At 47.1% G+C, this 275,989-nt stretch overlaps 5 protein-coding genes and 1 non-coding gene across 17 annotated transcripts; 5 read left to right on the top strand and 1 right to left on the bottom strand.

Annotated features, from left to right (window-relative positions):
- Positions 1-299: 299 nt before the first annotated feature.
- Positions 300-440, top strand: LOC122471105. Its single transcript, XR_006294115.1, has one exon. It is a non-coding gene; the product is annotated as a U4 spliceosomal RNA (small nuclear RNA).
- Positions 441-16,210: 15,770 nt separating this feature from the next.
- On the top strand, positions 16,211-64,218 carry PXN (paxillin). Of its 5 annotated transcripts, none has more exons than XM_043557758.1 (15): positions 16,222-16,385; positions 52,073-52,299; positions 52,590-52,705; positions 53,058-53,194; positions 53,304-53,505; positions 54,363-54,498; positions 56,576-56,869; positions 58,002-58,277; positions 58,566-58,877; positions 59,502-59,600; positions 59,871-60,041; positions 60,160-60,333; positions 60,903-60,984; positions 61,145-61,293; positions 62,057-64,218. In XM_043557758.1, the coding sequence occupies exons 1-15, from the start codon at positions 16,373-16,375 to the stop codon at positions 62,321-62,323; spliced, it is 2,655 nt and encodes an 884-aa protein (XP_043413693.1). In that variant the 5' UTR covers positions 16,222-16,372; the 3' UTR covers positions 62,324-64,218. The 5 variants fall into 5 exon arrangements, with proteins under 5 accessions (XP_043413696.1, XP_043413695.1, XP_043413693.1 ...); XM_043557757.1 differs by having other exon boundaries at positions 55,979-56,869; XM_043557759.1 differs by lacking the exons at positions 56,576-56,869; positions 58,002-58,277.
- A 3,281-nt stretch (positions 64,219-67,499) lies between these two features.
- On the top strand, positions 67,500-71,943 carry RPLP0 (ribosomal protein lateral stalk subunit P0). Of its 2 annotated transcripts, XM_043557754.1 has the most exons (8): positions 67,500-67,603; positions 67,893-67,994; positions 69,209-69,384; positions 69,497-69,584; positions 69,708-69,854; positions 69,956-70,141; positions 70,999-71,139; positions 71,712-71,943. In XM_043557754.1, exons 2-8 carry the CDS (start codon positions 67,941-67,943, stop codon positions 71,871-71,873), a joined length of 954 nt encoding a protein of 317 aa, XP_043413689.1. In that variant the 5' UTR covers positions 67,500-67,603; positions 67,893-67,940; the 3' UTR covers positions 71,874-71,943. The 2 variants fall into 2 exon arrangements, with proteins under 2 accessions (XP_043413689.1, XP_043413691.1); XM_043557756.1 differs by lacking the exon at positions 67,500-67,603 and having other exon boundaries at positions 67,893-68,639; positions 68,879-69,384.
- A 2,423-nt stretch (positions 71,944-74,366) lies between these two features.
- On the top strand, positions 74,367-133,400 carry GCN1 (GCN1 activator of EIF2AK4). Of its 2 annotated transcripts, XM_043557752.1 has the most exons (58): positions 74,367-74,432; positions 79,323-79,425; positions 83,300-83,363; positions 83,875-84,006; positions 84,520-84,628; positions 88,227-88,325; positions 88,412-88,546; positions 89,672-89,740; positions 89,863-89,971; positions 90,443-90,517; positions 91,116-91,244; positions 91,770-91,820; positions 92,106-92,204; positions 92,424-92,597; positions 94,133-94,285; positions 95,419-95,511; positions 96,585-96,660; positions 96,809-96,968; positions 98,007-98,196; positions 98,295-98,419; positions 99,221-99,399; positions 99,698-99,791; positions 100,913-101,026; positions 101,119-101,317; positions 102,177-102,332; positions 102,818-102,999; positions 104,419-104,499; positions 104,864-105,007; positions 106,031-106,158; positions 106,343-106,532; positions 106,742-106,812; positions 107,451-107,616; positions 107,967-108,161; positions 109,382-109,628; positions 110,081-110,202; positions 110,535-110,649; positions 111,724-111,903; positions 114,302-114,522; positions 115,944-116,012; positions 116,216-116,354; positions 116,444-116,640; positions 116,838-116,980; positions 118,977-119,094; positions 119,207-119,422; positions 120,943-121,107; positions 122,270-122,431; positions 122,718-122,810; positions 123,039-123,182; positions 123,278-123,547; positions 123,789-123,902; positions 124,343-124,573; positions 126,303-126,496; positions 126,639-126,753; positions 128,847-128,943; positions 129,286-129,434; positions 129,975-130,082; positions 131,955-132,173; positions 132,693-133,400. In XM_043557752.1, the coding sequence occupies exons 1-58, from the start codon at positions 74,415-74,417 to the stop codon at positions 132,816-132,818; spliced, it is 8,016 nt and encodes a 2,671-aa protein (XP_043413687.1). In that variant the 5' UTR covers positions 74,367-74,414; the 3' UTR covers positions 132,819-133,400. The 2 variants fall into 2 exon arrangements, with proteins under 2 accessions (XP_043413687.1, XP_043413688.1); XM_043557753.1 differs by lacking the exon at positions 102,177-102,332 and having other exon boundaries at positions 74,399-74,432.
- An 8,081-nt stretch (positions 133,401-141,481) lies between these two features.
- Positions 141,482-159,489, top strand: RAB35 (RAB35, member RAS oncogene family). Of its 2 annotated transcripts, XM_043557750.1 has the most exons (6): positions 141,482-143,087; positions 148,483-148,533; positions 151,293-151,416; positions 155,520-155,644; positions 155,728-155,852; positions 157,231-159,489. In XM_043557750.1, exons 1-6 carry the CDS (start codon positions 143,036-143,038, stop codon positions 157,357-157,359), a joined length of 606 nt encoding a protein of 201 aa, XP_043413685.1. In that variant the 5' UTR covers positions 141,482-143,035; the 3' UTR covers positions 157,360-159,489. The 2 variants fall into 2 exon arrangements, with proteins under 2 accessions (XP_043413685.1, XP_043413686.1); XM_043557751.1 differs by lacking the exon at positions 155,728-155,852 and having other exon boundaries at positions 142,870-143,087; positions 157,231-157,337.
- A 622-nt stretch (positions 159,490-160,111) lies between these two features.
- Positions 160,112-265,687, bottom strand: BICDL1 (BICD family like cargo adaptor 1). 5 transcript variants are annotated; one of them, XR_006293886.1, is made up of 12 exons: positions 265,204-265,665; positions 257,204-257,419; positions 186,194-186,310; positions 185,207-185,218; positions 183,165-183,311; positions 177,048-177,227; positions 176,231-176,449; positions 175,035-175,178; positions 169,313-169,443; positions 164,445-164,565; positions 163,579-163,687; positions 161,541-161,645 (listed from the first exon to the last, which is right to left on the bottom strand). XR_006293886.1 is itself a non-coding variant. In XM_043557745.1 (11 exons), exons 1-11 carry the CDS (start codon positions 265,630-265,632, stop codon positions 161,484-161,486), a joined length of 1,878 nt encoding a protein of 625 aa, XP_043413680.1. In that variant the 5' UTR covers positions 265,633-265,664; the 3' UTR covers positions 160,112-161,483. The 5 variants fall into 5 exon arrangements, 4 of the variants coding, with proteins under 4 accessions (XP_043413680.1, XP_043413683.1, XP_043413682.1 ...); XM_043557745.1 differs by lacking the exon at positions 163,579-163,687 and having other exon boundaries at positions 160,112-161,645; positions 265,204-265,664; XM_043557748.1 differs by lacking the exons at positions 163,579-163,687; positions 175,035-175,178 and having other exon boundaries at positions 160,112-161,645; positions 265,204-265,663.
- Positions 265,688-275,989: the final 10,302 nt, after the last annotated feature.

The following is a 275,989-nucleotide window of genomic DNA, read 5'->3' as shown; positions in this document are numbered from 1 at the left end:
CTGATCACTTTTTTCACTGTTTTTAACTCAAAATTCATTTAACCTGGTCATCTCTGTGATGTCATGACGATTTGCATAAGATTACCCAGCATCCCCAGCGAATGCACTCTCACTTACAAAATCTGAATATTCGACACGAGTCGATCCAACAACAAGAAGCCTCAGGTGCAGACCAGTGTTAAATATAACTGCTGGAAGCAGAACGCATCGTATACACGAATTTCCGCCTGGAGTCGCTCACCCTCACTGAAAAGGTGGTTGTCATCTGTGGGGGAACAGGGTGCGTGCTTACGATTTCCAGCTTTGCGCAGTGGCAGTATCGTAGCCAATGAGGTTTATCCGAGGCGCGATTATTGCTAATTGAAAACTTTTCCCAATACCCCGCCATGACGACTTGAAATATAGTCGGCATTGGCAATTTTTGACAGTCTCTACGGAGACTGAATATTTATGTGTCGAAAAGAAGTCTGTAGAACAGCTGGCTGTCTCCTGAGTCGGTTTTTTTTCTATGCTGAATGTTACCGTTTCCAACTAAGCGTGAGCACGTATACAGTACTCGATGAGGTTGTTTCCCCCAAGTCTGAAATGCGTATGAGGGTCTTTTATTATGGTGAAGTAACGTGTTTTATAATTATGTGTCTGACCTCGTTGAGAGGTACGGATTTTCGAGGGTTGGAGGGAATGAATCTTGACCAAGTGCTTCTTAAAAGCCCCGGAGGAAAAAAATGCTCTACTTTTACTTACTCAGGCCCCATTGTGACGTTCCAGGCAGAGCTGTGCTGGAAACCAAGTCACCTTAATTCTAGTGTTGTACTGGGTTCTGCTACACTGGCTACCTCTAGTCTTGTTCTCTCCCTAGGGAAGCCAGAGGTGTCCCAGGACAGACGCCCTCAAGAGGCCCACCCTTACTCCTGGCAGATCCAGGTGGACGTGCGTAGGCCATCTCCCATCAAACACTCCTCCGGTCTGTAAGCAAAAGGATTTGGTTATTAAGGGCTAAGGTGTGGTGGACAGGCATCTATTGCTTCAGGGCAGCCTTGGGGAAAACCGCCCCAGCGGTAAATTAGACCCAATCGCTGCTTCGGGGAGTTCAGTTTTAAGACAGGCCGCAAGTAAACGAACAGATGAGCTAGAAAATTACAGATTATTTCAATGCTATGAAGAAAAGAAGCAGGGAGCTGTGGTGGAGCCATCATTCTTTTCTTTTTTCTTTTCTTTCTTTCTTTTCTTTTTTTTTTTTTTACAAACAGCTCTTTTGAGTTATAATTGACATTCAATAAATCACACATTTTTAAATACACAATGTTATTGTTTTTTTAATGTTTATTTTTGACAGAGGGAGAGAGAGCATGAGCGGGGGAGGGGCAGAGAAAGAGAGGGAGACACAGAATCCGAAGCAGGCTCCAGCCTCTGAACTGTCCGCACAGAGTCGGATGCGGGGCTCGAACTCACAGACCGCGAGATCATGACCTGAGCTGAAGTTGGACACTCAACCGACTGAGCCACCCAGGCGCCCCTAAAGCACACAATTTTATAAGTATTGAGACATGTACACCGAAGACACCATTACAGGGGCGCCTGGGTGGTGCAGTCGGTTAAGCGTCCGACTTCAGCCAGGTCACGATCTCGCGGTCCGTGAGTTCGAGCCCCGCGTCGGGCTCTGGGCTGATGGCTCAGAGCCTGGAGCCTGTTTCCGATTCTGTGTCTCCCTCTCTCTCTGCCCCTCCCCCGTTCATGCTCTGTCTCTCTCTGTCCCAAAAATAAATAAAAAAACATTGAAAAAATAAAAAATAAAACACAAAACGAAGACACCATTACAATCCAGAGAGTGAATACATTCATCACTCCCCTCCCCACCTCCCTGTCTCTTCCCACTCCCTTCTGTTGCTATAGTTGGCAATTTCCAGAGTTGTATATAAATGGAATCGTATGGTATGTGACATTTGGAGACTGACTTTTTAACCAAACATAATGTCCTTGAGGTCCATCCAGGTTGCATGAATTAATAGCTCATTCATTTCTCTTGCTGAGTAGTATTCCGTTTATGGAAGTACGGGATTTATTTCAACCATTCACCCTTTGAAAGACATATGACTTGTTTCCAGTATTTTGCCATCACCAATAAAGCTTGTAAGAACATTCCTGTACAAGTTTTGTGTGAACAAGGGTCCCTGGCTGGCTCAGTCAGTAAAGCACGCGACCTTTGGTCTTGGGGTCATGAGTTCAGGCGCCATGTTGGGCCTAGAGCTTACCGAAAAAGGAAAAAAGGGGGGCTGGGTGGCTCAGTTGGTTAAGTGTCTGACTCTAGATTTTAGCTCAGGTCATGATCTCATGGTTCGTGGGCTCGAGCCCCCTCTTGGGCTCTGTACTGGTAGTGTGGAGCCTGCCAGGGATTTTCTCTCTCTCTCTTTCTGCCTTTCCCTTGCTCAAGTGCCATCTCTCTCTCTCTCTCTCTCTCTCAAAATAAATAAACTTAAAAAAAATTTTTTTAAGGAAAAAACCAAGTTTTGTGTGAGCATAAATTTTTAATTCTTTGGCCATATGGGAAATTACATGTTTAATTTTATAAGAAATTGCCAGATTACTTTCTAGAGTGGCTGTATCACTTTTCTTTCTTTTTTTCTTTAAAGTAGGTTCCATGCCCATCATGGGTCTTGAACGCATGACCCTGAGATCGAGGGTCACATGCTCTCCTGACTGAGCCAACCAGGTGCCCCCACTTTATTTTCCATGTGAAGTCTTTTAAAAATCTAGACAACCCCCCCCCCCCCCCCCCGCCTGTTTTCTTTCCTTCATGACATTGATTTTTTGGAAGAATCCAAGACAGGTATCTTGCAGGAGTCCCACATTCGACTTCATCTGATTGTGTCCCAAGGTGTTGATTAACATATTCCTTTGTCACCCTATATTTCCTGTAACCAAGACTTCCCAGCTTGATTAGATTCAAGAGAACTTCAAAGGTGGCTCTGTGAACTTTGTACTGCACCTTCCATTTTTCAGTGATGCTGAATTTAAGCACCTGGTTAAGGCAGTAACTGCTCTCTCTCTACTGTAAAAGTAATTCGGTGTCTGTGGAATGAACACTTGCCGTAGGAACCATTTGATACTAAAAGCCCTTTGCTTTCCATGACCACTCTTCTCAACTACTTCCTGATCAGCCATCAAATCTGGCTGAGTAAGATAAATTAATGTCACTCCTTCTATAGAACCCAGGATAGGTTTCCTAGGACTGGAGGAGACCCTGCATTTACGACCTATGGTCCTAGGAATTCAAGAAGAGTCCTCAGATAAGCCAGTGTATCAGAACTGAGCAAACCTGATGGAAAGAAGAGGTCAGTGATAATTGCTCAAAGGGGCATCCTGAAGACCCCATGTTAAGAACTTTAAGAGGAACCAGGTGTGCTATCCAGAGGCTGAAATTTCCTTTCTTTTTAAAAACTTTTAATGTTTATTTTTTAAGAGAGAGAGAAAGAATGTGAGCAGGGGAGGAGCAGAGAGGGACGGAGACACAGAATTGGAACCAGGCTCCAGGCTCAGAGCTGTCAGCACAGAGCCCGACACAGGGCTCAAACTCATGGACCACAAGATCATGACCTGAGCCGAAGTTGGACGCTTAACCGACAGAGCCACCCAGGCGCCCCACAATATAAGTATCCTTGATGGGGTGATCTGGAAATGCGCCCCAACCATTTCTTCCCACCTTAGTTGGTTGCCAGGATGGCTAATCAGGGTATCAAACCAGGTCTGAAGGAAATAGACAATGGTGCTCCCTCCCATGGCAAATTTTGTGTTGATGAGAATGTCAGAGGATCTTCTGGCAAACACTGACCCATGTGGTGTGGGGGTGTGGGTGAGAGTGAGTTTTTTAGAATTTATAATAGCAAGTAAGTAAAATAATGACTAATTGGTAAGCAAACACAAGAGAGAAAAAGCATGGAAAAACCACTGGAAAGATGAACAAATAGCCTAAGGAAAACAAAATGATGTTTTTATTTTTTAAAAAAGGTAAATTTTATAAAATATCCATGTGATATTTTGCTCTCAGCTCTATCAGAATCCTCTTTTGGCTGGGTAATTTGAGTTGCAATGACTTTTTTCTTAAATTGAAGTAAAATTCACGTAACATAAAATTAGCTGTTTTAAAGTGAATCCATGTGATTTTAACATATTGTTTTCTATTTTACAACCTAATTTTTTTCTGGTTACAAAATTATTGCATGTTTGTATGTAAAATCCAAGCATCCTATATATATGAAGAGATAGTCAAAGACTCCCCCCCCCCCCATAATCCCACTTCAACCACTAGAAGAGAAAGCCACAGGTAGATGAGACTATTCCTCCAAATTGTTCTATTCCTATATTAACATAATTGTTAACAAACATTGAATTATACTCTACATACAGTTCACCATTTCCTTTTCCTTTAGGAAAATGCCTATGCATGGGCATTTGGGATGTTTCCAGTTTTTCCTGATTATAAGCAATGTTCCAATGAACATCCTTGGATGTACAGCTTTGCCTGCTCATGGGATATTTCTAGGAAAATTCTCTGTAAGTCTGATCGCCTGCACAAAGGCCATGTGTATTTTGCATTTTGCGAAGTGCCCCCAAGTCAGCTTCCCCAAAACTATACCAGTATTTGCCCACAAAGCCACGTAGGGAGAGCATCTGGAGAATGTTTGATGTATATGTTTGGACGTGCTCTGTAGATTTCACAAGGCTTCACCCCATTAGGGAAGGAAAGAGGGAGGGACATGAATTCACATCCAGTTCCAACACTTGTTTATTCCCAGCTCCTTTCCAGACAGAGAGCAAGGAGAAGAGTCTGGGTTGGGTGAGGTAATCCTGACCCCACCCCCCTCTGCCATGTAGGGAAATATCTTTGGAAACATCAGCTCCTGTGGAGCAACACTTACCCCACCCTCCCATCCTGTTGCCCCAGCCATCCTGGACCCCCTGGCTCCAGAGCACAGAAAGCCTGGGCTCCGAGGGCTATCTCAGCAAGAAAAGGACTCACCAGCCCCCAAACAATCTTCTTAGTGTCCAAATCACTGCAGACTGTCTGCAAGAATCTCTGGCTTCTCGAGGTTAAAAATATCCTATGCCGGAGGGGCCATCAGTGTCTGGCTCAGAAGAGAACTGGCTCTCCATTGCTGGGGAAATTAACTAAAACCAATTGACTTTTTTTCTGTGAAGCTTTGAAGCCAGACTTTTAACTGGGTTAAAATCCTTACTCCACTATTTGCTAGCTATGTGACCCTAGGCCACTTCCTTAACTTCTCTGTGCCTCAGTTTCCCTGGCTGTAAAAGGAGTGTCGTGATCTCATTCATCTCAGAGGCCAGCGGGTCTCCATCCTGGCTGTGTACAAGAATTGGCTGGCAAGCTTTTAAAAATCCCGATGTCCAGGCTGTATTCTAAGCCAATTAAATCTGAGTTTCTGAGGGCTAGTGTTCTGGGCAAAGATGTATATATTTTAGAGTTTCCCAGATGTTTCTGATGTGCCATAGAGATTTTGTGAGTATTGCATGATATTGTGAGTATTGAATGAAAACTGTTTCTGCTGGTGCCTGACGCAGAGTTGAATGCTTTGGTAGGGGTTGTGGGACCAATCATCTAAGCCTGGGTGGTGGTCAGGGAAAGCTTCCTGGAGGAGGGGTTAGCTGAGCTGTGAACCAAAGGAGAGGAGTTACCCTGGCCAAAGAGAACAGGATGAATTTTAGCAGGAGTAACAGCACCTGCAGGCATCTGGAGCCTGGGGGATGTGGCCTCCAGAGGAATTGAAAGTCATTCTCTGTGACTGGAGCTGAGAAGGGAGAAAGTAGACATATTGGGTCCCCTGATGAGGTTAGAGGTCAGAGAAAATCACTGTGTTTTATGCTGGTATCCTGAAGGATTGTTTCAGCAGGATGGTAAGATACCCAGACCATGTCTTCCCTCCCAATTCAGAGGCAGCAGGGCCTTCCTAAGGCACTGTGTCCAAGCCAGCTGGGGAGCTCCAACTTGCCAACAATCGGCAACACCCCCCCCACCCCATGCTCCCATTCACGAGCCGGCCCATGGACTCTCAAGTCAGAGAGTCCTGGCTTTGAATCCTGACTTTACCACTTTGTACCTAATGTGGCCTCTGGCAGGTGACTTCACTTACAAGCCTCAATTTCCTGGCCTGTAAAACAGGCATGAAACCCCCATTAGACTTTTGCAAGGATTAAATGAGGTGATGTAAAAGATAGCACGGTGCATCCCACATGTCAAACAGTAAATGTTTCCAATGATTATTCTTTTTAAAGATTATTATTATTCTGTGGCGCCTGGGTAGCTCAGTCGGTTAACTGTCTGACTTTGACTCCGGTCATGATATCCTGGTTCATGAGTTCAAGCCCTGCATAGGGCTCTGTGGCAGTACAGAGCCCGCTTCAGAACCTCTGTCCCCCTCTCTCTCTGTCCCTCCCCTGCTGGTCTTTTCTCTCTCTCAAAATGTATAAACTTAAAAAATAAAAATAGGGGCACCTGAGTGGCTCAGTCAGTTAAGCATCCAACTTCAGCTCAGGTCATGATCTCACAGTTCGTGGGTTTGAGACCCGCGTCAGGCTCTGTGCTGACAGCTCAGATCCTGGAGTTGCTTCAGATTCTGTGTCTCCCTCTCTTTCTCTCTGCCCCTCCTCTGCTCGTTCTCTCTCTCTCTCAAAAAAAAAATTTAATTTAAAAAATAAAAATAATTATTCCAAATAATGATTCTGTAATGACAAGTATTAATATTATTAATAATATTCACAATCTTGATTCTGCAACCCTTTGGTGGCTGGATAGATTCCCAAATCTGTCCTTTTCTCTCCCAGCCCTAAAGTCCCACTTTGGTTCTCCCATGATAATTAGAGCTTTAATTTCTCAGCTCTTTTTCTGCATTTTTCTTGTTGTTCAATCTACATAACAACCTTGGGAGGCATATGTTTTATTATCCAGATTTTACAGTTAAGGCAACAGAGGCTCAGACTGGTTAAGCCACTTGCCCCAAACCACCCAGATACATATTACACCTGCAACCTCATACACATTCACTGATGAGAAAACTGAGGCTCAGAAAGATGAAGTATCATGCCCAAGGTCACACACTTGGCAGGTGGCAAGGCTGGGATTTAAACCCTTGTCTGTCCTATGACTTCTGGACCCTAAGGGTTCCTCCCAGAGGACTGAAGTGCCTGCTAGGATTCACCTTCTAAACCACCTGGAGAGATAAGCAGGGGAGGCTGGAACCTTTCATTCTTGCTGCCCTTACTCTGGGGCTCTTTTGAAGACCAGCCCGTTCTGGAATGCCCTTCCCACCAACTGCCACCTGTTCTTCAAAATCAGGTCAGTGTTCACTCTTTTCCAGGAAATATTTCCAAACCTCAATTGAGTCACTCTTAAGCTATTGGTTCCCCTTCATGCAAACATCTGCAGTGTCATATTTACAATGTTATTTTATTTTATTTTTTTATTTGAGAGAGAAAGAGAGAGAGAGCACAAGGAGGGGAGGGGCAGAGAGAGAGAGAATCCTAAGTAGGCTCCACGCTCAGTGCAGAGCCCGATGTGGGGCTGAAATCAAGAGTTGGATGCTCAATTGACTGAGCCGCCCAGGTGCCCCTGTGTTTTATTTTTATGTTATTTTTTATTTTTATTTTTTTTAAATGTTTATTTTTGAGAGAGAGAGAGAGAGAGAGAGAGAGAGAGAGAGAGAGAGAGAGAACGTGAGCAGGGGAGGGGCAGAGAGAGAGGGAGACACAGAAACTGAAGCAGGCTCCAGGCTCCGAGCTGTCAGCACAGAGCCCGACGTGGGGCTTGAACTCATCAGCCTTGAGATCATGACCTGAGCTGAAGTCGGACACTTAACCAACCAAGCCACCCAGGAGCCCCTATTTTTAAAATATTAATTCATTATGGGAATGGGTAAGATCACATATGTGGTTCAAAGTTCAGAAGATTCAATGGGGTGCCTGGGTGGCTCAGGTGGTTAAGGGTCTGACTCTTGATTTCAGTTCAGGTCATGATGTCACGGTTCATGAGATCAAGCCCCGCATCAGGCTCAGTGCTGACAGTGCAGAGCCTGCTTGGGATTCTGTCTCTCCCTCTCTCTCTGCACCTCCCCTGCTCACTTGCACACACACACACACACACACACTCTCTCTCTCTCTCTCTCTCTCTCTCTCTCTCTCTCAGAAAAAAAAGTTCAAAAGACTCAAAAGGCTATTTAGTGAAATTGCTTCGCACTCCTGACCCCCAACCACTTTGCTCCCACTCCCCCACCCCCTGCCAGTTAACGATAGTGTTTATGTATTCTTCCAGATCTCTCAGCATATAGGAGCATCTCATAAACAAATATATTGTTTCCCACCTTCCCCCACAAATGATACACATGTTACACACACTGTTCAGTTTTATTTTTTAGATCTTGGAGACTGTTTCATATTAGTACATAATGATCTTCCTGGATCTCTTCTGTGGCTACACAGTTTTCCATTGTAGGACTGTATGTAGTTTATTTAACCATTCCCTTGTGGATGGGCGTTTGGGTTGTTTCCCGTCTTCTGCTCTTAAAAACAGCACTGCAGGGGCGCCTGGCTGGCCCGGTAGAATGTGTGATTCTTGAGCTCGAGGTCATGAGTTGGAGCCCCACGTTGAGTATACAGAATACTTAAAAATTATATCTTAAAGGGGCGCCTGGGTGGCTCATTCGGTTAAGCATCCGACTTCAGCTCAGGTCATGATCTCACGGTTCATGGGTTTGAGCCCCACATCGGTCTCTGTGCAGACAGCTTGGAGCCTGGAGCCTGCTTCAGATTCTGGGATTCTGTGTCTCCCTCTCTCTGCCCCTTCCCCCCTCAAATGAATGAACATTAAAAAATATTTTTTTTAAATTAAATCTTAAAAAAACAAACAAAAAAACAGGACTGTGGCTAAGGTCCCAGTACCTGAGACTTTGTTGTCAGTCCTGGGAAACTCTGTGAACGGTCTGTGGTGGAGTGGCTGGGGCTGGGGTCTCATCCTGAGCATGCAACTAAGCCCCCAGCCCAGGCAACACATCTCTTTATGCCTCGGAGTGTCCCCACCCTTTCCTTCTTTCAAATAATATTTACCGAACAGCTGCCATTCTGGACACTGGTGAAGAAGATAAGCCCAGTCCCTCTTCTCATAGTGCTGACATTTTAATGGGGGAGGGAGAGACACATAATCAACAGGTAAACAAATAAATATAGAACATAATGTCAAAAGGTGAAAGTAATTAAAATAAACCAGCATAAAGGGATATAGGGTCTGACGAGGGTGGTGGAGGGATTGTAGATAAAATGTCCAGGACCCACAGAGGTGATTCGTGAAATGAAACCTCAGTGATGAGCAGGAACAGCTGTGCCAAGATCTGGGAAGAACATTCCAGAAGGAGTCTTGCAGCTGTGAAGTCTCCAAAGTCAGAACTAGTTTGCGGTGCTCGAGGGACATAACGGAGCAACATGAATCAGGAGAGACGAAGAAGACAAGATCTGGGGTGCAGCCTTGGAGATCCTGGTGAGGATTTTGGGTTTATTTGCAGTGCAACAGGAAATCACTGAACTGGCGAAGCAAGGGAATAATAATGTGACAATGTACATTTTTTAGACATTACTTTGTGACCCAGCCATTCCACTCCTAGGTGATTATCTAAGAGAAAGGAAAACATATGTCCACACAAAGACTTTGCTAAGAATGTTCATAGCAGCTTTATTCATAGTGGCCAAAACTGGAAAAACAGCCCAAATATCCATCAGTAGGACAGTGGGGAACCAAAGTGTGGCACATCCATACAAAGGAGTACTACTCTGCAAAAAAAGGAGCAAACTCAGGGCGCTTGGGTGGCTCAGTCGGTTGGGCGTCCAACTCCTGATTTTGTCTCATGATTTGTGAGTTCGAGCCCCTCGTCGGGCTCCATGCTGATGGTGTGGAGCCTGCTTGGGGTTCTCTCTCTCTCTCCCCCTCTCTGTGCCCCTCCCCCACACACAGGTGCACTCTCTCTCTCAAAAATAAATAAAGATTTTTTAAGTTTATTTTTGAGAGAGAGCGAAAGCGGAGGAGGAGCAGAGAGAGAGGGGACAGAAGATCTGAAGTGGGCTCTGCACTGACAGCAGAGATCCCAACGTGGGGCTTGAACTCAAAGCTCATGACCTGAGCTGAAGTCGGAAGCTTAACTGACTGAGCCACCCAGGTGCGGAGCAAACTCTTGGTGCATATGACGTGGTTGAATCTGAGGAACATGTTGGGGCAAAGAAGCCAGACCTCCCCACACCATGCAAAAAAGAGAATACATATTGTATGATTCTGTTTCTGTAAATACATTACAAAGAAAATGCAAAGTAATCTCTAGTCACAGAAAGCAAATCAGTGGTTATCTGGGGCCAGCAGTCAGAGGACAGGGGATCAAATGCAAGAGGCAGGAAAGAGCAATGGAATGTTCTGTATCTTGATTGAGGCAGTGGTTACATGGGTGTAAACATCTATCAAAGCCCATTGAACTAGTACACTTGAGACAGGTGCGTTTTATTAGGTATAAATTATACTTCAATAAAGTTGATTTTTAAAAATGCTTATTTATTTATTTTTGAGAGAGAAAGGAGTGGAGGGGCAGAGAGAGAAAGAGAGAATCTCAAGCACATTCTGCACTGTGTCAGTGCGGAGCCCAACGCGGGGCTTGAACTCATGAACCATGAGATCATGACCTGAGCAGAAATCAAGAATCAGTCCCTTAACTGACTGAACCACCCAGGCGCCCTAATAAAGTTGATTTTTTAAAAAGGATAACATTGGCTCATGGGTGGAAAATAGGCTCCAGGAGGCCAGTTTGGAGCGTAGTTGCAGTAATCCCAGGTGGTGGCTTTGTTGCCACTACAGAGATGGCATTGGAGGTGGAAATAGGAGAGGGCTGCGGACTACCCTTGGTAGGTGGTGAGCAGGACTGGCTGTGGGAGGTGAGGACAAGGGGGACTAGTGATGACTTCCAGGTGTGCACCTGTCAACATGTGGGGCCCTTAGCTGACATGGGGACACAGAGGGTGGAGCAGCTTTGGAGCAGAAGCCCAGCCCCCTTCACCCACCGAAAGCCTGGACGGTCTCTTGAGATCCCTTCTGTCCCAGTGATTCTTTGTGTGAAATTCCTCCCTCCCCAGGCAGGTACGGAGTTGTCAGTCACCGAGAAGACGACTCACCGCTGCCACCTTATGGAGGAGACTGGTAACGGGGAAGCTGGGATTTCAGCTGAGGTCTCCCTTTATGTTTCATTGTTCAGTTACCCACCCCCCGCCCCCCCGCAGTGCTTCTCTGTCGCAGCTCAACTCCTTCAACCACGCAGTGCCCTTGAGGAGTGGCTGTGCATCGGGAAGGGTCCCAAGCTCCATCACCAGTTCTGCTGTCACTAAGAACTCACTGCGCTGTAACTTTAAATATTTCTCTGTAAATGACCTACTTTTTCATTTAACTTGGCCTCATCCTAAATTGCAATACTGTATTTATTGAAAAACATCCACGTGTAAGTGGACCTGCACACTTCACAGCTATAGTGGTTTTATGGGCTATTTAGGTAATTTTCTAATACACACGAATACATAACTATTAAAATAAGAATTCTCGGGGCACCTGGGTGGCTCAGTTAGCTCTCTGCCCCTCCCCCACTCATGCTCTGTCTGTCTCTCTCTCTTGAAAATAAACATTAAAAAATGTTTTTAAAAAATGAGAAATCTCTGTGTACCATTTACACATCTCTCATTCCTCTGGTGGTATTTGTACCCCATCTGAGGGGAAGGGGGATTCTTCATGGGGTCACTCTAAGGTACTGTGCGCCAGTCGGTGCTCACGAAATATCGATTATACATTTATCTGGACACAACTGGGACCGACAGCACTTTGTCAACACTCAGCAGAAACACCGACAAACAGACCACTTAATCTCTGATACAGCACTTCCACTCCTAGGAAACAATCTTCAGGAAATAATTAAGGATGCATGCCAAGCTCTTTTTATATTACGGACATTTAATTTTTATCTTTTAGTTGATCTGTTTGTTTTGTTTTGTTTTTTTTCCCTAAATCTCTTCCTACAGTGAACAACTAGTATAAAGAAAACTTCCACATCTATATTGTAAGGTCTGGAATTTACTTTTCTAAATCTTTTTTTAAAATTTATTTATTATTTTTATTTATTTATTTTGAGAGAGAGAGAGCTGGGAAGAGGCAGAGAGAAAGGGAAAGAGAAATCCCAAGCAGGCTCCATGCTGGCAGCACAGAGCCCAATGCGGGGCTTGAACTAACGAACAACGAGATCATGAGCTGAGCCAAAACCAAAAGGTAGATGTTTAACCAACTGAGCCACCCAAGTAACTCACCTTTCCAAATCTTTTTTTTCCCCCCCTTGAATCCCTTCTTTCTTCTGCGTGTCAATCAGTGCACTATTAAGACATGGTCTCTGCCTTCCTGGCGTCTAGAGTCTAGTACGTACGAGATGGGAAAATGCAAACGACCAGTACACAGGAACTGTTTAATTATAATTGTCAAGAGTTCTTCCAGGGCCCTAAAAAAAGATCTTAATAACAGGGGCCCTGCAGGTCAGGGAGTGATTTTCTAAGGAAATGGCTTTTAGATTGATATCCCCCCAAATAATGATGCCAGCTCACATTTAAAGCTGCACTGTCCCACGGGGTCCCCACTGGCCATATGTGGCTACTGAGCACTTGAACTGAAATGTGGCTGTTCGAACTGAGATGTGCTCTAAATGCACAATACATACTGGATTTCGAAGACTTCACATGAAAAATAAAAAGTGAGAAATCTCTGATGTTGTTTATACTGATTAAAAGTTGAAATGAGAATATTAGGATATATTGGATTACATCAAATACGTTAATATCCATTTTACCTGTTGCTTTTACCTTTTTAATACTAGAAAGTTTTAAATTACATATGTGGCTTGCATTTTGTTTCTAGTGGGTAGAGTGGAGCCAGAGAGTGCTTACTGATAACAAGGACCTTTCTAAGTCCTAAAGGTGTAGTATTTCATTTAGTCCTACGATGATTCTGGGAGGTGGCTTTTTCTTTTTTAAATTTTAAAAGTTTCCTTATTTTGAGAGAGAGAGAGAGAGAGAGAGAGAGAGAGAGAGAGAGAGCACGTAGGGGAGGGGAGAGAGAGAGAGAGAGATGGAGAAAGAGAGAATCCTAAACAGGCTTTGCACCATGTGGAGTCCAATGCGGGGCTCAAACTTTGGTGAAGTCAGATGCTTAACCAACTGAGCCACCCAGGTGCCCAGGGAGGTGGCTATTATTCGTCTAACTGCAGAGGAGGAAAACTGAGGCGCAGAGAGCAAATGGCCAGAGATTTTCACCACCAGCAAGTGGCATAGCTGAGGTTTGAACCTAGGTGGAGTCCCTCTGCCTGACCAGTACGCACTTAACCTTTACCCCATGCTACTGAATACAAGCACCACTGTGCTGGGACATCCATAGCCATCAGGGCAGAAGGAGCAGCACAGAGATAATCCACAGACTAGATGGGCCTCTGCTCCTTTGGCGATGGAATGACCCTGGAGGATCTGCTTTCTCCGGGGCTGTTTCCTCACCCTGGGGACCCTGAATTCAGCACTGTCTGTCAGTGAATGTTAATCTTTAGGAAGCATACTTATAATGGCCCCCTAAGCATTCTCTCAGACATATCCAGTGGAAACAAAATGCAAACCATATATGTAATTTACAGTTTTCTAGTAGCCCTATTAAAAAAGATAAAAAGAAACAAGTAAATTAATGTTTTATTTAATCCACTATATCCTAAATGTAACTGTATCAACCTGTAAGCAACATAAAAAAATATGTCCCTGGTGACCCGTCTATCTCCCCATTATCACTCCCTGCCTCATATTTCATGCTGCGAATTCCTTCTAGTTCAATGCACCTTGGCCACTGTCTTGCCCACAGACATTTGCATATGCTGTTCTAGGCAGTGGGGAATGATGTGAGACTAGCCATCCTTCATACAGGCCTGTTTGCTTTTCTGCCTGCCCTTTTGGACTGTAAACCTGAAGAAGGCAGGCACCATATCAGATTTATTCATCGCTGTATCCCCACCCTGAGCACAGCTCCTGGTACAGTGCAGGCACCGTTAAATGTCTCACCTTTGAGTGGTTAATGAATGACCTCACTACTTATTTTCTGTTTCTTCAGTTAAACTGTGAACTTTCTGAGGAAAGGGACTATGTGGTTTGCTTTGTTCCAAGTGTCAGGTATAGTGCCCACTAGTCGTTCAGAAAATATATATTGAGCAGCACCTCCTATAAGCCATGCACATACTAAAGGCTATGTGGTGAGCTGAAATGGACATGGTTCCTGTCCTCACGTGCGAGACATTGATCCAAGAATCCCACCACTAAATGTAAACTGCAGTAGTGAGTAGTGCTTACAAAACAGGTACATTACAGGTGTTGGAAGGGCAGCCTTGGCTCTTGAATTTTAACATAGGAGGACCTGGTAGCCATAAGTGAGCTGCTTGGTTCTGCCTTTAAGAAAGAACTTGTCACTCAGATCGAGAAGAGGCTACACTCTTCCAGGGCATCCCCAGCCAATGGCTAAACATGCTGGGGGTCCTGGGGCTTGGATACTTCTGCTCAATGGAGATCCTCTAATGAGTTTTTGTTCTGGTGCTCCCTGATAGGTTGTCTATCTTTGTCAGATGAGCCCTTGTCCAATTCTGCTTCTTCCTCTTTCTCCTTCATGGTTGTTGCCGTCGAACCCTCCCCCCCCCGCCCCCCCCGCCGGCCACCAACTCTATTTCAACATCTGCTTCCTGGAGGATCTGACTTGACCCAGAGGGGCTTGGGGGCTGGATTCTTGTGGGCAGGGGAACTTGAAGTGTTGCTTTCAGGGTATTTTTATATAGAATCAACAAACTACCATTGCCCTTTGCAAAGAAAGAGGAAGGGCTGATAGTAATAACTGCCTCTATGAGAATTAACTTAGATAATAGCTGTATGGTATCTGGCACTCCATGAACCACAGCTGTTATTATTACCTGATCTCTGAGTGAGTGGGTGTTTCAGGAAACTGTGCCTGGCACTGGGTATAATCTCCTTGAAGTCTTCCCCTTAATATCTAAGGTGGGGTCCCCTCTGCTCCTTGCAGAGTTTTGGAAAGGTCTCCCTCTAGGGAGGGTAGACATGTGGAAGATTAAAGGATATAGGGGCGCCTGGGTGGCGCAGTCGGTTGAGCGTCCGACTTCAGCCAGGTCACGATCTCACGGTTCGTGAGTTCGAGCCCCGCGTCAGGCTCTGGGCTGATGGCTCAGAGCCTGGAGCCTGCTTCCGATTCTGTGTCTCCCTCTCTCTCTGCCCCTCCCCCGTTCATGCTCTGTCTCTCTCTGTCCCAAAAGTAAATAAAACGTTAAAAATAATAATAAAAAAAAGGATATATAACTTTGAAAGTATTGAATCCAGGGGCTCCTGGGTGGCTCAGTCGGTTAGGCAACCAACTTTGGCTCAGGTCATGATCTCAGGTTTGTGAGTTTGGGCCCCACGTGGGGCTCTGGGCTCTGTGCTGATAGCTCAGAACCTGGAGACTGCTTTGGATTCTGTGTCTCATTCTCTTTCTGCCCCTCCCCCACTTGTTCTCTGTCTCTCAAAAATAAATAAATGTAAAAAAAAAAAGAAGAAAGTATTGGATCTGGCCCCAAAGGCTGGATTGCAAGCTGCACTGCCATCGGTCCAGAGGGCAACCCCAAGAAAGGTCCTCCAAAGGTTCCTTGCTTTACCTGGTACTGATTTATGGTCCTCCTGGGAGATGACCTACTGGTAGACAGGTAGACAGACAGGTGGACAAATCCGACTCTCCAGTGGATTGATATGTGGTGATTGAGTGACCGATGGATGGACAGACACAGATCAGACTGAGATGTCAAGACAGGAGATGGATCTGTCAGCCAGACGGTCAGGCTTGTGACTTTGAGACGGACAGAAAGGCTGACAGCAGGGCCGGAAGGCCTGGGCGGGGTGAGGGGGGTGGGGGCCGCCACCCGCCAGCTGGGCCGCAAGGGGGCGCCGCCTCCCCGCCCGGCGTGGCCCGCCGCCGGCTGGGCGCGCGCTCGCGGGCCTGCGGCGGGGCGGGGCTAGCGTGCGCACGGGGCGGGGCCAACTTGCTCGCGGGGGCGACCGCGGGTGGGGGGCGGGGCGCGCGTGCTCGCGGGGGCGGGGCACGCGGCGGGCGCGGGGGCGCGCGGCGGCGGCTCGTTCCGTTCCGGGCCGAGGCTCGCGGCGGAAAAGTTGCGGGGCGGAGAGGAGCGGCCCCGGGACGGGCAGCGAGCGCGACGCCGAGCCGGCTCCCGGCGCCCGCGGTCCCGCCATGGACGACCTCGGTGAGTGAGCGGGAGGTCGAGGAAGGAGGGTGCGAGGGGCGCGCGGCCTCGGGCCGGGCGGGAGCGAGCTGGCGGCGGGGGCTGCGGGATCCCTCCTCCGGCGGCCCGGGTCCTGGCTCTGCTCGCTGCCTGATGGAGCTCCGCTGGGCCGGGATCCCGGGCCCGGCCTGAGTCCTTTGCCAGGCCGGCCCCGCCGCGGTCCTCACAGCCGCCACCCCCCGCCTCGGGGACGGCTCCACCTCCGGACTCGGGACCTCGGGGACCCACCCCCATCTCCCAGACCAGCCTCAGGGGCCAGCTTGCGCCTCGGGGACCCGCCCCGTCCGCCCCAGGGACGGACCCCCGCTGCCGGCACAGCACCACCTCCCCCCGCGCTGTGGGACCCTCCCTTCACAGACCGTTCCCTCACCCCCCACCTCACTGATCGGCCGCCCAACTCGGGGAACAGCTGCCTGAACTCCTGGTTGGTCCCTCATTTCCAGGACCTGCTCTCACCCCTTTGAGGACCCCCACTTCACAGACTGGCACCCCCACTTCAGGGATAGCCCCTCCAAGCCCACCCTTTTCATTTCACAAGTTAGAGATGAGCCTCCGATGACCACACCCCCACAAAGACAAGTTTCTCATCTGTCCCCACTAACCACCCCCCCACCCCAGGTCTGGGCCCCCTGTTTCATGGGCTGCCCACTCCATTTCGCTGACTGTCCTGTCCACTCTGTGGGCCAGCCCCTCCCCTTTCCTATCACAGATCAGCCTAATCCTAGAAGAGTAAGCTGGGGAGACATGATTCTTCCCCCACTCCCAGATTCTGGTGCAGTGCCAGGGGAATGCGGTGGGAAGTGGGCCCCGAGGTATGGCCATCTCTGGACTTGTCCGGGGCTGGCAGAGTTCCCCCCACCCCCCTAGCATCAAACCTTGCTGGAGGCCACGCAGGTAAAGAGGACAGGATGCCCAGAACAGAGTTTTACTGTTTTCTTGTTATCGGAGCTCCAAAACTACCCTTTTCAGTGCTGTGTAGACCTGGTGTTAGGGCAGGGGAAAGTATCTCCTGAAACCAGACACGAAACCCGACGGGGTTGAGGCCAGGGTTCTAGGAATGCCTTGAGTGGCCTGAACCCTATGGTGAGAGGATTCACTTCACTGTCTGTCCCTCCCCTTCATGCCTGTAGCTGGAGGGCCTCCGAGCTGGGGAGGTGAGGGGGGGGGGGAGTTTCTTCTCTGTAGGAGCCTTGTCTTCCCTCTCTGGACTGTGGGTGGCTTGTGTGACCATTGATGCTTTCTCTGTCCCAGGCTCTGAGGAGCAGATTCATCAGACAGCACTGACGGGCCTCCCCCAAGCGCACAGGGCACTAAGTTAAGACTGGCTATTTGTAGGTACTGGACTTCCAAGCGGACAGGGAGGAGGACCGCCAGCTTCCTTTTGAAAAAGATCAGGGCGCTGCTGAGAGATCCCGGCGCTGGGGATGGTGTCCAGTCCTGCCTGTTTTGTGGAGTGCGATGGCTGCCAAGCATAGTTCTCTGCCTTCGGGTCAGGCTTGGCACCCATTTTTCCAACACCAGGTTGGCATGCCTTGCAGGCAGGTTTCCCCCCCCCCCCCCCCCCCCCACATAAAAGATAAGCTGAAAGGAGGCTGGGGGGATAGGTTTTGAATCAGGATCTGAAAGTCTCGATGCTTTCCCAGAAGGAACTGGGGAGCAGAGTTACAGTTTCTAAGATGCTGATGTGGTGCTGTTGCTTCTGTGCAGTCCCTTCCACACAGTGCTGTTTGAAGGTCCGAGAAGGTTTTGTAGAGTTTGCTGTTGGAGTCCAGAATTCCTGTCCCCTGATGCTCTTCCATTTAGGGCCAGGAGACTGAGCTAGTCTCAGGGAAAGAGAGGAGAGTGGTATAGGGGGTGACAGGAATTGAAATTTGCAGTTTATGGAGGGCTTCCCCGTACCTCAGCATGTCCCGCTCTCACAGCAGCCCTTCATAAGAGCCCCTTAGGGCCACTGCTGTCACCACTGCCTATCTTTTATGAATGGGAAAAACTGAGAGTCAGAGAGGGTGATTCACTTGCCCAAGGCTGCACAGCCACAGAATGACAAAACCATGACTAGAGAGAAGCCCGGTCCCGCAGCTCTCATGGACCAAGAGGCCTTTCTTCCTGAGGAGGGGGGTAGGCAGCATGTGAAGGAGGAGTCTCAGGGGGTGACGGCTGCCACCTGTAACTTCTGCCGCCTTCCAGCACAGACTCTGCAGTTGTTTCCGGGCTGCCGGACTTCCTGGGCCTCAGCTCCCAGGAGGCCAGCCACGCCTGGCTGCCCTGGAGTCCCAGAGCCCCAGGGTGGGAGCAATGGGGCGAGCAGGAAGGGGAGAGGAATTTGCCTCTGTGCTCAGGCCCCATCAGCTGTCTGGATGGCTGCTCAACACACTGCCTGTCAGCTGTTTTCCTTAGTTTGGGTGGACACAAAGGCCAGGCTGCTTATTTTGATTTTTCTCCTGAGAGTGCTCTCACAGCTGAAGAGCTGTGAGTCCCTGAAGAGTCCCTGAAATGGGAGTTTATGGTCTGTCCTGTGGCAAGGCTAGAGGGGGCAGAGACTCTGCTGTGACTTTGTTTTTTTTGGGTCTCAAAACAAAAATTGGGGAACTCTTCCCTCCCCTTAGCTGCTGGTGACAGACTCACCACGTGCTGTTTAATAAGTTACGAATTTATAGCTCTTTGGGCAGAAAAACATCAACACTGCCCTTGCCTGTGTGTTCTCTCTGCTTTGTGCTGCGGGGTGGCTGCTGGTGGCTTTTCCCATTACTGTTTAGACGCTGGTTTGGCCCGGAGTTCGCCCTGTTGAGTTCTGGCTGGAGTTTCCTGGACAGAGCTCCCACAACACTGAGTGAGATGCACTCTGATTACCGTTTCTGACCCAACTCCTCACTCTCCCTCGTTCATGTTCCTTAGTGCACTTGGGGGGCTGTGACCACAGCTGCGGTCCAGTAATAGTCACGTGTGCTTGATGGGAGACAGGCATCAGACTCAGCACTTTATGGGTATGATCACCGCCATTCCGAGAGAGAGAGAGACAGAGAGATGTTTTATCTCCACTGTACAGATGTGGAAACCTGAGCTCTGGGAGGTTCACTGGGGGGAGCTGGGATTGGAACCCAGACTGATCCAATTCCAGATCTGGTCATCAAAATCATAATAAGGTTAAATGCTCAGTGAGGTGACTAACTGGAGGATGAGCCTTGAGCCTGCTGAGTAATTGCTAGTTACCTTTGAAATTTGTGTGCTGGGGGCCATCCCGAGGAAATGGCCTCTGTGGCAAAGGGTGGGTCCAATTCAGACCTTGATAGCTTTGCCTTCCCATCTCTTCTAGGGGGGACAGCCAGCTGTTGGCAATGCCCAGTTGCTTCTAGAATCTGGACATGTCTTCCTTCAGCTTCTCAGCAGTCTGGACCCTCTGAAAAACAGTGCCTCATTGTCCTTAGGGGGAGTGTTAGGGGGGCAGGGGAGTTGCTTGGGGCATTCCGGACTACGGAGCCTCCCTGTTTCCATGGAAAGTCTGGACTTCGGGCTTGTCTGTCTGTGGTGTCTCTGTGTGTTAGGCCAGGGTCAGGGCATCCAGCTGCTGGGCCTGTGGCAGGGGCAGCTGTGGAGTGATGTTGTGTTCTTCGTCAACACCAGATCTTCTGGGCAATGCACCAGTGAGGTGCAGAGCTGGGCTCCAGACCCTGGTGTGTTTGAGTCCTAAGCAGGTGCTCTTTCTGTTGTGCTTAGCTGTCTGCTGTCTGGACAGCCTCAGCCCAGTGTGGAGAGGTTTGGGCTGCTCTGCCATTGTGGGTTGGAGGTCTTCCAAGAGAACATCGAAGCACTGCCTCCAGCTTCCCCAGTGATGGCCCTGCATTGGGAGGCTGGGGGGGCCCTTGGCAGGAGAGGCCTACGAAAAGCCAGAATTACCGCTGAGGCACTCACGCAGCGCCTCTCCGCCATGTTCACGTTTTGCATGGAGTGTGCTGACCCGGCAAGGGCCTGTTACCTTGCTCCAAGGCCAGAGAGTTGAAAGACTTCCTCCTACCTTCACACTCGTTCCAGCTCTTCCCTGTGTTGTCCTGGTCTCAGCGCCTTCACTAATAATAACAAACATCCGTAGAACTCTTTCTCATAATGTTTAAATGTTTAATGAGCACTTACTATGTGCAGGCACTGTGCTGGGCACTTTACACACATTGTTTCATTGACTCATGTTGGCCACAGGAGGCACAGGTTCTGTTCTTAGTATTACTACTACTGCCCATTTTACAGATGGGGAAACTGAGGCACAGAGAGGGTTAGCCCCCTTGCCCAAGTTCTGTTAACTAGAGAATAGCAGGGCTGGGGTTTAAATGCAGAGTCGGGCTTGTAACCATTTTTACACCTCTGCTCGTGATACTGGATCGGATCTTGGTTGCCTGTTGGTTTGATTGTGTTACATTTCTAGATGCTAAACATCTTTCCTGGCTCCTCCCCACACGCCTCATCCTCTGTTCGGTGTCCCACATCCGTCTTCTTCCTTCCTGTTCCCTGTGGCTTCTCTGGTTGGAATCAAGCTCTCTGTGCCCCTGCTCCATACAGATTTGCTCCTGTCTTCATTCAGGTGTTTGTCCTTTGCTGCACCAACCCTTTTCCAGAGCAGAAAGTTGTTGAAAACTTTTAAGGAGGAGAATTGAAGACGTACTCTGGAAGGGAGAGACAGAGAGAAAGAATTAGGGGGCTGAGTTTTCCCAGAAACCTTGACAAAGCACCTGATGAAAAGGGGTATCTCCTCACTCAGGATAGGCCCAGAACCTCCTCAGCCCTGACGTCCACTTTTCCTCTTCAGTTGGGGCCTTGTTGGGAGTCTCACATCTGGCCTGAAATGTGCATTCACGTCCTGATGAGTCTTCCAACTAACAAACTGATTGCCTAACCAGTGGGGCTGAGGGATGGCCTCTCCAGGGAGGCCGTGGATGCTGGGCCCACTGGCCCAGGCTGAATGTGTGGTTGGCCAGGCCCCGCAGAGCCCCCGGTGGCCAAGTTTTCCCTTAAAGACAGCCTTTTAATGCTTATTTCTTGTGTGATTGTGGTATTGTGGTTTTATGGGAGAATATTGTCATTGTTAGGTGCATGTTAAAAGTATTTGGGAGTAAAATGCCATGATGTCTGCAACTCCGTTTTAAGTGGTGGAATAAAGAAAGTGGAGGTATAGGGGCGCCTGGGTGGCGCAGTCGGTTAAGCGTCCGACTTCAGCCAGGTCACGATCTCGCGGTCCGGGAGTTCGAGCCCCGCGTCGGGCTCTGGGCTGATGGCTCAGAGCCTGGAGCCTGTTTCCGATTCTGTGTCTCCCTCTCTCTCTGCCCCTCCCCCATTCATGCTTTGTCTCTCTCTGTCCCCAAAAAAATAAATAAACGTTGAAAAAAAAATTTTTTTTAAATAATAAAAAATAAAAAAAAAAAAAGAAAGTGGAGGTATACATATGTATATACAGAGAGAGCTCCTAAGCACATGTATGTGTGTTTATATAAAATGGCAAAATTTTTTTTAAAATTTTTTAATGCTTTTATTTATTTTGAGAGAGAGAGAGAGAGAGGGAGAGAGGGAGGGAGACAACGAGCAGGAGAGGGGCAGAGAGAGCAGGAGAGAATCCCAAGCAGGCTCCTCACTGTCAGTGCAGAGCCTAACGTGAGGCTCCATCTCACAAACCTCGAGATCGTGGACTGAGCCGAGATCGAGAGTTGGGCACTTAACTGAGCCGCCCAGGCGCCCCCAGAATGGCAAAACATTAATGACTGAATCTAGGTAGAGGGCCTATGGGTGCTCATTGTATTGGTCTTTCAACTTCTCTGTATGTTTAGACACTTTCGTGAAAAAAAGTTGGAAAAAGTAAGAAGACACTGCTTTTTTCCTTAGTGGGCTCAGGGTTACTCAGCCAGGGGTGTTCATAAATGTCTACCTGTAACTCTTGGCCTCCCGTGACTCTGTGCAGGCGGTGACTGCGTGGGTAGACAGGAGCCAAGGGGGCCTGGGATGAGAATGACTGGTAACTAACCCTCAGCTCGGGTGGGGGCACGTAGCCTTGGCGACCTGTGCAGAAAAAAGGACAGGGCCAGCCAGAGGCAGACAGCTTCCACAGTGTGGAGGCAGCCTCCGGGGTTATTTTGGGTGTGGTGACATCAATGAGACCAGGGTCAGGGCGAGGGGGATGCTGGGCTCTGCTTTGGAGTTTGGAGAGGGTTGCCTGGGTGGGATGCAGAGCAAGGCCTTTACAGAAGAAGAGCCTCTGGGCAGCTGGAGCCTGGGGGAGGGGGCGAAATGCCATTTGCTTCACATCATGAACCTCTTATCTGTGGCCAAAAGGACACCACTAGCCTGTGGGCAGCATGGGCCAGAGTGGCCCCGGGCTCTTGCTTGCAGCCCAGATCTAGCCGTCCAGTTCTCCAGACTTCAGGTTCCCACTCCTGGAATCCCCACTCCCAGGTCCCTCTTGTTCTGTGCTGACTCAAGGCTGGGCCACTTGGGCCTCCCATCTGTTTGGGAGAAAAAGCTGGATTCCGGTGCCAGCAGCCCCCTTGGCTTCGAGGCCCTGGTGCCCACTAGAAACATTTTGGGCAGACTCTTGTAAGGGGAGCACTTCACTCTAGGGTCTTCTTTGAGACTCGTGTCCGTCTGCCGGCATGCAAGGATGCAGAGGCTGGCCACTTGGTAGGGATCGAGGGATCTTCCTAGTGAGGTCTCAGAGTGGTGCGTCATGGCCTTTCTCTGCCTGTTTGAAACGCAGCACGATGTGTGTTTTATGGGGGGGGAGGGGTGGTGCTGTGAGGAAGCTGTATGTAATTCTTGGCTGGGACTCAGGTAATTGTTTTAATGAAATGGAATGCAGCTTATTCAGAACTCACTTGGCAGAGACAGCCATGTTCTGTTTTCTTCTTGGGGAGAGGGGGGCGCACATTTCCAGCTGTTTTGAATAGTGGAACCCTGGGTGAGTTCGGAGGTGGGTGGAAGCCTCTGGGGGGCTCTTTTCGGTTTAGCTCACGGATCCTCAGACTGCCGAGACTCCTCTGGACGGCAGTCTGTGTATCCTTTCGAATGAGCTATGGAGACCTGGGTCTCCCGACAACAGAAAAGTCCTGTTGGAAGGTGGCTGCCTCCTGCCTCCTGAGTCCGCGGGAGACGAGGGATGCGGGAGTGTGTGGCACACAGCAGGGACACCCTCCCTGGCTGTCTGTTCATTCGCCCCACACATCTCTTTCCACCCCAACACCTGTTAAGACCTCCGGTGCCTCTCTCCCCCCATACACCCCTTCAGGGTAGACCCCATGTAGCCATCTGTGGGTCCCTTTTTCTTCTGGTTCCCTCTCTTTACCTGCCTGCTCTTTCCAACTTCCTCATCCCTTCTTTGCTCCTTTTCTGTTTTTAACACAGCTTGAACCATTCTTTCATGTTTTCTCTTTTGCTAAGAATGCATCCCATTTGTTTGTTTTTTTTTTTTTTTTTTTTGAGAGAGAGAGAGAGAGAGAGAAAGAGAAAACAAGTTGGGGAAGGGCAGAGAGAAAAGGGGACAGAGGATCTGAAGCGGGCTCTTTGTGGACAGCAGAGAGCCCGATGTGGGGCTCGAACTCACAAACCATGAGATCAGGACCTGAGCCGAAGGCAAATGCTTAACTGACTGAGCCACCCAGGCGCCCCTACATCCTATCCTTTAGTGGCCATATTTCCCCCTCCCTCCCTTGAGATCCACTTCTCTACAGACCCCTCCACCCCCCAGATTCCTTCTCTGATCCCTGTGGGGGTGATCTCTGTGTTATTCCAGAGGCTTCTGCTGGCTCCCTGTTTTTCTCCTAGGTACCTAGGTCAGTTTATCTGCTTGCATGACCTCTTTTTTCACTTGTGTGTTGGCGACTCCTAAATTCATATTTCCACCCCTGACGTGGATTCTATTGTGCAGATTCTTCCGGCCTGCACGCCAGCAAATACCCAGCTCATTTCCTTCTCACTCTCTCTTCTTGGCCTCATCCATCGTCTACTTTCTCTGTTACTGCCCCCTCTCTTCTCTGGGCCTGTGTGAAATCATGGGCCTTTGTGCAACACTTTGAGATTTAGGCAACATTTTCACGTGCTTCCTCATTTTTGATACGATTCTGACAAAAACCCTTTGGGGTGAGAGATAGTTTTCCCTGTTACAGAGGAGGAAGCTGTAACTGCCGCTCAAGGGACTCCGAGGAAGCAGACACACCCAGTATGACCACAAATCCTGATGCAAGAGCTTGACCTTAGAGCCTGACCTTAGATATTCTGGCACCGAACCCATTCTCGTTTTGGTTCTTCATACTGGAATCACAGGTTGGATTTTGGCCTGCTTGGCCTTGGTAGTATTTAAAAATGTCCTAGGGGCTCCTGGGTGGCTCAGTCAGTTAAGCGTAGGACTCTTGGTTTTGGCTCAGGTCACGATCTTATGGTTTCCTGAGTTGGAGCCCCTCGTGGGGCTTTGCCCTGGCAGCGAGGAGCCTGCTTGGGATTCTCTCTCTCCCTCTCTCTCTCTGCCCCTCCCCCCACTCACACTGTCTCTGTCTCTTTCAAAATAAATAAATAAACTTTATTTTTTATTTATTTTTTATTTTTTTTAACGTTTATTTATTTTGAGACACAGAGAGACAGAGCATGAACGGGGGAGGGTCAGAGAGAGGGAGGCACAGAATCTGAAACAGGCTCCAGGCTCTGAGCGGTCAGCAGAGAGCCTGACGCGGGGCTCGAACTCACAGACCACGAGATCATGACCTGAGCCGAAGTCGGACGCTTAACCGACTGAGCCACCCAGGCACCCCATAAAATAAATAAATAAACTTTTAAAAAAAATCTTAAAAAATTATTCCAAATTATAGTTGTCCCTTAAACAACACAGGTTTGAATGTGTGGGTCAACTTATACATGGCTTTTTTAATTTTTTTTTTTAATATATAAATACAGTACAGGAGCGTGTGGATAGCTCAGTTGCTTAAGTAGCTGACTTTGGCTCAGGTCATGACCTCATGGTTCGTGAGTTCAGGCCCCACATTGGGCCCCCTGCTCTCAGCATGCAGCCTGCTTCGGATCCTCTGTCCCCCTCTCTCTGCACCTCACCCCCCAAATAAATAAACATTAAAAAAAACCCAAACAATTCTGTCTTTCTGCCCTGGGTTTATAGCAAACATGGGGTTGCTAAGTCTCAGTGGTTTCCTTTTTTAACTTTTTTGAGATTTTATTTATTTATTTATTTATTTATTTATTTATTTATTTAAAAGTCATCTCTACCCCCTTGTGAGGCTCGAACTCGCAACCTTGAGGCTAAGAGTCCCGTGCTCCACCGCCTGAGCCCGCCAGGCGCCCCATCTAGAGGCTTTCTCAAACTGCATTCTTGAGTTAGATGTGACTTCTGACCACTTCCAAGCACTTAGCTCCACACAGAGTCTGGATCTTTGTCCAAGTTGCAGAAAATTGCCTCCTCACCTGTCTGTCTCCCCTCCTCCTCACCAATCTCCCCTCTTCCTCCTCCTGGAAGGTCTCTGCAGCTGCCACCTTGAGACGGCTTTGTTCTGGTTCAGACCAGCCAACCTCTTGACTCACCCATGGCAGTGTAACAAATCTATGTAAACGGGGCTTCTTTGGTCTCCCCTCTGCTTGGTAGGCCCCTTCAAGAGAGGGATCTTGTGTGCTAAGTGCCAAGGACAGCTACGCTGTCTGCAGTTGCTTAATATTTGATGGTGGTTGATGATTAAATGGGTATGAACTGCAGACACCCACTGTGATGCCAGACCGCCAGCACGCCTCTTCTGCTGGAGAATCTGAGCCAGAGACCCTCTGGGTTCTGGGTTGGTGGGGAGGCAGTCTAGTGCCATGGGCAGAAGGCAGGCTCTGACATCAGCCACTCCAGGGTCTGAATCATTACTGCCACTTGCTAACTGTGTGACTGTGGCCCGTCACCTTACACCCATAGCCTCGGTGAAACAGGCACATTTCTTGAGATGCCTTAAAGCACTTAATAAATAGTAACGATTGTTATTATGATTCCTCCTTGGATAAATCTAGATATCGCTTTGGGGCCTTGGCTTTCTCTGTCACGCCTCCACTTCACCAGTCTGCTGCCTGTGCTTGCTGTGGCCTTGGTGGTGAACATTTAGTGCACATGAGCCGGGTTGACCATTCAGCTTGGTCTGAGGGAGGAATCTCACATGGGTTATCTCCTGGGAGGTTGTGATTTGGGACTCTTCCTGGCCCCGTGGGGTAGAAACCCGGGAGCGCAGCTCTGCAGACGGAATGGCTGTTCCCTAGTGCTGGGGGTGTCAAGTTGGGTTTTGGTTAAATGACATTTCATTTCCCCAGAGCCTCTTTGGTGGCTTTGGGGCGGAAGTGGCTGGGGAAGGAGGTCATTCCGTGGCTTGGTTTATACTAATTGCTTATCTAACACTAATGTTTGAGAGGTGTCACAGAGAGCCAGTGAAAGATGCTCTGTGACACCTACAAAGCCTCGAAGGATGGGTCTAGGCCACTGAGACTCCTATGAGCAGTAGAGAAAGGGAGAGTTTGGTTTTTTTGGACCATGAACTGAGGTTTTTGTCAGTTGAGTGAGCCCAGCTAATAGCAAGAAGCTGGCTCACTGGTTGGGCTGCCCTGCCTGCCTCTGTGCCTTTCTAGGGGCAGTTGATCTGTTAGGTCAGCCCTGGGCCCCATTAGGAGGTAGAAATGGCTCAGAGAGTCCCGGCCAGGCTTTTCCTTGCTCTCTGTTTCCAGGAACATTCCTCTTGCTTAGGTGGAAATGGGAGTGTCCCACGGCCTGCTCTTGGTTTCCTCTGGATTTACCATCCCCCACCCCTGAACTCCTGGCCTGGCTGACCCACTGGGGTGGGTTCTCATCACTGCTAAGCTCCAGGACAGCCAAGTCAGGCTGGCCCCTCTGGGGTGGGCTTGAAGGAGAGGCCATGGCTTCTGGAAAACTACACTCTCGCCTCACAGACTTGACGTGGCTACCTTCCTGGGCTTGCTTGGTCACATGCTACCCTTCTTGGAAAGTTCTTGCTTGGTCACAGGCTGCCTGTCTTGGCCCCATGAGTGGATGTGTGGTTTCCTTACCATTTCTTAGTAGTGTCAGCCTAGCTGCACCCGTGGGGTGAGCTGCAGGGATAGTGGGGTGGCCTCATTTCCTCTCTGCCTCACCACCTCAGATGGCCTCCTCCCCTCTATCCTGAACTTTCCAAGGATTCCTGCCCCTTCTCGCTCTTGGGAAGTCGGCACTTGAAGTCTTTTTCCTGCCTGAGGCAGTCACGCGGGAAACAAGCTGGGGAAAGAAGAGAAGTGTCACCTGGAGGTGGTTGTCACAGCTTCCTGTGGTTACTTGTGGTCATCTGCTTCCAAACATCCTGTTTGTGCCCCAAGAGCAGCAGGAACACTGACCTGGAGACAGCTGTTCTCTGACTGGCTTAGTGCACAGGCTTGGGGGCCGGGGGTGTCCTAGTCCATCTGTCCCCAGGGACCCTTGGTTTGCTGGTTTGTTGGCTGGTAGCAGTGCCTTTTGGCGTCTCTAGCTTAGACGTCACCTCTGCCCTGCCCTTCCTCCTCTCCCTGCTCCTTCTGCCTGTGAGATTTGTCCTCTGAGTGTTCTGTTGGGTGTGATCGGTCAGTGCTCGCCTTTCTGTGGCTCTGGACTGATCCCGTCTTCCATAGACCCTTCCCGACGCTTCTGGAACTGGAAAGAGTCTTAGGGTATCCCCTCTGGGTGTGTGTGGGCATCTTCAGCCCATCAACTTCCTCAGTGAGAGTGACTCACTTTTTATCAGTTTATATAGTGGACTTTTTTCAAAGACTGCAATTGCACAAGGAGTTTTGTGGCTTAAAAAAGAAAAGGTTATTTATTTATTTTTGAGAGAGAGAGAGAGAGGGAGGGGTAGAGAGGGAGACAGAGAATCCCAAGCAGGCTTCACACTGTCCGTGCAGAGCCCAATTTGGGGCTCAAACTCATGAACCGTGGGATGGTGACCTGAACTGAAACCAAGAGTCAGATGCTGAACTTACTAAGCCACCCAGGCACCCCAGCTTTTTAAAAAATTGAAAATAACAGTGTAAAAACATTGGAAAATCGTTTATAAGGTTCAATCCATGTGTTTTATAGGTGGACAAACTTAGGTCCTCTGAGGAGAAAGCATTTGTCCAGGACACTTACAGGCAGAGCAGACCCGTGCTTTTTCCTCTTTCGTGCCCTTTTTGGGGAATATGTGGGGTCCTAGTTTTCCTCATTTCTAGAACTACACACCTTGCCACAGTGTAGCCCTAAGCTTTCTTTTCTCTAGGGACTCTTCTCAAGCCATTTTGTATCTGATACTGTTATTTCCTTTTGTAAGAGTTTTTATGTTGAAAAGATACATGCTTATTATATATACATATATAAAAAAAAAAAGATACAGAAGTGAAAGTCCTTTGTCCTTTTCCCACCAGGGGTAACTAGTAACTATTGTTAATAGTTTGGTGTGTATCTTTCCCAGCCATTTTCTGTACATTTATAAATATGTAAGCATACATATGATTCACATACCCTTCACTGTGTTGTGTTTTTTTTTAATTAAGATGAAATTCACATAACATACAACTAATCATTTTAAAGTGTACAATTCAGGGGCGCCTGGGTGGCTCAGTTGGTTAAGCATCTGACTTCAGCTCGGGTCATGATCTCAGGGTCCGTGAGTTTGAGCCTCACCTGGGGCTGTCTGCTGTCAGCTCAGAGCCTGGAGCCTGCTTCGGATTCTGTGTCTCCCTCTCTCTCTGCCCCTCTCCTGCTTGGAGTCTGTCTCTCTGTCAAAAAATAAATAAACATTAAAAAAATAAAGTGTACAATTCTGTGGCATTTAGTACATCCACAGTCTGTGCAGTCATCCCCTCTGTCTAGCCCAGCACATTTTCATCACCCCCAAAGGAGTCCCTGTAACCATTCAGCAGTCTTTCCCCCCTTCCCCCCTCCCCCAGCTCCTGGCAAACACTAATCTGCTTTCTGTCTCTATGGATTTGCCTGTTCTGGATGTTTCATATAAGTGGAATCTTACAAAATGTGGCCTTTTGTGATTGGCTTCTTTCATTCAGTGTAATGGTTTTGAGGTTCATGCATGTTGGTAGCATGAATCAATATTTCATTCCTTTTTATGGCTGAATAATATTACGTTCTATGGATATATACTGCATTTTGTTTGTTCATTCATCAGTTGATGGACATTTGGGTAGTTTCCACCTTTTTGCTATTGTGCTTGTGTGAACCTTTGTGTTCAAGTTTTTATTTGCATACCTGTTTTCAGTTCTTTTTAGTTTATGTCTCTTCATTGCTTTAAAACAATTTTTTTTTAATTAAGTTTATTTATTTATTTTGAGAGAGAGAGAGAGAGCACAAGCAGGGGAGGGTCAGAGAAAGGGAGAAACAGAATCCCAAGCAGGCTCTGCACCATCAGCGCAGAGCCTGATGTAGGGCTTGAACTCACGAACTGTGAGATCATGACCTGGGCCGAGATCAAGAGTCTGACGCTTAACTGAGTATGCCACCCAGGCGCCCTCTTCATTGCTTTTTTTTTTTTTTTAAGTGTTTATTTATTTTTGAGAGAGAGGGAGAGACAGAGTGTGAGCCAAGAAGGGGCAGAGAGAGAGGGAGAGAGAGGGAGACACAGAATCTGAAGCAGGCTCCAGGCTCTGAGCTGTCAACACAGAGCCTGACACGGGACTTGAACCCACAAACTGTGAGGTCATGACCTGAGCCGAAGTCTGGCGCTTAACTGACTGAGCCACCCAGGCACCCCTTCATTGCTTTTAAAGTTTATTTTTCTAGGGGTGCCTGGGTGGCTGAGTTGGTTAAATGTCCAACTCTTGATTTCAGCTCGGATCATGATCTCATGGTTCTTGGGATTGAGCCGCATGTCGAGTTCTGTGCTGACAGTGCAGAGCCTGCTTGGGATTCTCTCTCTCTCTCTTTCTGCCCTTCCCTTACTTGCACACATTCTCTCTCTCTCTCTCAAAAATAAATAAATATGCGTTAAAAAAAAAAAAATCCCCAGAAAACCACTGGGGATTGTGGTGTGAGCTGAAGTGCCTTCCTCCCTCCAGGGGAGGTTGGTGGGCCCAGCAAAAGGAAGGGAGCCTTTCCTGCTTTGTGGCCACCCCTCAGCCCCTCTGCTTTGGTGAACAAGTCTGGGGTCCCTTGTGTTCCTCAGACCAGCAAGCAGTCTGTCGGCCCAGTGTCTTGTTGCTTTCCAGTTCTTGGGTTCTTTCTTTCTTTTTTTATTTAAAAAAATTTTTAAAAAATGTTTATTTTTGAGAGAGAGAGAGAGAGAGAGAGCGCACCAGTGGGAGTGGGGCAGAAAGAGAGAGACACAGAATCTGAAGCAGGCTCCAGGCTCTGAGCTGTCAGCATCTAGAGCCTGATGTGGGGCTCAATTCCAAGAACCATGCTCTCAGCGCAAAGCCAGACACGGGTCTCAAACCCATGAACTGGCATATAACGAGCTGAACCGAAATCAAGAGTCAGATGCTTAACTGACTAAGCCACCCAGGCGCCCCAGTTATTGATCTTAATTAGAGAGTTGAAATCTCTGTGTCCGGTTTTGGATTTGTCCCTTTTTCCTTTCAATTCTCTCCATTTTTCCTTCATCTAGTTTGAAGCTCTGTTACCAGATATATATGCATTTAGGACTATTACATATTCATGATGAATTAACCTTTTTATCGTTATGAAATGTCCTTCCTTGTCTCTGGTAATATTCTTGCTTGGGAGCCTACCACATCTGTTAGTAACAGAACCAATCCAGCCTTCTTGTTGGTGTGATATGTTTTTTTTTTTTTTTTAATTTTTTTTTTCAACGTTTATTTATTTTTTGGGGACAGAGAGAGACAGAGCATGAACGGGGGAGGGGCAGAGAGAGAGGGAGACACAGAATCGGAAACAGGCTCCAGGCTCTGAGCCATCAGCCCAGAGCCTGACGCGGGGCTCGAACTCACGGACCGTGAGATCGTGACCTGGCTGAAGTCGGACGCTTAACCGACTGCGCCACCCAGGCGCCCCTCTCCATTGTTTTATGCATATCAAACTGGTAAGAATTGCTTATCTGTATCTTTGTAATTAAAATGTTTCATATAGATAGCACATACAGAATCTTGCATTTTTATCCAGTCTTACAATCTCTGCCTTTTTTTTTTTTTTTGTTAAGTTCATTTATTTTGAGTGAGAGAGATTGGGCACATGTGTACGCAGGGGAGGGGTAGAGAGAGAGGGAGAGAGAATACCAAGCAGGCTCCGTGCTGTCAGTGCAGAGCCAGATGTGGGGCTCAATACCATGAACTGTGAGATCGTGACTCAGCCAAAATCAAGAGCCAGATGCTTAACCAACTCAGCCACCCAGGTGCCCCTATTCCTTTTTTTTTTTTTTTTTTTTTTTTTTTTTTTTTTTTAAGTAAGCTGTATGCCCAGTGTGGGGCTTGAACTCATGACCCTGAGATCAAGAGTCAGATGTTCGACCAATTGAGCCAGCCAGGCACCCCTATACCCTCTGTTCTTTATTTTTTCTTCTTTTCCTGCTTTCTTTTATATTAGGATTCCATCTAATCTCCACTATTGGCTTATTTAGCCATACTTCATTGGTTTACCTTTTTAGTGATTGCTGTGTGGTATACAGGTGTAACTCATACACAGTGTACCTTCGAGTCATATCCCCTTCTTGTCCTTTGTGTTACTGTTGTCCTAAATTTTACTTTGGTGTATAGTATATCATAAACCTGACACTATGTAGTTAGGCATATTTACTGTTTCTGGTACTCTCTGTTCCTTTGTAAAAAAAAAAAAGGCCTTTTATAATCTAAAGAAATTAACAAAACTGGGGGTACTCAGGTGGCTCAGTCAGTTGAGTGACTGACTTCGGCTCAGTTCCTGATCTTGCAATTTGTGAGTTCAAGCCCCGTGTCGGGCTCTGTGCTGACAGCTCAGAGCCTGGAGCCTGCTTCGGATTCTGTGTCTTCCTCTCTTCTTCATGCTCTGTCTCTCTCTCTCTCTCAAAAATAAATAAACGTTAAAAAAATTTCTTTTAAAGATATCAAGGGGCGCCTGGGTGGCTCAGTCGGTTGGGCGGCCGACTTCGGCTCAGGTCATGATCTCGCGGTCCGTGAGTTCAAGCCCCGCGTCGGGCTCTGTGCTGACAGCTCAGAGCCTGGAGCCTGTTTCAGATTCTGTGTCTCCCTCTCTCTGACCCTCCCCCGTTCATGCTTTGTCTCTCTCTGTCTCAAAAATAAATAAACGTTAAAAAAAAAAAAGATATCAAGAAAACTGTTTGCAAAACCTTTTCTCCCCCCTTTCCTCTCCCTTTTCAAAAAAACTTGTTTTTTTCTGGCTGCTTTTCCCTGCCCATAGAGCTTCCCCCAGCATTGCTGTCTTCTGTGTGTTCTTTGTGGTTCGGCTCATCTGTGGCTCTGTCATGATAATCAATGATGTTATCAGCCACTCCAGGCTGCAGAGCCCATGACTGGTGTCGCTAACACATTCCAGTGGCACACGTTTCAGAAAATCTTCACATCCCAGCATATGTCTCCTGCCCCCACTGCCCCATGGGGAGAGGCGTGACACCACAAGATCTGCTGGGAGATCTGCTGGGCCTAAGGGCTGCCATTCTCCCTGTTCTTTCTTGCCCTGTCGCTTGCTGATGCCCCTCCTCTCTTCCTCCAGCACCAAGTGAAGGTGCCACCTTGTCCCAGGTCCTGACTCCGCCTGGGTTGCCCAGTTGCCTCCCTCCTGGGAGCCAGCCCACCTCACCAACTCCTCCTCCCCCACCCACAGAGGAAGCTAGACAAGCCATACAGTGAGTTTAAACCTTAAGTACCCACAAGGGGCTGCTGTGTTCTGGCCACAAAGTCTTGTGGAGTGTTCCCCCCCCTTTTTTTTTAGTTTATTTATTTATTTGACTATTTATTTATTTTGAGAGAGAGACAGCGTTAACAGAGGAAGGACAGAGAGAGAGACACACAGAATCTGAAGGAGGCTCCAGGCTCTGAGATGTTAGCACAGAGCCCGACTCGGGGCTCGAACCCATGAACTGTGAACTCATGACCTGAGCCAAAGTCGGACGCTTAACCGACTGAGCCACCCAGGTGCCCCTAAGTTTATTTATTTATTTAGAGAGAGAGGGAGAGAAAGAGAATCCCCAGCAGGCTCCACACTGTCAGCATGGAGTCCGATGTGGGGCTTGAACTGAGCTGCCCAGGCTCCCTGTGCTTTTGTTTTTTAAAGTTGAGAATGGTGCCGGTTGGGGAGGGGTGGGGGTAACTAGATCACTGGAGAGGGAGATTTCCGGGGTTAGATGAATAGAGAGGTTTGGGTCCTGTATGCATGCACTGCTCACCCTCACTGTGCTTTGCATGTAGTGAGTGCTCATGAAGGGCCTGGAAGAGGCACAGACTGAAGTGGTGAAGCAGATGTCTGCAGCACATGGGCTTGGCAGGGTCATTCATTTGTTTACTACTTGTCCATGGAGCTCCTGTTATGTTCTGGGCTCTGTTCAATGTGAGGAGGTGAAGACAGATAAAGACACACTTCCTGCCTTCCCTGAGCTCTCATAGGCTGGTGGGACATAGACACTTAGGCAGACAGTTCTTACCAGTTGGATACATGCTTTACATGCTCTCAGAGGGGAGGTGCATGGTGCTTTGGGAACCCAGAGGAGAGGGGCCTTGAACCCTGTGCAAAGAATGTGGTCATGGAGGGCTTCCTGAAGGAAATGGTATCCTAAGCTGACTCTTTGTTGTGTTTATTTTAATTGGAATGTTGACATTTATAAAAGCCACAAACCTTCATCCTTTAAATAGATAGCCATTCCATAATAAGATTTGGGAATCTCTTATAGAAAACCACACATTCCTTTTTTTTTTTTTTTAAGGTAGGCAAAGCAGATCCTTTTTTTTTTTTCTAAGTTTATTTTTTATTTTGAGAGAGAGAGAGAGAGAGAGTGCACAAGTGGGGAAGGGGCAGAGAAAGGAGAGAGAGAATCTCAAGCAGGCTCAGCACCATCAGCGCAGAGCCCAATGCAGGGCTCAAACTCACAAACTGTGAGATCACGACCTGAGCCAAAACCAACAGTCAGATGCTTAACCCACTGAGCCACCCAGGTGTCTCAAAGGAGATCCTTTTTATCCTCATGTTGCAGAAGAGGAAACTGAACTGTGATGAATCTCCAGGGATAAGAAAGGATTTAGCCTGGAAAAGAAGACAAGAGGGTGGTCTAGGCACAGGGAACAACACGTGCAAAGGACTGGGAGGGAGGAGGCTTTTGTGCATGTGTGCTAAGTTTATTGGCTGTGATTTGGCACCCTGTGGTCTCCCAACTGATCTTACAAACTAATCGAACAGACTGAGCTGGAAGGCCAAGGACAGTCACCAGCCTTTGCTTCCTCAGTGGCACGATCTTTTGAGGTGGCCTTGGTATGACAGCTGAGATGGGGCCAGCCTCTGGGGGCTCCTTTCATCCTCAGGTCAGATGCTGAGCTCTGTCTATGCAAACTGCCTGGGCTTAGCTGGGGCCCTGGACCAGTCCAGAAAGGCATTTCCCTGAGAGTTTGGGGCCTGAGATTTTGTCCTGGGCCCGCTGGCCCCAGCGGTGAGCCTGTGTGCTCATGTGGCAGGAAGGCCTGGTTCCTGTGATAAGAGGCTTGGCCTAGCCCCTCTTCCGGAGGGGGCACTGTTGGGGGATGGAACTACCTCTGTATTTGGATTTCAGGACAGACTTCACCAAAAGTGGGCCAAGGGAGGGGACCCATGGTATTAACTGGTCACTCTGAGGACCCCCAAAGCAGACTGCCTGCGGTTTACGGCTCCTGCAGGGGGCCAGGCTGGGCAAACCACTGTTTTTTCAATGGAAGAACAAACTGGAGTAGCAGTACTGTATCATTTCCCAACCAGGTACCTTCTGGGCCCCTAAGAGATTCATAGGTGACATGGCCAAGGGAAAAGAAAGGCCCTGGGGCCTGGCTCAGTGGCCCTGTGTCCTGCCTGTCTTCGGTTGCTGACCCTTCCATGCTCCTCCTTTGCCTCATCCTGCTCCTCCTCCTGTCTTGCAGTCTCATCTGGTGGACACTCCGTCCTCCCACAGGAAACAAACGTGGGAGGCATCTGTTCCTCCCTCTTTCTCCCAAGCTGCTCAATTACCAGGTCCCATTGATTTTACCTAGTCTTATCTAGAGCGTTCCTCCAACTAAGCCCCCCTCCTTCCCCTCTCTCCTGTATACACTGCCTGAGTGATCCAGAATGCAAGCCTGGTCCTGCCTTCCCTGTTCCCTGCCGACAGCCTTGCATGGCTTGCCCTTCTAAGTCCAGACTCCACAACGGGCCTTGGGTCCTTGGTCCTCTTCCACCAAGTTGGGGCTTGTACCCTGGGCTCCAGCCCCCTCTGTCTGCCAGGCTGTTTCTCAAGTCTGCCTGTGCTCCTTCCTGGGCCTGGAAAGCCCCTCCTTCCTTCTCCCTCTGCCCAGATTATGATGGTCTTCGACTGGTTAGCGCTCCCTGGGGACAGACACTGTGTCTTTGTTCCCCCAGTGCTCAGCATGGCATCTGTGCATCGTACTTGCTGATGGACATTATTGGGACACCACTGGTAAAGACGAGATGGCACCCAGGGAGAGGGCTGGAGGGGCCGGGGGAGGCAGGTGGGACAGGTATGTGGAAATCACCCATTTTCAAGGTTAGCCTTGGATACCCAGATGGGGCCGTCCCTTCCCATTTTGTGCTTTCTGAATGGTGGTGCCTTTGCTGGAGAGGAGTGTATGTGCACTTCCTGGGTCAGTGCCCAGCAAGGCTCATTCCAGAAATTCCAGTCACCTGGGACTGAGGCAGAGATGAGGCTGCTTCAGCTCCAGGCAGTTGGACTTGTCTTCAAAGGACCTGCCAGTGAGTTGAAGGTACAGAGTGGCCACTGTTGGCCCTTGTTTTCCACAATCGTTTCACCTCTGCGGATCCCCAACCCCTTTGGACCATGAATATTATGAACTGTCTCCCGAGAGTAATGCTGTGGGGATGCGCACAAGACGTTCTGTGTATAATTTCAGGGGGTCTGCACATCCCCTAGAGGGTCATCTGTGAGTCCTCTGGTGCCCGGTGAAGCTCCCTTGCTGTGGGGCTCCCTGCCTCTCTTGCCCTGGAAGGGGGAATGAAGGCTCCCTTTGCCCCACAGGTGGGGAGCTGAGCTGAGTCAGCAAGAGGAGGGGGATGGCGGGGCGAGGTGCAGGCCAACCTGAGCAGGCAAGGGCATTTCCTGCCTGACACTCAGGGGCCTGGGAGGAAGTCCGGGACAGGCTTGTGTCAGTGCTGCTCCAAAGGCCGAGCTGTCTGGCCCAGTTAGAAGTTAGAGTCCTTAGACGGGCATGTGTGGCAGGGACTGCCCTGGCCCATCCCTAGCCTCCTTCCGTGGAACTTGGATTGTTGGGAGCAGATGGTAGTGGGGCTGGGAGGATGGACTTGGGCCGGACCCCTGGGAGGACCAGTGGTGAGTACCCTTCCTCCTGTGGGCTTTGTGCGCTGAACTCCCCGTGCCCTGAGCACAGGGCACTCTGGACGTTCCTACTTGGCAAGTCTTTGAACTCAGGGATGGCTTTGAAGCCAGGGAGAGAGATCACAGTTTTCATTGGGTCCTGCACCAGGGTGTTAGCTTCTTAGCCAAAGTCTGTTGGCACAGACCAGCGGTCGGCCTTTGTGTATTCACAGCTACATCTGGGGGGCCATGTGGTGGCATTGGGCGGCCCGCCTGACATCTTTCAGAGTGCCTTCTCTGCAGTTGCTCATGGATTGTAGTGCGGGGTGCTCTCCCACACCTGCTCAGGCGGGGCAGTCAGGGATGTCAGCTTTGTGGGTGGGACAGCCACTCAGCCCCTGTCTGTCACCTGCTGTCACCTGGTGAGGGAGGTAGGCATGATGTGTATGGACTGTGTGCCTGTGATATGCCAGATATGCTTTCTTTTTTGTGTTTCTTATACCTATCTATCTATATTTTTTTCCTGAAATAGAGATAGAGTGCGAGTGGGGGAGGGGCAGAGAGAGAGGGAGACACAGAATCCGAAGCAGGCTCCAGGCTCTGAGCTGTTAGCACAGAGCCTGACACAGGGCTCGAACTCATGAACTCACAGAGGTGCGGTGCTAGCAAGGGGCAGAGCCAAGGTTGTTCAACTTCAAAACCCACACTACGTTGTATTGCAAACTCACATACCTGCTGAGGTCAGGCACGTGTTGTGTGTGCACAGATGAAGTAGGCCAAAGGGGAAAGCTAGATCTTATTGTGTCAGCCAGTAGTTGCCCGGCAGGAAAGTAGACCAGTATTGCTAGCCCTTCTGACTGCTCCCAGAAAGCCAGAAATCTTGGCCTTCTAGTGAAATCCCTTGATTTCTTTGATAAAAATATTTTTTTTAATGTTTATCTTATTTTTGAGACAAAGACAGAGCATGAGCAGGGGAGGGGCAGAGAGAGAGGGAGACCCAGAATCCGAAGCAGGCTCCAGGCTCTGGGCTGTCAGCACAGAGCGCGATGCAGGACTCGAACTCATCAACCTTGAGATCATGACCTGAGCCAAAGTCGGACGCTCAACTGACTGAGCCACCCAGGCACCCCTGAAATCCCTTGATTTCTTAAGACAACCTCAGGGGCGCCTGGGTGGTGCAGTCGGTTAAGCGTCCGACTTCAGCCAGGTCACGATCTCGCGGTCTGTGAGTTCGAGCCCCGTGAGTTCGTGCCCCGCGTCAGGCTCTGGGCTGATGGCTCAGAGCCTGGAGCCTGTTTCTGATTCTGTGTCTCCCTCTCTCTCTGCCCCTCCCCCGTTCATGCTCTGTCTCTCTCTGTCCCAAAAATAAATAAACGTTGAAAAAAAAATTAAAAAAAAAAAAAAGACAACCTCAGATTTCTGAAAAAGCACAACCACATTCATGTGGGGAATGGGGTGCAGCCTGCAGGCCCTGGGCTGGTGACCTTTGCTGTATTCTCTGTTGCCTCCCTTCACCCTCCCTTCCCTCTCATCCTGGAAGGAGAAGAATTAGAGTTCATTGCTGAAAGAGATCTTGAAAGATTATTTGGGCCAATCCTTAGCCATTTATGATGCCTATTTCACCAAAAAGATAGGGAGGTGTGGAAGGGTGAGGAACTGTGAAGTATGCACTCAAGAGTCCAGGCTCCTGGGCCAGAGCAGTCTGGGCTCGGCCCTGCCACTCCTGGGTGCCTGTTCCCCAGCTCTAGAGGCCACTGGCGCTTCTTGTCTGCCACTCTACGCTGAGCTGCCCGTGGCTTTAAGGGTGTCATGGCCTCTGAGCTCTTCCCTCAGAAGACCTGGGCACCAGGGGGGGTAGTGCTATGGCTACCCTTTGTGCCTGGGTTTTAAAATTTGTCCCTGTCATATAGAAACTAGAGTCATTGTTCATAGTCAGTGAGATTTGACCCCTACCATCTCTCTTCCTACTTCAGCTAGCTGTGGGGGAAGAACATGGAATGGGGTCAGGCAACCCCCACCCCAACCAAGGGACAGTGCCCATGGAGGAAGACGCCGCAGTTTGGGGCACAACAGGGTGGGGTGGGTGGGAACTAAGACTTCCACTGTTGGAAAGGAAAAACAGTGGTGTGACAGAGGGCAGTAGCGGATGGTGTTGAATCGGCTCGCCGACTTGCTTGGTGACCACTTCCTTTCTGGACATAGAGGCAGACTGGAGGATAGGCAGAAGCCCTCACTGGCAGGCTTGTTCAGATCAGAGGTTGTCAAGTTAACCACAAGGCTCCCTCGTTTTCCAGACAGTTCTTTGGGTGCAGGAGCACAGGATTTCCTGCCTGGTCCATCCGTGAAAAGTTTAGACCAGGAGCATCCAGGGTACACACACCGCCAGGCACAGAGCAGGCCCTGTGAGAGAGGAATAATGGGGTTCAATGCTCCTGACTCATGCTGACCTGCTCCCTGCCCCAGGTGGGCCTTCCCCTTGGCCCCTCAGAGTCAGAAAGCATTCCCTGCTGACCCTGCAGACCCTAGCATCCAGTGGAGTGATATAAACGGTCTACCAGAACAGAACCCAGGTCTTCCCCTCAGAGCGTTGTTTCTATTAGAAGACGTTGCCCTGGTTCAAATCCAGCTTCCAAGCAAACCTTTGGAATATTCTCTACGTGTACATTGGAGGTTTCCTGTGTGATGTTTCTGGGCATTATGGCTGGGCACTGCTGTTGCCATCTGGTCGGTTGGATTCCCGGAGCCTCAGAGTGTCTCCTGCAATAAAATCCAAATCAGCACTGAGGTGGACACTTCCCCCTCCTCCCCATCAATCTCCTGGTGTAACCAGCTGGGCCTGGTGGAGGGAGGCCAGCCTTGCCAAGTCAAGCTGGAGCCCTGGGACCCTCTCTCCTGCATGAGCCCCGGGGCACAGAGGCTTGGGGTCTGCTTTGTTGCTGCCTCAGCTCTGGGGTTGGTGGACTTCTTGCAGGCAGACTACGGGGTCTTATTGTGGTTCTGTTCCCACCCTGTCCTCTTCCTCTGCACCTTCATGGCCTTACATGTGGGCCTTGCTGGCAAGGCCCACAGCCCAGAAGTCTCCCTGGACATTTTTTGTTTCTGGGAAGTCTGTCTTTTCCTCCTTCTTTTCTATTGTGGTTTCCCAGTGTGACTCTGGTTAGCCAAAGCTGTGAGGACTGCGGCCTCCATCTGCTCCCTCCCTGTCCAGGACGAGGCTGATTTCCTAATGTGGAGAGTTGGCAGGGATCTAGGCTTTCAGAGAAGTTCGTCTGGCCCTCCTCAAGACAATGGCCAGAGGTATCCCTCTTCGTAGATTAGTGACACCACCCCCAAAGGCCTGCCACCTGCAAGTGTGGGGAGCTCTGGGGAGACTAAGATGAGACTTGGGGGCTTCTGTGGGTGTGACGGGCCCTCCCTAGACCATCCACCCCCTTACTTAGGACGTGCTGACCGTCACTTGTAACACCAGCTGCCAGATGGCCTCTGGAGAACTTTGTCTTGTCCAGAATGAAGCAGATGGCTTCCAAAATTTGAGAGACTGAGAAGACCAGGGCTGGATGGTGTGATGCCTCTAGGGAAGTGAAAGTGTCCTTGGAGGTCAGCTGAGGGTTGCAGGGGCAGCTGGCTCCATGTCTCTCTGTCTGTCTGTCTCTCTCTCCCCCTCTCCTATCTGCCTCCTCTTCTCAGAGCTCTTGAGTATCTCAGAGAATGGTTCCAATTTTTGTTTGCCAGGACATACCCCACAGGTGACACTTCTGGCAGATAAGGATCACATGCTGCCCATCTTCCTTCCCAAAGGTGTGCCTGGGCTCTGTATACTTCCAGCTCTTTCTCTCAAGAAAGCAGATGGGAACACACGTGGAGGGGAAGGACAGTCATAGAGTAACTTTTTTTTTTTTTAATGTTTATTCATTTTTGAGAGAGAGAGAAAAAATGAGCCAGGGAGATGCAGAGAGAGAGAGGGAGAGAGAGAATCCCAAGCAGGCTCTGCACTGTCAGCATAAAGCCCAATTTGGGGCTCAATTCCACAAACTGTGAGATTGTGATCTGAGCCGAAGTTGGGCAGTCAGCTGACTGAGCCACCCAGGAGCCCCTGTCATGGAGTAATCTTGAACCCACTTCAGTTTATTTTCTTAATATTTCAGATTTAAATTTTTAAAAAAATGTTTAATATTTATTATTTTGAGAGACAGACAGAGTGTGAGCGGGGGAGGGGCAGAGAGAGAAGGAGACACAGAATCCAAAGCAGGCTCCAGGCTCTGAGCTGTCAGCACAGAGTCTGACGCGGGGCTCGAACTCATGAACTGCACAATCATGACCTGAGCCGAAGTTGGGTGTTTAACCGACTGAGCCACCGAGGCGCTCCTCAGTTTATTTTCTAAAATCAAGAGCAAATCAGTTGCAAATGTCAATAGTTTATGAGTGTTAGCCTGGGACGGTGGTGGCACCCCTTGCAGCTGAGAACCAGTGTGAGAACCAGTGTGAGGCTGGCTTGTGTTTCCCTGCACCTCTTCCCTCCAGTGTGGGGTAGGTGGGCACAGCATTTACAGAGGAAGGAGGCCGGAGGCTGCCACTTTTTGCTTGGAGGAGTGAGATGTGTGGCTATCTATTGAAGGAAGATCTAGGTTGACTCTGGGTTGCAGAGTCTAGGCCAGCTGTCTGTCCGTCCCTCAGTTGGCTGTTTAGTGACTTCAGTGGAGCCCAGAGCAGCTCTCCGTCTCCTGATGGTTCTCATGCTGCCTTTGCCCATTTCTGGTGGGGACTGAGTAGCCACTGATCTGTCTGTGCCCTCCAAACAAATGACCCAGGCCCCTCCCTCTCATCCAGAGAAGGCTGCCTGGTGGTAAGGTCAGAGGTCAGTGCTCAGGGCAGCCCCATCTTGCATCATGCCACTCAGATCTGGTAGCTGCCGGTGTGGCACGGAAGGGAAACACTCAGGCCAGTCAGCCCAGGAGCGCATTAGCCTAGACCACAGCACTCCAGCCTTTGAGTTTTGAGCTCTGAATGCTACCACCAGGGGCTCAGCAGCGGCCCAGGGCACTGCTGGAGACTGAGGAGGGGGGAAGGAGTGGGGAGTGGGGGGCAGAGAACGGGGGAGACCCAGGGCAAGAGGCCTGGAGGAAGCAGTGGTGGGGCAGCACCCCCGTGGCCAGCTTTTTTGGGTTACTCCAGGGGCTCCAGAGACTGTGCTATAGACATGGGAGAGCGGTGACAGGCAGAACAAGGGATGGCTACAGGAAGCCATCACTCCTCTCTGTTGGAATGTCATGGAAAGAACATGGATGAGCAATGAGGTCAGGCAGAGCCGCCCTCGCTGGGGACTCCACTTGCTCGTAGAAGCACCCACTGGACATCTCTGAGCCTCTTTGTCCTAATTTGTAAGGTGGGGTTGTGAGGCCAGGTGCCTGATAGATGCTCAGTAAGGACCACTCCTCCCCCTCTCCCCCTGCCTGAGCTTCGTCCCGGCCCTGTGGCTTTGGGTTCCTGTGTGGCACTCCTGGGGTTGGAGCCTCAGTGGCAGGAGCAGGGGCTGCTCCGTCCTGGGGTTACTCCTCTGGGAGTTGGGAGGCTGAGCTTCCCTGGAGCTGGGGCAGCTCCTGTTGTCCCAATTCTAGGTTCAAAGCCACAGGGCTCTCTGATGGCTGTGACTTCCCCGAAGGTGTGGGGGTGGTGGGTGCAGGAACCCTGCAGCTTCTCTCTTGCCTCTGGCTTGCTAGGGAGGCTTCTGGGCTCAGCCAAGGAGGACTTGGAATGAGCCTGAGGCACGAGGCACGGAGGGGTGAGGTCAGTGGTTTGATCAGCAAGGAGGCCTGAGTTAGGGATGGACCTGTCATAGCTCCCAACACTCCTGGCCGCTATCCCTGGCTCCACTTCCCCCTACCCCCTTCCTTAAGGGAGATGTGTCCCTCTGTGTCACAGTGGGAGGGCAGAGGAACTTCTCCCCACCCCTTAGGTGGCTTTTGCATGTTTTGTCATTGATTACGTACCACATGTTCTAGGAGTTTTCTGAGTAACTAAAGCCCAGAATGATCTAGTAAACTGCCACCCCGGCTGGTGAATGGTGGACTCTAACCCTTCCGCCTCACTGCTTGGAGGGCCTGTGGCTTCGGATGCCAGAGGGTGTACAAAGAGCTATGTGACTGTCCCCATTCCCGGTGCCACCAGAGCAGCCAAATTTGTGGTATGGATAGTGGTGGCTTTGTGGTCCTGCTTAAAACTCCTTCACCAAAGTCCCTGAGTGCATATGCAAAGAGACTCTTTGAAGCCTCACTTCTTATCTTACAATTAATTTGCATTTTGCATTTGGTTCCTTAAGGTAGCCTTGCTCTTTAAGGGCAGTGGTTTAAATTTCTCCTGAGTAAATTTGATCCTCAGAAGGTTGTTTATCCAGAGGTGGTTCCTGTGCCCCCTGGCTCCGTGTGTCCTCTGGGGGTATGGATATCCCAGTAGAAGATGGTGTGGGCGGGGCATGTTGTGAATAAAGGCACACAGCTGGGGAAAGGGAAGAGGGGGCCCAGTTTGTCTGCAGAGGCAGGTTGCAGTGAGTGCTCCAGGAGGAGGTAAAGGCTAGGTTGAGGCCATATTCTGAGAAGCTCAAGAATGCCAACCCCAGGGCTTCCGATCTTCTCCTGCAGGCAGAGAGGGCCACCGGCGGCTGAGCTTTGTGACTCCTTGCTTGGCACCCAGGCACTCACTGTAGGAAAGGCTTCTGGGGGGGTATTCATGTTGTGGATCTGGCGAGGAGGAAGGGAGTTCCTAGAAACATAGGGTGTGTGGTCTGGTGGGCAAGGTGACACACAGAAGTTCCAAAAGTTCACACTGCTGGTGTTTGCTGGAAGAGTCAGAGCACGGGGGGTGGGAGAGGGGGGGACCTGGGCAGGGGGATGCAGGCAAAGCTTCGAAGGGACTGAGCGTGGATTTGGATGCTGGTCTAAGCTGTTGAAAAGAAAGGAAGCCAGTGAAGGGAGAAGCACCCGCCGTGGCTCTTAGGGTTTCTGTCAGAGAACCCGAAAGGTGCGAGAGAGCTGAACTAGGGAAATGGTTGCCTGAGATCAGGAAGCACTGGCCTGTTCTGTGGCTACCTTGGGCTGTGTGTGTGTGTGTGTGTGTGTGTGTGTGTGTGTGTGTGTGTTTAATTGTCATTTATTTATTTATTTTGAGAGAGAGCCAAACAATGAATTCCAAGCAGTCTCTGTACTGTCAGCGCAGGGCCCGACGTGGTGCTCAATCTCCTGAACTGTGAGATCCTGACCTGATTTGAAATCGGGAGACACTTAACTGACGGATCCACCCAGGCACCCCTGGGCTGTATTTATTGATCAGAACTTGGCTGGCAAAGAAATGACTGCTATGAAATCCACAAACATTGGGAAGACTACAGCGCATCCTCGGAACAGGCAAACTTTTGAACTTTCTGTTCGGGTCTCTGTAGGGCAGATGACTCACTTCTGAGCCCCTCCTAACCTCTGTTGGTGATTAGCGGGGCTGAGAGGCCCATGGAGCAGCCCCGCCCTGCAACAGTCCTGCAACAGCCCTGCAACAGAAACAGACCGAAACAGACCGACTTCCCTGGAAGAGCCTGATTGCAGGAGTGGATTGGAGTGGGTGTGGAATAGCTGAGAAAATTTCCAGCACCTGAGCCTCCCGGGTTTGAGCCTCTTTTTGTATGTAAATCCGTGTTGAAGGAACTGTGGGATGGGCCTGGAGTTGGGCCGTAGCTTGACCTTAAAAAGTGCAGTCTCAGGATGACCCAAAGAGGTGCAGGAAATCTGGCCAATGAAACGCATCCACGGTGGTTCTGGGACCTCTGGAGGAGGGCGGGGCCTACTGATCCTGGACAGAGGGATGAGTTACTTACAATAGAAAAGAGACTGCGGGTCTGGCCAGCCTGGACCTGCCCCTGTGCCCACAGGGAGGTGTGCAGGGTAAATCTGGGCGCCTCCTCCCATTTGCTACTGCGTGGGGAAGCCTCAGTAGCAGCCAGGGTCCTGACCAGGGGGGCCCTGTGTGGGTGCCTGGTGCAGATGGGGCCGTTGGGCTTTTGCTTGGAGCTCAGGGTGACCTCTGGAATTGCCTTTCTGCCTTTATTCTCTTGAGTCTCGGATTACTCTGTGTTCTGTGACCTTGGGCGCAAGCCAGGCACCCAGTAAAGGTGACCCAGCCAGCAAGGCACACTCACGTTGTCTCAGCCTCTTCAAGGAAGGGCTCCTCAGCAGACAGGAAACCACCCTCCTCTGGCATGTGGGAAGCCCAGGGAAGAAATTCCTTCTGCAGAGGGCCACCTCCCAACTTTCCCCGCAGCAGATTGGAGGACTTCGGCCTTCTCCCCTGGTTTCCTGTGTGTCACCCCCAGCCCACACTTCCGTTAGGGCTGGGAGAGTAAAATGGCAGTTCCTGTTGAGTGAGGCATGAGTCAGCTAAGGAGAATGGTGGCTAAGTCTTCATAACCTCCAGGCACGGCTATTAAATATTTAAATATCACTACAGTATTGATTGTTTCTCATCCATCTCCTTAGGGAGAGCAGTTCCTGTCTGGGATTCAGATAATAGCAATACCTTGGATTCAGACAAACTCCAAAGAGCTCAAAGGTGCTATATAAGTCTTACCTGAAGCTATATCATCTCCTCCCTAGAGCTTGTTCCCAGGAATGGGGACAGATTGGGTTCTGCCCATTTTATAGACAGAGAAGATGACCCATGTGGGTGGTCTGACCTGCTGACTGGCACCCTGGGCCTGGAATCCTTGTGTCCTGGCTCCTACTCACTGGTCATTTTCTCTGCTCCCCATTTTCCTTCTCCTCATAGGCTCTCTCATTCTGCCTGCTGGGGATAGGCATCAAACAAGATAGCCCAGGCCCCTGCTTCCAGAGCTTAATTCTTGGAGAGGAGACAGTGGACAAGAACCCAAATTGGCAGGGAAGGCCTCTCCAGGAGAATTGACCTCCTAGTCAGTGTCCAGGTCCTGGGTCCTGGGCCCAGTGGGAGCAGAGCAGATCTAGCCTAATTGTGGATCGGCCCTTACTGGTCACAGATCTGTCTTTCCTCGGAGGACAGTTATCAGGATAAATATACCCAGCTCCCCATTCCTGGGGAGTTACTCACCATGTAAAAGTACCCCGCTGTGGATTAGATTACCTCTGCTCTAACTGCTCATGTGCTCAGGGCTGGGGGAAGGGGGACCCGCCTTCTTGTCCTACTCTCCTTCCTAATCTGGAAGAGTCTCAGCAAAGGGGCTGAGATGAGACCATCCCTGAGGAGCTGTTCCTGCTGTTTACATAGCAACTTCTTTAGGAAGGGCCGAGCCTGCTCACTGCTTGGATCTCTGAGCTTGGGCGTCCTTCGGAAGGCTGGGCAGCTTCTCCTCCGACACTTGAGGCCAGCCGCCCCAAGCAGGTGGTCAGCAGGGGGGCTGCAACCTTCCTGGCCCAGAGTTCTGAACCCAGCAGGATAGACGGTGGGAAAAGAGCTTGCTGAGCCAGCCTCATCTCCTGTTAAATGGCAGGGATGCACAGCTGGCCCTGGGCTGTCGGGAAGGCCCTTGTGCCATGGCAGCCTCTTGCTGCCTGTGCCGGAGCTCTCAGGGTGGTGCCTGCTGCTCCTTCTTTCTGCTTGTCAGCTCGTAAGGAAACTGTGCCAGCCGTCGCCCAGGGTGACGAAAGCTGAGTTAAGGCCTGCAGAAAGAAGGTGGGTGAGCAGTCTTGAAAAGATTGAATTCTTACTGGGGGCTCTCCTAGGCCAGGCCTCAAGAATACACGGCATTTTGAGGTGGCCAGGGGACCCCCACCTCCTCTAGTTCAGCCTAGCTCTGCCGATAGAGGAGTGGCGAGGGGCCCAGCATTGGGGCCAGTCTGGCAGGGGGAGCCTGTGAGCTCTGGGAAGGGATGATGCCCCCACATATACCTGCCCCATCTGTGGGGATGAGGTGGGGAGGCTTCTGCAGGCTGACTTTGTTTTCCACAGAGTGGTGCCCCTAACCCTCACCCAGGATGGCAGCATCCTTTGCCTCAGGCACGGGATAAGAAGGAGAGGTGCTTTCTCTTGCCCCGTCAGGGCTAACCATCTCTCTGGGAGCCGGCTCCCCTAAGTTTAGCAATGTACTGTATGTGCTACTCCAGGGACAGTGCTAAGCAAGCACTGTGTATCCATTTTCTCATGTTATCCTTGCTCCTGTGAGTAAAATGGTAGAATTCCCATCAGACAGACAAGGAAACTGAGGCACAAGAACCTTTAAGCAGCCCAGCTGAGCAGCTCGGCCATTGAGCAGAGTGTGTGACTCAGAGTACCCCTGTGCAAGATCTAACATCAGTGTCTTTGGAGCCCGGGAGGAGAGACTAGAACAGTTGTGGGTCCTCCCTGACCCACACCGCCTACCCCCCACCCCCACACTGAGGGATTCTGGTGGATAGACCTTTATCTCTTGGCATCTGTCCAGCTGTAGCTCTGCTCTTGACAGTCTTTATCACACACTCAGAGGTGGCCAGGGCTTGGGTAGGAGGAAACCAGGCTTGTGAAGGAGTCTCACTTGTTTTTATACTTCATTGGGGGTGGGGGTTGAAGAGGGGTTCATTGATTCTCTTTAACTCATTATACGGTGTCGTGTGTCAGTGGGTCAGCCAGGGTCCCCAGAGCTGCAGTCCGGGGAGCATGAGGAGGGCCGGGGCTGCCCCTGGCCTGCGTCCCCGGGCTGGTTTGGGAATGTGAGGGGCGCAGCTGCAGCTTGCATCTTGGAATGCGGGCAGACCGGCCCCTCTATCCTCCTCTCCCTCCCTGGGCAGCCAGCCGGTACGCCTGCGTCTTAACCCCCTCGGGGCTGCAGACCCCGAGGCTTCCCCCCCCACCCCCCTCCCCACTCGACCCGCCTGCCGCCTGCCGGGAAGGGCCTCTTCGCTTCTGCCCGGCCCGGTGCTGCGAGCCACCCAGGCCGCCTGTCCCCAAGCAGCCTCCGAGCGGCCTCTGGACCCGAAGGCGCTTCTAATCTGAGCGGCTGCTTGGGCCCAGGCGCGGCCGCGGGGTGGGGACGGGGCGCCCGCTGGCGCTGCGTCTGCAGAGGGGCGTGCGTCCCTGGGGGTCTCCGGGGCCCTCGCGGGGCTGCGTCACTCTTGGGTCGCGCCTTCAAATGGTGTGCCCCAGGCACGGGTGAGAGGTTTGGCACCCAGGCCTCCTCGTGCTCCTCCCGTAGCTGCTCCTTCCTTCCAGCTCAGCCGAGCTTTCTCGAGATTGAAGCTTCCCCAGGGAACCCCTGACCGGGGGCTCCCGGGTCTTCCCCGGCTCGAAAATTTGGTGGTTGCTGCCTGCGGCAGGAAGCTGACGGGCCAGTAGCGCCCTCTGGCGGGAAGCAGCGGACGGACCGCACCCTTTCCTCGCCAGGGCATAGCTGGGTGTCCTTTGCCCCCGGTGGGTTGGAAGTCTTTGCACCGAGCCAGCCATCCCTTCCCTCACCTACCTAGAGAGGACAACCCTCCTCCGACACACACGTTGGATGGAAATGCAGGACATGCATCAGCTGGCCCAGAGAGGCAAAAAGCCTGCAGAATGTAGGGCAGTTTCTTCCAGAAAAGGAACGGGAAGCCCCAGGGAGAGCCTCCTTCCGCAGAGTGGCTTGGGTGCTCCTAGTGGCTCTGACTTGTTCTGGAGGTCTCAGGCTTGGAGCCAGAAAGTTAGTGGAGAAATTCTGAGGAAGTTTGAAGGTTTCCTTAGCCTGGATGAGGGAGCCGCCATTGCTTCAGATCCTGCTTCTGTGTATCTGGAACGTATTCTACAAACACTGGGAGGGGGGAAAGTGTTCTAATGGGCACCATTTTCTCTGACCCCTTTTTGGGGATCTGAGTAGGACACTGAGCCTGGCCCCCGGGTGTTTAGAGCTAAGTACCAGGCACTAGCTGTAGCTGAAAACTGGGAGACTCACCCATGTGGTGCTGCTTGCAAGTGGACTCCCTTGATCAGTCCTCTTCCTGCTGCCTCTGTTTACTCAGCAGGGGAGGAGTTTGCCGAGCTTTTGCAAGGAGACTTTGGCCTGTAACCATTTTCTAGGCCATGGGGACATAGCAGTCTTCTGCACCCATAGGAATCCAAAGTAGAGGCCAGAGTCCTCCTTGGCTGCCTCCTCTATTCCTGGCTCCCTTTCTTGACGCATTTGGGGGAGCCTGTGGGGGGACAGTGACGCCAAGTCCTGTGCAGTCACTGAGCAAAGACGGTGCAGAGAGAGAAGGAAGCTACACTAGAGGCCCTGTGGCTTGCTGGCTTGCGCGTGTGTTCTCTCTCTCACTCAGATAGACGCAAGTTTGATGTGCTCTCTCCCAGGCATCCACACAGGTTTCACTTGAATGTTACTTCGTCACTTTGTTTTTCTCTTCCAGATTGCCCTTGTCATGTTTTGCCCAGATTCTACCCATAGAACATGTAGGAGAAGTCAGTACTTTGCATCCTACCCTGATCTCCTTGGAGGAAGATGTTTTTCAGAATGTCACAAGACAAATAAGATCTGATGTTTGTAGCTTCCCATGTAGCGTAGCATCTGCTGGCTTATATAAACCTTACACCAGTGCTGTGAGGTAGGAATCACGCTTGCCAAGGCAACTGAGGCTGGCTCAAGGAAGTGAAGGGATTTGCTGTTTGGTCGTGGATAGTAGGTAGAGGAACTGAGACTTGAACTCTTGGAATCTTTTGTTTCTGTCCCCTAGGGCTGCTCCTTTTGACCAATAGATGTATCAGTGTTCAAAAGAGCCAAGTGAGGGGTGCCTGGGTGGTTCAGTGGGTTAAGCGTCCGACTTCGGCCCAGGTCCCGATCTCCTGGTTTGTGAGTTTAAGTGCGCCACGTTGGTCTTGCTGCTGGCAGTACAGGGCCCTCTTCAGATCTTCTCTCCCTCTCTCTCTCTGCCCCTCCCCCACTGGTTTCTCTCTCTCTCTCTCTCTCTCTCTCTCCCCCCACACACACACACCCCGCTTCTCAAAATAAGTAAATAAACTTAAAACACACAAGTGAAATTATAAACCAGACTTAGAGTCAGCTCATGACTAGGCGGGATGGGGTATTCGAGGCAGAGGGCAGTGGAGGCCCTCACTCAGGGGGTCTGATGGAATGGGTTAACCATTTGTCTTCTACTGAGTGTTTGGAGCCTGGGAGAGCCAAGTTCAGATCCTGGCTGTGTCATGGCAGCAAGCTTCAGCAGCACGGGGACGTGACTCTATCTACCTCTCTGAACCTCACTTTTCCCTCCGTGCTAGTTTTTGCTGTGAGGAGGAAGGGAAGGAACACAGGTAAAGCTCCTGGCATGTGGTGGGTGGTCAAGCATGGCAGCTGCTCCTTTTAGTCTCACTGGTATTGCACTTGTTGCCTGCTCTGGGGAGCCCTTTGGGGTTTTCCAGCTGGGGGTTGCCCCTGCTGGTTTGGGCCCAGAAGAAATGGGGATGCTGCGTGAAGCCAGGGCAGCAGGTGCGGCTGTGCAGAGGCCACTGGGATTGGCCCTGGACGCTGGGTCCTTTTCTGTCATTACCTAGGTGCACACTGACTGTCTCTAGTTCTGATTTGGTAGAGACAGGAAGCCAGACATCTCCTAGAGGATCCAGAGTGGGAGGGGCCTGCGGGAACTTCCTTGGAAGTCAGGAGACCCTTGTGCTGTGCTACTGGCCCCAGGGTCCTGGGCCTTGTGACAAGCTCCCCCTTTGACCAGCTGGGTAGGGGCCAGGGGTAGGTGTGGCCAGCCTTGGGGGTGGGAGGACGGGCAGGCACCTGGGGGAAGGTGTGGGCCCCCCTTGCTTCCCTCTGCTGAGCTGGGGTAGGGTTGGGGACAGAGCCATTAGGAAGAATGAGACTGGTAGCTCTCTGATCCTGGGCGCTGACATTCAGGAAATTGTGCCGTTTAAATGTGGCATCATGTCGTGATCCCAGCAGACTCTTGCAGGCCAGATTTTTGGGGTTTGGGGCTTCTGAAGAGCCAGACAGTCCTGTTACTGGCTTTGTTATCTGGGAAAGCCCCATCACCTCTTGAAGCCCCTTTTCCCATCTGCAAAGGGAGGATCAGAATTCCAGGTTTATCCAGGATTAGGATTAACAGACCATGTACACACAGTGCCTAGCACAGTGCCTGTTACTAGTAAATGGCAGTAGGCACAGCCATTGCTTTCTGATATGTAATATCCTAAGGCCCACAGGGACTGAGCGTCATTCCTGACCCTCAGCAGGTCGGCAGGGAAGTGAGAGTGAGCAAGTCCCTGAACATGGTAGGAATGAGGGTGTGGTGTTGGGGCCAGGCTCTCTGGGCTGTGGGGCTGTTGAGGGTCCCAGGAGGGGAGGATTGAAGTTGGGGGGTTTCCCACAGTTCCTACTCCTGCCCCTCCAGCTGTTCCCTCGTCTGGGGACTGGGGAGATCCAGGGCCCCCCTGTTGGCTGCCTGGTGCCAGAGTAATGGAAGCTTGTACTCGATTCGGCTCCCTTGCTGCTGTTAAAAGCAGAGTAGTGGGGCCCTGGAGCCTCTGGGGCCAGGCTGCTTGCCAGGCTTCCGCAGAAACAGCCTACAGAGCAGTCCTGCCCCCTGCTTGGCTGAGGGGGTGGGGAACACTGCACCAGCCTCGACCAGCCCCCACCTCCTCGCGTACCTCACCCCAGTAGCCCAGAGTCTTGCCCAGAAGTCTCAGGAGGAGCTCGGAGCCTGGGGTTTTACTTCTACCTAGCCAGAAAGGCAGGTACCACACCCCCGGGACTGCTCTAGTCGGGGTGGGGTGGGGGGGGCACTGAGAAAGCCTAAGCTCCTGGAATTTAAGTGGGACCTGGCACTGCCTGGGCCCCTCCCCGTGACGTGTGGCCCCTCCCGCCCATTCTCCCCGCCTTGCCCTGTGAAGTCAGAGTGCCAGGCAGGCATTTCTGACTTCCAGCCAGCCAGCTGCACAGCCCTGTCGGCAGGGAACACAGGTGCCTGACTGCCAGAGGTAGGAGAGCCCCAAAGGCAGCCCACGGAGCCTCCATGGCACCTTCAGTCCTGGGCTGGGGAGAAGAGGTCAGTTTTGGAAGCTGGTTCTTAGCCAGACTGGTCTGGGCTGACAGTTTCCTGCCCTGAGGCTGGTTATTTCTCCCAGGGGTGGGGCAGGTGCTCAGAAGTCATTAACTTTTGGGTGTAGCAAGCAGGAAAGGCACTGCCGCTGGACCGTGCGGTCCAGGATCCCTGGTTCCTACCGGCTCTCTGCCTGTTCTCTCCACAGACGCCCTGCTGGCAGACTTGGAGTCCACCACCTCCCACATCTCCAAACGGCCCGTGTTCTTGTCTGAGGAGACCCCCTACTCATACCCAACTGGAAACCACACATACCAGGAGATTGCCGTGCCGCCCCCTGTCCCTCCACCCCCATCCAGTGAGGCCCTCAATGGCACGATCCTTGATCCCTTAGACCAGTGGCAGCCCAGTGCCTCCCGATTCATCCACCAGCAGGTAAGGTGGGGGCAGTGGCTGGGAAGACAGGGAACAGAGGCTTCGGGACTGTAGGCGTTTGGGGAACCGGGGGAGGAATGGGGTCGAGGGAGAGGGAGAGGGGCCAGGAAATATCCTGGTCTCCCAGATGCCACGTGAGGGGGCAAGTGACCAAGTGTTAATCACCTGTCTCCCAGCCAGAGTGGAAATTCCCTGGTGAGACTGTCTGTGAGCAGGAACCTCCTGGGGGTGACTCGGGCTCTTCCTTCTCCTCCCCTTGGGGGAGGCTCTGAGCGTTCTCTTCCCTGCAGCCTCAGTCCCCGTCACCTGTGTACGGCTCCAGTGCCAAAACTTCCAGTGCTTCCGTCCCCCAGGACGGCGGCGGCCCTCCATGTCCCCGCGCCGGTGAGGAAGAGCACGTCTACAGGTACTGCCCCGGTACCTGCCTGCCTGTCTCCTTCCCCTCCTGCTTCCAACAGCCCACAGAAGGCCCTGAGGCTCCTGGCCAGCTCCTAATGCCTCTGGACTGGCCCGGTGGCCTCAGCATTGCCATCTCCACGCAGCAGCAGGGTTGGGTTGTCACAGCACCTTGTGTCTTTGAGGAACTGAGGCAAGACTTTTTCCTCCTCTCTTTTTACCACATCCCTTCCTCCCTCTCTAATCTCTTGCTGGGGGGGAGACTTTGTACGCCTTCTGCCTTATTCTCCTTGAGAATTTGGAGGCCACCAAAACTACGGGGGTGGGACGCCTCTCACTGTGACCTCCCCTTTGCCTCTCAGTTTCCCCAACAAGCAGAAGTCTGCCGAGCCTTCACCCACAGTGATGAGCTCCTCCCTGGGCAGCAACCTTTCTGAACTTGACCGCCTGCTGCTGGAACTGAATGCTGTGCAGCATAACCCCCCAGGCTTCCCTGCAGGTAGGACTGAATCCCTGTACACCCTCCTGCCCCCTCCAGATCCACCTGCTGGCCTCTGGATCCCCAGAGGGATCAGGGCTGACCAGCCTTTCTCTCTCACTCTTCCAAGATGAGGCCAACTCCAGCCCCCCACTGCCTGGGGCTCTGAGCCCCCACTGTGGCATCCCAGAGAATAACAGCCCATTGGGGGGCAAAGCTGGGCCCCTGACCAAAGAGAAGCCCAAGCGGAATGGGGGCCGTGGTCTGGAGGACGTGCGACCCAGTGTGGAGAGTCTCTTGGATGAACTGGAGAGCTCTGTGCCCAGCCCAGTGTGAGTATCACCGGGCTGTCCCAGCAGGGAAGGTCTCACCCAGCCAGTGCCTATGCCCCGGTGTCTGTCCACTTAGCCGAGTTGTCACCCATACCCTCTGCGAGTGCCTCTTTTTTGCCAGGCCCCGTACCTGGCGCTGGGGGGTTAGTGGAGTCCCATGAACACCCTCCCTGCCTCCAGTGAACCACCACCTATCAGAAAAGATGACATTGTGCATGACAAGGACGCCCATAGCTTAGCGGCTGTCTGCACAGGCTTTGGAGCCACACTATAAGGGTTCACATATTGGTTCTGTCCTTACTAAGCATTGTCTCTCAAGCCTTAGTTTTCCTGTCTATAAAATGGGATGAAGGGATATAGGACAATGGTGATAAGATCACCTACCTCAATGGGATGAGAGCCAATAATACGTGTCAAGTGTTTGGAATGGTTTCTGGCTCATAGCACATGATGCACGTGGTAAGGGCTTACTGAATGTTAGCTCTTCTTGCTGTTACTGTGTTGCTGGAACAATCTCACATGTACATCCAGTGTCGTGGGGGATACGCAAGGGATGAACAAGTCCTTTATCCCATTTGGGCTTGTTTAACAGGAAAGCTTGAAGCCGGGTTGGGAGGCCCAGAGGTGTCTTCCTGGGGAAGGTGCCCCCTGAGCTGCCCTCCCTTCTCCCGTGCCGGCCGCTCACCTCCGCTCTGGCCCCCAGGAGAGATCGGGAGCTGGAGGGCTTCTGTGGAGTCAGGGGCGGGAGGACCCCGCCGGGAGAGCAGAGATGTTGGTACCCTGAAGAGGAGAGGGCCACTCTGGGGGCATGTGGAGCTGACCCCGGGGCCCTTGCTGATGCCGTGCCTGCCCTGCAGCCCTGCCATCACTGTGAACCAGGGCGAGGTGAGCAGCCCTCAGAGAGCCACCTCCAGCCAGCAGCAGACACGCATGTCGGCATCCTCTGCCACCAGGGAGCTGGACGAGCTGATGGCCTCGCTGTCGGATTTCAAGGTGCCCCAAGACCCCTCCTCTCCCCCGCCCTGCCCCCTCATTCTTCTCCTCCTGTACCTCAGTGTGAGTAGCCAAAACTCAGTCCCTCAGCGTCCGGGTGCCTTGCCCTGAGCCAGGGACCTGGAAATGCTCTGGCCTTGCCAGGATGTGGGAGAGGGAGGGTCCGGCCAGGCTTCATGGGGACTGGGCTGCCTCACAGCCTGTGAAGGCAGAGAAGTACTTTGCAGGGACATTCCTTCCTCCCGGGTTGCTCCCAGCTCCCAGCCACCCAGGCAAGGGGATCAGGAAGCTGGGACAAAGGGCTCTGTGTTGATGGTTGCTCTTAGTGGGGGAGGGCATTCTCTGATGGGCCATGTGGGACTGGGATCCTGTGCCTGAGAGGTCATTTGCCCTGGAGTCCCGTCTCCCACGCTGGCTAGCTGTCCTCAACACGTCCTTTTTCTTTCTGCCTCTGGCTCCTGAATCCATAGGCCTCCAGCCATCAGCCTCCCTCTATCCTTCTCCCCAACCCTCCACAAGCCTCTGAGTCCCCATAGGTTCTGTCTTAACCTGTCAGGCTACTGGGCTTGTTCTGCACGAGACCTCCCTTCCCCTCCCATCCTGGGCTTCCTGGGCCTGCCAGGCCCAAGATGTTTTATTTAGAAGATGCAGTTCCTCCATGGGGATTGATATTGACTGATCTCCAACAGTTGCTGACTTCATCCTTCCACGTGGGTCTGCCCGAGACCTTTGGGGCATGATACAGGGAATCTGAGAAGGGGAGCAAGCAGTCTGAGTGCTCTTGGCCCTGAGGGTACCTCCAAGAGTCCCTCCAGCTGGGGATTCACAGTGGGGGATGGGAGCTATCTGGGCTTGTGACCTTCACGGTTCTAAGTGGCGAGTAGCCACTGTCAGATTCTTAGGGTGTTGGACTCTGGTGTTGGCCTTGGAGAGCCCTGCCCTCCTTCCCTTTAGGCTCCTTTTGCTTTCTGAGACAGCCAGGGTCGTAGTGTCCTACAAAAAGCCGCACTGGTTCTAGCTGTGCCCTGAGAGCAAGGTCTTGGGGGCCATAGGAAGGGTAGGGTTGTCTGGGAGAGACAGCCACGTTGGGCCAGGTTTGGCAGAGCAGGGCAGCTGCCTGCGGCCGACTCTTTCTCGATTGGTGCTTGGGCTAACCTCCTTGGCCACCTGTCTCCTGGGGTCCACTTCTCCATAGCGTTTTCTCCCTTGTACCTACTCTGACTGGGGTGGTCCCACAGGCATGGCTTTGACGGGAGCCAAGGATGTGGAGCCCAGGAACACCTTTTTGGGGTCTGGGGTCTTTTTCTCAGGCCAGTCCTCATGCTTCACCTTCATAGCCACCTCGGCATAGTCTAGGTCAGTGTTGATGGTTGCTCTCAGAGCCCTCAGCCCAAGCCCATCCCTTGCGGTGAGCGCCTCCCCTCCCCTCTCCCGTCTATCTCTCCTCTCCCTTCTGTCTTTTGTCTTTCTCCTCCTCCAGACCAGCTCCTCTGCTGTGGCCTTGAGCTCCCCAGAGCTGCTGCCCAAACCAGCTCCATCCCCACACCTCATACATTCTCCTCCTCCTCCTCCTCCTCCTGGGCCCTCTGTATTCTTGCCATCCATTACCAAACCCTCCTCTGGAGGCCACAGTCCCAGCCAGGAGGTCCTCTGCTCTGAGGACACTGATAATGGACGGGGCCTTCTACCTCCTGTGGCTCCCAACTGGCTTGATTTGGCTGGCCTCCGGGTGACGCCTGATACTCCCAACTCAGGGTCTCCCTCTGTAGAGGGGTCTCTGGGGCCATTAGGTGCAAAGAGCCAGACTCAGGTTTGGAAAGATCTACCAAATCTTATAAGTGAGCTTTCCGGGGGCCCCCCCTGCCACACGCTACCCGGCCAAGCTGGGTGTATAGGTCCCCAGGAGCCTGGAGCCCCCCACGGGCTGTTGGCCAACCCTTTGTACCCAGAGGAGGCCGTGGCTGCCACTCGGGAGCAGCCATGGGCTTTGGAGGCGCTCAGGCCTGAGACGCCCCACGGAGCCACATGCAGCTTCCAGGAAGTAACTGAGCCAGCTGTCGTGGCCGTGGACCGTCAGGCCATCTTCCCAGATACCTGGAGTCTCACCAAGGAATGTGGACAGCGGAAGCAGAGGGCAAAGCCAGAGCCAGGGGAGCTGGAAAGCAGCAGCCCGGCCCCAGTTGGCAAGGAGCAGTTAGGTGGACAGACACTCATGAAGGGAAGCCTGGTCAGGCCAACCCAGGGACCTGAGACCCCCAGGTGGCCAGAGGGCGTCACTGAAGCTGCTGCCAGGAGGGAACAGTCGGAGCTTCCACCTGCCGTGGTCATGGACACGCCCAGCACCACTGAGAGGATTTCCACCTCGGGCCAGGCAGGCGCAAGCTCGCACGGCTGCTAGGCATGGTCCTCCGCCGGCCCAAGTGTGGGCCCCTCCTGCCTAACCGCATGTAGCCTCCCACTCTGCATGTCTGCTTGGGCAGCAAATCCGAAGATCGCGTGGCCTGTGACCCTGATGACCAGGATTTAGCAGTGGAATTCTCTGGGCCCTGGAATGATCTCTTAGTGACAGTCGCCTCTTGCTCGTTTAAGGCTTTTTCCTTTAGGTGGGCTCCTCCTTTCTGATGTGATGTGTGCAAAATGGTTAAAAGCATGGGCTTTGGAACCAGATAGTACTGAATATAAACTGTGCTTCCAGTACTTGCTACCCTGTGTGACCTTGGGCAACCCCCCACCAGCCTCAGTTTTCTCATCTTTAAAATGGGGGTAATAGTAGGGTACCTGCCTGGCTCATCAGAGCATGCGACCCTTGATCTTGGGGTCGTGGGTTCAGACCCCACGTTGTGTGTGGAGCCTACTTAAAAAAAAGAGAGAGAGAGAAAATGAGGGTATTATAGACCATTTCCCCCCAAGGTTGTCAAGAGGATTAAATGAGATAATGCCTGTGAAGTGCTGAGAATACAGCATGTGGTCCTCAATAAGCCACGGCTAATGTTACTGTTTTTATGTGCTTCTTGCGTGATTAAAATTTTATGTCCTCTCCCAAAACAAAGTAAAGCAAAAACAAAAAAGCCAAAACCACTATAAACGAGCAGGTTATAATATACATAAGGAAAAAATTAAAAGATTTATTGGAAGAAAGATCACGTTTTTCTACTTCAGATCAAAAAAAGAAAGAGCCTTATGCCTTTTCAAGAATGTCCACTTAACATCCTTTCAAATAATGTGATAACCCTGTAAGGCAGCCAAGAAAGTACTCTAACCCCATTTCAAGGATAGAGAAGCTGAGGCCCCTGGAGGTGAAGTGTCTTGTCCAAGGTCATTGCCGACATGGAGGTGAGCGCTGGGTGGAGGGAGTCTGCTCTGCCCCCTGCCTCCACCTCACCCCAGCTTGGCTCTTTTCTGGCAGTTTTGTCCTGCCTCTTCCCTGGGGCACCTGAGTGTGGACTGAGCAGCATCGGCTGAGCCCAGAGTGGGACTGTGACGGCTTCCCCCTCCCCCTTCAGATCCGCTCTGTGATCAGGAGGAGCCGGGAGACGGGCCACGCGCACCCCATGTCCCGGGAGCCCTCCCCTCGCCGCCGGCTGGACCCCGCCACCCTGAGCAGGACCCCATCCCAGGAGCGGCTCATCGCAGAGCTGCAGGGTCGGCTCGGCATCCAGCCGGAGGCAGAGGAGGCAGCGGGGGCAGCGGGGGCCTCTGCTGAGGACTGGCTGACTGAGGGCGTCATCATCACTGTGCAGCCTCGAGGGAGGCGGGCTGGGGGGCAGCTTGTAGAGAAGGTAGTGAGGAGGTGCCCGGGGCTGGGCCAGGGCCAGGGTCAGGGCAGTAGGCATCCCGATTCTTCCCCAGGATGGCTGGAGGGGAGATGTGGGGTGTGCGGGGAGGTGGGGGGAAGGGGGTCCTGCACCCTGTGACCTGGTGAGGCTGGCCTCATGGCCTCATGGCCTCATGGCCTCATGGCCTCATGCTTGGTGCCAGGGTGGGAAAGCCCAGGGGGAGCCTGGGGATGGCGCCGCACCCTGCTCCTCTGCTCTGCTTCATCTCTCTCCCTCCTTTCTTCTTCCCAGGTCGTCTTCCCTCCTGGCTCCCCCGTTCCCCTGAGAAGAACCTTCTCTGTTCTGGCTTCTCCTCCTCCTGTCCCTTTGCTCCAGCAGCGTAAAGACTCCTCAGCCAGCAGCCCTTCTCCCCCACCCAGCCTGCCCGCCCCCTCCTCCCTGGGGCCCTCCGCTCTTGCCCGAGGTTCCCCTGGGGACTTGAGTGCTGTGGCAGGGCTGCAGGAGGAGGGTGTGAAGGGCCCCACCCCTCCCCCTCCTGTACCCCAAACTTGGAGGTCCGTGGGCTGCCAGACCGATGAGGACCCGCTCTTCCCCCCGATGCAGGCAGGCCTCCCTGTCCCCGTCCTGCTGCCTGGGCCTTGTCCCTCCCCTGCACACTTGCAGGCCCCCCCCCCCCCCACATACCCTGTGGCACACTCCCCCATCCCCGCCCCTGTGCACACGTCAGGACAGTACCACAGTCCTTCCGTAGACCTCGCTTTGACCCGGGACCCTCTCTTAATCTGCCGTTCACTCTCCCAGCCCTTTGATGTCATCTGTCCTCTTGCTCCCCGGTGGGGCTTCTCTCTGCCTAGTCCTTCCTGATGTCCCTTGGTCCTGCCCCACCCTCCTCTGAGGAAGCCATTCCCAGAAGGGAAAGCAAGCCTTCTCTCCCTCCAGCCCCTAGACCAGTATCTGGAAGGCCTCTTTGCTCCTGGCCCCAGTCACCTTCCTTTCCTGTGTCTGTGCCTTTAGCTGGCTCACCTTTCTCCCCTTCTTCACGTCTGCCTGGGCCATCCTTCTCTAGACTTTTCCTCCTTTTTTTGGTACTTACATTTGGGGGGTGGGGGCGGGATCTCTTATCTCTCTTAGATTCCCTTTTGTGAAATGGTCCAATTCCAAGATCTCTTTTTCTTTCTTCCTTAATTAAAAACAATTTTCTTGTCCTCGTTTCCTCCCCTACCCAAGATCCAGGGCCTGGAACAGATTGCGGATGGAGAAGCATGGGCGGCCGGCTGGCCTCCGAACGGCAGGCAGAGCAGTCCCGAAGGGCAGGACGAGGGAGGGGTCAGTGCTGAGGCTGGGGGCCTAGGGTCCTGCTTGCCCATTTTCTGGATGTTGGTCAGGCCGGTGGGGTGCCTTGAACCCCTGTGACCACCAGGATCTCTTGTGGATGCCATTCCCACCCTCTGGGCTCTGGAGGCCCTGGAAGAGGTGGCACTGCTTGCTTCTATCAGCCCAAATGTCCAGGAGGGAGAAACTCCCCCAGTGCCGCGGTGCTGCAGACGTCGTCCCCAAGCCTGGAAGTCCTGACCACCTCTCTCCCTGTCTCCACAGTTCATGGCCCAGGGGAAGACAGGGAGCAGCTCTCCCCCTGGGGGGCCTCCAAAACCTGGAAGCCAGCTGGATAGTATGCTGGGGAGCCTGCAGTCTGACCTGAACAAACTGGGGGTCGCCACGGTTGCCAAAGGGGTCTGCGGGGCCTGCAAGAAGCCCATTGCTGGGCAGGTGATGAAGGTCGAGGTGGAGAGGGGAGGGAGCCGCAGGTGGTTGGACCTCTGCCCCTCAGGGGAGGGTGCTCCGCGGCAGGCCAGGGCCCGGAGCCGTGTTCTGCCTCCTTCCTCAGGTTGTGACCGCCATGGGAAAGACGTGGCACCCGGAGCACTTTGTCTGCACCCACTGCCAAGAGGAGATCGGATCCCGGAACTTCTTTGAGCGGGATGGGCAGCCCTACTGTGAAAAGGACTATCACAACCTCTTCTCTCCACGCTGCTACTACTGCAACGGTCCCATCCTGGATGTGAGTCCCTGTGGCGTGGCGGGAGGGCAGCCGTGCTGGCACATTTCTTCTTCGCTATAGTTCGTGCCATCTGATGCTCAGAGAGGTCACTCCTATGCTCAAGCTCACACAGCCAGGAAACGGTGGGGCTGGGATTCAAGCGCAGGCTGGATTCAAGGCCCCTCTGCCTCCCTTCCACCTCCATCCCAGATCCCTCTGGGGAAGCTCCCAGGAGTTTGGAGCTCCACCCTGATAAGTGGAGTGGCATGCTGGTGCCCTCACTCTCCTGCTGTGTGATGTTTAGGGAAACGCTCAACCTCTCTGAGACTGTTTCTTTTCTTATAAGATGGGGGTCACAGTACAACCTGTGACCTTAACCTTACCATGTGAAGATTCAGGAGAGAGAGTGTGTCGGGCATGTCATTTCCTTCAGTGAATTGGAATTCCCGGTAGTAATCCAAGCACAGTGAGGAGAGACTTCATCTCTGGATGGGCTGGGGGGGTGGGAGGGTCTTGCCTGTGAGTTTCCACTGTGGAGTCTGTCCAGTGGGTTGGCACCTGGGCTCTGGGCCCATGCTTTGCTTTCACAGAAAGTGGTGACAGCCCTGGACCGGACGTGGCACCCCGAGCACTTCTTCTGCGCCCAGTGTGGAGCCTTCTTTGGTCCCGAAGGTATGACTGGCAGGCAGGCCACCTTGCTGCCCCTCCTTCTGCCCCCCACCCCCATCCCCAGCACTGGGGAGGCAGGGGCAGGAGACTTTGCTGATGTGAGAGTCAGGGTGGCTCCTCCTTTGGAAGCCCTAACTCTGCCCCCCAAACCCCTGCTCCTCAGGGTTCCATGAGAAAGACGGCAAGGCCTACTGCCGGAAGGATTACTTTGACATGTTCGCGCCCAAGTGTGGTGGCTGTGCCCGGGCCATCCTGGAGAACTACATCTCGGCCCTCAACACTCTCTGGCATCCCGAGTGCTTTGTGTGCCGGGTAGGGAGCCCCCTGGCCTACTTGTCTGGAGGGAGCTGGGAGCGGGCAGTGGGGAGAGAAGGCCACCCCTCCGCCCCCCGTGATGCTCTCTGGATCTAACTTGGGCGTCATTAAAGAGGTAGCAGATAGGGGGTACAGTTCCCAGGTCCAGTGGATCCTGGGCCAGAGCTCATACTGAGGCGGGGAGAAACCAAGAGGAGTAAGGTAGACGTGTCCCCAAGCCTTGTCCTGTGTGGTAGGCGGCCCTGGCATTGGTCATGTTCGGTAGAAGGGCACGTGAGAATTAAATGAGATCAAGCATTTAGCAGCCTCAGTGGAAATATTGGGCCATGGTCTCCAAACTGCATTCTGGAGGTCATGGGAGTCCACAGATGTTAGAGATCCAGCAAGGGCTTTCAGACCAGATAAGTTTGGAAAACACTGCTCACTGCAAGACTTCTCAGTGCCTTTGACACCCAAGTGTGCAGGTAGGTTTCTGGGCACAATGTTATAGCCACTTGCCCAGGAGCCCAGTAAGACCTGTGTTTGAATCCAGGCCCTGCAACTTAGTAGATGTGTGACTGTAGGCAAGTCACTGAACTTCTAGGTCTCAGTTGCCTCCTCTGTTGGGAGAATCCAGTGAGCGTTTGGTGCAGCACGTGGCACATAGGAAACGCTCAGCAAGGGGGAGTCATGACCTTGACGGACTTCTGCCCATGCCAGTGGCAGATGTCCCAGCCTGAGCCCCCTTTCCTGTGCCCCACCCCCCTCTTCTGCCTGGCAGGAGTGCTTCACGCCCTTTGTCAACGGCAGCTTCTTCGAGCACGATGGGCAGCCCTACTGTGAGGTGCACTACCACGAGCGGCGAGGCTCACTGTGCTCTGGCTGCCAGAAGCCCATCACGGGCCGCTGCATCACCGCCATGGCCAAGAAGTTCCATCCGGAGCACTTCGTCTGTGCCTTCTGCCTCAAGCAGCTCAACAAGGGCACCTTCAAGGAGCAGAACGACAAGCCTTACTGTCAGAACTGCTTCCTCAAGCTCTTCTGCTAGGCACCCTTCATGGCCCCCCCTGCCCTGGCCCAGCCACCCCCCCTCCCCCCGCAACTGCTACTGTGACCCAGAGGCCTTGCCCAGGGGTGAAGGGGCAAACCTGATCGAAACTGGAACCCGTGTCCTCGGCTGGTGCAGGATGGCAAGAGGGCCCACTCTTCTTTCCCCTGCCAGAGCCTCTGGGCTTTCCTCCACCTGCAGCCCCCTCCCAGGCTGCCGACTCTTCATCCTCCCTGGACGTGTGTCCCCACCAACCCGCCTGGCCATGCCAGCACCCGACACTGGAGCCATCTCTTACTCATGTTTTGGCAGTGGAGCCAGGGGGAAGGGCAGGCAGGGTCTGATGGGGTCTTTTTTTTATCCTTCTTACCCCGTCCCGACCTGATTATCCTTGTCCTGAGAGTATTGGGGGACACCCAGCTCCCTTCAGACAATGCCAGCATAAATCTATCTACCCAAGGGTGGAAGTGGTCAAGGGGCCACCCAGAAGGTTTCTTGTGCTCCTCCTGTCCTTCCAGTCTCCCCAGGCCTGGGCAACTGCCCCCTGCTCCCCCCATTCCCCCATAACTGCTCTGGTTCTACTGAGAGAGGCCTCTTCAGCAATAATGTTTTATAGTCACTTCCTCCGTCTCTGGGACGGCGCGAGGTGGGGAGTTTTGCCCCGTGCCTGGACACTGTACCGACTTTGATAGATTTCTACACTGAGGTTTGAATTCATATCGTCTTGAGTTGCTTTTACTTCTCTATACAAAATGATTTTGAAGAGATTTTAAAGATGTCCCCTTTTGTACTCTCCTCCTCCATGGCCACTTGTCCTGTTGGTGACAATGGCCGTGGCATGGCATTTGCCTTGTACTGAGGGCTTGGGGTGGGGAAGCAATTTGTATTTTATTTTTTCTTAGCACAAGCAGGTGAATTCGGAGCAGCTCTCTGACTCCCCTTCCTTAACTTCACAGCTCACCAGGACTGTTTTATAAAAACTGCTGTATTTTAAAACCCCTTCCTTACTACCTGGGCCAGCAAGCTCTTAACTGAAACTGGCCTTAGGGTGTCTTGCCCTTTGGGGCCTAGAGTTCTGAACCTCATCTGTCCTGTTCCTGAGGGGGGAGAAGGGGAAAGTACACTTTGGGGGTGCTGCTTCCTGTCTGAGTAAGCCATCAGGAGCATCTGCTCCCCTGTGAACTTTTTGGCAGCAAAGAGAACCTGCCGAACATTCTCGGCCTCCTCACTGCTTCTCTCTGGCTTTTTCTTCTGCCTTCTCAGGAAAGCTGGTATCTGATTTTGACCATTGGTCTTGTTGATTCCACTGGGCCCCGCATTTCCCCAAATTTCCCCTGCCCTCCCTGGAGACTGGAGGTCTGGGGAAAAGGGCCCAAAAATTTTTGCAAGGGGGCCTGATAGGACTCCAGGCAGAGGGGACAGGATCCTGCTAAAGCAGTAGGAAGCCCTCAGAGCTCTGTCCCCCAAGGATGAAACAGCAACAGGCAAGCCTGGCGTTCCAGGTCTGCAGAAGGGGTCCCGGCGGGGGTCTAACGTGAAGATGATCCAGACCACTCCACTAGCTTCATAGCAAAGACTGAGTGTGCCGGGGTCTCAGAAGAGGGTCCCCCTCCTTTGAGACAGGGCTAGGAGCAGCCCCAGTCTGGGAGGTCAGCCAGGCCCCTCCAAAGGTCTGATGTCTCCACTTCCACCCATAGGCCTTATTGCTCTGTTTACAGTGACTGGCCCCAGGCCCCTCCCTTAGGGGTACTGGGGTTTCTGGGGTCTACCTTCTGGGGCAATGGTTATTTGAGGATTTTATTTTATTTTTTTTTCTCTGTAAACTTTTAACCTGGCTTTTCCCCGTTTCAATTTCTGTGACTTATGCCAATAAAGTTTGCCATTATTTTCACCTATGCCTAGTGCCTTTTCTTGGTGAGGAAGATCCTGTCTGAGGTAACAATTTAGTGCCAGAAAAGAGACCAAGCCCTCCGCGGATTCATGGAGACCATAGTATGAGAGTAACTCAGTGATGTTCCCCTACTTGAGGCAAAAAGCCCCCGGAACAGATGGGATCCCTGCGTGAGCTTGGCTCTTTTCTCAGCAGTTGGTGAGGAAAAGCAGGGAGAGCAGTGCTGTTGGGCCCTGCATGGATCAGGCCCTGCCTTAGTTTTGCTGTAGATTCCCTGAAGGGCATCCTCACATGGGGTCTGTGGGTGGCCTCACACTCATTTACAGATAAGGGAAGGGGTTCAGAGAGAACTGACGTGCACAACACAATTCTCTGAGTGAGCCCAGAGGCAGGATGTGAACCCAGGGCTTGCCTCTGCCTTGGTTCCTGCTTTGACCAGATGTAGCCCCCACGGCCGCTGCCGGACTTGCTGGCTGGGGCGGAGTGGGGTGGGAACCTTCCCAGCAGAAGTTGGTAGACTTACAGTTGAGGATGGGTCTCTAGTGCCCTCCGGTGGTCATATCCATACGCATGCTTCCTTCCTGGTCTGAGCCAGAATTCCAGTCCTGGGCCCTAGGAGCTTCCTGGATAGCTTTGTTCCCCTAGCTGCTTCGGAATTTACCTGTTCTCTCCAATGCGTTTCCAAAAAGCAGCATGTTGAATTCTAGTTGGAATCTTGATTGACCATTTCACAGAGAGCTCAAGTGGAAATTACCTTCAACTGTTACCCAAAGGTAATGGTGGTTTATTCCTCCAGACCATGCTGGATTTATTTATAGAAATGTATATGGCTCACTTTACTGTAATTTGCTTTCTCACTGATTTGCTTTTTCACTCAACTGTACTTTGTGAGTATTTTCCCGTGTCAATAAATATAGATCTACATCATTTTTAATGGCTTCATGATATTCCATTATATTGATGTACTACAATTAGAGATGATATTTATATCATCAGAGCCAGGATGTCCTTGGAAAGGTACCATATGAGTATGTATATACACAGAAAAGTATAGGTTAGGGAGAAACAGCCTCAGGGTTTGGAGGGGACTGTATAGCATTATGAGGCCCATGGGCTTTGAACTTGCTCCTAGATTTCAGTTCCAAAGCCATTGGGGTTGTTGGGTTTTTGGGTTTGTTTTGTTTTTTGTTTTTTGTTTTGGTGTTTTTTTTTCTAAATATTTATTTATTTTTGAGAGAGAGGGAGTATGTGCACATGAGGGGGAAGGGGCAGAAAGGGACAGAGGATCTGAAGCAGGCTCCCTGTTGACAGCAGCAAGCCAGATGTGGGGCTCGAACTTGTGAACCTGGAGATCATGACCTGAGACCAAGTTGGATGCTAACCCTACTGAGCCATCCAGGCACCCTGCCCCACACCCCAAGCCATTGTTTACTGGTTGAAGGACTTGGGCAAGTTGTTTAACCTCTGTGAATTTTCTCACCAATAAATGGAATTACTAATACTGTACCTCCTCAGGGAATTGTTGCAAAGATTCACAGCAGTAATGTGCACAAAGTACTTAGCCCAATGCTGAGCATGCAGTAATACATTGTCATTAGAAAGGGAGCTTGGCAGTAATTGACTCCAACAGTCCTCTAAACAGCTGGTTATCAGAGGCACTAGGAAACTTTGAAACAAAAATACAGAAATTTGTAACTTGGCCATGTGAAAAGGGTGAAGATAGAAACGTGCTTCTGCCCTAGGATCTAAGCTCAATCATTACAAAAAACAAAAACAAACAAACAAACAAAAAACCTATGGATATAGCGCAAGTGTTCAAATAAGTGTTGAGGGCATCAGGGTGGCTAAGTCGGCTGAGTGTCCAGCTCCTGATATTGGCTCAGGTCATGATCCCAGGGTCATGGGATGGAGCCCAGCATGGGGCTGTGTGCTGAGGCTGGAGCCTGGTTAAGATTCTCTTTCTCACCCTCTGTCCCTCCCCTGCGTGCGCGCCCTCTCTCTCTTTCTCAAAATAAATAAATAAACATTCAAATAAGTGTTGAATGAATGTATAATAAAATAAACTAGTATTTAGTGACTTCCTCCTACATTCCAGGGATTGTTGTTAAGATATGTGTTACATATCTCATTTAATCCTCATAGCAACTCTTTCTAGAATGTAGATACTTGATTATCCCCATTTTACAGCTAAGGAAAGGGAAACAGGGTCAGTAAGGTGAAATCACTTCCTAAGATGACATAGTTAGCAAGTGGTGAGGGTAAGAAGGGTAAGGGTAAGGGTAAGTGACGAAGGGTATGGGTCCAGGTCTTCTGACTGCAAAATTTGCATTCATTCATTCAACAAATATTTATTATATGCTTGCTATGTGCCAGACATAAGATAAACGTCTCTGCTTTGTGGGGCCTGCATTCTTGTGGGGAGAGACAGACAACTAACAACGTAGTAAGTTACATACTGTGTTATAAAGTCTAAGTGCTAAAAAACAAAACAAAAAGCAAACAAAAGGTGTAAGTGCTACCAAAAAAAAAAAAAAAAAAAATAGACCAGAGTAAGGAAGGAGTGGGGGTGGTGGTAGTGGATTTTGGGGGTAATTTTAAATAGGGTGATCAGCGTAGGCCTCCTTGAGTGCATGATATCTGAGCCAAGACTTGGAGTTGTTACTTCTGTGGATACCAGCAAGGAGCCTTCTAAGAAGAGGGACTAGCTACTACTGCAAGACCATAAAGTGGGAGCATGCTCTGGAAAAACAGGGAAGAGCATTGTCTGGTGGAAGCGAATGAGTCAGTAGGAAAATAAATTATAGGAGGGTAGGTCCAGAGCAGATCATGCAGGACCTTGTAGGGAGTTTTAAGTTTTAGGCTTTTACTCTGAGGGAAATGGGAAGGCTTTGAGGAGTTTTGAGCAGATGAGAAATGATCTAACTTAAGTTTTAAAAGATTCCTCTGTTTTGGTAGGGGGAAGAAAAAACTGTAGACAAGAGACTATGCTGTTTCTAAAGCATATGCAATTATTTCTCAGCTCCACATCTTACTGTTTAGTTTGCGATTTGGCTAGGTGGCAGGAAAAAACTTGAACGCTCAATTTGCAAGCTCTAGTTCCCACACACAAGCAGCTCCAGCCCAGCAGAGGGCAGCCGCTTTGACAGAGCGCCTCCGGACACCCGGCAGTGCCTTTCTTAACCACTTTATTTAAAGAAGGCTTTCCTTTGGCTGGAGTGACAGCAATATCATCCAATGCCGATCTACACTAGTTGTGCGTCACCAGACGGGCGGCGGCACCAGCCAATAGCCGGAGACGTTGTCCGCGTCTTCTGATTGGCCGCTTCATTCACATATAAAAAGTGTGCGCCGGCGCACGCCCCTCCTCTTTCCAGGCGTCCTCGTGAGAGGTTCGTATGGGTTCTGGGGTAGTGTCGGGCACCGGCGGCGGGAAGGAAGGTTAGGGGGTGTTTGTGGGATCCCGGTGGGGGACAGGGTCCGGGCCTGTCTGGGCTGGGGCCTTGGAGGTGGCTTGCGCTCCCCGAGGGGTGGCGACGGTGATGGCGGCGGCAGCCCCAGCTCGGGCTGGCGGGCGCTCACGCGTGGCCTGCCCTTCGTAGGCCTTGTGTTTGGAGTCCGGCAAGGCCATGGGGATGGGTGTCGGGGCGGAGGGTTGCCTGAGCTCCTCTCTTTCCTCAGTGACATCGTCTTTAAACCCTGCGTGGCAATCCCTGACGCACCGCTGTGATGCCCAGGGAAGACAGGGCGACCTGGAAGTCCAACTACTTCCTTAAGATCATCGTAAGTGCGGGGTGGGTCGCGATCGCGCATTATGCTGCTTGGGCCTTGGGCCCTAATAGGGACGATCAGCTGTCATGTGCTGAGCACTTCCTTGGTGCCAGCTACTAAAAGACCATTTTAGGAAAGTCTCATTTAATTTCCACAGTTTGTGGAGATCTACCCGCCCTCCCCAACCCCTACTCCCCCCCCCCCTTTTTTTTTTCAGATAAACGGGTTCAGGCAGGTTAATTGGCTCCTAAGATGACAGCATTCATATTCTGGTCTGTCTGGCTTACAAATAGCACTTATCGTGGTTTTGCGCTTCTGCCTCCATTTTGTAACGAATGAGGCAATGAATAACTCATTACAAAGTGGCAACTTGTTGCATATTTAGGTCTTGTCAGTCAAGACACCAAACATCTTGCAGGTGTATTCTATTGGGTGCTCTTGAGGTGGGTCTTCCAGAAACCCAGACCATGCTGTTGTGCATTAGGCTGCCTTGTGGAGCTTAATCTAGTCTCCCCTGTTAATCTTGGAAGTTTTCAGACATACAGAGAACTTAAAAGAATTGTCTAGGAATCACACATCTACAACCTAGATTATGCAAGTGACGTTTTGTTGTATTTGTTTTGTTTAAAATGCTGCAAGCCTAGTCTTATTTGGAATGTTTTTTTTTTTTTTTTTTAGTTTTTTTTTTTAACCTTTATTTATTTTTGAGACAGAGAGAGACAGACCATGAACGGGGGAGGGTCAGAGAGAGGGAGACACAGAATCTGAAACAGGCTCCAGGCTCTGAGCGGTCAGCACAGAGCCCGACGCGGGGCTCGAACTCACAGACTGAGAGATCATGACCTGAGCCGAAGTCGGACGCCCAACCGACCGAGCCACCCAGGCGCCCCGGGAATGTTTTTTTCTGTTGATGCAGCCATTTAATGGATAGAAACATGCCTCATAACTGGGGAAAAATTAAAAATGAATGCTACAATAAAATTTGGGGATTGAATGTAGAGACCTAATCTTCACTGTACATATTCAGGGTACAGATTGACAAATCTGTCAGTTTTACAACTCAGGTGGCTCCTGGTGGAAGAAATTGTCCCAGTTTCTGAATCGTTTCGAAAGCATAGAAGGAAAGAAGGGAGATGGAAGTCAGTGATTGTGGGATTTGGTTTCTCTTGCTATTTTTCCTCTTTTCCTCCTGCTAAACATCGTTCGTTTCTGGCTTGTTTTTATAGCAACTTTTGGACGATTATCCAAAATGCTTCATTGTGGGAGCAGACAACGTAGGTTCCAAGCAGATGCAGCAGATCCGCATGTCCCTCCGCGGGAAGGCTGTCGTGCTGATGGGCAAGAACACCATGATGCGCAAGGCCATCCGAGGGCATCTGGAGAACAACCCAGCTCTGGAGAAGTCAGTTAATTCATTTGGGCATCTTTGTCTTCCCTTCTCGGTGCCCTTCTCCTTTTCCCTGGAGAAGGATGGTGCTGAAAGGTGACGGTTTTCTGTAAACTTCTCTTTGCAGACTGTTGCCTCATATCCGGGGGAATGTGGGCTTTGTGTTCACCAAGGAGGACCTCACTGAGATCAGGGACATGCTGCTGGCTAATAAGGTAAGGGGAGAATTGGGTTGGCTAAAGAGATCTTGTCGTTAACTTTGGCTCCTTGAAAGCAAAATTGACCGTACTCAACTTGTATTTGTGGAGAGAAGACTTCTCATTACTGTTTTTGTTCAGGTGCCAGCTGCTGCTCGTGCTGGTGCCATAGCCCCATGTGAAGTCACTGTGCCAGCCCAGAACACTGGTCTGGGGCCCGAGAAGACTTCCTTCTTCCAGGCTTTAGGCATCACCACTAAGATCTCCAGGGGCACCATTGAAATCCTGGTGAGTGGGCTTGGCTTACTAGTGCAAGTAAGTGGGGGCTTGGTTGCTGTGGACCTGCTGGTTGTCTAGGTGTTAACTGCTAATCCTACCTTGTTCTTCAGAGTGATGTGCAGCTGATTAAGACTGGAGACAAAGTGGGAGCCAGCGAAGCCACACTGTTGAACATGCTGAACATCTCCCCCTTCTCCTTTGGGCTGATCATCCAGCAGGTGTTTGACAATGGCAGCATCTACAACCCTGAAGTGCTTGACATCACAGAGGAGACCCTGCATTCTCGCTTCCTGGAGGTACATGCTGTCCATGTCAGGCCCTTGGTACATTAATGGTTGAGAGCTTCAGCTGCAGTCTGCAGCTACTTGTCATACTGGCTATGTAGCTGCAACTGGCTGTGTAACCAGAGACAGATACTTTGTTTACTTCAGTTTCCTCGTCTGTAGACCAGCAATAATAATACAAGATTATTGAAGGATTCGGTGAATTAATGAGTATAAAGCCATCTGACAGCACTGGTCGCAGAGTGAGGACCATAATTCTAGGGTCTGCAATAAGTCATGAGATTTTGCATAGAGTCACAAGTCAAAGGAGAAATGAGAAAAGTGAGGACAGTGTAATACACGTGTTGCTAGAATCCTGTTTGGGAAGGACTTGACTTTTTGTGGAAACATCTTTCTTAGTTTTTGCCATTAAAATATTTTTTTAATTGATGAATAAGATGAAAGGAAGATGGAATTCCTCTTTTTTTTTTTTTTTTTTGGACAAATGAAAAATTGGAATTACATATACCATTAGCTGTTTGCTTGGAGATCTCACTAATGGATGAAATTAAGGTGGAATTGGCTCAACATTTTTTTGTAACAGTTGAATGCTTATCTTAACTGTTCAGATTTTCACAAAATGGTGACTTTTTAAGTAAATGCCTTCATTATGGTATAGGAAATACTCATGTTGGGAATAGGGGTAAAAGCATTTGTAAATGACTGGATCTGAATTGCCCTGCCAGAAGCATTTAGTACGAGGTGAAGTGTCTGTGTGAAGCAAAGATGCTGACTTAGCAAGTTTTGTCTGCTGTTGAACTTTGCTTGGACCTCATGGTCTTGTCTACAAGATACCTCCCTTGAAATGTAATTTTTCTCTCCCTCCATAGGGTGTTCGCAATGTTGCCAGTGTATGTCTGCAGATAGGTTACCCGACTGTTGCATCAGTGCCCCATTCTATCATCAATGGATATAAGCGGGTCCTGGCTTTGTCTGTGGAGACTGATTATACCTTCCCACTTGCTGAAAAGGTAAAAACCCACTAGGACCACAGGGGGCCTAATGGAGGATAAATGGACGACAGTCTGCTGAGTTGTGCTTTAATTGTATTTTAGAAAGCAGATACTTTTTTTTTTTTTTTTGAGAGAGAGAGGGCGTACGTGAGCAAAGGGCAGAGAGAGAGGGAGAGAATCTCACGAGGGGCAGAGAGGGAGAAATGGGGCTCACCTGAAGCAGGGCTTGAGTTCACTCAGTGTGGGGCTCGAATTCACAAAACATGACCTAAGCCGAGGTCAGATGCTTAACTGAATGAGCACCCAGGCACCCCCAAAGCAGATACATTTTTTTTAAGAGTATACTTAAGAAGTTGGGGGGCAGCGGAGGTGTATCCTTGACTTTAGAGACCCAAAGAAGGGCTAGTTAGTTGAGGGCTAAGGGCTGGGCCTAAACTCACCTGGCCATAGCCAAGCTGTCTTGCTTGATCACTTCCAGGGAAGGTTTCCATGGCTTAGAAGTTACTGGCCATTTAACTAGAACTGAGGGGTTGTGGGTAGTAGGGATTGTGGATGACCATTTTGATCATGAACTTTTCCCCTTGCTTCAGGTCAAGGCCTTCTTGGCTGATCCATCTGCATTTGTGGCTGCTGCCCCCGTGGCCGCTGCCACCACTGCTGCACCTGCTGCTGCTGCAGCCCCAGCCAAGGTTGAAGCAAAGGAAGAGTCGGAGGAATCAGATGAGGATATGGGATTTGGTCTCTTTGACTAATCACCAAAAGCAACCAATTCAGCCAGCTTTATTTGTGAAACAAGGAAATAAAGGCTTACTTCTCTTAAAATTTGTCTCTGGACTCTTCCATTTTGTGCATTTTGAGGTTCACAGTGCTGTATACTAGAAACTAGAGCTATGGTAAATAGTAGAGCTTTATTTGAGGGTGGTGACATTTTGGTTTTTTAAATTTACATCCAAATTAGTTAGCATATAGTGCAACAATGATTTCAGGAGTAGATTCCTTGATGCCCCTTACCCATTTAGCCCATCCCCCCCCCACACCCCCTCCAGTAACCCTCTGTTTGGTTTCCATATTTATGAGTCTCATATTTTGTCCCCCTCCCTGTTTTTATATTATTTTTGTTTCCCTTATGTTCATCTGTTTTGGCTCTTAAAGTCTTCCTATGAGTGAAGTCATATGATATTTGTCTTTCTCTAATTTCACTTAGCATAATACCATCCAGTTCCATCCATGTAGTTGCAAATGGCAAGATTTCATTCTTTTGATTGCTGAGTAATACTCCACTATATGTATGTGTATATGTGTGTGTGTGTGTGTGTGTGTGTGTGTGTGTGTGTGTGTGTGTGTATATATATATATATATATATATATACACACACACACCACATCTTCTTTATCCATTCATCCATTGATGGACACTTGGGCTCCTTCCATACTTTAGCTATTGTTGATAGTGCTGCTGTAAACGTTGGGGTGCATGTGTCCCTTCAAAACAGCACACCTGTATCCATTGGATAAATACCTAGTAGTGCAATTCCTGGGTCGTAGGGTAGTTCTAGTTTTAGTTTTTTGAGGAACCTCCATACTGTTTTCCAGAGTGGCTGCACCAGCTTGCATTCCCAATTTTATTTTTTAAATAGTTTATTTTGAGAGAGATCATGAACAGAGGGGGCAGAGAATCCCAAGTCCTGACATGGGGCCCAAAGTCCTGAACTGTGAGATCATGGCCTGAGCTGAAGTCAGACACTTAACTAAGTCACCCAAGTGCCCCAAGGTTTTATTTTACTTTTTATTTTTTAAGAATGCTTATTTTTGAGGAAGAGAGCACGAGTGGGGTAAGGGCAGAGAGGGAGACACAATTCAAAGCAAGCTCCAGGCTCAGCTGTCAGCAGAGAGCCCCACGTGGGGCTCGAACTCCTGAACTGAGAGATCATGACCTGAGCTCGAGTCAGACACTCAAGTGACTGAGCCATTCAGGTGCCCCTCCAAGATTTTATTAAGTAATCTTTACACCCAGCTTGGGTCTCAAGAGTCACAACTTGAGATCAGGAGTCTTAAAGCTCCACCAACAGGGCCAGCCAAGCACCCCTAACTGTATTTTTATTATACCAGAATGATTTCCATGCCCATCTGGCCACTAGCCTGGGTGCCTCTAAGATAACTTTTGGTAGGTGTAGTGTCCGTTGAGATACTGGCAGTGTTTTTCTTTCTTTTTTCTTTTTTAAAAAAAAATTTTTTTTAAGGTTTATTTTTGAGACAGAGAGCATGAAGGGGGGAGGGTCAGAGAGAGACAGAGACACAGAATCTGAAACAGGCTCCAGGCTCTGAGCTGTCAGCACAGAGCTGGATGCAGGGCTCGAACTCACAAACCATGAGATCATGACCTGAGCCAAAGTCGGTCGCCCAACTGACTGAGCCACCCAGGTGCCCCACTGGCAGTGTTTTTCAGACTAGGTGGTGATCCAATTCATGATGAGTAGGTAGTGTCTAAAGAGATAAAACATGATTTCTGAAAGGGTAGGTTACAAATCCACCCTACAAATCCTCCTTACAAGTCTGTACTGGATCATGATGTAAACGTATTTTAAAGTTTGAACGCCATTACTGATAATAGGCTAATAGAGGGCCAACAACTAAACTGGGCAGACCCCATTCACTAAACTGTATTAGAGTTGGCCAATCTACACGGAAAATTTAGAAAACGCCCCATGGACCACGAGGCCCTGTTCCTACCTTCAGTATCCCACCCACCCTTTGGCTCCCAGCCTGGAACCAGGTTCACCCTGGGCAGGCGCCTCACATCTCCTGAATACTTCCCTGGCAGTCAGATCTACGTTGTTTACTAACTCCTACATTGTCCGCCACTGGGTTACAAACTCAGGATACTAGTTCGCTGCCTCACTTTTACCTAGTTCAGTTCTGCCATTTAGGAAACTTTCTTCAAAGAGTGTGGTCTTTACTGGATAAAGACCCACGTTGGGGAGTCCAGGCAGGACCTGCCGACTTGGAGGCCTCACCGCCTTACACACCCTCAAAGGCCCTGGTGTCCCACGAGGCCAGGCTGAGAAGGCCCCGGGGCTGAGGAGCAGGCCTTCGGGAAAGAGGCCTCGACCTTCTCGGCACGGGCACCGCTCTGGATCTCGCTCCCCGCTTCTCCTTCAGGGATGCAGCGGCCGCCTTCCCGCCCGGGGGCGCCAGGCCCGGCCCCAACGGGAGCCTGGCCTCGCCCTGCCGCGTGGGCCCGCGCTGTGACCCGGAAGCGCTCCGGAAGCGGTTCCGGAGTCAGCGCCGGCAGGATGGCGGCGGACACGCAGGTGAGGCGGTAGGCTGCGGGGCCAATGCGGCCAGCGGCTCGGTGTGGACGGCGGCCGCCGGGCCGGACCGCCCTTGCCACTAGCCTAGGAGTACCGGGGGGGCGGGAGGGGGGAGCGGTGGCTGCGGAGGGCGCGGCCCCGGGGCAGCCTCCGGCCGGCCGCTCGCGGCTCCTGGTCCGGCCCGGCCCGCGCGGCGCAGACCGACCCCAGGCTGGAGGAGTCCGGGGCTCCGGCCTGGGCTTCGGCAGCGGTTGTCCGGCGGGGCCCTCCCCGAGCCTGGAGTCGCAGAAGTTACCCTTTACTAGTCTTTGCCGCATTTCCCGGAGCGCTCCAACAGTGAGCCCCGGCCAGCGCAGACTCCTTAAACTTTACATTCAGCAGACGTTTCTCGAGCACCAACTTTGTGCAGAGACTTCGAGCATAGCCTTTGGATTTATACAGATCCGAATTTGAGTCCCAGCTCGATTACCACGAGACGCTGGGCAAGTTACTTAACTCCGCCAGGTCTCAGTCTTTTCGTCTGTAAAATGGGACTAAAATCATTCCTATGGTAGAGGCTTGTTGTGAGGATTCAGTGACATAAAGTAGGGCACCTTATACGTTGGTTGTTATTAGGTCCAGGGTCGAAAGTAAGAGAACTGTTACTACCTTGGAAGAGCCTTGTCATCCTTGTGTGTTTTTCACCAGTGAGTACCTTGTAGTTCAGGGAAGGACTGGGGAAAACTTTTTCTTTCCTTTTAGCCTTGTTTGTAGTTATAGAGTGAAAAAGGCAATAATATAGGAAAAACAGATGTCTAAAGGACAGCTTGGCTTATTTGAATCTCTAGGGGAAGGAGACTAACTGATTTTGATATGGAGGCCCTGAGGCCAGAGAGTGAGAGCACTTACCCTGAACACTGGCAAGTTGTGTATTGAGAATCTCCTGTGCAAGGGGCTGGTAATTAGTTTAGAGTTGTGTTACACAGAATCCTGGAAAGAAAAACTTAGTCTCCTGGGTACTTTGGAAGAGGTTAGGGGACACATGCTGAATATTTAGCATTAATGCTCAAGTACAAAAACATCTCTCTAGAGCTGTGTGTTCAGTACGGTAGCCACTAGCCATGCGGATATTTAATGGCTAGTTAGTTAAAAGTAAATGCGATAACAAATTTAGTTCTTCAGTTGCACTAGCCACGTTTCAGTGTGTGGGTAGCCACATGTGGCTGGTGGCCACTGTGTTGGGCAGTGCAGAAGAACCGTTTCCATCATCACAGAAAGTTCTGTATTGGACAATGCCACTCGAGAGAAACCTGTGGACTTTGCAGCTGTTTTCATCTGGTCACACCAACAAAAAACTTCTGTGAAATATCTTGGTGTGCACTTCTTCAGTTTTCTCATGGGGTATCAAGTGGGCAACATTCATTTTCTGATTTAGAGAAAGAAGAGCTTTGAACCTAAAAAGTTCGTTCATATTTGTGAGAGAAACTGTAGCCAAGAATTTAATATTAACCTGGAAAGACAGCTGTGTGGGAATTCTGGGTAGAGAGTGGGTTGTATTTATGCATCTATTTTTGTTGTCCCCTCAACCCTTACTAAAACTGGTAAAAGGTTTTATTTATTTATTTATTAAATGTTTATTTTTGAGAGAGAGAGAGAGAGAGTGTGAACAGGGGTGGGGCCAGGAAAGAGAGAGAGAGAGAGAGAGAGAGAGAGAGAGCGCGCACGTCAGAGAATTCAAAGCGGGCTCTGCACTGATAGCAGTGAGCTGGATGTGGGGTTTGAACTCAACAAACCATGAGATCATGACCTGAGCCGAAGTCAGACGCTCAACCGACTGAGCCATCCAGGCGCCCCTTAAACTATTAAAAGGTTTTGAAAAAGTACTCCCACAAGGATTGGGAGAATGGAGAGCAGACAACAGCAGCAAACTTTTAGAAACTCTAAAGTGCTGAATGGGAAGGATTTAGTAGACCCAGGGAAAATGAATCCCAAACTGACAGTTGGGAAAGTTGAGAAGCAACCTGATTCACATGGCAGAATCTCTGACAGATGGGAGCTGGTGGTATTAACTGACCTCTGGAAGAGAGGGTGAGTGGGAGGGGTGAAATTAGGATTGGTTGAGAGCTTTTCTCAGATGCAGTCAGATCCCCAGCTGTCTTTCTCAACCTTGGCAAAAGTCTGGCCTTTTTTTTTTTTTCCTCTGGAGAGTGTGAAACAGGATCACTGTGAGGACTAGAGTAGGAGGTTCAATATCCAAGGAAATCATCCACAGGGTAATTCAAGAAACTTGCCCTGAACTGGAGGGTGTGTTTCCAGATCAAAAATGCTGAGCACAGTGGATGAAAATAGACTCACAATAAAGAACGTTGGTGTGAAATTTTAGAACCTTAGACACAAAGAGAAGATCCTAGAAATTTGCAGAGGGAAAAGTCAAGTCCCACACAAAGGATCAAAAATCAGAATGGCATTGGACTTTATAGCAGCACTGAAAGCTGGAGCTCAGCGAGAAATGTCTTCAGAATCCTGAGGGAAAATGATTTCAACCTAGTATTCTGTATCCAAATGAACTTAATTCAAGTGTGAAGCTAGAACATTTTCAGATGTGCAAGGACTTCACAAAATGGGGGATGTGCCCCATCTAAACACAAGAAAGTACATTTTCAGGGTGAGACACTATATCCCAAGTATAGAGGACCAACTGCCAAATTGGGGCAGGTCATCAAGTTCTGAGAGATAACTTCTTCAGGAAGACAGACTTGGGTAGAATACCTGATCTGCCCAAAGAGGCAGACAATTTGTCAAGTGAGAAGCAGACAAGTGGCAAAAAATTTGGGGTTGAATTGTCAATTAGGACAGATAAAACAAGGCAGACTGAGGTGAGGTGGGAAAGGGTATTTATTAACTCCAGGGTTAATAAAGCTGTGTAGGATAATAAACATAGTATATTAAATGGAGGTTGAATGTAAACACGGACAACTGAGCTGGCCAATATTATGAAACTGAGGAATTATGTTGGGGAAGTGGGGAGTGTGTGTGGTGAGGTTGGAGAAAGAGCTACTGTAAAAGGCAATAAAACAGAAAAATCCAATAGTAGTAGTACAAGCAAATTATTTAGAGATTATGGAGATAACTGCCAAAATTATGAGCCAGAATTCGTGAAAGAGGGTGCTCTTGGGGAGGGAAGGCAAGGGACTGGGTTTTCTAGCAGACTTCCCAGAATTCTTTGGCTTTGACCTTTTTTTTTTTTTTTTTTTTAGGTATGGTTGACATGACTTTGACTCTTTAATTATCTGTATGTATGACTATAAAAAAAGACAGTATTAAAACAATCACTTGGAACAATCACAAAACCCTGGAAGACAGAGTCTTGGCATGAGTTTACTCATTGCCAGTAGAATTACATCAGGGGTTTAAATATAAGAAAAACTTAACATTGTTTTGTTTCTCTATGTACCCTTTTCTATGTATTTTACTAATAAGGCCTCTATGTATTAAGGTCTCTATGTACCCTTCTCTGTGTATGTCACTTGTAAGACCTGGCCTGTCACTGAAATAACTTTAGAAGGAAAAGATGAGGGCACCATATGTCAGTTACTTGGGTCTTACCATGGCCTTTTCTAGTGCTCATGTATCCATGACTTGTCCATTCTATAGCTTGGAGAATATTGCTCAGGAGCAGATTTTCCGGAATATTTGCAAACTGCCCCCACCCAGTGCGGAGGATGCAGCTGTGCTAACGTGGATGGTGGTTGAAAGCTAAGGACTGGTTAGCAGTGGTTAATGGACCTATCGGTTTCAGGTTTAGTTTCAAGAATGCAGGTGCTGTGGCTCTCAACCTCTGTCTGAGCAATGGCTTCCCCTCTTGGAGTCTGCTCCTTCATCACTTGTAAAGTGGAGATACTGATGCCTGCCTCAAAGGCTTGTTGGCAGTAGTAGCTGACCTTGTGCTGAGAGGAGAGTAAATGCTCTACATAGGCTCCCTCCCTTAGCCTCTAACAAGTCCTACGAGGTAGGTGCTAGAGTTTCCATAGCTGGTAAGAGGCAGAGCTGGGATTCAGCCTCTTTACCTTCTACCCTTCAGCCACTGTGCTTATGTTCTGCTAATGACCTGCCAGGATACTGACATTCCCCTTGTGGGAGGTTAACATGAGCTGATATAAAGGGAAGACACTGATATGTGGTGGGCCCTCACCAGAATTTACATAATTGTGAAAGGGAATTTTCTGTCCTGAAGTTTTGGCCTTTTGCCTTGCCTTTTTTTGTCTAAATTTCTTTCTTTTTATTTATTTATTTTCTTAATGTTTATTTTTGAGAGAGAGAGCGTGCTTGCACATGTGTATGAGTTGGGGAGGGGCATAGAGAGAGGGAGACATAGATATTCAGCAGTCTCCGTGCTCTGAGCTGTCAGCACAGAGCCCGATGTGGAGATAGGGTTCATAAACTGTGAGATCATGACCTGAGCCAAAGTCGGACGCTTAACTGACTGAGCCACCCAGGCGCCCCTGTCTAAATTTAAGTAAGATATCAGTATTGACTAGTTGACTGGGTTAAAACAGTACATGTCAAGTGGGGAATGATTTTGCTCTCGAGGAGACATTCGACAATGTCTGGAGACAATTCGGATTGTCAGCTGAGGCAGGAGGAGTGGAATGCTGTTATTGGCATCTCGGGGGGTAGAGGTCAAGAACACCATTCAGAATCCTACAGCATATGAAGATGGCTCCACAGCAAAGAATTATCCAGCTCTGAATGTCAGCATTGTGGAGGTCGAGAAACCTTGGTTAGAGCTTCACTGAATTCTGCACCTGCTTCCCTAGCACGCATGTGCGCACGTGCGTGCACACACACACACACACACACTCATTGTTTTGTAGTTTGCTGAAATTTTCTCTGTGGGTTTGGTCTTTACAGGTTTCTGAGACACTAAAGCGTTTTGCGGGGAAGGTGACAACAGCCAGTGTGAAGGAACGGAGAGAAATCCTCGGTGAACTGGGGAAATGTGTTGCTGGAAAAGGTATTTATTTTCCATCCATGTGACCGAGAGATGATTCCATTTCAAAGTAAACTGTACTCTCTGTTTAGAACCATGGCTGCCTCTTTCCCTTGCAGCACCTTCTGCCTTCACTTGCCGTATTTGCTTGCCATACTGTGCACTGAAACCTTCACTGAAACATTTGGGTTAGTGGAGAGTTGATCCATTTAGGTACCAGAGATTTGTTACAGTTTTAGCCATTTTGATTGGAAATATTTCTAAAAGATACCAACAATATTAGGCAATTTACTAGGTGCAAAAACATTTTCTTTACGACTTGGGGCACCAGTCTGTGTTCCGTGGAAGTCAGCAAGGTGGTAACAGGTGATTGGTCACGTTTTCCGCTTCCCTCTGGGAGTTTCACAGCATATTCTGGGAAGGGGCTTTAACTTTATGAAGCTTTTGTTAACCCTGTGTTTTCCTTGCACCTCTCTTTTGCCGAAAACCAGTTCAGGGTCTGGGGAACACATTTTGGGAAATATTGAGCACCTGTAGTTATCCTGATTCTGTACCATAACTGAGGGCTTTCCCTGCAACCTACTGGGATGTGTAAGACAAGTTTGCCTTCATATAACACTGTATGTTAACTATACTGACGTTAAAAAAAAAAGTTTGCTTTCATCCAATAAATCTTCATTAGCTTTTAAATTACCTTTTGTTGTGTTTTCACTGTGTAGCATTGGTTCTCCCAAGTGGTCCCTGGACCAGCAGCATCAGCATTATGTCAGAACTTGTTTGAGATACATACAGATTCTCATCTCCGTCGCAGAAACTCAGATTCAGAGACCGGGTGGGGGTGGGGGACGTGGAGCCCAGCATCTGCGTATTAATAAGCCCTTTAGGTGATTCTTAGATTCGCTGAAGTCTGAGAATCATGGCTGTGTCGAGTTGGGTCTCCCTTCCCCTCAGCTTTCACTTCTTGTTAGTGAAGAGCCTGCTTCAGCCATGTGCTCATTTGCTGCTTCTGACCTACGGTCGCCTGGTGACCTACCCAAGCTTGTTAAAGTTGCGTGTAAATTAAGTACATTCCTGTTTGTGAGCTTCTAAGAGATTCTCATCTTAGTTAACACTTTAATGTATGAGTTTTATGGCACCTTCAGAAGTCTTCCTGGAAACTTTTCTCAACAGGATTATGGTTAGAAAAGGCTGCCATGTGACAAGGTACCAGCTGTACATGCCTTCCCAGCCACAGCATCTGAGCCTTCTGCTATGTAATTGCTGAATACTGCCCTTTTCCCATTTGACGGGGTAAAGCGTTGGACATGTTTGGGTGAAGTTCATGAACTACTCAGGGCCTTTGCAGGATGATTTTACTGTTCAGCCACCCTGAAGTTCTTCTGTTCAGGGTGAATGATACTTATAAGAAGTTTAGTCGCTTTTGATGTGCAAGCTGATGGTGGGAAGTTGTCTACTCCTCAAGAAATCATTAGTTCTCAATTTTTTAATTTTCTAAGTCTAAGGAGGAGCTATTGGGTAGTGATAATCATTCTGGCCTCTCCTCTTGTTAGGGTAACAGATAACCAAGTGAGTTAACCAAAGGTGGGGAAAGGTATTTTCTGCCAGGCTGGGAGTTGAGGACTTTCTCAAAGCTGTCTAGTGCTGGTTGCAGATGGTCAACATGGCTCAGCCCGTGGGGCCCTGAGACCTCTCTGAAGCTTTCCTCAATCCTGCCTCTGTGTACTTGCACCCTGAGACTCGCTGATGGAGTATCTACTGTGCCTGCTCGTTCTAGTCACAAACCTCTAGTACAGCCATCTGTGATGAAGGGCTCAGCTCAGGTCAGACGGGCTCTGTGTTCTAGCCATGGCTCTGCCACTTTCAGGCTCTGTGACCTGGTTCAAATTACTTAACTTGTCTGAACCAGTTTCCTTGCTTTGACTATGGAGATGGCAGTATTGCCTCCCTCACAGGGTTAGTGTGAGGAGTAAATGAGAACATGTGTGGACAGTCCTTAACACCATGCCTGGCTCTGGTAAGCACCCAGTGTATGTTAGCTCTCAGCCACAACCTGTTTCTGGCCCTAGTCATTCTTTCCTTTGGTCACTGAAATTGCCCCAAGTCCAGGGGATCAATACAGTGTTTAGGGTCCTGTGGGGACAAGGTCCCTGCCCCTCCTGCATTCATTTCAGTACCTGAAGTATGAAGTGCTGTGCCAGCCCTTGGCTGTTGGTGTCTCCCACTGGAGTTGGCCTTACACTGTGGCTTACATTCCCCCAGTCATACCCTCTCCCTTTCATCTGCACGCTTTATTCTAGCATGCAGAACCGGCCACAGATTGGTTTTCCATTACTGACCCCTGTTGCTACAACCGAAGTTTCTCTTTCACTCGGCTGGCCTGTATATAGTTTTTTAGTGGCAAGTTTTTATTTAAATTCCAGTTAACATACAGTGTAATACTAGTTTCAGATGTAGAATTTCGTGATTCATCACTTACATACAGTACCCGGTGCTCATCACTACAAGTGCCCTTCTTACTCTCCATCACCCATTTACCCATCCTCACCCACCTTCCCTCTGGTAATCCTCAGTTTGTTCTCTGTAGTTAAGAGTCTGTTTTATGGTTTACCTCTCTCTTTTTTTTCTCCTCTATGTTCATCTGTTTCGTTTCTTAAATTCCACATAATGAGTGAAATCATATGGTATTTATCTTTCTCTGACTCATGTTTATCTTTTTTTTTTTTTTAAGTTTATTTTGAGAGAGAAAGAGCATGCACATGTGCATGAGCAGGGGAGGGGCAGAGAAAGAAAGAGAGTCCCAAGTAGCCCACTGGGCTTGATCACATAAACCATGGGATCATGACCTAAGCTGAAATCAACAGTCAGAAGCTTAACTGACTGAGCCACCCAGGCACCCCAATATTCCTTTATCTTAAAGTGACCTCAGTAATACAAGTATCTTGCAGGGATTAAATGAGTTACTGTGTGTCAGTGCTTGGAGCAGGGCCTGGCACCTTGTGAGTGCTGATTAAGTCCTGGGTGTTACTACTTCTCTTATTCCTCCTCATGTGTCCTGATGGGCTTCGTGCATTCTTGCCCCTGCACTTTTGCTCATGTTAACACCACTCAGCATGTACATCCCTTTCTTTCCATTTTTGCGTAGCCTACGAATCTATTAGGCCAAGCTTGTGTATCCTTAGAAACTTGGAAGCCACTCTAGTTAGAGCTGCTCTGCCTTTTTCAGATCCCTCAGAATACTTTAATTTTTGTCCTATTTTTATTTATTTATTTACTTAAGTTTTTAAAGTTTATTTACTTATTTTGAGAGAGAGAGTGCATGTGTGCACTTAAGGTGGGATGGGGCAGAGAGAGAGGGGGAGAATCCCAAGCAGGCTCCATGCTGACAGCAACAAGTCTGATGTGGGGCTTGGACTCACGAACCTCAAGATCATGATCTGAGCCAAAGTCGGACACTTAACTGACTGAGCCACCCAGGTGCCCCAAATTTTGTCCTATTTTTAAAAACTATTTATCAGGAACTATATAAAAAAGAGTTCATGTATCATAAGCGAACAGCCTGCCGAATATTCACAAACTTGACTGCCTGTGTAACCAGCACCCAGGTCAAGAAGCAGAATAGTCCCAGTGCCCCAGAAGTGTCACTTGCCAGCATGTTAGATTTTGAGGCCACCAACATTGTCTTAGTTTCATTCCTTTAACACATGTCCGCTGGACAGCCTTTCTATACCAGGTGTTTTTCTGGAGTACGATTTTGCTGTTGTTTCCTTCAGGGAATTCTATCTCCAACTTATGGGAAGTGTCCAGTGAGTAGAGATTATGTCTGGCAGAATGCCTGGCTCAAGCAGGGGCTCATGAAGTAGTTTCTACTGATTAATTTGTGTGTGATCTTTGGTTTCAGATCTGCCAGAGGGAGCAGTGAAAGGGCTCTGCAAATTATTCTGCCTGACTCTACACCGGTACAGGTGAGTCCCTACTGAAGACCCTGTGCCTCCAGCCCTTTGTGCAGAGAGGTGGTACAAGACAGCGTTTAGAGGCTGGGCTTTGGAGAGGTGTCACCTTAGCCTCTCTGTGCCTCCGTTTTCTTCATCTGCAGAATGGGGATTGTGCTGTTGTTTACCTCATAGGTGGTAATTAGTAAGTGTAAAGCTCCTGGGACAGTGCCTGCCACGTCATGAGTCTGTACGCCATAAACAGCCATGCGTGTAAAAGCACTTGGCCTGGTTTGAGGTCCGTAGTAAGTGGTCCATAAATGTTGGTGTTGTCCTTACAGCTCTGATGGCTCATTTGCTCTTGTTAGCTGCTTCCAGAATTCCAGGAGGAGGTGGATTTCTCTGGTTATTTCCTAATCCCATCATCTGTGATCCACTGGAATATATAGTACAATCCAATTTTCCTGAGAAAGACCAGCGCTTGGCCTAAGCTGCCCTGCCCCTGCGCCCAGTGTTCACCTTTCCATTTCATTCGTTCCTCTAGAGATGCAGCCTCCCGCAGGGCCCTGCAGGCTGCCATCCAGCAGTTGGCTGAGGCACAGCCAGAAGCCACTGCTAAGAACCTTCTGCACTCTCTGCAGTCTTCAGGCATTGGCTCCAAAGCTGGTGTCCCCAGGTAAAGAGATAAAATGTGTGGCCTACCAGGGCTTGGCGGGGTCCTATTCGGGAGAAGCTGGTGCAGATGACCTGTGTGGAGCAGGTGTGAGCATGTCTGTCTTTCCTCTCTGAAACTCTGGCGCCAGCAGTCTGCCTGCTGTGTGGAGGGAGGAGCCAGGATGTCAGGCTCAGTGGACAAACCGCTTTCCTGAGGAACAGGGTTGGGAAACCAGTGGAAGCAAGGCCATTTTGAAGGGAAACCAAATGTCCACTGGACACTGTTTGAATAGGGGAAAGCATCTTTTTTGTTTTTATGGTTGTTGAGTGCTAAGAGGTGGGAGTTTGGCTGCTGAGTTCTGCATTCCTTGTCCTGAGTTGTTACAGATGATTTACGAGGAAACAGTTTCAAGTTCTCTGCAGGTGTAGGTCAAGGGAGGGTCCTATATGCCAGGCAGGGCCTTGCGGTCAGCATTTGTCCCCAAGGTGGAGGCTCCTGCTCTGCACTCATCCTTTGCCTCCCTGCCCCCTGCAGTAAGAGTAGCGGCTCTGCTGCCTTGCTGGCCCTGTCCTGGACCTGCCTACTGGTGCGCATTGCCTTTCCTTCGAGAGCCAAGCGTCAAGGAGACATCTGGAACAAACTGGTAGGTTCCATGGGTCTTTGCAGTAGTGGCAGTCAGCTCTCTGCGCAGAGTTGGGACATGTTGAAGCACCTTCTCTGGCCAAGTGCTCTTCTTGGTGCTGGTGACCAAGCACTCTGAATTGTCACGAATGTGTGATGCTGGTGGATGGACGTGAGTACAACATAATAACATCCGTCTGTCCATCACATGTGTTTGAGCTTCTCTGTCAGGCATGGTGCTAGGCTCTGGGAATACACTGATGGGCAATTCCTGCCTTCAGGGCATACGTGGAGGACATGATAGGCCAGAGCAGGGAAGACAGAAAGCAAGTAAATTAGAAAATGCAGTAATGTAGGGGCGCCTGGGTGGCGCAGTCGGTTAAGCGTCCGACTTCAGCCGGGTCACGATCTCACGGTCCATGAGTTCGAGCCCCACGTCGGGCTCTGGGCTGATGGCTCAGAGCCTGGAGCCTGTTTCTGATTCTGTGTCTCCCTGTCTCTCTGCCCCTCCCCCGTTCATGCTCTGTCTCTCTCTGTCCCAAAAATAAATAAACGTTGAAAAATGCTTTAAAAAAAAAAAAAAAAGAAAGAAAATGCAGTAATGTAAATTATTATTATTATTCTTTTTCCGGCTAATCATTCCTTTCCCTGTGTTTGGATTTCAGTGTCGAACTGGCTAATGGAACAGAATTTTCTTGCCATGTGTTTTGATCTTTTAATTCTCTCCACCTGTTCTGTGCCTGCTTCTTCCACCTTCTCTGCCTTGCCTTTCAACATGTCTGCTAACCAGAGGTGGCCCAATAGGCCAGATTGGGAGGTTCTTTTGAACATCTAGATATGCTTAATGGAGGGCAAGAGGAATGGTCTTATGGTTCATTGAAAAGGAGCCCTAGGGCCGTCTGGGTGGCTCAGTTGGTTAAGCATCCAACTCTTAATTTCATTTCAGGTCATGATCTCATGGTTCGTAGGTTCAAGCCCTGTGTTGGGCTCTGTGTGCTGACAGTGTGGAGCCTGCTTGTGATTCTCTCCCTCTCTCTGCCCCTCCCTTGCTTATGCTGCTCGCCCACTTGTGGTGTCTCTCTGTCTCAAAATAGATAAACTTTAAAACAAAAGAAAAGGAACCCGAGGTATGGTTCTGACTCTCAGCCATGACATTTGGCCATATATGTAACCTCTGAATCTGTTTCCCATTTCTGCAAAATGGGGAAAAGTGCCACCTACCCCATCCACCTCCATGAGTTGTCGTGAAGAGGGGCTCAAGACGAGGTGTGAAAGGGCTGTGGAACGTTACAGAGGGCTGTACAGGTAAATGAGAGGCATTAGAAAACTGTAGCACCTCTCCCTGAAGCAGCTTGTTAATAAGACACATTGATGAGCTTGTCCCTGGGAGCTTACCCAGCAATCCTCTGGGGATGACTATGGAGTGGCCATCAGTGACTGCCTGAAGGGTAAGAACACTGAAACCTGATACATAATGGATAGTGGAATTGGACCCCCTTCAGAGTGTGGGTTTCATTGCTACCAAAATCATCTTTTTAAGATGCTTTATCAGGGGCTCCCTCCTTGGCTTATCTCCAGTGATTTCTTATTATCCCAGGTAGGTAAGTATACTTGTGTGTTAACGAGTGGCAGGGGTCAACTCTGGAGTGTTGTCTTTGTGGGACAGAATGCATCAGGAGCATGAGACCGTGTTTATTTTTCCAGCGTCTCGAATCTGGGTTTTTCCTTTACTCGTTGCCGATGTCAACCATACACATAGATCGTAGTTCATTCAGTTTCTCTAGGAGCTGCAGTAAGAGCTGGGAACAGGAAAGATGACCTTGCCCTCATGGAGCTTACACTCTTGTGGAGGAGGTAGATGCCACACAGGTCTGCTAAGAAATGGTAAGACGAAGGTCACACAGCAGAAGGGCAGGTAGGAAGGAGGAAAGAGTGTGGTGCAGGGTGACAGTGGGAGGAGGCTTCAAAGGAGGCATCATATGAGCAGAGACCTGAAGGATATGAAGGAACAAATCATGCCCAGATCAGGGGTTAGAACATTCTCAGGAGAGGAACACCAATATAGTTCTGAATGTGGTGTCAGCAAGCTTAAAAAGCTATTCTAATTAAAAAAAAAAAAAATTCAAAATGGGAGAGACATAGAAGGCTACACCAGTTTCCCTCCCTAGCCACCTGGGTCCATCTATTACTTATTCCTTGTGTGTGTGGATACATTCTCTGTATATACTGCTGAACAGGGTTTCTTATATAGTAGCATACTGAACATACTTTTTTCTTTCATCTTGTTTTTTTCTCTAAACAGATTTAGAATTTGTTCCAGCATAGCATATAAAGAGGTTTTTTTCTTTTTCTGTTTATTATTTTCTAAAAATGTTTATTTATTTATTTTGGAGAGAGAGCATAAGCTGGGGAGGGGCAGAGAGAGAGGGAGACAAAGAATCCAAAGCAAACTCCAAGCTCTGGGCTGTCAGCACAGATCCTCACGCGGGCTCAAACTCACCAACCACGAGATCATGACCTGAGCTGAAGTCGGATGCTTAACCGACTGAGCCACCCCGGTGCCCCTCTCTTTCTTTTTTTAAATGTTTATTTATTTACTTTGAGAGAGAGCACACGTGTGTGCATAAGTGGGGGAGGGGCAGAGAGAGAGAGAGAAAGAATCCCAAGCAGGCTCCATGCTGACAGCATGGAGCCCAATGTGGGGCTTGAACCCACGAACCATGATATAACCTGAGCTGAAATCAAGAGTCTGATGCTCAACTGACTGAGCCACTCAGTTGCCCCAAGAATTTCTCATTCTTGATGACTGTTTACTGATCCTCTGAGTGGAGGTATGGCAGTATATATAACTAATCCCCTGTTGGTGGCCATTTTTGTTGTTTACTGTTTTTTTAATAGTAAGAGACAGTAAACAACAAAAATGACCATTAGTAGGCCTTTGAAGAACCTCATGCACCTGTTATTTTGTGCATGTGCAAATGGAGTACAGCCGACTTCTTAAGCACACGCTTTTTGTTAGGGTAGTAATTCAGACTGCTCACCAGTGATGGGTGTTTGTGGCACATAAAGTCTGAGGTTTTTTAGTTGAGCACCTATTACGTGTTTCACTCTGGGTTGGACAGTGAGCTCCACAGTCTGGGATCATCCTGTCGGTCTTCACTTCCATATCCAAAGTGCCCAGCATCGTGCCTGCCCTTTAGTCAGTATTCAGTAAGTATTTGTGGAATTAATGAAGGAAAAGTCAAGGCAGATATGAAACAGGATGCTTATCCTTTTCCTGCATGAGACTTACCTCACTGGAATTATATATTCTAGTGTGTTTATTTTGTAGTGTCTTTTTCTCTCTCTGGACTCTAAAGTGCATGAAAGTAGGGACCATGTCTGTCTCTTTTCTCTTTGTGTTTTCATTGTCTGACTCCTAGGTGCTCAACAAATACTTATTAATGGCGTGTTCGAGTGAACAGATGTAATTCTGGGACAGGGCCATTTGGGGGTGGGGGAGGGAAGAGGATCTCGCTGGAGTTGAGCAGGCCCGATGAAGGTCTTGGGCAGGCGGTGAGGGTCAGGGGGCCTCCACTCACGTTTCATGTCCTGACTCGAACCTGTCCCGGCCCTGACAGGTCGAGGTGCAGTGCCTGCTCCTGTTGGAGGTGCTGGGTGGCTCCCACAGGCACGCCGTCGATGGTGCTGTGAAGAAGCTCAGCAAGCTGTGGAAAGAGGTGACGGGAGGCATGGTGGGTGGTGCACACTGCTTCTGTGCCACCCTCCACCATGTGACACACCTGCTTTATACTTTCCTCTTCAGAACCCTGGGCTGGTGGAGCAGTACTTGTCAGCCATTCTCAGCCTGGAACCCAACCAGAACTATGCAGGCATGCTGGGGCTGCTGGTGCAGTTTTGCACAAGCCACAAGGAGATGGATGTGGTCAACCGGCACAAGGCAGGTGGACTCACTGGAAGTGAGGAGGGGGATCGTATCTGGTCCTTGTGGCCCCAGCCCCGGCCTTCTCTGACGCCTGTTGGTTTTCTCATAAGAGACTCTGTCCTTTCTCCCTGATATATGAAGTTTGAGGAGCTGGGAAAGTTTTCCCTCCAGCTCTGGCTTGTGGTGAATCCTGGCATAGTTATTGGGATGATAATTTGCCTGTTCATGTAATGATTTAGTCTCCCACAACTGAGCAGTTGCTATGTGCCAAGCACTGGGCCAGCTGTTGGGGTTGCAGCAGTGATCCAGGGAGGTATGATCCCTGCCTCTGGGGAACTGAGTGTGAGGAGTCTGCCATCAGACAGATAGGTCATCTGATTATATCTGTGATAAGAGCTACAAAGGAAAGGGGCAGGAAGCAGTAATACTCTATATTGGGGCACCTGACAGAGGGCATGGGTCACGGGTACAGCTCTATTAAAGAAACTTAAAGGGTGAATAGGTGTTAGCAAGGTCAGGAGGTGAGGAGGGGTATTTTGGTTTATTTATTTATTTATTAAAAAAAAAATTTTTTTTAACGTTTATTTATTTTTGAGACAGAGAGAGACAGAGCATGAACGGGGGAGGGTCAGAGACAGAGGGAGACACAGAATCTGAAACAGGCTCCAGGCTCTGAGCTGTCAGCACAGAGCCCGACGCGGGGCTCGAACTCACGGAGTGTGAGATTGTGACCTGAGCCGAAGTCGGCCGCCCAACTGACTGAGCCACCCAGGCGCCCCAAGGAGGGGTATTTTGGGCAGAGAAAGCCAGGCAGAGGAAGTGAGTGGGGTTGGAGAGGTGTGAGTGGTAGCCGCAGGTCAGCAGGCAGCCTGGGAGCCAGGCCAAGGACTTTGGACTGGATCCTAGCAGCTCTGGAAAGCTGTGGAAGGTTTTAAAATGATGAATGGTATGATCAATGAGCCCTCCGTATGTGATGCTGAAATTTAGACACTGATTTGTGTTTTATTTATTTATTCATGTATGCATGTATTTTATTTTTTATGGATTTGTAGTTTTTAGAGGCACTCCCACAAAAGGGATCTTTTAGGCCAGTGATGAGATACTCAGAATATTGGTCTGACCAGTCTTTGTACTCTGTAGAGTGCCCTATTGGATTTTTATATGAAGAACATCCTGATGAGCAAAGTAAAGCCTCAGAAGTATCTATTGGTGAGTGAGAAGTAGACCTTACCTGGACAAGCTAAATCCCATTTAAATTCTTATTCAGAGCTGTCCTGTATTCTTGGTCTGTTCCCATGAAGTCTGGGTGCCTGACTCCTTTCTCTTTGTAGGATAACTGTGCCCCTCTGCTCCGATACATGTCTCACTCGGAATTTAAGGATCTGATACTGCCCACCATACAGAAGTCCTTACTGAGAAGTCCAGAGAATGTTATTGAAAGTAGGTTGCTGCCAGACAGGATGGTGGGAGGGAGCTGGGTTGCCTGATGAGTTGCATCTCTGGTGCCTGGCCGCAGAAGTGGTGGGGATGGAGTGAAGGATGTATTCACTGTTTACCTCATCGGGACCTTGGGAGAGAGGTCAGGGACCCTTTTGAGAATATGTGGAAAGTCATGGGCCCTCTTGCTAAAAGGACGTACAAAAGTATATCGGCCTGGAATACTGCAAACAATTTTAGTTAGAGGTCCAAGAACCTTCTGGAAACCATTCAGGTGAAGAACATCTGCTCTAGACAGTTTGAACTTGTTGTGGAGGTGGCACTTGAAACTATAGGGGCAAAGGTTTGACCACTCACATGACTTTATGGAGATGAAGAATGGTTGCTTTGGTGTGGCGCATTGGCTGGGGAGCAGGGCAGAAGTAGGCATTTATACCTAATATAGACATGGTGTGTATTTTCTGTCCTCCTTAGCTATCTCCAGTCTGCTGGCGTCAGTGACTCTTGATCTCAGCCAGTATGCCCTGGACATCGTGAAAGGACTGGCTAGTGAGTATCCTGACCCCTCTCCAGCCCCTGGGATGGCACCTGGGGTTTTGGATGTATTTTCCCAATTATTTTAGGAAAAAGGGCAGGGACAGCTCAGTCTAGAAATAAATTACATTTGGGACGCCTGGCTGGCTCAGTTAGAGTGTGCAGCTCTTAATCTCAGGGTTGTGAGTTTGATACCCATGTTGGGTGTAGAAATTACTTTAAAATCTTAAGAAAGAAAGAAACTACATTTGCAAAATTTCTTTCTTGATACTCTTTTAATGTTTGTTTATTTGAGAGAGGGAGAGAGAGAAAGAGAGAAAGAATGTGAGCAGGGGAGGGGCAGAGAGAGAGGGAGGCAGAGAATCCGAAGCAGGCTCCAGGCTCCAGCCTGTCAGCACAGAGCCCAATGTTGGGCTTCAACTCACAAACCGTGAGATCGTGATCTGAGCCAAAGTTGGACACTTAACCCACTGAGCTACCCAGGTGCCCCGAGCTTCTTTATAACGAGAACACCCAGCTCATGGATGGAAGAATTAGGAACATGGAAAGACAAAGATGAAAGCTTGGATCCTCAGCTCTCAGCACTTTCTGAGCTGCAGCTCTCTGTGTCCAGGTCAGCTGAAGTCCAACAGTCCCCGCCTGATGGATGAGGCTGTGCTGGCACTGCGGAACCTGGCTCGCCAGTGCAGTGACTCTTCTGCGACAGAAGCCCTGACCAGGCACCTGTTTGCTATCCTTGGTGGTGAGTAAGCCTTCCTGGCCATGAGAATGGCTGAGCTGTGGGGCCGGAACCTGCCTGGGACTTGGGGCTCTGAGTCTGCTTATGTCAAGGCCGTGTGGCCAGGAGAAGGCTCTCAGTAGAATGAGACATGGGAAGTGAACATAAGCATGCACAGGGCAGTGTAGATGGGGGCGATCTCTTTTTTTTTTTTTTTTTTTTTTTAAGCGTAGACATTATTGTATGCATAAAGGGAAACACTAGAGGGAAATACCCCAGAATGTTCATAATGTCTTTGGGTAGTGGGCATGTGGGTGAGTTTTAAATGCTTTCCTTTATATTTTTTGTTTCTCAAATTTTCTGTAAGAGCAAAACTACTGTTCTAATCAGGAAAAAGTCTAGGAAATGTTATAAACCCAGCTTCACAATAGAAAGTCTATTTCTGGAATCAGAGGCTGTCTCTTGGTGTCACACACATGACCACATTAATCACCCCCATGGGAAACGTGGCAGACGTGGAGTTTGAATCTTTGCCGTCTCTCCTCTCAGGCTCGGAGGGAAAACTGACCATTGTAGCCCAGAAGATCAGCGTCCTCTCAGGTATAGTAAGGCAGGTCTGTCATTGGATCTTGACTCCTCTGATAATCCTGGACATCCCAGCCTGGCTGCCAGGACTCTGCTGCCTGCCTGTGTGGCAGGTGGGACTTGTTTGGGTCTAGCGAGAGGGAGGCCTGGCTTCCCTAAAAGGCAGGTCATCTGGAGGGGGGATTGAGGGAAAGGCACTAATGGCCAGAGGAGAGGCATGGCCGCTAGGGAAGTGGGCAGCGGCAGGAAGACTCCTGTGTTTGTGGTTTTGTGCTGAGCAGGAAATCCCCTGCCTTACAGGGATCGGGAGTGTCAGTCATCACGTGGTGTCTGGGCCTTCTAGTCAAGTCCTGAATGGGACTGTGGCTGAGCTGTTCATTCCGTTCCTGCAGCAAGAAGGTAACTGTGCCGCATGGTAAGGATGCAGTCTGGATCCCCTCTTGACTACGGTTTTCACAGCCAGAGCTGCCTGCCATGAACCCCTTCTGAAGGCAGACCTCCCCTGAAGCATCATGGCTTCCTCCCCCTTGTACCCTTGCTTGCTTTTGGGTGCTGGTGGCAGCGATTGGACATGGGCCTGAGATGCTGAACTGACTGGATTTCTGCTTCTTGCCCTAGTTCATGAAGGCACCTTGGTGCACGCTGTCTCTGTCCTGGCTCTCTGGTGTAACCGGTTCACCACGGAAGTGCCCAAGAAGCTCACCGAATGGTTCAAGAAAGCCTTCAGCCTTAAAACCTCCACCTCTGCAGTGCGGCATGCCTACCTGCAGTGCATGCTGGCCTGCTTCCGAGGTGAGATGCCTCCCCTGCAGGGGTGCCCGAGTCTTCTGGGCATTGTCACCGTCCCCAGCTTTCCCATTCAGTCCAGCTTACTTTGCACCACTTCTTTGAGCCTCTGGGAGCCTCGGGCTTAATCATCCACAAAGCCTGGATCAGTGCCCAGTCTTCACAGCAGACTTTGACTTCTCTCCCATATCACACCTTCAAGTTACAAAGCTTCATTCAGAGAGGACCCAGGACTATAACCTGTCACTATATTATCTGAAATCTTGGGCAAGGGATTGTGAGTTGGCTGATTGAAAAAGTCCAACTTCATGGATACTTTACGTTGGACTTACTGGAAAGCAAGCACTGCCCTTTCTTCAGGGCTGACAAACCTGTCATTTGGGCATGGGCATCTACCTCTTTCCCAGGCAAAGCTGGGGGAAACTTTCCAATCTGCATAGGATCTATGATCTCCTTGATTTCCAAGGTAGAAATCTCTAGTGTTAATTTCTACCTCTCGTATAGGCTATCCTTCTTTTAAATTTTTTTCTTTTTAATTTTTATATAGAGAGGACATGAGCTGGGGAGAGGGGCAGAGGGAGAGAGAGAGAGAATTTTAAGCAGGCTTCCCACTCAGTGCAGAGCCTGACACAGGGCTCACTCCCATGACCCTGGGATCATGATCTGATTCAAAATCGGGAGTGGGATGCTCAACCTACTAAGTCACCTAGGCACCCCTAGGCTAGTATTTCTTTTTTTAAAAAGCTTACGCTTGTGATGAGCTGTGTTTAAAGAAATGTCTAGGAGATTCCACAGAAGGGTGTCCCTTATCTACAGGGCCTGTACTCTCTATGTCAGTTTACAGTTTTGCTGTATTGACCAATCTTGATTTAGATTGAGTTCTAGATAGCAGAGACTTGGTTTAAACTAGTCTCTTCAGCTTGAGCTATTTCTACTTGCCACTTTTAAAGTACACATAATATAAAAGAAACCATTAAAATAAACATTTTTTTAGATTCAAATTCATGACCTCATCCAAATGAAATATGTGTTTTATTGTAAAATGTTCTTATATAACACTTTAATAGTTAAGAAAACATCGGTTTAGCTGTACTTTTTAACAGAATTCTACTTAAAAAAACATTTTTTTTTAAATTTTAACCAAGTGGGTTTAGTTAATAGGTCAATAGGTTGGTTCTGGTTTTGGAATTTGGGTCGTGAGCTTGTCTGGTGTAGGGGAAGAGCCCCAGAAAGAAATTGCTAGGTTTGCGATAGGGCCTGGCTCTCCTCCGACCAGCTATGTGCCTTTGGGCAACTTACTTAACCTGTCTCCGTCTCTTTCCTTACCCATCAAACGGATAACTGAACTATTGGATTTGCAATGATCCTTCTAGCTCTAACATTGTGGTTGTTGGGTTTGCTTCTCGTTCCCCTACTTCACAGCATTTGACAGGGTAACTGAAGGGCTTTAGCATTTCAGACCTCAGTGGATAATTCCTTTCTTGAGTAATCTTGTCACCCCTGACAAGGAGTTTTGTAAATTGCTGGTCCTCTCTCCACAGGTGACACACTATTGCAGGCCCTGGACTTACTGCCTTTGCTCATCCAGACAGTGGAGAAGGCAGCCTCCCAGAGCACTCAGGTTCCCACAGTCACTGAAGGGGTTGCTGCAGCCTTGCTGCTCTCGAAGCTTTCGGTGGCTGACTCGCAGGCTGGTAAGGGTCTAAGCTTGTCCAGGATGGTAGCAGATGACGCCTCATTCATAGTCCTTGGGAGGAGTGTCTTGATGTTTAGGATTTCACAGGATCAGCTTGGTCACCACCACACTGGGGCAGCCACAGGGATGCCTCAGGGTCACACTAGGGATGTGTGCAGGGATGAATCTTAGGGTCACACTAGGAGATGGGAATACAGCCAGTGACTCTTGTCACTGTCCTCCTTTGCACTTTTGCTCAAGTGCTCTGGGACAGGATTTGTATATAATGTCCAGACTGACCTGGGTTTGGTATAGTGGGACTTTTTTAGAGTGTACCTTGAAAAGCTTCCCCCTAGCCAGTCTTCTTCTACTGAAGATACTGAATATGCCTTGGAAAAGATTCCAAATTGGCACAACCAAAGAGCTTTCTCTTTCTTTTTGTGGCTTCCTGGTATTCCATGCTTGCTTTAGTGCATGTCCTACTCTGGCTGCAGACATATGTGAACTTATTCCTGTGGTTAGAAATGGAGTTCAGCTCTTCTATACCATTGGGTGCCGTCTGTGTAAATTCCAGAACCCTGCGCTGCCTTGGCAGGAAGGCAGAGATGAACATGACCGCGATTCCACAAATTTTAAGCTGCTTTACTCTAGTGAGAGGAGATGCAAAAGTATGTCCGTTGTTTGAGGTAAAATGTGGCAGTAAAGCAGTTTTGAAGAAGGGATTCCTTTTGGTTTAGGTGCTGGCTGTCAGGAAAGGCTTCACAAAGGAGCCTTTGGACTAGGGTCCTGAAGGAAGGATTTCACCAGCTGGAAGGGTGTGAGTTCAGATCAGCCTCAGCCAGGGAGAGCACGATGTGTGAACAAGTGTTTCAGCCTGGCAGCTGGAGTAGGTGGGACTTCAGGTGGGAGATGTTTGCCTGGGCCTCTGTAGGCAGCAGATGGTTTTCATGTAGGCATTGACACCAGAAGGACTGGTTAGTTCTCAGAATGGGGAGGGGGTGGGCAGTGAGGCTAGGGGTGACCCATCCATGCTGGGGGAGCATTGCTGCCTGCTGCAAAGCAGGGTCTGTCCACGTAGCTGGCCCCAGCAGCTTCAGGATGGAGGGGACCAACCCTGGCAGATGTCATGGAGTGACCTTTTGTTTCTTGCAGAGGCCAAACTGAGTGGTTTCTGGCAGCTGATTGTAGATGAGAAGAAACAGATTTTCACTTCTGAGAAATTCCTGCTCATGGCTTCAGAGGATGGTGAGTGACTTAGTTGGACTTTCTTGAACTTGAGGTTGGGCCCGAGTCTCCCTGGCGGGTCTTCAGAGAGGACCCTTCCCTGACTGCCTGTTGCCTCGACCAGTCAGCTAAGCAAAAACTGGACCAGAGTGCTGTGGTCAGCAGCTGGGCTGTCAGCCACCGTGGGAATGAATGCACCCCTGTGGGGCTTGGAAGGCTGGGGAATGGGGGAGTTGGTAGATTTGTGGAGACAGAGTGCTAATGGTTGTGAGGCTGCAATATTAGGTTTAATTATAGCTGATTGGGTAATTGGTGCTGTCTCGAAGGTTTTCTTGTGTTATTACAAGGCAGCTGAGAAACTATGGTGGAGTGTGGCTGGCTGCACTCCCCCACCAGGAGACACAAAACTACTGGTTTCTCTCCCGGCAGAGAAGGAACAGTTGATCTTTAAATGTAGGTTTAAAATTCTAGGTTGCCTTAGGGGTGTCTGCCGCTAATCAGTGATTTGAACAGTCTTTTGATTCACAAATCACAACATTCAGTTATAAACGAGCTGAAACTGTTAGTCACTTCCTGATTTAAAAAAAAATTAGTTCTTGTATAGGAAATACACTCACATAATTCAAAAATAAAAGATCCAAGAGGGCCTACGTTGAAAATCATACCCCTGCTTTGATCTCTGGCCATCCAATGTCCCTGGCCATGGAGAACCAGTTATATTAGCTTCTGTGTATCCTTGATATTTTATACTTTATACCAGCAAATGTCTTCTTGTGTTAGTTCTTCACTTTTTTTACACAAATGGTAGCTTGCCTGTCATACACATTGTGCTATGTAGACTTGGCAATCATTCTACATCAGTATGTGAGTGTCCTCACCCTCTTTTTTAGAACTGCATAGTAATTTTTAATTAGAATGAAGCGTTATATTTTTAATCAGTCCAAAATACTTGTGTACATTGTCGGCAAAAAAGGAACTTCAGATCCAGCGATAATCACATTTATGTTTTGGTGTTCATTTTCCAGGCCTTTTCAGTTTCTTCTGGATGCGTTCTGTATTTTAAAAACACTTCTGCTGTTTGTCTCCCCTCCTAGCCCTGTGTACTGTGCTGCATCTGACAGAGAGACTTTTCCTTGATCACCCGCATAGACTCACAGGCAACAAAGTTCAGTACGTGAGGCCTGTTTACCTTCCCCTTGGGCCACATGGGGCAGACCGCGGCAGGAGCCTGAGAAACAGCGTGTGTGCAGGGTGGGAGGGCTGGCTGCGGAGAGCCCACATCCACCTTCCCCAGGGTGCTATGTCCTTGTGCTTGCAGGCAGTACCATCGGGCTCTGGTGGCCGTGCTCCTGAGTCGTACCTGGCGTGTGCGCAGGCAGGCCCAGCACACTGTCCGGAAGCTGCTGTCCTCTCTCGGGGGCTTTAAGCTGGCATTTGGACTCCTGGAGGAGCTGAAGGCTGTCCTCAGTTCTCACAAGGTGAGGGCAGCTGGGGTCCAGAACCTGGGGCTCACTGACCCACTTAGCCCACCCCAGTTATGCCATGGGAGTTCGCTGGTCTCTTCCTGGGCTGTTCTCACTGAGACACTTGTGTGATGCCAGAATCTTCTGCCCTACCCTTGAAGCTCTGATAACATCTTATTTCATATAATTTCTTTGTCTTTTCAGAGATGCTTTTCTTGTCAGAATTGTGACCTGTAGTTGAATCTTTTTATCACTGAGTAATGGAATAACACTTTCTTTTTAAAGCATTTTATAATTTTTAGAGCATTTGCAACCCATTCTCTCTTTTGCTTTTTTCACACTGCTGTTACAAGGCAGGTAGGCTATGGGGTGCTTGGGTGGCTCGGTCAGTTAACATCCAACTCTTGATCTCGGCTCAGGTCATGATCCCAGGGCTGTGGGATCAGGCCCCACTTTGGGCTCTGCACTGAACATGGAGCCTACTTAAGATTCTCTCTCCCTTTGTCCCCTTCCCCTGCTCATGCACTCTCCCCCTCTCTCTCCCTTACTCTCAAAACAAAACAAAACAAAACAAAACAAAACAAAAAAAACCAGGCTAAATATCTTTATTTTATATGAATTGTCCAGGGTCCAGCTGAAATGACTTGCCCAGCGTCCCCCACCAGTGGGTGACAGAAGTGAGAGTAGACCCCAAAGACCAGGTCCCTTGTTAGTGCTCTTTGTACTCCGTGTCCCTCCCTCCCTAATCCCGCTTGAGGGATGTGGGCCAGTGACAGACTTGTGGTCTCTCTGGCTGGGTCTCCTGGACCAATTTCTGTGGCCACCTTTCTCCCCATGGGCTTTTTAGGTGCAGAGTCATTTGTGCTTCCTCCTTCCAGGCACATCTCACAGCCTGCAAGTCCCATGCAGGGAGCTGGGCATGTCTATCTCCAGCAGGAACCCCAGAGAACACCATGTGTGAAAGGCAGCCGTGCCCCTGGCATCTTTGTCTCTTGTGTGCCAGGCCTGCACAGGATGCTGAGTAGTGGGGGCTGATGAGTTGTTTCCTTGCAGGTGCTACCTTTAGAGGCTCTGGTGACTGATGCTGGGGAGGTGACTGAGGCAGGCAAGGCCTATGTACCTCCGAGGGTCCTGCAGGAGGCTCTTTGTGTCATCTCTGGGGTGCCAGGACTGGAGGGTGACATTACCAACACTGAACAGCTGGCCCAGGAGATGCTGATCATCTCGCATCACCCATCCTTAGGTCTGTGCCTGGGACGAGTGTGGGAGGGGCAGGGACTCCACTGGGCAGGATGAGGGTAGGCTGGGCAGAAGGCCTCAAATTGCTCCCCTTCTCTTCAGTGGCAGTGCAGTCTGGACTCTGGCCAGCGCTCCTCGCCAGGATGAAGATTGACCTCGAAGCCTTCATCACCAGGCACTTGGATCAGATCATCCCTAGGATCACCATGCAGAGTCCCCTGAACCAGGTGATTGGCATATGGACTAGTTCTGGCCTCACGTCAGAGTGTCAGAGGGAGGATTCAACGAAAGAGGTGCAGGTGTGGTGAAACGTGGCCTTGGACCCTTGGGTTGCAAGTGACAGAAAATGCAAACATGGTTTAAGCACAAGAGGGAGCTTCCTGCCTCTTCTCACTGCTGAGTCACAGGATATGACTGGCTCTGCACGATGCTGGCTACGGGGACTCAGATGTTATCTTCAGGACACTGTAGGTGGTGTCTCTCTTACTCTCTGCCATCTCTCTGTCTCTTCCATCTGTGTCTCGTCTCTGCTCTCCATGATGGGGGCTTCATTCTCCAACAGTCTCTTCCTCCCTGGTAGCAGGGCAGCTGACACACTTCCAGGCTTATAGCTTGTCCCTATCAGCCCAAGTGAGAAAAGCTTGTGTTTTCCAATCATTTAAACTGGCATGGGGTCTCACTGCCCTTGTTGACCTGATTTGGGGCCTGTGTTTGTTTCTGAGCCTGTCCTTTTGGGCTGTGTCATATGCCCACCTCTGGAAAAGGTGGGGGCAGCTTCATTTGCACCACAGAGATTGAGAGTAGAGGAGTGTGTCACCCAGTCAGGGTGCTGGTACCAGACCAAGCGGGAAATGCTTCCTGGGAAGGCAGGCACACACTCCTACTGTTTATGCCGGGGAGGGGCCAATGCTCAGAAAGAGCAGGCAGTGGCAAGAAGAAGAAGAGCTGGTAGCCAGGGTGTTTAGGCATGGCAGGACCCCTGTCCAGTGCCGGTCTTGGTGCATCCTGACCCTGTCTGTGTTTGACAGTCTTCCATGAATGCCATGGGCTCCCTCTCCGTCCTGTCCCCGGACCGGGTCCTTCCACAGCTCATCAGCACCATCACTGCCTCCGTGCAGAACCCTGCATTGCGCCAGGTGACACGGGAGGAGTTTGCCATTATGCAGACTCCTGCCGGCGAGCTGTATGACAAGTCTATCATCCAGAGGTGAGTCCCCACTCATGGGCTCAGTTGCCCCAAGCCTTAGTTTTCTTACCTATAAGAGAGAGAGGCCTCCGTTACAGAGTTGTTGCAAGGAATCAATTAAACCACTTTTCCATTCGTTGGACAAGTACTGCTCTGTTCCAGGCACATGCTTAGGCTTGGGATACAAGAGCATTTCAAGTCTCTGGTACTTTCCTGGTGCATACAACTTCAAAGCTAGCTGGGGTTTCACTACTGGTGGGAGGCTGGAGGACCTGGTGGCTGTTTTGAAGCTGGCTGGTCACCTGCTTTGATGTTTCAGTGCCCAGCAGGACAGCATAAAGAAGGCCAACATGAAGCGAGAGAACAAAGCTTATTCCTTTAAGGAGCAGATCATTGAGCTGGAGCTCAAGGAGGTGAGTACATGGAAGCATTACACGTGAGGTGGCTGCTGAGCTTTGTGGCCTCAGGCTGGTGACTTTCCCTGCTTTGTGTATACCGTTCCTTGGGGTCATCCTGAGGCCCATGGCACACTCTTCTGACCCCTCCACCAGTCCGGGGTCCCCCTACCACCCTTTTTACTTAACCCTTTCTTTAGCTTTTTCCACCCCTCAACTCAAGGAAGACAAATTTCTCTCTCTGCTGAGGGCCAATTCCTACCTTTCTCCCACCAAATGGTGTGACTTGATTCCGTGCCTGTTACCCCACCGCCTAGAGGCTGGGACCTGTCTTTCCTCCTGAGAGAATGCATAGGGCCTGGCCCTATGTAGCTTTTGGGGAATTGTGTATTCGGCTTGTTAACCGAGCCGATTCTGACAGCAGAGCAGGTCCCTTTACCACACTGGGCCCTTTACCACACCTTGTCTCCCTTGTCCCCCTCTCAGGCAACCACCCTGCCCACCCAGTCCAGAGTAGACCCCACCCCTCTTCCCACTTACTGTGCAGCATATTTCATTTCTTCATTTATAACCTTCATCCCGCTGTCAAGTCACCCTGTTCATGTTCATTGCTTGTCTTCGCCCACTAGATTGTGAGCTCCGTGAGGGCAGAGACTTGGCCTTCTTCCCCGCAGTATCCCCAGCATCTAGAGCAGTGCCTGGCGCAATGGAGGTGCTCAATAAATGCTTGTTGAATGAATGAGTGATTTCTTGGCCTTTTTTAGGCTCCAACTTATACTAGGGGAGAGCATCTGTGGGAGGGAGGCTAAGGTTTAGAATCTGAAGCTGCATGGGTAGGATACCCTTCCCAGCTCACTGAGGGACTTTTCATTTTTCTAACATATTAAAGGCTCTTCTTGCCTTTGTCAATAGAGAATGCAATAAGAAATTACTTCTCTACTGCTGTCTCCATCCTCTGGAAACCAGGTGGCTGTGGACTTTGTGGGAGGTGGGGGAGGCCACGTGGCAGGTTTGGGGGCCCAAGTCACAGACTTTGGGCTGGCATGGTGCTGATTGTGGGACAGATCTCACTCCCTACTCTGTGGTAGGGAGGGAGGTCTGTTCCCTGGAGACGGAATTGGTTTGCTCGTTGCCTTTAGGAGATAAAGAAGAAGAAAGGTATAAAAGAGGAGGTGCAGCTGACCAGTAAGCAGAAGGAGATGCTTCAGGCCCAGCTGGACAAGGAGGCGCAGGTCCGGAGGCGGCTGCAGGAGGTGAGTGGCTGCTGCTACCACAGGCTAGACCCGCCCCTTGCTGTCCGGAGCAGGCCCTGCTGACCTGCCTCCTCGGCCAACTCTGCTTGCAGCTGGACGGTGAGCTGGAGGCAGCGCTGGGCCTGCTGGACACCATCCTCGCCAAGAATCCATCTGGCCTGACCCAGTATATCCCTGTTTTGGTCGATTCTTTCCTGCCCTTGCTGAAATCTCCCCTGGCTGCTCCCAGGATCAAGAACCCTTTCCTGTCCTTGGCTGCCTGCGTCATGCCCCCTAGGCTCAAGGCTTTGGGTTAGTTCTTGTTTGCTAGCTGTGGGTGGGGCCCACGGCAGCTCGGGAGGGGGTGGGGGATGCCCCTGAGCGCCTGTGGGGAGGCACACGGTGGTCTAGGCCAGCGACTTCTGTTTCCATAGGGAAGCAGCCTTGGAACCTCAAGCTGTATATCCTTGGGATCGACATGGAGCTCCCTCCTCTGTGCTCCCTCCTGTTTTATGTCTGTTGGTCCCTTCACTCTGAGTACAGACTTCTAAACACTAATCAGTGTGGTCTTTCTGTAACAATTTTAAAACTAATCAGTCAGAAATTCAGTGGCAATGGGGTTGGTTTGATGCCACGTGGCTGGTCAGTGCAGCCCAGAGCTGCTGAGCAGCCACGTGTCCATGATGAGAGGTCTCTGTGACCCTTAGCTTTTTGTTAGCTATGGAGATACAAAGACCAGGTAGTGGCTGGGTGTTATGGTGGCCTCACTCTCAAGGGTTAATGGCCTTAAGCAGACTTTCTAGCTTAAAGGGTATATTCCTATGGGTGTGAGGCTAGAATCTGGGAACGGTTCTGAGTGGAAAAGTTAGTTGGTGCTTATGGAGCCTGCCAAAACTGTTAATGGCTGGCTGGGCTTATTACACGGAAGGTGGGAGCTCCAAATGGGTAGAGCTTTACCCTTTCTGAACAACTCTGGGCTCACACTTTTAACTTCTTAGTGTTGGAAGGACAGCTCCTGCTGGCCTACATGCCTCTGAGAAATTAGGTTTGGCACAGCAGAACTAGGATTAAGGGATAACGTGCCTCTACCTGGGGGCCCTGGTTTGTGCCCAGGCTGGATTCTGTGTCTTTGTATCGGTCATCCCCTTTGGGTCCCTTCTGTTGGACATAGGCACTTTGGTGAGCCATGTGACTTTACGCCTGCTGAAGCCAGAGTGTGCCCTGGATAAGTCATGGTGCCAGGAAGAGCTGTCGGTGGCCGTGAAGAGGGCGGTGACCCTGCTGCATAGCCACACCATCAGCAGCAGGGTGGGCAAGGGTGAGCCAGGTGAGGAACAGTGCAGGTAAGGGCAGCGGGCACGAGGTGGTATATGCCAGTGCAGCAAGTTCGTGAGCCTCAATGTTCCCCAGGGCTTCCTGCAGCTGTGGCCTTGGGCGAGTCACTTTCCTTCTTGGCCTTCGTTTCCTCCTCTGAAAAATGGGGGGTTGGACCAGATGGAGAATTTCTGAGTCCTGGTATTCTGTGAGCTACTGTGACCCCTCCCCGCCTTGGGAGCCTGCTTCTTGTCACTGGAATCTACCTGTGTGCTTTACCTTTCTTATCCTGGAACTGGGCAGTGTTTGGGGTAGGAGCATGATGGGCTGCAGAACCAGGCTACCAGCTTTCATCCCTGTCATCATATCCTGTGCTTCTGGGCATCAGAAGGAGCCTCCAGCCTCCTTCAGCCCTCCGCCTGCTCACCTGGAGAATGGAAACTGAGGCGGCAGCTTGGCAGATGCCTGCAAGAGTGTGTCTGTTGCTTACTCTCACAGATGCTGCGCCCCTGTCTGCGCCAGCCTTCTCCTTGGTCTTCCCGTTTCTAAAGATGGTGCTGACTGAGATGCCCCACCACAGCGAGGAGGAGGAAGAGCGCATGGCCCAGATTCTTCAGATCCTCACCGTCCATGCCCAACTGAGGGCCTCACCTAACAATCCCCCAGGGCGCGTGGATGAGGTTGGCAGGGGAGCTCATCTCTATCCTTGGCTTGAGGCGGGTCAGGGAGGCAGGGGCTCTCCACACTTGGTTGGCCTATCACGGGTTCTGGTGGGGTAGTAGAGTGTGTGCATATATCTAGCGCAGCAGCCATTGGTGAGGAGAACCCAAATGTTCTCTTTAGTGCAGCACTGACAGCCTCAAAGAAGCTTACGGGTCTCTTGAGAGTTTCTGACTTGGAGAAGTTGGAAGGATTTTTTATTAATTTATTGTGTGGTTTTTGTGTGTGTTTTTTTTTTTTTTTTGTAATGTTTATTTACTTTGAGAACGTGTGAGCAGGCAAGCGGCAGAGGTAGAGGAAGAGAGAAAGAATCCCATGCAGGCTCCATGCCGTCAGCCGAGAGCCCGATGCAGGGCTCAAACCCACAAACCGCAAGATCATGACCCAAGCCGAAATCAAGAGTCAGATGCTTAATCGACAGAGCCACCTAGGCACCCCTGTTTTGTTAGTTTTTTTTCTAACTCAGAAGATAATTTTGATCACGCTGCCTTTGACTTCCTTGTGATTTTGAGATTAGACCTCATTCACTGAAGGGTTTCCTTTTTAACATATGTTCTGAAAATGTGCCAAAGTAACGTATGTATGTGTTTAAAAATTCCAAGAATGTAAAAAAAAATCCAAGAACATAGAAGCCAAAAAAAAAAAAATATATATATATGTGTATATATATATATATATATACACATACATATATATACATACTGCCCCACACAGGCAAAAATTGATTGTCCTGCTTTCATATGACCATATGCTCCATTCTTCTTTAATGCCAGCGGCTTTACAGGCTGTGTAGGGTTCTGTGCTGCAGGTGCGCCAATGTTTCAATGAACTCTTCCTGTTGATATTTTCCCTATCTTGAGCAGCACTGCACTATGCCGCCTTGTATACGTATGACCCTTGTGCAGCCGCATAAGCATTTCCATAGGACACATTCTTGGGCATGGAGTTGCCAGGTTATGTGGTGTGCTCTGAGCTAGACCCTCACCAAGAGTTCTGTCTCTGTACCTAACACAACCTCAGGTGGTAATTCACCTTGCCAACGGTGGGTAAAAGAATAGTATCCCATTTCATCCTGCATTTCTTTACTACTTGTAAAGTGAAATATCCCTGTGTTTGTGGGCCATCTGTACTTCGTGTACTGTGAATTTAAAGTATGTTTCAGAATGTAGTTGTTTTGAGTCCCTGAGGATGGTGGCCGACTGGGGTTGGCTCCCATGGAGTTAGTGGTAAAGCTGACAGTGTTTCTACAGTGGAGTCGGCCGTATGACCCAGAATGTTCCCCTGAGGGTGAGAGGATGCTGCCTGCCGTTTGTGTTCCTAGGTGTGGTTGCAGACCTTCCCCAGAGCCTCACCCTGACTTCCCTACATTTCTCTCCTAGAATGGCCCGGAGCTGCTGCCTCGTGTGGCCATGTTGCGCCTTCTGACTTGGGTGATCGGGACAGGCTCTCCCCGCCTGCAGGTGATCTGGTTTTCAGTTGGCTATTGCTACAACTCATTTTGTGACTCTGAGCTCAGTTCCCAGTGCTTGGGGTTGAATCCTGGTTCTCTTTCTTATCCCTCACTTTTGGACTCAAGCTAAAAGGCTATTTTAAAGTGCCAGCCTGAATATTCTCAACTAGTTATGGCCAGCCTGAATATTCTGCATGGGCTGTGCCGTTAGCTTGGCCTAGAGCAGGGGGCTTGGACCCACGAGGGCTTTGGGGTGGGTGTCCTCAGTTCATATCCCTCTGTGGGCCCCTCAGCCCATCACCCGGCCTCCTGCCTGATCCTATAGAAGTAAGTAATTTGCTGGACCGAGCCCAGCGCATCAATGTTTTCCTTAGGTTCTGGCTTCAAACACCCTGACTACCCTGTGTGCCAGCAGCAGTGGCGAGGATGGCTGTGCCTTTGCAGAGCAGGAGGAAGTGGATGTGCTGCTCTGTGCCTTACAGTCCCCTTGTGCCAGTGTGCGGGACACTGCGCTCCGGGTACGTGCCCACTCCCTTCTCGGGTTGCTGGGGTATTCCTTGTCTCTCAGTGCAAGTATTTGAATTGCATGAGGGACATTCTTTCAAATGATGGGAAATGCCTCACATCTGCACCAGGGTGTCCTGGAGGCAAAGAAAAGAGGTCATTGGGTGGGTCAGGGTCATTGTAGGAAGGGGAGCAACAAAGCAGCTGTCAGTGTGTCACTGGCCATTTTTTCTTTACCTTGGAAGACTTGACCAGATTTTTAAAATGGAGTGTGGATCTTGGTACTTTTATAGACAGATAAAACTCAGTGGATTAGTTTGTTTTTTCTTTTTCCCTTTTTTTTTTAAGTTTTTTATTTACTTTTGAGAGAGGGAGCGAGAGAGCGTGCACACGCACGTACACGCAGGGGAGGGGCAGAGAGACAGAGAATCCCAAGCAGGTTCTGCACTGCCAGCGTGAAGCCTGACATGGAGCTGGAACCCATGAACCAAACTGTGAGATCATGACCTGAGCCGAAATCAAGAGTTGGATGTCTAACTGACTTGAGCCACCCAGGTGCCCCTGTTTTTTCAACTCATCACCTTGTACTTGGGCTTTTCTTGGTGCTTTTGGAACACAGACTAAAGGTTCCCCTTGGAGTATGAGACAGGGCTTCCTGATGCCAGTCTGCTGCCTCTTGCTATTGATCTGTGACTGAGTTTTCACTGGTTCTTGGCAAGATGTGGAAGACAATAGCCATGTGGAAAATTTTTCTCAAAGAAAACAAAGGGAATGTCTTTTTTTCTGAGGTTTGTCTTGCACACTGAGAGTTTTAAAATTTTATGGTAAAAAAGATTCTATCCCCACATGCCCGTCATTTCACAAAGGGAAAGCTGTTTGAGGAACTTAGAGTTAATTTTAATTGATTTAACTTTGAAGACCCATGTGTGGCTGGTGGCTACGTCTTGGGTAGTACAGTCTTAGAGGGAGGTAAAGAGGCAGCTCAGAGGCTCTGGTCAAAGGTTGGGCCTCACCTGTCCCATCCCACCCCCTCTCAGGGACTGATGGAACTCCACATGGTATTGCCAGCGCCTGATACTGACGAGAAGAATGGCCTGAACCTTCTGCGGAGGCTCTGGGTGGTCAAGTTTGACAAGGAGGAAGAGATCCAGAAGCTGGCTGAGAGGTGAGAGCCACTGGAAGATTGTTTTGGTTTTTTTTTTCCTGCTCTGTCCTCTCTTCCCTTATGAAATAACTGGACCCAGAGAGCTCAGCCAACAGCAAGAGAAGGGCTGGGTGGTCGTGTTTGGCAGAGTGGATGTTGCAAACCCTTGTCTCACTAGCCCCCGCCTTTGTTTGGTCTGCTACAGGCTCTGGTCAACGATGGGCCTAGATCTGCAGCCGGACCTCTGCTCCTTGCTGATAGACGATGTCATCTATCACGAGGCAGCTGTGAGGCAGGCCGGGGCTGAAGCCCTCTCCCAGGCTGTGGCACGGTACCAGCGGCAGGCGGCAGAGGTTATGGGCAGGCTCATGGAGATTTACCAGGAGAAGCTCTATGTGAGTGGCCTGTGCACCCTGCTGCGGGCTGGGCTGTGTGAGAGTGGGTTGGACTCTGCTCGGCCTCCGACCTGCTCGAGATAGGAGTCTTGGAGCTCACTGTGACCCAGGGTGGCTGTGACTGATCTCCCACCTCACAGCTGACGGCTGGCCTGCCCGGCTTGACTGGAGAGCGCACAGCAGTACATTTATCAACCTGTCTTTTGCAGCGGCCGCCCCCAGTGCTGGATGCTTTGGGACGAGTTATCTCTGAATCTCCTCCAGATCAGTGGGAAGCCAGGTATAATGGCCGTTGCCATCTTGTTCCACTCAGAGCTTTCTGAGATATTTCAGGTTGGGTGAGTTGGGTGCCAAGAGGAGGCAATGTGGAATAACGGGACAGTGGAAGGAAAGGGCAAGACCTCCCTCTGAGTCAGACCTCAGTTCAAGTCCTGGCTCCTTCTGGGCTAGCCGAGTGACTTTGGCATGTTTCTCCTTTCCTCCAAGCCTCTGTTTCCTCAGAGGTCCCTGGGGACCTTCTCACTGCTCTATAGCTGAAAAGGATAGTATGTTCACTTCCAAGTGCCTTTACCTCTGATTCTCTTCCTCTCTCCCCTCCTGCAGCCTGTCCTGGAGGTAGGGTGGGCATTGTACTCACAGGTGGGGAAACAGAGGCAGAGCTTGTTCGTGCCCAAGGTCGCCCTGGAGGGAAGTAAACTCTGGGCAGATGGCAGGAGGTCTCCATTTGACAAATGGGTTGTTGAGACGATTGTCTAGACTGGTGGTAAGCACTGGGCAGTGGGCTCCATGCTGTGCTCTGCACCCCAGAGGGAGCTGCTGTAAGCTCCCTTTTCTTGTGGCAGGTCGGGGAAGATTCCGCCACAGAGGAGGCTCCTGGCCGGCCCTCGCCTCCTGACACGCTACCCCCTTATTTCTTAGGTGTGGCTTGGCTTTGGCCCTAAACAAGCTCTCCCAGTGTTTGGATAGCTCTCAGGTGAAGCCCCTCTTTCAGTTTTTTGTCCCTGATGCTCTCAACGACCGAAACCCAGATGTCCGGAAGTGCATGTTGGATGCAGCCCTTGCGACCCTCAACACCCACGGGAAGGTAAAAGATCTCAGCCAGCTGAGGGGGTGAGGAGCAGGCAGGTCAGGAGGCAGGGGTAAGCAGTGGTGACACAGGAAGGCTGAGTGTCAGGAGGCCTGGTGGGCCACTGGCTCCATGCAAGATTTCATTTTTCTTTTTTTGAGCCCCAAAGACCCTGTAAGGTAGTTAAATTCTTGTAAGTCCACTGCATTCCTGCCAGAAAACTGGGAAACCTGCTGGCATTACTGACTGGCTTGTCAGGATGCCGGTCCCAGAGCCAGACACGGTCTTGGTCCTTGGGGCAGAGACCATCATCTCCAGGTGCAGTCTGTAGGGTTAATTTGAGGCTCAGGGTGGGCTTGGCTTTCCAGGAGAACGTCAACTCACTGCTGCCAGTGTTCGAGGAGTTCCTGAAGAATGCGCCCAATGATGCCAGCTACGATGCCGTGCGGCAGAGTGTGGTGGTCCTCATGGGCTCTCTGGCCAAGCACCTGGACAAGAGCGACCCCAAAGTGAAGCCCATTGTTGCCAAACTCATCGCTGCCCTCTCTACCCCCTCCCAGCAGGTACCTGCCTCCTGGCTTGGGGCCCACAAGCCAGCTGGGGAATTGGGACTGACTGTAGATAGATGTGCCTCTGTGTGCTAGCGCCGAGTTGGGCATCAGGGTCCAGAAGGGCCAGTTCTCAGTGAGGAGTCATCCTCTGTCTCGGGACAGCCTGGTTTATGGTCAAGAGCACCCTTGGAGAGGGAGTTACTTTATTCCAGTAGGCTTCATACTAGGTGTTTTCATTTTTTTCCCTACTCATTTACTAACAGTTGTTTTTTGCACTTAGTGTAAACCCAGCACTCCTTATGCTGAGCTTTCCCTGACCTTCTGTGTGTTCCTTACACATTTCAGGGGCCTTTTATTTTATTTTATTTTATTTTATTTTATTTTATTTTATTTTTTATTTATTTTTTTTTCCAACGTTTATTTATTTTTGGGACAGAGAGAGACAGAGCATGAATGGGGGAGGGGCAGAGAGAGAGGGAGACACAGAATTGGAAACAGGCTCCAGGCTCTGAGCCATCAGCCCAGAGCCCGACGCGGGGCTCGAACTCACGGACCGCGAGATCGTGACCTGGCTGAAGTCGGACGCTTAACCGACTGCGCCACCCAGGCGCCCCTCAGGGGCCTTTTAATGTAGTCTCCCAAGCCATAGTGTGAGGATTGTTTTCTTTTCTGAAAATATATGTTCCCCTCCCCACCCCCAAGTGACTTACATTTTGGAGCACTCAGAATGTTCTTGTCAAATGTAGCTTTGCAAAATTGTGGTAAAAGAAATTCAGACACTCACCTGCCCGAGCCTCTGACAGCACAGCATATTGAGCTATGGCTAGAAGACAGAATTGATCATGTCTTTTGGTACCAGTTAATCTGGGCCTGGCCCTGTGAGGCCCAGCTGAATTTCCAGGGCCTTTGACAAGTTAGAAAACTTGGGCCATTTTTAAGGAACACCGTAATGCACTTCTCCCTGGACCATTCTTTGCAAGTGGGTTTAGTCTTCCTGGAGTTTCTCTCACCTGCCCAGGCCTAACAGATGTATTGTGCACCCTGAGGGAGCCCACATCATCCATGGGCGTATAACACTGTTTGCTTGTCTGACGCCCTGTGTTGTCTGACAGACAGTGGCTGAGGTGGGCTTTGGGGACATCATGTGGTGAGATGCTGCGTAGGACTGTGGCAACTCCCAGGAACCGGCCGTAGTTGAGCTGTGGCGCTGACTAGGTGGGCCCCTCCTGTAGGTGCAGGAATCTGTGGCCAGCTGCTTGCCACCTCTCGTGCCAGCCATCAAAGAGGACGCAGGAGGGATGATCCAGAGGCTGATGCAGCAGCTGCTGGAGTCAGACAAGTACGCAGAGCGCAAAGGGGCCGCCTATGGGCTGGCAGGGCTGGTGAAGGGCCTGGGTATCCTGTCACTAAAACAGCAGGAAATGATGGCTGCGCTGACCGATGCCATCCAGGATAAGAAGAACTTCCGCCGGCGAGAGGGTGAGTGTCTCTGAGCTTGGGGCTGCCTAATATGGGAAGTCGGTTCCCACAGCTGCCACAGGAAGGAATCTATCGGGCTTTTCCTTCCTCACTGAAGAGTTGGTGTTTGTGTGTGTGCTGTTGAGGAGGCAGATTGTGTAACCCGTTCCATCTGGTCCTTGCTGATGTGGCCTAGACTTTATTTCTTACTCAGAGACCATCAGCCAAGAGAGAATTGGCCTTACTGGCATTAGTGCCAAGAAGTGACAGACACTCCCTTGTTCTCTCCCTCTTTCTGCTCAGCCATATCCCTGTTCTGGGGGAGGCAGAGGGTGCTGCTCCCTCACAGGGCAGCCGATTTAGTTCTACAGCTGCCTTGATTGTGTCCAAAGGGTGAGGAAGTGGCAGGGAGGTTATCTTGTGGCTGCCTTCAGAGCACAGTCTGTTCCCAGCTGTCCCACCCTCTCCCCCAGGAGCCCTCTTTGCCTTCGAGATGCTCTGCACCATGCTGGGGAAGCTCTTCGAGCCATACGTGGTTCATGTGCTGCCCCATCTGCTGCTGTGCTTCGGGGATGGGAACCAGTACGTGCGTGAGGTAAGTCCTGAGGCTGCACATGAGACCCACTGGCAGCCAGCCTGCCGCTGGCTGTGAGTTTCAGCCATGGGCCAGAGGTGGTGGAAGGGCCCGCTTCCAGAACCTCTCCACCTATACCTTGGGCACCAGTCTCTTCTGATTCCCAGTAAAGTGCTGAAGCTCTGTGAGGTGAGAAACTCTCCTTCTCAGCTGTGACTATAGGCCCAGGCCCAGGGTCTGACACAGGAGACCCCAATTAAGTGTTGTCGCCAGGGGGAACACTCAGTCTGCTGTCAGGCCTTGACTCTTGCTTGGGCAAGGAGGCCCCTGATTGCCTTTTCTTCTCCCTTGAGGCTGCAGATGATTGTGCCAAGGCTGTGATGAGCAACCTGAGTGCTCACGGGGTAAAGCTGGTGCTCCCCTCCTTACTGGCTGCCCTGGAGGAGGAATCCTGGAGGACCAAAGCTGGTAAGCTGCTTCCGTCTATGTCTCTGTCCAACTTCTTTTTCTGAAGACTGCCCTTGCAGGGATCCAGGAAGCCATCTAGGGGTCTTGTCCTGTGCATGTGTGCTCCCCAGCCCACGGGCAAGGCCAAGACCCTCTGAGTCATCATGCGCCTCAGTCCTTCAATAATTTGTGCGCTTTCATGCAAAGAACAGGCCCCTGGCAGGAACCATTGCCCTCAGCGAGGAAATCCCAGAGCCTTAAAATTAGTCTGTGGCTACTTTCTGTGACTTTAAAGTTTTTTCCCCCTTAAGTTCCTTTTTAAAAATAGAATCTTGGGGCGCCTGGGTGGCGCAGTCGGTTAAGCGTCCGACTTCAGCCAGGTCACGATCTCGCGGTCCGTGAGTTCGAGCCCCGCGTCAGGCTCTGGGCTGATGGCTCGAAGCCTGAAGCCTGTTTCCGATTCTGTGTCTCCCTCTCTCTCTGCCCCTCCCCCGTTCATGCTCTGTCTCTCTCTGTCCCAAAAATAAATAAACGTTGAAAAAAAAAATTAAAAAAAAAAAAAATAGAATCTTATCTGGCATCCAAATATGCAAAGCAGATACAAGCAGAGCTGTTCTGGTTTGGGCAGGGTCAAGATCTGGGGCCTTCCTACTTGGCCTCTCCTTTGGCCTTCCCCTCAGTCCTTCAGGCTTTGCCCTGCAGTTTGAAAAATCACAGATCTAAATGAGTTTCTTCACATGTGAATAAAGAAACTAGGCCAGAGAGATTCAGTGAATCGGCCTTAGACCACCACCAGGACTCAGCCAGGTTTTCCCCCATCCTGGTCTCTCCTCTTTTCCCTATACCACCTTGCATGACACCCAGAATCCTGTGGCTCAGTAGGACTCAGGAACATTGTGCTTGCTCTGCTGGAGTCACATCACCCCCCAACTTCCTTGCCCCTCCCCCTGGGGACTGCCTGAGGGGTCACAGTCTGCAGTCTGCCACACTCTGCAGAGGGGCAGGCCGGTTGTCCCTTGCTCAGGCAGCTGGCACAAGTGGCTCCCTGGCCTGTGCTCAGTGATTCCATGCTTGGCCTGTGTCTGCCATCTGCAGGGTCGGTGGAGCTGCTTGGGGCAATGGCGTACTGTGCTCCCAAGCAGCTGTCATCCTGCCTGCCCAACATCGTGCCCAAGCTTACGGAGGTGCTCACTGACTCCCATGTCAAAGTGCAGAAGGCTGGACAGCAGGCGCTCAGGCAGATCGGCTCCGTCATCAGGAATCCGGAGATCCTGGGTATGCTTCTCCCTGGCTCCTCCTCCCATCCCCGGACACTGCAGGGAACAGGCATTCAGCAAAGATCTTTGCCCTCTGAGGACAGATATGCTCACATTGAAATAACCTCTAAATTCTGGGAAGCCCTTTTTCTAGAACAATTAGTGGGAAGTAGTTTGGAAGTAGTTTTGCCACTGGTCTGGAGCTGTCATCGTTGACTGCATAAATGGAGAAACTGAGTCATTGGCTCAGAAGCGCTTGACTCTGAGAGATCCTGTGCACTAAGCTGAGCCCTGAAGTCAACAGAATTAAATGACATGTTCTGGGCCACATCAGCATCGTACATTCTTTGGGAACTTTCTATTCTGTTTCATTGCAGAAGATATGTGATAGAGGGGAAGATTAGGGAAGGGTTATTCCCCTTAATTGTGCCCTGTAGTGTGGTTCTTTTTTAAAAATATATTTACTTCAGAGAGAGAATGCATGCTTGCGGGGGAGAGGGGCAGAGGGAGAGAATCCCAAGCAGGCTCCACACTCAGCCCAGTGCCGTGACTCTGGGATCATGACCTGAGCCGAAATCAAGAGATGCTCAACCGACTGAGCCATCCGGGCGCCCCTGTCGTGTGGTTCTTGATTGAGTGATGGCAAGAGGTTGATTTCTAAAAACAAAACCCAGCAGCCACCTCGCTAAGCAAGGTGAATTTTTAAGCTTTAGTGTGGAACATAGGTAATTGTTCAATGTAGTTCAGCCAGGCGTTACCAGACTTTTGTTTATTCAGAAGATGATGTTTTCTGTGTGGTTTTGTTTTTTAAGGGATGAATAGGTATACTTGGGTTTTGTTGTCTTTTACAATGTTCAACAGCCTTGGAGATTCCTAAGGCTCGGAAACAGTCTTGATCTCTATCAAAGGAAGGGAAGTGCTTTCATTTTGAGAATCCAGCATGGTGTGTGTGTGTGTGTGTGTGTGTGTGTGTGTGTGTGTGTGTGTGTGTGTGTGTGTGTTTAAATTAAGATATGATTTGCATAATATTAAAATCACTTTTTAAAAATGTATACAATTCGGTGTTTTTTTTTGTATATTCACAAAATTACACGAGCATCACCACAGTCTATTTCCAGGACATTTTTCTCACCCCAAAAAGAAATCTCCTACCTGTTAGCATTCACTCTTCATTCCCTTTCCTGCCTCTGGGCCCTGATAGCCACTAATAGGCTTTCTGTTTCTTTGCATTTACCTGTTGCAGACACTTCGTATAGTGGGATCATATGCGTTTGTCCCTTTGTGTCTAGCGTCTTGAGCTTAGCATAATGTTTTTAAGGTTCTTCCATGTTGTAGCATGCATCAGTGCTTTCTTAATGGCCCAATAATCCATCTTGTGGATAGACCACATTTTGTTTATTAAGTCATCTTTTGATGGACATTTGGGTTGTTTCTGTTTATTGGCTGTTTGAAATAATGCTGCTATAAACATTTGCGTACATGGTGGTGTTTTTAGACATGTTCAGGTCTCTTAGGTACCTAGGAATGGAAATTGCTGGGTCATGATATGGTAACTGTCTGCATTTCTCAGGAACTGCTAGACTGTTTTCCAAAGCGGCTGGATCACTTGACATTCCCGGCAGCAGTGTGTGAGAGTTCTCATTGCCTACGCTGTTATTGTCTGTCTTTTTTGGTCATAGCCACCCTAGTGCATGTGAAGTGGCATCTAATCGTGGTTTCGATTTACATTTCCCTAATGACTAATGATGTTGAACTTTTTCGTGGGCTTCTTGGCCATTTGCATATCTCCTTTGGGGAACTCTTAAAATCTTTTGCCTTTTTTTAATCGGGTTGTTAGTTTTTGTTTTTTTTTTCAATTGTTGGCCAGCATGGGTCTTCACAGTGGATGAATTCCCCAGACTTTGGAAAAGATAAGCCAGGTATTTCTCTTGGCATTTCTTTTGCCAGGCTGATGGTGCTCACATGAAGAGCTTGTTTTATCTGGGTGTAACTCCTCTGAGCATTGTGTGTTTCATTGCCACCACTGGCTTGGGGCATTTGGTGTCTCAAAACAGTTTCTTTGCAAAACCACTCTGGGTTGCCCCTTCCACGATCAGGCACTGTGGTGCCTGGGCTGCGCTCCTGCGGAGGCTGAGCACTGTGGCTGCAGCTCAGCTCCCACTGAAAGCAGACTCTAGTAGTCCTGCTAGATCAAGCTGCTCAGTGCAAAGGGGTGACAGCTGCTACTTTTCTTCCTGGCGGAGCAGGGATTGCTCTTTGTAAACAGGCTGGCTTCCACAGCTGGTGACTTGTGGGGTTCCAGTGAGGGGTGGCCCCGGACTCCTTTCTCTTCTGACCCCGTGTAGTTCTGGGGACTCGGCAGTTTTGCCACTCCTGAGACTCGTGTAGACCAGCTTCTCTCTTGTTTGGACATGCAGCCATTGCCCCTGTCCTGCTGGATGCCCTGACGGACCCCTCCAGAAAGACCCAGAAGTGCTTGCAGACCCTGCTGGATACCAAGTTTGTTCACTTCATCGATGCCCCATCCTTGGCCCTCATCATGCCCATTGTCCAGAGAGCCTTTCAGGACCGTTCCACGGACACGCGGAAGATGGCAGCCCAGATTATCGGCAACATGTACTCCCTGACGGACCAGAAGGTAGCAGCCCAGCTGGCACTGGCGCTGGCGCTGGTGCTGGACAGACCAGTAGATGCTGGTTTAGGGCACAGGGTCCTTGCCCACAGTAGACACAGAAGAGCTGTCTGGGCTTTTATCCCTGTTTATGTTTAGGGGACGAAATGCACAATTTTGGGGTGGAGGGTAGGAATCTAGGCTCTCTGGGCATTTTTTTTTTTTTTAATCTTAATGTTTTTATTTATTTTTGAGACAGAGACAGAGCATGAGCAGGGGAAGGGCAGAGAGAGGGGGAGACACAGAATCTGAAACAGGCTCCAGGCTCTGAGCTGTCAGCACAGAGCCCGACGCGGGCTCAAACTCACAGAGTGTGAGATCGTGACCTGACTCTCTGGGCATCTTGTAGAGCACAATGGTTTAAGCTCTTATTAGGTCAGATTAGGCCCCGGATGAGGCCATCCATGCATGGGCTCTTTTACAGACTGCGGGGGAAGAAAGGCCCAGCCTGGCCCCATGTGGGCAAAGTGGCCACTGCTCTGCTTGCAGTTCTCATCCCAAGCTTTAACTTCTGTAAGCCTATAAATTAGAGGAAATTAGCCTAGTTTGGGAGATTTACTTTACCTGCTCCCAGGGGCCTGCATGTGTGAGCTCACTGTCTCCCACAGTCATAGTTTGCTAGCTGAGGGTATGGGCACAAGAGATAAAGTGGACAAGGGCATGTTAGTCCTAGAGAATTTGGGAAATGGGAAAATTGGTGAAACAAAAAATTGTATCTGTAGTTCTCCAACATGGAAATGGTTACTGCTAATGTTTTTTATTACATCAAAAAAAATTATATTCCTAAACATAAGCTGATTTTTAAGTTACAATGAGTTATTCACAAAATTGGTTTTTAAATAGTTCTTTAATATTCTGATACATTTATATACCATAACTTATATAATCCTGTTGTCGGTCCTATACTGTCCAAGGTTTTCTGCTATTTTAAATGATGCTAGAGCGAACATAAGGCTTTTTCTATATTTAAAACTGTTCCCTAAAGCTGAATGCTATACCAAGAGACATAAACCTTTTAAGGTGAAGAAAGGGAAGATGATAACACTGTTCTGAAGGGAAAGTGCCAGAAATAATTTCCTAGATTCCAGAGGCTGGACAAGCCTTGGTCCTGAGATAAGGTCAGGAGGAGGAAGAGCATTGAACTCTAGTTGGGGGCTCTCTCTACCCATTGAGGGTGGGCCTCAGATCCCTCACAGGTTTCCTGAGTGATCATCTGGGGTACCAGTTAGTGGGGTTCCTTGCCAGTTGTCCTTCCCTGCTGGCTGTGGGAGCAGCCCTGCTGCGCTCTCCTTGTCAGCAGAATGGTGAGGTCAGTGGCCACACCGGAACAGGACCCAGAGGAAGCAGGAGCCAGGCCTCCACCTGAGTCACCTCTTGTGTTGTTGCAGGACTTAGCTCCTTACCTGCCAAGCGTGACGCCTGGCCTGAAAGCCTCTCTTTTGGACCCTGTACCTGAGGTGAGTCTGGGAGGAGAGGCGGGCAGGAGCTTGTTATTTTAGCCCACTCCTCAGAAAATTGATTCCTGGGAATTCTCTATAAGCTGCTTTTGCATTTGTCTGGTAAAGGGAAGGAGACCTTAGGGGCCCCTGCCTGCTCCTGTGCGGGCACCTGGTTTTGAGCCGCTGCAACTCTACCATCCTGGTTCTTGGTTACCTGGCAGGTGCGGACAGTGTCTGCAAAGGCTCTTGGGGCCATGGTGAAGGGCATGGGGGAGTCGTGCTTTGAGGATTTGCTGCCATGGCTTATGGAGACGCTGACCTATGAGCAGAGCTCTGTGGATCGCTCAGGCGCTGCACAAGGTGAGGCCAGGGCAGGCCCAGGGGCCAGACCAGGAATGCTGTCTAGGATCCTTCCGATCCAGCGAGTTCATTCTGTCCTTTTGTTACAGGGTTGGCCGAGGTCATGGCTGGCTTGGGGGTGGAGAAGTTGGAAAAGCTGATGCCAGAAATCGTGGCTACAGCCAGCAAAGTGGACATTGCACCCCATGTCCGAGATGGCTATATCATGATGTTCAACTACCTGCCCATCACCTTTGGGGACAAGTTCACTCCTTATGTGGGGCCCATCATCCCATGTATCCTCAAAGTAGGCACCAGGGACCATGCTGAGGGTACCATTACTGAGGGGGGCAGGGTGCATGTGCTCTCCTTGGAGTCTAGGCTCCCTAGCAGCTGGGACTAGGAGGCAAGAATCCTCATCCTGCTGTTCCGGGAGTCCCATTTCCTTTGGGTCTGGTGCCTTGGGGGAAGCAGCCCTGGCTGACCCACCCTCTGTCTGCACAGGCTCTTGCTGATGAGAATGAGTTTGTGCGTGACACTGCCCTGCGTGCAGGCCAGCGGGTCATTTCCATGTACGCCGAGACAGCCATCGCTCTGCTGCTGCCCCAGCTGGAGCAAGGCCTCTTTGATGATCTTTGGAGAATAAGGCAAGGACTCGGGTGGAAAGACCCAGTGGCCCCGGCTTTGCGTTTTGGGAACTCTGAGAAACGAGGAGCGGGAATGTTGCTGAGAACTCTTTTCAACTCTCTCTAGACTCTCACTCTTAAGCACTCAGTGTGACTCTCCAGTTTCATGTAGCAGTGTCTCTATTCTGATTCTCTTTTGAAAAGTTTGCTCTATTCAGTTCTTCAGTTTGTATGAAAATTTTATTTTTTTATTAAAAAATATTTTTAATGATTTTGTGTGTGCGTGTGTGTGTGAGAGAGAGAGAGAAAGAGAGAGAGGGAGTGTGTGTGTGTGTGTGTGTGTGTGTGTGTGTGTGTATCTGTGCATGTACATGCACAAGCAGGGGAGGGGCAGATAGGGAGAGAGAGAAAGAATACAAGTAGGTCTCGCGATGCCAGTGCAGAGCCTGATGCAGGGCTCGAACTCATGAACTGTGAAATCATACCTGAGCCAAAATCAAGAATCAGACACTTAACTGACTGAGCCACCCAGGCGCCCCTTTATGGGTTTTTTTGAATCTTCACTTCAAATAGGACTATGATTTTTGTAGTCATTAAAAACAATAAACCTAATTTAGTTTGTAGAGAAGTAAGGTTTATCCTTCTAGGCCTCTTCTTAGTGATGATCATTTCTGATGATCAGCATTCCTGATTTTCTGTTAATGTTTCTTTGTGTACTCTCCCTCTTCATTGTAATTTTTATTACAGAAACTTTCACCTATGCTTTTAAAAAATGTTGATTTTTCCCATTGTTAAAGTAATAGGTCTTCATTAGTAGAAAACTTGGGAAGAAAATAATATGGGAAAGTGTAAAGAAACAAAAATCTAGGGTCACCTAGGTGGCTCAGTCAGTTGAATGTCCCTGACTCTTGATTTTGTCTCAGGTCATGATCCCAGGCTTGTGGGATTGAGCCCCACATCGGATTTGGTATGAGCATGGATCCTGCTTGAGACTGACTCACTCTCTCTCTCTCTCTCTCTCTCTCTCCCTCCCTCTCTCCTCCCTCCCTCCCTCCCTCCCTCCCTCCCTCCCTCCCTCTCTCCCCCTCTCCCCCTCTCCCCATCTCCCCCTCTCCCTCCCTCTCCACCCCCCTCCTCTGTGTGCATGCACACGTTCTCTCTCTTAAAATTAAAAAAAAAAAATTGTCTGTAACTTCTCTCATTCCACGATAGCCACCATGAATATATTTTTACTTATTTATTTATTATTTATTTTTATTAATAATTAATTTTTAAATTTTTATTTATTTTTGAGAGAGAGACAGAGACAGTGCAAGTAGGAGAGGAGCAGAGAGAGAGGGAGACACAATCCAAAGCAGGCTCCAGGCTCCAAGCTATAAGTTTACTGGACCTTGAGCCTGATGTGGGGCTCAAACTCATGAACGCGAGATCATGACCTGAGCCGAAGTCGGACGCTTAACTGACTGAGCCACCCAGGAGCCCCTATTATTTATTATTTTTAAATTTATATCCAAATTAGTTAGCATATAGTACAAGAATGATTTCAGGAGTAGATTCCTTAATGCCCCTTACCCATTTAGCCCATCCCCCCTCCCACAAACCCTCCAGTAATCCTCTGTTGTCTCCATATTTAAGAGTCTCTTATGTTTTGTCCCCCTTGCTGTTTTTATATTATTTTTGTTTTCCTTCCCTTATGTTCATCTGTTTTGTATCTTAAAATCCTCATGAGTGAAGTCATATGATACTTGTCTTTCTCTAATTTCGCTCAGCATAATACCCTCTAGTGCCATCCACGTAGTTGCAAATGGCAAGATTTCATTCTTTTTGATTGCTGAGTGATACTCTGTTGTATATATATACCACATCTTCTTTATCTATTCATCCATCGATGGACATTTGTAGCCACCATGAATATTTTAGGTGCACTTCCTTCCAGTATATTTTTTGCCCAGTGCTCAGTTGTCCCCCAAGATTGCCCCTCGCAACTGTGTGACTCTGTTATTGGCATCTTCCTCAGGTTTAGCTCTGTTCAGCTCCTTGGGGATCTCCTGTTCCACATCTCAGGGGTCACGGGGAAGATGACCACAGAAACTGCCTCTGAAGATGATAATTTTGGAACTGCCCAGTCCAATAAGGTGCGCGCCTCGAGTTGGTTTTCCACCGGTAGTGGTGGTAGGGATGTGCCCTGGTACTCATGCTCCGGAGGCTTCACCACCCTGCGTTCTCCCTTCTTTTCCACTGCTGTAGGCTATCATCACTGCCCTGGGGGTAGATCGGCGGAACCGGGTGTTGGCAGGGCTCTACATGGGCCGCTCAGACACCCAGCTGGTTGTGCGGCAGGCGTCCCTGCACGTCTGGAAGATTGTGGTCTCTAATACCCCCCGCACCTTGCGCGAGATCCTGCCTACTCTCTTTGGGCTGCTGCTGGGTTTCCTAGCCAGCACCTGTGCAGATAAGAGAACCGTAAGTTTACTGGACCTTGCTTCTGACCCAGCATCAGAGGCTAGGGTGCCTAGAGTCCCCTATCTAAGAGAACATTTATTTATTAGTCATTTAACAGTTACTCTTAAAGATAAAACAGCCAGTTATTTTGCCTTCAAGATGGATTTATTGAGGCAATAGCAAAGAATTGCAGTTTGGGACATGTAAGCCATGCAAAACTATAGTCAAGTCCACTGAACAAAAGAGTGGAACACCCTATAAAAGAGGGAAGGGAGGGTGTCGGGAGGGCTGTTATAAACAAAAAGTCTTTTGGAGTAAACTGGGAGTTTGAAGTGTAGTGGCTATTCATTGGCTCAGTTGTGACTGTCTCTCATTGGCTGGGCTGTTGGCCGGTGGAGGAGGAAAATCTTCCTTCATCCTGCTGGGCTAGTAAAGTATATGCTTTTTCCTGTTCGGTCTGTAACATTCATCTTTTCCTTTTGGGTCTGTAGTTGATGAAGAGTGGTAGGGTGTGGGAGTGCCCTTTTCTGGCCTCCTGACTCCATTCTAAAGGAGGTTTCCTTTTATTAATGTTCACACAACAAATATTTATTAAGCACCACTATGTGCTAAGCAGGGGCCTAAAACCTGGAGATGTAATGGAGAAGAAGAGCAGCCTTATTCTTTTCCTCATGAGCTACACTGTGGTAGAGAAGATGGACGTTAATCAAATAATCACACAGACAGATGTAAATACAGCTATAGCAAATGCTGCGTGGTGCTGCAAATATGTGTAACAGGGCCTTTGACCAGTGGGGGAGGGGGGGTCAGGGAAAGCTTCTCAGAAGAAATGATGCTTGAAGATAAAAGATGAGTAAGTACCCACCAGGTGAGGTAGTGATGAAAGCCAATTCCAGACCAGGGGAATAGTGCTTTAGATACAAGGGCAGGATGTGCAAAAGCCAACAGAAGCTGGGCGGGGGCTGCTGGGTCTGGAATGAGAAACAGGGGTGAGCATGTGAGATGAGGCTGACCTGGGCTGGGGCAGGGGCTGGGTCAGGCATGTTCTCTGGTTGGGAGGAGGGGCCCAGCCTGGGCTCATGTTTGCTTCTGGCAGTCCCCTTTGACCTACTCCCAACCCCCATCTCTGGCAAGCAAACTGCATATTTGGCTAAAGAAGGGTTTGTGTGAGGCCTCAGGGGAGATCGTTTATTTTTTTCCTTAAAAACATTTGTGCCCTGTTCAGCTCCCCTTGGACAAGAGCACGAGGTGAGGTGACTTCTAGGCTGTAGTTATCAATTTAGGGAAATTGACTCTTGACCAGGCAGCATCTGATAAGTTTCCTATTCATATAGAAGGTGCCAGCTCTTGCTTTAGGTTGTGTAGGTGTGTGTGATACAAAGAAATAATTGTATTTTTTAGTGTTTTGCAAGCACCCTGGCGGTTCTTCAGGGCTAACGGCATCTGGGGAAGTTAAGTCCAGGGCCTTCAATCTGGAGTTGTCTTCCAGGTGCCCTGGGGTTTGTAGGGCATTGATGTCCTGGCTTGATCTCTGCTGACAGATTGCAGCAAGGACATTGGGCGATCTCGTCCGGAAGTTAGGGGAGAAAATCCTGCCAGAAATCATCCCCATCCTTGAGGAAGGCCTGAGGTCTCAGAAGAGCGACGAGAGGCAGGGTGTGTGCATCGGACTGAGCGAGATCATGAAGTCCACCAGCCGAGACGCTGTGAGTGTCTTCTTAGGGCCTCGCGGGTGACCTGACTCAGAGGGCTGGGGGCAGGTTCCAGGAAAAGCCGTATCACTAGGGACTCCTGAGTGGCCCATAGAAATTGGTGATGATCTTTTTCTCACCACTACTGAGGCTTCTCCAGTTTAATCCCTTTTGTGTCACTACTGCACTACAGTTAAAATGTGCAGTGTCCTTGGCAGGGAAGGGAGGCCGTGCGCATGTGCGTGTGCTGGTGCTGTGGGAGCGGGAGGGCTGCACACGTTCTTACAGGGAGCAGAGCAGATGAGTGTTACGCTCCCAGTGGGTGGAAGTGTGTCGTTTCCAACAATGTTACCATCCCATAGCAGCCACTTTCAGGGGGCTGGTGATCTTTGCATTCAACTTTCCTTTCTGAGGGTGATCCTCAAAACACGCCTGGGAAACAGATTGAGCAGGCATAGGGCTCTCAGTTGGCATAAAAGTTATGAAGTGGCTGGCTACTCAGAAATGTTAAGCATGTGGCCATTGCTTATTCTCTGATCTACTGGCACCTTCTGCTGAGTGTATCGGTAGAAGTATTATATTCACTGGGGGTTTACGTTTGCATTTGGCAAAGAATGTAAATAAATTCTGTCACCAACTAGAGTTGTGATTCATTGAATAGTTACTGAGTCCTCTCAAAGGCTGAGACCTTGCCGGCGGTGAGGCCGATACATAATCAGTCCCCCGATTCTGTTTGTAGTGCGCTCTGCTTCGGGGGGACCGTTTCCAGAGGGAGCAGAGCTATCCTTGGCCCCACAGTAGCCCCAGAGATGCCACAGGGAAGCAATTTTTTGAGTTGAGTCTTGAAGGACTTGGGAGTTTTCCAAGAGGATGAGCCAAAGAAAGAATCGGGAGAGGGAGCCATGCCATGCAGGGCCTCACCGTGGGAAGGAGCTCTCGTGGGAGATGGAGAGTATCTGGAGAACTCACTTAAAATCCGACTCCTCAGGTGGAGACTGCATATCCTCTCTACGTTCGTATGCTTGCTCATTTTCAGTGAGAACCACTAAGTTAAGAGTCAAGCCAAGGGATGCTGGTGGCCTGGCTAGGCCAGAGGTCCTCGTCCATCTCCCCTTGGTTGCTTCCACTCCTTCCTTGCCTCTGCTGCATCAGGTACAGTGCACGGATTCCGTTGCAGGTGCTGTATTTCTCTGAGTCCCTTGTACCCACGGCGAGGAAGGCTTTGTGTGACCCTCTGGAGGAGGTCAGAGAAGCGGCGGCCAAGACCTTCGAGCAGCTGCACTCCACCATCGGCCACCAGGCTCTGGAGGACATTCTCCCATTTTTACTGAAGCAGCTGGTGAGTGGATCTGCCACACACCTACCAGTTTGGCTTTTACTGTCTCTGTAGAAGCAAAATGCAGGGGGGCTCATTCTGCCAAGGCAGCCGCAGTGTGGGCCCCCCAAGGGAGTGGGTGCAGCAGGCTCAGATTTGGCTCTGTGCTTCTCCTTCGATAGTCAGTAAATGTGGGTGCGGTAGGAGGAAGGGAGGAAAGTGGTGAAGGAAGTTGGCGGTGGCTGGTCTAGACAGCAGAGGTGGGGACAGGAGCCAGCTCCTCAGCATTGCCCTCTGTGCTCCTGTGCAGGATGATGAGGAAGTGTCAGAATTTGCCTTGGATGGTCTGAAGCAAGTTATGGCCATCAAGAGTCGTGTGGTGCTTCCCTACCTCGTGCCCAAGGTAATCCTACCCTGCAGCAAGCACCCCCTGGCCGCGGCTACATGATTATTTCCAGGCCTGCTATGGAGACCTTTTGGACTCACATGTTGGGGAAGGCTGGTGGTGGGTGCAGGGGGCCCTGGAGCAGACACTTAGCCCTCAACAGTGGCCATGGGATCTCCTAGAGTCTAGCACGGTGGCCAGCATGGAGCGGCATTCATTGAGCTGACCTTGTTTATCATTCTACAGCTGACGACTCCACCTGTCAACACCCGGGTGCTGGCTTTCCTTTCGTCTGTGGCTGGCGACGCCTTGACCCGTCACCTTGGAGTGATCCTCCCGGCAGTCATGTTGGCCCTGAAGGAGAAACTTGGGACTCCGGACGAGCAGCTGGTGAGTGTCACGATTACTCCTGGCAGCTTTCTGTCAGCTGTCCTGGCCTGCCCCTGAGGAGCTGTGCTCAGTCTGGGTGTCCCCTGTGGTTTCAGGAGATGGCCAACTGTCAGGCTGTGATCCTCTCAGTAGAGGATGACACTGGGCACCGGATCATCATCGAGGATCTGCTGGAAGCCACCCGAAGCCCTGAGGTGGGCATGAGGCAGGCTGCCGCCATCATCCTCAACATTTACTGTTCACGCTCGAAGGCTGACTACACCAGCCACTTGCGGAGCCTGGTGTCCGGCCTGATCCGCCTCTTCAACGACTCCAGCCCGGTGGTTCTGGAGGAGAGCTGGGATGCCCTGAATGCCATCACCAAGGTGAGGGGACTGCTGGCTGCAGCAGATTTTGATTATAGACCATGCCAGACGCTTGGAAGATTAGACTCTTAAAATAGGCCATGACGTACCTGTCAGCCAACTTCAGCATTTATCAATCCATGGCCAGTCTTTCTTATACTCCCCCCACACTCTTCCCCCTGAGGTATTACTTTGAAGCCATCTTGGGAGGGCTGTACTCAGAACCCTGACATCCTCTCTGCTTTTTCCTGGCCTTCCACAGAAGCTCGATGCTGGCAACCAACTGGCACTAATTGAAGAACTGCACAAAGAAATCCGGCTCATAGGGAATGAGAGCAAAGGCGAGCATGTGCCAGGGTTCTGCCTCCCAAAGAAGGTAAGCCAGGGCCTCGTGAGGGTGCTGTGGGCATATGGCCTTCCTCCACCTCCACCCGCAGTCCCGGGTCTGTGGTAGAGCAGCTGACTTAGGGCCTTCACGGAAGCGTGTTTCTTTCCCATGGTGGCCATATGGGGATAGGGTCTGTGCTGCCTTCAGTTTAAGTTGTGGAGGCCACCACGGCCAGAGCAAGTGAGTCACAGAGGAGACAGCAGGTGTACCTATGTGTGCTAGGCCCACCAGAGCTGTTACCTTCTCATCACTGCCCTGTCAAGACTGTTCCTCAGCCGGCACCCTCTCAGGCTGTTACCCTGGCACCGGAAGCAGTCTCTGTCAGGGAATCACAGAGAGGATGGCTGACAGGGGTGCGTGCTTTGGATAGGAGACCCCTGGACCCAGTGCCTTTGAGATTTGACTGTCGTGTGTGGTTCTCTCATCAGGGAGTAACCTCCATCCTTCCAGTGTTGCGGGAGGGCGTCCTGACTGGCAGCCCGGAACAGAAAGAGGAAGCGGCCAAAGCTTTAGGTTTGGTGATCCGCCTGACCTCGGCTGACGCCCTGAGGCCCTCCGTGGTCAGCATCACTGGGCCTCTGATCCGCATCCTGGGGGACCGGTTCAGCTGGAACGTAAAGGCAGCCCTGCTCGAGACACTCAGCCTCTTGCTGGCCAAGGTGAGTCACTGACACATTCACCTCTTGGTCCATTTGGGTCTTCAAGAACTGATCTGTCTGCCGGTTGGTGTCATGTGGCAGCACGGTGAACTTATTATGGAGAAACAGCATGGCAGAGGAGGGAGTCGAGATGCTAGACGCTAGACTCACACTGTGCCAGAATGACCTTGGGAAAGTATGGTAACCTCTGAGCTTGTGCCCTCACCCTTGATTTGGAAGTGCTGCCAATGAAGAGCTGTGGGGCCTAGAGAAGGTGGTGTCAGGTGGTGCCTGACGCATCCTGAGCGTGCCAGACTAATGCTAGTTGCTGTTTTGTGGGTTGTAAAAATTTTTTTTAATGTTTATTTATTTTGAGAGAGAGATCAGGGGAGGGGCTGAGCGAGAGAGAGAGAGAAAGAGAATCCCAAGCAGGCTCCATGCTGCCAGCACAGAGCCCGATGCGGGGCTTGAACTCCCAAACCATGAGATTGTGACCTGTACCAAGATCAAGAGCTGGACATCAAGAGTTGGACGTTCAACCGAGCCACCCAGGCGCCCCTGCTCGTTGGTGTTTTTTGAAGAACTGTTGGTTCAAAGGAGAAAATCCAAGGCCGCATAATTGCAATTACACGGTTTACATATATTTCCGTTTTTTATTGCTGCCTCATAAAGAGGGATGCAGAGGGTCTGATGAGGGACTGAAAAGGAAGTCTTGAGAGCAGCTGGAGTAACTTCAGTCTTTGCCAAAAGTGTAAGAAGCAAAGAGCCAGCATGTTAACCATTTCTGACATTTTACGGGGCGATAATTAAGTCCTTTAGGATATAAAAAAATTATAAGCAGAACTGAGATTTGTTGTTATAAAAACAATTTTTTTTTTTGAATTCTTACTCGAGATTTGGAAACAAAAGCAAGCTTAAAATTTGTAGCTTTTTTGCCCCTTTTGAGGGAAAGATGTGGGGAGCGTCTTCCCAGATAAGATGTGGCATTGTGAGCATCGGCCTTCTTCTATGGAAGATGGTATCTTTTTTAAAAAATTAAGTGTCATTTTCACCTGTGTTCTGTGCTGTTCTTTTCTGTGGTGTTTTAGAACTCTGTGTACAAACGGAGCCCTTTCCTCCCAGAATTTGTCCCATAGGCCCATGAGTCAATGTCTTCCGTGGCCAGATGGTTCCTACCTCCCATTTACCAGCTTCACTCCATGGTGTGCCTCCCAGCAGCCTGCAGCCCCTGACCCCAGTATTTTCACACTTCCAAACAGCTGCTTTGGTTTTTCCCATTTAGGAAGAAGTAAATGGTCATTCTTGGGAGGGGTGACTTTCTGAGGTCATTTGTTTCATAGGATTGTTCTTAGGGCTCAGTGTCCGTGCTCAGCTTGCATATCTATTGCTCAGAAGATGATACCTGCCCTTACACACCTGGTCCGTTGCCCTGTCTTGGCATTGGAACAGGTCTTTGGTGGGGCTGACAGCCGTCACCTGCGCTGCTCTTTCATGTATTTGGAGATAGAGGTTTCAAGTTGCTTGTCCGTGTGGACTGGTCTCCACTTAAGCCAACCAGTGGCTCCCTTGGAGGTGGTGATAGCAGGGCTGAGCAGGACCTGTCCGTGCTGGCTGCCCTCTCTGCGGGAGTATCTACTCCTAGCCTGTGTGCGAGAGCTCATGGTGGTTTCTGATTGATTTCGTATCTGTTGCACACTGTGGCCTTGGACTCCACCACACCCGTGGTTTCTTATGTGGGTTTCTCAAACAGGTCGGGATTGCCCTGAAGCCATTCCTGCCCCAGCTGCAGACCACTTTTACCAAAGCCCTGCAGGACTCCAACCGGGGGGTACGCCTGAAGGCTGCTGATGCTCTGGGGAAGCTCATCTCCATCCACATCAAGGTGGACCCCCTTTTCACAGAGCTATTGAATGGAATCCGTGTCATGGAAGACCCAGGTGTCAGGTGAGGTGCTGCTGGGGCAGTGTTGTGGCTGTGAGGAGGCCAGGCGGATGCTGAAGCCTCCTGGGGCCGGGCTGGGCCTGTGTGGGAGGGAGCAGTGGTGAAGAAGAACGAGGGGTTTAAGTTGGATGCGTTGGTTCTGTAGGGACACCATGCTGCAGGCCCTGAGGTTTGTGATTCAGGGAGCAGGGGCCAAAGTGGACGTGGTCATCCGGAAAAACATTGTCTCGCTCCTGCTGAGCATGCTGGGACACGACGAGGTATGGCTGCAGGTGGATGGCAGGGCTGGTGGGCTCTACTGGTTCCCCTTCTCTTTGCTTTGGTCGACATGTCTGTTTTGTGTTAGAAGAACTGCTGCCTGCTCACTGGTAATAATCATTCCTGATGCTCCTATCACTCTTTATGGTTTAACAGGCATTTGGTTGTGAGGGAGACAGGGCGGGTAGTGTTGGTATTGGTTGTTCTCTTTCACAGATAAGGAAGGTAAGGTTTTCACAGTAAGGAAAGTAAGGAGCTCTTGTGAACTTACCATGTAATCTTAAACGAGCCACTTTCCCTCTCTGCCTTTCCTTTCCCTGTGTGTAAAATGAAGACATTTGTTTATTGGTTCAGGAAACATTTGCTGAGACAAAGGGTCTATCGCAGAGGTGAAGCAAGCATGGTCACAGCCCTTAAGAAATTTGGCATCTGGGAGGGTGCCTGGGTGGCTCAGTTGGTTAAACATCCAACTCTTTATTTGGCTCAGGTCATGATCTCACGGTTTGTGAGTTTAAGCCCTGCTTCGGGCTCTGCTCTGACAGTTTGTAGCCTGCTTGGGATGATCTCTCTCTCTGCCTCTCTCCTGCCTTCTCTCTCTCTCTCTCTCTCTCACCTTAAATAAAATAAAAAGGAAATTTGGCACCTGGTGTCTGGGACACCAGGTCGGAGGTCTTAGCACTGTTGGAGAGGGTGAGACTTGCCTGGGGCCATGCCCTAGCAAGGTGGAGTCAGCCACAGTCTGAGCTCTGGGACCCCCGGTGCTGTCTCCATTCCAGCACGGCCCTTCCTTCCCCAGCCTGGAAGCGTGTGTTAAGTACTCGTTGGCTGCCCAGCGACTGAGTCTAGATAAGAATTTTCTCTTTCTCCCCTGACAGCCCTCTGTTGTGGGGTTAATCTCTGGACTGAGCCTGTGGGTTCACATGGTTTGCACTTGTAGCGCACTCAGTGGGGCCAGCCCTTGTTGCTGCTGGGCTTACCACGGCTGTGGAAATCTGGCCTCATTCCAACTGCTGCTCCCTGACTAGAGCCCCCCCCTTCTCTGTGAGGGTTTTTACAGGGCCATGCCCAGTGCAAGCAAAAGTTAGTATTTAGGCCAATTTGCATTTCACCACAGTGGAGCTTAAAATAGATCCTGTTGGAGAGAGTGGGCGTCAGAGAGAGCCAGCTTTAGCCTTGCTTGGCACCTGGGCTTCTGCCTGGAGCTCAGAGGTGCAAACTGTGGTCAGACCATCTTCCCCCCAACTCAGAGCTTCCCCTGGATCAATGGTGGCCAACCAGGGTGCCAGCCTGGCATTAGCCACTCAGCAGGTCATTAGTCCTTGGTTGGTGGGTTGGTTTGTGGTCTGTGTGCACATCAGATTGGCACTTATTAATAACATAGTATGTATCTTAAAAATCCACTCCCTTGCTATCCCGTGATTAGTTGGCTAGGGAGGAGCAGCAGGGAGCAGGTTGTGTATCTGGCTTTGATTTTGACAGAAAATGCTCAGCTTTTGCTTGTCCTCCTTAGGTTGATTAGTGGCTTCATTCTGACTTCCTAGGACAAACCTGAATAAGGAGGTGGTGCTAGGGCACTGACACAGTAGAGAGATTCCAGGGTGTCGCTCTGGACACAAGATGACACACAAGGTTGGCAGGGGAGCGGGGCTGGAAGGAAAGGAGCTCAGAGCGGTTCTCTAGGTGACGTCCAGTGATGTGGGCAGGGGCCGCCCCTCGCTGCCTCCCAGAGCTGTTGATAGTAATTGAGCTAATACGTGGAAAATGTTCTGACTTTCTAAGAAGAGAGGTGCTACGTAAATACGGGTATTATTGCCATTGTGATGATGATTACCATATGCACGCACACTGGAGTTTTCTATAATTGAGAGAAGTGCTGGGTGTGTGGTTGTTCGCTCCACGCCCAGTGGCGGCTGCCATGAATGGCAGTCCCGCTCTGGCAGCAGGAGCGCACGTGCCTGGAGTGGGGACAGGAGTCTGGAGTCGCCTCGTTCTGCCTTCTCCCCTGCCCTCCATCCTGGGCAGTTGCTGGCCCCACTGACCTTGCAGCTGGTGGTGCAGCTCACGCCAGCTTTTGCTCCCTTCTGTGCTCTGTCAGGACAACACTCGCATCTCCTCGGCCGGCTGCCTGGGCGAGCTGTGTGCCTTTCTGACTGAAGAGGAGCTCAGCGCTGTCCTTCAGCAGTGCTTGCTGGGTAGGTCTACTGTGCACTGGGGACCCCCTGCAGGGCCTTGTCTCCCCTTTCTCTCGGGGGGGTCTTCTGGCAGCTAGTCTCTCCTTGGGGAATCCAGCTCTTAAAACAAAATGGAGTTTCCAGTGGTCCTATAGTCCCTTACGTCTCTGCTCGGGGAATGTGGCTGCGAGTCTGAAGCAGCTTGAGAGAGACCTCTTCATAACGTGTCACATGGGGCAGAGCGGTCCGTGTGCAGTGGACTGGGATTTCCATTGGGCTTAGGTTGGGTAGGCCTGGGGGCTGCATGGCTGGTAGGGGCATAGTGTAAAGTGTAGGTTGACCCAGTTGTGTCCTTCCACTCAGCGGATGTGTCTGGCATTGACTGGATGGTTCGACATGGACGGAGCCTGGCACTGTCTGTGGCTGTGAACGTGGCTCCCGGCAGACTCTGTGCGGGCAGGTATAGCAGTGAAGTTCAGGACATGATCCTCAGCAATGCCATGGCAGACAGGGTAAGGCTTTGGGGCAGCCACACCCCTCTCCCCCTCCCTAGCCCAAATTCCACAGCTGTTTCCTTGCTGACACTGCACAAGGGGCGGGGGAGGGGCTCTACTGCAGACTGGGCGGTGAGAGGCCTGGGTTCAAATTTTGCCTTTGCCAGTAACTTTCTGTGGCCTTGGACCACTACTTGGTCTCCCTGGGCCTCAGTTCTGTCATCTGTAAACAATGAGTTTAGTAGGAGTGTCTAGAGGTCCCTTCCATGTCAGAAGCTCTCTGAACCCTGTTCGTGGGAAGCAGTGCACACAGGCTTTGTTTGCTTCATAGCCAGGAAGCAAAGAAAGCTGTCTGCAAGAAAGCTGTCAAAGAGTCTTGGATGTGAAGTTGTGTGTGTGTGTGTGTGTGTGTGTGTGTGTGTGTGTGTGTGTGTAGCAGGGGTGCTTATATGAGGGGCCAGTGTCCTGGAGGTTCCTGGGGATGAGACAGAGCCTGGCCCTGCTGCTCCGAGGAAGGGGCAGGGTGCTGTGCCATCCAGCTCTTTCCTGTCCCCACAGATCCCCATCGCAGTGAGCGGGATCCGGGGCATGGGATTCCTGATGAAGCATCACATTGAGACAGGGGGAGGACAGTTGCCAGCCAAACTCTCCAGCCTGTTCATTAAGGTGAGTAGGGGCAGCCTGGCTTGTGAGAAGGACCCATGTCCAAAGAACACTGGAAGTGTGCTGTCTGACTGTGTTCTAGGAGTTGTCTGCGGAGAGCTCTGGGAGGTCTCTGAACCCTTGGGAGTGGAACACAAAGTGATTCTGTGTGCTTTTTTCCTCCGGAAGAGTGCCTGATTTGTCAGATTCTCAAGTAGACCTGTAACCCCAAATCAAATTAAGAATCACTATTTTGTTGTGTTTTTTTTAACTTTTTTTTTTGTTTTAATTTTATCCTTTCTCAAAAGTGTACTATAGTATCATATTGTGGTTTAGTTTGCATTTGTTTATGGCTAATGATGTAGAACAATTTTTTTTTTGAGTGCGAGTAGGGGAGGGGCAGAGCTGGGGAGAGAGAGAATCTTAAGCAGACTCCGTGCCTCGCATGGAGCCTGATTTGGGGCTTGATTTTGCAACTGTGAAATCAAGACCTGAGCTAAAATCAAGTCAGACACTCAACCCACTGAGCCACCCGGACGCCCTGATGTAGAACAATTTTTATGTGCTTATTAGCCATCCCCACATTCACTTGGTAGAGTGTTTATTGATGTCTTTTGCTGTTCTTAAAATTGTGTTTTTTCTTTCCTAATACTGAAGTTTTGAGAGCTGTTTATATATTTTGCACATAAGACTTTAAGAACCACTATCTGAGGTATTCCTTCCAGGCATCTGGATTTAGTAAAATTTGGGACAGACCTGGGTTCAAACCTTTTTTTTTTTAATGTTTATTTTTGAGAGTGAAGAGAGAGTATGAGTGGGGGAGGGGCAGAGAGAGAGGGAAACACAAGATGTGAAGCAGGTTCCAGGCTCTGAGCTGTCAGCACAGAGCCTGACGCAGGGCCCGAATTCGTGCTGGGTTCAAATCTTAATAAGTCTTTTCTTCCCTGCCTCCTTTTAGCTGGCATGGCGCTTATTTTTGTTATAATAATATAACAGGTGGCTGCAAGGTGTCAATTAGGAAAGCCTGGGAGCTGGACACTGGGGACCCTGCTGCCTGTGTAATAAAGCGAGCTTTTCAGAAATTGTGCACACAAATCAGAGCGAGAATCTGCATTTTTAGAGGTGTGGCTAAGTCTGAGACTCTGCCTGTGTAACCAGTTCCTGGGCGGTATCAGTGCTGCTGGTGTGTGGACCTCAATTTGAATAGTGAGGTTCCAGAGGGGGATTGCCCCATCCTGCAGACGCCTGCAGCCCTGCTGAGAGTTCTCAGGGCCCCTGTTAGATTGAGCCCATGTAACAGCATCACCTTGCATGCAGCTGTTCATCAGTGTTTGTTTACTGAAGATCCTCTGTGTACCTCGCTGGGCTAGACCCTCAAGGCATAGAGGTGCATGGAGCAGACAAGATCTGTAGAGTTGGAGGTACACAAAAAGCCTATGGGGATGAGGAGGGCCCTAATTTAGAGAGGGTTGTTATGGGAGACCTCTATGGGCTGACACTTGAGCTGAGGCCTGTAGGAGGAGAAGGAGCCAACCATGTGAGGACCCCCGGGCAGGCACATCCCAGGTTGTGGGACCAGTCAGGGCGGAGGCCCGAAGGCGGGAAGGAGCTTGGTGTCCCCGAGGAAGTGATAGCCCTGCGTGGACCAAGAGTAGTGAGAAAAAGGGAGAGAGTAGCATGAGATGAGGTGGGAGAAGGAGATGGGCTGAGTCAGAACCTGTCACTGCCCACCCCCCCACCCCCCCACCCCCCCACCCCCCCAAGATGGGAAAGGAAGCCATTGGAAGTGAGCATTGGGGTCAGTTTCTGGATGAAGAGGGAATGTCAGGGCAGAAATTTGGGCTTCCTTGAAAAACAGATTGGATGTGCCTAACTAAAAGCTTATGGTCTTCTTAGTGTCTGCAGAACCCATCCAGTGACATCAGGCTGGTGGCTGAGAAGATGATCTGGTGGGCCAACAAGGACCCGCTGCCTCCCCTGGACCCCCAGGCCATCAAACCCATCCTAAAGGCTCTTCTCGACAACACCAAGGATAAAAACACTGTCGTGAGAGCCTACAGTGACCAGGCGATCGTCAACCTCCTCAAGATGCGGCAGGGCGAAGAGGTGTTTCAGGTGGGAGCCTGGGACTGGGGTGTCCCTCCAGGGCCTGCTGTGGGTGCTCGGCACACGGCTCTACTGCATGGTAGTCTTTAAGCATCATATTCCACCACCTCACATGCTGAGTGTTGAGAGGCAGATTGTGGTCAGGTGACTGGTCTAGTGCCTGAAAACATTCTTCTGTTCCTGTGGTGTTCAGGCTTCTTTCGGCAACAGAGCCCTGTTTTGGAGAAATCCAAATAAAGTCTCACTTGGCATCTGAATGTGTGGAACGGATCCCAGGAGGGAGCCCTGTTCATGCACTCCTCTCCCCACCATATTTAGAGCACTGAAAGCCCTTCCACTCCCCGCCTCAGCACATGAAAAGCATGAGGTGTGGTTTTCTTGGCTTCCCAGGGATCCATCAGACTCCCTTATTTTGCCAGAGTCCACAGCAGTGCTAGTTCTGAGGTTAATGTTCATTTTTGCCTTGGCTTGGAGAAACCTGAAGCTGTATTTTCTGACTACGTCTCCTCATTTCCATCTTCCCCACAGGCCCTCTCCAAGATCCTGGACGTGGCCAGTTTGGAGGTGCTGAATGAGTGCAACCGAAGGTCCCTGAAGAAGCTGGCCAGCCAGGCCGACTCCACAGAGCAGGTGGACGACACCATCCTGACCTGATAGGCCCAGGCCCCGCCCCCCGGGCTCCACCTCTTTGTTCAATGTTTTCATTTTTGAAAATACGTTTGTTCCGATGGGGAGCTTAGGAGATGGCGTTCCCAGAAAGTATTTTAATATTTGAACAGACCACAGCCAAAGCCTTAAATCAAACCCACACACAACTGAAAATTGCCTCCTCCATCTCTCACCCTTTTCTTTGGAGAAGAGACAAAAGCACATGTGTGAGCCTCACCAAGTGGTAGCCAAAGAGCTGATCATCCGGCTGAGCATGGCTGGGTCTGGAACAGGTGGGGTCAGACTTCTGGATCCTCTTCTCCTGTGCTTGAGTTCTGCTTCGGGAGCCAGTGCTACTAGCCTTTGGCTAGATCCTGAGTGGGGCACTGAACCGTGGAGGTCGGCCTGGTGTGCTGTGTCTTGGCGTGGCTTTGCCATGTTGTGTGGCCCGATTGGATCTGACCCCTGTCAGGTGAACATGACATACTCGCAATGCCCTGGCAATTCACAAGTCGGGGAGGGGTATTGGTTTAAATGCAGGTTGTTTGAAGGAGGAATGTTTTAATAAAGGCTTTGATTTAATCTCGATACAAGCAGATTTATAAAAATCTCCAAGCATCCATTAAACATGAAGCTTTGTGCATCAGGAATAAGGCGACACTTGCAACGCTCTTGTGAGCACCGGCAGCATTCTGACTCTTGGGCATCTCTCCTGCTCTTGGAAGTCTCGTAGAGATTTATGCACTTCTCTGTCCTGAGGTTGGGTCCCGTGATTTCACTGAGCATAGAGAAGGCAGGGGTTGAATTGGCCACTTGCCTGTTCTGTCCTGACTCAGAAAGGTAGGGGAGCTTCTGGTAGTCAAGTGTTAAAGAGAAGTCCATCCCTTCTGCGGAGTAAGAAAGAAACACATTGCTGTAGTTAGAGGACTTGCCGAAGGAAAGAAAAGTTGCAGTTCAGCATCTGTCTCCTTTATGAATGACTTCCTTCCTCCTGGTTCTTAGAAGGCTCGTGATCCACATGTCCTGTCTGACGGAGCATGCCCTTCTGGGCCCAGTGACGCAAGTTTTTCTGGGCTGTGTCCCTGGTCACAGTATGGAATAAACCTCTACCGAAATTACTGGTCAGAGCTGTAAAAGAAAGGAAGATTAAATGTGGTAGTGAGCTCATTTTGTAAAAAGTCTAAAGTGTTCTATCAAAAAAAGCAAGGCTTGGCTTATTAATGCAGCAAAGGTAGAAAGTAGCCCTGTGACTCAGCACTTCTGATAAATAAGACAAGGTGACCTCTGAGATACTTCTGATGAAATCCTTGCTTTCTACGCCTGAGCCTTATATGTCATAGGACTTCCTATTTTCTTGTAGCAGGCATGGTCTCAGCTGGCTCAATGTAATTGTAGACTCCCAGGGCGGCAAGGGACCTTGAGAGGTCGGCTGAGTCAGTCCCAATAGCCAAAGCAGCCAATGGGTGCAGCTTTTGGTAGCCATGGGAACTGTTCCCTGCTTCTGGGATTCAGATGGTCAGCAGTGTCCTCTCAGTTCCCTGGGGTGTATGTCCAGCAAGCTGTGTGCACATGTGGTCACCTCTGCCAGTTAGCTCTGGCGAGGCAGATGAAGTTTCTGTGTGAGGGGGGTGTGGCTGGAAAAGCTCTGGTAAGCCCCTGAGGGATAGTCTTCAGCGTTTCCTCCAGGATCTCAGAATAGATGCTTATGTCCATCTCAGACGTTCAGCCCCCAGTATGAAACTGGGAGGGAAATCTGATGTACTTAGAGGTGGAAGACACTCAGTAAGCAAAATCTAAAGGAAAAACACCAGGTTCTGTTCCAGAAACTGGAGGAGGATGAGATCTCTCTGTTCAGGATGGATGGATGGAGGTTGATTCACAGACAGAGATGACTCAAAGGCTCCCGGAGCATGTTGAATTGCATTCCCTGAGTCTGCAGGGAGGGCGTGGGTTCCTGGGAAATGAGCCTCGAAGGGCTGTCACAGGACAGTGGAGCAGGCACAGAAGACCCTCTCGACCCGGAGGGAGGCCTAGCAATTCTAGAAACAGCAGCCCTGGACATCCCGAAGGAAGTGGAGCTTGGCAGCAGAGAAGCAAAACTATTTGCCCTGGTGGTTGGTAGAGCTGTTTCACCTTGGGCAAGCCGTCGGACTTCTCTGGGCCAGTTTTCTCATCTGTAAAATGAGGTATTTGGGATGGAAGCTCTAAGAATCTCTTGTTCTCAATGTTATAATAGTGATTATAACTGATGACATTTGGCATTTTTTTTCATTGAATCTCCTCAACCCATGAAGTAGGTTCTCTTGTGGTTACTGTTTTCCAGAGGAAGGAATTTAGGGAGAGAAGTCATTCCCCTGGGATCATATGGCTAATAAATGGCAGTTTGTCCCCAGAGTGGATATTCTTGGCTTCTCTCTTCTGTGATGGTCAGTTAGGTACAAGCATTTTCTCTTCTTTGTAGCAGGGCCTTCAGTCCCTTCACGTCTTGGCCCACACGGCCAACAGTGGCTGAGTGGCTCTGGGTGATTGGCCCAGGACTCTACCTGGATGCCCTGCTGGCTGGTCAGTACCTCACCCCATTCACAGGACACTTGCTTTAGGAAAGACCGCTATTTTCTAAGACTTTCAGCGATCTCGAAGGAGGAGACGCCGATGTTTCTCTTCACGTGTCTGAAAGACATGCCCTGAGCTAACCCAGGGAAAACTAAACCGAGCCTCTCACCCCTTCACCTGATTCCAGGCACCTCTGGAATCATGGGCATCGAGATTAGTTTAAAATGTGGGGAGAGAATGACATGCTTTACAGACCTAGGCACCAAATGTACAGGTAAGTTCTGGCTCACTGCTGTGATGCCAGCTCGGGAGAGGGGCAAGGGACCTGAAGGATTGATTCTTCTGTTTGCAGGGATTTGAAGACCCCGTTTTGCCGAGCACAGATTCTGAAACAAGATTGGTGGTTAGGAATGTTTCTCTAAGTATGGTTGTGTGTGGACATGTGGTAAATTGCTTCAAGCCTTTCTGAATGAGAACAATAGGGAGAAACAGGAAGAGCCTCAAAAAACATCTAGGTTCTAAAATGTTTTCAAGGAAATGCAGGCAGTGCTTTCGTGCTGTATGGTGTTCTCTTGTGGAGCTGTGTGAACTCATCAAGGCAGGTTTGACCCTTCACTTAATGTTAAGTCGGGTGGCCCAGAGCACGTTACTTTACCTGAACCCACATGTCCTCATCTGTACAGTGACAAGGACAGTGACAGGCTTGTCTGCAGTGAGCGAGATAGCATGCTCCATGAGGCCAGGCACACGGGAGGTACTTGCATGGTGGGTAAGAGAGAAATGGGGGATGTCAATGGGAAAGGACTGAGCCATAGGCACTGTTACCCCAGTGGCGTGTCACAAGTCCTGAGCTCTTGTTCAGGAGTCCCTGCTGGGGCTGGAGTCGGCAGATGCTGTGTTAACTTTGTGAGCCCGAAGTTTTAAAAAGCTTATGAACTTAAAAATGAAATTATTTTTGAGAAGCGATGACCGCTGTGTTTGGATGTGTAAGATGCCGAGTGAGGAGCGTGTCCATACGGGGACGGGGTCTCCAGGGTTCCCCGGGCAAGATAGCCCTCTACTGTCGTTGTTAGAGCGGTGCGTGGGAGGCCAGAAGGGACTGGTCCTTGTTTTATGAGGAGGAAAGTGGAGGTACATGTGGCCAGTTGGCTGCAGAACTGGGAAAAACCTATGTTTCTTGATAGTTGGGTCACCAGGCCCCAGGGCCATCAGCAAAAGAAACTAGGCAAGTTGTTGGCATGTAGTTCTGTGGAGTGACTGGGTTTTACTCTTCATAAGAGATGGAGCCCAGTTATTTCATTGGGTGTTTCCCAGCTGCCCCTCAGTTGTATTAGGAGGGTTCCCTGCAGCCTGTCTGGTGGAAGGATAGTCTTGGTGTTAATGAAGCTCAGGAAACTGGAAAAACTGGTCCAAGGATTACTCCCTCTGTGGGATTTCTGTGTGACACTCCTGTGTGTGTCCACATGCAATACACCAGTCACCTTCTGATGCTCTTCTGAGACCCAGTTTCTCTGGTTGAGATGGCATAAGCTGGTCATGAGCAGGATTCGAGCCTTCTTACCATTTGGACTCCCGTAAAGGGGGTGGGAAGCCGGGGTGTAGCAGTATGTAATCCAGCATTTCTCAAATAGCTTGGCCTCAGGAACTCTTTACACTTTGAAAGTATACACCCCAAAGAGCTCTTGCGTATGTATCTCTTCCTTATTGATATTTACCACCATACACATCTAAACTGGTCAACTTTGTAAGTTGTACTCCTTTAAAAATAATAAACCCTTTACGTGTTACCATAAGTAACCATAACAAATATAACAAAGTTTTCCAAAACAAAAGCCATTTTAGTGAGGAGAGAAGCTTTGTTTTACATTCTTCACACGTCTTTAATGTCTGGATTTTCATGTCTGCTCCTGCATTCAACGTAGGCTCTCTGGAAACCTCCACTGGGTAAGAACGAGAGTGGAAAAAGCAAGTAACATCTTGGTATTAAGAGAAAATGTTTTCACTGCAGATTCTTTGAAGGGGTCTCAGGGAGCCCCGGGGGTCCCCAGGCCACACTTCAAAAACCACCGATTGGGCGCCTGGGTGGCTCAGTCGGTTGAGCGTCCGACTTCGGCTCAGGTCATGACCTTACGGCCTGTGAGTTCAAGCCCCGCTTCGGGCTCTGTGCTCACAGCTCAGAGCCTGGAGCCTGCTTCGGATTCTGTGTCTCCCTCTCTCTTTGCCCCTCCCCTGCTCATGCTCTCTGTCAAAAACAAATGAACGTTAAAAATTAAAACAACAACAACAACAACAACACTGATCTAGGGGGCATTAGGGTGGCTCAGTTGGTTAAGTAACCAACTCCTGGTTTCGGATTAGGTCATGATGTTCTGCATCCTCTGTCTCCATCTCTCTGCCCCTTCCCCGCTCATGTTCTCTCTCTCTCTCTCTCTCAAAAATAAACGTTAAATAAAAAAGAAAGAAAACCACTAATCTAATATAAACGATGAGGGGAGAGAAATCCTACTGAAGTGTTTGGTTGGGTGGGTTGGGGGTTGACCCTGTAGTTCTTGTGGCAGACCCCCAAAATTGGTCCACACCCCACAGAAAGCGAACACAAGAGAGTTTAGCTACATTGTTTCTTTTTTTTTAAATATATATTTTTGGATTTATTTATTCTTGATAGAGACAGAGCACAAGTGCAGGGCGGGGGGTGGGGGGGAGAGGAGGAGACACAGAATCCGAAGCAGGCCCCAGGCTCTGAGCTGTCAGCACAGAGCCCGACGCAGGGCTCAAACTCACAAACTGTGAGATCATGACCTAGGCCGAAGTCCGACGCCTAACCAACTGAGCCACCCAGGCGCCCCTAGCTACATTGTTTCTGATGTTCCTTCCAACTTGCCAGATCTCTGTGTGGCTTCACTTTAATGCCACAGACACTAGTGCCTGCCATATGCTAGGTCCCGGAGAACACCGGGATGGCCCCTGCAACCAAGGAACTTAATGTTCACTTGGTCTTGGCCACTGCGAAGTCTCACAGTATGGTATCGAGCATGTAGGCAAGAAATCGAGGCTGATTTCCAGTTCCATCAAAATTCTCTTTATTCCTTCCCCCTGGGACCAGTGTGTTGGAAGTGTCCCGTCTTGGCTTCTTTAAAGCCCCTGGCGTTCAGTCCACCTGCCTGCTCTGAATTCTCACTTGCCACCTGCTTTTACCTATTTACACCATGGAACATGTCTGCCTCCCTCACTACCTGTGTCAGCAACTTTAGATTCTGTTGCTGACCAGCCAGGTCCCTCCAGACCTCTGCCCCACAGACCTTCATCTCTCGCGCTGCTCCCCGGGGTCACCGCTGACTGCCACAAGGCCTCTGGCTCCAGGTCCCCTCTTCCTTATCCTCCCAGCCTTCCCATTGGTGACACACTTCCTGCCTCTCCTGTAGTGCCTTTAGCCCACGTTTACCCCTTACTACTCAATCCTCACGCCTGTCTGCCTATCCTCTGCTTCTGTGACCTTGAAAAACTTCACTCAACGCTGCTGTTCCCACCGCCACCACCACCACCACCACCACCGTCTTTTCATTCACTGCCCAACCTCTTGACCAAGGAGCACACCTGCCCACTCCATGGTGTCACTCTGTTCCCGTGAGCCTCTGTCTGCTGCTGTCCCCACTCTTCCTTTGTCTCCAGACACATATTTGTATTCCCTACCAGAATGTCACCTCCATGAAAGCAGGGGTTTTAAAGTTTAATTTATTGCTGTCGCTTCCCCTATGTCAGTGCCTGGTACAGGGAAGCTCTCAGACATGTGCTGAAGGAGGGAACAACTTGTCTTGCCCTATTGTATCGTAAGCTCCATGAGGATGGGCCTTGTTTGGCTCATGTTGTGTCCTCGGTGCCAGCACAGTGCCTGGCACCTAGTAGGCACGCAAGTGTTTTCTGAATTAGCACCTGACTCCAGTTGCCAGGTAAGTTCTGTGATTTTTTTTTTTTTTTTTTTTTTTGGTTGCAATGCTGCTTTGTCTGGTTGATGTTTGCATATTGTCCTTTGCATCTGTCCCTTCCTGCTCTTGCTGCACACCTGGGCTTCAGCAGTAACCTCCCTGAAATCTCAGCAGCAGAAATCCACCGTGCATGCTTGCACCAGACTACTGTGCAAAACAGGTGGCCTCGCAAAAGCTCATCTGTAAACTGGCTATTCAGAACAGCGGAACCAAGTTTCTCATCGGTGCATACTGATGCTGCCTCAGGTCCCCACAGTTTATATCCATGTTCATATAGTTTCTTTCTCTCTCTTCCTTTCTCTCTGTCCCTTTCTACCTAACTCTACCTACCTACCTAGCTCCCTACCAGAACAAAGCTGGATTGTATGTAGTGGAGCATTTTGTGTCGTTTCGTTTTGTTTTGAGGGAGAGAGAGAGAGCAGCAGGAGGGGCAGACAGAGATGGAGAGAGAATCCCAAGCAGGCTCTGCACTGCCAGCACAGAGTGCGAAACGGGGCTCCACCTCATGACCTGAGCCAAAACCATGTCGGATGCTTAACTGACTGAGCCACCGAGGTGCCCCTGCTGAATTGTAGTTTAAATAAATGTAGGGGCGCCTGGGTGGCGCAGTCGGTTAAGCGTCCGACTTCAGCCAGGTCACGATCTCCCGGTCCGGGAGTTCGAGCCCCGCGTCAGGCTCTGGGCTGATGGCTCAGAGCCTGGAGCCAGTTTCCGATTCTGTGTCTCCCTCTCTCTCTGACCCTCCCCCGTTCATGCTCTGTCTCTCTCTGTCCCAAAAATAAATAAACGTTGAAATAAAAAATTTTAAATAAATGTAAAACGTTATTTGTAGAGGAGATAATGCTGTTTCATTTTGGGGACACCAGGCACATATCCTGGCCTATAGGGAATTCTCTCTCAAAGCCAAAATTGATGATTCTCACAGGCGGTGACAGCGGCTGTCTAAATACACCTATCATTCAAGGCTTGTAAGTTCCAATTCCATCATGAAACCTTTATAATGAAATCTCTTCTCCATCATTCTAGCTAAAAGTGATAGCTCTGTTCCTCTGAAGTCTAGACTGCTTATTTGACAGCTGTTTTATCTATTGCATTGTCTTGTATTTTTAATTCCTTAGGAGTATGTCTTACCTCTGATAAGACAGCTCCTGGAGAAAAAAGGCTCTATTCTATAACCTGTAGCATATAGTAAGTAGTAAGCATTCATTAGTTACTGATTAAATGAATTAATGCCTGTTCCTTTCCAGAAGACACGTGCAGGCAAGTCAGGAATCTGGTCTTCACAATGGCCAACTCTGCTCTACTTTTGAGTAAAAGTATCCTGTAGCCTGGTTTCGAGAGGCTGCCTTGGAAATGTGTGCAACAGGTATCTACAATAGGAAACAGCTGAAAGTATGAACGAGCCAGTGCAAAATGACCGTGGCTAACGGTATCAGTTGCTGTTTATCGAATGCCTGTATGTACCAGGTAATCTACAAACCTCTCTAATCCTCACAACTATTCTGTGAGGAAACGGGCTCCGAGATGTGATGTGACTTATCCCAAATCTGAAAGCTTTTAAGGGACAGAGCCAGGATTTCAAAGTTAGCATTTGGGGGCACCTGGCTGGCTCAATTGGCAGAACATGCGACTCTTGATCTCAGGGCTGTGAGTTCAAGCCCCATGTTGGGTGTGGCACTTGAACCAAAGTCCCTCTGACTCCAGAGCAGGTTGAGAAGATGAGCTGGAGTGGCCTCCTGCCTCAGTGGCTGGTCAGGGTTGAGTGTGCTTGCCTGGTAGCTACACAGACACTTTCGTCTTCCCTGGTATTTCTTAGAACTGCTGAATCAAAGGGGATCCCACTAACCTCTCCTAGACCAAGAAAGATCACTTTTTAAAAATAATTTTTTAAAGTTTGAGAGGGAGAATCTCAAGCAGGCTCTGTGCTGACAGCAGGGCTTGAACCCACGAACCAAGAAAGATCATGACGTGAGCTGAAATCAAGAGACTGAGGCTCAACTGACTGAGCCACCCACGTGCCCCCAAGGACCCCTTTTAAATGGTCATATGAAGTAATTCCTCTCCCAGGTAGTACCTTCAGATTCCAAGCCCATGTTTTTCTGCCATCACCACACTCGATTCTTAGCTCCTGGAAAGAACCCTCAAAACTGGAGTATGACGCTCCATGAGCTGTTCAAGGATCTTCCCTGCAACATTGTTTACATAAAACATTACAAACAACATGAATGCCTATCAATAGCAGAGTGGTTAAAGTACAACCCTATGACCGCGTACCATACCACGCGGTTGTTAAATGACAGAACGTCCAAGCATATTGTTAAAAAGGCAACGTACATACATGTATGTGTTTGCACAGGCACAGAAAATTCATTGAAAGACATTTATTAGTTCAACAAATAGTTCTTAAGCCCTTTAAGGTGTCCAAGGAACTTATTAACAAGAGTTAACTGTGAGGAATGGGTCTGAAGGAAAAACTAATTTGTATTTTTGGGTAAGCTTCTGCACATTTTGTTTTTTAACCATGAGCATTACTTTTTATAAAGTCAACATGTAAGTGATAAAACGAGTGGGAATATTCAACAGATACTTGACGGGAAAGGGACAGAGAGCTATAAGGAACTTAGGGATCTCTGCAATTCTCTAAGCAGGATGGTAGTAGGAGCATCTCCCTTTTAGGGCAGGTGGGAACTAACTCTAAAACTGGAAAAAACTGGAGCTGATGATAAACCCAATCCCGCTTAATTCCTGGCAGCCCAGGTCTTCCTAACCACACGATTTTGAGATATGACTCTGTAGGCGGTGTGAAATCGAAGCCGAGGGAGCTGCCGCTTGGGGCTCCGGATGCAGCTCACAACGGCTCAGCGTCAAGTTGGACGGGACTCTGATTCTGGAACTGCCCTCCCCATTTTACCAAGGAAGCAACGCAGGCTCCAAGGGATCACGGGGCTAGGATGGGATTCAAAGGCCACACTCCTCTCACGCTCCGCTCCGCGGGCGACTCGTGTCCTGCAAAACCGGGCAGCCACCGGGTGCCTGGGCATTCAGTCCGCAGGCCAGGGACCAGCACCTCAACGGCGGCGTCCGTGCGGAAGGGGGCGGAGTGTCCGGGTCCTGGGTCCCGAGAAACCGGGAGCTCGGCGTAAGCCCCGCCCCCAAGGTCACTGCGTGCCTGTCTTTCCGTCTCCGCAGCGCCTGCGGCTCTTGAAGATGAAGGAGTCAGTCCGTCCTGGGCTACGGCCGGGCTTCTCCGGCGCTCTCGGCGTCCTTCACGGCTCCACGGCACCTCCGCTTTCCAAGCACCCGGGGCCGCGGGCGGCTGCGGCGACATTAGCCGACAAGACGTAAGGAAGGCAAGCCCGCGCCCGCGGGCCCTCGCTAAGGCGCCTGCGCGGTGCGGGAGCGCGGAGAGGGCGCGGCTGGCCGCGGCTGCGGCTGCGCAAAGGCGGTGCCAGGAGCTGCGCCTGCGCACTGGCGGGGCGGGGCGGGAAGAAGGGAGGCGGCGGCAGCGGCGGCGGCTGCTGAAGAGGAGGAGGAGGAGGAGGAGGGGGAGCGGAGGGAGGTGTTTCTGTCAGTTCCGGCTGTTTGTTCGGGAAGTGGATCCGCCGCTGCTGAAGCAGCCCGGAGGGAGCTGCGGATCGCGAGGCCAGCACCGACCCCGCCCGCCCGCGCGCTCCTCCCCCGCCCGCCATGGCCCGGGACTACGACCACCTCTTCAAGCTGCTCATCATCGGCGACAGCGGTGAGGGCCGCGGCGGCCGGAGGTGGCGTGGGCCCTGCCGGGCGCGGCCCACGGGGGCCTCGGGGCGGGCGGGCAGGCGGGCGGGGAGGTGCCGGCCCGCGCGGGGCGGGGCTGCCCGGCGGCCGCTGGCCCCAGGGGCGCGCCGAGGGGCTGCGGGCGGCCTGGAGGTGAGGTTGGGGCACCGGGCTGCGGACCGGAGGGGCCGGGCGCGCGGGGCGCGCTGGGGTCGGGGCTGGGGCGCCGGATCCCCTTGCCGCGCCTGCCCCTGTCTCACGTGTGACCTTGGTCAAGTCGCGCGATGTCTGGACTTGGAGAGACCCGGGTTCGAGTTCTGGGACTCCCAGCTTCCTCACTCTGTGACCTTGGGCAAGTTGTTTCGCCTTTCAGAGCCTCAGTTCCCTCATCCGTGAAGTGGGGACTTGCCTCGCTGGGGTGGTATGAGTATTTGATGAGATAAAGCTGGCAAAGAGCTTAGCGCCCAACCCGGTGTAAAGTCAGCTCTAGGTAGATGGTAGCTATTGATGTGATTGTTAGTGCTCTTTGTAAGCCTCAGTTTCTTCCTCTGAAAAATGGGGATATCCCCAGGACTTACCTTTTGGGATTACCTCGCACTGGGCCTGGCACATTCCTGTTGAGTTATTTTGTCTGTATGGTTCTGTTTCCCTATCTGTAAAATGGAGTAATAGTAGGATCTGCCTCACAGGGCTGACTGGAGTATTCAGTGAGATAATGCACACATAGTGTTGGGGACAGTGCCTGGTAGGTAGTGAGTGCTCAGCGCGTGTTTGCTTTTACATACTTGTCTACTAGATGGATATTGGAGGTGGGTCAGCCAATATTACAAAAGGGCTTTGACCATACATACACTCTTGGAGAGCTCCTAGCTCGGTGCACTGCCCCTTCTCCAGGGTCTGGTGCAGTGCTTTGCACCCAGTAGGCGCCTGATACACATTTGTTGAATGAATGAATGAATGAATGAATGTTAAGTATCCTTGTAAAAGATAGGTTGGTTTCTGGGAAAGGGTGGAGGGTTTTAGAGGTGTTTGGAGTGTGGCAGGTAAGCAGGTTTATGGGGTGACCAAGAGGTCAGGGAGGCAGGCCTTGGGAGGTTTATGGGAGCATAGCTGAGGTGCTGGGATTTTATGATGGGGAAGGAGGCTTGGAAACAGGCCAAGTTTATAGACCAGACCTGAGTTGAGTGTGGGCAAGGGAGTTATAGGCAGACGCCAGGTTGGTGGTGGAGCCCATGGATTTTTCAGGAAAGAGGGGACCAATCAAAGGAATTGTAAGACCCTGGGAGGAGTGTTGGGTGACACTGGGCCATGGAAGTGAGTGAGTTTTGGTCTCACTGTGAAGCTAGATTGGGATGTGGTTGGTGGTTTGGATCTGGTGAAAGACGGTTGAGGTTTCTGTGGTGACTGGTGGAAGGGAGAGGTAAGGGGGAAAAGTTAGGAGCCAAGAAGGGAGACACAGAGTAGCTGTGGTCAAGGAAGGAGTTAGATGGGTGGAGGATGGATTCATTGTGGTTTGAATAAAAGAAAACCAGGCAAGCTGCATAGACTCACTCTTGGAGATAGCCTCTGGCATTCCTCAGGGTCCCAAGGCTTAAGCCTTAGCAGGATTTGATTTCAGCCCCGGCCTTGGTTCCCAGGGACTGGGGTGATTTTCTCTCCCTTTTGGAATTAAAGTAAGCCTACTGTGGTCAGGGGTCCCTATCCCTCTGCAAGACATCTAGGGCTTGTGTGTTGATATCCAAAAATGAAAAGCATAAACTCAGCAAGAAGATGCGGCTTGTTGGCTTTTCTCTGTAAAACCCGGGGGATGGTTCTGGCCCCCTTTCTCACAGTCCGTTTTGGCTGGGGTATTGATTTTTCACTCAGAAGTCAGGTGTGGGAGAAGACTCCCTAAGTTACATGCTGGCTCCTAGTTCAGTCTGAGCTTGTAGAACTACGTCGTGTACAGGAGTCAAAGCCGGACGCTTATGAGCCTGGGAGATGGTAGCCATGGAAGTTCGGACTGAGCTTGGCACCTGAGCGAGGAACTGGACGTCGGGCACTGCCCTGGACTGGCTCCTTATGTGGAGGCTTCTTGAAGGTTTATCAAATGATGTCACAGACGCTCATCTGGTTCTCACCCGCTGCCTGTGTGATCTGTCACATAAGGAAACTAAGGCTCAGAGGAGCTGACTTGCCCGAAGTCACACTGCCCGTCACAGGCAAAGCTGGGGTCGATGCACGTTGGTGCTGTACGTGAGCAGCTGGTGTCAGGCCTGGCAAACGAGGGCCCTCGATGAATGTTCGTTTCTTTCCTTATAAATCTAGAATTCTTCCCACTCTGCTACATCGTACACACTTCTGGAATACATTTGCTCATAGTTTGCAGCTCTTTATGGCTAAGGGTCTACGCTTTCTCTTAGGCTCTTCTGACATCACGTCTGATATGTAACAGCATTTCACATGATCGTTGGGGGCAGCCATCCTTATTCTTAGACTCTGGACACTGGAGTGGCTGTCAGAGAACTGGTTAAAGCCTTTTACTTTATAGAGGCGCTCTGAGCTGAGGCTCAGAGAGAGGAAGTGACTTGTCTGAGGTTGTACAGTGAGTCGGTGGCTGAGCCAGGGTTAAAGTTGTGAATGCGTTACTCGAAGGTGTAAGGGTTTCCAACAGTCCAGAACTAAAGCTGAGACAGAGTGGGGCTGAAGGCGGGACTTTTATGGGGGCTTTTTGAGGACCAGAGCGTCTGCGGAGGCCAAGAGGCAGAGAGCAGGGGAGAGCAGTGATGACTGAGAGGGGCCTGTATGGTGTTTGTCGAATAAATCTGTCTCCTGGCTTCCAGGAGGCATTGAGTGCGGGGGCCTGTGCTCTTTGCAGTGTAGAAGGTGATGGGGCTGGGCTGGTTGGGTTTCATGCTGGGTATGGCCCTTGGGAAGCCCTTGACTTCAGCTGTGAAGGTAGACTGGTCACTACCTCTCTCAAGCCAGTGCTGTGGGATGAATGGAAGTAGTGTGTTTTCCCAATGAGGCTTCTTCTGGGGGTATTTAGGAGATGTCATTTCTCAGGGTGGATTTCTCATCCTTTCAAAGGGAAGAGCAATGCCGGAGGTTGGTGTCAGGCCCAAAGCAGCAGTTACTGTGGTGACTGTAGTGGTCTTTCTGCAGCCTGGTGGTTTTCAGCAGCTCTGCAGAGCATAGGGGTGAGTGAAGGGGACTCACAGAGGCCAAGCTGGAGGGTATGTTGCTGCTCCATTGCTTCTTACAGAGAGAACCTCCTCCTTCCCTGTTGTAGGTATCCGGGAGTCACATAAAATTCAAGTTTGAAAAAGGATTCTGCTGCCCCCCCCCCCCCCGCCCCCCGCCAAAAGTTTGAAAAACATTGCTTCGGCATCTGTGAATGCTGCAGTCACAGCATTAGATGGCATAGCTGTCAGTGTGATTGCCATTTGTTTAGTCCTAAATTCATTAAACAGTGCTTTGTTGGTGTCTACTAAGTGCTGGGCCCAGCTTCCAGCTCTGTAAATGTCCAGGGTGAGGGAGGCAAGATCTCCTTCCTAGAGGAACTCACGGCTAGTGGCCTAGACACAGATTTTAGCTGAGTAAGCGGACCAGAGGGCTCCAGGAGGAAGCCAGGGAGCCGGCAGGGCTGATGGGGTGTTGGCGCTGGGCAGAGCGCCGTGAGGGACCCAGCCCAGGACTCGGGCTCTCCTTGGGTTCGGCAGGAAGCCTCGCAGAGGCAGCAATGAGGAAGTGGCTCTGAGCGAGAGCGCTGCAGGCACAGGGCAGCAGGTACGGTGGGTGTAGCACCCGCCTGCTCAGAGCCGCAGCCCCGGCCTGTCTTTGGAAAGGCAAGGCCCAGGTTTGCTCCATGAAACAACTTCTGGGTATCCCTGGACAACTCACTTCTTCATTGAAGAAGTCCCCAGAAGAGATACCAGAGAGGATGTCTGGGGTTGGTTAGCTTTAGAGAAACAGCAGGGGATGGGGGCGGAGGCAGTCTCTGATGAATGCTGTGGGCTCCTCCCCACAAATTTGCACTTAGTTTGGGGGCTCCTGAGACCCTAGTTTAAGATCGCTTCATGTCTGTCATTGGGAGTGCTGCTGCTACAAATCTAAGAGTGAGATGCACGAACCCCTTTGGGATCTTTTTATTTCCACTTCCTGAAAGAGACTCAGGAAGACTCCCCTTGCAGTATGTATTGGAAGGAGCTGTAGAGCCCTGGAGGCGATCCTCCTGGATTCACAGCTCAGCCCCCCTCTTCCCTGCAGAGGCCCTGAAGGCCAGCTGCTTAGCTGCCCAGAGCCTCAGGTACCTTACCTGAAGAGACACAGTGGGAATTACAGGAGCATCAAAGTGCCCACTGGACATGGAACTCTGTGTGTATGGATTCTTTCCTTCTGTGGTCGCTTCACCCAGTTGGCCTTAGGGGTGGCAGGGGTAGGGGATGGGACACGGGGAGACAAAGCAGATGCCCAGGCTAAAGCTGCTGTGTGCTGAAGGAAAGGGAAGCCATGCTTATGGCATTCTGCTTGTTCTCTGAACAAGGATGCCGGGGATGCCACGATAAGTGAAATGGTCTGAGCACACGTGGGCTGTTGGGCTGACAGCTGTAAGGCAGATACTCCTGCCCCATCCATGCAGCTGGCAGTGACCTCAGGGGGAAGATGGCTGGCAGTTGGTTTGTGTTGTCTAGGCCTCCGTTTTCTCACCTGCAAAATGGCCCTGATGATCTCAAAGGTCCCTTCTAGCCCCAGAATTCCTTGGCTCATGCTGTCCACAGACTGAAGCCCCACACACTGTACGCTTTTCTAGGGACCGTGTTTTAGACAGACTTTGGGGCTAGTGTCATTTGGCTAACCTTCTCCCTGCTTTATTTTTGTTCTCTGGTGTCTTCCTCTGGGTTTCATCAGCACAGGGCCTGGGCATGAGCCCCTTTCTCATCTCTCCCCAGGGGATTTGGGACAGCTTATCTCACACCAGCACAGAGGAAAAGGTCAGAGATTGGGTGGGAGAGATGTTCTTGGTGTGTGGCCGGTTTGGGAGATAAAAGCAGGATTGTGGTGGGAGATGGGTCTGTTGAACTGCTCCTTTTTTTTTTTTTTTTTTTTTTTTTTAAAGTTTATTTATTTGAGAGAACCCGCACAGGCTCAAGTGGAGGAAGGGCAGAGAGGGAGGGAGAGAATCCCAAGGAGGCTCCACACTGTCAGCGCAGAGCCCGACCTGGAGCTTGATCCCACGAACTGAGATCATGACCTGAGCCGAGATCATGGAGTTGGACACTTAACTGACAGAGCCACCCAAGCAGGCGCCCCTAGCACTTGGGTGCCATCTCCCTGAAGGACTGACTGGGTTAGAGGGAGGGACCCGTGCCCCCTCTCATCTCCTGCGTTCTCTCTTGCAGGTGTGGGCAAGAGCAGTTTACTGTTACGTTTTGCAGACAACACTTTCTCAGGTGAGTGTGCCCCTGGGGTGCTGCTGGGTATATTGGGTTTGAGATTCCTTTTCCAGTCTGTTTTGTCCAAAAAATCCTTTTGTAGGCCTATCCCTTTTCTACCCAGAGACTTTCTGTGCCCCAACATTTAAGAAAGTAAAAAAAGTTAAATACTATGAGTTAGCACGTGCCTGTGTAAAATTTCAAATAGTGAGGTGAAGAATGAAAGCTATCCCTTCCCGTGCCCCTGCTCCGGTACCCTGGTAGCCTCTGTCCAGCATGGTGTGTGTCTTTCGGACTTTTTTCTTTTTTTTAACTCCACATGTGGTGGGTCAGCAACCGGCCTTCCCTTCAGCATATCCAGGACCATCCTTCCCCATCTCTAGCAGACCTCTGGTTCATCATTCATCAGCAGCGCTCTCGATATGTGCGTGCCTTCTGGCTGCTTCTATTTTAAGTGACGCATTGGCTGGGATGCACTGTGTGTTTATCCTTGTATAGAAGTGGAGTGACTAGGTCAGGGGGTATATGCATTGAAAACTGCCAACTTGTCTTTCAAAGGAGTGCTAAGTGACGGTACCCCTGAAGGGGTCAAAAGTGCCCCTTGTCAATTCTGACTTTTTGCCAAGAGGCAAAAAGTGTTATCATTTAAATTTGTATTTTCCTGATCACTGGTGAGGTTGGACATGTTTTTGTTTGTTGAATACGTCAGGTTCATTGCAGAGGCTTCAGCTTGGTCTCTCTGATCAAGGACTGAATGTGACTCTGTTGTTGAGAATCCATACGCTGTGGCTGGGTGCCGAGCTACAGTTAGGAAGTGATTAATTACATGGCTGACACTTCCCTCCTGGTGGAGAGGTGGGTTTCTCCAGACAGCAGCCCTTCAGCACCACTGGTGCTGTGATGATGGCTAGGGCCGTCTTCCTGTGTGACCGAGTCTCCGCTCATCTGTAAAATGGGACTGCTCGTCGTTCCTCCCACAGAGGGTTATGGCGAGACGTCACGAGTCCTGGTGCCTGGACTAAGTAACACTCAAGAAGTAGCAGTGGTTGGTTGTCGCTGTATTTTCTGTTCCAGAGCGGTAACTGCTGGGCCCTTGCTCATGTCTGGGAGCACCTCTCTTGCTCCTGTGTGCCTCGTGCTCCACCCCCCAGGCCCTTTCAGCTCTCGTCTCCTATCCAGTCTCTCTCCTATTTCCACCACCAGTGTCCTAGCTGAGACCGTTGTTGTTTTGTCTAAAGTGTTACAGCAGCTTCTGCCCACCCCATACCCGATGGCTCAGTCCATCGTGGCTCTGGCAGGGTCTTTCCCGTGTTTGAAAGCCTCAGCAGCCTTCTCATGTGGGCAGTTTCTACCAGCGTTTCCCCACATGGGCACCATTCATCTTGGGGCCCTGTGGTTCCTTGTGGGAGGTGCTGTCCTGTGCATAAGGATGGATGTCAAGCAGCATCCCTGGGCTCTCTGCCCACTAGGTGCTGGGAGCACTGCCCACCCCCTTCCCCGCCCCCCCCCTTCCCCGCCCCCCCCCCCCCCCCCCCCCCCCCCCCCCCCCCCCCCCCCCCCCCCCCCCCCCCCCCCCCCCTCCCCCTGCAGCTTCTCTCAACCTTGGAAATTGTGCCTGTTGTTTCAAGCCAGGCCTAAGTGTGACTACCTCTCCAAAGCCTTCCTTGATTTCTACCCCACCCTGCACTTTGACCCCTCCTATACACTTGTCACACCCCATATTGTCAGGTGTGTGTGTGTGTGCGTCTTGTCTGCAGCACTGCGTTACACAGGAAGCCCCAAGCGGAGTGTGAATGTGTGCTCTTCATCATCCTGGATGGGAATGTGACGTTGGCTAGATTTTTTCTTCAACTCAGTCTTTCACACAGATGCCCAAAGAGAACTATTTACAATGTGGTTCATGCTCTGATTCAAACCCTTCAGTGCCTCCCTGCCACACACAAGAGAAAGTCCAAGCTTGCGAAAATGGCACAAAAGCCCTGAGATCTGGCCTCGCGTCCCCCTACCTGCTTCCCACCACGTGCTTGACCTCATGTGACACCCTCTTCCCCCTTGCTGTTGCTATTTTTGTGATTATCTCCTTTGCCTAGAGCAGTGTTTTCCAAAACACAGGTCATGACTTGTGTGTTAGGAAGTCAATGTTGTGGGTCATTTACAGCATTTGGAGCGGCACAGAAAAAAAACCCGGAGTGTGTCCTGGGTGCTCCTCCACTCTCAGGCCACTGCTAACATGTCCGCGCCAGCCCCTCTAACGAAAGGAGCCTGTCTCCTCCCGTCTCCTCCCGGTTTTACTTCCTTTGTGGTGCTCATCACTGTTGAAATTGCCTTCCTTATCACTTTGTTTTATTGTATCCTGTCTCTTGCCCTCACCTCCACTGAGGGCTCCATCTGGATGTGGACCTTGGTGTTTTTTTTGTTTTTTTTGTTTTGTAAGTTTATTAATTTATTTTGAGAGAGAGGGCAAGCAGGGAAGGGGCAGAGAGAGAATCCCAAGCTGACTCTGTGCTGTCTGCCCAGAGCCCGACACAGGGCTTGATCTCACCAACCGTAAGATCATGACCTGAGCTGAAATCTAGTCGGATGCTTAATTGACTGAGCCACCCAGGCACCCCCAGACCTTGAATTTCTTCTTGTTCAGGGCTGTGTCCCTGGGGCCGCAAAAGTGCTGGGCACAAAGAGTGAGTAGGGAGGGATTGCGGAGGCCAGAGTCACCCGTGCAGGTGAAGACACGTCTGACGGGCACCCTGTGGGCCTTGCTAATGTGCGTGTGTGTGCAGGCAGCTACATCACCACAATCGGAGTGGATTTCAAGATTCGGACTGTGGAGATCAATGGGGAGAAAGTGAAGCTGCAGATCTGGGACACGGCCGGGCAGGAACGCTTCCGCACCATCACCTCCACGTGAGTCAGGCCGGCCCAGTCCCCTTCCGACTCTTCGCCACCTACACTCAGATGCAGTGTCAGGTGTCCCAAGTCATAGAGATGTCCCTGAGATGGGCCCTTGAGCTGTCCAGAGGGGGTTCCGGACTGGCTGCAGTTGCTGGCGTTTGGTTGGGGGGGTGGTGGGGAATGAGGTACAGCTGCTGCCAGTGGCTTTGGGCCCTGGCTCTGGGGCTGGCAGGAGAGACCAGCTGGTCAGCTTACCCTCTGGCTTTCAGTTCCTTTGTATGGAAAATGGGATAACAGCGATGCTGGCTTCCTAGGTGGTCAGATGCTTAATGAGTTACTCTTGTTAGGTGCCAGCTGTGACAGGCTGGGTTGCTGTGCAGGCTCCTGTCACCTGTTTGACTTCTTCGAGGAGGCTTCTCTCCATTGAGAAGTCTGGAAGGGCACTGGTACAGAGGAGGCCGTTGTGAGGCCTCTCCTCTGCCTCCCCAAAGCCATTACTGGGAACCTGGCTCCCCCAGTGGATTGCCTGTCTTTGCTGCTGCTGTAGTCCTTAGCTGTGAACACGAGGGGAACCCAGCTGGAGCGCCAGACAGCAGGGGTCCTATAAAGGGGGTCTTGGTTCTCGGGCCGTTAGTAGAAAAGGTTCCAGGAAGGAGCAGGGCTTTGAAGACAGTTCAGAATTTATATTTCTGTTCTACTGTGTGACCTTGGGCAAGTTGCCTAAACTCTCTGTGCTTCAGTTTTCCAGAGGGTCTTGCCTTAGAATTTGCTTTAATGCTGCATCCTGTGTGCCACGTCCTCTGTGCTTGGGCTTCACATGGATGATCCCGTTGAGCTTTCTGTAGTCGGTGCCATTATCTTCCCCATTTTACGGATGAGGGAACTTCTGAGAGGGTCCCGCCCTCAGCAAGCACAGAGCCTGAGCTCCATGCTGTGGTTTGTGCAGAGTAGGAGCGCGTGTCCGGCGTGTGGTATCGCTTCTTTGGTAGGCCTCTCCTTTGTCTCCCCCCAGAGGTTCCAGTGGAGAGGGAGTGTTGGGGGACTCTCAGGGGTGCTGGCTAGGCAGGGAGAGGGGGCTATGCCAGTGGGTGGGTGGCCCTGGTTCGAGGTGCTGGAGCCCGAGCAGACCCTGAGCAGGAGGGGCTTCTGTCCCTGGGTCAGCCGTGGTTGAGCACCTTTGTGCCATGGCCTGTGACTCCCCAGACCCCACGGGTCCCCGGTTCTGGGGCTGCCCAGTACAGCTCTCTGACTACTTGCTAGTGAGCTGCCTGAGTCCCCATGTGTTGTAGCAACTGCCAGCAAGACCTTAAGGAGGGCAGCCAGGGTCAAGGCTCCTTGGGGTAGAATGGACGTCACGGGCAGCCCAAGCGTCCGTCCAGACCTGCACGAGACTTCTTTTGTGGGTCAGGAGGCCTGCGCACTGACCCCACATGTCTTTACTCTGAGCTGGGATTTTACCTAGTCCATTTCACTTAATCTCGAATAAAGGGTCCTGTGATTATGTCCATTTTATGGACAAGAAAGCTGAGGCCCAGAGAGGGTAAAGTAATTTAGTTTGGTTGGTTAGTCAGGAGTTAAATTGAGGTCCATTTGATGCCAAAGCTCTCGCCTTCTCGTTCAGTCCGCGGCCCTGTACTCTGCCGGCTCCCACCCCGAGGGACTGGGGCTGAGGCAGATGATCTGGTGTCTCCACTCAGGAAACTCGGGGTGACTGATAATCCTGGGCCCGTAGCCATGAGAAGGGCTTCGGGCAGGGCAGTGGGCTGGGGTGCAGAGGAGCCCCCGACCTCCGTGAGGTCAGCTCCCTCCAGGGCGCGGTGGGAAGAGGGTGAGCTGTTGGGGACGCTGGAGCTGCCCAGCTGCCCAGGGGCAGTGTGTGTGTGTGTTTCGGGGTGCTCGAGAAGGGGGCGGCGCTGCATGGTGGTGGCCGGTGGGCACCGGCTCAGCCCCTGCTGGCCGCCTTGCCCGTCTGGGGAAGCTGGGGAAGCTCCATCGTGTGGTCCCCTCCTCTGTGCCGCAGGCCATGCCGAGGGGCCACAGAAAGACCTGATGAGGGTGAGGGTGGCAGGTGAAGAAGGGAGGAGTCTTGGAAGAGTTCAGGAGTTGTTCTCAGGAACTGGGGCCGTGACCTTTTCGGAGTCAGGGCATGAAAAGAGAAACTAAAACTGCATCCTGTCCGCCTGGCGAGGAGCCCTGTTGTCATCGTTTCTTCTGTCTTGGCAGTGAGGGTCTGCCAACCTGTGAGGCGCGACTGGGGCGCAGGTTGGGGAGGGACGGTGAGGTGACCAGGAAGGGAAGCCCCTCTGGTACCTGTGGCCTTGGACTGGGAGTCAGACCCAGACACTGTGACTTCAGTAGGTCACTCCACTCAGCCACACATCTTCATTGGTAAAATGGCGACCCTCCTGTTTGTCCTACCAGGTTGCTGCGAAGATGAATAGAGCGGTGGATGCAGAGTGCTGGGTGCTGTGCCGGCCACAGAGCTGAATGGAGGTGGCGGGGGCGGGGGTGCTTTTTTTTTTTTTTTTTCTTTTTTTTTTTATCAGTGGCAGTGATGACAGGAGGCCCAGAAACACTGGTGCCCGCCTTGTCAGAGCTCATCCTCAGACTAGTTTCTCGCTCTCCGATAAAGCCCCTTTCAGCATTTTTTGGCATCTTCAGTAGTCCAGCACAGAGCGCTCGGAAACGTGTTCCCCTGCTCGCACTACCTCTGCTGGCAGGGGACAGTTGTCTGTCGCCCTGGTCCCGGTGTGCACCCCTGCCCAGTCGGGTGATGCTCCCAGCAGTGGCTGCTGAGAGCTGGTCTGAGGGCGTGGCACCTGCACGGCTTGCCTGTCCGCCTGGCTGGGCTCCCAGGGCAGGGGTGGAGAGATGGGGCAGGGGACATGAGCTGGGCTGGACCCCAGAGCACGGCACGGCCTGCCTCTGCTCGCGGCTCGGGAAAGCTGCCTTCACTGCTGCCTTGCGTGCTGTTCCCGTGGTTTTCTTCCATCTGTTTGAGGGGTCCCAGCTTGTCACCGAAGGAATAGTAATGATGGTAAAGAGGCACCATCCCCTGGCCGTTGACTGTCAACCAGCCCTTGTGAAAACACAAAGTATCTTCTTTATTCCTCATACCATCTCAAGAGGGAGTACTGATATGTCCATTTCATAGTTGAGGAAACAGGCACACTGAGGTGCATGCAGTAACCTTCCCGGGGTCCCGCGGCCTTTCAGAGATGGAGCCAGGGTAGCCTCTGTCCTGTGACAGGGCCTAGAAAGTGAAGAGGTGGTCAGAGTGCCGGCGAGCGGGTACCGAGAACGTGGCTGCACCCGCACTGTGGCCAGCTCCCTCCTAAGGCTGTGGTGCGGGAGGAGCTGTTCTCCCACAGCCTGGCCAAGTGCTCAGCCCGGATAAGGCCTGGAGTCGCATGGGGTCAACGTCCTCCGTCCATCTGACCCGTGTAAATGAATGGGGTCGCTCTGTCTGGAGGGGAATGTTTATGTCCGCCTGCCTTTCAGACCTGGCTGACCTCAGGCCGTGGGGTCTGCACATTTGGATGGTGGCACGTCCGGGACACCCTCTTCCCAGCTGTGCCCAGATACCTTGTTTCCATGCTCTCTCTGCCACCGGCAGGGATGAGCCCAAAGTGGTGGAAGGGAGGGGTCCACCTGCCCCCAGAGGAGTGAATGAGATGTTGGCTTCACAAATTGTGTCTTCTTGGAATGGCACCTAAGGTTTGAGGAGAGAAAATCTTTGAATGTTAAAACAAGGATGGTGAGGATACGATATCAAACACAAAGATTACTTGCATTTTAAACATAAAACAAGAACTTCAAAGAAGTTTCAGGCTGGTGGCAGAGTCAAACAACTTGATTGGCCACCTCGGGGCCACTCCCTACTCACTGGTGCCTTGGGGACAAGCGGGAGGACCGGTGTTGCGGAGTGTCCCGGTTGGGGCACGGTTCCAGGATGTCAGCTGAGGTCAGATGGAAGGCAGATGCTGGGGGTCTTACAGGAAAGCATTTGTCCATCACCATTTCCCTGGCCACTGTCCAGGTGTGGGCGGGCGGGTCTTAGTGAAGAGACTGTTCTGGTCTAGGCTGAAGCTCTGACACAGATCCTGATCCTACAGGTATTATCGGGGGACCCACGGGGTCATCGTGGTTTATGATGTCACCAGTGCTGAGTCCTTTGTCAACGTCAAGCGGTGGCTTCATGAAATCAACCAAAACTGTGATGACGTGTGCCGGATATTAGGTGAGGCTGGACCCCCTGGGCGAGGGGCATGGAGGGCGGCAGGGAGCCCTGCAGGGCCGGGCTGACTTTGCTTTGCCTTGAAGTGGGGAATAAGAACGACGACCCTGAGCGGAAGGTGGTGGAAACAGAAGATGCCTACAAATTCGCAGGGCAGATGGGGATCCAGTTGTTTGAGACCAGCGCTAAGGAGAACGTCAATGTGGAAGAGGTAAGGCCTGGGCCGGGGCGGCAACGGGGGAGGGAGTGAGGCCCAACTCTGTCCCGCCACAGCCCTCCTCTCTCTGCTTCTAGCCTGCCCAGAGTCCCAGGTGGCTGACAGAAAACATCATAGTAACTGCCGTTTGTTGGTACCCTACTGTGTGCCTGCTGCATGCGTTATGCTAGGCCCTTTACAGGTGGTGTTAGCTCATATCTCAACAGGCCTCAGACGTAAGTTACTTCCACATTTTATATAGGAAGCTGAGGTTCCAAATTGAGGAATATCCCCCAACTTGTAAGAGGCCAAGACCAGTCCCACACCCCAGCCATGCATGGTTCCCATTCAGTCGTCTGCCTCGCTGCCCTCCCCGGCCCCACCACTGGTACCTCTTCCTGTTCTCAAGGCTTTCCTTAGGGCCTCGGCCTCCCGGCAGACACCCAATTGTTTTCCTGTGGCCTCCAGAGTTCAGGTTGGCACCTGCTGCGAGCCCCCCCAGAGGCTCCCAGGGATGCACATCCCCCGCAGAGCAGTTGAGCCTCCGGCCAGAGGCAGCTTCGCTTCTGCTAGGCCTGCTGGAGAGTGGTTGGGAGTCTGTGTTAGAAAAGTGGGACCTTTAGCCACAAGCGCAGGCCAGGCATGCTCGTAGCTTCGGGTGAGTCCCGCCCCACAGTGTGTGTCTGGAGACCCAGGGATGCCAGGATCCCCACTGCTTCCCAGACACTGACCGCACAATGGCAGGGAGCCTAGGCGTGTCAAAGTCGGGTTTGGGATCATAGTATGGGGTCCTTTCTGCGTGACCTTGGGCAGTGATGTAACCTGTCCAGGTTCCACCTGTCCCTCCTGTAGGTCAGGGTGGGGTGAGAGTCGTTCTCCCCCACCCCTAGGTTTTGAGGAGTAACAAGCAGATTATGACAAGTGCTTGGTACCTTTCCTGGCAGTGTGGAGGAGAGGACTGCGGGCGGGCAGGTGGGGTTCCACTGGGTCCTGGCACCACAAGGACATCTTGGGATGGTCCGGGGAAGGTTCTAGGTGGGATGTACAGTGACACGGCATGGAGTGGGCAGGCTCTGGGTCCATCTGGCCTGTCACCAGAACAGGTGTCTTGTCCGAAGATTCTAGCTGGAGAGGTTCTTTCTCTTTTTTTAAAAGAAAGACTGGAAAATCCCCGAGATTGACTTCCCCAAGACACAGCTCATGGGGCTTTGATGTTCCTTTTTGACCTTTAGCAAATCCTAGGAAGCATTTGAGGATGTACATATACAACAACCTCACGAGTAGAAATAGGAAGCTGGGCCCAGGAGGTGGCCGTGCTGGCCAGCAGAGGCGGCACAGTGACAGGGCCTCCTCGCCGACTGTGAGGCCCACCCTGTCTCTTTCATCCTCACAGATGTTCAACTGCATCACAGAACTGGTCCTCCGAGCAAAGAAAGACAACTTAGCGAAACAGCAGCAGCAACAACAGAACGACGTGGTGAAGCTCACGAAGAACAGTAAACGAAAGAAACGCTGCTGCTAATAGCCCACCCAGCCCACTGCAGAGACTGCGCTGCGGCCGCTCCCCGGCCCGAGGCCCGCAGGGCTCCTCGGGGACAGTCTCAGTTTCGTGCCGTTATTTAAAGAATTCTCTCCACGTTTTTGTATTGGGAGGCGCCATTGGCACTTCCTCCCCTCCCCCTCTTGAGTGCCAAGAAGGTGTTGGACGACCTGCCCTTCCCTTCTGGTGCCCCTACCCCCCCCCCCCGCCCCTCCCTCCACCCCCCACCCCACCAGCCAAGGCACCTGGGCCTGGAGAGGACGCTGCCAGCTGAGCGGACTGATTAACCAGAGTTTGTACATAATGTATATTGCTTTAACCAGCCGCATCACCCTCGTCCTGCTCTGGCTTTTGCCTCCTTAATGCCAGCCTGCTGCAATAGACCCTCCCCTCCCCTCCCCATACCATCTACTGCCAGCCACCTCCCGAGGAGACAAGATTGAGATCTAGCCACATCTTTTGCCAACCTGGGCTGGTGGAGTGGGCCTTCCATGTTACTTGTTCTCGCCTACAGGCCACTGGCTTCTGCCTCCGGCACGTAGGGTCTCCCCTGTTTCCGGGGCCTGTGCCGAGTCTCTTCCCAAGCCAGCTCCCTTCCCTCCCCACCCCGCCCCCGTAACCATCCAGGCAGGCAGCTGGGGCAAAGCCCAGCCTCAAGGTAGGCCTGGGGGTTCCCATTAGAGGCCTAGCCTTTTGGTTTGCAGAAAGAGTTGCTCCTGCCTTTTGGTCACCAGGTCTCTTGTCCTGCCTTCTAGATGCCTCTGAATTACAAACCCAGGGGAGCCATGGCTTTTAATTTTTACCAACCTGTTTCAGTTCCAACAGAAAGGTAGGGGTGTGTTTGTGCAGGGATGGGGCTTGCAGAGGTGCTGAGGAGCATTATTTTACAGATAAAATGAAGGCAAATCAAATGGGTTAAGTTCCTCACACTTTCTCTTCCTGAGGTTTGGTTGGCACAGCAGCAAAAATTGCGGCCTCCGCGCTTCGGGTCTGGTGGTTTTGGAAGAGCTGAATGGCTTCCTGGCGCTGAAGCTGGCTCCTGGCAGAGCAGCTTTGCCTCCCAGGCTGTTCTTGATGGGAAAGGAGACCGCACCTCCCACCCCGTCTGTCGGCCTAGGGCTTTCCACCGACTTCCTGGGTCTCCGTTGCGGCACCAGGCACCTTCGAATCTGAGTGGGTGCCAGGGGCTGCTGGACTGTGGGGACATCGCCTCGGAGGTGGACGGCAGGCAGCCTTGGAGCAGTGACAGAACTGTTTTAATACAAAGGCAGCATGAAGATTTCTTAGCGGGTGGGAAGGAATGGCAGCCGGGGCTGGGAGCCAGCCAGCTTTGATCCTGGTTCCCTGGAGGAAAAAGCCAGGGTCATCTGCACTTGATTACTGTCCCTCGTGGGACACTTCATCATTCACCTTTCCCCTAAAAGGATCACGTAACCTGGGAATAATTTATTTCAACACCATGATGTGTTTTGTTGGATTTCCTTTCCTAGGCGATTTTCCAGGCAAAGCCCTGACTGGACAATCACATCACACTGCAGATTTTCCATGTTAACACTGTCGATGGGTTTTTAATCAATAAAAACGGGGGGTTTCTTCTGACCTGTCCCTCCACTTCCCCAGACTGCCAAAAGCCTGTGCTTGCATGGCCAGGCCCTCGCTGGAGCCGCCTGCAGAGGTGGGGGAGCCCTGGGCCTGGGGGAGCCGTGCTGTGCAGCGTGGCCACCCTGAATGACCACAGTCCTGTGGGGGAGGGTGGGCAGCACTCACGTGACGTCAGTGTGGCAGTGCTTGCAGATTCAAGCAATAAGGGCAAGGGGTCCTGGATGTTTCCAGCCCAGGCAAGAAGGCACCGTGGCTCTGGCAACTGGCTGTCCAGACCCAGGTGGTGGGGTGATTTTGGTGACGACGGTGTGCCTGTCCCACTGAGTGTTGCACGCATGAATGGGGGGTGGGGGTGGGGGATTCACAGGGCTAGACCGACGTCCTGGTGGACCTGATGTGAAATTCCTGTCGAACAAAACTTTTAAATGGTTTGCTAGGATTATTTCTGTATTGAAAGTTTCTAATTATGCTTTTTAAAAAAATACTAAAAATAAAGGTTCAAGCTGCCAAGTTTTCTTCCAGGATCTATTTCCTCTCCTCCAGCTGTGCTCTGGGTGGGCCCGGTTTCTTCCCGCCCTCTGGATCCAGCTCTTGTTTGTTCTGGTCGGAGTCCAGCACAGGTGCCTTTTGAAGCCCAGGGATGCTTTCAGAAGCCAAGTTTGCTTTCTCCACAAAAGGCTGGTCCAGGTTGAGCAGCTCCTCTGGTGTGATGCACAGGTGGGAAGCGCATGTGGGACGATGCCCCGGGAAGTGCCGTGTTCATTCCCCACGTGCCTGGAAGGATGCAGCAGTGATTTCTTTCTGGCTTGGTTTCTGGCGAGCTGCAGGGCCCACTCAAGGCTTGGGGAGCAGTGCTGGCGGGGCCTGCCCTTAGCCGGGCAGCTGTAGCGCTGGCGGGGCGCCCGGGCCCCGGGCTGGCGTGGAGGCGGTCCCCACAGGGCTGTCACAGACAGGATGCCCCTTCCTGGCCGGATCCACCCACCGGTCACGCCAACATGGGAGGTGAGCTCCCTTGTGCGTGAAGGACTCACTAGTGCCTCTACCACCACAGCCAGCTGGCGGCGCTTCTGAAATGTGAGCTGCGTTCCGCCCAGACAAGCCCTCCAGGTACCCAATGATGGAGGCGGGAGGCTCTGTAGAAATTCATTTTATTCTTAGACTATTTTCAAAAGAAGCAGTGGTGTGCTGTTTTTCTAAAAATATGCCTTTATAGATTTATATAGAATATGTATATTATAAAATCCATACATGTATTTACATGATTGCTACATACAAAATTACAGCACTGTGGTATGTACATATCTATAGGTACATTCTTTCCGCTCGTCCCTGCTGTGCTTTTCCCGTGTGCGGGAGGGAGATGATCCTTTGTAAAGCAGCTTGCGGGCTGACTCAGCCTGGGGTGCCTCTGAGTGAGGGCCTCAGCAGAGAAGGTGGGATGGCTGCTGAGGAAGGAGCAGAAGCAGCAGGCTGCAGGATTCATCCTTCTGCAGGCCTGGCGGGCAGTATCTGGAGGCAGATGCCCTGTGGTGCCAGTGCTGCCCTTGAGGTGGAGGTGGCTGACTGCAGACCCCTCTGGGGCCACTGTGGCCTGGACTCGCTCGGCTGAGCCAACACCTTGTGTGTGTGAGGGGAGCAGGGGGCCCCCGGAAGAGGAGACCCCCTCCTCGCTCTAGCCCCATGATGGGGAAAGGGCTGGATTGGCTAAAGCCTGCAGAGGGCCCATGAGAACACTGGCTGGCCTGGAGGCCAGGGAGGAAGAACAGTGGCGGCCAGCAGGGCAGGGCCCTTCCTTCTGAGCTCGGGATGGCATCAGCCAAGCCCTGCTGAGGCCCATCCAGGCCGAGTGCGAGAGGAGAGCCCCCGGCCATCGGGCCCTGCAGGCTGGGCCTCCTGCCACAGAGGTGCTCTGGGCAGAGGTGCATGCACGTGGGTGAGGAGCCGCTTCCCCCTTTACTCCCTGGGCCAGAGGCTGGGGAGTGGGGGGTGGAGAGACGGAGGCTTAGCCATGGGCCCGGTGTCCTGTAGGCACCAGGCCCCCACAGCTCAGGCCAGCTGGGGGCCACGACAGCCTCCTGAGGCATGCAGAGAACAGCCTCCATTCCTTCTGTTCCCCGTATTCTAAAATTGGGGGGGGGTGGGGCGCAGCAGTGCCTGGGGTTGGATTCGGGAGCCACTGAGGGGTGGGCTGCGATCCACTGGGTCTGAGTGGCAGAGCCCAAGCAAGGGCCCGCTCTGGAGACAGCCTGAGCCCCGCTCAACGACAGCGGATCCGGGGGAAGCCCAGGCTGGGTGTGGCCTGGCAGTGGGGACAGGGCTTGCCGCCTGTCCCTCTGCTGAGGGCAGCCTTCAGAGGCCGAGTGGGCCCTCCCAGACGACTCGGCCCCGGTGTAGGTGGGCAGTGCGGCCGCCGAGCTGGCCCAGGGGAGCCCTCGTGCAAGCACCCCATTTCAGTCACCTCTAGTCCAAAGTCGCCCGTCCTTGCTGGCCTGACTCCTCCCAGCCTAAGTTTTCCTGAAGAACGAGAAGAGCCGTTTGCCTTCGGTGGTGCTGGGCTCGTCCCCGCGCCCCGCGCCCCGGGCCCCCGAGAGGGCGGCAGCAGGCCGGCTCCGCTCCTTCAGGCGCGTGTCCATCAGCTGCCGGTCAATGACCCTGTGCATGTCATCCTGCAGAGGGCAGAGCGAAGGGGCTGAGCAGGGCTCCGACCTGGTGCCGCGGGGGCAGGGGCGGGGACAGGGAGCAAATGTCAGAAGGATGCAAGATGATGAGGAGGAGGAGGAGGAGGATGGGATGAGACCAGATGAATGAACGGCCACAGCCAGGCCGCCTCGACCAAGAAGACAGCAAATGTAGACATGATGCCCGGATGCACAGGAGCCACTGACCCCTCAGCCTCCTCAGGGCCTGGGGCGTCTCCCTGCTGGCCTTGGCTGCTTGGCGGGCCCCACCGCGGGTCTGGCCCTACTCCAAGCCCAGGGCAGGACAGGCCCGGGCCCACGCTGCTACTTCCCTGTCTCTACCCAGGCCTTGCCTGTGACTGGCCTCCTCTGCCCTGCCTCCTGCGGCCTTGGGGCTGGGTGTCTCTCTCCGGCACCCCTCCCGAGAGGCCCTCCTGAGAGGCCCTAGCATCATGTCGCACGCCAGCTCTCCAGTCCAAAGAGTCAGCCTCAGGGGGCTTCTCTTGTCCCTTTGCCCCCTTCAGGTTACACCAGCTCACACCACTGGTGCCTAGATGCCACTGGCAGCCCCACGCGGCAAGGACACAGGCTCCCAGGTGCTGCCGTCCCCACTGGCGACCCCACGCGGCTGCCCTCTGCTGGCATGGCTCAGCACAGGTGTGGCACAGGCCGCGGGCATCACTATCTTCACTGCCCGCCCTGCTCCAGCTTAGGCCCAGATCTTTGGCTTCTTCACTGGGGCAGCACCCTTCCCCGGTTTGGTAAAGTTGCCTAGAAAATGCCCCCCTCACCTCGACAGCCTTACAGCACAGCATCTAGAGCATCTTTTACCCGCCCTGCCCCCGCCCCCCAGGGGCTTTTGGGCAGAGCAGCTCCACCCTCTCTCCATTCTAGTTATTAGATTCCGATCCTGCACAAGATTCCACTTGACCAAGCATTCTGCCACCGACAAAGTATGAAAACTACTGGCTTAGAAACAAACAGCCCTGTCTAATGAACATCAGCAGGAACGTAACAAGCGTTTGCCTGATCCCTTCACTCCTAAACCCAGTGGGCTCTGGGACGCCTCGGGGCGAGTCAGCGGGCTCGTGTCCTGCCGGAGCACGGGACAGTGAGGGCCCGGGCAGAAGCGGGGCTGGCGCACCCCCCACCCCCCCCCACCTTGTCCATCACCTTCTGCACTCACACCCACGCTGTCACCACGTGGTGTGACACTAACTTCTCTGCAGGTTTCGGTGTGAAACAAAGGGACTTTCCTGACCCCGGCCCCGGGTGGCAGCAAGGGTGGATGTCCTGCTCCCTACCCTTGTCCGTGTCCTGCTCTCCCACTTTCCTCTTTCTTCACACTCAACTTCTTCCAGCGCCTCTCCTCCTCACAGAAATAGGGGGCATGCTCTCTGCCTGAGGTCCCCCTGCCGAATCTTGGGCCCAGTGCCCGGCACTTAGGACATGCTCAGTAAAATCTGTTACGTACGTTGGGAATGTTACAGGGTCCTCCAAACAGAAACTCTTTGAAGTGCCAATGCTTTTTCTGGCAATTGCAAATTGCATTTTTTATATTTTGTAATCCCACAAAATGCATCCCTTTAGAACTTCGTACACACGCATGCATGAACCGCTTATAATTCCACCCCTTCCAGTACTTGTGTGGGCAAAACAGCCCATTTATGAGGAGGGAGCACCAAGAAACCAGGGCTTAGCCAGTCAAAAAGGGGCCGGCCCGGTGGTCCTGGCCTACGAGCTGCATGTTCACTGGATGCGGTGATGGGAGGAGAGCTGCAAATGACGGCATGGCACATGGCATGAGATGACGCCGGACGCTGGCACACACAACACGGTGGGCCACACACAGGAAGGCGGCAGGGTCGGGACTGCAATGGCAGCAGGGTTGGGGTGGGTGGGATGGGGGGGTCGATCTCACCTCAAAGGCAGGAGGGGTGTACAACTAAAGCTGTTGATACGGGAACTGAGAAAGGCCACTAGATCAGAAACCAAAGGAGCCAGATAGTAAAAAGCCCTGAGGAAGCAAACTGTAGCCGGGAGAGAAGAGAGAAGAACAGGGGCTGTAAGCCAGGGGACGGCCAGCTGCTCGTGAGCGAGAGGCTGAGGGGTTAGGGACCATGTCTCTGGGGAAGGGGGCTGTGCTCCTGCAGCCAGCCCCGCAGGGCCCTTGGGGGAATGGTCACTGCTAACCCGTCCCCCAGCCGGGGGTGGGGGTGGCGGGCTCTTTACTGGCCTCCTGAGGATTTCTTGGGGGAGAAACACGAATGGCTACACCCATATCCTGAAATCGTACCACTCGAACCTCATTAACAAAGAGCAAGGACAGCCCTGGCCCAGAGGGGAGCTGTGCTGGGGCTGGGGCAGAGCAGGCCGACGGGACTCTGAACGTGGTGGTCCTAGAGATGACCCAAAGACCCCTTTCCCCCAGGATAGCGCTCTCTGGGAAAATGAAGCTGGCCTTCGAGAAAAGGAAGGGCAGCAGCTGACGAACTACATCCAGTTGTGAATTTCGGTTCCACCATATAGGGTTTCCTGGGCCCTCTGTGTTAATAGCTACTTCTTTCCAGCTAATTTAAACAACACTGGGATGACCAGCTGAAGGAAGCCCCTGCCCCACCGCTCTGGAAGCATCCTCAGGCATTCCTCCCTGGAGACTCACCCACATGCACGGGACCCTCTAGAAACAAACTCTCCTCACACGCTGCTTGGGTTTGAAGACTCCCTCCCACCCCCACTTCCCCCAAGCCCTGTTTTCACTCACCCCAGGGTCTCAGGGCTCTTTACCTGCCACGCCTCAAGCTGCTGTGAGAGGTTCAGTTTCTGCTGAATGGCATCCAGCAACTGGCTGTTCAGTGACATCATGTCCATCTTGCACTTGGCAAGTTCCAGCTCCACAGCATTCTTCCTGAAAACAGACAAGCCAGGGTGAACGTGGGCACCTGGGGTCCACAGGACGAGGAGACAGACTCCGACCTTAAACTCGCAACAAATAGGAGCTGTGACAGTAACCAGGATGTTACTTGCAGAAAGCTGGAAAGTTCACAGCACGGGTTCATATCCATTTTCTCAACTGTTTTGACCACCCGTGGGTGAAGGGAGCCCCTGCCTCCCCATCTCATGGATGAAGAGCAGTTTTGAGAGGAGGATACTGAGGAGGACTGGAACCCAGAGGAGATCAAAGGCCTCACACAGTACTATGAAGTTGCTAATCCTTCCCCAAAAAGGCCAGTCCCCATGAGAGATAAGGCCCTTGTCCTCTTGGCCCCTCCTTTTCACTAGCAATGCCCCCGGCCCAAGGGATCTGTCCTAAAGAGGCCACACATGTGCCAAAGTAGCCACATAGTGGTGGTGACTACAGCCTAGCTAATCATAGTTGCCAACAATTGTTGGCAGAACAATTATATGGTAGAACACAGTCATCACAACCAACCACGACAGTGAATATTCAAACAGTGGGGAAATACGACGTATTGCTGAGTTGGAGAAAAGCACAAGACAAGGTCTGACAGGATACTGGCTTTGTAAAAGAAAAACTGCCTGTGTGTATTTAAAGGTCATACAAAAAAAAAAAAAAAAGTCTACTTGGCTATCTCTGGATGATCGTTGATGGGATCCTACATACTTTTGCATTTTGTATTTTCATAGTTTAATATGTTTCACATATTACTCTGTTTGCCTTTTCCAACATTCTTAAATCATAGTTGTTCAACGCAAAACAAAATTAAATTTTTTCAGGGCTGGGGGAATGGGACTAAAAAATATAAGACACTAACTGAACAGCTTCTGCCAAGGAACACCGGTTGCCCACCTGCCAAACTGGACATTATTTAGCCCCCATTATCAACTGCTACCTTCTGCATTCCCAATGGCAATGCAAAAATGCCTCCATGTACAGGGCCAGCGACCCAGGTGCCCGTCCCAACGACAGCTACAGGACCTGCCTATAGAGGCCTCCTTGCTGGGGTCTCGGACAGGGGCTGCACCAAGGGAAGTGTGGTTGGGAGGTAGGGTAGGTGGGGGGGCCGCCGCCATGACCAGCACTTCCTCTCTGGCCACAAATCTACCCGTCCAGTCACCTCCCCTGACACCTCATGGCTGCAGAACGGCGCCCCGTCCGCCTTTCCCAGGAAAGCCGGTCCAGAGGCTTGCAACACCCCGATCCGCCCACCGCACTGCGGCTGAGGGGCCAGGAGCTGAGGACGTCCAATGAGGGCCGGTGTCTCAGGTCTCAGACGTCTCAGGGAGCCCTGTCACGCCCGCTGCCATTGGCTGGCGGTAAACAGCGGAAATCCTTGCGTGGCACCGGTTGCCATGGACGCCTGCACCCCCCCCCCCCCCCCCCCCCCCCCCCGCGCGCCGGAGACAGCTGCAGCCTCAAGAGTGGCAGGGCATCTGCCAGCAGGTGGCGCCACGAGAAGCCTGGACACCCCAGAATGTGCGGACCAAGGGGCACACAGCGGGGACCCTTCCTTCCAGAAAACCCCGGAAACAAGGCCAGTCTTGCTGACCTCTGCATTCCAGCCTCGGACTGCACTCTAGAGAACATTTGCTCACTAGAGAATCTTGGTGTTTATCATTCACGAGACACCCCAGAGCAGGAGAGCTAAGCTGCAGAGGCCGCTCATCAATATGTTCATCAGAATTTTAAAAAGGAATGCCTCAAACGGCTAGAATTCCTTATTTAAATGAAACCACTAGTAACTGACTTTTTTTTGTTTTTGTTAGGCTGCTAGCCCCACATTTTTGTTTTTAGTGAGGGCCTTTTACCTGCAAGGAGATAAAATCGTTACTTAACTTTTCTGAAACTCATCTACTGTGTGGGATAAAGAACACCTTAATAAGGTTTTTGTAGCCGGTGAAGAGAGGGAAGTTATTTTTCTTGGGGGTTCTCACTCCTCTGACTACACACTAGAATCATGGGGTGGGGGTTGGGGGACACTTTTAACAAGCAGCCCCAAACTAGGCGATTCAGATTGAAATGTTCTGGAGAGGGCCCTGGCATCCACGGTGTTCCCCAGGTGATTCTAAAGTGGTCAGGATGCAGAATCAGAGATGATGTAAATGAAAACCTCTTGTAAAACTCCTAAGGTCCTATACAAAGTATAGGCCACTCCCCACATTTAAATGATTCCTTAGGTCTGTTGTGTCAATTCTGTATACTAAGAGTTTAATTTCTAATGGATAGAAAAAAAGCTATCCTACTGGAGTGATCTAACTGATCTAACTAACACCTTCCCTAAGGGCCAGCCTAATATATAGGGTCCATGAAGGGCAGGGGCCTCACTGCAGAGTTCTCCCTACTCAGCAAGGACAATCTGCAAATCAGCTCCGTTGGTCAGATGCCAGGAGGTTCACTGGGCCTCCTCTGACAAAAGACGAAGACATTCATTTCAAGGTTTTGTGGAGACTTGCTGGCTTCCTCAGTCACCCAGATGTCAGAGCTGGGTTCCACTTACTAAGGGAAGGGGACTGGATAACTCCTGTTCTGTCTTCCCTCCTGTGCCCTGGTACTTTCTCGGGTTGGATCGCCCACCTCCCATGCTGATGGCAGAATATGGTCAGAGCTTGATGTTCAGCTCTCTTCTGCTTGTCCAGCTGAGAGAAGGTGACCAGCCATTCTCTATTTCTAACATTGTTCTGCCTTTTATTCCCAATAGAGGCTTCCACAATTAGCACCTTAATTTTACCATTTTATTCCCTAACTGTATGACACAATTTCACCCTTTGTTATCATAAAAGTATGCTCCCACTCCAAATTATTACACTGCTATTCAAGTATTCACTAATAAATCAAGTATTCACAATACAGTGGCAAAGATGCACAGGTTTGTTTGGGAGCCTTGCGGAACATACTTCCTAAATGGACTGGAAGTTGTCGAGCAGTCGACATAAGGTCCTGGCCAGATAGAAAAAGTAAAACTAATGGAGCTGATGAAATGACTGAAGAGAACAGAAGGAAGGGGACACGTGTGTGTGGAAGGGGAAAGGTGTGGGGAAATTACAATTTTAAAGTCAGAAATCACCTTCTACTTTTTAAAAAGGCATACAGTATCTACTTACAATTTGTTTCAAATGACCTCTTTTTAGTTTCCTGACAAGTAGCCTGGGGTGGTAAGGGGAAAAGGTGTGGGGACAGGAGTCAGGAGGCCAGGGATCACCACTGGCTGTGGTCTTGGGGACAGTGTCTCAATTTCCTCATCTGTAAAAATGGGCATTAAAAATGTCTATTCTTTGCTGTGGCTGGGGGTTAAAGGATGCAGGTGTTTTGTAAACACTAAAGTGACACAGAGGGCAAAATGTGTTGCAAAGGGCTCCATAAGCAGACACATTTTTAGTACCTTTTATCTCTGTACACTCAGCAACTAGGATAGACTGAATGCATGATAACAAATAATTTAAAGGGGAATGGGGAATATGCAAATATGTTTTTTCGCCAATGCACTTCCAAATCTTTTGAATGTAAGAGAATGCATTTCTTCCCTGCTAAAGAAAACCCAAAACATGAATAAAATATGACCAGTTTACTGGAAATGCAGTCGGAGAATGCATCAAACTCAGAATGTAGAAAAGCTCTAGGAGACAAATGATACGTTTCTTTCAAGTGTGACAACTGTACTGTGGTTGTGTGTTTTACAGAAAGTCTTTTTCTTTTCTTGAGTGAGAGAGAGAGAGAGAGAGAGAGAAAGAGAGAGAGAGAGACAGAACATGAGTGCACACCGGCAGGGAAAGGGCAGAGGGAGAAGGAGAGAATCCCAAGCAGGCTCCATGCCCAGTGTGAGATCATGACCTGAACCAAAATCCAGACTCGGACATTCAACCAACTGAGCCACCCAGACGCCCCAGAAAGTCTTTTTCTGGTGGATATCCACACAGAAGTGTTTATGGATGAGATGCTAAAGTATCTTGTGATGTGCTTTCATACAGTCCAGTGGGGGTGGTGGTGGACGAAGTGGGTGGGGATATAGATGAAACAGTACTGGCCATCTGCTGATTGGGGTTGAAACCAAAAGACAGGAAGTTAGGGATTCATCTTGTTTCTATTTTTGTGTATGCTTGAAAATGTCCATAATAAAAACAACACCCCTCAAAATAAAGAAGTTGAGGTAGACATATAATGAAATTGGAAAACTAAGATCTAAGTGGAAAAAAACACAAGCCATGTAGAGCATCAGCCCATGGATACTTAAAATGCCCAAACCACTGTATCGCTCTACACTTGCACATGTACAGGAAAAAGATCTGCAAAAAACATATACCCAGCGGGGCGCCTGGGTGGCGCAGTCGGTTAAGCGTCCGACTTCAGCCAGGTCATGATCTCGCGGTCTGTGAGTTCGAGCCCCGCGTTGGGCTCTGGGCTGATGGCTCAGAGCCTGGAGCCTGTTTCCGATTCTGTGTCTCCCTCTCTCTCTGCCCCTCGCCCGTTCATGCTCTGTCTCTCTCTGTCCCAAAAATAAATAAACGTTGAAAAAAACCATATACCCAGCTTCCAACAGTAGTGTTGTCTGGGGAGAAGAAAGACGCTGGGGGTGAGGATGGGTAGCAGGGAAACACTTTCACTTTTGAATTCTTCTGTATGCTTTAACTTTTAAAACTGAGCATATACTCATGTTGCTTGTGATTCAAGTAAAATTAAACACACCACGCCCACTCACTTCGCAATGGCCTCATCCCGGTCCCTGATGGCCTTCTGAAGCTGCTCCTTTGGTTCCTTGTCCTCAGACGTCACTCTGAGTCGGTCTCTCTCCTCCTTCAGTGCAGTCATCTCCACACTCAGCAGTGTCACCTAACAGGAGACCAAAGGGATGGATGTGGTGACATCATTGCTGCTGGCCTGGCCTGCAGTGTTTCCCTCAAAGAGACAGAAAGGAACAAGAAGCCCCAGGCAGGTGCAGAGCCTGTGTGCGGTGTGGGCATGTAGCTTCCACGGCCCCTGGCTCTGAGGGAGGCCCATCTCTTCTGGAGAAAGCATGCTGCATGCTAGGCTGGAGCCCACTGGCCAGGGCCGGGTGGGGTGGGGGGGCGTGGGGGATGAAATTCAGCCCTGGAAGGCAGTCAGCATGCCAGATCCCTTTATAGGCAGCCCACCACACACCGCCACTTCCACCACAAGGCACTCCCAGGGAACTAATGAAGACCACACATGCATCGGGGCTTGGAAACAAAGTTTTGGGGGTAGGGAGTCAAGTTTTGTTTCCAGCCATCTTGCACTCAACATGAAACTTTGCTATCCACAGGGCCCCGGCTGGACCCGAAGTCTGGGCCCTGGCTCCCATTTCTGTGACAGCACTTGCGGCAGCCTGATCATTCAACTTCCCCGGGTCAAAGCCACATGGAATTTAGACACCTATGTGATGTCACCATCTTTCACTTTAAACCTGCTACCTTTTCTGTGGTCTATGCCTCAGTGAATGGCCCCACAGCTTATTCATTGGGAGTCATCTTTTGGTGGCACTGTGCCCTTCCTAGCAGCTCGCTCAGTGACCACAGCTTACCCTACCCACGAGAGCTCTGCAGTAGCAGGAAGCGCGGCCTATTCATCTGTGCATCTCAGAGCCTGTGTTCAATGCTTGATCCCAAACTGCTTGTGCAGTGGACAGTTGTCATATTTTTGGCTAGTCATCATCCTAAATCCTTTCCTATCTGGGGGACATTCCTGGTTGCATGAGTCTTGGTGGAAGACAGGGGATACACCCCCCCCACTGAGGAAGCCAAAAGAGGAGAGACACATCATTTCCTAGGTACACAGGCATGGATATGTGTGTGACCTAGACTTGCCAATCACACAGCCCACCTGGGACTGTAGTCCTTGAGGTGTCAGCAAAGCCACAGGCCAGGGGCAAAATTATTACATGGACAGCAGATTCCTTCTGTGGCCTCGCCTCCCATGGCTTCTTCCTGTTTTGGAACTCAGTTCTCCAGCCTTCCTGTCAAGTCTATAAGCTATCAGACCTAATTCCAATATAGTCTCTCCCTCTCTCTCTGCTTAAGTTAAGCAGAGCGAGTTTTTGTTGTTTGCAACTGGACACCCTGCTTGGTAGAACTCTCAGTAAATACTTGTTGAATGAATGGAAGGGTGAGCCCCTTCCTCCCAGTCAATAAGCTCAGACTGGAGTCAGGATGACTGGCCCTGCCCTCTTGTTAAATATTGCACGTACTTGGACATTTTTTGAAGGGAGGATCCATGTATACAGCTCTAGCCCTCTCACAAGGGGACAGATGCTACCATTTCAATGTACTCCCCTACTCCAGTCCCAGGCCTAATCATCTTCAGACAGACTGAAATTGAGCAAAGGCCCCAGGATCAAGCTTTCCTGGAGATGCTTCGGACTCCCTAGACTGAGACGGCAGATTTGCCAGCTACCAGGGAAGAGGAAATCAGCTACTCAGGAAGAAATCAGAGGATACTCAACAGTGAAGAGGCATACCAGACAGTCTGCTGTTACTGTGGGCAATGGATTTGGCACTCTTAGGTGCCTGATGAGGAACATCAGGACCAGGTGCTCTGTGCTTTCATGGTGGGGACAGTTGTGGTGAGCAGGGCTAGAAGCCCTAGGGAAGAACAGACTGGGGCACCTGCAGAGGCCATAGGGTGCAGCTAGTCCACAGGATGCTGGTCAGAAACCCAGCCTCACCCTACATACTAGCAGGTTCTGCAGCCTGGTAGGCCAGGAACTCAAGACTCGGGAAGTACCTGGCAGAGAGAGAGTCAGACCTCCTCAGACCAAATAAACCCTAACATGGCCTTGGGTTGGCTGTGGGCCAGACAAGCTGAGTAAGCTACAGATAAAATTACATGCTAGGCAGGAAATGCCACCATTTAATATGCTCCAGATAAAACTCCACAAGAGCTTTTTGCTTTGGTCTGGAAAACTTGGTCAAGGTAGGACCATCAGCTATCTGCCTCAGAAACAACAAGGGACTTACCTTCTTTGAGCTGCCCACACTGTTCATAAAAAGCAGGAGTAAAAATAAGTAGTTCCATCATCAAGTTGTTGTGAGGATCAAATGAGATTAATGACATCAGGGACCAAGCTCGGTGCCTGGCGGTAAGCTCTCCTCCTTCCTCTTCTCTGCACCAGTGCGAACCTCCTCGCTGATGGTCGTCATGAGGACTAACCTGGCTTGTTTATACACTGACTTAGGTTATAGCCACCCCTAAATCCACTTTTCCCACATAAGGTAGTGTCCTCACGATTGGACAGGATCAAGGAAAACATCTTGAAGTCATACATCTAGGGCTTTATTTGCCCCTTCATTCAATAATTATTTGCTTCAGGAAAAGACAAAGAGAAGTTGGACCTCAAGCTTGTCCTCGTGGGGGTCTAAGGTTTGACTGGGAAGATGAGCTGTTGAATGAGAGAACCATGAGAAAGCAGGGCAGGGGGCTCCAGGAGGGAGGGAACCAAAAGAGTTTGAAGGAGGAAGTGAGGCCTGAAGGCTGAGTAGGGCTGATATGTACAGGTGGCAGGGAGAATCTTTTGGACAGAGGCAAAGGGCCGGGGAAAAGGCCCAGATGTGGGGAAGGCACAGGGAGTGTGTGCCATGCCCTATCATAGCCCATGTTCAATTCTGCTAAAACAAAGGAGGGGAGATGGAAACAACAGGAAAAGAGGCTAAATGGCCAGAATGCAGCCAGACTGTGGGGGGCCACGAGGGTTAGAGGCTTCCCACTACTTAATGATAGGAAGTCAATCCAAAACTTGTAAGGGTATTTCATTTCAAGCTGTGCTTCAGGAAGATCAATCCAAATCCTGTGGAGGTTAAGTGGGCTGGGGGAAATATGACCAAAGCTGGAGTGTGAAAGAGTGAAGGTCTGAAACAGGGCAGTGGCTAGAAAGATGGAGGAGAGAGAACACAGGGAGATTTCACAGAGGAGGGGTCACCAAGATTTCATTAGCAAAGGCCTTGTGTTCCCACTACATGCTCCACTGTGCTTTCATGCCCCTTCTGGAGTAACTGGCCAGCGCTCCTGTCAGGCCCTATAAAGGAGCCAAACACAGGACTGGGACTGTTTCTTATTGCACCTCCCACAGCCTGGTTTACTGGCTTGAGAATCGGCAGAGGGGCTCCACAGATAACTGTTTTTTATATTGCTCTGAAGGTCCTCCCTGCCTCTCAGCAGCCGTCCAGACCCCAGTCAGCCCTGGTGAAACAGGGGCCAGCAAAGCCGTGGGGAAGGGGGTGAGGGTGGGGAAGGGGCTCTCCACGGCACAAGGGTGTGGGGCAGTCTGGTTATGGATTCTGGTCTCAAACACAATTATGAATTAAATGAAACCTGGACTCCCTTTTAAAAATTGGATAGGCTTCTGAGGGTCAGATCACTTCATCTTCCAGGTCCCACATTTTTTACCTCTGGCCCAGTCTCCAGGAGGAAAAAGCATACTCTCTGGTAGGAATGCAGTGGGCTGGGAGGCTGGATCAGCCCCTGGCTGAGGTCTCACCCTAGTCTAGGAGCTGCCTGCTGGAATTTTGGTTTTGCATTACCTTGTTGGGACTCTGCCTCCACGCCCCCCTCCCACCCCCCTCATCCCCCCCACTCCCCCCACTCCCCCCACCCCCCCACGGCAGGGTACACAGCTGGTCTGACTCTTCTCACAATTCCAGGAGAGGCTGCGGAGCGCAGGAGCGCTGTCCTGTTCATTCTGTGTTTATCAGGGTCTAGTGCAGCAGCGGCACATGGTCCGTGCTCGGTAGCTGCCCCACCAACTGCATGAGGAATGTTGTGCCCGCTGTGCTGGCTACCATTTCTACTGGCATTCTGGAATCCCGTCCACTGCATCCCGTCTGCATCCCGTCCACTGCCTCGGGAGGTCAGTGTTGCTTCCATGGGATGGCTTTGGAAGGGTGTGGTTTGCTAAGAGATCTGCTGCTTTGACTAAGCTTCTGGGGAGAGATGAGCCATTCAAGAGGCCCAATTCTAACCCCATGGGACTGAGTGTAACTATCTGCTTGATGGGTTATCTGGCATAAACCACTTATCAGCTGAACTTTTAAGGAAGATTCCCTGGTGGAGGAGATAAGTTCGGAAATAGTTGCATCCAGACCCTCAGCAACCTGCACCTTGCTTATGCTTCTGAATAATGCCTTCTGCTGTTTCTAGTTTTGTAATTCTGAGAAGCAACAAAACAAAAAAAAAAAAACCCAGGCAATATCAAAGGGCTGATAAGCAGAACACCCCCACAGAAATTTAAATAGGCTTTAAAGTAAACAAAACTTTTATTAACCCTAAGAGTTTTCAGATCCACTTTGTCCTGTTTGTATTGTTACAGTGTGAAGACCTGCACTAGGTCTGAACTCCTCCCTGGCCAAACGACTGCCTGAGGGACTCAGGTTTTAGGCATGAGAATGTCTTTGGCGGCTCAATCCCATTCTTTAGGGCTTGGCCAGAAATGAGCTACCATTTTCATAGCATCTTTCTGTCCTCGCGATCTGGTCACTCCCAGAAAGAAGAGTACACCAATAGCTGCAGGTGGGGCTCCCAACATCTTCGAAGAGATTTATATTAGGAAATCTAATGGGCATGACCCCCCAAAAGAGTTTATTTCTATAGGGTCCTTTAAATTTAAGAACTACGGACTGAAACAAACGCCAGGTTTACCTTCCATCTCTCAGCAACAGGTGCAGCAGGAAGGGACCACCAGCTTTGGACAAGGGAGGAAGGGGGCAGGCTGGGTGGGGGCAGGGTTTAAAATGCTACCTGTTTGGTGCCCCCCCCCCCCCCCAAGTGGGACAGCACACTACACTTAATCCTGTCAAAAGGAAGGGCCTTATTTATCTCCTAGGATAGAATTTAGAAGCTCCTTTCTGGGTGGGGCTGCTCCTAAGCCTTTTAAAACTTTTCAGATCAGAATACAGATGCCCTTCTCCAGGATTCTCAAGAGATAAAGTCATGATCAAACAGGAAAGGAACAGCAAGGGCAGCAGTAAGTGCTTCTAAAGCTGAAAAACAGGCTGGCGGAGGTGATGGCATTACAAAGAGAGAACAGGCCTGCAAAGATCAATTGCTCCTTGGTTTGCAAACTTCCCTGCTCAGAAGCTGCTGGAAAAACATCCGTGAATGTCCGGAGAGCTGTGGCACTTTAAACTGTCAGAATCCATCAGATAATATGGGCTCTGTGGAAGGCAGCATGTCGCCGGAGGAAATGGAGGGTCAGCTATTCTTATCCCTAACAATTTTACTTTGGGCTAAACCAGAGGGCCGCGCTCTTCTCTTGAGCTCACCTCAACTTCAGGTCACTGTCCTCTGAGAATCTGTGAGAGCAGAGCCACTTCTGAGACGTGAGAGAGGGAAACTCACGAGGGTCTCAAGAGAGTCTTGTGGGGGAGGGGTCACCGGTACATTCCCTGCACTGGACCGAGGATGGGGGTGCTCACCTGACTGTGGAGTTGCTGCAGCTCCTCTAGGCTTTGCCTCAGTTTACCCCTCTCTCCCTCCATGAGTTCCCTTAGGGCTCTTGAGTCCTCACTGGTCTGCCTTATCTGTTCTTCTAAGGAGTCATCATCAATTCTCCGGGAGCTCTGACAGCCAAAGAGAGCCACCAACCACAGAGATGGTGAGAGCAGGGGCGGGTGTGGTGAGATGGTTAGTGGGAGAGAGGGGGAAGTGAGACGGTAGGGATGGATCAGTTTGGGGGAGAGCAGGATAGAGGAGATGGGGTGGAGAGGTGGAGGGAGAGACAGGCAGAGAAAGAGGAGACAAAGGAGGGAAGACAGAGTTAGAGGAGAGAGATTCTCTTGCCCAATTTTGATCTGCAAACATTAGCTAGACATTTATTTTTGTTTCAGGCTTCAGGGAAGTCGCATGAACAGCACACCTCCCTCTGACCTCTCCCTTCCCCCAGTGACCCAGCCTCCACAGTACAGTACCTTCCACACACCAACACGACATGTTCAGGTAAGGACAACCACCCTTTCATGACTTCATGTAATATGGGTAGAAAGACGTTAACTATTCTGTAGGAGGATGGAACTCGAAGTGAAACAACTGCCTGAGAGCCGGGGGTGTGAATGGAAATCTGTCACGAAGCTAGAAGAAATGCCAGTCTGCCCAGGAAGCCCACAGGAACACTCCTCATCTCCACAAGAGGAGCCACATCTGGAATTCTAAAAGGCCCTTACTGATCTTCTCATCGTTCCGTGCTCCCTTGCATCCTTTCAGCAGAGGCTTCCAGTCTGGACAGTTTGCCTATTCTCAGCTAACCCCATCACGAGGACCAATGAGCTACAGAAAAATAACTTGCAGTTTTCACTGGGGTTCAAATTTCTACATTCAAAGCTTTTAAGGAAAGCCCTTGAACTCGAGGCCACCATGGCCTGGATTTAACCATGTGGAAAAAGGACTCCACTTATACACCAGTATCTGCAGGAAGAGCACTCTGGAACTTCCATTCCTGGACGCTGCCCCTCTGCCCGATCACCAGCACACAGACCTCCCAAACAGTAAGGGCTCAAAGTTGCTACAGACTCTTTAAGGTTCCACTTCTGGGGTTAACCTCATCCCCTGTGCTTGCTTTCAACCTCCCACTAGCCAGGTCCTGTGGGGTGGGGAGCTTCTCGGCCCAGCCACTTACCGTGGGCTCCATGCCATCCACAATACTCTGTATCAGTCTCTTGAGCTCACTGAGGGCCGTGCGCAAGCTGCCGGCTGGCACGTCCTTGGCAGATGAGGTTTCCGAAGACTCATCCATCGAGGAGTCCGTGGAGACGGCCGAGTCAGCGCTGTCGTTCCCCCGGAGGTGCGAGCAGAGATAGCGGACCTGGCAGTAGGCCTCCCAGAGCTGCAGTCTCAGCTGCCCCATAGAGAATTGCTCCTGATTATGGGCCTAGGGAGGACCGCCCCCACTCATCTCGTCCTAGTGTAGGAACCCAACATGCTGACACTCAAGAGCCTAGTTCTGGCAGAAAGACTTTTTCTTTTTTAAATCACCTGTCCCAAGAACTACGGATACTTATGCTGGGCCTAGTACGTCTATACGGACTCCCAGTTCTTAACTCTCCAGCTCTCTACCCATCTCCCATTTCTCTATACAGTCAGATACTGTGGTGGGAATCATGATTAGGGGAGTGAGTGGTTGTGAGGAGAATGAAAAAAAGCCAACTGGATGGATCATGAATGTTCTAGAGCCCAGTCAATGCAAGAGGCATGAGGCTGAGGATTAGCCGACAAGCATTTCCTAAGAGGCACTGGGTAACAGTGAGCCAGAGACATGCTCTGGTCAGGGCCTGCTTCATGACAGCTCCAGCCAGCAGGCCTGGGCTCACACAGGCGCAGGGCCACAGGCCCTTGCCAGGCTGGAGCTGGAACCATAGGAACTGGACAAGGGAGGGCTGACGGGCTCCTGAAGTCCCCAGACAATCTCGTGTGCTGGACTGATGGGGCATCAGCACCTGTTCTCTCTCTTGCTCCAGTTCCTCAGCCTCCATGCTCTGTTCGATCTCGGACAGGAGGGACGTGCTGGTGGCGGCGGAGCTCTGCAGGCTCCTCTCCTCGGTGAGCTCCTCCACCTTCACCTGCAGCTGTCGGTAGGAGAGCCGCACCTCCTGGAGCTCCAGCTGGCTTTGGTGCAGCTTTCAAAGAGACAGCAAAAGGTAGTGAGCGTTCCCCGACCACAAACAAATGAGAAAAACCGCCCCGAAACCTGATCACACTTCTAGGTCCAACCACCAATTTACAGAAAAATACAGAGGAGAGAAGAACATGCTAGATTACATCAGGGGTGTGCAGGCAGTAAACTCCAGATTTGGGAAATTCTACAGGACAAACAGCTCAGCTTCTTTACGATGTATATTTTAAGAAAAAAAAAAATAAAGGTCTGGAACCTATAGGTTAAAAGGAGACTTGAGAGACATATCAACCAACTGTAGTGTGTAGGCCTATTTTAACTTGCATCTTGATTCAAGTAAAAAATGTGAGGAGCAACTGGGACATTTATGAGGCAGTTACGAATTTGAACACTGGGTATTTGAAATTAAGAAAATACTGCTGTTTTCCCCTTAGGTATACTAGTCCTGTGGCTGTGTTTTTTTAAGTTATCATTTAGAGGTAGTCTTTGTTTACAGATGAAATTATAAAAATTTGCAGATTTACTTCAAAATAGTATGAGAGAGAATCAAGAAGATGTAATGAATGTGGGGCAGGACTGACTGGGGCTCACTGGTTTGTATAGCTGGCAGTGGGGTACACTGGGGCATCATCACACTATCCTATTTTTGAATGTCCGAAATTCCCCATATTAAAAAACTAAACACACACACATAAAGGCATACAAAGTAAGGTACCATTAGATGCTCACCAGAATACCTAAAATAAAAACCCGCCGCAAAATAATAATGATACCAAGTATTGATGAGGATGTGGAACACCCAGGACTTTCACTGCTGTTGGGAGTGAAGATATACAATCACTCTGAGAAACTGTAGGGCAATTTCTACTGAGTGAAATACACAGCTGTCCCATGACCCAGCTGTTCCACCTCTAGGTGCAGACCCAACACAAATGGCTGTACATGTGCCCAGAAGACACACAAGATGTCTATAGCAGCCTTCTTCCTTAAGAGCCACAAATGGGGGCAGGGTGCCTGGGTGGCTCAGTCGGTTAAGCGTGGAATTCTGTCTCCCTCTCTCTCTGCCCCTCCTCTGTTTGCTCTCTACCTCTTTGTCTCTCAAAAATAGACAAACATTTGAAAAAATAAAATAATCTTAAAGAGCCACAAATGGGGAAACAATCCAAATGCCAATACAGAATGGAGAGAGACAGTCACATACTAGAATACTACACAGCAGTGAGAAAAGAACACACTGCTACCATATGCCATAACGTGGATGAATTTCATAGACATAATATGTCAAGCAAAAGCCTGACAACAAACAATATATAATATGTAATTCAAGTACTCTTGTATTCTTCCAGATACAAGAGATGCAAGTGGAAGAGAGGTCTGCTTTTGACCAAGTGTCAGGTACTGACCAGGAGGTGCAAGAGGGAGGCCTGTAGGATACAGATAATGGGCTTTATCTTCATCTGGGGGGTGTTACACGGGGATATATATATATTATTTATATATATATATTTATATATATAAATTATTATAAATATTATTATATGTAAATTATATATTATTTATATTTATATTATAAATATATAAATTATTTATATATATATTATATATATATTTATAAATAAATATATATCACACACATACACACACATATATATACATGTATATAGATATATGTATGTATTTTAATGTTTGATTTATTTTTGAGAGAGAGAGCACAAGCAGGGGAAGGGCAGAGAGAGAGGGGGACAGAAGATCAGAAGAGGACTCTGTGCTGACAGCAATGAGCCCAATGTGGGACTCGAACTCATGAACCATGAGATCATGACTTGAACCAGAGGTGGATGCTCAATGGACTGAGCCATGCAGGTGCTCCATGGGGGTATATATCTGTAAAAATTCACTGGGCTGTCCACTTAGGATTTTTATGTTTTGCTGTATGTATGTCGTATTTTAATGAAAAAAAAAAAATGAAGGGGAAAGGGTCTGGAAAGACACTGGGGATCGGATTTGGAAAAATATGTGAGTAGAAATACCAAGAATTCCTAAACCCAGGAGAAAAGCGGTCTCTGCTATTTTGTGTGTCATACCTCACAGTTTACAGGTAAAGCCCCAGGCCTGGGAAGAGCCTTACACAGCATGTAAGGCTCAGAGAAGGAGAGGGATGCCAGTGGTGGAGAGGACAGCAATGTAGTTTTCATGGCTTACAGCCAAGGCTCCTTCTTTCTCTTGCTGCCACTACTTCACCCCTCTCGGCGTTCTCTGTGGCCCCTTTCTCGTGGAGTCCAAGCAGGGCACCACTACCCGGTGAGGTTCCTATTGCTGGAGGTAAGACACGACTCCACCATGGCTGCTAAATGCCATGCTCTACTAGTGCACTCCACCACTACACTTGCTTTTAACACACAGACCCTGCCTGTAGAACCTTCATCTGTTTGCACTTGTCTGCATACTACACCTGCACAGGAGCAATGTCTTCTGCTCTTGTATTTGTGGATTGCCCATCCCTCCCTTGTAAAAGATTTTTTGGAAGTTGGGGATGGGGAAAGAATGTCCTGGGATTTAAATGTAACTAATTTATCCTTTCATTAGATAGAATTTCTGGGGTCACCCCTGTTCGTTAAAAATAGAGCAGACACTGTCCTGTTTGTTGCAGACTGCAGGCCAGGTAAGCCGTGGCTCCTGCAGAGATGCAGACACTGAGCAGCAGTGGGTGGCAACTCGGAGCTCTGCAGTTCTCATGAATGGAGGAGGCTGCCTCGCAGAGCATCCACTCGGATCCTTTAGATGCCCTAGGGCTTCACCTCTGCTGGTCGGGAGCAGACCGTGGTTGGCTAACAGCACCAGTGATCTGGATGTGCCTTAACTCAGAAGAGCCGGTGCCTGGCTGCTAAGAGAGTGAAAAAGGCCCTGGCAAGTCTGCTCTGCGTGGTTCCCATGCATCAGCAATACCTGCTGGTCCAGTGGGAACTCCTCCAGCCCCAGTTTTGAGAAAACTCAGAAAGAAGAAATTAGGGTTAAAAAAAAAAAAAGAAAAGAAAAAGGACATTCCTAAGAAGCATTTGGCACAATTACAAATGGCATACTAAGTTGGCAAAATGCTTTACAATTATTTTCTAGGTAACTCCACATACATCTCAGCAGGAGAAGTTCAGCACAGACAAGAATAAGTTCTTATGCACTGGACAAAATTAGTTCAATTACTCATGCGAACTTCAGGGTGCTTAATTAATTATAACAGCAAGAGAATCAAAGACCAGGACAGGTCTGCCCTGTCTGGTCAATAATTGGTCCAGAAACATATGCAGAAAACAACACATCAGAGGAGGCTTAAATATAAGAAACCTCTAAAATAAGGAATATCATCCTTTATATAAGAAAGATGTCACTAAATATATTTATATATCTATCAACAAGGAAGACACCAAATCCTTGTTGTACAGCACACTGAGCTTATGACACTCATGCCACCAGAGGTGGCAGAAGTGGGAGCGCTCTCTTGTTTCACACTGAGGGAACAAAGATGGTATGATGTTAAGTGTCAGAGCAAGGTCTACACTGCAGGCCACCTGCTCCTGGGTCACCCCACAGTGAGTGGAGCCTACGCTTCCTGATGATGAAATCCACCTACTCACTGGGACAAGATCCCCGCACACATCTGTAAGATGCCCATGTAGGTATAAATCAGAGAAGAACAGACAGAATACTTTACTGGGTATTAAGAGTTTAGCAAAATGCCCAATTTTTCAACTTACTGGGTATTCAAAAAATAATTTTTATCCCTATTCTCGGCCTGAAAAAGAAATGATGGTTGGATTTAATCAGTGGTTTAAAAATCATTGTTAGGCAGTAGAACCCCAACTAGATAGTGAACCAGATTAAAGCGGGGCTACCCTGGCTGTGCAGGCCTGTTGCTCTGCCTACTTAGACTTCCTTTTGTCCTTTATCTGAAACAAAGGATTAAAATCGTGGAATTATATACATTCCAAAGCCATCAACTCTATATTTTGCAAGTCTGACTTAGGACCTCTCAACTACTATCTGAGTGAGCTGGAGTTCTTATTTCTGTATCAGTACAGGCTATGTTAGCAACAGAAAGGGCTTTCTGGAAGACACTGGTAATTAGCAGCAGCTTAAGGAGAATCTCCTATGAGCTAAAGGAAAAAAAATCACAAAAAGGTGGGAAAGATAAGAATTCAGCCCATAAAAGCAGATTTTCCAAATCAAAGTGTGAACTGCCTGATGTGATATATAGGCCATGGGGTGAGTGGCCCAATGGAAAGACAGTGGATGTGCAGACATTGAGGACGTGAGTGTGTGTGATGTGGGGCTCTTGCTGCTGGAGAGCACACAGCCCACTGTGTGAGCCAGGTACTAGATGGAGCATGCTGGTCCCGTTCTTCCCTGTCCTGAGGTCCCCAGTTCTTGATTCGAAATAATGGACTTCTCATCTGTGAATTCCAGCTAGACTGAATGAAAGTGTCCTTTGGGCAGGGGTTACTTCCCCATTCTTCTGTGTTTCTTTGCCTTCTCCTCCACACTCTACCTCAGCAACCCTCCTCAGCAGAGTGCTTGATAGGGTCAGAAATTCTGGTGAAACACTGACCTGCAGAGGCATGGAATGTGCTAGATGTTGTCAATGAGAATTACATGAAGCAGGCGTGGGGGGCTCTGTTTTTAATTCGACCAAGGATTACTTTGGTAAATGATTCACTTTTTCCTAAGCCTCAGTTTTAGAATGTATGCAAAAGCACTCTGTTCCCTATAAAGTATACAGGTGTTCACCACTATTATCATCATCCACCTTAGAAGATGAGCAAACTCCTTTCCATCTTGAAAATGGCCGTGAGGCTTTCGCCAGCACCATTTTCTAATCGACATTTATGGGAAAAAACGTGGAGGGTCATAAACTGCTCATTTGTGCTTGAAGAGGTTAATCACTCAGACGGCAGCTTAGCTGATGGTGTCAATAACAAGTGATATCAGCCTAAGATGTTTCCTTATCCCATGTCCTAGAGCTTTCCTCACCAGCTGACCACCGAGCCCAGTGGGGTCTGCCACAGCCTGGTCTTTGGGGGGGGACCTGACTGGTGCTTCAGCACACCTGGCTGACCGCCTCCACACCAACAACTCTGTCACCATCCCCCCCACTCCCTGGCACTCAGAGGATGTCCAAGGGGGAGAAACATGCTCTTAGCCACTGGCCCCAGGTGCTTCTAGGCCAGTGTGGCAAAGCTTTCTTCGCAGCAGGTGTTACACTCTATTTCTGTAGAGGCCAGCAGCGATTGTCTTTTTGTTTAGAGGGTTGTCAAGTGTGAGCCTGGGGATTCAGCTGAGGACTGGTGGCAGGTCCCAAATAAGGACAAATATGAACATGAAGCAATTTCCTTTAGGAAGAAAAAAGAGGCCAATTAGGCTCACAAAGGAGGTTGGCCTATGCCTTTTCTAGCAACTGCTGGAAGAAGGATGTAAGTCTTGCTGTGTTCAGTGGGTAGCTTCTTGGTTTCTGCTCAGTGCAAGCCAACTAAATGCATCAGTCTGGGAAAGCAGCAGCAGAGAGCATTGAGAGCCAAGTACAGAAAGTCACAGGCTCCCTCTGAAATCTCTAGCAGATTTCACAAACCCTAGGAGGCAGAATGACACTCCCCAAGTTCCAGTCATGTTAATAGTCCAGAAAGAACTCTCTGAAACTGCTCCAGAGGCCAGTGGCTCAGAACAAATTGGAAGGGTAACCTGTGGGTAGCAACGCATTTGTCTTCAGCAGAGCCAGGCTGGCCAAGTTGGTGAGCACTCAAGGAGAACTCCAACAGGGCCAACAGAGAGCTCGGCTTTCCCCTCTCCTGAACCCCGCAGTGGCACTGGCCTCCCAGCTTTCCTTCTGGCTGGGCAGCTAAGTGCCCCTTTCACCTGGCCCTAGTTCTACAGGACAGCTTCTCTGCCTCAGTACCTGGAGGTCTTTGTCATGGCCTTGCCTCTCCAGGATCAGCACCCGGTCCTGTAGCTCCTCCACAGTCCCCTGGAGCAGGTCGTTTTCCTCTAAGGTGGCACTGAGACGATGCTCTAGCTCCCGTTTCCGATCCGACAGCATTTTGATCTGAAAGGGTGGAGAGTCACAGGGTGGTGTGCAGTTACACCCAGGCTGATGAGTAGGGAAGGAGGAACTAGCCCCAAACATGAAGGCCTATGTCTCTCCAAGTGCTCTGCCCAGGGGCCTGGTGCCCCCATCTTTGAGAGAACAGCTGTGAACTCCCAAGATGAAGAGAAAACTCCTCCCTTCTAGAAACGTGTCTGGGAAGGGGTGGGAGATGAACTTTGGGGAAGCTGGAATGTGGGATGCCAGGAAGAGGAAGGGAAGGGTCAGTGTTCTGGAAATTCCACAGATAAGACAGAGAAGGGCTCCACCTTGCCTGCCCATGACTTTACCTCAACCCCACAATTTCTGGGGGAGTGGAGCCTAACCCATGGTTCCATTCTTCCTTCTCAAGTCATAAGCACAAGAAAATGCCCGAGACAGCCCAGTGAGCTGCTGTATTCTCATACTTCACAGCTCTCTTCTGTACTTCCCCCCACAGCTAACAGACCTGGCTCTAGAGGTCGCAGCTCAGACCTGGTGCCCCAAATTAATGGGGGAGTTGGTGGGGTACAGAAGGCAAAGCACTGCCTGCATCAGTCTGTGTCCTGGAAAGGAGCAGGACACAACACAAATGAGTAACTGATTTTACTCAAAGTGTCGTTTTGCCTGAGCAAGTAAATTGTGACTAGAAGCAATTTTGCTCCTCTTATTAAACAGACTGGTATGTTTGTACACTGTGTATCTAGCCAGCCTCAAGAGATATAAATCTGCTTTCAGGAAGGTCTGTCTAGTCTCTTCAATGTCAGTAAGAAAATAAAGGATAAGAGGAAAGAGATGCCAAGTCTTCTGGCCTCAAGGTGTGTAGGCTCAGTAGGTGTGCTGGGGCTCCACAAGGCCAACAATGCTTCACCCCGAGAACACTGCCCAGGCTAACGGGCTACGGAAGCCTTCCCAAGTTGTGCAGGGCCCCCTGGCTCCTCCTATTTATCAGGTCCCTGCTGGATTGATCTCTCAACCAGCTTCTTGCTCCCAACATGGTTAAGATGTTCTCGGTGCTCTCCAGTTTGGCCTGGAGAACAATCTATTAAGAGAACCAACCTCCTACCCTTTCCTGGGGAGATTTGAAAATGAATGTCTGATGCGTCTGAGGTTCTCTGAAATCCACCTTTCCTTCTGCTTTTTGTCTATTCTCTGTCTCCACACTAGAATTCTGTTTGTAGGGTACAGATCTTCCCTGGCCACCAATCAATCAGATAAGATGCTGTCCTGGGGAAATGAAGTATGTGGCCTTTGTCCAGAGAGATCAGGTATCTAGCCAAACAAAGACATACTGTCTCTCAAGTGTGCACCTGGGTAAGGGACCAAAAGGAACAGGTCCTTTTTGTGAATGGGGCCACTATTCCCCACACTGAAGCACATTACCCACATGAAGGGAATTCTTACTCTAGGTGATTTTCATTTAAATACCCTCCAACCTTTACATTTTCCTTCCATGGATAATCTTTGTTTCTCAAGTTCCAGTCAGTGAAATAATGAGGTAATACAGTTGTGATATACAATCCTGGCCCCTTAAAAAAAAAAAACAAAACTTTAGAAGTTCAGAGCTACATGAAGTAATGTACTTGGACAATTTCATAGGCTGCCTTTTTAAAGTAGCAGTGGTACTGCATGAAGGCATCGATATTAGATGACAACTCCCTCACCCCACCCTATGCACTGAACTTGTGACCAAATCTGCCAGTTAACGTTCCTGGGAATGACCTTGAGTCACAAGGGTCTTGAAATAGTGAGCAGAGGCGAGAGGAAAACAGGCAACTTGAAGGAGTCAGAGCTTGGCAAAGGCGGTGGGACAGAAAGTCATGCACACAAGTGGTCACACACAGGCATGCCGAACCCCGCCGGAACAAGCTACTTACTTCAAGAACCTGCTGCTCAATACCAGTAGTATTTCCAAGGGGAAGGAGAAAGGAAGGGAATGATAGGCAGGAGAAAAGAGAAGATATTGACAGACTTTAGGAAAAACATCTTCAGGTCATTTCCAAAGCAGGGGAGCAGCCACCTGGGCTTCTCTGTGCCTGACCACACCGACGGATTCCTTAACCACAGCGGGGGTGCACATTCATCTGGCCCTAGACCCTTAGACTGTCTCCTCAAGTGTACCTTAGCCAAAGGGTTGCTGTCCAGACAACTCACTTAGGGCCCCTCAAGATCAGACTAGGTGGATGCCGCCCTGGGGAAGAGCCCCTGTTTGGGCTGCTGATACGACTTCCCTCTTCTCCCCTCCCACAATCGGGTTCTCACAGAGTTGTCCTCTAAGTGCTACTTTTTCTTTCCCTCTGGCCCACTCAGGGCCATAGACCCTGACTGCCATGCTCTGGCCTCTCATACACTTTTAACAACATTACTTGATTCTAAGTACCACACGAGGTGCTTTCCATGTATTAACTCATCAAACACAACAGTCCTATGAAGTAGCTACTTTATGACTCTCATAGGTGAGAATTACAATAGGTCCTAATAAGGTGGACTGAACTGGACCTACATGGAATAGAGAAAGGGAAAATCCTCTTCCCCATCCTCTATTTAGGATTGGCAAGGATGTTTGTGGATGGATTAATATGTTCAGTAAAAGCGGGTCATTTGTGATTTCAACACACTCAGCAGTGACTCTGAGCAACCTTATTCTTCCAGACAACAGGCAACCCAGTGCAACATGAATCAAGTGTTCCCCATTTAGTTTCTTACAGATACATCTCTAGAGACTTTTAAATATTTTTAGAGACTGTAGACAAAACAAAGTTTTATTTCCCAGTTCAGGGGCTCCTTATCCACCAGATCCAGTACAGCGCCTCTAACGAGAAAAGCACTTCCATCTCCAAGCAGTGCCACACAGGCGGACTCACCTCAGCCTGAAGGCTTTCAAGCCTGATGATGTGCTGGTTAGTCGAGGAGTTTTTCTCCCGAAAGTCTTCTCTGAGGGCATGGACTTGCATGGAGAGCTGTCTCTCAACTTCTGAGGCCTGCAAGCAGAAGAGACCTTCAGGGTAGATTCAGAGGCTGTGCAAAGGAAATCTGTTAAGATCTCGGTCTTTCCTTTCCCAAGCATCTCTTTACAACTTCTTACTCTAGAAGGAGTATAGGATGAAATGCGGGTCCATGTAGTCCCTAGTACCCAAACAAGACAAACATCCATGTCTACTTCCACTACGGGGGGAGTTTATCTTGGTAAAGACCACTTTGCTTGTCAGGGGAAACAGGCCTAAGAAACAGCAAGGTCTCAAATGTTAAGTACCATCATTATCACTCTGTACACAACAGAAGTTCAGCAAACATCTACTAAATAGAGAAAAAGTCTCTGTTTTACGTGAAAGAATAAGGCAGATAGATATACCTACTACCTTAGAAATTCCTTTATTTCTCTCATCCATTTCCTCAGTAAGGCCCAAGTGAATCATCTCTGTCTACATTTCTCATTTCCATTCAACATAGGCACTATTTGAAGTTCCCTGTCACATGTTAAGATTTTTTTTTTTAAGATTTTATTTTTAAGTAATCTCTACACCCAACGTGGTGCTCGAACTCACAACCCTGACATCACGAGTTGCATTATCCACCAACTGAGCCAGCCAAGCACCCCAATGTCTGTTAAGATTTTTGCCATTCTTTCCTCAAGGACATCTTTGGCAACTTTTTTTTTTTTAAGTTTATTTATTTTGAGAGCGAGCGAGCACAAGTGGGGGAGGGGCAGAGGGGGGAGGAGGGGAGAGAGAGGGGGGAGACAGAGACAGAGAGAGACAGAGAGACAGAGAGAGAGAGAGACAGGGAGGGAGGGAGGGAGGGAGGGAAAGAGGGAGGAAGGGAGGGGAGACAGAGAGAGAGAGAAAATATGAATCCCAAGCAGGCTCCAAGCTGCAAGCACAGAGCTCCACATGGGGCTTGAACTCACAAACCGTGAGATCATGACCTGAGCCAAAATCAAGAGTCAGACACTTAACCAACTGAGTCACCCAGGCATCCCCATCTTTTGCAACTTTTAATTTTCCAGGGGAGTGCTGGCTGAGACGCTTATTTCCAACCCTAATCCACTTATTTTCTAATGCTCAAACACAGCAGAACACCAACGACATTTAGTGTGTCAGCACCTTCTCTTGAACATGCAGGAGAGTGTTTTGAAAGAATGCTCCCTTGATAAGACTTGAACTCTGGTCTTTTTCTTGGGAGTCCAGCCTAGCTCCCAGTGAGGGGAGCCCTGAACACTGCCTGGTAGAGAGAAGAACCACGGGACAGGTTAAATAACTGCCTCAGTGCTTTTCTGAGGCCAGATGGGGTCAGTAGGCTTAATGAGTTCTTGGGAATGATCACCATGTGTTGAAATGGTTAGGAAAGGCTTCTGGAGGAAGTGGGATGACTTCGTAGGCTAGCTGTTCAGTGAGGCTCTCATATTAATAGATACATGTTCAATAGTTATTTTCATCTTCAAGGGCTGTATAAGCAATTGTCCATCTTAGGTTTGGTCCCATAGATTCAACTATTGCTCCCTTAGACTAGAGAGCCATTTAAGGATCTCAGCCTATATTTCTTTTTTGTTTTTTTTAATTTTTTTTTTTCAAACGTTTTTTATTTATTTTTGGGACAGAGAGAGACAGAGCAGGAACGGGGGAGGGGCAGAGAGAGAGGGAGACACAGAATCAGAAACAGGCTCCAGGCTCTGAGCCATCAGCCCAGAGCCCGACGCGGGGCTCGAACTCACGGACCGCAAGATCGTGACCTGGCTGAAGTCGGACGCTTAACCGACTGCGCCACCCAGGCGCCCCTATAGTCCTAATTTTTAAACAACAATTACAAAACACACAAACTAAAAGCAAACCATCTCGTTTTATTTATTCTAAATTTAATTTTGGACACCACCAGCTTGTTGTAGTTTCTTTTTTTTTTTTTTTTCCAACGTTTATTTATTTTTGGGACAGAGAGAGACAGAGCATGAACGGGGGAGGGGCAGAGAGAGAGGGAGACACAGAATTGGAAACAGGCTCCAGGCTCTGAGCCATCAGCCCAGAGCCCGACGCGGGGCTCGAACTCACGGACCGCGAGATCGTGACCTGGCTGAAGTCGGACGCTTAACCGACTGCGCCACCCAGGCGCCCCGAGCTTGTTGTAGTTTCTTAATCACTCAGAAACACAATGTTAGACATCCTTGCTTAAAAATAACATTAGTAGGGGGCACCTGGGTGGCTTAGTTGGTTGAGGGTCCGACTTCGGCTAAGGTCATGATCTCGCAGTTTGTGAGTTTAAGCCCCGTGTCAGGCTCTGTGCTGACAGCTCACAGCCTGGAGCCCACTTCGGATTCTGTGTCTCCCTCTCTCTCTGCCCTCCCCTGCTAACGCTCTCTTTCAATAATAAATAAATATTAAAAAATTTTTTAACAAAAAATAACATTAGTAATATGTACTGAGAAATTATGATGTGCCAAGAACTGTGCTAAATGCTTTCAATGCATTATCTCAATTGTCACAGCCAAAGGAGTGGTTATCCAGCTCAATTTACTAACGAGGGAACAGACTCAGGGAAATGAAAGAACTTGCCAAACTCTCAGTAAGTGACAAGATCAGAATGGTAAATGTGGGGCTGTCTTGTCCCCAAATGAGGACTTGGATGCAAGCACACCCTGTCTTGCTGCACTTCACTTCATTACAGACACTGTGTTCTTCACAAATGGGAGGTTTGTGGCAACCTGCATTGAGCAAGTCTACCAGTGCCATTCTGCCAACAACATTTGCTCACTTCCTGTCTCACGTGTGAGAATTTTGGTAATTCTCTTGACGTATTTCAAACTTTTTCAGTATTGCTGTATTTGCTATGGCGATCTATGATCAGTGATCCTGGATGGTACTATGGTAACTGTTTTGAGGTGCCATGAAATGTGCCCATTTGAGAGGACAAACTTAATAAATGTCGAGTGTGTTCTGACTGCCCCACCGATTGGCTGTTCCCCCGTCTCTCTCCCTCTCCTCGGGCTTCCCTATTCCCGGAGATACAACTATATTGACATTAGGTCAGTTAATAACCTTACAGTGGCCTCTAAGTGTTCAAGTAAAAGGAAGAGCTGCACATCTCTCACTTTAAATCAAAAGCTGGAAATGATTAAGCGTAGTCAGGAAGGCACATCAAAAGCTGAACAAGGCCAAAAGCTAGGCCTCTTGCACCAACCATCAGCCAAGGGGTGGATTCAGAGGAAGAGATCTTGAAGGAAATGACAAGTGCTACTCCAGTGAACACACGAACGATAAGGAAAGAAACAGCCTTATTGCTGATCTGGAGAAAGTTTCAGCGGTCTGGATGGCAGAACAAACCTGGCACAACACTCCCTTAAGCCAAAGCGAATCCAGAGCAAGGCCCGAACTGTCTTCAGTTCCGTGAAGGCTGAGAGAGGCGAGGAAGCCGCAGAAGAAACGTGTGGCACTAGCAGAGGTTGGTTCACGGGGCTTAAGGAAAGAAGCCATCTCCATAACACAGAAGTGCAGGGTGAAGCGGCAGGTGCTCGTGTAGAAGCTGCAGCAAGTTATCCAGAAGATCTAGCTCAGGTCATTCATGAAGGTGGCTACACTAAACCGCAGATGTTCAGTCCAGGTGGAAGCGCCGGTCGGGGGAAGATGCCGTGTAGGGCTTTGGTAGCCAGAGAGGAGAAGTCAATGCCTGACCTCAAAGCTTCAAGGGACAGGCTGACTCCCTTGTTAGGAGCTAGTGCAGCTGGTGTCTTTGAGTGGAACCCACTGCTCATTTACTGTTCTGAAAATCCGAGGGTCCCTAAGAGTTATGCTAAGCCTACTCTGCCCGTGCTCTGCAGATGGAACAACAGAGCCTGGATGACAGCACATCTGTTTACAACATGGTTTGTTGAATATCTTAAGCCAGCTGTGGAGACCCACTGCTCAGAAAAAAAAGATCCCTTTCAAAACATTAGTGCTCACTGGCAGTGCACCTGGTCACCCAAGAGCTCTGATGGCGTGGAGATGTACGACGAGATGAATGCTGTTTTCATAACGTCCACTCTGCAGCCCGTGGACCAAGGAGTCGTTTCCACATTCAGGTCTTATTATTGAAGAAATACATCTGGCTAGATGAGCTGCCGTAGACAGTGAGTCGTCTGACGGATCTGGGCCAAGTCAACTGGAAACCTTCACCATTCTAGAGAACACTGAGAACGTTCCTGATTCACGGGAGAGGTCAAGATAGTGACGTTAACAGGAGTGTGGGAAAAGTGGATTCCAACCTTCATGGAGGAGTGGGGAGGGTTCTAGACTCGAGTGGGGGAAGGAGCTGCAGATGGGGTGGAGACAGCGGGTGAGCTGGGATTGGAAGTGGAGCCTGAAGATGGGACTGAATTGCTAGAAACTCGTGGTAAATTCGAACAGAGGAGGAGTTGCTTCTCATGGAAAGAGAGTGGCTCCTGGAGATGGAATCTGCTCCTGGTGAAGATGCCGTGAAGACTGCTGACATGACAACGAAGCGCTCAGAACGTTCTGTACACTTAAGTGAGAAAGCAGCGGTGGGGTTTGGGAGCACGGACTCCAATTCTGAAAGAGGTTCCACTGTGGCTAAAATGCTATCAAGCAGCATCACCTGCTGCAGAGAAACTGCTCATGAAAGGGAGAGTCAACTGATGTGGCACACGATGTGTTGTCTTATTTTAAGAAATTGCCACAGCCATGCCAACCTTCAGCGACCCCCACCCCGATCAGTCAGCAGCCACCACCATCGAGGCAAGACCCTCCCCCAGCAAAGATGACCTGCCGGAAGCTCAGATGATGGTTCGTGTGTGGTTTTTTTTTTTTTTTTTTTGCAATAAAGCACTTTTAAACTGAGATATGTAAGGTTGTTTTAGACATAATGTGATTGTACACTTAATAGAGTACAGTGTAGTGTAAACAGAACTTTTATGTGTACTGGGAAGCCAAAAAATTCATTTGGCTGGCTTTATTGTGGTATTTGCTTTCTTGTCATGGCCTGGAACCGAACCAGCAGTATCTCTGAGGTGTGCCTGTACTGTTTTTTTTTGTATCTTGAAATAGTTTTTCCTATTTTTATGTCCCAGTATTAAACCCAAACCTTTATGAGTCCAAGTTAGCAAGACTTCTTTCTTTCTTTCTTTCCTTTTCTTTCTTTCTTTCTTTCTTTCTTTCTTTCTTTCTTTCTTTCTTTCTTTCTTTCTTTCTTTCTTTTCTTTTCTTTTCTTTCTTTCTTTTCTTTCTTTTTCTTCTTTTTTCTTTCCTTCTTCTTTAATGCTACGATATTTTACTTTAACACTCTCTAAATTTCTTCTAATAGAATTTAGGGCTCATAAGGAAAACTCTGTCTTAAACCCTGCAGTTTGAATGCCTGTACTGAATTCAGTTGACTATCAAGGTTTCAAATATGTTTAGATTTGCAAAACGCACTGGGTAATTCAGGCAACTTACCTTATTCTGAGTATCACCAGCTTGACATGAATCATGTGACAACCACGCCACAGAGATTGCACTGAAGGCTATAAATCTAGCCCAAGCTTGTATTAGAAATGCTCCTGAGACTAGTCTCCTCTCAAAGTGATCTTCCTAGCAATAAAAATGATCTCTTTCTATCAGGTAGCCTGACTGCATCCAGAGTCTCAGGTCCTGACCACTAAGCTATAATGTGTCTTCTTTAAATGTCTGACTCCTCAGATGTGCCCAGGGATGTACTGTTCACAAAAGCTTTTAACCTACATCTCTCATTTGACTCTCTGAAAGCCCTAAGAAGCAGGAATTACTGGCCTTGTTTTGCAGACACGGAGCTGGAGGCCGAGACAAAGTGGCACTGCCCTGGTCTTTGGCTTCCCAGTCCTCTGCTCTTCCACGACATACCTGCCACGACATACCGCCTCTAGCCAGGTAGCCAGTCGCGCCTGTTACGGTGATGGAGAGAATGCATCACTCAAATCTCCTACCTACTACTACTACTATCTAGTGACAAATCTACCACCATTTGCAAGGAGCTAATGCACCTCTCAAAGTAAATTATTCTCTTTTTCTTCAAAGACAGACTCTGGCTCAGATCTTTAGACCTAACAGAATGAGTATTAGCTATTTCTGCATATAAATTAAATAATAATCTCTTAAGTTTATTAAGTACATAACTCATGTTCTAGATACTTTCTTTTTTTTTTAAGTTTATTTATTTATTTTGAGAGAGAGGGAGGGAGGGGGAGTGACTGTGAGCACTTATAAGGGACAGAGAGAGAGGGAGAGAGAGAGAATACCAACCAGGCTTCGCACTGTCAGTGCACAGCCTGATGTGGGGCTCGAACCCATGAGTCGTGAGATCATGATCTGAGCCGAAACCAAGATTTAGACACTTAACTGACTGAGCCACCCAGGCACCCCTAGATCCTTTCTGATCAAAGTATGAGGAAGTCTGCAAAGTCTGTCTTAGCTCCATAATGAATTTCAGACCGTCTTTGGAATTCCTCACATAGCAGAGTTAGCCAGGATGACAGGGATCTCTCTGAAGGTACCTGCTCTGCTCCTGAGAGGACGGATGGTATAATGGAAAGAAAAAAAGCTGAGCCGAATGATCATGGTTAGAGTTCCTATCCTACCACATATATGTATGCAGGTTACAGGAGTCATTTAATCGGAGTCTTATTTTCTCAAATTACAGGCCTATTCTTCTTTTACAAAATACCACAAAAAGGGCAGGGCTAATGGAATGCCCCTTCCCCCCTCCTTTTTTTTAAGTTTATTTATTTATATTGTGTGAGAGAGAGAGAGAGAGAGAGAGAGAGAGAGAGAACACGAACAAGTGGGGGAGGGGCAGAGAAGGAGAGAGAGAATCCCAATCAGGCTTTGTGCTGTCAGCGTGGAGCCCAAAGTAGGGCTCGAACCCATGAACTTTAACCAACTGAGCCACCCAGGTGCCCCCCCTCCCTATTTCTAATTCAGGACTTTATGAGATTGAATTAAATCACTGAAGTTCAGGGAAATAATGAAAGGAAAGAAATATTACATGGTTACAAATTCAGGACAGTAGTGGGAAACAGTAAAATATTCAAGGATCAGTGTTTTTTGTTTATTTGTCTTTAAAATGAGGTACTACTAAGAACACAATGTGTATGTTATAGGGCACTATCATGTGCACAGTCCACTTCTGGGGTTTGCACTGTGAACAGCCTGTTAACTGACTTGGCCAGCATCACAGAGATGGTGGATCAAGCTAAAAAAATACAGAGAAACAAATATTTGGCAGCCACGTCTTTCAGTTCTGCTCTCCTGGTGGCCTTTCAAAGCTATTCAATAGCCAGTAAATATTCAGGAGCCATACCCTTCTTGGAGATACAAATTTTCCTACTTTTTAAAAAATTTTGTTAACATTTATTTATTTTTGAGAGACAGAGTGAGACACAACAAGAGTAGGGGAGGGGCAGAGAGAGAGAAAGAGAAAGAGAGACAGAGACAGACAGACAGAATCCAAAGCAGGCTCCAGGCTCTGAGCTGTCAGCACAGAGCCCGACACAGGGCTCAAACTCACAGACCGCGAGATCATGACCTGAGCCGAAGTTGGGCACTTAACTGACTGAGTCACCCAGGCACCCCCAAATTCTCCTATTTCTAGTTTGGGGGCAGCAGTCCTGGCCTCAGGACATTTTTTGGTAGTGGTGGTGGTGGAGTAACATTAGGGCAATTCAGTCTTATAGTAGAAAATGGCAGGGACTTAACACAGTTGACTTTTAAAATGATGAGTTTTGGCTACTGTGCCTAATTCAGCAGCCAGTAACAGCTGTGGCAAAACTGTGGCAAAGTATGATATCTGTAATCATAGGTGAATGTAAGAAAAATGGTATGATTTTAGCTCAGGTATTTGTTCTTTGGTTTTTGAAATAAAAATTTTTTTCCATGGTAAGTAACAAAGGTTCAGAATAAAAATAATTAAAGAAGATCTGATTGACAGCCAAAGGACTGAAATGAGTTACAGTCCCCAGTTACTCCTTGTCATCAGTGTTCCTCCCCAGTGACATCTTTACTATCATCCACATTACAGAGGTTTCAAGGGAGTCCTTCTAGAAATTTCTATTCATATCTAAAATATTACAAAAAGTCATGCCTTTAACAATACATATATCTTAACATCTTTCCATAGCAATATGTAGATCTACTGTATTCTTTTTAACAATTATCTGTATTTAGGGGCACCGGGGTGGCTCAGTTGGTTAAGCATCCAACTCTTGGTTTTGGCTCAGGTCATGATCTCTTGTTTCATGAGATCGAGCCCAGTGTTTGGTTCTCTGCGGACAGTGCGGAGTCTGCTTGGAATTCTCTCTCCGCCCCCCTCACTGCTCCTCCCCTGCTTGTGCTCTCTCTCTCTCTCAAAATAAATAAACATGAAAAAAACTATCTTTGGTTATGTGAATATAACATAATTTATTTAATCCCTGCTTATGAGCATTTAGAGTATTCCAATTCTTTGCTATTATAAACATTGTTGCAAAAACATCCTTGCCTATCCATCTTTGTGCTTGTGGGAGAATATCCTCTAAGTGAATAAATTCCTAAAAGTGGAATTGCTAGGTAAAAGAATACACATATTCACTTTGATAGGTATTGCCAAACTATCCCCTAAAAATACTGCACCAGTTTATATCCCCATCAACAGTACAAATATGCCTGCTTCTCAATACTTGCCACCACTGGGTATTATGAAACATTTTCATCTTTAGATACTTAATTCTAATATTCTTATCTCAAAACATTAAATCTTTTTTACTTTCATTGCATACAGATTGGATGATAAAGAAAACCAGACGTTTGAGAAATAACTCTAGTTCTATTAGAGTGCTGAAAAGCACAGAGTGCTTGGGTTATTATTAATTAATCCTCAAGTTGGCAAAACAAACTGACACTGTGTATTACTTCTCTCTAATAGCCTAATTTGGTCAGAGTACCATCTAGGACACATTACTTTCTCTCCACTGAGCAGAGCTATTCCATGATTACTCTTCTTATTGGCATGAGGAATAACATAGGAACATTTCCCCAAACTAGAACATTTAGATTAAATTTGTTTAAACTGGCCAAAGCAGAACTGTTAACTATATACTTTCTTGTTAAATGGAAAAGAAATTGCATTAATAACACAGAAGCAACCATTTAACTGTTAAAAGGAAAAAAAATAAACCAGTCAGCTTAGAAATTATAGTAGGAAAGATCTACTATTTTAATACTCTGCCTGATTTATTGAGTTTTACTTAAAGAGAGAAATTTTCAATGCTTTTTCCGCCAGGGCATGATAATGGCCATCTGCTTGAAACACCTTGGGGGTAGCAATGAGAATGATAGCGCCTATGGCAGCATTTCACATATCAAGCATCTACTGTGCTTTACCATCCTGTTCTGAGCCTTTCACATTTATTATCTCATTTAATCCTTATAACAGGAAGAAGCAGTTACTCTGACTTTCCTCACTGACAGATGAGGATATCAAGGGTAAGACATTTCCCAAGGTAGCAGTAAGTGCTGGAATGGGATTCCTACCCAGGTCTGCAGACTCCTACTAGCCTCAACATATAGCACCCTCTTCCTATCCCCCTTTGCTCCATCTCAGAAATGCTTACTAAGGTTGACAGGGACATTAGAGCAACAAGCTTGAATGTATTCTCATTTAAAACAAGGGGCAAATTATTTAAAACCATTTGTACTTTGCTGTGGTTGAAAACCATTGCTTTAGCACACTATTTTTAAAATAATTAGTTTTTCACTTTAAATGTAACAGAACCTTATTTCTGAATTTTAAAAATATTGTTCGCATTCGGTTTGTTCCCCTAATCTTTCTACATGTGTCTGCGTACAATTAGTTATGATCATACTGTTTGTACTTAGCATTGTATCAAAAACACTTCCGTGTTATTATGATTCTTCTCAATTATCAACTTAAATGACTGCATGTTCTATCTAGTAGATGTGTTATAATTTTCTTTACCACTCCTTATGGTTAGGCAGCTGGGATTTCCTCATATTTCACAATTAGAATGAATACATGTCACTGGTGTGGTGGGTAAGAAGCACTGAGTAGAAATGGAATAGACAAACTTACTATGTCAGATAGGGAGATGAATATGCTTATTAGCCTTTGATTAACTGAAAAATCCAATTAACCAGAGGTCTGTATTTTCTTATTTTCTAGATTTTACTGTTAAAAACATTCATATTCATTAACGGGTGGTGCCATGAGCCTACTGACAACATGTAACATGATAAGACTTTTTTTCTTCCACTCTTGGTTATTTATGATAATAATAGCAATAGCCATCTACTAGATGAATTATAAATAAATGTGAAAAATGTAAAATTGTCTTCTTGTTCTCACTAGGCTTCCATATGCCAATTTCTCCCAAAGGCTTTCAAAAATAAAACTCAGAAGTAAAATTTGTCATGTATTTATATTTCCCTTAATGTATGAAGACAGTAAGACTTTCACTACTACCTTTACAAAGAAAAGCCTTCATTTCTAGTAATGAGGCTTATGTAGCCTGACCCTCATACTGGAAACAATTGAAAATAGTGGGTAAAATAGGAAAGATGCTTCAAAGCAACAGGGCTAACAAAAATAGTGACAGATCTATGCTAATGTTTCACATAAGCAAATTATTACAACCAACCAGTGGAAAACGATCAGTAAGAAATAAACCTAACTATGCCACTAATGAATAACATGACTACAAGGAAGGGGGTGGAGAAGAAAGGAACTAACCTAAGTAACTGGAAAACAGTATTTTTTTTTAAGTTTATTTATTTTGAGAGAGAAAGAGAGGAAGCACAAGCAGGGGAGGGGCAGGGAGAAAGGGAGACAGATAATCCCAAGCAGGCTCCACACTATCATTAGCACAGAGCCTGACACAGGACTCGAGCTCACGAATGGTGAGATCATGACCTGTGCCGAGATCAAGAATCAGAAACAACAAACTGAGCCACCCAGGTGCCCCAGGGAAAACAGTATTTTGACTGTACACTGTAAGGTTTAAGAGAAAAGGCATATACACAGATACTGCACTGTAGTTAATAAATCTGTTTCTTGGGGTGCCAGAGTGGCTCTGTTGGTTTTGCATCTGACTCTTGATTTCAGCTCAGGTCAAGGTCTTATAATTGTGAGATTTAGCTCTACATTGGGCTCTGTTCTGGGCACAGAGCCTGCTTAAGATTCCCTCTCTCCCTCTTTCTTTCTTCCACTTGCTCTTTCTCTCTCAAAAATTTTTTTTGATTCTCACAGAGGTATGGGTCAGTGATTCTGACACTACTGTATGTGTTTAATAGAACTGAACAAATAAGTAAATATATGATGTATAATGAGAACCAGGTTTTTCTTTTGCAGAAAAATAAGGTACAAATAAGGAAAGAAGGATAGAATGAATTCTGTGGTGTTGGACTGGAATCAGAGATATCAGTATGAACTTACTAATATTTTTTTACAAATAGATAAATAATGATGGATGTCTGTTAATGAAAATCATCATTAGGCAAGCAACATAGTGTTAGTGTGTTTCCCTCATTTCCTAGACCTGTCTTCTGGGAGGGCCCTAGAGTAACAACATCCTAGTGCACACTTACTGTTTAGATCTTCATTTCTGAATGCCAGTCTTTAATAAATGAACCAAAGCCCCTTGGAGAGATGGCTGGCTCCAGGATTGGGGCAGGATAAATACAAGATGAGCCTAGAACATCCTGAGATGCCAGAAATAAAGGAAATGCTCAAAAAATGATGGAGGCATATTGAACAGACTTAGATGTTAAGGAGCTCCTCATGGTGAAGGCTAGGACCATCTGATCAATAAAACAATGACAGTGATGGATTATAACACATAGAATAAGTGAAATACTCATGAATTCACACTGATAAATAAATGAATAAATAGACAGAGGGAAAAGGGCAGCTCTCCCTTACAGAAGAATTACAATAAATAAATGTAGAGGAAATGACGACAGAAGATCACCATCAGGAGAACATCACAGTAATGAGCACTGCAGGCAAGAACCAGAGGGTGAACACTGCAGCTATCAAGTACAATCTGATGAGAAACAGAAATCATCTCCCCATAAGATTGATTGATTATGGGTAGTAACCTCACAGTGGGGAAGCCAGGCAGACACTACCTTGAACAAGTGATAGAAGTTAGTATCACCAGTAAAAAAACCCATAAAACCCCACGTGCAGGATACACCGAGAAGGACACAACCACACTTCTGTGCTGTCGCTGGAAGAGTGCACAACCTCAGCTGATCATGACACAACATCAGACGATGCAAATTGAGGGACTTTTTATAAAACAATTCATCAGTACTCTTCATATGTATCGAGTTCAAGAAAAACAAAGACAGACTGAAAATTGTCAGAGACTGGAGAAGACTCAACAACAACAGCAACAAAGGAACAAAACACCATGACAACTAAATTTTAAGATGAGAGCCTGAACTGGATCCTGGGCCAGAGAAAGAACATTGGTGGGAAAACTGGTAAAATCCCAGTAGGTACGTAGATTAGTGAACATTATTGTCTCAATGTTAATCTGTACTGTACTAGGTACTGTACTATGGTTACATAAGATGTCGACATTAAGGGAAGCTGGATGAAGGGTATATGAGAATTTCTATATTGTTTTTCTAACTTCTCTGTTTGTCTAACATTATTTAAAAAAAAAATGCCAGATTGGTAGTGCCCCTAGACATGTGGCAAAAGAAAATAAATAATCTCTGGAGGATGGTATCTCCATCCAAAGTTCAAATTATCTCCACAAACAATTTTCTAATAAAAACAATCAGATTATAGTAAAAGAAAAACAAAACAAAACACAGCCATGAAAACTAGGACTCATGAGCAAGAATCAGCAAGAACAACAGCAGAAACAGATTCACAAAGACTTCAGATCCTAGAATTATCAGATACAAATTATAAGGCAACTGTGTTATGTTTAGATACATAAAAGATTAAGAACTAAGATGTCTAGGAATAAAAAAATACTAGCTGAAATTAAAAACCAATGGGCAATATCAAAATTGAAGACTTCTAAGCATTAGAAGACATTATTTAAAAAATAAATCTGTAAGGTCCAGATTGGGAGAAAAGTATTTGCAGCACTTACATCTGAAAAAGGACTTCTATCCACAGTATATAAAAACCTCTAACTCAATAATAAAAAGACAATCTAAGTTTTTAAGTAGGCAAAAAATTGAATAGACACGTCACAGAGGAAGACCTATGAATGGCCAATAAACACATGAAAAAGTGCCCAACATTACTGGTCACCAGGGAAATGTAAATTGAAATCACAATGAGACAACTTTACACATTGTTAAGAAGGCTATAATTAAAAAGACTGACAATACAAAATGCCAAAAAAGTGGAAAAACTAGAATTCTCATACACTGTTGGTAGGAGTATAATATGGCAAAACCCACTTTGGAAAAAAAGCCTTGCAATTTCTTATAAATGTCATGAACAGGGTTTAAGAACACACGAGACAAGTGAAGAGCAAATTACTAAATCAGAAGACTAATCTGTACAACTAGTCAGAAGGCATTTATATAGTACACAGATGCAAAGAGATGGAAAATAGAAGAGCTAGGTTAGCATATCCTCTGTAATATAAACTGCAATTCCATAAAGGGTGGAGTGAATGGGAAAGAAGATAATAGCTGATAATCTCCTAACTGATGAATACAATTCAAACCTCAAAAAGCCCAATGAAATGTAAGCAAAATAAAACCTGAGGCATAAGTGGAGTGGTACTCATGTTTGCAAATATTCAAATAAAAGCATTTTGTTTTCTTGGTCTCTCATTTTAGGTTTCAACTAGTTTGAGGTGTATTTTACTAATTATTTTAATCTCTCTCCTGCTAGACCTTGAATGTGTCATTGGCACTTAATGCATTATTTGGAGAATGAATGGTTTATGTTTTCTTATTAGAAAGTCAGTTCTCCTAGCAAGATATGTTTCATTTTATAACACAGAGCATCCTCTTTAAATTCCACAAAGCATAACTTTACTACCAAGCTAGAGGAAACACAGAAACAAACATCTTAACAATCCTTCAAGTGAAAAATTTGAATGTTAATAAAATGAAGGTTTATGTGGTTCAAGGCTTTCATTTTATTTTTTTAAATTCTTTCTTCTTTAAGTAGGCTCCATGCCCAAAGTGGGGCTTGAACTCATGATCCTGAGAATCAAGTCTCATGCTCCACTGACTGAGCCAGCCAGGCACCCCAAAGTTTATTCTCTCTATACCCAACATGGGGCTCAACCCATGACCCCAGGATCAAGAGTCACATGTTCTTCTGACTGAGCCAGTCAGGCACCCCCAAGTCTTTCATTTTAATGTTTAATAGGAACCTGTTTTTCTGAACAACATGAAGTTCAATGCCTGTAAAGGCAAACATTTACCCATGTAATACATTTTATGATATTGGGTTCTCATAAGTTTTTGCTGTTACATGTTAATGGCGTGGATATAGACATCTGCTGTACTGCCTCATTAATGAATACTGTCTTCATTCAGATATGTGATGCAGGCAGATGAAACTCACTCCGTATCTAAAATTTATATCCAGGCATAGCTTGAAGATATTGTGAAGTTTGATTCGAGACCACCACAATAAAACAGACATCACAATAAAACGAGTAAAATAAATTTTCTGGTTTTCCAGTACACATAAAAGTTGTGTTTACACAAGGGTGCCTTGGTTGGTTAACCGTCCGACTCTTGATTTTGGCTCAGGTCATGATTCCAGGATTGTGGGAGCAACCCCACGTCAGGCTCTGTGCTGAGAGTGGAGCATGCTTAAGAATCTCTCTCTCTCTTTCTCTCTCTGTTTCTCTCTTCCTCCCTCCCTCCCTCCCTCCCTCCCTCCCTCTCTCCCTCCCTCTGCACATCTCTCCAGCTCACCCACTGTCAAAAAAAAAAAAGTTCTGTTTACACTACACTGTACTCTATTAAGTGTACAATCACATTATGTCTAAAACAACCTTACATATCTCAGTTTAAAAGTGCTTTATTGCAAAAAAAAAAAAAAAAAAAACCACACACGAACCATCATCTGAGCTTCCGGCAGGTCATCTTTGCTGGGGGAGGGTCTTGCCTCGATGGTGGTGGCTGCTGACTGATCGGGGTGGGGGTCGCTGAAGGTTGGCATGGCTGTGGCAATTTCTTAAAATAAGACAACACATCGTGTGCCACATCAGTTGACTCTCCCTTTCATGAGCAGTTTCTCTGCAGCAGGTGATGCTGCTTGATAGCATTTTAGCCACAGTGGAACCTCTTTCAGAATTGGAGTCCGTGCTCCCAAACCCCACCGCTGCTTTCTCACTTAAGTGTACAGAACGTTCTGAGCGCTTCGTTGTCATGTCAGCAGTCTTCACGGCATCTTCACCAGGAGCAGATTCCATCTCCAGGAGCCACTCTCTTTCCATGAGAAGCAACTCCTCCTCTGTTCGAATTTACCACGAGTTTCTAGCAATTCAGTCCCATCTTCAGGCTCCACTTCCAATCCCAGCTCACCCGCTGTCTCCACCCCATCTGCAGCTCCTTCCCCCACTCGAGTCTAGAACCCTCCCCACTCCTCCATGAAGGTTGGAATCCACTTTTCCCACACTCCTGTTAACGTCACTATCTTGACCTCTCCCGTGAATCAGGAACGTTCTCAGTGTTCTCTAGAATGGTGAAGGTTTCCAGTTGACTTGGCCCAGATCCGTCAGACGACTCACTGTCTACGGCAGCTCATCTAGCCAGATGTATTTCTTCAATAATAAGACCTGAATGTGGAAACGACTCCTTGGTCCACGGGCTGCAGAGTGGACGTTATGAAAACAGCATTCATCTCGTCGTACATCTCCACGCCATCAGAGCTCTTGGGTGACCAGGTGCACTGCCAGTGAGCACTAATGTTTTGAAAGGGATCTTTTTTTTCTGAGCAGTGGGTCTCCACAGCTGGCTTAAGATATTCAACAAACCATGTTGTAAACAGATGTGCTGTCATCCAGGCTCTGTTGTTCCATCTGCAGAGCACGGGCAGAGTAGGCTTAGCATAACTCTTAGGGACCCTCGGATTTTCAGAACAGTAAATGAGCAGTGGGTTCCACTCAAAGACACCAGCTGCACTAGCTCCTAACAAGGGAGTCAGCCTGTCCCTTGAAGCTTTGAGGTCAGGCATTGACTTCTCCTCTCTGGCTACCAAAGCCCTACACGGCATCTTCCCCCGACCGGCGCTTCCACCTGGACTGAACATCTGCGGTTTAGTGTAGCCACCTTCATGAATGACCTGAGCTAGATCTTCTGGATAACTTGCTGCAGCTTCTACACGAGCACCTGCCGCTTCACCCTGCACTTCTGTGTTATGGAGATGGCTTCTTTCCTTAAGCCCCGTGAACCAACCTCTGCTAGTGCCACACGTTTCTTCTGCGGCTTCCTCGCCTCTCTCAGCCTTCACGGAACTGAAGACAGTTCGGGCCTTGCTCTGGATTCGCTTTGGCTTAAGGGAGTGTTGTGCCAGGTTTGTTCTGCCATCCAGACCGCTGAAACTTTCTCCAGATCAGCAATAAGGCTGTTTCTTTCCTTATCGTTCGTGTGTTCACTGGAGTAGCACTTGTCATTTCCTTCAAGATCTCTTCCTCTGAATCCACCCCTTGGCTGATGGTTGGTGCAAGAGGCCTAGCTTTTGGCCTTGTTCAGCTTTTGATGTGCCTTCCTGACTACGCTTAATCATTTCCAGCTTTTGATTTAAAGTGAGAGATGTGCAGCTCTTCCTTTTACTTGAACACTTAGAGGCCACTGTAAGGTTATTAACTGACCTAATGTCAATATAGTTGTATCTCCGGGAATAGGGAAGCCCGAGGAGAGGGAGAGAGACGGGGGAACAGCCAATCGGTGGGGCAGTCAGAACACACTCGACATTTATTAAGTTTGTCCTCTCAAATGGGCACATTTCATGGCACCTCAAAACAGTTACCATAGTACCATCCAGGATCACTGATCATAGATCGCCATAGCAAATACAGCAATACTGAAAAAGTTTGAAATACGTCAAGAGAATTACCAAAATTCTCACACATGAGACAGGAAGTGAGCAAATGTTGTTGGCAGAATGGCACTGGTAGACTTGCTCAATGCAGGTTGCCACAAACCTCCCATTTGTAAAAAATGCATTATCTTTAAATTCCAATAAAGCAAAGCACAGTAAAATGAGGTATGCGTGTACAAGGATGTTCACTACAGTATTGTTTTTAATATTAAGAAAAACTGGAAGCAATCTAAATGTTTGGTGTTAGCGACTGGATATAAAACGTTATAGTGGGTCAGTGCCATGAAATGAATGTTACATACATCTACCTGCATTAATATGGAAAGATTTCATAATGTAATCTAAAGTAAAAAAAAATAGATTATTTGATTCCACCACAGAAAACTATTTGTATATATGTATATGCACACATGCATGTGAGAATGCCCACTTGTATAACAATGTCTGGAAGGCTATTCATCAAAATGTTATCTGTGATTACCTCTGTGGGATAAAATTCCTAGAGATTTTCACTTTGGAAAAAATTATTTTTCTATAGTGTTTGAATATTGTACAGAAGTAGGTATCATCTTAGTATCAGGAAAAATAAAGCTATTTTTGTTTTTAAAAAATGAGTAAATTCAGGCACCCCAGTGGCTCAGTTAAGCGTCTGACTCTTGGTTTCAGCTCAGGTCATGATCTCACGGTTTTGTGAGTTCGAGCCCCTCATCAGGCTCTGCACTGGCAGCACCGAGCCTGCTTTGGATTCTCTCTCCCCCTCTCTCTCTGTCCCTCCCCTACCTGTGCTGTGTCTGTCTCTCTCAAAATAAATAAATAAAATTTAAAAATAATAAAAATGAGTAAATTTATAAGAACTCAACCTAGGGAGACAGGTAAAAGAAAGAAAATAATATTGTAAGCATCAAAAGATCAGGATTTTCAGTAATATGACACTGGGGAAAGTGAAACAATAGTCACAGGCAACCTCAGACAACATAAACTTAGAAAGATTGAGGGGGAAGAGAATTCATTCATTCATTCATTCACTCATACATTCATTCATTCATTTATTAATTGACTTTCAAATTTGAAAATTTACCAAGTTTCAAGTCCCTGTGTGGAATATAAAGAAGTATAGGACACAGTCTCCATCCTCAAGTCCTGAAGGAGAGGAGATGAATACTCTACTCAAGAAGCAGCCAATGAATCACAAAATAAGTACCTGTACATATGGCAGATGGCATGGGAAGTACACAAGTAACTCGAGACAAAATATGGTAAGTCTTGAGAGGAGGAGGAGAAACAAACAGCTGTGTGACTTTGAGAAATTATACAACCACCCGTACCCCAGTTTCCTCACCTGACAAATGGTAATTAAATATTAAAATGCAAGAGAGTGGATAACATGTTCAGCACAGGTTAAATCTGTAATACGTTAGAGCTATTACTATTATTTCTGATAAAATTAAAACTCCAAGTAGAATACGCATTCAAAGGAAACATGCATTTCGCAAGTTAAAAACCTCAGAGACTGTCTGGTCTAAACCACTAATATGGCACATGATGAAACGGAGGTGTGGGTCAACAAAGTCAAGCCTACCAAGACATGATTTGAGTAAGTGACAGCAAGGGACTTACCTAAGACCACAGTGATCTAAGATCACAGTTGGTTTTCAACTCCCGTTTTAGTTTCTTTCCATTTTATTACCATTTTTTAAAAGATCAAAATGAATAGTCACATACATACTGAACAATTTTCAGGGATGCTGAAAACTCGTCCCCTGGAATGAGGCAAGTCTGATGCTACTGATAATGTTTATCACTCATGTGAAGGAACGCCTGATGAAGTCAATGTGTCACTGTTGGTCCTGTTTATACCAAGTATGTATAAAAGCTCTCTTTAACATTTAGAAGGTGTACTGCCACGAGATAGGGGCTGTGCCTAATTTTGTTTTATTTAAACTAACTTCAAAATTAGAGCACAATAATGGTTTTACTATCATCCTTTTAATCATGGTCACAAACATAATCCCTCAACATCTAAGACCAGCAACTCTGGCAGCACAGGCTTTAATTGAAAAAGAGGAAAAAGGGCAGATGTGAATCTACTTTTGTTTTTGAAAGAGGGCCATTATTCAAGGTCAGATTCCTACTGCTAGTTAATAAAAAATATTTCAGAAGCTAGAGAGAAGACACTAAAAAATTTTTATTTTTAAGTGTTCTATGAGGACTCATGATAAAATAGGCCCATGTATTCCCAATATACTGTATCCACAATCAGAGTTTTGATTCACTCTTATTCTTTTTTTTAAACCAAAATGACACAATCCTCTGTGTGAACTTGATGGCCGGGCACTTTGCACTAATTCCAACAGGGATGGAACACTTGCTTTCTATGCTCTGAATCCAGGGTACAGAGACGAATAAGGCTCAGTTCTAGTGGGGAAACTGCCTTGCTAACTCAAGGTCTAAAACAGAGTACAGTTCCTCTCCAGCAGATACTGCGCAAAAAATGTGACCTCTTAACTCTGTGCTTGTTTCTTTACCTGTGAAGTGAAGATAAAGTGATAGTTACCTCAAAAGGCTGTTGTGAGTATGAGATAAATTAACATAGGTAAAGTGCTTAGGACAGTGACTGCTACATGGAAGCACTATGTATGGTGGCTGTTGTTGCCATTGTGGTCATCAGAAGCTAGCTCTAAAACCCTCTAAGTTCAACCCTGACTGAAGATCTCATGTTTAAGTCACTGGCACAGAAAAGTCTAAATGATTAAATGCAAATGAGGGCAGATCTTAAAGAGCCTAAAGAAAGAGTCCAAGAAAATTTGGCACAGGGATTGATGGAGGGTGGGGAGAGTGACAGCCCTGAGGAGTTGCAGAAAATTGAGGCACTCCCTCATCCAAGGATGGCAATACGGTGGTAGCAGATAAAATTTCAAAGTTCTTAGGGGCAAAGGGAGGAGTGGATATGAAAATGGAACCAAGCTAAGGAATTACTATCTAGCTAAACTGAAACACTGTAAACATATGCATCTTTGAACAGACTTTTCTATTCCCTCAGGGTTGCAAATACTGAATACCATGGACTTCCTGGAATGTGAAATATTTATGTTTTCAAAAGAAGACTGCTTGAAGATGCTTGGAAAAATTGAGAACCTTTTCATAATAAACAGGAAGACCGAGGAGGAGAAGGCAGCTACTATGAATGATGCTCTACTTAGCAAATTTTAATTTAGGGCAGTGATGGGAATGGGCTGGGGTAAACTCTTAGGAGTCCTTCATTGGAAGACAAACTGTGTCACAGGGACACATTCAAGATTCTCTCAAAATAAATGTCATGTCTAATCCTAATAAATAAAGAAAATTCTAGTATTTTTATGATTTTTTTTTTTTTTTTTTTTGGTCTTTTGGTCATATGGCTTACTAAGGGACTCATCAAGACCTCAAAAGAAGGTTAGAAAGTTAAAATGTTCTTTTTTGGAGCTGGAGAATGGTTAGCGAAAAAACTGCTTTCCAAACTAGTGGTCACTTTCTCTCACACTACCAATTTCCCCCCTGAACGTGCCTCCATGATTCTGCTTATTGTGTGCTCCCTTTTTAGAATGTCTTTACCTGAAATGTTTTACCTGATAAATTCTAAGCCTTAACAGCTCAGTCCAGAGGTGACTTCTATATTGCTTCTATAATCTCCCAGTGTAAAATTTCTTTTTTAATTTTTATTTTTTATGTTTGTTTATTTTGAGACAGAGAGAAATAGAGTGTGAGCAGCGGACGGGCAGAGAGAGAGGAAGACACAGAATCTGAAGCAGGCTCCAGGCTCTGAGCTATCAGCACAGAGCCCGATGCGGAGCTCGAACCCACACACCATGAGATCATGACCTGAGCGGAAGTTGGACGTTCAACCGACTGAGCCACCCAGGCACCACTCCCAATGTAAAATTTCTATGTTATTTTCAGTGCTGAAATGTTCTATTCCAGCACTTAGCAAAAACTCTCTTTTGTTTATTTGTTTACATGTCTGTTTTCTCTCTTATACTGGGAAGAACTGAAGCACAGGAGTTCTACTTTCTATTTAACATTGTTTCCCTACAGAAGTACATGGCACATAGTAGATGCTCAAATATTTATTGTATGAAATAAAATGTGAACACCTTAAGTGAGCACTTTTTGGGACAGTCAAGCTATGATTGTAGAAAACAGAAGTGGGATTAAGCTAAACCCCAGGAGTGTCCCATTAGCAAAGTTCCACCAGGGTCATCAGGGAATTAATGAGCTAATTCCCTTTGATTTAAATAACCCAGCCTCAGTAAAGGGCACTATTTCCTCCTATAGGTCATCACCATGGCTCAAGCGGATTTACTTAGCCTTTGATGTAAATTACCCACGACTGATGGGTAGATTGGTCGCTTGGTGCTCCTATCTGTACCTTCATTCTGCTTTTGTATGTGAAATCTTTTAATACTCAGGGCTTCTTTCCCTGTGACTTCTATAAACCTCAATAGAGTCCTTTCTTTTAAAAGGTCATTATCGGGGCACCTGGGTGGCGCAGTCGGTTAAGCGTCCGACTTCAGCCAGGTCACGATCTCGCGTTCCCTGAGTTCGAGCCCCGCGTCAGGCTCTGGGCTGATGGCTCGGAGCCTGGAGCCTGCTTCCGATTCTGTGTCTCCCTCTCTCTCTGCCCCTCCCCCATTCATGCTCTGTCTCTCTCTGTCCCAAAATAAATAAACATTCAAAAAAAAATTAAAAAAAAAAAAATAAAAATAAAAGGTCATTATCATTTGATAAGAAATCGATTTGAAATCCCTTTTGGAGCTTGTTAAATAGGTACCCCCAAATAAGTATATGTGGGAGCAGGCTTTAAATTCAGATTTCTTTTATTCTGGAAGAGAAGCTCATGTTCTATTAGTTTGGGTTGAATGCAAGAAACAAATCTGGGGGTGTCTTGTGGCTCAGTCGGTTAAGCGTCTGAGTTCAGCCCAGGTCATGAACTAACAGTTTGTGAGTTCGAGTCCTGCATCAAGCTCACTGCTGTCAGGGCAGAGGCCACTTTGGATCCTTTGTCCTGCTTTCTCCCTGCCCCTCCCCTGCTTGTGCTCTCTCTCCATCTCTCAAAAATAAATAAAATATTTTAACAATAATAAAAAAGAAACTAAATCTGAGAAAAGGGAAGATAAATATTTACTAAGCACTTAAAAAAATTTTTTTATGTTTTTATTTTATTTTTGAGAGAGAGAGAGACACACACAGTGAGAGCGGGGGGAGGGGTAGAGAGCAATGGAGACAGAATCTGAAGCAGGCTCCAGGCTCTGAGCTGTCAGTGCAGAGCCCAACGTGGGGCTTGAACTCACAGACTGCAAGATCATGACCTGAGCCGAAGTCGGATGCCCAACTGACTGAGCCACCCAGGCACCCCTTATTAAGCACTTTCTATGTCAAAGCACTTCTCTAGGTAGCATACGTTATTTCATTTAATCTTAACAATACTATGGGATAAGTCCAATGAACCCATTTTATAGGCAAAGAAACTGAAACTAGAAGAGATTAAGTCACACAGTTGAGGTCACTTAATGAGTAAACAATACAGCTAGTATTCAACTGCAGGTCTAACCCCAAAGCCAATGAAAATGTTACCACATGACCATGTGTAAGGGAAAAGACTGCTCTCACATCTGCTTCTGGTTAGGTTTAGCAGCAGAAAACAGACATCCAGTTGGCACTTCTTCCTGAATGCTTTGAGACTTCCTTTGGAATTTATCTCCAGCCCTGAGCTCTTCTCTGACTTCAAGTTCAGATATCCAACTACCTACCCAACACATCCACTTGGATAGCTAATGTGCATCTCAAATGGAACATGCCCAAAAACCAAACTCCTGATAGGCCTTCCACTCAAACATGCTTCTCCTGAGTCCTCCCTTACTCAGGAGATGGCAACTCCATTCTTAGGAGTTCTAGGCCCAAACACAGGAACCATTCTTGACTCCCTTCTTTCCCCTTAACACCCACATCCAGTCCATCTACAAAGCATGTGGGTTCTACCTTTGAAATTTACCTCAGAGGACTGTTAGGAGCATGAATGCATTGGTATTTAAAAAGCTATTAGAACAGTGTCTGGCTTATAATAAGCACTATATGAGTACTTGCTGAGTAGAAGAAATATTCACCATCCTACCACTTCTTCTCGTCTCCATTCTCCCACCCCAGTTCTAGCCAGCATCAATGCTCACCTAGAATGCTGACTACAGTAGTCACCTAACTGGTCTCCCTGCGTTCAGCTTTGTCCTCCTACAGCTCATTCTCCACGAAGGAGAGGAAACATTTAAAAAGCCAAGTCAGATCATGTCACTGCTCCAAACAGTCTAGAATCTTTCATCTTACAATAAAATATGATAAAGTTCTTAGCATGGCTTAAAAGACTTTACAAGATTCCTTCCCACCCAAACCTCATCTCTCATCTCCTCTTATCCACCGTATTCTCTGTTCCACTCATCCTGGCCCCCTTGCTGTCCTTAGCCCTGTTAAGCATACTCTTACCTCAGGATGTGTGTATTTGCTATACCTCTGCCTGGAGTGCTCTTTCCTTAGGTAGTCACAGATGCTTCAGTCTCTCACACAGGTCTCTTCTCAAATGTCATCTCATCAGAGAGACCTGCTTTGTTTACCCTATCCTACACGTGTCAGTCTCTATTCCTATTCTCTGTTTAATTTTCCTCTGTACCGCTTACCTGAGGTATAACTCTTTGTTAACTGAGTTACTTCCTCTCTCTGCCCTTGATGTCAATTCCAGAAGGGCAGGGGCCTCTGTTTCATTTGCCACCCACAACTCCACTACTGAGAATGGTACCAGGCACGAAGTTGACAAATTTGCTGAGTACAGGGAAAACATGTATATATTCACTCATGTTCAACCTCAAGGTTGTCTATAACATACTCCTGAATGTCACAAGGGACAAAACAAATTCTACAAAATCTGCATATTACAGAATGAGCTGTTTCCAGCAGGAAATTTTTATTTTTAAGTATTAATTTTATTTTTAAACCTTTTAAGTAGAATTGACAAATGAATAATCCCTATTTTTATCTTTGCCCCCAATTACTTACCAATAGTCACAAAGACTACATAAATTAGATATAAAACCATTTCCCCCCTCAGATTTACCTGATCTGTTAGGTCTATTTTGCAAAAATGCTATTTCCTTATAGAAATTTTTTTCTCAATGGGGCACCTGGGTGGCTCAGTAGGTTGAGTGTCTGACTTTGGCTCAGGTCATGATCTCACAGTTTGTGAGTTTGAGCCCCGCATCGGGCTCTGTGCTGCCAGCTCAGGGCTTGGAGCCTGCTTCGGATTCTGTGTCTCCCTCTCTCTCTGCTCCTCTCCTGATCGTGGTCTGTCTCTCTCTCAAAAGTGAATAAAGATTAAAAAAAAAATTTTTTTTTTTTTTAAAAATTTTTTTTCAAAAATATCTCCTACTAAATGTTCAAACATGAAAATGTGGAAAAGCAGGGTTTAAGATTTTGGAGACAGCAGCTAAGTAGTTGGGCAATCTCCCAGTGGGACATTTTACCAGTAAATTCAGGCATTTGTTGATGAAAATACTTCTCACATCTTGCCTCAGTAACATTATATATCATCTGATGGTTGCCATGGAAATAGTAATGCTAACAAGGATTAGCCCCATAGGGTTTTACCACTGTGTGTAGAATTACTTTCTGTCAAGTCACTAGGGAAGCAACACAGATATTACGTGGGGACAAAAAGCTGGTGAGATCCTGTGTAAGTGAGGGAAAGTTGAGGGGCCCTAACTCTTCTTCCAAACCAGTGCCTATCCATTCCTCACCCTCATGATACTACAGCTTGATTACCTAACTTCTGAGACTCTTTCAATCCTACATCTTCCATGAAGTCTTTTTTTTTTTTTTAAACGTTTATTTATTTTTGGGAGAGAGAGAGAGAGTGCGTGTGTGCATGTGTGAGAGAGCACTAGTGGGGGAGGGGCAGAGACAAAGAGGGAGACACAGAATCTGAAACAGGCTCCAGACTCCAAGCTGTCGGCACAGAGGCAGAGGCGGGGCTTGAACTTAGGAATGGTGAGATCATGACCTAAGCTGAAGTCGGATACTCAACCGACTGAACCACCCAGGCACCCCTTCCATGGAGCCCTTCTTAATGAACTCTATCAGTTCCTGCTATCAACCCATACTTTATTTTATTTATTTATTTTTAAAGTAGGCTTCATGCCCAAGATGGAGCCCAACACAAGTTTTGAACCCATGACCCTGAGATCAAGACCTGAGCCAAGATCAAGAGTCAGATGCTCAACCAACTGAGCCACCAAGTGCCCCTCTCAATCTATACTTTAAAAAAACGGCCTTCATATCATAATTTAAGCACCTAATGATAGTGTCTTGCATGGTTCCCTATATCTAACTTGAATGAATACTTACAGTACAAAGTGCTGTCACATGAACTATTTCATGAAGTCCTCATAATAAAACCTGTGAGGTGGGTATTATTAACCTACTACCTAGATGAGAAAACTGAAGTTTGGAGAGATTAAGTGACCTTTCCAATACAAGTTATTTCCTAAAACAAGCCTTATCACTTGCACTAGACTACAGGCTCCTCAAAGGAGCCATCTCTTGCCAGTTCTCTAGTATTCAGACAGGGCGTGGCTCACAACAGGCAATTAGTTAACAAAAAATGATTTAAAGAAAATCAGGGGCGCCTGAGTGGTTTAGTCTGTTAAGCATCCAACTCTTGATTTTGGCTCAGGTCATGATCTCATGGTTGGTAACTCTGCGCTGACAGTGTGGAGCCTGCTTGGGATTCTCTCTCTCCCTCTCTCTCTGCCCCTCACCCACTCACTCTCTCTCTCTCAAAATAAATAAATTTAAAAAAATTAAAAAACAAAAAGAAAACTAGTATGAAAAAAATACAAAGAACTACATTTTATGTGAATAGGTGGGAAGGCCAGGGACTGCTCTGTGTGTGTGTGTGTGTGTGTGTGTGTGTGTGTGTGTGTTTAAGGTATCAAACATACTGAGAGATTTCTAACAAAGTCCATGTACTATTTTGAAAAAAAAATTTAAATTTTATATAAAGCTCTAACTATGAACATATTGGTGTTTGGTCATGATCAGTTGTGAGATATGTTGCAAGTCACTTGTTATTAATAAAGTAATGAAGTAAATACTTCAAAAATATCAGTAGTAGCAAATTCAAAATATTCACTTACTATTTTTTCTCTAGTAGGAGAGAAAAGGTATACAGCTAGCCTTCTGAGCCAGGCAAACACTACAGAAGCATTCTGAGCATGTGTCTTGATGGAAAAAAGGTTAAGAAGCACTAATAAAAAAGTACTGAGACAGGGATCATTGTCATTGGACCCCATTTCTAACTATTCCTGGCTTACTGGGCAAACAAAGCAATTTAGGTAAGCAATTTGGGCTGTATCTCCTCAGGACTTCAAAAACATCAAAAAATTGTCAGACTATCCCTCAGGGGCTAGTAGGCAGTACTTAGGGTTCTGAGTTGGCATCTGTTCTATTTTCTTGTTTCTCTGGATGGTAAGGGAACAGAGTAGCTTACTACTTGTGGAAACTGCTCAGTGGACTGCCTTTGTGAAAATGAAACCAGTAAGTTTTGAAGTTGATTCAGCTGTCTCCTTCTGAGAAAAATGGAAAGTCAAAGGATGAGTTTTTAAAAACCTTTTCAGATTAGAACAATAGAATGTATTATGCAAACCAGCTACAAAAAAAAAAGTCTCTGTGATTTTAAACAAAGTAAGTTGTTCCCAAATAAACATCAACTTCTCAGGGAGAGTTAAGAGATTAAAGGCATATCTCACTTTTTCAGCTTTTAAATACATAATAAAAACCCATTTCCTACTTCTCCAAGGTGTTAGAAAATTGATTAATTTCTGTGAAGCCTTTCATGTACACACGGTGATATCTTACAGCTAAACACTATTCTATTTAAACTTGTTTTTGCTTCCTTTCTGTCAGTCAACTACCATGTCTATCTGGAGTGCCATGAAGGAGATTATTAATTAAAGGCAGTCATATAAGCTTGAAAATTCTCAGAAACAGGGACGCTTAAAAAGACAGAAATGGAAATTTGGGGACACATTCAGACAGAGGCTCATTTAAATGCCAGAATAATTATTCCAAGCCAAAGAGAATTCAAATAACCTGTCATCTCAAAGTTCCTAGGTAGGAGAGAAGGTGCTCTGCAAATCAAAATGATCATTCCTTAATAAACCTAACATATTAATAAGGAAGAGGCAAAAATAAAAGACAACAGTTCAAAATAATATGGTAATCCAATACCATTTCAACATACAATTACTGAACATCTACCACAGGCAAGGCAGTATGTTAGGCACTAAATAAGATGCAGAAAAGTCATGAAACGCTAGGGATCCCATTTGCTACAGTAAAAGCAATGACACAGAAGCACATATATTAAAACATTCAATTGATAGAACTTAAGTTCTGGAAAGTAAATCCTCAAAGCATACTGAATCAATGTCTTTTACATTCAGTCACTGTGAATTTTGATATGCTATTTTTATACAATGAGATTCACCAACAGTTTTAAGCTTTCCAGCCAATCAGCCATAAGAACTACATAAACCCAAAAGAATAGGCCATATGCAGCATGAAATACCTTTTCAAATGAACTTAGAGCAAATCTGATGCTCCCAAGTAGAAGAAAATTGCTTGCTGATTCTACAGAGCTTACTTCCACAGACTGAACAAAGTACAGCTGGTTTACACTGCAGCAGAAAGAATTAAACTAACATAAAGGTTATCCTACTGATTATGGAGTAAATTCATAGAAGTCCTGAAATCACCTTCCATGGTTACACTGTCCGATCCATTAATATTATTGCTAGGAATCTATCTTCAGGAATAATCAATAACTTATGTACCTAGCAATTACCTAGGTGTATATCCTACAGAAATGTGTGCTTATGTTTCACCAGAATATATGTCCAAGATGGTTTATGACAGTATTATTTGGTAACAGCTAAAACCTACAAACAACCACTACCAGTAAAATGGGTATGTTACATATTCCTACAATGGAATACAACACACTAAAGCAAATGAATTATCTGAACTATGTGTATCAGCATGGATGGACTGTAAAAACAAAACGTTAAGCAAAAGGAGTCAGACACAAAATAATCCACACTATAGGATTCCATTTATGCTCAATTCCAAAACAGGCAAAAAAAAAAAAAACACCTCAGTATTATTTATGGATACATACTTAGCAAGTTTGAATTACTATAAAGTAAAGGACTGATTACCATTAAAGTCAGGATAGTGATTCCTCTGGGAAGAAGGGTGTTCGGCTTGGAGACTATGCAGAGGGCTCAGTTAAGCTGTGCTCCTAACCACCAGCAATAATGCTATAATAAATAAAAAGTTTGCTGACCCCTGCATCCTTTCAAAGAAATTGGCACATGAAGCCAAATGCCAATTAGGGAGTTGTTTGGATGATCTTCAGTCCCAAACAGGGTCATAAAGTCACATGTCATGCTCTCTCCAGGGATCGACTACCTAGGACCAGATGCTTCTATTCAAGCCCAGCACTCCCAATCCAGAGGAGACCCACTGTCAGATTAAGCTCTCAAACTCCTTTGTATTTAATTAATTTTGGTATAATTTTAGTTAAAAATATAGTCCAGTTATGTCTTCCTGAAATCACGCTCAAGTAGCCTTGATTGAATTTTATATGTGCCCAAACCTATACTCATTAAAAGACAATTTCTGGGGCTCCTGCGTGGCTCAGTCAGTTAAGCATCCAACTTTGCCTCAGGTCATGATCTCACGGTTCGGTTCGTGGATTTGAGCCCCATGTTGGGCTCTATGCTGACTGCTCAGAGCCTGGAGCCTGCTTTGGATTCTGTGTCTCCCTCTCTCTCTGCCCCTCCCCTGCTTGTGCTCTCTCAAATATAAATAAATGTTAAAAAAAAAAAAAAAAGAATTCTTAGTCTGTTATTTCTACAGGTGGAAGATCTTATCCATTTTATTTGAAGGCTTCCTAATTTCATTATTAGAGATAAGGTATAATTTCTATTAGTCTGCAACTAATACTGGCTCCTTGTTTGAAATCAGAACAGTTAAGTTTTATGGACCAAAACCATGTAGGAAAGTTACATGTGAAAATTTAGTTGGTGATACACTATTTTCATCAAGATGCTCAATGACCACAAAGGACAAGAAATGTGTGCCAGTATTTGATGGTGTTGGAACAAGAATCAATGCATGAAAAATGCATAGATTACTTTTCTTGACAAAAGGGGGATAACATAACCAAAACAATAGAGAATCAATCTCACATCACTGCCATAGTCCAGGTGTCAATGTCCACATCACCGATGGAAAGACAACCAGCTATGTCATAACACACTTGATGTAATGCACTGTTAAGTGCACATCTTCTAGCCAAAATGTTTAACTTGAGTCTATCAAGCTTTTAATATATATCCTCCAGTTATAGGAAATGCCAGGGAAGAGAAGAGTGAACTAAATGTCACTATGAGGAAGCAACCAAACAAATTCAGAAGCTGGAACTTACTACAGGGCAATCGGCCCAGTTTCTTCATGTCAATAGAAGAGTAATTGTACTAAAACAACACTTGAGTGACCAGACATAACGCAACAGAAATAACGCATGGTCTGGACTGTACTTCGATTTGCAAACAAGTGTAAAGAACATCTTTTGAGGTCAATTGGGGAAATTTGAATATGGCTTTAGATTAGAATAACAAAGAGTTACTGGAGTGGAAAGGTAGAGATCACAGATTTCAAAAGCAGGTTACAAAATAGTGTGTGCAGTATATGACATGATTCATGTTTAAAAATCATAGTTGCATTTACATATGTCTAGGAAAAGGCCTCTAAAGATTTGCACTAAATTGTTTCTATTTTTTAATGTTTATTCATTTATTTTGAGAGAGAGAGAGAGAGAGAGAGAGCGTGAGCGAGCAGGGGAAGGGCAGAGAGAATGGGAGAGAGAGAAGCCCAAGTAGGCTCTGCACCGCCAGTACAGAGCCTGATGCAGGGCTCAATCCCACAAACCATGAAATCATGACCTGACCCAAAATCAAGAGTCCGATGCTTAACTGACTGAGCCATCCAGGTCCCCTGGCACTAAACTGTTTCAATGGTCACTTCAGGAAGGTAAAAATGTAATGTTTTAATTATTTTACTTTATTTTCTAACTTTCTTCAGTGCACATGTACTGCTTTTCTAATAAGAAAAGGTTAAAAAACAACTTAAAATCTCCAAGGCAGTGAATGTTAAGTGCCAGTAAATGATAATGAGTTCAGAAAATGAGGCAATCACTGTGCTTTGTGGGGGAGATGAATTATCAGCTGGTCCTGGAGAAATGGGCAGAATTTGGATAGGTAGGAACTGTTACTTCCTTAACCCGTCAGTCAGCCTAAAAGTGACCAGGCTGTATGAAGGACAGCTCGGCTAGGCCATGAAGCACTTAGGCCAAAAACCCCCTTCCCTTTAAATTCTAGTTAGCTGCTCCGCATTTCTGTCATTGCTCATGATCCAAAAGCCACTACACCAAGAGATGAACACTGATTTATTCTGTCCTCATTTTCCTAAAAGATTCCCTCTTTCTGGCTTCTGAGAATGGAATGTTTTGCTTCTAAGAATGGAATGTTCTAGTGCAGGTATGTGTGTAGCCCCATATACATGCACTGGGGTGAAGAGAAGATATGGTACAAGGGATTTTATTTTGAGGTTGTCAAGACAGCAGACATAATACGGCCTTGTTGAACTCTGTAGGGTTCTACCACTTTCATGAATGTGCAAGCTCCAGCCTTTTTTCTCTTCTTTGTGTTTTGATCTGGTTGAGTCATTTACACACTCAACAGATATTTGAGAAGCACCTATCATGTGCTTGGCACACAAAAGGTTACACAAAACACAAAAGGAACTGTAAACAAATGTTGAACTCTAGTTAATAATATACATCCTGAAGTATTAAGGAATATAGTATACTGATGTGTCCAACTTACTTTGCAATGCATCAGAAAATAAGATGGAGTGATAGATGGATAGATGTATGATTAAAAAAGTAACAAAGTAACTATAAAATCTAGGTGTTGAATATACGGGTTTCACGAATTCTTTCAACTTTCTGCATATTTGTATTTTTAGTGTGTGGGATAGGAGGTATATGGAGAATCTCTTTATCTTCTCTTCAATTTTGCTTTGAGTCTTAAACTGCTCTAAAAAATAAGGCCTTATTGAAAAAAATTGTTTTAGAATGAAGTGTTGGGGGAAAAATATATACAGCTTAATGCCTTGCCTATAGCTGGTAGTCATCTCAATAAATGTTTACTAAACTTATGAAAACAAAAAACCAGAAAAGGTTAAACACAGTAGTTTTAAATTCGTATCTGAAGGCATGTTCTACAAGAGATATCTGAAATTTGCTCAAGTCCAAAGTTTTTGATCCTCTGGTTTTTTGTCTGTGTAGAGACAACCTGGGTATTTGTTATGCCCAGACTGTGCTCATCACTCAGATGCTACGGGGAGTGAGCAAAGTCAAAAAGAACCCAGGGGTAGAAATGCAATTAGAACTGCTTAAGGGAAAAAAATAAATAAGAGAAAATGTACCCTTCTATAATAGTAGCACTCATTAGCACAGATGTGGGCAATTACTTTGGTGATGTGGGCATAAACCAGGGATGTGGAGATGAAAGAGCTCAGAGTTCTAGACCTACTAGCTTTACTACAGATTAGTCTGTCATGTGATGTTGGGCAAGTCTTTTAATTAAAAAAAGTTTTTAAGTTTATTTATTTATTTTGACACACACACACACACACACACACACATACACACACACACACAGAATCCCAAGTGGACTCTGCACTGTCAGCACAGAGCCTAATGCGGGGCTCAAACTCACAAACTGTGAGATCATGACTTGAGCCGAAATCAAGATTCAGATGCTCAACCAACTGAGCCACCCAGTACCCCCTTATTTGAAATTCCTCTTTTGATTTTTTTTTTTGTCTCATGTCCATGAAATTCCCCTTTTGTAAGAATGGGGACAATATTTGCCTTTCTACCTCGTAGGATTCTGATCATGGAAATGTAAGTTTTCTTAAGCCTTTTTAAAAAAATTTTTGTTTTAAAGAGAGAGCGCAAGTTGGGGAGGAGAGGGGCAGAGGGACAGATAGAATCTTAAGCAGACTTCTCGCTCAGCATGGAGCCTGATGTAGGGGCTTGCTCCCATGACCCTAGAATCATGACCTGAGCTGAAATCAAGAGTCTGATGCTTAACCAACTGTGCCACCCAGGCATGCCCCAGGCCTTAAAGCATAATACAAATGTGAGGCATTCTTATTATCCTGTTAGGACTAAGTGACCCAAACCTGTCCCACTTTCCAAAATATACCCACTTCCTCAGGAAAATAAAGCAGATCATCATTACCAATCCCTTTCTTGGGTTTTATCCACTCCCTGAATGAAGGTTTGAAATTTTCTCTAAATCATGGGGCTATATTTATGGTAATCTAGATCTGGTTTCTCTACTGGTTTCAAGCTCAATCCACTTGGCATAAAGCAATTACTTCCAAGAGTATGTTATGTTTCCCAAGTGTTAAATAAATATCAGTCCAAAAGAAGGTTAGCAGATATTAGTGACAAAACACAAAATTCCAATGTCAAAAAGTTTGGGAAACATTGGATCAAAGAGATTTCTTTACTATAAGACTCACAAAAACTGTAGTTTACTAATATACACTGCAAATCTCCAAGAGAAGGATATAATATTAAATGCTTCCTGGACTCTTTTGACCATGGAATCAATCGTCTTTATGCCAAGATACATTTCTTGGGATTGATGCTATAATGGCACAATGGGGAAAGCTGCTATAAACACTGGAAAATTCTAAACAGATTTACATTTTGATTCAGGGCTCCACTGATGGCAACCAAGTTAAAAACAAAACCAAAAAAATACCCCTTTAAATTATAATAATGACAATGTCAGGGACTCTGTTTTATAGAATGAAGCTGAGCAAACTTTGTCCTACCTATTGAGAGGAAAAATGCTCCTAACCTTTGGGTAAAATTACAGCTATGCAATTCAGGACACAGAGAATACTGCCCTGGGGGTTCCATAGTACAGTCTGTTCCATACCTGTTTTGATCTTAGCATGCCTACCTTGTATGCCTTAAAGCAGATCCACTTTGGGCCTCTGATCACAAGCTTTAATAGCTATCGTTCTGGAGCCTGGGCGGCTCAGTTGGTTAAGCATCCAACTTCAGCTCAAGTCATGATCTTGCAGTCTGTGAATTCAAGTCCCATGTTGGGCTCTGTGCTGACAGCTCAGAGCCTGGAGCCTGCTTTGGATTCTGTCTCCCTCTCTCTGCCCCTCCCCCGCTCAGGCCTCTGTCTCTTTCTCTTTGTCTCAAAAGTAAATAAACATTAAAAAACAAATTGAAAAAAAAAAATAGCCATGGTTATAAGGCCCCCATTCTCAGATCAGGGCCTACCTTTTCTCAACAGGCTTTACTAGAGCCTCCCCCCTGGCTTCTTGGATCAAGACCATTTCAGCTATCTTTTTTTTTTTTTCAACCAGGCTGCTTTTTCCTAAGTTAACTGTCTGTCCTCTGACTTGATGCCTTGCTTACCTATTTCTATGGAATCTACAGACCCTGCCTAAATAGCTAGGCTCCTGGCCACTCCTGTCTCATTGCTGCCTATTTCATAAAACAACACATTTTATTATTTTTAATATTCATCATTTTGGGGGGAAGCAGCTCAAGTTGGTGACTCACAATGGGCCTTTGGAAACATTTGGTAAAGCTAATGAAACAGAAGAGTCAGAAGGTAGAGAGCAAAACCCAGAATCAGAGATGTTTTCTTATTAATTAAAACTCTAGTAAAGAATGAGACTGGGAGAGATTACCAAAGGAGTATTTCTTTTTTTTTTTTTTTTTTAATTTTTTTTTCAACGTTTATTTATTTTTGGGACAGAGAGAGACAGAGCATGAACGGGGGAGGGGCAGAGAGAGAGGGAGACACAGAATCGGAAACAGGCTCCAGGCTCTGAGCCATCAGCCCAGAGCCTGACGCGGGGCTCGAACTCACGGACCGGACCGCGAGATCGTGACCTGGCTGAAGTCAGACGCTTAACCAACTGCGCCACCCAGGCGCCCCTACCAAAGGAGTATTTCTAATAAAGCCTGTAGTTTCAGACAATGTTAGAGCTACATTCCAATTCCAGAGCCTTGACTAAATTAACAGTCAGGACTCGGTGATCACATATTAAGAGAAAAACAAAGCCATTTAACAGCTAGCCTTCCAAAATAGCCAATTTCCTGGATGAATTCTGAGCTAATAGTTTAGGGTTAAGGTAAGGCAGAGTGAGATTAACACCTTCCACTGCCTTGATTAAAACTTTGTCTTAAGAACACCCATCTACAAACGTGACAATCAACATTTTAGTACTTCTGAATCTGAATCTTCTTACTGCTTTCCTATGTTGTATTATAATTGCAAATTTAGAGTAAACAGATCTGTTAATTAGGAATAGTGGTGTTAAGAGATATTAGCCTTTGTCTTGGATGAAAATAGCTAAACTAGTCCTATGGGAACCAAGGATATTTTGGTCCCCAAGAGAAAATTCTGGGGCATAAACTGTTCTACAAGGAAAGTCATATTTACAGCAAAACCTGGGAGTGCAAATTTGATTTTTAAAGATCTCAAAAAAGTCTGAGGAAAGATAGCCATGACCGAACACAAAAAAGTGGCAACGGGGCAGTCTGTGCCGAGGATCTAGCTGACCAACTCTCTAGGTCTCAGTTTTCTTATCTGCAAAATAGCAATAATATATAACTAACTCAGATATTATTATTCCTTTTTACAGACACGGAAACTGACAATACAATTGTGAGTTTCAATTAGAAAACATGAAAACAGACTAAACTTTAAAGCACAAAAATTTTATTACTAAGCAATTTCAAGGTAAAGTGGTACCCTAAGGGAAATAGGATGAGATTCAACCTTTATTTCAAAGGGATGTGATCCATCATTCTCATCTCATTTCAAGCACTGAAAGAGCCAATAATTCACATTCTTTATATGATCCCAATTTCCTCATGGATTTCCCACTATAGTTTAAAACCAACTCTAAGCCAGTTGGAAGTGGGGAAAACAACTTTTATAGCCACAAGGCTCTGTCAGGCCACAGCACAGACATCTCATACTAATGAGCACCTCTGTAGAGAGAAAGTAAAGCAAGAAAGCGGAGAGGCAAATTAAAGCCTAGTGATCATGGAGCAGGGACAGCCTTCTCACACCCCACTCCAAAGGAAATGTTGGGAAGTCCCATTGGTGAGGACTCCCGGCTTCTGCAAGAATGCATAAAATCCCCTGTGGTGAAGAAGCCCTTTGCCTCTGTTATTAGTCTATTTCCTTGTTACAGGTGCTTTACATTTATCTTTTGTTTTTGCCCTTTTTTTCTTTTTTCCCTGTAAAATATTGTGAAGCCATATGAACAAGGCATATACTGCCATCGATTTAGTTAAGTTCACTCATCAGTGGTTAGTACTTTTTGATATATAGGTCTTCCACGTCTTTCACCAAATTACCTAAGTATTTCACATTTGTGGATGCTACTGTTTTTTTTTTTTTTTTCAACGTTTATTTATTTTTGGGACAGAGAGAGACAGAGCATGAACGGGGGAGGGGCAGAGAGAGAGGGAGACACAGAATCGGAAACAGGCTCCATCAGCCCAGAGCCTGACGCGGGGCTCGAACCCACGGACCGCGAGATCGTGACCTGGCTGAAGTCGGACGCTTAACCGACTGCGCCACCCAGGCGCCCCTGGATGCTACTGTTAAGTAGCATTTTAGAAACTGAATTTCTGATTGTTACCATTAGTATGCAAATACAATTACTATTTGGATATTCATCTTGAATCTTGCAACCTTCCTAGAATAACTTATTAGTTACTAGTAGTTTTTGTAGTTCCATCACAGTTTTTACATAGAATGTGAAAAAGACAACTTTACTTCTTCCTTTCTTTTCTGGATATCTTTGGTATTTCTTTTTCTTTCTTGACTGTACTGGCCTGAACCTCCAGGATGATGCTAAACAGAAGTGGTGGGAACAGACACATCTTCACCTCATTCCTGACCTCAGAGATCTTTTACCATTTAAGTGTAATGTTAGCTGTCAGTTTTGCTGTTGTTGTTTTTGTTTTTTGCAAATGTCTCTTACCAGGTTCAAACAGTTCTCTTCTATTCCTAGTCTGTTGAGAGTTTTCATCAGGAATGGATGTTAGATTTTGGTCAGTGCTTTGTCTATTAAAATAATCATAAAATCTTTCATTTTTACTTTGTTAAAATGAGTTAAATTAATTTTTAAAAGTTACATCATCCCTATATTCTTGGGTCAAATCTCATTTGTTTCTGGCTTTTATCCTTTGAATATGTTGTTGGTTTCAATTAGCTAAATTACTGTTTAAAGTTTTTGCATTTAAGTTCATGAGGGATACTGGTTTTCTTGTAATGTCTATCTGGTTTTGGTATCAGGGTAAGGCTGGTCTCAGAGAATGAGTTGGGGATATGCCCTTGTCTTCACATTTTTAGGAGAATTTGTGTAGAGCTGGTATTATTTCTTCCTTAAAGTGCTGGATCTTCCTTTGGGGAAAAGTTTAACTATAGTTTCAGTTTCTGTAATAGATATAGAGTTAAGACTACTTTTTTTTCAAAAATACTTATTTATTTAAGTAACCTCTGCACCCAACATGGGGCTTAAACCCATAACCCCAAGATGAAGAGTTGCTCTTCTGACTATACCAGTCAGGTGCCCCAAGACCACTTCTTCTTGAGTCGAGATTTAATAGTTTGTCTCTGAAGGAATTTTTTCCATTTCACTTAAGTTGCAAATGTATTGGCATGAAGTTGGCTCATAATATTCCTTGTATTCCTTTTACTATCTGTAAACTCTGTGGTGGTGATGTCTTTCTTATTCCTGACATTGCTAATACATGTTTTCTCTCTTTTTTCTCTCAGTCTAGCTAGAGATTTATCAATTTAAAAAAATGTTTATTTATTTTGAGAGAGAGAGAGAGAAAGAATGCATGTGCACAAGCATGAGAGGGTGAGGGACAGAGAGAGAAGGAGAGAGAGACTCCCAAGCAAGCTCCACACTCAGCACAGAGCCTGACATGGAGCTCAATCTCCTGACTGTGAGATCATGACCTGAGCTGAAATCAAGAGTCTGACACTTAACCAACTGAGCCACGCAGGTGCCCCTAGAGGTTTATCAATTTCACTGATCTCTCAAAGAACTAGCATTGGGTTTTACTGATTTTATCTGTTTTGTTTTCTATTTCACTGATTTCTGCTCTAAACTGTATTTCCTTTCTTCTCCTTACTTCAAGTTTCATTCTTCTAGTTTTTTTTTTTTTTTTTAAGTTTATTTATTTTGAGAGAGAGAGCAGCATAAGCAGGGGAGGGGCAGAGAGAGGGGGACAGAGACAATCCCAAGCAGGCTCTGCACTGTCAGCACATGGAGATTGACACGGGGCTCAATCTCAAGAATGGGAGATCATGATCTGAGCCAATATCAAGAGTCAGATGCTTAGCCAACTGAACTACCCAGGCACCCCAAGGTACACTCATTCTTCTGGCTTCCTAGGGTGGAAACTGAGATCAATGATTTAAAGCTTTTTTTTTTTCTAATATAGATCTTCCTCAATTTATGGTGGGGTCATGTCTCAATAAACCCACTGTAAGTTGGAAATACTGAAAATGCATTTAATACACTGAGCCTACCAAACATCATAGCTTAGCCTAGCCTACCTTAAATGTGCTCAGAACACTTAGCCTACAGTTGGGCAAAATCATCTAACATATCCAACAAAGTGTTGGCTATCTCACGTAAGTTTTTGAATACTGTACTTAAAGTGAAAAAGAGAATGGCTGCAATGGTTATATGGGTACAGATGGCTGTAAGTATACTAGTTGTTTACCCTCATAATCACGTGGCTGACTGGGAGCTGTAGCTTGCTGCCACTGCCCAGTAACACGAGAGTATTGTATCACACATCACTAGCCTGGGAAAATATCAAATTTCAAATTCAAAGTATATGTTTCTACTATAAGTGTATTGCTTTTGCACCATCATGAAGTTTTTCAATCATGAATTGAATCATATAAGTCAGGGAACATCTGTCCAAGTACTGCTTTAGTGACATCCCACCAATTATATGTTGTGTTTTCATTCTCATCCAGTTCCAAAAACTTTCTAATTTCCATTCTGATTTATCCGTTTACCCATGGGTTATTTAGAAGTGTTATTATTTGCTTTTCAAATGTTCTGGATTTTCCAGAGATGTTTACATTACTGATTTCCAATTTAATTCCATCATGGTCATGGAACATACTTTGTAGGACTTGAATCCTTTTAAATTTATTGAGACTTTTTTTTAATGGCTCATAACATGGTTTATCTTGGTAGGATGTACACTTGAAAATAGTGTGCATTCGGGGTGCCCAGATGGCTTAGTTGGTTAAGCATCTGACTTCGGCTAAGTCATGATCTCAAGGGTTTGTGAATTCGAGGCTCACTTCGGGCTCTGTGCTGATAGCTCAGAGCCTGGAGCTTGCTTCGGATTCTGTGTCTCCTTCTCTCTCTCTCTCTGCCCCTCCCCTGCTCGTGCTTTTGCTCAAAAATAAATAAACATTAAAAAATTAAAAAAAAAACCAACAATGTGCATTCTGCTATTGTTAGGTGCAACATTCTACCAGGTCTAGTTCCAATTAGGTTAGTTGATGGTTAGTTCAAATCTTCTATATCCTTGCTTATTTTCTGTTCTATCAGTTGTTCTATCAGTTGAGAGAGTTGTATTAAGTTGTGAATTTAGTTTTGCTTGTTGTAGTACTACCAGTTTGTTTCATGTATTTTATTTTTTTATTTCATTTTGAGAGAGACAGCACACACAAGTGGGGGAGAGGGAGAGAGAGAAACATAAGCAGGCTCTATACCCAGAGTGGAGCCCAATGCAGGGCTTAATCTCACATCTGTTAGATCACGACCTGAACCAAAATTAAGAGTTGGACACTCAACCAACTGAGCCACCCAGGCGTCCCTTTCTGTTTCATGTATTTTAAAACTCTGTTATTCAAGGCAAAAACATTTAGGATTGCTATGTCCTCTTGATCAACCTCTTCATCATTGTGAAATTACCTTCTCCACTGCTGGTAATATTCTTTGTTCAGAAATGTACCTCATTTACTATTAAATAATGTAGCTACTACAGTTTTTTTGACTAGTGTTAACATGCTATAAGTTTTATTCCTTTAATTTTTAACCTCTTACTCTCTAGTTTTTAATCCAAATGGTCTCTGCTTTTTAATTGACGTTTTCACCATTTATATTTAATGTGATTTTCTGATAAGTTTAGGTTTGTATTTGTTTTCTATTTAAGCCACTTGTTCTTCATTCTTTTTCTGCCTTTAAAAAAATTAATGAAGTATTTTTATGATTCCATTTTATATTGTTTGTTTATAATTTAAGTGGTTGCTTTAAGGTGTATCATATTTATCTTTAATATATCACAATCTATCTTCAAGTGATATGACATCCCTTCACATAGAGTATAAGAACTTTACCACAGCATACTTCCATTTCTCCCCTTCTGGCCTTTAGCCTATTGTTGCCATGCATTTTATTTTTACATATGTTATAAACCCCATAATACAATGTCATTTTTTGTTTAAAGAGTCAGTTATCTTTTAAAGAGATTTATATATATAATAAGAAAAAACCCATTTATCCATATAATTACCATTTCGAGTGTTCTTCATTCCTTTGTATAGATCTAGATTTCCAACAGATATCATTTTCCTTTTGCCCAAATAACTTCTTTTAACATTTCTCCTATTCTGGGTCTGATGAGTTATTTCAGCTTTTTTATGTCTGAAAAATGTCTTTATTTCAACTTTGCTTTTGAAATGTATTTTTATTGGGTACAGAATTCTAGGTTGACACTTATTCTCTCTTCAGAACTTTAAAAATTTTGCTCCATTATATTCTCACCTGCATTATTTTTTATGAGAAACCTGGTATCATTCATATCTTTGTTCCTCTTTAGTGCCTTTTCCTCTGGCTGCTTTTAAGATTTTCTCTTTATCACCGGTTTTGAGCAGTTTGATTATTATGTTCCTTGGTGTACAGAACACTTCAGAACACTTAGGTCAAATCAGGAGACAGATACGACAGTAGATTAAAAGGAGAAATTTAAGATAAAGGATTATTAACTATAACAAAAGGTAACTAAAAGAAATAAAAAACCTTATATAGTATCCACAGCTTATGGAGAGTACCCATAAAGGACAAAGTTGGAAGGGTTCACATCTCACTGGAATATGGTATGATTTAGCCCCCTGGATAGCAGAGAAGTTTGCTGGTTTGGCCAAGCCAGAGGTAGTCTGGGGTTCCTGGGCAAACAAGTTACCCTTGGGAGTAAATGGGAGGCAGGTAATCAGCAAGCAATGGCATGCAATGGGGGATCTGAATGTCAGTGGGGGCAGGAAGTCTTCAGAGCATAGGGAAGTTCCAGTTTATATGTAAAAAACACTGAAGAAAGGACAGGGGTGCAAATACTGCAGAGAGACCATGTTCTGGGGAAGTCTCCACTGGATGTCCTCATACCCACTCCCCTCCACCCCTGATCTGCACCAGAAACAAGAGAGCTTTTTTCCTCCTATAATGTCCTTCCAGTATGAGTGCGCTGTAGTAAGAGAAGGCATAACATCATGCACTCACTTTAAAGAAGAAATACTTAAAACAATTCCTTTATCTCAGAGCATAATATTGAAGGATGCATCTGGAACTGAAAGGCAGTAAGCTGATAAATGAAAGTATAGTTTTCTTCTTGTTTCTTGTGTTTGGGGTTCACTGAGCTTCTTAGATTTGTAGATTTATAGTTTTCATCACGTTTGGATAATTTTCAGCCATCATTTCTTCAAATATTTTTTCTGTACCCCCTCTTTAGGAACTCCAATTACACATAGATTAGGTCACTTAAAAGGGTTCTAAAGCTCACTGATACTCTTTTCTTTCTTTCTGCATCTTATTGTGGATAATTTCTATTGCTATGCTTTCAAATTCCCTAATTTTTTCTTCTGCAATGTCTAATCTGCCATTAATCCTATCTAGTGTATTCTTCATCTCAGACATTGTAGTTTTCATATCTAGAAGTTCTACTTGGATGTTTTATACCTTTCATGTGTCTACTTAACTTTTGAACATACAGAGTACAAGTTATAATAATTCCTAATGTTCTTCTCTGCTAATTCTAATATCTGTGTCAGCTTTGAATGAGTTTCAATTGACTGATTATTCTTATTATGGATCATGTTTTCTTGCATCTTTGCATGCTTGATAATTTTTTTATTAGATGCCAGACATTATAAATTTTACCTTGTAAAGGTGTTGGATATTTTTGTATTCCTATAACTCTTCTTGAGCTTTGTTTTGGGATGCAGTTAAGTTACTTGGACACAGTTTGAGCCTTCTGAATCTTGTTTTTTAAGATTTGTTAGACAGGTCCAGGGCAGTACTCAGTCTACAGATAATTATTCGCTACTCATTTTGTTTTTTTAAGATTTTATTTTATTTTTAAAAATTTATATTCAAGTTAATTAACATACAGGATAATCTTGGCTTCAGGAGTAGAAACCAGTGATTCAACTCTTACACAGGACGCTCAGTGCTCATCCAACAAGTGCCCTCCTTAATGCTCGTCACCCATTTAAACACCCTCCACCCTTCCCCGCTCCAACAACCCTCAGTTTGTTCTCTGTATTTAACGGTTTCTTATGGCTTGCCTCCCTGTTTTTATCTTATTTTTACTTCCCCTATATTCATCTGTTGAGTTTCTCAAATTCCACATGAGTGAAATCATATATCTGTGTTTACCTGACTGACTTATTTCACTTAGCATAATACCCTCCAGTTCCATTTACATTGTTGCAAATGGCAAGATTTCATTCTTTTTCATTGCTTAGTAGTATTCCATTGTGCGCACATGTAGGCGTGCACACACACACACATCTTCTTAATCCATTCATCAGTCGATGGACATTTGGGCGCTTTCCATAATTTGGCTGTTGTTAATAGTGCTGCTATAAACATTGGGGTGCATGTGCCCCCTTCGAATCAGCACTCCTGTATCCTTCGGATAAATTCCTAGTAGTGTAATTGCTGGGTCACAGGGTAGTTCTATTTTTAATTTTTTGAGGAACCTCGGTACTGTTTTCCAGAGTAGCTGTACCAGTTTGCATTCCCACCAACAGTGCAGAAGAGTTCCTTCCTCCTTTGTCCACATCCTCACCAACGTGTTGTTTCCTGAGTTGTTAATTTTAGCCACTCTGACCAGTGTGAGGTGGTATCTCATTGTGGTTTTGATTTGTATTTCCCTGATGATGAGTAATGTTGAGCATCTTTTCATGTGTCTGTTTGCCACCTGGATGTTTTCTTTGGAAAAGTGCTTATTCATGTCTTCTCCCCTTTTCTTTATTGGATTATTCGTTTTTTGGGTGTTGAATTTAGTAAGTTCTTTATAGATTTTTGGATACTAACTCTTTATCTGATAAGTCATTTGCAAATAACTTCTCCCATTCTGCCTTTTAGTTTTACTGACTGTTTCCTTAGCTGTGCTTTTTATCTTGATGAGGTCCCAATAGTTTTGCTTTTATTTCCCTTGCCTCCAGAGACATGTCAAGTAAGAAGTTGCTGTGGCCTAGGTCAAAGAGGTTGCTTGCCTGTTTTCTCCTGTAGGATTTTGATGGTTTCCTGTCTCACATTTAGGTCTTTCATACATTTTGAATTTATTTTTGTGTATGGTGTAAGAAAATGGTCCAGTTTCATTTTTCTGCATGTTGCTATCTAGTTCTCCCAGCACCATTTGCTAAAGACAGTCTTTTTTTCTATTGGATACTCTTTCCTGCTTTGTTGAAGATTAGTTGCTCATATATTTGTGGGTCCCTTTCTGGGTTCTCTATTCTACTCTATTGATCTATGTGTCTGTTTTATGCCAATACCATAATGTCTTGATGATTCCAACTTTGTAATATAGGTTAAAGTCTGGGATTGTGATGCCTCCAGCTTTGGTTTTCTTTTTCAACATGACTTTGGCTATTCAGGGTCTTTTGTGGTTCCATACAAATTTTAGGATTGTTTGTTGTTCTAGCTCTGTGAAGAATGCTGGTGTTATTTTGATAGGGATTGCACTGAATATGTAGATTGCTTTGGGTAGTATTGACATTTTAACAATATTTGTTCTTCCAATTCGTGAGCATGGAATGTTTTTCCATTTCTTTGCATCTTCTTCAATTTCCTTCATAAGCTTTCTATAGTTTTCAGCATACAGATCTTTTACCTCTTTGGTTAGGTTTATTCCTCAGTATTTTATGGGTTTTGGTACAACAGTATATGGGATTGATCCCTTGATATCTCTTTCTGTTGCTCTATTATTGGTGGATTATTCCCTGTTAACACAAGACCTTCCCAAGTACTCTACCCAATGCCTAGTGAAATTCTCCAATCTGGCTGGTAGTAATAGTAATAGTGCTTGCTACCACTGTGTGAGCACTGGACACCATTCCTTCTAATCTTTTTTATTTCTAATGTTTATTTTTGAGAGGGAGAAAGAGCACGAGTGGGGGAGGAGCAGAGAGAGAGGGAGACACAGAACCCGAAGCAGGCTCCAGGCTCTGAGCTGTCAGCACAGAGCCTGACGCGGGGCTCAAACTCATAAAGCATAAGATCATGACCTGTGTCGAAGTCCAATGCTCTACTGACTGAGCCACCTAAGCGCCCCCTTCTAATCTCTTTGAACCCCCATTATGCTTATGTTGATCACTTTCTTCTGATACTCAAGGGAGACCTTCTGCAGATCTCTGTGATTCTGTGTATCTCTCTTCATTCTGGTATTCTGTCCTATAAGCTCTAGCTGCACTGGTCTCTCCAGACTCATAGCTCCATGTCAACTCTGGGAGTCTCCTGGGCTCTGCTTCAGTTCCTGCTCCTGACACCAGAGCCCAGAAACTCGAGGCAGAATGGGGCAATTTTGGAGCTCACCTCTTTCACTTGCCACCTCAAGGATCACTGTTGTTCATTTCCTGGTGCCCAGTATCTTGAAAACTATTGTTTCATACAGCTTGTATTTAAGTAGGCTCTATGACCAATATGGGGTTTGAACTCATGACCCTGAGATCAAGCTCTCTAGAGATCCTAGTGAGATCCTAGAGATCTCAAGATCTCTAGTGACCCTAGAGATCACATGCTCTACCGAGTGAGGCAAGTGCCCCAGTTTGTCTGTTTTTTTTAAGCAGTAGGTAAATCTGTCTCCTGTTACTCCAGCTCAGCTGGAAATGAAAGTTACCAGTATATCTCTTAAAGCTAATTTGTTCAAATTAGCCACCCAGACATCCCTAGCTGTCATTCTTATGTAAAGAGCATTCCCCCGGTGCCTGGGTGGCTCAGTCAGTTAAGCCTCTGACTTCGGCTCTGGTCATGATCTCACAATTTGTGAGTTTGAGCCCCATGTAGGGCTCTGTGCTGATAGCTTAGAGCCTGGAGCCTGCTTTGGATTCTGTATCTCCCTCTCTCTCTGCTCTTCCCCCTGCTCATGCTCTCTCTCTCCTTCAAAAATAAACAAACATTAGAAAAAATAGTTAAAAAAAAAAAAAAGCATTCCCTCAACACCTAGAGTTATTCAGTTATCTTTAAAAAAAAATGATGGGCACTGAAGAGGGTATCTTTTGGGATGAGCACTGGGTGTTGTATGGAAACCAATTTGACAATAAATTTCATATAAAAAAAAAAGGTGCTCCTGGAAAGATGTTCAATTATTTCCTATTATCGATATTTAAAGAGTTAACAGAGTAATTTTTAATGCTGACAATTGTGTGGGGAGCCTTCTCTTTTCTGAGATTATGGATTCACAGGTTTTTATATATTCACATGTATAAGTTACTTGCAGCCCACTCAGTAGGAACCGTCAATTTCCTACTGGACTTGGAATTAGTTGTTCCTTCAAAGAGCCATGGTTCTTTTTAGCAAGGAACAGTATTTAAAAAGTAAAGTCTGGGTACTAGGGGTACTCATTGCTACTAGTGTTTCATTGCTTCTAGGGCCTTTGAGGACAAAGCTAGGAATAAAAAATATACAATGAGTTGTACTTCTCTTATATGTTGGATTTTGGCTTATCTGTCCATCCTAACCCGCTCCGACCTCTCATTTCTTCCCTGATTATTCTTCACAGCTGTCCCTCATACCCCTTCTCTTGCTTATACCACACTTGGCGGAACTACTGAAGCACCGCTTGGTACACACTCAGGTGCTAGTTATTTTTGTCCCTGAGTCGTAGGACATTGCATGACTTTGACCAAGAATCTCATTAAACAAAACTGAAGTGATATTGCTATTAAAATAATGTGTAGCAACATTTACTTGCTGAACACGAATGTTGTAATACCACATCTCTGTTAATTATTTACCTATGAAATCAAACAGAATTTTTAAAGAAGGTTTTGTTTTCTATACCATTAAATAATTCCTGAGTGTAGGGCACTATGATTGACACCGGAGACATAAACGAGTCTAAGACAGCGTCTAATGTTACAGTCTCTGGGCTTTAATGCTTTGTTGGCGAGACATAGCATGAGTACCAGTACAAATGCAATTGCTATCTTCTAAGCCAGAAAGTAGGCCAAGGACTTTATACATAGTCTACAATCCTAACAGCCCTGCAAGGTATATAGTGTGATTCTGGTTTTTTTTTTTTTTTTCTCTTAAATAATCCCTATTTTTTTCCAGATGAGGAAACTGTGCAATTGCAAACTCTCTGAATCTCAACTAACTTAGCTAGTAATCAACAGAGACAAAGTAAACCCAGATTCATCTAGTGCCAAAACCTGAATCCATTTCACTATGCCAAACTGCCTCTTAGAAGGAGTGATGAATGGGGCGCCTGGGTGGCGCAGTCGGTTAAGCGTCCGACTTCAGCCAGGTCGCGATCTCGCGGTCCGTGAGTTCGAGCCCCGCGTCGGGTTCTGGGCTGATGGCTCAGAGCCTGGAGCCTGTTTCCGATTCTGTGTCTCCCTCTCTCTCTGCCCCTCCCCTGTTCATGCTCTGTCTCTCTCTGTCCCAAAAATAAAATAAAAGAAAGTTGAAAAAAAAAATTAAAAAAAAAAAAAAAAGAAGGAGTGATGAAGTGTGCCCTGACTTCAGCAAGGTTTAAGGATTTTGCTTTCATTCCACCCCACCTCCTTTCTGACACTGTGCTACTTATGTGGAAGAAGGGCTTATTGAGAGGTTTCCCCAGTGGCTTGTATCTCAGGGACTCCATTTTGTTAAATTCCTTTACTGATGAAGGAATTAAGATACTTATAACGTTGGCTACTGATACTAAATTAGGCAAGAACAGCTGTCACCAATCCTGGCTTCACATTAGAACAGTAATTCTCATCATTGACCACACACTATAAGCACCTGCTTTTAAAAATCCTGATGCTCAGGTCACATCCTAGGGTTGTTAAATCAGAATCTCTGGGGGTAGGTCCCAGATATCAGTATTCAGCCCAAAAGCTGACTAGTGATTCTAATTTGCAATCAGGAATGAGGTTTATAGCTTTAGAATACAGGAATAACATTTGCTAAGTGACTTTAATAAGGGGGCAAGGAGAAGACTCCTATACGAAAAACATAAAACTAAAGGAAATGGGTAGATACAAGGGCAATTTGAAGTCAGCAAGAAGTATGGAGACAGGTGTTTCCAAGGATCCAGAGTCTCCATTCCAGGGTAGTTTGAGGGAAAGAGAGACTGCTGTTAAGTTAGCCTGGTTCAGGTAAGTTAGCATTCTTACCTGTGTGGCTCCAAAGACTATACTTTCTATTAGGTCACACTGATTCCTAGTAGTAACAGCTGGCATTATGGGCCAAATGCTTGACCTGTTTTCATACAACTTTAGGAGGCAAGTCTCTATTTTACTTATGACACATAAAAAGATGCAAGATAGCTTATATGTATTTCTAAATAAGTCATCTAGACTAGTAGCTCCTGACCATGGATCCTTGGGGGATACTGAATTTCTAGAAGAATGCACAGAAAAGCACTGCCTGCAGATTGAACACATCCTATCAATAAATGCTGCTGTGATTACAGAATGTAAATTCTTCTGAAAGTATTACTAAATCCCTAATAATGTATAATTTTTATACTTTTTATCAATCTGCACATACTAAAATAACATCTATTATCATGTGAGAGTTTCCAATTTTTTTTTTTTAATATTAAAAAGGGTCCTCTTGTGGAGAAACTGGAACCTTCATACCTTGTAAATGGGAATGTAAAATGTTACAAGCCTTTTTGAAAATCAGCCTGGCAGTTTTTCCTTTTTTTCATTTTTATTAAGTTTTTTATTTTAATTCCAGTATAAGTAACATACAGCATTATATTAGTTTAGGTGTATAATATAGCGATTCAACAGTTCTATACATTACTCAGTGCTCATCATAACATGTGCCCTCCTTAATCGCCATCACCTATTTCCCCCATCCCCTCACCCCCTTCCCCTCTGGTAACCATCTGTTTTTCCTCTATAGTTAAGAGTCTGTTTCTTGGTTTCTTTTTCTTTTGTTCATTTGTTTCTCAAATTCCACATATAAGTGAAATCATATGGTATTTTTCTTTTCCTGGCTGACTTCTTTCACTTAGCATTATACTGTCTAGCTCCGCCCATGTCATCGCAAAGATTTCATTCTTTTCTATGGCTGAGTAACATTCCATTATATGTATATACATATATACATATACACACATATGTACATATATATATGTATAGGTGTGTATGTATGTGTGTGTGTGTGTGTGTATCTCACATCTTTATCCATTCATCTATCGATGGTTACTTGGGCTGCTTCCATAATTTGGCTGCTTCCATAATTTGGCAGATAATGCTGAAATAAACATAAGGGTACATATATTCTTTTGAATTAGTGTTTTTGTATTCTTTGGGTAAATACTTAGTAGTGTGAATACTGGATCATAGGATAGTTCTATTTTTAATTTTTTGAGGAACCTCCATACTGTTTTCCACAGTGGCTGCATCAGTTTGCATTCCCACAAATAGTGCAAGAGGGTTTCCTTTTCTCCACATCCTCAGAGTTTGGCAGTTCCTTAAACAGTTACAGAGACATACCACAGAAATTTCACTCCTAACTACCTACTCAACAGAAACAAAAACCTATGTCTACACAAAGGCTTGTATATGAATATTCATAGCAGCACTAATCATAAGAGTTGAAAACTAGAAATAATCCAAATGTCCATCAATGCATGAGTGAACCAGATGCAGTATAGCTGCACAACAGAATACTATTTAGCAATAAAAAGGAACTACTGATATGTACTACGACACAAATGAACCTCACAAATGTTATACTAAGTAAAAGAGACAAGACACACAAAAAAACCTATATTCTGTATGCCTTCATTTATATGGAATATCCAGAAAAGGCAAATCAATACAGACAGAAAACAGATCAGTGTTTGCCTGGAGCTGAGGGTGGGGGTGGGGACCGACTATAAAAGGGACATGAGGAGGGGTGCTTGGGTGGCTCAGCTGGTTAAGCGTCCAGCCCCTGGTTTCAGCTCAGGTCATGATCTCACGGTTTTGGGTTTGAACGCCACATCAGGCTGTGCGCTGACAGTGTGGAGCTTGCTGGGATTCTCTTTCTCTCCCTCTCTCTGCTCCTCTTTCATGCTCTCTCAAAAATGAATAAATAAACATAAAAAAAAAAAAGGAAATGAGGAACTTTCGGGCAGGAGTTGGGGTGGGGGCGTTATGGAAATGTTCTGAAACTGGATTATGGTGATAGCCGCACAACTCCATTACACGTTTGCTAAAAATAACTGAATTGTACATTTCCAATGGGTGAATTTTACAAAGTGTAAATTATACCTCAATAAGGCCGTCCAAAAATATTGTGAAAGGTAATTGATGAGATTTTTAAAAGGGGAGGTATCCTCAAGCTGAAAAACTGGAAGCCAGTGATGCAGACTATGGTGAAAGAATTCAGCAAGGGCAAGTGTACATTTGGTGATCATTTTGCAACATATACAAATATTGAATCATTATGCTATACACCTGAAACATGTTATATGTCAATTATCTAAGTAATTTTAAAGACTTTTTATTTTTTAGAGAGTGTGAGTGGGGAAAGGGGCAGAGGGAGGGAAAAACAGGGAGAGAGGGAGGGAGACAGGGAGGGGGAGAGAGAAAGAGAGGGTGGGGGAGGGAGGGAGGGAGAGAGAGAGAGAGAGAGAGAGAGAGAGAAGGAGGGAGGGAGGGAGGGAGGGAGGGAGGGAGAGAGAGGATCTTAAGCATACTCCATACTCAGCACAGAGCCCAATGTGAGGCTTGATCCCATGACTCTGGGATCAGACCTGAGCCGAAATCAAGAGTCAGATGCTCAACCAACTGAGCCACCCAGGCACCCCAATTTATCTCAGTAATTTTTAAAAAGTTCATAAGAAATATGTCTTAAAAAAAAGAAAAAGAGTGTACATTAAAGGAAGTAAAATATTAATTCTCCGGGTGGGTAAAATCTTTCAGTAAATACTCAAACTTCTATAACACTTAAACCACAGAACTACACAATATATATTTGCTTAACTTATAAATGTAGTTCTAATACTTCCTAAGCATCCACATTTCATACAAGTTGCTCTGCCTTCTGTAGGAGGTGCCCTGAGTGCACAGCCCTTGACAGAACAGAGTCAAGTACATGAATCAACCACAATAGATGGTAGAATACAAGTGACAAAAGAAAAGTACTAAAGCGCTCTTGCTGCTCAGTAGAAGGAAAGATAACTGGTGGGGGCAGAACAGAAAAGGCCTCATTGAAAGAAGTGGCAAGTAAGCTTGGCCTTAAGGACTGGGGAAAATTCCAAAGGTGGCAGTGTGAAGTGGGAAAGCACAGGATCAGGAAATAGGCCAGTCTGGTTGAAGCGTGGGGCTCAAAAAGAAAGGTAACAGGACACAGGCTGGAAATGTATGCTAGGTCCAGATGCCAAAGAGCTTTGAAAGCCATACCATGGAGCCCCAACTTTGTTTTGTAAGCAAAGAAGTAGCTCCTGAAGAAAATGAGTTGTCTGAAACAACCATGGATGAAGGTAATCCGACAATGGGAGAAAATGGAGGGGTAGGGCATCAAGGCAGGGGGATACACGGGAGATTGCTGCATGAAGTTCAGAGAGCCTCAACCAGGGATAGGGCAGTAGAAGAAAAAGGAGGGGCAGACTCTGATTCTCTGGTCCTAGTAAGGAGGGGAGGTTCATCTCGAATTACACTTCATCTTTTAAGGGCTTCTGCTTTGTTACTCTCCCCAACTCTCAGGGATTTGTCTGTCTCCCACTGACAGTTAAAAGTCCATAACTGAGATCTGTGGCAGTCTGTTTCAGAAGACACATTTTCATTCATTTTGTTTTTTCCCCAAACAAAAGGATACTATTTGGTAAATAAATTCCTTTCATTTAGGGAAGTGCCACCATATGCAAGGAATGAGTTTTTAATTCTAATTCTGCCAGTTTTAAAATAGGATGTTAATTTTGAAAGACTGGCCTCAATCCTATGTTATGTTCAATTTCAATCTGGTTTTGAGGAATAAGCCAAATAGTTAAGTAGACCACAAGGCACCGAGTTGCCATGAAATAAAAACCAGTATGCTCTTCACAGAGCTCCTGCTAAACACTGAAGTTCCCCTTTAATGTCTACCAGCTTTTTAAGTAAATAAACAGCATAAAACAAAATACTATCGTTTAAGTACACAGAATTATTTTTAGTGCTAAGATTAAAAAAAAAATTTTTTTTTTTACAGACTTTTTACAATACATGTTTGCATAAGCCACAGCTTACTTGCTCTGTGACCTTAGATGAGTCACATCCTCTTAGGGCCTTAGTTGTTTCTAACTGTGAGATCAAAGATACCAGGTAGGAGCTAAGTAACATGGGTTAAGTTGACCTTCAACGACTGCAGTATGAAAGGGTTCTCGCTAACTTAAAATATTATGTTAGACATCTAAAGTCAGATTAGTAATTGCCTACTCTTTTAGTCTTTAGAACACATCAATAAGCCTTTTCTCCATTGTTGCCATGTGTATGGCACTATACTAATCATTGTTAGGGACAGAAACCAGCTGAAGACAGTCCCTGCCTTCATGCTGTCTGAAACACAGAAGGAAAACAAACATAACCATGTGTGATATTAAATGGCAATAAAATTTAGACCACAGGCTTTATCATTTAGATAAACTGAGTTTGACAAACATCATCCCCATATACCCCTACCCTTTGAGGGCAATGTCAAAAGTAATGATTATATTCCATGGAATATAATCTTTAGAGGAGGCAGCATGCTGGTATGGACACAATATGGACACAGTACGGCAGGTTCCCCATTCATAGTTCATAATGGTAGTTTCACTTCTGTAAAATAATAATGGAATAAAGTTCCTAAGTGATGGAGTATGTCTAGGATTCAGTTAATACCTCATTTCTTTAACTTATACGTTAGAAAACATGGAATTGATATCTATTACTTAGATCTTATCATTAATGTAGAGGGAAGGCCATATGCTAAAACATCTCTGACATCATTGTTACGTCTTGCCTGCAGTCTGAGCTTGACCAGAACAGCATCATAAGAGGAGGAATAACTGGTATCCATAGCAACATCACCAGACTGGGACAATGTAAAAAGCCGTAGCCTAGCAACCGATGACGAGAGATGTGTGTAGGGGGAATTCTTCCAGTTCTGCAAATGACAAACATGCAGCACTGAATGCGACTGATAATACTAGGGCAATGTGGAAAATCTGACTTATTTCTAGAGGGTTGGGAATGTCAGCCTCGTAAAACCTTAGTACTATGCTGCATAATTTTAAACAGGAAAAGCAAGCAAACACCTCCTCACTGCCCACAACAGCAATCGTGTGCAGGGAAAGTACCTTATGTGTCATGACTGAAATAGAAAAGAAATTTTGTTGCAGCACCAAACATCTCAGTCTCTGTTTCTCATTATATAAATTTGAAATTCATCTCACTGAAATTTGGTGAGAGGGGAAGCTACCCCTGGTCCTAGAGAAGGATGGATAGGTTCTGCGTGTAAAAAATGGATAGGTTCTGCACCTATCCATTGAATGCAGCACTACAAAGCTACCAGACTCACAGCATACCACATAATGTGAGAATGTCCCCTTAAAAATCTTGTTTTTAACAGAGATTACATACATTTACGTGGACATTTAGAGAGCGAAAGAAACATCTAATTCAATTCCCATTTTACTGACACAGAAATTGAGACTCGGTGAGGATTTATTTAAGGTCAGAAAGGGACAGAGCATGGGCTAGAACTGAGGTCGTCTGTTTTCCAGGCCAATTCTTCCCACTAAACATGATACTACATTTTTTCCTTATGTAAACAGGAATACTGTTTAGACTTTATGGGAATGAGAAATCAATTTCTCTTACGTAAAGCCACTAAGATCTTGGGGTTCATCTTTTATAATAGTGATATCCTACCTAATATAACCATATATGGGTCTACCCTACCCCTAGACAATCTAAAAAATATACTCATGAACACAGTTCATGAGTTCAAGCCCCAAGTTAGGCTCTGAGCTGATAAGTCAGAGCCTGGAGCCTGCTTTCAATTTTGTGTCTTTCTCTCTCTGCCCCTCCTTCCCTATCTCTCTCTCTCAAAAATAAACATTTAAAAAATTTTTTTAAATAAAAAATGAAAAAATTTTGGTGATTCTGGGTTAAGTTATAGTGTCATAGGAATTTACCCAAATCTGTGATTACCAGAGATCTTACCTTAGTACAAAAAGACCAACAGCTTCTCTAGTTGGAACAAAATGGTATACGTGTACAAAAAAAGGGGTACTGTTACAACTGTGTCTACTATTCTAGTTAGAATGGTGGAACCTTAGCAATAAGCCACTCCAACTCCTTCAGAAAACAAAGCCCATCAAAGTCCAGGACTCTTTCCACTGATGCTGTTATGGCTGAGACTGGCTATCTGTTCACCAACCCACTTCTCCCTAGGCACAAAGCTGGCCTACATTTCCCAGACTCTCTTGTAACTGAGTGAGACCCTTTGGCCAAGTTCTGACCAGTCAATGAGCAGAAGCTATTTCCAGGCATGACCCACAGAAACCTTCCAGATTCTTTCCCTTCTGCTGCAACCTTGGGAACCCACCTGTTGCACGTGGCAGAGCCACAGGATGGAAGGAGATGGCTGCATCACTGAATCACTGCCTGAATTGTGGGCCACCCATCAATTGGGATTACCAGTTTTTAACTCACTCTATTAAGCTACTAAGATGTGAGGATTTATCTGTTACAGAAACTTCAGTATTAATAAAATCATAACTTGGGCTACTCTTCTACTAAATGGTGAATACACTCCTTTGGGTTTTTTTTTCTTTATCAGTATTATACTATTTACTCCCAAAGAGATGGCTTGTTTCACTTCTCAGTAAGAGTACCATTAAAAGTAACAAAGGACTGGAACTGTAATCTTGGCAAGTCACTTAACCTCCATGGGTCTCAGCTTCCTTAACTATTTATTAATAAATTAGTGATCTGTGTATCATATTTTTAAATACACAGCTAAAAACCTTTTTTCTAGTAAGATATTAAGCAGAACTTCGATATATAAAACAAAAATGCTCAGGTTGGAATGGAAATGGGGAAGGGGAAAAGAATCCACTAGATTTCAGTTATTCCTTGCAACTACTCCTGAGGCACCTCTTGGAGACCTATGGCACCTGGGAACACAGTTCGAGAATCGCTGATCTAAACCAGTAGTTTTCCAAATTATGTGAGTTTTTTTGTTTTGGGTCTTCTTTTTATTTTTTTTTTCAGAACTCTTTTCTATATGAAATCTTACGATAAGCTTCAATAAACAGATACTGATAAAGGAAATCTTATATTAATATTAAATATTTTAGAAATTTAAAAGTATAAAATCTTAAAACTCAGAACAATGAGGCTTTTTAGAAACAATCTGAAATTAAACAATAAGGATGACAGTGGTAACTTTACTCAGTATGATGTATCTGTGGATTTAGTTGTGATTTTAAAATACTGAAAACAAATTTTTTTTTATACACCCAATGAAGCAGTTACAAATGCCACCAGTTTTTACACAGTGCACACACCTTATAGTAGTACTGGAGAGGGACAGGGAAGGGTGTATGCCAATGTCTCCCCAAAGCCAACGTAAGTTGGCAGCACAAAGTGGGGTACTAAATACCTTTCATACATTAAATGTGGCATCTGTTTCAAGACAATACATGGTATCTGTTTTGGTAATGGTTCTTCAAAGTGTTACAAATTTTTAAAAACAATCAAATTTGCAGAATCTCTGAAAAGCATTTTATAAACCACGGTCCAGCTATACACTGGAAGTCCTTTTTCAATTCTAAAAATTATGATATCATTGGATTACTGTCCTGGACTCCAATGAAGAGCAATGAAGAAGATGCTAACAGGGTCAAAACATGACCTGCTTTTCTGCTGATTATGTTTACTCACTGAATACAGAGATTTCCTTTCTCAAGGCAACAATATTTAGGGGCGAGAACCATGGGTTAACCAGCACAGGTAGCAAAAGAGTAAATAGTTTGCTGACAATTTTTTTCCTCTGCCAATAAACTACAACCTTCCTACCACCTGCAACCCATTTGCCAGGTACAAAATTTAAAGACCTCACCTCACATCAGGCAGGGTCAGCTCATTTAACTCTACTTCATCACTCCAACAATGATACACTAAGCTGTCTACAGGGATGGAGGGAATCTAGATTCAATGTCCAAAAAAGGCTGATTGCCATTGTATTAAGTCAAATCTAGGAGTATTAAGAAGAACTACTCCTACCGTGATTTACCTAATCTTGGGCCTTTCGACCCCCCCAAATTTAGACAATATGCTAGAACCTTAGGCTCTCTTCTTTTGAAAAAGATAATCAGAATTAGAAAGAGTTGTAAATAATATAACAAACCTGAAGACTCCAGGATCAGGCATGGCTTTCTCTTTGGTAAATAATTAAGAACAGGTTCAAATAAGACACAAATCCACTAATAAAAACATATACTGAAATAACAAGCAATTACCACCCTAATGTGTTTAACCTACTAATCAGCAATAGTACCAATCTGGAAAAAGCTGGAAATACTGTCTTCATAGAGAGAGCGCCTAGATGCAAAAGCCCCTTTTCTGCTCTAGCTGAAGTGATCCTCTCAACAAATCATTTTCAATCCTCTTAGCACACTCTTGACATAACAAATAGAAATTGCTAAAAGTGGATCCCAACCTTTGGATTCATTCTACTCAGTGACTCTGAAGTTAAGGGGCATCCAAGACAATAATATTCAGTGAATATTAACTAAAAATGAAGCCAATGAGATAGAAATACATGTGAGGAGGTGTTTATTTCTGATCGACTAACTACCCATCCTTGAAAATGTACAAAAACCAATCTTCAAACCAGTGGTTTACCTGTAACCAGTGTAAAGCCTTGGGCAATGTCACTAAACTTCTGATCCTCAATTTCCTTATTTGTCAAAAAAGGAATAATTAGCACTGCCTCCATCACAGAGTTATGATGATATCAGAGTAGGTACCATGAATGAATGTCCTTTGGAAATTTAAATTACTGTTATTTGGGGGCACCTGGGTGGCTTGTCAGTCAAGCATCTGACTCTTGGTTGGCTCAGGTCATGATCTCACCATCATGAAATCAAGCCCCATATTAGGCTCTGCACTGGGTGTGGAGCCTGCTTAAGATTCTCTCCTTCTCCTCTGTCTCCACCTCTCTCAAAAAAAAAAAAATAATAATAATAATAATAAATAAATAACTGTTATTTGGTTGGGAAATAATCTTGTTTTCATAACTGCTTTCAGGGATAGGCTGACTAAAAACTACCATGTCTTTTTCTACAAAAACATGTAAAGGAGGCAGACTTTAAGAAGAAAACAAGCGGGATGCCTGGGTGGCTCAGTTGGTTGGGTGTCCAGCTTTGGCTCAGGTCATGATCTCACTGTTTGTAAGTTCAAGCCCCACGTCGGCCTCTGTGCTGACAGCTCGGAGCCTGGAGCCTGCTTCGGGGTCTGTGACTCCTTCTCTCTCTGCCCCTCCCCAACTTGTGCTCTGTGTCTCTATGTCTCTCAAAAAATTAATAAATGTAAAAAAAAAATTTGTTTTTAAAGAAGAAAACAAGCAAGACATCCCCCACCCTAAAAGGTACAAAAGCCCATTCAGCAATTAAAACTACTTTTGATGAGCAGCTGTTCACTGTAAAGTGCTCTAGAAGCAAGGATGGCTACGTGTCACCCACCAGCAGCAGAGCGACCGTGACACTAATGGCAACTACTTAAAAGCCTTTAACCCTGAGAAGGAAACCAGGGAAAAATTTGCTTCGAGAAGTGTGCCAGATGCAGAGCTGCAAATCCCAAATGGGCTGTTTAAAGAACAAGGATCTGTTTACTCTTCAGAGGAAAATTAGTCTTTTCAGGGAAGATTAGCTCCAGCTAGTATGCACACTGTATTCTTTGTGTGTGCGGAAGATGTTAGAGGCAGACTGAGGAATATAGCTCCCAACAGGCAGGAAACAAACAAAGCACCTGTTTGCACCAACTTCCTCCCACATGTGCCATCTCAGACACCAGCTCAGAAGAGTGGCTCTTCTGGGAACAGAGAGTGTGGGGGTGGGTGAGAAGATGGGGCATCACAGAGGGCAAAGGTCAGGGAGGGGGAGCTGGCACTCATCTGAATACAGCTCCAGTCACTCTGAGTGTATAAATTCTTACGTGACACCCAACAAAAGGTACCAGAACAGAATCTCAAACTCAGAGAGCTCAGATGGGAGATTTCACTCAAAATTTCTACCTTCAAAACACACGCCCAATATAACCCTTCTCACCACCTCCATAATCAACACTACCATCAACTCTCCTCTTGGAAAGTCCTTCACTGATCTCTGTGCTTCCACCCAGGCCCTACAATCCATTTTCCTGCAGCAGCTAACATAATCTTTTAAAAACAGTTATCGGGGAGCCTGGGTGGCTTAGTCAGTTAAGCGTCCACCTTTGGCTCAGGTCATGATCTCGCGATTTGTGGGTTCAAACCCCGCGTCGGGCTTTGTGCTGACAGCTCAGAGCCAGGAGACTGCTTCGGATTCTGTGTCTCCCTCTCTCTCTGCCCCTCACCCACTTGCGCTCTCTTTCTCTCTCTCTCAAAAATAAACATTTAAAAAAAATTAACAACAGTTCTCAATCACATCATGATGCTCCCCTGCCAAAAACAGATCACTGGCTTTGCAGCACACTGAATAAGATCCCAAATCTGTATCATGGCTTAGTAAGGCCCTACATAATCTAGCCACTGACTGTCCCTCTGACCTCATCTCCCACACTCTTCCCAAACTGACTACACCCCAGTCACATCAACCTGCTTTCCATTCATTCCTAGGCTTTTAAATGCCTGGAATATTCTTTCACTTCTTTTTAATCTATTAGGTGCCTATTCAAATCTCGTCCCTTCAAAGGTTCCTTCTCAACAGCCCTATCCAAAATTGAGTTGTCCCTACAGCTACCACTTTCTCCCCTTTGCCTGGCTATATGTGATTATAGCACTTACCACTTCTGACTTGTATTATTTATGTATTTCTTTCTTTATCATCAATCTCCTACATTATCTCAGAACAGGGAAATTTATCTTGTTCACTGCAGTATCTCTGTTACACAGAACAGTTCCTTCATACATAGTAGGTATACATCATAAATATTTGTTGAATGACTTTTTATTACCAAATATATATAAAGATAAATACACAAAACATATATACACTGTTTAATAAGTAATTGTAAAGCAAACATCCACTTAATTACTACCAAGGCCAAGAAGTAGACTATCCCAGAGGCCACCTCCCCAAGCACTTTTTTTCCTGATGACAACCCTCTCCCCTTCACACTCCTCAGGTAACCATTATCCTCAATTTTGTGATGAACGTTACCTCCATTTTCTTTAAGGACCATACAGTTTTACTACTTATGTGTGAAGAATGATAGGTTTTTCAGCCTAATAAAGATAAATGTTAGGGAGAATAAAACTGTGAAAACATTTTTGGAGGGCACGATGATAATATCTATTAAAAATTTAAATGTACACACCTTATGACCTAGATACCTCACTTATAGGAATTCAATCCAGGGAAAGGCTGATATAAGAGTACCAAGATATGTACACAAGGATGTTCACTGCAGCTGTGTTTGTAACTAAAACACTGTAACCAATGCACATGGTTTTCAATACAAAATGGTTAACACTAACTATGGTATGGCCTTTTGAACATGGAGTACTATATACAACCATTAAAAATATGAAAAAAAAAGCCAAGATACAATACATAAAAAAATTAACATTTTGTTTTTTAAAAAAAAAAGCAAAAATAGAAAAGTTATGTGTGACATATGGAAAAATACAAATATATTAACACCAAACTGTTATTAGTATTTCCTTTAACAGAGGATCATGGGGGATTTTCACTGTTTATATCAAACATCTATATTGTCTAAATTTTACTTTACAATGAAACGTGAGTTCTTTTTGCCATCAGGGAAAAAAAAACACTCTATAAATTTTTTAATGAAAAACCTATGAGTGGAAACTTCAGGCAAAGGCAAACATAGAATCTTCAGTATCTTGTAAAAAATATTCAGTGAGGCTTAGTTCCTTAAGAAGCCACCCCTATCCTAGCTATAGAAACCAAGTTTCAGAAAAGAATACCTCACTGGATGCAAAGTTTTAATAGACATAGATTTCAAACTGCCTGGCTTCACTTAAACTACAAGTGAATCTTTGTTCCTTTATTTCAACCTCTTTATCACCAATCTTCAGACTATTCCTCCAGGCATCTCTTGGCCTAAACCCTTCCAGTTTAAAATGCAGGCTTTGATTTCTCCTGGCCTCAGACCTAGGCCTAACTTCCTGTTAAATTCTTTTTGTCCCCTGCCTTACCTGTGATTCTATAGTAACAACCCTTTTTCTCTTCACCCAGCTTTTGGAACAGCCCTTTTTATATACTGCCCCCAATATAGCTTCTCTTTTTTTTTTTTTCAACGTTTATTTATTTTTGGGACAGAGAGAGACAGAGCATGAACGGGGGAGGGGCAGAGAGAGAGGGAGACACAGAATCGGAAACAGGCTCCAGGCTCCGAGCCATCAGCCCAGAGCCCGACGCGGGGCTCGAACTCACGGACCGCGAGATCGTGACCTGGCTGAAGTCGGACGCTTAACCAACTGCGCCACCCAGGCGCCCCTAGCTTCTCTTTTTGACACAAGTAGATAGTAATACCCAAAGCCATAGTGACTAGACACATGACTATAATTCTGGTTGTGAGGAAGAAGGGAGAGGTTTGTTAGAGATACTTATAGAGCTGCAATGAGGGGGGAAAGGACCAACAGGGAGGGCCGTGTCAAAATAAAAGTTAAGATATAGCACAATACTGAAACAAATAAGGGGAAAAATAATGACTTTTAAGGTGAATTCTCACGAGTTTAGCATCCAGGGCTGCACACAGAGCAACTATAGACCCTCATGGGACTCTGTTCAAAAGCAGTCACTATCAGCTTTCCAAAGGGGAACCTCTGACTCCTTCTCCACACTACAGACCATTTTGGGCTCTAAGAACAGATAAGATGACAAGATAGTTGGAGGCAGAGAGTTTTTTTGTCCAGAGTGTATGTACCCCGTGAGGCAGAGTGGGAGTCATAATGATACCCAACCCCAAATGACGGCCAATCCTCCCACAAGAAAAGTTTTTCAGTAAAAGTTGAAATGCTGATTTCCATCTCCATCAGGAAGGTCAGAGGACCACAGGGCCAGTCACTCAGAAACTGACCAACATACAGACTGCTGGAGAAGTCACAGCATAACACAAAAAGTACTTGCAGCTTTAGGTCAGTACCCCAAAACTCTGTCCATTCTGTAGTCACTCTCCTCAGTTCATGAAGATTGGGTTTTTATGCAATTCCAGAAGGAGAATCTATGAAGACAACACTAGATCTCTAGGCAACTGAGTCACCATTATCTGTAGCTTGCCTGTCATAGTGTTGACATCCATGGTCTCTTTGACCACTGGTTTCTAAACAGAACAGATACAGTCTAAGAATGTATTTGAAACAGTCAAGAGTGCCCTTCCACAGAGTGCATGAAGGGGCAGTATATTTTTCAGAAAGTTATAGTTCTAAATATTTCTTTATTAGGTACCTTAGCTTGTCATTTAACGACAAAAACACAACCACCTATCTTTTATTGAATGGCCACTCTGCTAGATACCTGCTTATCTGTGTGTGTGTGTGTGTGTGTGTGTGTGTGTACACACAGTCCCTGCTCCCAAAGCGTTTACAATCTAACAGTACCCATCAAAGAACACTGTTCTTCCATCTCTTCTATGGCTGACTCTTCACCCCACAGGTCTCACCTCAAATGTTACCTCCTTCCTACCTACTCTTTCTAAAGTTGCTCTCTTCTTTCTGGTCATTTACCATCACATCATCCTTCACAGTACCTACCACAACCTATAGTTATCTTGTGGATTTGTTTAGTTATTTATATACCTCTTCCTAGCAGCTTCACATATCATATGTCTTATGTTCCCCCACTGTATCCCCTGTGCCTTGCTCAATAAATATTTACTGAATGCTGAAATTAAAGGAGGTCTTAAATAAATAAATAAATAAATAAATAACTCACTATTTTACTCAAAAGAATAGAAAGCCAGTTAATCATTAAAGGAGAAGCAGCGGGGAAGGTGGATCTGGGACTTTTTCAAAGAATGCAATTAAACATTTGAAATCTCTTCCCACTGGTCATGGCAGCCCTTAGTCATATGGTCATAGGCATATGTACCTTTAGTGTGTAAATATGTTATTGAATGTATGGAACCTCCAAGGAAAGTGGAACCACTGTGAACACTTCCCACAGACAACACTAACATCCAAGAGTTGGACCTTCTGGCAAAAAACAGCTCAAAATCGTTGTTATGGGTCAAAATCCCTATGTTGAAGTCCAAACTCCAGTACCTCAGAATGTGACCTTTTTGGAGACAAAGTCTTTACAGTGGTAATCAAATTAAAAAGTGGTTATTATGCTGGGCCCCAATCCAATATGTTGTTCTTATAAGGAGAGGAAATTTGAAAACCGAGAGAATTACATATAGAGGAAAGAGACATAAAGAGAAGGCAGCCATCTACAAGCCAGGGAACAAGATCTGGAACAGACCCTTCCTTTCTAGCTCTAAAAAGGAATCGACCTGGGGCGCCTGGGTGGCTCAGTCGGTTGAGCGTCCGGCTTCAGCTCAGGTCATGATCTCATGGCTTGTGAGTTCGAGCCCCGCGTCGGGTTCTGTATGGACAGCTCAGAGCCTGGAGCCTGTTTCCGATTCTGTGTCTCCCTCTCTCTCTGCTCCTCCCCTGCTCCTGCTCTGTCTCTCTCTCTCAAAAATAAATAAATAAACATTAAAAATTTTTTTTTTAATTTTTTTTGTTCAACATTTTTTATTTATTTTTGGGACAGAGAGAGACAGAGCATGAACAGGGGAGGGGCAGAGAGAGAGGGAGACACAGAATCGGAAACCGGCTCCAAGCTCCGAGCCATCAGCCCAGAGCTTGACGCGGGGCTCGAACTCACGGACCGCGAGACCGTGACCTGGCTGAAGTCGGACGCTTAACCGACTGCGCCACCCAGGCACCCCCCCAAAAATTTTTTTTTTTAATAAAAAGGAATCAACCCGTAAGACACCTTGATTTTGGACCTCCAGCCTCTAGAACCACAAGATAATACATTTCTGCTGTCTAAGCCATCCACTTTGTTATAGCAGCCCTAGCCACCTAATACAGTTTTCTAAAACCTTCTGAAATTTCTATTTTAAGTTATCTTGGCTCTTCATTCAAGAATAAATAGTAGGATTTTTTTTTCATTACAAAAATACATATAGTATTAAAAATCCGTGGGGAAATAAACAGCACTGAGACAGAATCAGTATAGAAAACATAACTGGTTTCCTATGCTATATCACACTATAAAATAAGTTCTAGATAGATTAAAGATCTAAATGTAAAAAACAAGCTTAGGTTTTTGTAATTAGCATGGGAAAATATCTTTAGGACTTGGGAGAATAGGACAAATCAAAACACAAAAGAACAAATCATAAAAGAAATGATTAATAAATTTGACTTCAATGAAAGTACACACTTCTGTTTAGTAAAAGACTCCATAAACAAAGTGAAAATTTAACAGCATCAAGAACATGTTAAAATATGCTTACACACCAGTAAGAAAACAGTGAAAGATACAAACAGGCAATTCACAATAAACATAAAAACAAAAGATGCCCAACCTCACTAGCAATTCATGAAATCAAAATTAAAATAAAAATTAAAAAAAAAAACAATAAAAATACCATTTCAGATACATGAGACTAATTTTTTTTTTAAGTAGGCTCCATACCCAACGTGGAGCCCAATGTGGGGCTTGAACCCACAACCCTAAGATCAAGACCTGCACTGAGATCAAGAATCAGACGCCCAACTGACTGAGCCACTCAGGTGCCTGGAGACTGATTTTTAAAACCAACACCAAGTGTTGGTGAAGATGAGAACAATCACACATACTGGCTCTCACACACATTGCACGCTAAGAATGTAAATTTGTACAACAGTTTTGGAGAGTAATTTGACAACATCTCATGGAGTTGAAGAGGTCTTTACTCTTTTTTTTTTTTTTTGAAGAGGTCTTTACTCTTGGACCAAGCAATTCCACTCCTAGGTTTACCAGATTAACACAAATATATGTGCACAAGAATAGTCACTGCAGGAAAGTGTGCAGTAATGAAAAATTAGGAACTTAAAGGTTTATCAATAAAAGAATAAGTATATTGTACTATATTTGCCCAAATAATAAACAGTTGAAATAAATGAACTAGAACTATATTTATTAATATGTCAATCCCTTAAACATAACATTGAGCCAAAAGAATGAAGTACAGAATGATGTGAACATTATCTGTGAGAATGATGCTGCCGTTTATTGTTTGAAACATGGAAAAATGTTATTATACAATATTAATGGATATAGTATATATAATGGAATATATATGTTGACATACATGCACACACGTGTGTAGTATAAACACACGAATAGGTAGAAGAGTAACGGAAAAGTGGAGAGGACTGACATGAAACCCTCAAATGTATCAATGTTTTATCTCTTTAAAAAATCTGAATATGACAAAATGTTAAGATTTTACAAAGTTGGATTTATATTACTCTCTGCAGTTTTCTGTGTGAAGTATGTCATGGTTTTATAAATGGAAAATGCAAATATCTACATAATTATCCAAAAATTGTAACCCAATGCATAATAAACAGTCACTAAGACTGTATACATTCGGTCCTGCAGTCTGAAACCCTGACCCCTACTAGAGAAAATGGGATTAGGATTAAGCATATGGTTCTGCTGCTGGTAGGATGAGGAGTTAGGGAAGGAGGGGGGAAAAGGTGTGACTATTTCATGTACAAAACTGCAGGGAAAAAGTGTAAGAGCATTTCCCAGCCAGTTTCTACAAACTCTAGAGCTATGTATTTTGGGGAAGTAAACTTTAGAAGTCCCTAAGAAATTTTAACCTCCCACCCCCCTTTTTAAGGAGAAATCAATAATTTTTCCCATTCTTTGGTCAACAAGTGCTTATCTGACCTTAGTGTTTTACAAGGACATATGAGCAGTGCTTTATTAGTACAAACTGTGAAAATGCCTTCTTTTACTGAAATTTCTAACACTACTGAGATTCATTTTGAAAATATCTTATGTTGGGGCGCCTGGGGGCTCAATCAGTTAAATGTATGACTTCAGCTCAGGTCATGATCTCGAGGTTTATGAGTTGGAGCCCTGTGTTGGGCTCTGTGCTGACAGCTAGGAGTCTGGAGCCTGCTTCAGATTCTGTGTCTCCCTCTGTCTCTACCCCACCCCTGCTCATGCTCTATCTCTCTCTCAAAAATAAATAAAAACATTTAAAAAGTTTTAATAAAAAGAAGAAAATATGTTAACTTCTGAAGGCTGAAAAGGCTAAATGAGAAGCTTATTATTACTGACATTATTATTATTGTGAATAAGACTATTTCTACACTGTTCAAATCACTGTTTTGGCTTGATGCTGTACATGCAAACTATAAGAAGTTTCTACAGCACCTAAAATATGGTATAAGCTGTAGCAGGTTAAATTAGTGAATGATCACTTCAGGACTCTAACACTAATTAGAACTCTATTATCTTCACTACTACTGTTGGGGAGAAAAATCATTTGGGGGTTCTGGGAGGATTCTGCTGTAATGCCAGTGAAAAGTACTATATTTTGTATTTATCAGGATTCTCAGGGCACCTGGATGGCTCAGTTGGTTAAGCATCTGACTCTTGCTTTTGGCTCAGGTCATGATTACACTGTTGGTGAGTTTGAGCCCCATGTCAGGCTCCATGCTGACAGCACAGAGCCTGCTTGGGATTCTATCTTTCTGCCTCTCCCTCTCTCTGCCCCTTCCCTGCCTGCTCTCTCTCAAAATAATAAAAAAAAAAATAAAAATAAAAAAAAAAGGATTCTCAAAAAGCCTCTAAGTTGTTTTGTTTTGTTTTGTTTTTTTAACATTTATTCATTTTTGAGAGACAGAGTGCAAGCAGGGGTGGGGCAGAGAGAGAGGGAGACCCAGAATCCGAAGCAGGTTCTAGGCTCTGAGCTGTCAGCACGGAGCCTGATGAAGGGCTCAAACTCACAAACTGTGAGATCACAACCTGATGTGAAGTTGGACACTTAACCAACCGAGCCACCAAGATGCCCCCCAAAACCTCTAAGTTTTATGTAGTATGGCCCATGTTTCACCTCTCCTTTTTCTGAAAGCAAGGCCCACTGTATTCTTTCCACTTTAAAAAAAAAAAAAAAGTTTATTCATTTTTGAGAGGGGTGAGGAGTAGGGGGAGGGCAGGTGCGGAGACAGAGTATCCAAAGCGGGTTCTGTGCTGATGAGCAGAGAGAGCAGAGAGCCAGGTGCAAGGCTCAAACTCACAAACTGCAAGATCATGACCTGAGATCAAGTTGGATGCTCAACCAACTGAGACACCCAGGCATCCCTCCATTTTTTTTTTTTTAAGTGGACTCCACACCTGCAGAGCTTGAACTCACGACCCTGAGATTAAGACCTGAGCTGAGATCAAGAGTTAGACACTTAACCGACTGAGCTACCCAGGCACCCCATCTTTCCACTTTTGAGGTAGGATGATAAATGTCTAACATATCCTATTAAACCCCACTGTCAATGCCATCATAGTGTTACTTTCCTTTTTTTTTTTATTAACTTGTTTTCTTTTTAAATTTACATCCAAATTAGTTAGCATATAGTGCCCAACAATGATTTCAGGAGATTCCTTAGTGCCCCTTACCCATTTAGCCCATCCCCCCTCCCACAACCCCTCCAGTAACCCTCAGTTTATTTTCCATATTTATGAGTCTCTTCTGTTTTGTTCACTCCGTGTTTTTATATCCTTTTTGTTTCCCTTCCCTTATGTTCATCTGTTTTGTCTCTTAATGTCCTCATATGAGTGAAGTCATGTGATTTTTGTCTTTCTCTAATTTCATTTAGCATAATACCCTCCAGTTCCATCCATGTAGTTGCAAATGGCAAGATTTCATTCTTTTTGATTGCCAAGGAATACTCCATTGTATATGTATATATATATACCACATCTTCTTTATCCATTCATCCATCGATGGACATTTGGGCTCTTTCCATACTTTGGCTATTGTTGATAGTGCTGCTATAAACATGGGGGTGCATGTGTCCCTTCGAAACAGCACACCTGTATCCATTAGATAAATACCTAGTAGTGCAATTGCTGGGTCATAGGGTAGTTCTATTTTTAGTTTTTTGAGGAACCTCCATACTGTTTTCCAGAGTGGCTGCACCAGCCTGCATTCCCACATGGTGTCACTTTCTAACTCAGAAAGTGAATTACACTTTCTCCAAATAGGTCAGCTTGAGTTTCACAAAAATAAGTCTCACAGAATTTTAGAAGCTAGAAGAGAATTTAGAGGGCATTTTGTCCAAATGAACAAATAAACTGGAATAAAGGTATCCCCAGGGTATCTGAAGCAGTATCTAGGGGATACAAGATGCCATAGAACAAATCTGACTCAATTCCTAGAAAGATCACTTTTACTCAAATATTTTTGAATAGAAATTTAACTGCAAGACACGACATTTTCAAACACTAATATATGCTGGGGACACTTCAGATTCTTCTTCTCTCAGGTTAGAGAATCAAAGTTTGACTAGATACAGAAACACCATCTACATGAAGAAGACATGATAATTATAAACCATGCTACCATTTATTGAGCACTTACAATATGCTAAACACCATGGTTAGAGATTACATATATTATCTCATTTGCTCCTCCTAACAGTATCAGGTAATAGTGATAACATAATTGTTTCCATTTTATAAAGAAGGAAACTAAGGTTTAAAAAAGTGAAAAAACTTTCTCATGTTTCCCCAACTCATAAATAGCAGAGTTGGTCTTTGGCCACAGGGTTGTCTGACTCTAAAACCTGTGACCTTAATTACTGCCTTAGAAATCTGAAAGTAAAGCACAGGAACCCTAACAAGTCTTGAATTAGAAAAGGCTTAAACAAGTCATGTGCCTTTCTGTCCCTCAAGTTTTCCCAGCTATAAAATTAGAACAATACTTATTCCTTCCTTCATGATAATGAGGACCCAGAAGCTCATGGGATATATATGCTCATAGCATCCTATTATAGAGCTGAAAAGAACCTTGGTCACATAAAAACTTGTACATGAATGTTTATGGTAAACTTATTCATAACAGCCAAAAAGTGGGAACAACCCAAATGTCCATCAACTAATGAACAAACAAAATGTTATATCTGTACAATGGAATATTCTTCAGCCATAAAAATAAAGTATTATTGATATACAGATGAACCTTGAAACATCACTAAGGGAAAGATGTCAGTCACAAAGAATCATACATGTATGATTTCATTTATATGAAATGTCCAGAATAGGCAAATCCACAGAAACAGAAAGTAGGTTAATGGTTACCAGGGGTCAGGGCACGGGATAGGGAGGGTTAGGAGGAATGGAAAGTGACTACTAATGGGTATAGGATTTCTTTTTGGGGTGAGGGGGTGAAATATTCTATAATTAGATAGTGGTGACAAAGTTCCCTAGGTGGCTCAGTCGGTTAAGTGTCTGACTTTGGCTTAGGTCATGTTCTTGCAGTTCATGGGTTCAAGCCCCACACTGGGCTCTGTGCTGACAGCTCAGAGCCTGGAGCCTGCTTCTGTTTCTGTGTGTCTCCCTTTCTCTGCCCCTCCCTGCTCATGCTCTTTCTCTCAAAAATAAACATTAAAAAAAGAGAGATACTGTTCAGAGTTCCACAACCTTGTGAATATACTAAAACTCAATGAATTTTTATACCTTTAAAAAGTAAATGTTATGGTATATGAATTAATCTCAATAGAGCGGTTATTAAAAAAGAAAGAAAGAAAAGGACACCTGGGTGGCTTAATTGGTTAAGCGTCCAACTCTCGATTTCAACTCAGGTCATGATCTCATAGCTTGTGAGTTCAAGCCCTGGGTCAGACTCTGTACTGACAGTTACAAAGCCTGCTTGCAATTCTCTCTCTCTCCCTCTCTCTCAGCCCCTCCCCTGTTCGAACTCTGTCAAAATAAATAAACAAACTTAAAAAATAAATAAATAATTAAAAAATATATATAACAACCTGGGAGTCTGTGGCAGCAAAAGAAATATACTTAAAAATATTTCAGAGGTGGGGCGCCTGGGTGGCGCAGTCGGTTAGGCGTCCGACTTCAGCCAGGTCACGATCTCGCGGTCCGTGAGTTCGAGCCCCGCGTCGGGCTCTGGGCTGACGGCTCAGAGCCTGGAGCCTGTTTCCGATTCTGTGTCTCCCTCTCTCTCTGCCCCTCCCCCGTTCATGCTCTGTCTCTCTCTGTCCCAAAAATAAATAAACGTTGAAAAAAAAAATTTTTTTTTTAATATTTCAGAGGTGCCTGGCTGACTCAGTCAGAACATGCAGCTCCTGGTCTGGGGGCTGTGAGTTCGAGCCCCATGCTGAGTGTAGAAATTACTAAATAAATAAATAAATAAACTTTAAAAAATACTTCAGACAAAAGTATCACAGAAGTATTGTACTAAGTTTTAAATATTATACATTTCATGCTTATAAAGACATGTTATAGACATCACAAGAAAAGCAAGGCTTCTACTACCTCTGCTGGTTGTTATCTTGTCCCATGAGAATCTTAATTCACTTCAAAGCACTCAACTCCTTTGGTTCCTGAATACCCAGTTAATAAAATGATAATAAAATACAATCTAAAATGGCTGTTGATGGAAAACCCCAGGGGCTTGTCCTGCTTAAAAAGAGAAAGGGAAAAAAAGCCACACAACTCACCAAGGGCCTACATTCAAGGCCAGAGAGGATAACAAGAATCTAGATCTAGTGGAAATGTTATCCCCCTATATCCTTTTGGGAACAGCTTATCAGGATTTTCTACAGAGAAACTAGGCAAAGGAACCCCAACTATAAATATACTGCTTTATTAAAACAACCATTAACACTGAAATCCTTACGTTCATATACTGCAGCATAACACGGGCACATTACCTCATTTTCATTTCAAAAGTACTTGCATAAGGTATAGATTTTTATCCCCATTTTAAAGATTAGAAAAGCGAGGCAAAAACAAGGTGAACCAGTCAATGAGAAGCAGGGTCAAGATTCAACATGCATCTAAATTCCAAGGTCACTGCTCTTTTGCTACATGGTGTTTAATATTTGCTTTCTTCCTTCATCTCTCTTGGCCACCTATCTTTCACCAGATCAGAAAGCAGAATTGACTCGTTTCTGCTCATGTTATTTTATAACATGAACTTACTCCCAAGAGATAATTTCCCCTTTAATTGTTTTGGTTTGCTGTATTCCTTTCATAGGTTTCCGTAAGAAACACTTGCTCAGAATAAGTATTAATGTTTATTTATTTTATGTTTTGGTGGGGGGCAGGGAACAGAGAGAGAGAGGGAGAGAGAGAGAATACCAAGCAGGCTCGTCACTGTCAGCACAGAGCCTGATGCAGGGCTCGATTTCATGAAGTCACTCAAAATAAGTATTAAATAAATGTTGAATAAATAAATAAATCTGGCTAGGCCTGTCCAGTTAACTTAATCTTTCATGAATAATGAACACTCAAAATCTTAAAAATCTTACAAGGATAGAGATTCCCTTCTCAGTTGTTGCAAAAGGTTTTAGAACAGAGTCAGAAATGCTGTTACTAAACTGGCCTTGAAGTGACTTCTTGAAGAACTGTCCAACTCTTTCTTTCCAGTCAATCAAATACTGATTTAATCTCCTAGATGGGAAGGCAAGACCTTTAGTTCTGCCTATCATGTGGGTTCTTACCTTTCACACGTGTCAATATTTCCTGCAACTAGCTACTTTCCAAGTTATTAGGTATCTCTTTTTCCCCTTTCTACCTTCCTGTCTCCCTCTCCTTCCTCCCTACTTCCATTCTCTCCTCTGCCTCTCCTTCTTGTATCTTTCCCTAGTTGTGGAATTTACCTCACATTTCCTAGTGAGGCATGAAGGTTTTGACCCGTCTCAGAGTATCCATGGGAACCAACTATGACAAACTAAATGACTTCATACGGTGTTACCCATCGAATTAGTAGAAATGCCAAGAATTTTCCATGTACTGCTCTAGCTAAGCCTTTTCCAAAGATCAAAGCATGACCTACACAATGAGATCAGACTAGAAGTTCTTTCTTCTTCTGATAACTAAAGAGTTAATAGTTTTATTTTCAACACATAAGAAGGACTGAAGTACCACAGTAAATCCCACTCTTAATTTTTAAAAGTAGGTGGATTTAGAGACCAGGGCATTAATAACATTCCTGCATTTGTAAAAAAGGTATGTTCTGTATATAAATTAGATTTGGACCTATTCAGCCCTCAAACTCCCTCTTTGCAATGATTTCAGTCTTGACCCTGGTTAATTAATACTTCCATAACACCATTCTATAAAGGCACGAGAATTTTTTACTTACTAGGATATAAAAGAACAAATTTTAAATACAGATACACATATACTTCTCCTCTCATATTCAAATAATATGAAGAAATGTACATTCACATTTCATCATTGAAAATCATTTGCTCTAATTTTCCCCAAGCTTTTCAGTTTAAAGATGGCACCATTTAATATCTGAACCAAATTCATTAACATAATTTCATCCATGACAGACTTTTTCTAGGTAAAGGAATCACAGACTTTTAGAGCTATACCAAACGTCAGAAATCATTAGGCAAACCTCTTTTCATTTTAAAAACGAAAAATCTCCCAAGTTAAGTGATTGTCAAAGTCTCTTAGCTGATTAATGAGAGGTAAGGGTTTTGGTTCCTGACTCCTAGTTCACACAGCTGACGTTCCCATAGGTGAAAATTATTCAACTTGTTGATATCAACACCAATGGCAACAAAAACTTACTCTTACCATATGTATGAACAACATCGTACAGCAGCTTTGGTTTCAACTTTCAGTATTTTATACCATAAATTCTTAACTTGTGGCTTACCCTGCTGAGTTGATCCAATAACCTCTGGTTCTGTTCTGATAATTCCTGGACAGCCCGTGTTTTTTCTCGATCTGCTTCCCGTAGATGAACCTGCTGCCTCTCCAACTCATCCTGAAGTTGTTTCACATCACTCTCCAGCTCTGACACGCGCCCTTCCCATTCCCCTTCTCGGTTCTCAAATCGTCTTCTTAGTTCGTGTTTCTCTTGTTCTAAGTGCTGGGAGAGAAGTGAAGAGGATTTAAAAACTGTTAAAAATGTACAGCCTTTGCTTTTTTTCTCTTTTCACACTCTCCTAACTTTTCTTCTTCCCAGTCAGCACAACAAAACACTCTGCCACATGGGAAAAGTTGTCTATTTCACAGCTACAAAAACACTCCCTTCTTACAGAGTAGGAAGGAGTTAGCATGCTGTTCTTATTAAAAACACTTAATATTACTGTGTTTATTCTTGTCGTTGGGCATGGGACTATGGATGGGACTATAGACTCAGGAATTCACTTGAAATTCAGCCCTAGTCATCTAATTAACTAGTAAACTATACATTTAAACAACTTAACACAAGTCCTTAAGAAGGCTTCTTTTGGAATCAGCTATCATGCCTGGCATAATACCAGACACTTAGAATCAAAGAATTTTCAGGGACAGAAAGAACTCTAGGGATCCTTCAGATTAACCATCTTTTCTTACAAATGAGGTAACCTACAATAAGAGGTCAAGTAACAAGCTCAAGGTCAAACTAGTAAATGGCAGAGCTGGGATTTGTGTTTAAGTCATCTGACTCTGTTTAGCACTCCAAATCACAATTCAATAAATACTTGTTGTGATATATAGAATTATATTTGGATATCAAGCAAGTTCAGCTTCAGGTCTACTTTAAATCATGGCTTATCAGCTTTGCACATTTATTTCTGATCCACTCATTTATTCTTGAGGAGTACCTGCGATGGGTCAGCCACCATGCTGCAGACATAGTGCAAAGTAAAACAGACATGGTCCTTGCCTTTATGGAGCTTTCATTCTAGTGGGAGAGACTGATAAAAGTAGTAAGTTGTGGGGTGCCTGGGTGGCTCAGTCGGTTAAGCATCTGACTCTTGATTTCCACTCAGTTCATCATCTCATGGTTCATGAGTTTGAGCCCTAATCAGGCTCCACAGTCACAGCACAAAGCCTGCCTGGGATTCTCTTTCCCTCTCTCTCTCATGTGCGCACGCTCGCTCTCTCTCTCTCTCTCTCTCTCTCTCTCTCCCCCAAAATAAATAAACTTAAAAAAAATAAATTGTGTGTAACAAATGGTATGCAAAGTACAGATGGCTTGAAGCAGCAGCTCAATAAAAAAGGATTCTTTTGAAGGAAATAAGAATACCCTTTTGTTTTTTGGGTTTTTTTTTTTAAGTTTTATTTATTTAAGTAATCTCTATATCCCATGTAGGTCTTGAACTCACAACCCTGGATTGAGAGTCGCATGCCCTTCCACCTGAGCCAGCCAGGCACCCCTCTTTGTTTCTGTGAGATAAGACGCATGTCTCTTAACAGAGGCAAGTATGTTCTACTTAAAAATCATATTATGTACGAAATAGCAAAGTCTACACCCCAAGGAATACATTAACTAGAAGTTAAAGCAATGGTCAATTTGGGGGGGAGGGGACGGCTCTCAGAAAAGCTCTGATATAATTGTTGAAAATATACCCACCTGGACCTCAATCCCAAAGATTGTGATTAGTTAAGAATGGGATGAAGCCTAGGCATGCATCTGTCTACTCATCTATCTATCTTGGCTCTACAGGAAATTCTGATGCACTGAAGGTTGATATCAAGCACTGAGAATGTTTCTACAAGCTACGATGAGCATATGAATCTTCTTCAGAGGACTTGGTCATCTCTTCTACACTCTTATTCTATCCAAGTTCTCACTTTGTGAATATTTTTTGGAGTAATTCTTTTGGAGAGTGTTAAGGGCCACTGTATAGTTGCACAAGAAAATGAAAATCAGTCACATTACTTCACATTTAAGATGTGTCTAAAAAAGAGATTACCCCATTTCACCCTGACATCTTATTCCCTTTTTTGCTGACTTGTTAACACTTCTGAAAGTCAAATTTATCCCTAAAAGATGTAAATTTACCATGACACAGCAGTCAAAATAACGTGCCAAAAGATAAAATCAGCAATCCAAAATGAAAATTCTGATCACATTAGCAAAGGCAGTTTTTACTGAAATAAATGTATGGTCCTCCAGGTCGATCACTCTGGGAAACAACTCACTCGGATATAGTCACTCTAGTATATTTGTTGAAGAAGTCACATTATAGTTAGACTTTATAGAACCTCGGCTTGGAGCACACAAGGAAAGGAAGAATAAGGGAGGGACTTCTACTCATCAGCCTGAGAACTTTCTGCTCTGTGCTTTCCTCATATTGCTAAACTCCAAAAATGAGAATGTTTTAGTCACTGTAGAGACTTCAAAAAGATGAAATGCAGAAACAAATGCTAATTGCCGTCCTAAAATTGTGATACTTGGTTTTATTCAGTTTTTCCAAAATGAAAAAGATTGAGCAGAAGGCAACAGCAAGAACTCAGTAATCACAGTGTTACTGAGAGGCCAGATAAATTAGGCTTGTGTTCTAAAAGAACAGAGAGACTTAAAAATATTCAGCAAACAGCTGTTAGTGAACAGCCCAACTAAGCAACTAAAACAATCCAATCCACTTGGAGTTGGGGGAGGGGTTGCGACAGGTGGTGCTGATTAGTTTATTCTGTCCTTATATTTTTCTGGTCATGTGACAAACTTCCTAATTCAGGTTTCCCAACACTGAAAAAAAGCAGTCAAGACTTTCCTATTAATGTACAGAAAGAATTTAGCCTTTTGTCTAATAACAGAAAAGAAAGGTTTCCTAGATTTGTATTTTCATTAAGTGTTAAATTAACCAGTAAACTCTAGGCAGCATATTAGGAAGTATGGAGGTCAGGGATTATACGTTATGTTATATGCCATTTTAGATATTATGTGTTATTCCTGTGTTAAAGTTAATATCTACACCTGAAACTAATAATGTCGATTATACCTCAATAAACAAAAGAAGAAAAGTTACCATCAAAACTGTTAAGGTCATCATAAACAAGTTAAGTCTAAAAAAGTGCCACAGCATGGGCACCTGGGTGGCGCAGTTAAGCATCCGACTCTTGATTTCAGCTCAGGTCATAATCTCACGGTTCGTGAGATTGAGCCCGCATCGGGCTCTGGGCTTGATAGTATGGAGCCTGAGTGGGATTCTTCTCTCCCTCTCTCTCTGCCTCTCCCTTGAGCTCAAGCACACGCTCTCTCACTCTCTCTCAAAATAAATAAATAAACAAACATAAAAAAAAGTACTACAGCAAAGAGGAGACTAAGAAGATAGGAAAACTGAATGTAATGTATCCAGGTTGCAATCTTGGAACAGAAAAACACAGTACATAAAGGCTAAGGAAATCTGAATAAACTAAGGAGTGTAGTTAACAGTGTATCAGTAATGGATTTTTAATCATGGCAAGTATACCATGATAATGTAAGATGTTAATAACAGAGGAAATTGAGTGCAGAACATATGCAAATGTTCTGTACCATCTTTCCATTTTTTCTGTAAATCTGAAACCATTTTTAAAATTTTTTTCTGTTTATTTTTGAGGGAGAGACAGACAGACAGACAGACAGAATGTGATTGGGGGAGAGGCAGACACAGAATGCGAAGCAGGCTCCAGGCTCTGAGCCATCAGCACAGAGGCTGACTCGGGGCTCGAACTCATGAACCGTGAGATCATTGCCTGAGCTGAAGTCGGACGCTTGACCAACTGAGCCACCCAGGCGCCCCATCTGAAGAAACCATTCTTAAAAAAAAAAAAAAAAAAAAAAAGGTATTTAAAACTCTGAAAAAATAAAAAGTTAACATCATTAACCAATCTAAAATTGGTTGTTACTGAAAATGGATTTCCACCAAGAGCTAAAAAAGCAACACCACTGTCATAAGTCCAGGATATGATTCTTGAAAAATACAAAGAAAAAGTACTATTTTTTTTAAGTGGACCACTGTATGCAAATAAGGAGCTCTAGATTTGCCTACCCCAAATCTACTTGTGACTCTCATTAGGTGATCACTTTCATTTTATTTGTTCTGCCCTTAAAAAAAAAAAAAATTGTATTAGAATCCTAAGAATTGACCTGCATAAGGAAAAGGAAAATGTAGTTGAGGTAAAAGACTACCTCTGCATGCAGTAAGAGATAATCCACTCTCAGCTGGAATAGGAAAAAAGGGGATCTTGCATGTTAAAAACAGTATTTTTAGAAACTAAATAAATAAAATACTGAAGAAAAAAGCATATAAATCTGAGTTACTGTCTTAGTTCACGTTCCAGAAAAAAAACTAAGGACCTGGCTGGATATAAGATATAAAAGCAAAAGGGCTCACTGTAGGTGCAGAAAAAATAAATTTTAGAAAGTAACTTTACGGGCGCCTGGTTGGCTCAGTTAGTGGAGCATGTGACTCTTGGGCTCAGGGTTGTGAATCTGGGCCCCATGTTGGATGTACAGATTACTTTGAAAAATCTTGGGGCATCTGGGTGGCTCAGCCCGTTAAGTATCTGACTCTTGGTTTCAGCTCAGGTCATGTCTCACAGTTTGTGAGTTCAAGCCCCGAACTGGGCTCTGTGCTGACAGTGCAGAGCCTGCTTGGGATTCTCTCTCTCCCTCTCCCCCACTCACGCTGTCTCTCTCTCAAAATAAATAAACAAATTTTTAAAAAAGATCTTTAAAAAATAAAATCTTAAAAAAATAACTTTAGAACTTTAAGTATATGAAAATATAATTCAGTGAATGAATAAAATACAATATAGTCAATTTAAGAGTGGAAAAAAATGACCACAATCTTCCAGTATTTTAAGTTAAATTGAATCTTCATTTTAACCCTACGAGATATATAGCCAAAAAAATTCTATGTTAATCTTTAAGCCATTAAAGACTTTAAAGAGTGTGCCTTTAATAAGAGAGCAGTATGAGATCAAGTACTTTATATTTTAAATGACAAAACAAAATCTTAGGTTTGGCACACAGAACTGGAAAGGTATTCAATATTAACAAATAGGCAGAAAAAAATCTTAACAATGGCTTATTGGTCCTGAGGTTAGAAAGGTGGCAGTTTTGAATAAGGGAACAGAGGGGATTAAAACAAGACCAGTCTCACTATTTAACAGTGAAACCAACATTCTCTCAGAGTCCCCTCAAGTGTTAATCTTTCAAACCAACTTGTGAGAAAATGTGTTTGCTCCACTGACAGTTTGTGGAAAATTACAAATGCTTTTAAAAGGCTAGTTTTCTACCCTTAAGTATTTAATTGAAAATATAGCATGGAAGTGTTAAACTTTATAAAGTATTTTGTCCCTAAGCAGACATGCTAAAATCTAGGCTGCTTAAAGAATATAGAGGTGGGGCACCAGGATGGCTCAGTCATTGAGCATCTGACTTCTGATCTTGGCTCAGGTCATGATCTCATGGTTTGTGAGTTTGAGCCCCACGATGGGCTCTGTGCTGAGAGCTCAGAGCCTGCTTGAGATTCTCTCTCACCCTCTCTCTCTGCCTCTCCTCCATTTGTGCTCTTTCTCTCTCTCTCAAAATCAACTTAAAAAAATATTTTAAAAAATTTATGCTGAAAGGAAAATTCACTTGCAGGTATCAAATGAATCGCCCTCTATTAGGTTTGTCTCTCTCATATTAGTAAGAATTAAAAGAATTAACAAGGAACTAATGACAATATCTTTATGGGATCTTTTTAAATGTGTTTTAAAAAAAACTAAAAATTGTTCATGATAATCTTCCTTGAAATATACCTTGAAAAAAATAGTATAACTGAACCCTCTAATACTCATGCTTAGTAACAATCAATATATTTGGCTTTTTATTTTTATTTATTTTTTTAACGTTCATTTATTTTTGAGACAGAGAGAGACAGAGCATGAGCAGGAAAGGGGCAGAGAGAGAGAGAGGGAGACACAGAATCCGAAGCAGGCTCCAGCTCTGAGCTGTCAGCACAGAGCCTGACGCAGGGCTTGAACTCACAGACCGCGAGATCACGACCTGAGCCACCCAGGAGCCCCTATATTTGGCTTTTTAAACAAAATTTTAAAATGTAAGTATATAGAACATAAAATTCACCACCTCAACCATTTTTAAGTGTACAGCTTAGTGTTAAGTACATTCACACTGTTGTGCAACCAGCGCCCAGAAATTAAAATATACGCTAGAGTTCAATACGGTGACCTGTAGAGGAATGATGATTTTGAAAACTAATTTAAGAGCTTTAAAATATTTTATTACCATCTGTTTGGCCAATAGCAAAAAGTCAAAGGTAATTTATTCTTTCACAATAGAACCCTTCTTGTTATAGAATTTTTAAATCTTTTTCCTTTGTGAAGAAATGTATAAGGGCTCCACATGGAACCCAGGGTGTGTGTAACTGCACACTCAGGATTACTCAGAAATCCATCACTAATCAAACTGACTGATAACAATGTTTCTTCAATAAGTCCCTCACTGAAGGAATTTCAAATCACAAGAATAAATCTCTACAGTAGTACTTCTATATAGAGTCATGTAACTAAATCCCATTTTAAAAAAAAACACCCTTTTATTTCTAGACCTCTACTTCCAGTGAAAACTAAACACTTCAATTCACTGGGTGCTTTTTGGCAGTCTACCTATAGGTTTCACAAACCACTTTTCAGAGAGGTATCTCAGGAGTTCATCGACTGGCAGACCCAGTTAACAGGCCAACTGAACTACAGGGCACTCAACTGGTTTCCTTTTTTCTCCCTGATTTACTTTTGATACATCCCTAGACTACAAACACACACTTAAATCTTATTATAGAAAAGTTTCTGGACTTATATTCTGACTGTTCAACCAGCAGCAGTGATATGGAAGCAGACTAGGGTCAATTTCAGACCTTATTCAGGACTGTACTATTCCCTTGTAACTAAGAATAAAAAGAACTGGTTGCAACCAAACTGGGTAACAACAGTAAATGTACAGGCAGAAAAAAAATAAGCTAGTCTCCAATGCCACAGATGCCCCACCCCCTTTTTTAAAAAAAGCTCTCTAATTTTTACAAAGGCTGGCATTCCATACCACTTTAAAGGCCCTTTCCCAGTAAAGGGCAAGAAAACAAACAGGCGTAGCTCCAAAAGACTTTGATACAGAAAACTGGCAGAAATCTTACACACTTTAAGAAGTATTTATAATAGTTAAAGTAACATGGTTCTCATGGGTTGCATTTGGCCACCGAATCGCATGAATGAGGCCCAGAAGACCAAAAAAAAAAAAAAAAAAAAAAAAAAAGCGTACTGTTTAAATACAGAATACACATAAATGCCGAGGTCCAAATTAAATCCACTACCAACAGTCACATGCCGAGCCCAGGCTTGCCTGATTTCTGCAATGGAACCACATTTCCTAATCCCTGAGTATTTGAAGGCTATATAAAGCTCCTTGAGGGGCACTTGTTTCCCACAACTCTGAGCTGCCGGGAAGTTAAGACAAGGGCATCTGGAGGCCTTAACGCCAAAACTGGAAGGCTTTAAGGCTAACACCCTGATTAGAGATTAACTACTCTGAAAACCTGGAGCATATTTTAAATGCTTCCCGACTTTCTCATTTCTCTGTGTGCAGACATCACCTCAGCGCTGTATAAATTAGTCATACTGTAAGCTCTATTTTAGACGCTGTGTACAGTACATATATAGAATGGCCCACAGCGGGGCTGGGGCGGTGCGTGGACCCATTTGCTGAAGTCAGGTGGATTCAATGTTGCCCTGGTCTGATAATTCGAAACCCTCCACCCGACCCCTCCCTCCAGGTGGTTTTCTGTTAAGGCAGGGTGAGTAAGGAAGGAGTAGGGTGGGTGGCTCCCGAAGCTGAAGCTGCCCAAGGCCGAAAGGGCTCTCCCTGCTTCCCACCCATCCCACGAGGGACGTCCTCACCTCCAGCTTGTCTGTCAGCTCCTTGTGCATCTGCTCGTACTGCCGGCTCATGTCCTGGTTCCTCTCGAGCAGCGCCTTGCCCAGCCGGGCCGCCAACACCAGATCCTTCTCTTTCTGCCGGATCACCGACAGCAGTTCGGGATCCTGGGCGGGCGGCGGCTGCAGTCCGGACCCCTCGGCCGGAGGCCCGGCCTCGGCCTGAGAATGCTCCCCGGGGTCGGACGGCCGTTCCCCGGCCGCCAGCAGCGCCAGCTCCTCCTCTAACGCCAGTTCCAGCTCCCCGGAGCCCCCGGAGAAGGAGATGAGGGCGGCGGCGGCTGGACTCCCGACTGCGTCCGCGGCCGCTGCGGGCAGCTCCATGCAGCAGGCGCTGTCCGGCTCCGCGGGTGCTGAAGCGCGGCCGGCCAAGCCCAGGCAGAAGGCGGACATGGCCCGCGCGCGCGGAGCCCGCAGCGGTGCGGCCCGGCCGGCGCGCGCCAGGCTGCAGGGGGGAGGGGCCCCGCCGCGCCGCCCAGCGCCCCGCGCCTCGCCCCGCGCCGCGGCACGCGCCCCTCGGGTCCCCGCGAGCCCTGGGCGCGGCGCGCGCCGGCCCGCCCCTCCCCCGCGCCGGCGGCACGCGCCCCCCCCCCCCCGCCGCCGCCGCCCCCGGGGCTCAGCTGCTCGGCTCGCGCTAGGGAGGAGGAGGGGGTGGGAAAGGGAAAGGCTGAGGAAGGGAAGACCGGGGGGCGGCGAAGCGAGAGGGGAGGTTGCGAGGAACGCCGCCGCCGAGTTTTCAGCCGCCCTGTTGCTGCTGCTGCTGCTGCCGCTGCCGCCGCCGGCCGGGCAGCGCCTCACCGGGCGGGCTGCGCTCCGCTGTCGCTGCGACGCTCGCTGCTGCTGCTGCCGGCGGCCGCTCTCTGCAGCCGCGCTCCATGTCCCTCGGCTCGGCGGCAGCCCCAGCAGCAGCGGCGGCGGCGGCGGCTGCTGCAGGCGCCGAGGCGGCGGCTCCACATCGCGAGCGGCGCAGCCGGGCGAACTCCTTCCTGCCTCCCTCGGCTCCTCCCGCTCACCGGGCCGGCCGCACCCCGCCCCGGGCTTCCGGCCGCGCCCCCTCTCCCCGCCCCTTGCCGGCGCCTGACGCGCGCGGGCACCTGTTCGCCGCGCCCGCGCGGGATTCGCCGGCTCGCGGGTCTCCTCAGCGGCGCCCAGGTGGCGCCGGCGACCTTAACCCCTGCGCTGCCTCAAGCCCGGGGGCGGCTGCGCGCGCCGCCTGGGGAGGCGGCTGGCGCATCCCTAATGGTTCAGGCGGCTCCCCGGCGCGGCCACGCCCCCGGCCTCGCGCCCACATCGGATGTGGCCCCGCCCACAGCACGCTCACCTCGGGTGTGGCCTCGCGCTCACCTCGGAGCACAGCCCCGCCCCTGGCCTCGTTCTCACCTCCGTGCGAGGCCCCGCCTCCGGGCTCGCGCCACTCTTGGGCTGGAGCGTTTCTCAGAGTCTGGTGGGGATCAGTTTTGTCGAACCTCAGGTGGTCTTCAAGAGGACTGGGGATGTTCTTCCAAGGCCGAGTCTCGACAGAGACTCGTGGTCACGGAATTTAGGTCTGGGCCCTCACCAAAGCTAAGCAGTCAGGAGAGGGAGCCCTAGCGAGCAGGAGGGGGAGGAATGACTTCAGAAATCCGGCATTTTAATGATGATGACTCAGGGATATGAAGGACCAGAGGCCTCCGAGATCAACAGCCCCGAAAGAAAGAGTTATGTTGAGAAATAACGGGAAAAAAAACTGCTCACAGATGGGAATATGAAGCAAAGAATCGCCGTGATAATGACTTTTGTTTATTAGGTACTTAGTATGTTCCGCGTCTTGTGCTAAATGCTTTGTATGCATTATCTTAGATTAGTCCTAACAAGAACCTTATAAAGTGCTGTCACTCTTTCCATTTTACGGGGAGGAAATTGAGACCTCGAGAGGTGTTCTCTGCCTAGATCATTACAATAGATCACATCCTGGCAGGCTGACTCCAGGGTTCACGTAGATCATTATTCTTTACTTTCCTCACGCATGAGAAGTCTCGAGGAAGATAAATAGTAGTTTTTGACCAAGATGGCCTGGGTGGATATAGAAAATGGTAACAGGAAGCTTCCTGCAATGATCAAAACAATAATTGAAGAGCCTACGGGGAGACTCCAAGCAGTTCTTGCTTTGACCTCACTGGTGATGCTCTTGTCTATTTTCAGAAAAAAACCCCATCTGAAGCTAGACTAGGTCCCTATTTATTTCCTTTACTCTTGAATAACAACCCTCTTTTGAGTTAGATCATACCTTGATTCTTTTCATCACAGTGAGACGGAAATTTCAGGACACCAAGAGGCTGAAATGGGTCAAATGGATTCTCCTGGTTTTTATTCTTTATTAACTTCAGAGCTCATCAATATTCAGGCATATACATGACTTTCTACTCTCAGACTGAGCCTCAAGTCTGGCTTTGTTTGCTTGTTGATTGAAAAGGAGGCAGACAACTGAGGGATTCCCACATTGATCTTAGAGCTAAATTTAGGAAGTTGATCATGGTACCAGTCCAGCAGCAGTGGACTCTTCTAATACTTTTTTTTTTAAGTTTATTTATTTATTTTGAGAGAAAGGCAGAGGGAGAATCCCAAGGAGGCTCCCCCACTGCCAGTGTAGACCCGATGCATGTCATCGACCCCACCAACCATGGCATCATGACTTGAACTGAAATCAAGAGTCGGATGCTCAGCCCACTGAGCCGCCCAGGCATCCCAGTTGTAACACTTTTTATTATGCCCTCTTGAGCAGAAATTGTGGGCCCCTGGTGAGACCCAACTGCAATTCTTTTATCTTTTTAATTACAAAAGGACAAGTTTCTCCCTAATTTATTTATAGAGACACACATATCAAGAGCAAACAGGATTCCTAATCAAAAGGAGTTTCAGAGGGGGGAAAATCTTTTGAACGCTTTTAATGAAGCATATAACTTTAATATCTACATTGTTGATAATAGCATGTAGGCATATAGGTGTACAAAAAAAGGGAGGTGAGGTCAACTCTTTATTTTTCCTTGATGCAGAGTTGGCAGCCTCTCTTTCCTGAAAGGTCTCTGACTTGCCTTTCTTGAACTCAATGGCCCTACTCTATTAGACTTACCTGTTACTGTGAGGACAAATTATAACTAACTCTAGCTCCTGAAGATTCTCCTAAACAATGTTCTAAATGAACTAGAAGGTGATGATTTTCTATTGTAGTTTTGTCCTAAGCACTGTCTTTCAATAAACAAAGGAGACCAGCTCAAGTTTGGAGAACTATTTAGAATAGTGGTTCCTACAGTTTTTGGTCTCACGACCTCTTTACACTCTTAAAAATTATTGAAGATCTCAAAAAGCTTTATATAGGTTTTGATATATATTTACTTACATAGTAAAAATTTAAATGAGAAAATTTAAATTTATTAAAAAATACTTAGGTGTTTGGGTGGCTTAGTTGGTTGAGCATCCGACTCTTGATTTTGGCTCAGATCATGATCCTAGGTCTGTGGGATTGAGCCCTGTGTAGAGCTCTATGTGGAGCAGGAAGTCTGCTTAAGATTCTCTCTCTCTCCCTCTGCCCTTCTCTCCTGCTCATGTTCTCTCTCTCTCTCTAAAATAAAAGTTTTTCAAAAATTTAAAAATACGTAGAATAAATTTGTTACATGTTAATATAATGTATTTTATGAAAAATAGATATATATTCCCAAATTTAAAAAATGAGAAGAATGGCATTATTTCTCTTTTTTACTAATATCTTTAATGTTTGACTTAATAATAGAAAGCTGGATTTTTATGTCTGCTTCTCCTTTCAGTGTAGTGACATTTTGTTTAGATTGAAATATGTGAAAAAAATCTGGTTCCACAAAGATATAGTTGGGAAAAGAAGGAATACTTTAATAGCTCTTATAGATCACTGGGATATTTTTTTTTAATATTACACCAAAACTCGACAAGTGATAGCTTATTTTTTTAATGTATGTCAATAATTATAATTTTCTTTTTCTTTCTTTATTTTTTTTTCTGAAATTTATTGACAAATTGGTTTCCATACAACACCCAGTGCTCATCCCAAAAGGTGCCCTCCTCAATACCCATCACCCACCCTCTCCTCCCTCCCACCCCCCATCAGTTCTCAGTTTTTAACAGTCTCTTATGCTTTGGCTCTCTCCCATTCTAACCTCTTTTTTTTTTTTTCCTTCCCCTCCCCCATGGGTTCCTGTTAAGTTTCTCAGGATCCACATAAGAGTGAAACCATATGGTATCTGTCTTTCTCTGTATGGCTTATTTCACTTAGCATCACACTCTCCAGTTCCATCCACGTTGCTACAAAAGGCCATATTTCATTTTTTCTCATTGCCACATAATATTCCATTGTGTATATAAACCACAATTTCTTTATCCATTCATCAGTTGATGGACATTTAGGCTCTTTCCATAATTTGGCTATTGTTGAGAGTGCTGCTATGAACATTGGGGTACAAGTGGCCCTATGCATCAGTGCTCCTGTATCCCTTGGATAAATTCCTAGCAGTGCTATTGCTGGGTCATAGGGTAGGTCTATTTTTAATTTTCTGAGGAACCTCCACACTGCTTTCCAGAGCGGCTGCACCAATTTGCATTCCCACCAACAGTGCAAGAGGGTTCCCGTTTCTCCACATCCTCTCCAGCAACTATAGTCTCCTGATTTGTTCATTTTGGCCACTCTGACTGGCGTGAGGTGATACCTGAATGTGGTTTTGATTTGTATTTCCCTGATAAGGAGCGACGCTGAATATCTTTTCATGTGCCTGTTGGCCATCCGGATGTCTTCTTTAGAGAAGTGTCTATTCATGTTTTCTGCCCATTTCTTCACTGGGTTATTTGTTTTTCGGGTGTGGAGTTTGGTGAGCTCTTTATAGATTTTGGATACTAGCCCTTTGTCCGATATGTCATTTGCGAATATCTTTTCCCATTCCGTTGGTTGCCTTTTAGTTTTGTTGGTTGTTTCCTTTGCTGTGCAGAAGCTTTTTATCTTCATAAGGTCCCAGTAATTCACTTTTGCTTTTAATTCCCTTGCCTTTGGGGATGTGTCGAGTAAGAGATTGCTACGGCTGAGGTTAGAGAGGTCTTTTCCTGTTTTCTCCTCTAAGGTTTTGATGGTTTCCTGTCTCACATTTAGGTCCTTTATCCATTTTGAGTTTATTTTTGTGAATGGTGTGAGAAAGTGGTCTAGTTTCAACCTTCTGCATGTTGCTGTCCAGTTCTCCCAGCACCATTTATTAAAAAGGCTGTCTTTTTTCCATTGGATGTTCTTTCCTGCTTTGTCAAAGATGAGTTGGCCATACGTTTGTGGGTCTAGTTCTGGGGTTTCTATTCTATTCCATTGGTCTATGTGTCTGTTTTGGTGCCATTTCTTTATTTTTTAATGTTTATTATTTATTTTTGAAAGAGAGAGATAGAGCACAAGCCAGGGAGGGACAGAGAGAGAAGGAGACACAGAATCTGTCTGTCAGAACAGAGCCTGATGCTGGAGCTGTGAGATCATGACCTGAGCCGAAGTCAGAGGTTTAACTGACCAAGCCACCCAGGCGCCCCAACAAGTAATAGCTTCTTAAAGGTTAGTTGCAATGTGGAATCTAAAACCACATCAAGGAAATGCATTGATCTATCTTTCATTTTGAATGTATCTTATACCCATGTATGATTGATTCTATAATAGCATATATTGGTCATTTGGAAAATATCGGTTCACTGAGTTATACAGATCTTCCAAATATTGTAATATGTCATTATACTATATTTTAAAAATCACAGTCATTAATATAATCACTGATCTCATCAGAAAAGTCTTTAAGCATCAACAAATTATCAAGCTCACAGAGGTGGATATGAGGTTTTCAAAATTCTAATTTCCACTTAATAGTTCCAATCTCATTATTGCTAACAGTATTATCAATTATTTTCCTTAAAGTAACAGACTTGCTTCATGAATTTTTGAGAAAACATTTGCCAGATACGCACACCTAAATACCACAATTTGTCAGTCATCCATTTAAGTGAAAAACGTGTTTCACGACAAATATGGCTAGTTCAGCTCATAACTCAACTGGTAGTACAAGTGCTTTATCTCAAGACAACCATTGTACTTAGGTATGCAGCAGAGTGCTTTATGGGTACTTCCCATTTCATGACATGGAATATTTTAAAAAATGTGTACATGCTTACTTTGGTAGAACATATACTAAAAAGAGTTTATACTCAAGGGTCAGGATTTAATAAAAGTACTGCTTCATCAGAACGTTCCTAAGTGAAACTAGGTGTGTGTTTTTTTGTTTGTGTTTTTGTTTTCCTGTGAGCACATGGTAATGAAGAATAACAGTAAACTTTTTTTTTTTTTAACTAGGCTTCATGCCCAATGTAGGGCTTGAACTCATGACCCTGAGATCAAGAGTCGCATGCTCTACCAACTGAGCCAGCCAGGCACCCTGATAACAGTAAACTTTGGTACCACTGTGTTGATTCATGCTAAGGTATCAATAGTGTTCCCCACTAATGCTTTTGCACCAGCAGTGCAAATGTCATAGTGAGAAACAAAAATAGTTATTAGACAATTAGTATTATTAAGAAATTAATTTTGCTATTATCAACAAAGTTAGACATACTGTCATTGCAATTATTATGAAAACAGGAAATTTTGAAATCATAAAAATATGAAAATTTATTACACAGATTCCCTGAAAGGGTCTTTGGGACTTTCTGGAGTTAGTGAATCACACTCTGAGAGCTGTTGATTTAGAGCTATTCAAAATCCCTTAGGTCAGCCTTGACCTAGAAGAATGAACAAGCACCTGCCTACATGGAAATTAGTGCCAGGAATCAAAACTCCTCAAAGCAAAGTTATGAAAACTCTCAGGCTTCTAAGAAGCTTATTATTTAGTTTATTCTGCTTCATACTAGAATAGTGTCCCAAATATATTTAGCATTACATTCCTTACATCCTTTATATGACATCTGATTTAATCCTCACACTAACTTCATAATGCTAGTATTTAACACCAATAAATACTACTACATAATACTGTAATGCTAGTGGTTTAGACCTGTCTGACCCTAAAGTGCTTCCCCTTAGTTACTATGCCTCATTTTACATTTTTTATCATTTATATATTCCCTTAAATATATTTGCATCAGCGTTGCTTTTGGTACCTCAATATTCTGGTTGAACTTGGGTACGACCCATCTTAACTTCCCATAAATGGATTTGTGCATAAGAGCCATTACATGCAGGGCTCTTGCACTGCCCTAAGGCAACTAAGGGCAAACCATGAAACTGTCTTTCTTTAAAGATCCTGATATTTACAAATATGCCAACACTCACCAAATTTCCCCCAAGTTGTTTATTTTTATTAATATCTTGATCCAGCAAAAACTAGAAAGTGTAAAAGACAAAACATTTTCCAGAAAATTTGTTTTTGAAAAGTCAAGTGTTGAAGAAACATGAAGAACTGGCAAAACATGTGATAAAGCAGTTCTGTGCTTGGTATTTTCATTCAGCAATTACAAGAGTGTGTGCGCTTTTTAAGTTGTATATTTTATTTATGAACTAGTCGTGGGAACATAAAAGTCTCAAAAATTCCTCAAATGTTACCCAAAAGCTTTTTATATTTTTTGGAGATGAATCGGTTCAACATTTTGCAAAATGTGGTGTGTACACCCCTAGTGATTCTCAACTTGATTTTTAAGGGTAAAACATTAACTTCAGTGGCTGGCGTTTACCAGTGTCGGCTTTGCCTGGTGTGGGAGTGTGCTTTCTCTGCTCCCCACTACGGTGCCTCAGCTTGCCCGGCTGGGACCCCTTCCAAGCCCCACCTAGACCCCAGCCATCCCTCCCATCTCTAGGTTCTCACCTTGACAGCCTCCTTACATCTTTCCTCTTACTCCTCCCAGGGTCCTCTCCTGGACCTGGATCCCCAGCCCATCCTTCCTTTCACCTTTTCTCCAGATTAACATTCTGCCTGAATTTCCACTTCCAGCCTCCCCATTTTCCCACCCTGCCAAACAGCTTGTTTCTCTCAGTGCCTGCTACTCTACTTATTTGAAGTCTCATCTTGCCCCTGCTCTGATGCCCTCTCCCCACAGCTTTTGCCCCTTCCCACCATTCCTGCCCACTTTTCCAGGTGCGAGTTCTCCTCTCCCAAGGGTTTGTCTAGCTCCTTGGGTCCCCTGCCTTTGTACCTCTCCCCATTATTTTCTGGCTACTGTTGTTTTCAGTCCCAAACCCATCTCTCCTTTCTCACCAGATGTTTCCAACTTTTCCTCTTACTGATTAAGAACATGGAATTCTGAGCTAGACTTCCTGGACTGGAATGCCACTTCTGCCACTTATGAGTTGGGTGATCTGGGACCTAGATCAGCATCCTCATTTATAAAATAAGGGTAATCATACTTACCTAATAAGGTTGTTATTAAGACAAAAAGATTTCATACATGGAAAGCACTTAAAATGGCGCCAGGCACAGGGTAGGCACGATGTGGGTGCTTGATAAAGAAACAAATGTGTAAAATAACTGAGCACAGATCTTTCCCTCTGACACCATGATCTTTCTTAACTTTAATGTTTGTTTTTTTTTCCCCTCACATGCCTATTTCCTTTTAAAATAAATGTGTTAAGTTAAAAAACAAGCCAACTCAAATTTAGGAAATTATAATATAGGTGGCAATGGGTATGGTGAAATCACAGTGGCATGCAAATGACTAAAGTTGGAGTATAGTGGAGGTATTGAAGGTGATAATCTGGAGGTCCTGGCTGAGATCTGCCATTAACCAGCTGTGTACATTTGAGCAAGGTGTTCAGTGTGCTTGGACTCTGCTTCCCTCATCTATATGGTACGAAGTTGGGCTGGATGGTCATCTACTCATTCTCTAAACCAGGGGTTCTCAACTGGGGGTGATTTTGCCCCTTCTAGGGACATCAGACAATATCTAGAGATATTTATTTATTTTTTAAGTTTATTTTCTAAAATTTACATCCAAATTATTTAGCATATAGTGCAACAATTATTTCAGGAGTAGATTCCTTAGTGCCCCTTACCCATTTAGCCCATCCCCCCTCCCACACCCCCTCTAGTAACCTTCTGTTTGTTCCCCATATTTACGAGTCTCTTATGTTTTGTCCCCCTTTTGTTTCCCTTCCCTTATGTTCATCTGTTTTATCTCTTAAAGTCCTCCTATGGGTGAAGTCATATGATATTTGTCTTTCTCTGACTGACTAATTTCACTTAGCATAATACCCTTCAGTTCCATCCACGTAGTTGCAAATGGCAAGATTTCATTCTTTTTGATTGCCCAGTAATACTCCATTGTGTGTGTGTGTGTGTGTGTGTATACCACATCTTCTTTATTCATCCATCGATGGACATTTGAACTCCTTCCATACTTTGGCTATTGTTGATAGTGCTGCTATAAACATTGGGGTGCTTGTGTCCCTTCTGACACATAAATAAATACTTGGATAAATACCTAGTAGTGCAATTGCTGGGTCGTAGGGTAGTTCTATTTTTAGTTTTTTGAGGATCCTCCATACTGTTTTCCAGAGTGGCTGCACCAGCTTGCATTCCCACCAACAATGCAAAAGAGATCCTCTTTCTCTGCATCCTCGCCAACATCTGTTGTTGCCTGAGTTGTTAATGTTAGCCATTCTGACAGGTGTAAGGTGGTATCTCATTGTGGTTTTGATTTGTGTTTCCCTGATGATGAGTGATGTTGAGCATTTTTTTCACGTGTTGGTTGGCCATCTGGATGTCTTCTTTGGAGAAGTGTCTATTCATGTCTTTTGCCCATTTCTTCACTGGATTATTTGTTTTTTGGGTGTTGAGTTTGATAAGTTCTTTATAGATTTTGGATCTAGAGATATTTTTGGTTGTCACAGCTGGGAATGGGGGTTGCTACTGGCATCTAGTGGGTAGAGGCCAGATATGCCGCTAAACACTCTACAATGCATAGGGACAGCCCCACGGCAGGAGTTATCTGTCCCTAAATTGTCATAGTACTGAGGATGAGAAGCTGATCTCAAACAACAGGCTTCTAAATTTGACCACGTTATTGCCTGAAGAAGATGTAAATGGGCTATGCACAAGAGAGGCTATGATGTGAGCCCAAGGGTGTTTTGGGCTGCCTTTAGGAATTCCCACGGGGAAACCAGCCCATCATAGAGCCATACCACTTAGACAAACTAATAAGTAAACAACAACAACAGCAAAACCTCTACTGTTTGGGACTGACTTACTCCCTAGTCTCCCCTCTGTCTTCTAATAATGTCTTCATTTCCCAAACTCATCAGAAAATGATGCTCAAGGGTGCCTGGGTGGCTCAGTCGGTTGAGCATCCCCCTCTTGATTTCAGCTCACGATCTCACGGTTTGTGGGAGGCTTCACACTGACAGTGAGGAGACAGCTTGGGATTCTCTCTCTCTCTCTCTCTCTCTCTCTCTCTCTCTCTCTCTTCCCCTCCCCTGCTTGCTCTCTCTCTCTCTCTCTTTCTGTATCTCTCTCTCTCTCTCAAAATAAATACACTTAAAAAAAAAGAAAATGATATTCAAAAGTTGGCTATTTTTGGTTTGTCCAAAGCCCACACCTAGAAAGACATGTGATTTAATTTCCTTGATGTTTACATTTTCCTGCTTCTTTTCAGTGATCTTAGCCCTAAACAAACTGCTGATGTGTTTTGCTGCATATATATTATTCATCTGAGTTATTTTTAGACATTTCTTACTTTTATTTCATTT

Source organism: Prionailurus bengalensis, chromosome D3 (genome assembly GCF_016509475.1).
Source record: "Prionailurus bengalensis isolate Pbe53 chromosome D3, Fcat_Pben_1.1_paternal_pri, whole genome shotgun sequence".
Classification (NCBI taxonomy): domain Eukaryota; kingdom Metazoa; phylum Chordata; class Mammalia; order Carnivora; family Felidae; genus Prionailurus; species Prionailurus bengalensis.
Note: the sequence above shows the minus strand (reverse complement) of the source record. Positions and strands in the feature narration are given on the sequence as shown.

Bases quoted from the DNA above. Each gene is read 5' to 3' on its own strand.
- PXN (XM_043557757.1), top strand. The intron at 54,499-55,978 runs GTGCCCCAAGAC...CTCCTCCTCCAG, and splicing joins CCTCGCTGTCGGATTTCAAG to ACCAGCTCCTCTGCTGTGGC. The intron at 58,278-58,565 runs GTAGTGAGGAGG...TCTTCTTCCCAG, and splicing joins GGGGGCAGCTTGTAGAGAAG to GTCGTCTTCCCTCCTGGCTC.
- RPLP0 (XM_043557754.1), top strand. From the start codon at position 67,941: ATGCCCAGGGAAGACAGGGCGACCTGGAAGTCCAACTACTTCCTTAAG. The intron at 67,995-69,208 runs GTAAGTGCGGGG...TTGTTTTTATAG, and splicing joins ACTACTTCCTTAAGATCATC to CAACTTTTGGACGATTATCC. The intron at 69,585-69,707 runs GTAAGGGGAGAA...GTTTTTGTTCAG, and splicing joins ACATGCTGCTGGCTAATAAG to GTGCCAGCTGCTGCTCGTGC.
- GCN1 (XM_043557752.1), top strand. The intron at 126,497-126,638 runs GTGAGGTGCTGC...TTGGTTCTGTAG, and splicing joins ATGGAAGACCCAGGTGTCAG to GGACACCATGCTGCAGGCCC. The intron at 130,083-131,954 runs GTGAGTAGGGGC...TGGTCTTCTTAG, and splicing joins TCTCCAGCCTGTTCATTAAG to TGTCTGCAGAACCCATCCAG.
- RAB35 (XM_043557750.1), top strand. From the start codon at position 143,036: ATGGCCCGGGACTACGACCACCTCTTCAAGCTGCTCATCATCGGCGAC. The intron at 148,534-151,292 runs GTGAGTGTGCCC...GTGTGTGTGCAG, and splicing joins TGCAGACAACACTTTCTCAG to GCAGCTACATCACCACAATC. The intron at 151,417-155,519 runs GTGAGTCAGGCC...CTGATCCTACAG, and splicing joins TTCCGCACCATCACCTCCAC to GTATTATCGGGGGACCCACG.
- BICDL1 (XM_043557745.1), bottom strand. From the start codon at position 265,632: ATGTCCGCCTTCTGCCTGGGCTTGGCCGGCCGCGCTTCAGCACCCGCG. The intron at 257,420-265,203 runs GTGAGGACGTCC...CTTCTCTCCCAG, and splicing joins AGCTGACAGACAAGCTGGAG to CACTTAGAACAAGAGAAACA. The intron at 169,444-175,034 runs GTGAGCACCCCC...GTCTCCTGTTAG, and splicing joins TGCAGCAACTCCACAGTCAG to GTGACACTGCTGAGTGTGGA.